General features: G+C 36.7%; 1 protein-coding gene, 2 non-coding genes and 1 pseudogene across 23 annotated transcripts; 2 read left to right on the top strand and 2 right to left on the bottom strand.

The window, feature by feature from the left end:
• Window positions 1-63,447: 63,447 nt before the first annotated feature.
• Window positions 63,448-285,381, bottom strand: CHL1 (cell adhesion molecule L1 like). Of its 21 annotated transcripts, none has more exons than XM_058288738.2 (29): window positions 284,857-285,180; window positions 242,647-242,726; window positions 153,811-153,998; window positions 150,067-150,172; window positions 148,999-149,186; window positions 133,505-133,627; window positions 132,021-132,191; window positions 131,010-131,057; window positions 129,344-129,464; window positions 124,635-124,819; window positions 115,010-115,141; window positions 109,256-109,396; window positions 108,813-108,924; window positions 107,281-107,447; window positions 104,400-104,565; window positions 99,896-100,020; window positions 96,367-96,468; window positions 95,995-96,192; window positions 94,883-94,953; window positions 90,419-90,641; window positions 89,049-89,164; window positions 88,717-88,921; window positions 88,396-88,518; window positions 86,084-86,263; window positions 82,450-82,611; window positions 81,715-81,846; window positions 80,021-80,093; window positions 67,099-67,327; window positions 63,448-66,064 (listed from the first exon to the last, which is right to left on the bottom strand). In XM_058288738.2, exons 3-28 carry the CDS (start codon window positions 153,899-153,901, stop codon window positions 67,111-67,113), a joined length of 3,678 nt encoding a protein of 1,225 aa, XP_058144721.1. In that variant the 5' UTR covers window positions 153,902-153,998; window positions 242,647-242,726; window positions 284,857-285,180; the 3' UTR covers window positions 63,448-66,064; window positions 67,099-67,110. The 21 variants fall into 21 exon arrangements, with proteins under 21 accessions (XP_058144721.1, XP_058144719.1, XP_058144730.1 ...); XM_071212163.1 differs by having other exon boundaries at window positions 64,535-64,707; XM_058288736.1 differs by having other exon boundaries at window positions 63,448-67,327.
• LOC111760529 (U6 spliceosomal RNA) lies at window positions 77,637-77,743 on the bottom strand. Its single transcript, XR_002794188.1, has one exon. It is a non-coding gene; the product is annotated as a U6 spliceosomal RNA (small nuclear RNA).
• Window positions 197,333-197,425, top strand: LOC111760597 (U6 spliceosomal RNA; annotated as a pseudogene).
• On the top strand, window positions 273,296-273,399 carry LOC111760596 (U6 spliceosomal RNA). The gene has a single exon (XR_002794243.1). It is a non-coding gene; the product is annotated as a U6 spliceosomal RNA (small nuclear RNA).
• Window positions 285,382-288,358: the final 2,977 nt, after the last annotated feature.

The following is a 288,358-nucleotide window of genomic DNA, read 5'->3' as shown; positions in this document are numbered from 1 at the left end:
ACATGGGATAACATGATGAACCTTGAAGACCTTAGATTGAGTCAAGTAAGTCAGACACTGAAGGACAAATATTTCATGACCTTACTGATGTGAATTAAGCAAACTGAGCAGACTCACAGAGATAGAGTCTGGAAGATAGATTTACAGGAGAAAAAAGTAGAGGTTGTAAGTCAGTGTTCACATGGGCAAAAACTATGATAAGTTGGAAGGGTGTAATGATATAGTGGATGGGCATGAGAGTGGTGCAGAGATGCTGTTAGGTAGGGCAGTCTGGCCTGTGTGCAGGATAGCAGAGGGGTTTGCACTGTCCATGGAACTAGGGGGAGGATCAGGGGAGGGGACAGATGAACTCTGGGCATGTACAGATATGTGGTTAAAACTACAAGGATGGGAATATTCTTTAGGAAAACATGGCAGGGGGAGTTATTGATGTAAGGCATTGGGGGTGGGGGGATATGTGGGAAAGGATGCACCTGGGCATGCTTCTATGGAATATAAACATGTTCATCTTGTCATAGGGTGTTATCTCAGTGGGTGGAGACCCACACAATAAATAAGAAAATATTAAACTTCCATCCTGGGGAGTCCGCTATATTCTCAAATGGAGGAGCAAGAATCTTTCGAGTATGTGGGCAGTGACTAATAAAAGAAAACAGACAAATATGTGAAGCCCTCAGTATTATTGCATGTAACTATGAATCATATTCTTCAAAAATTGCAACTCAGTGATTACCATAGGTTCTGAGGGGAGGGGCAAAGGCAGGGCATTTTTAGGGCACTGGAATAGTTCTGCATGATCTTGCAATGACGGATACAGACCATTATAAATTTTGTCAAAACCTACAAAATTATTGCTTCAAAATGTAAACCATAATATAAAACATTGACCATGGTTAGTTTCAATTGCTTCAATATCTGTACACCATTTGTAGCAAAGGTACCATACACATGTAAAATGTTATTAATAGGAGAGAGTGGGAGACAGGGAGGAGGTTGGGTATAGGGGAATCCCCTCTATATTCTATGTGACTTTTCTGTAGCCTAAAGCTTCTTTGAAAATAAAATGAAAAATAAGAAAATAAAATGAAAGAGGAAATTGTCACTGTACATGAAAGACACACAAAATTTTATTTTATTTTTGTATTTCATTTATTTTACTATTATTTTGTTTTCTTATTTTTGTTTAGTTTTTTTACTTTGTTTTTCACAAATTTTGGATCACAGAAGGGTCACAATGGTGGCAGGGAAGGATCACTGGTGTTGGGTGTCAGCGATGGGGGGGATGTTTTGGGAGGGGTACATCTGGAACATGACTATGGCATATTAGTATGTTCAAGTGGCCATGAGGCATTGTCTTAAATGGGTGGAGACCCACACAATAACTAACAGAATATTGAATTCCCATCCTGGGAAGTCCTGCTATATTCTCTAACAGAGAACAGAGTGGCAAAAATCCCCTGAGTACATGGGCTTTGCCTATAGCAGGAGGACAAGCCATTACACCAGGCCCTTGAGATTGATGCTTGTACTTATGAATCTTGTTCTTGTGAAACTGAAACTTAGCCTAGTATTATGTATTGCCTAAGAGTTACCTCCTTTTGCTCAAATGTGGCCTCTCTTTAAGCCAGACTCAACATATAAACATACTACTTTCCCCCGACATGAGACATGTCTCCCAGGGATGAGACTCCTTGTCACCAAAGGATAATTACCAAGCACCTACCAGTGACGCATTTGGAAAAAGACTTTGATGAAAAGGGGGAAATATCAAATACAAATGAGTTTTTATGGCTAAGAGATTTCAAAATAAGTTGGGAAGTCATTCCAGAGGTTATACTTATGTACATTTCAGCAGGATCTCATTGATTGCTTCAGTAAACAGTATCTAAAATAGTGGGGCTTCTGAGTGCTCTAGAGACATCTGAATACTATAGGCAGGGAAGAAAATCTCTGGAATTCAGGATCCTGTCAGTGGGCCTTACTTTAGAATATATGCTCCCCAATGTAACAGAGTTAGATTCATTTATAATTTCCTTACTCATGAATTTTCTGTCCTTTTATTTGACCCTATAATTAGCACTATGCTCATTAAATGTATGTCCTACAGACTTAAATCTTTGGTCTGTTCACATGCTGGTTGAGCCCTGAATCTCAGCAGAGTTCTAGTACCTACTCTCCAGTTCATTGGACTCCCCCAGGAAAACTAACAAAATGATGATGATGGGCAATGCCCATGCCCCAAAATAGAGAGTATCCACAACTGCAAGCAAAACAGTTTCATCCACCTGCCCCATAGGATCTAAGCCCCCTCTGAATCAGAAAGAGTGGGCATCACCATCCCCAAATCCTCAAGATTGAGGAATGACCAAACATAATGGGGGAATGCAAAAATTGACTAAAGTAGACTTATTAATCTAGCGATGGAAGAACTTGTATCATTGATATAAAGGCAGTGATCACCAGAGGTTCTGAAGGGAAGGAGAGGGAAGACTAGGAGTAACAAGGGACATTTTTGGGACATTGGAATGGTCCTGCATGATATTGCAATGACAGATACAGCCCATTAAGCATTTTGTCAAAACTCATAAAATTGTATGGTGCAAAGTGTAAACCATAATATAAACTCTGAACCATGCTTAGTAGTAATGCTTCAATTCATGCTCATCAATTGTAACAAATATACCACACTAATGAAAGATGTTGTCAATGGGGTAAGTATGGGAGGAGGAAGGGTGGAGTATATGGAAATCCCCTAAATTTTTGAGGTAACATTTACGTAATCTAAGGCTCCTTTAAAAAGAAAGAATTGAAAAAAATTTCTATGAATTTGGCATAGTCATTTATCAGACATTTTGTTCATGGCATCTCAGGTTATTAATATCATAAACACATCCTCAGAGAACATCAAGAAAGAAGATGGTGACTTTTGTTCTTCTTATATCTTGTTAAACTCTAATATCTGATCAAATACTATGCTTCTCAAATAACATTAGGCTTAAATTTGACTGGCACAATTTTAGCATTTTAATGATATACTTTTTTTTTTGCATAGGTTTTTGCCTAGGTTACAAATGTGACAAATTAGACTAGAAATAATTATAAGGCTGCTTTGGTTTGTTAAAGTCTAACAGAATATTTTTCATTAGCCATAGGGCCACATTATCTGGCAAATATGGCCACTGGGTTTTCAATTTGTTTTAGGCAAAATGATCTATATCTAGGAAAAGTTGGTGAAAGAGAGTCTGGGAAACTTATCTGGGCATCGCTAACTCTGATGTTTAATATGTATCTTTCTATTTGTTAGGGTTCCTTAACGTAGATGAAAAATCTCTGTGATTTTACATAAACTTAGCTCTCCTGATTGAAGTAAGAATCAAATTGATTCATTTGCTACCTGTCATAATATTTAGCCAATATACATGCTTTCTGAAAATATTCACTTGAAACATATCTGAGTTCTTTATAACAAATCAGCATTGATAAACACCTGGAAGGATTTTATCTGCTTTTTTAAAAAGAAATTGACAAAACTAAATTATTTTGTTCATGCTTTGTTTCCATAGTTGTTGCTATTATTGATAACAGGCTTGAGTAGGATTCTTCTAGTTCCAGTTGTTTCCATTAATTTCTCTGGGTTTATTATTCAGTCTTTTAGGCAATCAGGATCCCATTTCATAAACAAAGCCACTAAATGGCAAATTCCTGCATAATAAAAGCTCCCAAAATGTTTAAAGAATGGAGTAGCAGGCAACTATGAGCATTATATACTACAGTAATTTTTTTACATATCTTACACATTTTTTTCATTCATTCATTCTTTCAAAGTATGTTTAAGACCTAATATGATCTAGGCATTTTTCTAAAATCAGGGATACAAATTTGAATGAAATAGCCCATCCCTCAAGGGCTTAAAGTCTATTTGGAAAGTCAAATAAGCAAAGTGAAAATAAGACAAAAATGTGGTGTGGTAGTTTGGTATTGTTTATGAATTCCAAAAATAGATAATGAAATGTGTTTGTAAACTGGTCTGTTCCTCTGGACATATTCGATTGTATTAGACTTAGAGTTTTCACTTTTACTTTATTAAGTCAAGATTAGGGCTTTTATTTGACCATGTCATTAGGGTGCCTTGGTGTTTGAGTCCCCACCCCTTCCCCCTTTGTAGATTATATTAATGGATGCTCAATCAAAGACAGGGAAGTAAACACACAGAGAAGGAGAACACAGAGTTTAGTTTGGGATGCTGGAGCCCCAGGGAGAGAGCTGAGTTGTTCACCTGATAGTTTACAGCTGGCCTTGTGGAGAGGGCAGAGCAGCTGAGTCTGGAAACAGATGAGCCAGCCCCAGGAAGAGAGACAGGCCTTATCCCAGCCTATGGCTGAAATCGGAAGAAATTGGAACCATGGAGCCTTAAGAGGAACCCTCATAGAAATTGCCTACCATCTTGCATCTACACAAAGTCTGTGGCAACAGACTTTGGGTGAGAGTATCTCTTCATGGTATTTTTTTGAGTTGGACTCTCTAAGGCCTAGTAACTGTAAGCTTCTACCCCAAATAAATACCATTTATAAAAGCCAACCAATTTCTGGTATTTTGCATCAGCACCCCTTTGGCTGACTAATACAGATGGTAAGATATCCCAAAGTATTTTTCCAAGAAGATGATGATTGCATTCAATCTTGAAGGAAAGAAAAAAATCATAGCTGTGTAAAGAGTGAGCCATGTAAAGAGTAGTCTGCCAAAAAGAAAGAATAATTTCCAGAGGGAAGAGACACATATCTGCACCATGACCCAGAAATTTCCAGTTGTGACAAAGTCCTAACTTAGGGGAGCAAGGTTTATCCTTAGTCAGATACTAGTACAAGAAGTAAAATATACCTTTGGACACTTAATTGGTTCTTTTTTCCCTAGCACATCTTCCATATCAAGTAATAAATTCAGTGATATTTTTGCTAACCCCAAAGGTGGTATAAATTAAAGTTATAGGATTATAACTTAGTTTCAAAGAAAATTTAGTTAAATTAATGGCAGGTAGATAAACTATAAGTAAAATAAAATTATAATAAATTATTAAAATCGTTCTATTGCCTATTTTTAACACAAAAATACACACTTTATCCTTATCTGATTATGAATCTTCACACTGACTCTTTGAGTTATGTACTATCATTGCTAATTTTTGAATGAGAAAACAGAGGCCCAGAAATTGAATCCAGGCATGCTAGGATGTATGTCTGACCCTTTATGGTTGATATCAGAGATGGACAGTCAGGCCTTCCTGTGAAACTTTTCCAACCAACAGAGAGAATAGAATTCTTTCCTAGGTTCTAAATCTGCTTCAGTGCAGTAAATTAACTCTGATATTTCAAGCAATGCCCATTCAATGATTTCTGTTAGGATCTGCCTTAGAATTACCAGTACTCCTTTCTGAGAGCATGGATTTGGTTGGCTGGACTTTCATATGCTTATTTTGGACTTGGACAACCTTGAGAATGTAGAAATTTACAGTTGACTCTGAAATGTACCTTGACATTTTTAGTGCATGTCCATACTTCCTCCAACATACAACTCTAGAAAATGTAATCTAAACCAGTGCAGATTCACACATGATTGCACAGGCTATAAAATAAAATCATTTCCCAGACTACTTAGTTATAATGGACTTACAAATACCTGATTTTTATTTCTAGACTCTTTTTGAACATGTCTGTGTATATCATGTGCTTGGTATTCTGATCTATGCAGGATATAAGATTAAAAATAAAACAATCTCATAGGGAGAAATTGAATTATTGAGCCATAATTCCAAATGAGTTCCCGGTGAAAACACAAACCATTTGAGCTTTGCACTCATGTTTTCTATTGTCATCAGCGGCTCTCTGAGGAATTACAGCATCTCATAACTCAGACTTGTTTATTCCAGGGTTAACAGCACAGAAAGTGAACATCTTTTTATGCTTAAAATATATGGTCAGGTTTTAAAAGTGTTGGAGATGGTGCTCATCCTTGTAGCTAGGTGAAAATAAAAATGGTCATTAGATGGATTTTATTCACCCTAAAATATTTATTGTGTGACAGCTATGTATACAACACAACTGGATTTTCGGAAGAAGAATACTGTGATACAATTACAGTCCAACTGAAGAAAAATATATAAACATTTATTTTTAAAAAATAATCGTAAAACAGCATATAGACAAAAATTATAAGCAGTAAATGAAAAGGGAATAATTGTTGAGATGATGAAAGTCAAATACATATTGTTAAGGAAGCATTCTGGAAGAGTCAGTCTTAGTCTGGATTATGTAGGAAGTTTCTCCATTGAAGACTCTTTTGATAAAAAGCAAAAGAAATCCACCGCCATTAACAAAATTAGTGATGGGAATTGCTTAAAAGGGTACCAGAGTATTTCACAGGACCCAAAGGCAAGGCTAGCCTTACACAAGCTAGAATTAGGAACATGCCTTCTCCCTTCTTCTGCCTCTTGTTCTTTCTGACTAGGACATGGATCCTCATTTCTGCTTCCTGCTAAAGATAGGCAGATTAGTGTAGTAGCTTGGGATGTGAACTCTCCAGCCAGCCCACCTAAGTCTGAAGCTCAGCTCCATTCCTTGTTCAACATTTTGGGAAAATAATTTAAGCATTATTGCTTCATTTTTCTCATCCTTTAAATGGGGGTCATAATTAAAATTGCCTAAGGAAGCAGATCTGGCTCACATGATAGAGCATCTGCCTACCATATAGGAGGTCCAGGGTTCAAACCCAGGGCCTCCTGACCTGTGTGGTGAGTTGGTCTACGTGCAGTGCTGATGTGCACAAGGAGTGCCGTGCCGTACAGGGGTGTCCCCCGCGTAGCGGAGCACCAAGAGCAAGGAGTGCACCCTACAAAGAAAGCTGCCCCATGCAAAAAGAGAGCAGCCTGCTCAGGAATAGTGCCACACATATGGAGAGTTGACGGAACAAGATGACGCAACAAAAAGAGACACAGATTCCCGGTGACTCTGACAAGAATGCAAGCGGACACAGAAGAACACACAGCAAATGGACACAGAGAGCAGACAATGGGGGGGGGGGGTGCGGGGTGGAGGAAGGGAAGATAAATAAATAAAAAATAAATCTAAAAAAAAAATAATATAATTAAAAGTGCCTACTTCATAGGCATGAGATGAATAAGCACGATTATTTTTTGATATCTGGAATTTTCTACACCAGGACTTTTCTGGTATACGTTTTATGAGTTATTATATAATTGTGGCGTTATGTGGTCACACAGGTGTGAACAGTGGATTAAAACTAGTTAACTAGACATTGCAAGGGCAGGGCATCTCAGAACCTAATTTAGGACTAGGATGAACAATGAGGCACTTGCCTATGGTGCAATATCTCAAGGGGAACCAAAAACAGTAATCACGATAAATATTTTAATTGAATATTTTTACAAAACCAAATTGGCAAACTAAGCCTGCATGCCAGCTGCTTGTTTCTTAAAATAAAGTTTTAGTGGAACCAGGGTGAAGATTAGGATGAGGCACGTGAGGCAGACTCACGAGGCAAGGGTAGTATGTCAACTTGTCCTCATTTAAATTTTAATATTGCATTCATTATGTAGTTTTGCATTAAATTTGATTTCTAATTAACATTCCATTAAGTATTATTTATGTTAATGACTGAGGCTTTTGAAACCTGCTTAAGTTTTGTGCCCAAGATGCTTCACACTAGTCCTGGTCCTGCAATGTCCATGATAAATGCATTCTACTAACTGGTGTGAGCACAGACCTCTTTTCTTCAAGGTGCTGCAGAACTAATATTTTCCAAAAGACAACAGGGAAACAATAATTAGCTCCCTTTTGCTTTTAAGGTAAAGGCTCCAGCTTTCAAAAAGAGGTCAAAGGAATTATAATAAAATAAAACATGGCTGATCTAGGATTTTTAGGCCAGTAAATTACACCCTGAAATATATCCAGAATTAGTTTGGCATCCAAGGCAGAGCCAGTTTCAATTGGCTATCCCACATGAGGACAGATGGTCTTATTCTGATTTGGAGCTCTTTTCTAACAACCTTCAAGTAGAGTGCAAGGTTTAAGCCTGATTTATCATGTAAGTGAAAAGGTTGAGGCCAGTTCTAACTGGATTAGGAAGAAATGGCTACAGAGCCAACTTCTGTGGCCATCTGGGACCTCAGGGAAGTAAAGCTTACTAATTTGGTGGGATTTATGGAAAAATCTAGACAGAATTGCAAATGATCAGAATTTCAAACAAAGCCCTTATCCATACTTCCAATGAGCTGTTTTCCTTTAGAACCACAACAGAATTACCTCCCCATCTGTTGGGCCTTACCCTATTTTGTCTTGTTTATAGCTATTTGTCAGATGACCTAAGTTGGAGTCCAGACCATGCCTTTGGTAGCTATGTGCCTCTAGTAAGTCTGTAGTTTAGTTTCTAAAATGTAAAACACTGTAATAGTATCTGAGTAATCCATTATATCATAATGTAAACTGGGCATAAGTCTCAGTTTCGGTGGTGGAGAATGGATGTCAAAGTGCTTTATTAAACTCATAAGTGATTCACAGATAACACAAAATGCAAACCTCAATTCTGGGAAGGATGCCTTAGGTCAAAAATTATATCACTCAGTACCAGTTATAACACTAGTACTAAGAATTAACATTTATTCAGAACTCTTGTGACTTGTACTATTCTGAATAGTATACAACTGTGTAGTCATTTATTCCTCCAACAGTTGATGAAGGTAGAACTATTCTTACACCAGTTTTAGAGTTCAGAAAATTCTGTGCCTTATTGGAGAGAAAGTGGTAGTTTACCCCTTCATTCATTTTTTATTTTTCTTTGATGATATTCATATCATCATAGTAACAACTTCCTATCATCATAACAGAGTCCAAGTCACACTTCCCCTCCCTTTTGGACGAGCCTTCTTGGGATCCTGAAATAGCATGAGCAAGCCAGAATCAAATCACTTGAGTCACAAAAGAAATGTAGGAGGCTTTATTGACTTAAGGATATCCACTCTCATTATCCCAAAGCATGTAGATGTAGAGAGGATCCATACTTTGTCTACATTTCTTCCTCTTTGTTTTCCCTTTGTTGCCAGGGCAATAGCCATCCCACAAAACACTCTTGATTTCTTATCTCCTCCTGAGCTCTTTCATCCCTATTATGCTATGGAAAACTCAGATGACTCAAATCACACTTTGCCTTCAAGAAATCCATAGGATACTTATGATAAGGTGTTAGACTTGAAATGTCTGGAACCTATTCCTTAAAAAGTCCTAAATTAACAAAAAATTATTGTTTTTAATAGTATTTTGAGAGAAAAAAGTTTGAAGTTCCTAACTTTCAAGGAAAGTTTGTAAACAAACTCTTTATGGCAATAGATGAGGCAAGAATGCAAGATGTGAGAGCGTTTCTTCCATAACAGAAGCCCATAATGGGGGAATCTAGAACCTTTGCACTCAAAATAACTTTACATCAACTGGCCTCTGCTAGAACAGAAAGAATGAGATAGGCTTAAAACTCTGCCTTCGTGTGAGTTTCCCAATTCTGCCTTAAAATTAGATAAAAACAACAGTAGGCATCAAAAAAGATTTTTTTAAGGAGGTACTGGGAATTGAACCCAATTCCTCATATATGGGAAGCAGGCACTCAACCACTGAGCTGTATCCACTCCCCAATGAGAGTTGGTTTTTTCATTTGTTTGTTTTTACTGGGTATTGTGGCTTGAACCTGGGACCTCGTAGATGAGAAGCAGTGCTCAACCACTAGAGCAACATCCGCTCCCAGGTATCAAATTTTAAAAGTGATTTTAAATAAGATTGTAAATTTAAATTATCTGGAAGACTTTTTGATAATATATTTATATAAGTCACACCCCTATGTTAGGATTCATTGGGTATAGGTGGAATCCAGGTGTCTCTCGCTATGTTTATAAATTTATATGGAGGGACATAAATATTTTGGTATGCTTGCATATCTGTGTACATGTATAGAAAGGCAGTTCATGCAGTGATTAAGTCTGGAGTCTGGAGCCTGACCACGTAAGTACAATTGCACTTCCTGTCTGTGTGACCATGCTCAAGTCTCTTAACCTCTCTGAGTCTCAGTTTCCTCCCCTGTGAAAAGGAAATGATAGTCCTACAACTTACCTTGTAGGGCTGGGCTGAGGATTAAATGACTTAATAATTTAGAACAGTGCCTTGCACATAGGAAGCACCCTCTAAGTGTGTGACTATTGCAACTTGAATAATAGCATACTGTTGTTGAGTACGTATGTTCATGTTAACATGTGTGTAAGTGTAAAACCTTGTGTTGTGAGCATGGATCACTCAGGGCTGGTCAGAAAACAGAAATCAGCACGTGAAGCATCTCAGAGAATTGCAGGCTGCCATAAAGTGACCAGAACCATGGCAGAAGCTCACTTTGAAGCTGGGGCTGGCTCTCTTTGGAGCAATCAAGGGGAGCAGCCATGGAGGAGTCTAGGAGCACATAGATGTGCCCCGGAGAGAAGAGGGAGAGCATAAAAAGAAATACCTTACTTGCTCTCCTCCTCCTGCATTCCATTATGAGGAATGCAACTGAGAGCAGACAGCCATTTGGCCAGCAGAATATATGGTAGCAGAGTTGTACATGGAAGCAAATACATGTGTATGTGCTTATGGGTGTGTACATTGGTTAGCTGGGGCTGCCATAACAAAGTACCACAAGCCAGATGGCCTAATACAACAGCAATTTTTTGTCTCACAATTTGAAGGCTAGAAATCCAAATCAAGGTGATGGCAGGGCCATCTGAAGTCTGTCGGGTTTGGTGGTGGCTTGACAGCAATCCATGGCCTCTGTTACAAGGCTGTCTTTCTCTCTGGCTCTGTCTCTCTCTACAAATTTCCTCTTCTTATAAGGACACCAATATGTTGGATTAGAGCCCACCTTAATCCAGTTTGGCTTTTTCTTAACTAACAACATTCTCAAAAATCCTGTTTCAAATTGGATGGCAATCATGGGACTGAGGGTTGACATGAACATATCTTTTTGGGGGACACAATTCAATCCACAATAGTGTGTAAAGATAAATTTGCATACACTCACATATATACAGACGTATATCACATGCAATTTGAAAAAGCCTTGCAGGCAACCATGATTTATTCCCATATTGAGAAGCACTGAGACAAAATAAATCTGTACACCTGGCAGCAGCAATGCTTGTGTACGAGTTAGCCCAACCTGTCAGCCCAGTCTGTAACGATTGTTGGAGCACTGTTAGTTTCCGGGTTTCCATCGATGGACCATATGTTTCAAAACATTTTAAAGCATCTTTCTGCAAAAACAGAGTCTTCTTCCACCAGACCTTTAGATCTATACTAAAGAATTAGCTCCAAATTAAGATAATCTGGTTTTTTCAAATTCAAACTTTCCAGAATAATTTTGGGGTTAGGAATTACAAAGTTAAGTAGCATAGTAAGTAAGCCTTAGGAGTCCCCAATATGACCTAGGAGGAAAATGAATAAACACATAAAGTGACATTTACAGTTCACAAAATAAAGTTCCAAATAAACAAGAAATAGATGGACTTGGAAACTGCTGAACATGTTTTCAAAGGCAGAGATTCCAAACGTTGTCAGCTAAATTTGTTTTGTGGTCTTACTGACCTTTCCATAAAAATATTGTTAAGGAATTATGTTCGCTTGCAAATTATTAAAGAGGGGGAAATAATGTACACTATAGCAATAACATTTTAAATATCTCATAAATAAAACAAAAGTTCAAATTTTAATTAGAAAAGGTTAATACCAAATGTTGCAAAAAAAGAAAAACAATAATCTCAATGATTTCAATAGAAGAAAGGAGGTGCAAAAAAGTTGGAATTTAAAAATCTGTCAAAGAAAAGATACATGAAAATATAACCTTCCTTGGCACTTCCTTTACAACACTTCCACTCCATCCTAAATTGTCTTGACCCATCATATTAGTGTTTCTTATTTCCCTTACAGCAGGCCCACACTTTATTTTTACTCCATTTTGCTAACTTCAGCCTCCAAACAAAATCCTTTCCACCTTCATCTTCTGCTCGTGATCTATGCATTCATACTTGTATCTCCTTTCTAGGGAGCTTCTTTTATCAATTTTATTAGGTTTCTTTTGTAGGATTCCTCCTTATGCTTCATTATTTTTTCCAGAATGTCATGTCCCATGCCATTCTACTCCAGGTTTGAAGGAACAAAGACTTGCTCAAGAGAAATGGGGAAGAGGAGGAGGATTTTGAAAGGAAGCCCATGTAAGGGAATTCAAGAATATCTCAGCAACCAGGTTTTTGACAGGCAGGAATGCAAGCTGCTCTAAGGATGAATTGTGTCTTTATCTCTGCCATGGTGATATGGTATTTCTGCCCTTCTCCAGACAGTTACTCATTTTTTTTTTCATTTCTTTTTTCTCTTTCTCTTACTCTAATTTTTAAAAGGCTAACTCTACTGCCTACTGTTTCTCAAAATGGCAGTCCTAAGACCTGCAGCTACATAACTGCAATGATTGAATCCAAGGACATAGTCACCTTTGCTCTGAGATCCTCATTTATAATACTCTATAGAGAGAGGTAGGTGACAACGACTGTTCTAATCAACTCTGCCATTAGAGCTGTTTGTGTGGTCAGCTGCCTACTCAGAAAGTAGGCACGGACAAGAATGTACTCTCAAGTTGGCCATACACAGGCAAGTTTACAAATTCCTCCTAATCTCTTTGGTACCCCCTTATGCAAATAAAACTTTAGTTCTTTGGTTGATTCCCATAAACTATTCTTTTGTTCATGAAGTCCTGCTTTCTCTCGAAAGAGTGTGAAAGGCACATCTTATGGAAGCTTTATGCTATATTTAGCTATAAATTGGGAAAGATGTATTTCCAATTCTGTAGAAGCAGAACAGGAAAAAAACTTTTATCTTAAACAAAGCTCATAAAAAAGAGGGGTGGGGAAAAGATCAGTATCATAAAGAATGAGAACAGACTCTCTTTGTGTACCTATAAGTGGGAGGCTTCTACCAAGATGTTCGTGAGAGACTCTCACCTCTCTCTCCTGGCAGAAGATCCTACCCCACAGAATCAATGCAGTGGTTTCCCATTTTCCTTTCCTCCATGGGACACAAGGCTGGAGATAGCTAGTAAGAGTAAGAAGGAAAAAGGAAGTGACTACAAGTGAAATCAAGCTCCATCTCACTCTTTTTTCAGGGGTGGAAATTGAAACCCTGGGGAAAAAATGTGACTGACTCAAGTCCTGAAGCCTGTGAACAATGGGGACACTGAGGAAACATCTGTGAGACCCTTATCCTGAAGTGAAACCTTCACCAGCACAGGACCTGTTCCTAGGGGGAAATGGGGTGATTTTGTCAAAAGTCCCACAGCATCACATAAAGCAGATACCTAAAGGTGATGAAGAAGGTTATAGGCAGTTAAATTTTCTTGTGAATGATAGTAGGGTATGTCTAGATGCTCATTTAAAGAGTTTGCTTTAAACCTCTCCTCTGTATTGAGGTTTGACTAAAGTCATTCTTATTATCTCAATGAAAATATACATTCAACAGAGACTTCATGGTTAGACCGAGTGCCAGTGGCCAAAGAAACATCAACATCTGATGACAGGAAAGTAGTAGTAGAAGGAAATACGTTTTAATTAAAGACATCAAAACTTAAATTACTGAATGCTGACAAACATCACATACATCACATACCTCACAAACATCACATAATAAAATATTGTATTTTACTTTCTTCAAATATGTAGGCCTTAGTGTACAAAATAAAGTTAAATGAGCAAGTTAAAAGATTGATCCTCGTAAAGTTCTCCACAAAGATTAGGGCATTGGACAGGGTAGTGGATAAAATTATTGTAGGCTGCATGTTTTGTCCATATACAAATACTAATTTGGAACTCTAATCTTCTAGAAAGAGGTCATGCTGCCTCTTCTTTACCTACCTAGGTGCTTTAGGGTTGACAACGTAATGCAGTTGAAAGTAGAGATTTTTCTAGATAATTCATTCAACTAACTTATCTAATCTTAAGATCACAGACTCCCCAAGAAAGTTACTTTAAAGGAAATTGATATAGTACAATTTTAATGACAGAGTAGAAATGAAAGACATTTGTTGAAAAGAAGTCTGTGGGATATGTCTCTTATATAGCCTCTACATATAAGAAAAGGAAGATCAACCCAAAACAATACTCTAGGAAGCCAGATTCCTTAAATGATATTACCTTGACAGAAATTTCTCTCTGTCATGTTAAAACTAATCGTGATGTCATATTTTATTTTATCAAGGTAAATAGCTTGTACCAAAGCCAGTTAGATACTGCTTCTGACATTTCAATTATAAGGACTGAAGTCAGGCCCAAGGTCCACTGGCAGTGGAGGCAACAGGGATTTTCACAGCTGATGAAACTCTCGAAGAAGGGAAAACCAAACCACTGAGACACAGCATTGTGAAGGTCGTGAAGAGCTGAGAATGCCCAGAAAGAGATCACAAATCTAGAAGAAAACTCAACATTAATTGGAAATAAGTGGTGTTGACTTGACAAGAAGTATAGTCATATGGATCATATAAAGATATGAAGGGCAAGTATTCCCACACTTCTTTACCTTTTGATTGTTCAGAAAGCATTTGTCCACATCTACAGCTAATTTGAGATTTCCTTTGAAATGTAAAAACTGCAATAAATGAGGCCACCATTTTGGAAAAGCACAAGGGAGCTGTCCAGCAGAATGCCCTTGGGACAGAATTTGATGAACTAGAAATCAGGGTTAAAGAAACTACATTTCAGAGGAAATTTAAACAAGGTACAATGTGAGATGAGTAAGGTAAGCAGGATGGCCAATAATATTGGCAGTGTCATTATTCAATTCTGACAAAATCATGTAAACGGAACAAAGTGAACAGGAGATGTAGGTAGCCAATTGGAGTTTATTTATTTCACTTTGTGATTTTAATTGGATGGCTATTGTGGGCATGACATTGAACTATGAGATTTACAAATGGTTAAGGCATGCTGCTTTCCCTCAAAGGGTTGGCATGTTGCACATTACCGATGTTTCAGTTATCATTGCTAAATACCTAGCCCCTAGAACTTAGTTTAGAGCAATCACCATTTGTTGGCTCACAAGTCTAAGTCTGCAATTTGTGTTGGGTTCCTCAGGGATGAATCATCTCTATTTCACATGGAGTTGACATGGGTTACTCATGCAGCTGCATTCAGCTGGAAGCATAGGTGGGGCTAACATCCACGATGATTTATTCACATGTCCAGTGCCTCCGCTGGGATGTCTGCAAGGCTAGGGACTGATTTCTCCCCCCCTCTCCTTTCTATCTCTATCTTTCCATGTTCCTATCAATTTTGCAAGGCTTTTTGCATGGCAGATGGATCCCAAAAGGGTAAAGGCCAAAGTTGCATGACCACTTAAAACCTAGAACTGGAATTCTCAGAACATTACTATGACCATATTCTACTGGTTGAAGCAAGTCCTAGAGCCAGCATGGATTTGAGGGAAGGAGATACAGGGAAATAAGGGGATGAGAATAAATATCCACAGTCATCTTTATAGACAATCTACCACAGTATGTAGGAGAACTATGTACTGAGAATGTATTATACTTAAAAGAAAAGTTATATATTATAAAAATTTATGTATTATACATAAATGAAAAGTTTAAAAAAATAGCTAATATTCATGGAGCATCTATTTTGTTCCAGATATTTTGTATACCGATATGTATCTCACTAAACTCCTGAGAAATAATATTTTTTAAAAAACAATATGGAAAAATATATTTTATAGAAGAATTCATGTTTATTACAGGAATAAGAAGATTAATAGAACAAGATGGACAGGGGAGAAGAGGGAAAGTTTATTCCAAGCAAGGGAACAGCAGGAAAATGGCAAATTATAGGAATTAAGGAAGAAGGTGGGATGTAAGGTGTGTGTGTGAGGGGTGAGGTATAAAGCTGAAAAATATGGCATGGAGTTGGTACTGGAAGATGTTCATATAAAAACAGTATGAAAGCAAATAGTAAATTGTATTAAGTGATGAAACCATTACAGCCAATGGGATCATCACATCTGTAATTTAGGCCCTATGGGATATTCTGCAGATGTCCTAATTTTCTTAAGGATTGGGAGCATGCTAGTTTTTTCATCATTGTTTCATCAGCACCTAGGTGTAATTTAATTTATTAAATTAAAAATTAAAAATAATCAAGTATGTCAAACTTAAGTCCATATCCTTAGGGACATTTCCATTTAGGTGACTCCGCGGGTACTGGTGGTTGTGTAAAAGAGACCTCCAGGTTATCCCCATCAAAGTTTGTGCCCTCCGTGACCCACTCTTCTTCTGGCAGGAGTCCTGATGATAAGGAATCATACCTACTGAGCTGGTAGACTGCAGGCACTGGATGATAATTTGCTGATGGACGGATAAGCTGTCTCCCTTCTGAGTCAGCGTCCTCTCCCACTGACTGCATCTCCACTGCCAAATGAGATCACCTGAGGAGTCCATAATTGACCCTGTCATTCCCAAGGAAAAATCTTAGGGTGTCTAAATGCCTCATGTCAGTGTTTGCCAGGGCACAAAACTCCATTAGCATTGCATTCAGACAGACACCCTTCAAATCCACAATTTAGGAATATCCAGGCAACACCCGGGATGGGTGGATGGATGCCATTTTGGAAATCATTTGTCCTTCAGAGATGTGAATAATTGGCAGGCCTCAACTGTAGTACTCTCATCAGACATTAGAACGTTGCCAGTAATCAAACTTATTTGCATGTCAGTTGCTTTCCAACATCATTCTTTCCTATCTTACAGCAAGACACATTATGGGTTGCACTGAAATAAGAAAACAGCAACATGCATGCTTGCTTTGAGAAAGTGAGATGAGACATTTTTTGATTTGGCAGGGACAGTTTATGAGTACACTTTGGAAACAAGGGATTTTATTGGAAAGTTATGAGGCAACAGTGCATCCTAGTGGATAGAGCTTTACAACAGAAATACAGAACACATTTTATTTCCCTAACCGAGATGACTAACCTCATGAACAATTTTGAAAACGGTATTTTTAGTCCATGGTTTCAGGTCTTCTCTAAAGGATTCAGATGATCCTCTTAAAGATCAAACATACTATGGGAGGCTGTCTTCTAGTAATTGGATTTTATAGCATATAAGCCTCTAGTTTAAATAAATTCATTTCAAAGGAATAAACTGTGTTACAAAAATGAAAATTTACAGCAATACTTGGGAAATTGGAGAACATTATCTTGGTGTGAAACCAAACTGCTGCTTTTCTTGCTTAGTGTTTTTATAAAGCACTGTGTGGGTTTGGGGAAGAGGAGGAGAGAAGGAAACAGAATATTTGAAAGGTGAAGCTTATTAGTGGTTAGAATTCATCTCCTGGCATGAATATTCATGTGTTCATTTCAAAGGTTTATATTGAATTTCTAAGAAGCTTAAATTTAACCAGTGCATCAAACAGGATGCCAACAGCTACAAGATACAGAAAAGCCTAATTTCTATGTCTTAGTCAGTAGAAAATATGTTATCTTACAAAATAAGAAGTCTTGAATAGGTGGTTCCAGGGTTGGTTAATTCTTTGGTTCAGTGATATTGTTATCCGTTTCAAGTTCTCTGTGATTCCCTTAGTTTTTAACTCAAGGCCTCAAGATGGTTGCTAGAGCTCCAACCATTACATAATTGTACCTCAATATCCAAAGACATGATAGGGCATATCTCTTTTTTAAGAGTGAGAAAAACTTTTCCAGAAGTTCCTTCAGGAAAATTCCCCAGGTGATTCATTTGTAAGTATTATACCTGCTGCCCAGTCACTAGATAAATAAACATTATTACTGTAATTGGCTTATACTAAACCATACTTACCCAGCTGACACAGGGAAGGAGCTCACGAAGCATGTAGGTACCTAGTTCCTGAAGACATGTACCATAATAGTGACAAGAAAGAGGGAATAAACATCCACTTAGGAGACAATCAACAGTAACCACTCGACATATTTTCCCTTTGGAAACACAAGATCAGGTATCAGTTAAATTTTACTACATAACAAACTGCTCTAAACTCAGTGGCTTAAAACAACACCATTTATCTAGCACCTATGCTTTGAGTCAGCCACTCGGGCTGGGCTCTGAGAGGTAATTTTTCTGCTGGTCTTGGTTATTCTCATATATGCATCTATAGGAAGCGGCAAGGTAAGATGGCAGCTGTTTGGTCTAGGAGAGATCCTGTCTCAAGGGAGGTCAAGAGCTGGCACAGCTTTTCTCTTCTCCACATGCTCTCTAATTCCTCCAGCAGTTCAGCCTGGGCTGGTTCACATGGTGGTGGAAACATTCCCAGAGCCACAAGGAGGCAACCCCCAAAGCTTTTATAAGCCTCTGTTTGTACCATGTTTGTCACCATTGCATTGGCCAAAGAAAGTCACAAGTTCAACTCTGATTTAAGGGGTGGACAGAAGACTCCATTTCTTAATGGAAGGACCTGTGTGTCACATTGCAGAAGATGTGGATACAGGAGGAGAATTGTCTATGGTCATTTTTACAGTTTACCACACAGGCTTCCTGGAATTGCTATGTTGAACTGCTTTCCAACGTTTCTCATAATACATGAACAGTGGTAAAAATCGAAAGAGTAATAACTGTTACATTTTTCATTTTCTATGTCATACATTATTCCAAATGTCTCACAACTAAATTAATAATTACACTCTTACAAAACTTAAAATGAGATAGATTTAAGCAAAAGGGCAGGTAGGAGGCCTATAGTAGAAAGTATCAAGATGCACAGGCTTTAATGTCAGAAAGGTCTATGTTTGTTCCTGGCACTGACCATTTACAAGCAATGTGCATATGACCTTGGAAAACGTATTTAACTTCTCTACAAACTGCTTCTTGTCTGTAAAATGGGGATGTGTCAGTTTGGATACTCTATGAAGCAGACAAAGTTGAATATTCAGGGGATGTATTCGGGGAAACACCTGCGAATGAAAATCAAGATGGAGCAAAAGGAGCAGAACTTCAGACAGCAAAGGAGGTCTGGCGCCTGGGAAAGGAGACAGGGAAGGAAGGTATAAAGGACCTCAGACCACAGCACAGGCTGAGAAAGTCTCACGGCTGGTGGAGAATCCCTGAGCCAAATCCACCTGCTCAAAAAATCCTGCAAAAAGCAGAAAAGGACCAGTTCCAGGATTCTCACTAGGTTCAGGCATCAGGTGGGAGCAAGCACCCTTGTGTGACCACAGCAGTAAATTCAAAGAGGTGGCGGCCAGAAGCTATCATTCAGCAGTGCTCCCTGCAGCTGATTTTCTTGAAGGAAGTTCTGGGTGGTGCACTTCCATGGCCACCACAGAGGATAACAATACCTTCCTTGTAGGGTTATTGTGTTAAATGAGATGCCTGCTGTATAAAGACTCTGCCATGGTGCCTGGCATATAATAGGAATACATAAGTAGACTTTCATTCCAACTCCTGGAAGTGTAAATAGCCTCAAATGGAAACTTCCTCAGCATGACTCCTGAGTGGTCTCCAATTTAGAATAGAAATATTAGATAGACAATTTGAAAGCACACTGAAAAAGATATTTGAACACATGCTTGATAAAGCTACCACCATGTTATTATGAAAATGATTATAGGCATTTTAAACATTGGCATTTACCAAATGGAGAGAAACGTTTCTAGGACTATTTGTCAGAGCTAAAAATTCTTCAAAATTAAAAGACATTCACGGGATGTTCATAAAAACCATTCAACTGGAAATATTTGAGGGGGTAGTGACTAATGGTCCTCTTAGGGTTATGTAAAACAGATTCCATCCTTTTCAGGAGATTGAATCAGATTATCATTAAGTCCGTAATTCAAAAAGACCATCATAAACAACAGAATGCATGAGACATGAAAGGAACTAAAAAGATCACAATAAACACATCAAAATATTTTTGGCCTCATTAGAATAGGAGAAATGTATCTTAAAACACTAATGAGAACTTTAGAACTTTAGCAAAGTTAAAGTGTTGGCAAGAGTAGGGAGAGGGAAGCAGATGTGGCTCAAGTGATAAGGTCTCCACCTACCATATGGGAGACCCGGATTTGATCCCTGGGGCCTCCTGGTGAAAAAGAAGAGAAAGCATGCCTGCACTGCAAGCCAGTGCCTGTGTGGAGAGCCGAGTGCCTGTGCATTGAGCCAAGAGCCTGCTTGGTGAGCTGAGTGCCCATGTGAGTGCCCGCATGGTGAGCCAGTGCCTGCGTGGTGAGCCAAGTGCCTACATGAGTGCCTGCATGGTGAGCAAGTGCCCACGTGGGGAGCCAGTGTCTACACAAGTGAATCATGCAACAAGATGATGACACAACAAAAGAGAGACGAAGGGGAGAGCCAAAGTGAAGCACAACAGAGACCAGGAACTGAGGTGGCACAATTGACAGGGAACTTCTCTCCACATCAGAGTTCCCCAGGGTTGAATCCCAGTGAATCCTAGAGGAGAAAGATGAGAAGCCAAAAAAAAAAAGAAAAAAGAGAAATAGATACAGAAGATCACAGAGCAAGTGGACATAGATAGTAAATACAGCAGGGAAAGGGGAAAGGAAGAAGAGGAGTAGGGAAGGGAGGTGGGAGAAAAGAAAGAGTAGGGAGAAACAGGAGCTCTCATAATTCACTGGTGGAAAATACATTGGATCAACCCACTTTTGTTATGTTAAGAAATACAGTTGTACTTAGGAAAAGTGATAAAGTGTCTACACTCCAATTCAATCATTCCAGTTCTAGGTTTATGAACTGGAAAAGCTCTTGCACATGTGTACAAAAGTACATATACAAGGATCTTCATTGGAGCATGTTTGTCCTACCAAGGAAATGGAAATGATACATATTCATCAAAAGAGGAATAGATAAATAAAATGTTATCTATTCATAAGACTGAAACCTATAGTTAAAAAGTGTAAACAAGTCCTATATAAAACTGGCTAGATAGCAAAAACATAATACTGAATGATATAAGTTGAAGAAGGATTCATATAACAAGAGACATCTCTTTTAGTCTACATTCTCCGAAAAGCAGTCATCAATGGAGGACAGAGCATTCAAGGATGTCATTAGAGGAAAGCCTGTGTGAAGGGGTAAAGGAAGAGAGTTGGACAAGGCTGGGAGAAGAGTTTGGGCAGAAGAAATTGCACTGCCTTGCTGTCTAAGAGAGGTTTGGCAAAGCGCACAGATTCTTGCAGCCAAAGTCAGCAGACATGTATCTCAGCAACTGATCTGCCATAGTATCCCCTTAGCTTTCAGTCCTCGATGGGGAGCAGCCTATGGGAGATATGACCTCTGCACAAATGCCACATGGCTTTCGAAGGCCAGCAGTTGGGGCTCTCTGTCAATTACATTCCCTATAGAAGGAGATAACCCAACAGCCTGTAACAAATATGGTTCATGGAAAAATTTATGTATATAGAAAATTTTTTTAAATGAGTGGAAAAAATACACACCAAAGTTCTAATAGTGCTTGCTTCTAGAAAGAGGGAGAAATAGGACTGGTAATAGGTCACAATGAGGAATCTAAATGTAACCATATGTTTCACTACTTTCATTTCAAAACAAGATAAAGGAATATATTGAACAGTTATCACTAGTCAATTCTGACTGGTAGCATTTTATTATTTTCCACTACACTTATAAATATTTTTAAATCTCAGTTGGTATTTTTTAAATGAGAATGAGTATCTGCAACAAAATGTGGGCCAACTCTGAACAGCTACCATTTTACACTCTCCCATAAAATGGACTATGATCATGGCATTTAGTTGGAGTCTGAATGATGGGATTTGGGCATAGTGAATGCATATATTTTCTTCTGGTGAAATTTTAACACAGAATAAAAATACCTACCCAGAAAGGTCATGTCCCAAGTAACCCATTTCTAGGCTGTAATATGTAATGTAATATGTAAAATTTCTTTATAAGAAGGTTTAAATTCCTCCCAGTCTTGTTGAAACACCCCTACACCTAACCGCTAAAGTCTTAAAATCTTTATTTTGAGATCATTCATGGTGAAATTGCTGAAGAGCGTCTTCAAAAGTGAAAAAGTGATAACTTTTGAGAATGGGAAGATTGACTGCACAGCCATTGATTTCGGGCTTTAAGGGAGCAGTTCTAAAGAAATTCTGAAGATCACACAAATGATGGCCCAGCTTAGCACAACCAGTTTTTTCCCTTTAGGTGCAGAATTTTGAGAAAATAGTTCATTTCTTGGATTCTGGCTTTTGTGGACTGGAGTCTATATTATCCTGATCATTTAAATTTTTTCTGGTGCATAAAAAGATCTTCACATCAGGAAAGGAAGAGAAGGCCTGCAATTAAATTATTGCAAGACTACAACTACAGAAGACATATTGCTTTTCTCTTGGACAGTATCAGTCCATGCAAACCTAGACTGGGATGCCAAATAGTGTATCAGGTACTGTTGCCTGTTTAACAGTCCAACCCACCCTGTACTGTTTCCTCATAAAAGAATTGCAATATTTTTTGCATGCCCACCTCTTCTTATATGGCTACAATGCAGAAAATTCACAGCTTTTCCTGCCTTTTAATGGTATTCTGCCTGGGTGTGATGTTTGGAACTGCTCTGATCATCTTTCTACCACACTGAAGATGAGCACAGAACAGGAAGGAGAACAGATTCAAAGAAAACCCAAAGAAAAAAATAAATGGAGCACCATGCCTGGAATATGCCCAACCAGTGCACTTTGATAAGTGTGCAACTTTAAAATACTACAACCCTTTATTGTTCAAGCCATTTGAGTAGTGGTTTTTCTATTATTTGTGGCCAGAGCATTCTGATACAAACACTATATAGAGATTCTTGTCTGTTGTTTTATTTCACTTTGTGTTTTGCTATGAGACGGTATGTGCCTTACTTCCCAGGATGGAATATCAAGTTATTTTAGATGTACATTGGTTCATTATAAAATGTGTTTTAGTCCTTCCCCCACTTCCTTATTCCTAACATTTGCTCTTGGTCTTTTCACTGTCCATTGGCAATTTTTTTCTGATGTTGGGGAAGAGTTGAATTTGAGCCACATGGTTTAACAACTTTTGTTCAATTGTAATGAATTTTTGTATGTATGTGTAACTGTACTGTACATTGATGCATAGTAACTTAGAAAAACTCTTGTTTAAAATGAGATAGAAATATTTATTCATCCGTAAATCTCCATGGTTTTCTTCCATGAGAGATTTTGAATAGTCCTCGTAATAAATTCCAAGAAAAATATCTTGAAGATAATGTGATATTCGTAATACCAGTTTGTGCTCTTGGCCCAATCATAAGACATAATTTACAATCTGCGAAATGGGTATTTCAATGATATAATTTAAATAAAGAAGATCTGATAAAAGATCGATAAAATTTATTGATAAATACTTCAGGTACCTAAAAGATGCTCAATTTAAAATATTAAATTGATTAATAGAGCACTTTTTTAGGTCTTCAATTGCTGGAAAGCTAGAAGAATCACTGTTAAAATGGAAATTGTCTCATTTTACTCTTCCTAAAAAAGGTGAGGGTGTAGGAGTGAGACAAAAATGTTTGGCAAAAGCAAACTGTTTTCTACTCTCACAAAGTATTGTTCGCAAGGGACTGTCAAAACAAATTAATCCAAACACTTGTTGATGTCTCTTAAGGAAAATGACTCCTTTACAAGCCACTTCCTCTTGTAACTGTTGATTCATAAATCTAAATCACAATTCCGATTTCAGCATGTTCATCAATCTCACAGGCTACAATGCTCAGTATATCCCAGTTAAAGCATTTTTACATTTCACTTTAATGCACATACATTTCTGCTTTCATGATGAAATTACCTTTTCTGGCTCTTTTGATGAAGGGCATTTATTCTTGAAATTCCTGTAAGAGGGAAAACATTGAATTTAAGTGGTTTATTCTCTTGTGTGATATTAATTGGCTAAACATAACTAAATAAAGTCCATCAAATTGAATAGCCAGGCAACAAAAGGTCAAGATGATTAAAAAAAAAAAAAAAAAAGATTCCAACGTTTAATCCTCTGAGAAGGATTTTTCATGAGATGTAAGGCTGCGCAATGTTATAAAATGTCCAGTTTTATGATGGCTTTAAACATTCATGTTTAATATTTGTATTCATTAATATAATTTTCTCCCAATCCCTAGCAAATGACTGTGTTGACAACACATAAATCTTCTTTAGGGAAAAATACCGTATGGTTTGCATCAAGAAGGGCTTTCTTAACTCCCTTTTACTGACCTTGTTCTTACTTTCCACCTCCAAATAATATCTGGGAATTGCTCCTTAGTATAATTAAAACGAATTAAGCTAACAAAGTTGTAGTCATTTAAATTTGGAGAAAAGCATGGTCAATTCTTGTTGTGAAGTAAGTTTCACGATTTATTTATTTAAAATATTTACTTAAATATACATTAATGTTTATATTAAATATATAATTAATACTTATGTAAATACTTCGGTTAAAAACAGATGTTTTAAATGTCCTCCAAAACCACTAAAATACCAAAACAGCAGTAAAATAATTCACACAAATGCATTGATTAATTTTGGTTGATCATCACAGATCTGTTCTTACATCATTATGACTATCAAGACGTTATTTCTCTCTCTCATAATTTTCAGTCCATTATACCTGTGCTCCTTGGAAGATTCATATATAAATTATGATATGCATTGGTCCACAACCATATCATTCAAGTCAGGGTGATAGAATTAAAAGGCTAGTGAGTATTCTGATCCTCAAACGCACTGAGGCCAACCAGGTAGACTCAAAGATCATTAAAGACGTGATTTGAACATCTTTCCTAAACCCAAGTAGCTTCACAGTGATCATTACATTTGAATATGAGTACTGCTCAATTCACTTTCATATTTGCATAATTTGCTATTTCTCTTTCCTCATAAGCTCATTTGGTAAGAATATGGATATTTATATAGATTGGAGTAATCGTCCATGCAAGAATTAGTTGATGTCTTAATGAAAATGCACATGCCCTCTGACTTTCTTCATACACTCATAAGTAGTTTCAAACTAAACTAAGCCAAAAGGGCAAAAAATATTTAGAGATGTGGAGGATAATTTTATTTATTTATTTATTTTTATTTTACTTTTTATTTATTTCTCTCTCCTTCCCCCACCCCCCATTGTCTGCTCTCTGTGTCCATCTACTGCACATTCTTTTGTGTCAGCCTGCATTCTTGTCAGCGGCACTGGGAATCTGTGTCTTTTTGTTGCGTCATCTTGCTGCATCAGCTCTCTGTGTGTGCGGCCCCACTTTTGAGCAGGCTGTGCTTTTTTGACACGAGGTGGCTCTCCTTGAGGGATGCATTCCTTGTGCATGGGGCTCCCCTACGTGGAGGACACCCCTGTGTGGCATGGCACTCCTTGTGCGCATCAGCACTGCACATGGGCCAGCTCATCATATGGATCAGGAGGTCCTGGGTTTGAACCCTGGACCTCCTATGTGGTAGGCAGACGCTCGATCTGTTGAGCCAAGTCTGCCTCCCTAATTTATTTTAAAACTAACATATATTTGTGTGCAGATGTGTACTTACCACACACCCTTACTTTTAACCTAATGAAAAGGAAAACTCCCAGGGTTAGGTTAAAGCATTCTTGCTCTTTATATTCACAATCTATTCATTTATTTCTGGAAGAAGTCATAGAAGTTAGACCTATATTTGAATGAATGGTGGAGTAATAGGTAAGATCTCTGCAGGACAATATAACAGTCACAAGTTATGCTTGGTTATTTAAATTTAAATTAATTAAAATTAAATAAAATGAAAAATCCAGTTCCTCACTTTTACTAACTATATTTAAAGGGCTCAAAAGCCACGTGTAACTAATGGCTAAGTATTGGACAGCATCTACACAGCACATAATTCCATCACACAAATCAATAAGGAAGAGGGAAACCCAATAGAAAACATGGTCTATAAGGAATATTACTATCATAATAGAATATTCTATTAAACAGCCCTGATACAGAGAAATCATAACTTAAATTTTTAAATAATTTCCAAATAAATCAAGACACAGGTGTAGCATCTTCTTCAATGTTCAAAGGTCTTTTATTCCCAATTAAATAAAATGTAGCGCCTTTCATTTCTATGACAGTGAGATATGGGAATTAGTAGCAAAGGAATATCGTAGGAACATGAGGATGAAGAAAAATCCAAAGCAGTGTGTGGTAGTTTGATTATTTTACAAATCCCAAAAAGAGAAAGATTATGTTTGTGAATTAATGTATTCCTCTGGATTTAATACCCTTTGATTGCATTCAATTGAGTGGCCATTGATGAGATTGCTTTAGGACTTTGGATTGGACTACATCAGTGAGACATGACTCAGGTTGAGTCTCTGCCCCCTTGCTGGTTCTGATATAAACAGACACACAGACGACCGACCGACAGAGAAAAAAATGGAGCTGGCATGTTTTTGATTCTGCAGTATGAGAGAGAGGATTGCTTAAGCACAAAGTCTCCAAGAGGCTGGGCTCATGGAGCAACTCAAGAGGAGACCAGCCCTGCTATATATATGCCTGATAGCTTAGAGATGAACTTGGGAAGAGAACGGAACAGCCACTACTGGTGTAAGAGGTCTGGAAAGAGACAAGCCAGCTTGTAGCTGAAAATTGGCAAGAAAGTGGCACAGCTGAGCCTGAGAGAGGAAGACTGTCAGGAAAGGCAGAGATCCATCTTGCCTCAACACGTGGCAGGTGACTTAATTGAGAAAACACCTCTCATGATGCCTTGAGTTGGACGTTTCATGACCTTGGAACTATAAGCTTTTACTCCAAATAAATACCTTTAATAAAGCCAACACATTTCTGGAACTTTGCATTGGCAGCCCTTTGGCGAACTAAAACACAGTGGATCAAATGGCACTGATGCCAATAGAAGGAAATATGATCTGAAAGATAAGTAAAAAGTGGACTTATATAAACTCTCTTTGCGCCAACCTCCTCCACTTAATGTTTCAGAGAAGCTACTACCAGCTACTCACTGGTACACTGGGGCTCTGTTTCTGATGGTTGAGTTATGGGTTACTGGGAGTAGACTGTGTTTATTTCCAAAACCATTTATTCCAATTGAATGTAAGGCTTGTTACATTTTATTTAAATAGTTAGAAACTGAAGAAATATACATGTTCTATGGAACAATTTAGTAAGGGCAACTTGTTCAAAAGTTACTGTAGAATTAAGTATATGATGGTTTCAGATAATTGGAGAAAACAATCATAAAAATATAAAATTCTCCTCTCCTAAAAGGAAACTGAAGCTGGAAACCTTTAGCTGAAGTGCCATGAGTATATTTTTAATGCATAAGAGGGTAATGTGGAACCTCTGTCAATGGGTCCACACTCAATAACTAAAAGCTTGGCTTTTACAATTGATGAATGAAAGAAAACATGCTGTAGACTAAAAATGATTATGTGTATATCTATTGTAGATTCTATATGGTAACTGATTTCTTTTTTTTTTTTTTTAAGGTAGGCAATGGAGTAAAGAGTTTATTAAGAAACAATAAAGTGAGAAAATTTTGTACACGGTCCAAGGCATGGACCCCAGGTATGCTGTAGAGTAAGGCATGTTAACTGATAATTTTGAATGACCAAATACCAGTTTTGATTTTGTCAGATTGGATATCTATTGCATACTTCTCTTTTCCGACATAACCCCAAAAGGAAAAAAAAAAAACACTCAAATTATATTTCATTTAAAGAGAAAACATTTATATCATTGCCTATAGGTTCATAAAATGTTCAAAACCTGATTTTCTAATTTTTCTCTTCAGGTCTGTAATCTCAGTTGCCTCATCTATAAAGCAGATATAATAATAATACCAACCTCAGAAGTGAGTTGTGAGAATTAAATGAAATAATGTTACAAAACACTTAACACTGTGCCTGGGATGTGAGAGCTCAATAAATTTTATAAGATCTATTTACACGGTACTTTTGAGAACTCATCAACAAGGTTCAAAATTTACTGTCCCCAGGTTACCACTGGGAACAGTCACATTCAGACCAGAAATTGGAAGCAGGAAAGAGAAGCTGGGCCATCAGCCAGCCATCTGGTTGCTGAGCCTGGCCAAACCTCTCTCTGCAAGCTGGCGCAGCTCCCTGTTTGAGGTGCTCTGCCGCCATCAGTGCAGTGCTCATCGCTCTGGCTCAGATCCGGAGGGAACTCACCAGGGGACGTCCATGGAGTGGCTGTTGTTGAATAGCCTGGCACACCTGGGCACGGAAGCAGGTTCAGCCTACTGCTGATGCTTAGGATGGGCAAGGGGAGCATGGGGCTATGCTTGCCGGGATTTTTAAGTCCTTTTAGAGTGCTGTAAAAGCAAAATACATACCTTTGTATCTTGTTTTCCCTTCCATTTGGAGTCTTCACCTAACTCCTTTAAGCCAAGTCTGAAATAGCTGTTAAAAAAATGTTGACTACCTCAGCTTTAATTGATGGTCATGTGTCCTCTCTAGGCTAAAAGCCCATGATGCTAGTGTTCAATAAATGAACTACAGCCACAAAGCTAGTGCTCAGGAGCAGGGGAGACTCAAAATTACTTGTCCCAGGAGAATGGAATCTACAGTACAAATACTGCGGAAAATACCCAAATGATAGCAAACATTTATTGAGTACTTTCCAGGTGCCAGGAAACTTACATGCCTTATCTCATTTAGTCTTCATAATAACTTTGTGAGTTAAAAATTATTAGTATTTCCATTCTATTTGGGAAACTATGGCAAGAAGGGAAAAATCACATAAGGTTATAGAAGTTGGATTCAAATCCATATGTATCTGATTTCAAATAATGTGCTCTTTAATAGTTATATTCCCTTTTGGTGATAATGAGAATTAGGTATAGGGTATAACACTTGAAACATAAAAGAACATAGTCCATCTTGCCTATTTTAAAACATGGCTTCAAATATTTTGATATCCTTTCCATGAGGAGTGGGGTCTATGTCCCCTCCCCTTGGCCCTGGCCAAATTTGCGATTGTGAAAGCCAGCAGAGTACAAGAGAACTGACTTTATGTATCTTTTAATACCAGGTCATAAAAGACCATGCAGCTTTGGCCTGGTTGGAACACACTCCCTGAGCTACCATGTAAGAAATCAGACTATCCAGAGGCCATTATGCTAGAGAGGCCATCTGTTGGTGCTCCATTGGAGTCAGCCTCTCCCACCAAGGCACCAGACATCTGTGCAAAGCCATTCTGGGTGATCCATCTGCTGAACACCACAGCATCCTGTGTGCGTGCTACCCACAGAAATGTGCAGCTCACATCTCCTTCAAGATAACTGGCAATGGAGGTATAGATGAATGACAGCCACTCCCCTGGATTGACCACTGCTTAAGCAAAGGCCATACTTTTCCTGGGTTCTTCCTGGTTAGGTCCCTCCCTGAAGGATGAAGGACCATTCCTGCAGGATGAAGGATTCTTCTAAATGGCAACTTTGAGTCTGGTCAAAATTTTCTTCAAACAATGCTGATGTCTAAGACTCTTCCCACCAAACCCTCCTTTCTTTCCTCTCTGTATTATAGGTATCAGACCTACATTATAGCCTGAGGTTTTTCCTTCCTATTCATGTTACTTCTGCTTTATCCTTCATTTGGTATCTGCTTCTTAGAGGACCTGTAATTACATAAGGTGGTAGAGAAGAATCACATTGTTGAGCCCTGCCCAAATTTATCACCCACAAAGTTATGAGATGATATGAAACTGTTCTTGTCTTAAGCCATTAAGTTGTGGGTTGGTTTGTAATGCAGCAATAGGTAACTGGACCAGTGATGTTCTATCATAAGCAGCATGAATGTCAAAAAGCCTTGTATGAATGTGTAAGGGTGTTTCTGTAGCAAATATTCTTCTAAATATATGACCTTATAAGAAATCAAGTCTGAACTAAGGTGACCAACTCATCCAGGTTTACCCAGAACTTTATCAATTTCAGCCCTGAAAGTTCAGGGTCCCCAGGAAACCCTCATTACCAGGCAAATTATGATGGTTAGTGTAGCAATTTGGCATTGTTTATGAATTCCAAAAATAGATATTGGATTCGGTTTGTAACCGGTCTGTTCCTCTGGGCATATTAAATTGTATTATCTTCAGAGGTATCACTTTTACTTGGTTAAATTACAATTAGGGCTTTGATTGGGCCATGTCAGTATGGACATTGAGAAAATGACAAGTCAGAGGCGTTAGATGGAGTTTTTTATCCTGGAGCCCCAAAGGGTAAACACACAGGAGAAGAACACAGAGGAACAGAGATAGTTCCATAGACACAGCAGAGGTCCCAGAAAGAGAGGGAGCCTAATGGTTTACAGCTGACTCTGTGGAGAGACCAGAGCAGCTGAGTGCAGAGAGAAATGAGCCCCAAGAGAGAGATGCGATGTATCCCAGCCTACAGCTGATGTTGGAAGAAGCTGGGATCATGGAGCCTTAGAAGAAGAGGAAAGCTGAACCTTGCAGATGTCAGCAGCCATCTTGCTCCAACATGTGGCAACAGGCTTTGGTGAGAGAAGTAACTTATGCTTTATGGCCTGGTAAATACCCTTTATAAAAGCCAACAGATGCTGGTATTTTGCATCAGCACCCCTTTGACTGACTAATACAGTTGATCACCCAAATTATCACCCTTAAAGTTACAAAGTAACTGGAACTAAGGTTTCTCTCTTTGTTTCTAGAGTGGGAAGAGTGTTTCTCTTCCTTATAGAAGCCCCTCTGTATTGCCCAAGAGTCATACATACCATTTAATGTAAATGCTTAGTTATGAATTTAAGTTCATCCCTACTGAAAATTTATTCTTTACTACTCTCTCTCCTTTCAGCGAATTCACTTGATGGAAAATCCTGACTTTACTTCCTGGAATTTTACTCAACTTTACTTCCAGGAATTTTAGAGAGAAAGTATAAAATTTCTCAAAGGGTGTTATTACTTTGAACTCTTATGCCTTGAGAAGATTTAGGTCCCATAGTTAATTTGGGAAACACTGGGTATTGTGTATCCCTTCAGGAGAATCTCAGTACACATTACGTATTAAGAACCTGAGTAAATGTGCCAAAAATTAACCTTTTTATAGGACAATACAAATCACAAGGAGGTCTATTTCACTTAGATTGACAAACTCTGATATGATTTGTAATACATATTCTAGGCAACAGAGTGGAGGAACAGTTTCTTGGATAAACTGTTGATGAGAGTAAAAATTTGTAGTGTATTTTTGGAAGGTGATTTGGTAGTTATTATTAAATGCAAAATTACATATTCTTCCATCCACCATGCCTGTCTTTTGGTGTCTACCTTAGAACAAATTTTATGTATCTATCTTAGATAGATACATGTTCATCTTTGCACAAAGATGTTTACACAAGAGTTTTTCTTTATTGCCACAACTTTTGCAAGATAAAAATACTAAATCAGCCTAAGCGATCATCAATATTCATTCACTTGAGTGTTTATTGAATGTCTATTATATATAATAGGAGACATATGAAATAGAACAATGAAAGAGAGAGAAAAGGTGCCAACCATCATGGAGCTTATATTAAGGAAGCTTATATAAAAGTGAGGGAAAGGAGACGGTCTACAAGCAAACAAAATCTAATAAATAAGATATATAGCACTTCGATTTAGATTTGACTTTGTGTAACAGATCTAAAATAATAGTAGCTTAAACAAGAGAATTTGTTTCTTTCTTATGCCAAAATCTAGCTATGTGGTTCAAAGATGGTTTCCCGATGATAGTCATAAGGGCCCTGGCTACTTCCAGCAGTCTACTCTACCATCCCTAGGTGTAACCTGCATCTTCAGGGTCCAACATGGAGCTTGAGCCATCATTCCATCCCCATTCCAATCAAGAGAGTGCAAAAGGTGGGAGGAAGGAACAGCATGGAATTTGCATATACCCTGTTCACTTAATCCTACTAGGCAGGGTCTAGTTGCACGGTCGTGCCTAACGTCTAGGAAAGCTGGGAGGTGTAGTATTGTATTTTCTTTCTTCTGAGTAGTGACATGCTCAATTAAGGGTAATACTGATGAGGAAAGAGAAGAGAAGAAATATTCAGTGAGAATTGGCAGTTTCTGTCACAAATTAGTAATAATTTATAAAGAAAATGAAGTAAAATGATGTGAAAGAATGGACAGCAAGTTTGGGTTTTCAAGGAGACCATTTCTGAAACTGATATATAGGTTGACACTGGTGAAGAAGAAGAAATCAGCTATATTAGTTATCTGTTGCTGTGTAATAAATTATCCCCCCAAATAGTGGCTTAAAACAATACATACTAAGACAGGAAAAGATGCTCAACATCATTAGTCATCAGTGAGATGCAAATCAAAACCACAATGAGCTACTACTTCACACACTAAAGGATGGCTATTATTAAAAAAGAAAAGAAAAGAACAAGTTATGTAAATGATGCAGAGAAATAAGATCTTTTGTACTGTTCATAGGAATATAAAATGGTGCAGCAGCTCTGGAAAACAATTTGGTGGTTCTTCAACTAGTTAAACATAGAAACATGGAATCTCTATATGTCCCAGCAATTCCATTCCCTTAAAGAGGTAAAAACAGGGATTCATAGAGATAAGTATATGCCAATGTTCATAGCAGCATTGTTTACAATAGCCAAAAGGTGGAAACAACCCAACTGGCCATCAACAGATGAATGGATAAACAAAATGTTGTATAAACATACTAGAAAATATCATTCAACTGTATAAGAAATGAAGTTCCAATATATGCTACAACATGAATGAACCTTGAAAACATTATGCTGAGTGAAATAAGCCAGACACATAAGGAGAAATAAATGATTCTACTTATATGAAATATCTACAATAATAGAGAGAATTGATAAGAGGTTACCAGGGGCCAAGGGGAGAAGGAATGGGGGCGGGGAGTTATTGCTTAACGGGTATAGAGTGTTTATCTGGGATTAAGAAAATGTTTTGGTAATGGATGGCAGTGATTGTAGCATAACATTGCAAATATAATTATTGTACTGAACTGTACACTTAAAATAGTTAAATGCAAATGTGTGTGATATATAACCACAATAAACACATACACATTTATTATTTCACATTTTCTGTGAGTCAGGAATCTAGACTTGCCTTAGCTGGGTCCTCTGCTTCAGGGTCTCTAACAATGCTGTAACAAGGTGCTGGCAGCGTTGCACTCTCATCTCAAGGCTCGACTGAGGGAAAGTGACCTTCCAAGCTTACATGGTTCTTGGCAGAATTCAGTTCCTTTCTGTTTTTGAACTGCAGACCTTGATTCCTCCACTGGCTGTTAACTGTTGCCACATGGGACTCCATTGTTAAGCTTGCTTAACAAAACAGATAAGCCATAAAGACAATAAAGACAGTCTGCTATCAGAACAGAAGTCTCACAGTCTTTTGTAAACTAATCTAGGTCATGACATCCATCACTTTTGCCATATTCTATTTATTAGAAAAAAATCACTAGTATCCAGCCCATACTCAAGGGGAAGAGATTATACAGGACATGAAAATACCAGGATGTGGGGTCTTCTTAAAAGGCGGCCTTCCTCTCTATCTATAAATATTAATATCATCCCAGGCAGAGGGGCCAACCAGTGCAAAGATTCTAATTTAGGTACAATCTTGGCATGTTCATGAAACAGAGGAAAGTGTGTACAATTGAAAGTGTAGGGGAAAGGGGCAACATGAAATGAGGATGGAGTAGTGGGTAGAGGTCAAAATACGTGGGATGTTTTGGCCAGGATAAAGAATCTGGATTTTAATTTTAATATGATATAGAGCCTTTGGAAAATTTTGAGCAGGAGAGTGATATGGTCCAGTTACTGTTTTACTAACTTCACTCTGGATTGTGGTGAGAGTTAAGTCAAAAGGACTGAGATGGTAAGGTTAGTGGGTGAAAGGAAAACCATGAAACTGTGGTATCCTGGAAGTAGAATTTTCACTACAGTGAATATTCCTGAGAGGTCAAGCAAGGGCCATTTAATTTGGAAACATGAATGGTATTAGTGATACTGGAATTAATTTCAGAGGTATGGTAGGAATAGAAGGCTGACTAGAGTAGAAAGAGAGAATGGGTGATGAAGAAATCAAGAAAGGAAATGTAGACTGCTAGACTGACAAGTTTTGTTGTGAAGGTGAGCTAAGTTGGAGGCCAAAATTATTGAAGCATGATTTTGTGCAGTGTGATCAGGTATGTGTGGTTAGGCTATGCTGGAATAACAAACAACCCTGATTCTCAGAAGTTTGGCACAACCAACATTTATTTCTCTCTCATGTTGTAGGCTTTCTGTTTCTCATTCTCATACAGGGATGTAGGCTAATGGAGGCTTTTTCTCAACACTGACTTCCATGATCAACTGGAATAAGGCAGAGAACATGCAATATCCAGCAGTGGCTTTTAAAATTTCTCTCTGGAAATGACTGACCAAAGCAAGGCAAATGTCCATGCCTACCTTCAAAAAGCAAGAAGAGTGCAAGAAGGAAACACTTGAAATATCTAGAGGGGGGCTTAAAAACCATTGCTAGAAATTTCTGTCATTAAATATATATTTCAGAAACCCCACAAGATAACTGCCACAAGTAGAGAAAAATTGGTGATAGAGGAGAAAGGAGAATTGTGAAGGAGGAAGGGATGTGTCTCCAAACTCAATTTGAGAAATTGTCCTTTAATATAAGCAGATATCTTTTATCTATTGAAACAGAAGGGACTGCAGAAATTTATGGGTAGATTGCTATATTCACTGGGATTAATTAAATATATGGTGACACATCCGTTCTATGAAACACTGTGAGGTCTTTAAAATGACTTAAGTTTATGAATGTATATACAGATGAACACACATATCTAAAAGACACTTACATAAAAAAGGTTTCAGAAAAACACTTATACATACAATACATATGGAATATGGATGTTATTTATATAAATATTCACCCAGCACTCATGCATGTGCATAGCACACACACCATTTTCTTCTGCACTACTTATAACAGTAAAAGCCATCATGGGGAAAAAGAAATCTGGGTGCTTACTGATTAAACTTCAAAACATTGTTGCTTTTGGAGACTGGAGTGGAACTGGGAGTGAGGAGAGAGAACTTTTTCTTAAGTGGCATTGACTGATGTTTTATGTAATAAGACAATTTTCATATAACATCTGTACAATTTTTTAAAAGTTAATTAACTTAGTTAACCTGTACTTCCTATATGTAAACCCCATGAAAAATACATAGAATTTATTAAAACCCAAGGAACAAATTGGAGGAATACCTTTAACTTTTTTCCAGGCTCTTACTAGGGCGTCTGTTGGGAGGATAAGAAACTCTTAATAATCCCACAGTCATATCCATGATAAGATGTACCTTGTACCTGGCCTTTCAATAAAGCTGGGAAACTGGAAGGTGCTATTTTATTTATTCTATTACATCCTTATAAATAAACCTCTACTTTTTTTTTGACATCCATGATGCTCAATTTAGCCTATATATGTTGCCAGATTAAATAAAATTAAATATCTTTCCTTTGTCTAAAAAATATTAGATACATACATGAGAATCATTTTAAGATTTTTTTAAAGTGGAACCAAGAGAAACCAGGTGACCTCACACAAACGTGGTATGTGAGAGTATGCCCTTGACTAGAGCAAACTTCCAGAAATACGAGTACTTGTTCCAAGACCAACCCTTGAGAAGTTCGCTGATTTTGTCTTGGCAATACTCTCTCTTATCCATAACTGACATCTTTTAATTTCTTTAAGAAAAAAATAACAGATTATATGTTATTTTGAAGTGAGACTTAAAAACTACTTTGAAGTAAGACATAAAAACTTCGAAAAATAATTTTTATCATTAAATATATATTTCAAAAATGCCCATCAGAATATTTGTTATCTGGTAGTTATATCCGTCATTGCAGGGATACATACATTGACAAAGCAGCTATTGCTATGTAGAAGAGATGAATAAGCATAATAGGAATATTTTTTGATAAATGTAAGAGAAAAATATGACAGTGACCTAAACTAATAAGTTGCTGTTATTGAAATATTGTTTCCACATGAGAAGAAGCCTACAGGATGCTATTTGCACCTCCAAAGTGACAGGATTCAAGGCTAATATATGTGTGATTATTTTTAGTCCCTTTTTGGTCACAAGATGGCTGCAGCAGTTCCAAGCATCACAGTTTCCATCATATTCAAATGCATGAAGCAGAAGGACAGGAGAAAACATTTCCCCTTAAGTTTCTCCAGCTAATAAGGAAAGGAATTTTCCCCAGCAGTCTTCCAACTTACATCTCCTCTTACCTCATTGGACAAAATTAGGTCATACGATCAGCATTAGAAAAGGGAATTGGCACCTCTTCCCTGGTATCAATGGTTTGCTCCTCTCCCTCTCCCCCAAACAGGGAAAAAAGGCCCAATGGCTTTCAGGAAAGTAATGTCGGAATCTGCATCAGTGTTCTTAACTTACTGTCCTAATAATAATTCAAGTGGAACTTATATTTGGCCAGACATTGTTCTGAGTCTTTTACAAGTATTCTTATTTACTCCTTCAAAATAAGCAGATGATATAAGCCTATTTTCCCAGTTTACAATTGTGGATATTTAGCAAGGCAGAAAATAAATAGATTCATACAGGGATTGCTCTGAGTCAGGATTTGCCTACTGGTTAAGAGTCAGAGATCATAACCATTATAAAACTCTCCAGATACAGTTGGTATGATGACTAAAAAGTAATAAACAGCGAAGGTTTTCCCATGCTCTCGAACAGTTTGCTGTGGAAAACTGGGAGGCAAATCTTGTACAAATCTTTCAGGCTCCACTCGTTGCTTTCAGGCATCAGTAAATTGCAAATGAAAACAAAAATACAAGGAACATAATATGGGAAGAATTAAGCAAGGCTACCTTTATTCATAAAAATTTGTACAAATGTGTACCACTCAAAGTGGTAATGCTGTAAGGAAAAGGGAGGAATTAACTTAAAAGAAAATTAAGAAATTCATAGGTAATGAAGAACAGGTATTGATGTGTCCTATGGGTGGGAGGCTCTTTGTCTCTTCAGAGATAACCTAAACTATCTGTGACTTATGGGTGTGGGATGATAAAAGGCTGCAGTCCTGCCCTTGGTGACCATGGCAAGGACTCCAGTCCCAGGAAAGTTTAACAATGCAAGGTCTATAAACTTTAAGTATTCAGGGGAAATGCAAACTAAATATGCTAAAAGCTTATCTAGAATGCCTGAAGACCATGCTAAAAGCTCACCTAAGATGTAGAAGACATATATGCTAATTCAAGCCTATTGAAAACTAAAACAAAAGGACCATTTGGCCTTTCCTATCTGTATAAAAGGGACTCAAAAATCTTGTTCAGGGCTGGGGATTAAAACAGAAAGCTCCGGAGTCCAGCCGGCTGTCAATAAACCATTTTTCCTTCTCAAAATCATTCTTGAGTCCTGGCCTCTCTATACTCAAATAATTGAACCTCTCTCAAATTCTACAACAGTATAATCTAGGAACTCTCTGATTACAGGTTGTAGTCGCTTGATTTTCCTTTTCATAGAACCAGAGACAAAAAGACAAGCTTGAGGTAGAGACTGATCAGAAGGAAGATCAAAAAGCCAAGAGGAAATGACTCACTTTCTTCCTTCTGCAGTACCTGGTAAGGAAGGCAGTGTGATTCGGTCCTCAGGTGAGCCGCAGGGAGTGATCAAACGTAACATCCCAATCACCTTTCCCTACTGAGGACCTGACTGAAGTTAATAAAACACAAGGGCCATCAGACCATAAATAATGTCTTAGCAGCCATCCCATGATTTAAAAACCCGCCTATAACCTCTTAGCCCACATCACAAATAAGCAAGGCTGAATAAAATAACCAACATTAAGTCAGACCTCCCCTAGCCCAAGGTAAGTAAAGAATATTTAACAGAATCTCTAGATAATGTAGACTGCAAACCAATTTTTACTATTTTGTCATCCATGGTGCTTTGGAGCTATGTACCCCAGGAAAACATATTCTTAAATTTAATCCATTCCTGTGGGTGTAAAGCCATTGTAAGTAGGACCTTTTGATGAGGCTACTTCACTAAAGGTGTGGTCCACCTCAATCTCCGTGGGTCTTAATCCTATCACTGGAGTCCTTTACAAACAGAAAGGAATTCAGATGGGGAGAAAAAAAGCCACAGGAAGCTGGAAGCTGATGGTCAGTGGAACCTGGAAGAGAAGAGAAGCCAGGAGAAAGGCCATCTGCTATGTGACAGAAGAGCCCAGGACCAAGGTTTGCAGGCAGCCGGCCCCAGAACTCCAGTCTTCAAGAAGAAAGTATTGCCGCAAAACCATGAGCTGACAAAGTACCATTATTTAAGCCAACCCATTGCACGGTATTTACTTGAGCAGCCAAGGAAATGAAAACATAATTATGCTAAATATTTTTTTCCCTTTTAAAAATCACTTAAATAATTAATTTATTTTGAGTAATTTTTTTAACGCTATGGGCTAATTTTTTTTCCTTTAGTTTACAGACAAAAATGTATACTTTTCTTATCAACTCAAAGCTTCTAAATATGAGTGCCTGTCAGCAGCAAACTCTCCATGCACAGGAAATAATACACTCCAGATACCCAAACAAAAAAATAGTTGCATTAAAAAACATAAACCTCATTCCTATTTTGGCTTATTTGTCCTCTAATCACTGGTGTTAATTTTCTCTAGTGTGTTGATTATGGTTTAACAATATGACCAAATTTTTCTACTACAGACTAGCTTTTATTTCCTGATAGAGGTCATTCTAGCACTTCAGCACTACAAATAGCTGATGTTATTTTATTGTTGATAATATAAAACTGGGTTAGTAAACTTTTTCTTAAAGGGCCAGATAGTAAATATTTTATTTATATGTGGACTCTGCCAAAACTATTCAACTCTACAGTTATAGTGTGAAAGCAGCCAAAGACAATAATAAGTAAACAATTGGGTGAAGCATGTTCCCAACAACTCTACAAAACCTGGAGGGACTGGACTTGGCCCAAGGGTATAGTTTGCAGACCTTGGATAAGAAACTCTTGCTCTTAAAAAACAACTTACTGAAAGCTAGACTCAAACAGTTGTTTGCATAGTGATGTTCACAACAGCATTATTCACAATAACCAAGAAGTGGAAACAATCCATATGTCTATCAACAGCTGAATGGATAAATAAATGTGATATGCACAAGAGGCAATATAATTTAGCTATAAAAGGAATGTAGTTCTGATACATGCTACAGCATTTGAAAATATGCTAAGTGAAATGTCATACAAAATTACAAATATTATGACTGCTCTTAGCTGAATATCTAAAATAATCAAATTCGTGTAGATAAAAGTATATTAGAGGTTATAAGGGTTAGAGAGAGTGGAGAATGGGCATTTTTTGCTAAATGGGTACAGAGTTTGGCATGATGAAAAGATTTGGAAATGGATGATGATGGCAGTACAATATTGTAAATGTAATTAATGCCACTGAATTGTACACTTAAAATGGTTAAAATGGCAAATTCCATATTACATATGTATAACCACAGTATTAAAAGCAGAATACTTAAATATGTAGCAATGCCTAAGCTATTATCCTAAGGGTTTAAATAGAATAATGAATTTGTAGGAATATGTGTGATGGAAGTATCTGCCTAAGTCACTATGCATATTTTTGCAATTTTAAATTAATCATTGATTTGCCTTACTTTAAGGAAAGTGGTTATGACTGGAAAATGTAAAATTCATAAGTGCGTGTAACTGGGTAGGTGCTAGGATATAGAATATATAGTTCTATCTGCTAATTTTATTCAAAGGAACTTTGAATATAGCATTTAAAATTATTCAGCAATGCACATTAAACAATAATGGAATTCCAAAACCTATTGGCAGTGCTATAAAAATCGAATAGTTTTGTACTACCTCCCCTTAGTCACTCCTTTTCACTGTAACCAGCTTCCTCAACTTTATTGATGTTGAATACTCAAGCAATACAATAAGATAAATTATACTGCCAATATCATTTTCATTTTACATATGGAAACATCAACAACCCTGTTTTACAGCAGCAGTCCATGACTTCAGTGGTTAACAGTGGGTGATTTGTCTCCAAGTTTTTATTAGTCCAGTACTTCCGCAAATTATATCCCAGTCTTTTGGCAGTAGGTTTCATCTGCCTACTTAGCACACAGGTCAGGAATGCATAATATGTCCCTTGAGCCATTAATGAAAATGTTGACTAATGGCATATGTACCTCAGATAACCTCATTGACACCCATGGAAGACACCACTTATCAGTCCTAGCACCCTTAACTTGGCTTTGTTGAAATCTTCATGAGAACATTGCACATAGACTCCACTGGTCAATCTGAATTTTCATAATAATTGAAATTTATTTACCATATTAGCCCTAGCTGACCATGCTATTAGCTGTGGTTCAGATGTGAGGCAGGATTGGTTCCAGTCTTCCACAGCAGTTCTTGAGGTTTTTGGTAAGCATCTAATTTGGTCCAAGATTTAGTTGACTAGTAGTGTTTCAGGCTGGGGACTAGCTCATTAGTTTATGCAGGAACATTCCATTGTTATCTGGATAAAATTTTAATTCTGTGAGTTTGAATTACTTTAAGGTCTTTAGGAACATAAATCTGGTATAAACCAGAGTTCCCTGAAATTTAAAAAGTGTATTGAATTAAGTTTGAGGATGTAACTAAAGGCAGATGAAAGATCCTGAGAGACCTGGAAAATCTAACAATAAAAAGTTCTGAATCCAAAGGAACTAAAAGCGAACCAAGATAATGAGGCTCACAGGCTCTATAGCAATGAGCAATCTCATAGCATCTTTCCTGACTACCTGGGAAAACAAAAATATCACAGAGTAAATACACTATGCTTTATTGCTAATTGCATCAATGACCAAAGTTTGTTTCTATAGTTCTAGTACTGTGCACTCACTTATTACAATACATTTGACAGTGGCTGGAGGATAATTGTGGGCAATTACTGACTATGAAGACTTAATAATTATGGTACAAATTCATCTGTATTTTCTATTACAGAGAAATGTATCAAATGATTTTACTGGTTATTATCTTGATTATGAGAACAAAAGAATCACTGTAGTCTTGTCAAGCTGTCCAGATTATGAAAATAGAGATTGTATGTAGAAAAAAGTAAGTGTAGTGAACATCAGCTAATCCTTTGACTGTTGGAAGATTTTAAAGGTGGCTCCAATTTATATTCCGTATGTTTTATTCAGAATAGAACTCTGGCCCACAATCTGCAGCAGTCATTCCAGGAAGCCAAACCGCAACCTCTGTAGCAATCAGTCCCAAAGGGTTGGGACTTAATAAATGTCAGCTCCCTAATTTTTGCCCCCCACTTTCAGCTTAGGACCAAATATGCTCTCCTAACCAATCACATAGGATGCTGGGCTTCTAGTTTAGCTCTCCTCAGATTCCTCATTCCAACAACCTCCAGTCGCGGCTTACTTGAAGCCTTCCCCTTTTTTCCATTTTAAAGTTTTCTTTCTCCTCTGTCTGCCTGTGAGTCTCTGCCACATGCAAATGGCGGGGACTGGTTCCCTTGCTTTAGAGCTATGAATAAATAGCCTTTCCTTGTTCTCATTTGGGTGGTATTAATTTATTTCCACAAGCCTCTTCAACGTGAAGAAAAATTAAACCTACAGATATTGATCCTTTGATCTCCTCACAATCTGCTCACGTTGGCACTAGCCCTAAAGAAGTGTGGAAGCTATAAAATAGAGGAAATGAGATAAAGATCTCCCACTCTCTATGGATTATGGAAAATAATAAAGTAGAGCAGTTAAGGACTAGATTTTGGACTGAAGCAGTCGTGGGTTTCAAAACTGGCTCTGAGAACTTGGGCTTCTCTAAGTGTAATTTTCCGTACTTGAAAATAGTTTTTGATAATAGTACTTGAAACGGTGGGACTGTGAAGAATAAAGAAGATAAACGATGTGAAGCTCTGAACAGTGCTTGGCATGAAGAAATCAGTAAATGTCAGTTATTAGTATTGTATATATTGGGGTTCAGAGGGGATGAGTAAACCAATTAATGTGGATAAGTCCTACATTATTGATGAATTGTAGCATAAAATAAAACTGATGGGTAGGCTATTTTTGCAAATTAGTTGCAGAGGTTTTCTCAAATAAAGTCACCTTTGACTATATAGTAGGATTGACACTTATCTATATACAGATCTTTAAGGTAAATTTCAACTGAGCCCTGTGCTCCTGGAAAACAACCAAAAATCCTTGTTGACCTATGACAAGACATAGAGCCTCCAAATACCCGTTCTTCACCTCCTTAGTGATTCGCTGAACTGTTTTTGTCTCCACTGATCAATGAAACAAAAGGCTTGTTCACTGAACTTGGTTTAGCTTCTGTCTTTCCCCGAGCCCCTGAACTTTGGCTCACCCTCAGCTGGAGCCCCAGGCAAGAGCCACAACTGAGAGTAGACTGAGCTCAGGGAAAAACGTTCTCTGAGCGTCTGCCGGATCTCACCACCCTTCTGACTCCTGCCTACACCAGATTTTTTTCCAGCCTTGTTTACTCGTCCTTATTAAAAACTCTTTTTTTCTCAATCTTTGAGCCGCTAGGCTAGGGGACATCAGGCTTGAGCGTTCTTCCTGCTGCTACAGCTGCTCCTCCTCTCGTCGGAGCCGAGTTCCCCACCCTTGCAATAATCCTTTCCAGTAGTCTTTCCTCACCCAAGTCTGGATTTGCTTTTTATTTGACAAAGGAAACCTGAATGAAATAGAAATCTGGTAAAGCCTGAGGAAGTCTTGGACCAATTGCCTCCTCGGGCTATTCACCACCTCTTGCCTAGCGACTGTTGCTGTTTCTGTTTTTTACTGTCATTGAAATTCACTAGGTAAACTAATATAATACGTGATCAAACTGGGGAATTTCCCCTTCCTTTTAATTAGATATTTTCAAGTATATTTTCCATCTGATCCAATTCCTAAGTATTCTAAAAGATTCCTGTTTTTCAGCAACTTTTGTTGTTATTATTGAGCTGAAAACTAAGCTGTCTTACCAAATCAGTTTGGGAGTGACTTTCAAAGATACATTAGAAAATTTAAACTGCCTTTACTCTAGAGAGCAATGAGTATGAATAAATAGTCTCATGATATTCTGTTCAAAAAGTGTACATGTTTAAATGATTGGAATTCTCAAGAGCTATACATTCTTCTTAAATGTCAGTATGATCTGACTTTGTGAAAATCTGGAAGGAGCTGTGGTTTGGAGTCATGAATGTATAGGTCCCAATTTCAGTTCTGCTGTTCATACCAGTCAAGTGACTTAGGGCCCCAATTGCCTCTCCTAAAAATTGAGATAACACCACTTGTTGCACAGATGGTTAGGAGCATTGAATGTGGCCGAGTGATTAGTGTTGTCAGAGCACATTGGGTCCAATTTATTGAGAAATGAAAGAAAGGAGAAGAGCGCACACATGCGATGTGGATGTGGGCATCCTCCAGGCAGAGCCGCGCCGGGGTGGTGTGGGGACGTTCCTTTACTAAAGCTGTTCTCCCCTCCTCCCCTTTCCTAATGTTGGGGAGCCCAGCTCTTCTGGTTGGTTGCCTTTCAGTCCTCACCTGGTAGTTCTCAGGGCACCAATGGGGAGGCCTTTCTGTTTGGCATTTTTGGGGCTTCCTCTTGAGCCCAGGAGTTTCAAATGGGAACTCATGGCCAGGGTCTCAGCTGAGAGAGGGCATCCTGCCTTGTCTCCCTCATTACTCATGCTAACTCACCTCAACTAGCAGATTGCCGGGGCAAGTTAGAAAAATAAATGCTATTATGTGAATAAAGTCACTTTGGTCTTCCTCTGGCCTGAGAAAGGTCTCTTCTTGACTCTGGATGAAAATTCAAAGTTCTCCATGACTTTTAAGGTCTAAGTAAAAGTTTTCAAAGTCCCAAGTTACTTACAAAATACATCTTGTCCTGAAATTAGACTGTCTCGATCTGGATGATATTCATTTTAAGGTGTACTGGCAAATGGGATCAGGATCTGGGGGCATGAGGAGGGAAATGGAATTCTGGTTTGCTTCTGTTTTTCTGTCTCAACCAGGCAGGTGTCTTCCTCTCATGGAGGGTTTTGTTGGTTTTGGAGACCAACCACCTCCTACTTTGGGGGAATCCTCCCCTCCAGTCTGCTCCACTGACTGTGTCAAATTTATTTTCATTTCTGCTGGTGCGCTCTCCAGCAGCAGCTCCTTAGAATCCAGGGGTCCACCGCCAGGTCTCATCACTCCTCTAGGAGTGTCTTCTTGGACAAGCTTCAACTACACCTCCCTCTACCTCACCCTCATTCCTCACGGTCCACATGAAAACACTTGCCCAACCTGTGCCCACATGAAAACACTTGTCCAACAGCCTCTGGGTATACAGCCTGTCTGCCCTCAGTGATCCATCTCTTGCCCTTTCAGATTTTTCAGATAGGAGCCAGACACTAGTTTACTGTGTCTCCTCAACCTCAGGAGACCCATTTCAAGGTGTCTTTATGATTCTGCCATTTTCTCTAGAAGTGAACAAGGAAGCACCTCCAACTCTTCCTCTTGGTCTGTGGACTAAATCTACTTTAAGTGTGATTATTGGAAGACAGAGTCAGAGTTCTGCAGGAGTTTTCATCTAAAGAATAAAAGTCAATAAACACTTTTCTGGCAAGAAGGAAAGTTTCCAAGTCAGATGTTGTACCAGTAGGAAATTGCATAATGAGGTTTCACGTTCAACCTAACAATCTGATGTGTGTTGCCTGAGACTGATGGCAAGACTTTGGCTCCTCTTTGAAAATTTTAAGTGATAAATGCTTATTTTTGGCACCAAAAGTCACGGGCTTTTTTAGAGAGCAATTTCCCAGCTGAAATAACTCATCCTAATGATATGCAGCCTTACACTTCCTTCTGCCATCTGCCAGTGGAGCATAAACTGTAGGAGGGCACTGTGGCTCCAACATGCAGCTTCTTTTGTTAAAAACCAGAGAAGAGCAGATGTTAGCAAGAGGGATGTTACTGTCCTTCCTAATTTATTTATCATTTTACATCTCAAAGTGCTAAAAGAACCTATGAATTTCATTTTTGCATGAGAAGAATTGGGATAGGCTCTCCTGGTAGAAGGAAGCTAGCTATTCCTTTACTTTGGAAAACAGCTCTCACAAAAGCTACCTTAGCTGGCTTCCAAGAATGACTTTGCTCTTCAACACTCCTCTGACACAGTTGAGCCCAGGACTCATGCTGACAGCTAAGAGACTGAACAATATTATGCAGTGACCCTTGTAAGCGAGTTCTGAAATCACTCGGCCATTTGCAGTCTTCCTGAATGACCCCACCATTCTAGCTAAGGCTGCAACCCTCAGCTTTCAAATCTGTTCCTAATTTTAGATCAAAATCGTTGCTTACCAGCAATTACCAGCATGAATTCTTCATGCCTGGATCTTAGGGATTCCAATATAAGGAGTTTGCTACTTTAAGAAACTCTGTTTTAAAAAGTAATAATATGATCTGAAACTAACCTGACAAATATTAAACAGTTGAGAATCCCAAGTATTACGTAAATGGGTACATTATCTTTCTGTTTTCTGAACTCTTTTTTTTTTCAATTTTTAAATAAAATTTTATTGAAATATATCATTTTTACATGAAATTACATAAACAATAAGCGTATAGTAAAATTTGTGAATTTACAAAATAAACCTGCATATCATCATACAGGGCCTATATCACCCTACCACCAATGCCTTGTATTTTTGTGAAACATTTGTTTCGAACTATGAAAGCATCATCAAAATAATACTACTATTGGTAGGCCATATCTTACATTTGGTCTTTTTCCCCCCAATCTGCACAATTATTAACATCCTATGTTTGTATTATATATTTGTTATCCCTCATGAAAAAAACATTCTCATATTTATCCTGTTAAGCACAATCTGTCATCTACTAATGGATTCCCTGCATCACACAGTACCATGCTTTCTACAATTCATTCAAAGTATACACTGAGTAGCTCTCATTTTCATCACATATTTGTGCTGTCATCATCTCAATTTTAGAATGTTTTCATTACTCCAAAAAGAAAAATCCCTTTCTTCCTATACCTTCCTATTGTCCCTTAGTATTGAATATATATAGAATAATATATATATATATTGAATATATATAGAATAATATATAATAATATCTTCTTGTCATGGCTGCGAAATATTACATTACTATTTTTTTTTAAAGATTTATTTGTTTATTTATTTATCTCCCCTTCCTCCCACCCCCACATCCCGGTTGTCTGTTCTCTGTATCTATTTGCTGCGTCTACTTCTTTGTCCACTTCTGTTGGCAGTGACACAGGAATCTGTGTTTCTTTTTGTTGCGTCATCTTGTTGTGTCAGCTGTCCATATGGGCGGCACCATTCCTGGGCAGGCTGCACTTTCTTTCACGCTGGGTGGCTCTCCCTACAGGGCACACTCCTTGTGCGTGGGGCTCCCCTACACGGGGGACACCCCTGCATGGAACGGCACTCCTTGCGCGCATCAGCACTGCACATGGGCCAGCTCCACATGGGTCAAGGAGGCCCAGGGTTTGAACCGCGGACCTCCCATGTGGTAAACGGATGCCCTAACCACTGGGCCAAATTCGCTTCCCTACATTACTATTAACTATCATCCATAAATTACATTAGTTGTAATATTCCTGTCACCATGTTCTTAGCAATTTTTAAAAGTAAAGCATTCTTATGTTTATACTATTAATGACAATCTTTATCTACCACCGAAATTACTTTATACAGACCCTAGATTTTTCTCTAGTTTCCCATTGACTTTACTTCCACATGCTACCCCTGTCAGCCACAATCAAATTATTAATCAACAGTGTTACTTATACTCATTATGTGTTACTGTCAACTCTCTTCATTTCCACACTTTTACAATTAACATTAATATTGCTACAGACATTAAGCAGCATTTCCCATTCTCAACCCATCTTCTATTTCCTAGTAACCTATACGCTAGTTTACTTTTACGAGTTTACTTACCATTTTCAGTTCATATTAGTGAGATCATAAAATATTTTTCCTATTTCACTCAACATAATATCCTCTAGTTCATCCATGTTGCTATATGCATCCCAATTTCATTTCTTCTTACACCTGAATTGTATTACAAAGTGTGTATATACCACATTCTGTTTATCCATTCTTCAGTTGATGGACACTTGGGCTGGTTCCATATTTTACCAATTGTGAATAATGCTGCTATGAATATCGGTGTGCAAATGTCAATTTGTGTCCTTTCAGTTCTTCTAAATATATTCTTAGTAATGGAATGGCTGGATCATATGGCAGTTCTGTATTCAGCTTCTTGAGGTACTGCAAATTCTTTTCCACAGAGGCTGCAACAACCTACCTTCCCACGAACAGCGAAGGAGTGTTCCTGTTTCTCCACATCCTTTCCAGCACTAGTAGTTTCCTGCTTTTTAAAATAATGGTCATTCTATGAGGAGTGAAATTGTATCTCATTGTAGTTTGGCTCTGCATTTCCCTAATAACTAGTGATGTTGAGCATTTTTTCACATGTTTTTTGGCTATTTGCATTTCTGCTTTGGAGAAATGTCTATTCAAGTCTTTTGCCCATTTTTTAACTGGGTTTCTTGTCTTTTAATCATTGAGTTTATGATCTCTTTATATATATAACATGAATACCAAACCCTTATCAAATATGCAGTTTCCAACTATTTTATCTTATTGAGTATGCTGCCTTTCTAATTTAATGACTGTGTCTTTTGAAGTATAAAAGTGTTTAATTTTGAGGAGGTCTCTTTTATCTATATTTCTTTTGTTGTTCATGCATTGTGTATGTGAGGTTTATGAAACTACTGCCTACGACAAGATCTTGAATGGGTTTTCCTACATTTTCTTCTTTAGTCATATTTTCCTCCAACACTTTGTATCGATTTAGGAGGTGTGTGTGATTATCTTTGATTAGTTGTCTTAAAACCTGTGTCTTGTCAGGATATTTGGTTTATTCTTTTGGCTAAAACACATCTCTTCCTGTTTCCTAATGTGGCTTATCATTTTTTGCTGATTTCTAGGCATTTGAATATGTTAGTGAATTTACTCTGATAATTTTTTCTCTTGCATAGTGTTTTTTTCTCACAGTTCTTTAATTTTTTAAAAAGTATTTTTTATGAAACTATTTTATTGATTCACACTAATAAAGCAAAATCCATCCAAGATGTACAATCAATGGTATTTGATTTCATCACATATTGCACATTCATCACTTCAGTCATTTTTAGAGTATTTTCATTATTCCAGTAATACTACTACTACTAAAAAGCAAAAACCAAACAAACAAAATACATCACCTCTCAATCTCTCTGTTTTCCTTGCCGTACATAGCTGCTATTCTGTTTCCTTCTCTAGAGTTTATTTGTATTTATAGTTTATAAAAAGTCTTATATATGCAATATCACCCATATTCATATTTTACATAAGGTTTCACTATGTTACATAGTCTCATGATACATTTTTAAGCTTTTCTTCTAGTTATATATGTGTCCTCAGACTTTCCTTTTCAACCATTGTCATACCCATATATTAGCACTACTAATTACAAACAATATTATGTGCTGTCACCATCTCCATTCACTTCCAAAGATTCACAAACTTTTAACCAATTCTGCACAGATTAATAATCAGCTTTCCATTCTCTATCCTCGTTCTATTTTCTGGTGACCTATATATTAATTATTAATTCCATGAATTTACATAATATATTTGGTCCATAGCACAACAACATTTGTCTTTTTGTGTCTGGCTTGCTTCATTCAACATAATGACCTCCAGGTTCATCCATGTTGTCATATGCTTCATGACTTCATTTTTTCTTCTTACTGCTGCATAGTATTCCATTATATGTATGCACACAATTTGTTTATCCATTCATTAGTTGAGGGACAGTGGGTTATTTCGAAATTTGAGTAACAGTGAAAAATGCTGCTATGAGCATTGGTGTGCAGATGTCTATTTGTGTCACTGCTCTTAGTTCTTCTGGGTATATACCTAGGTATTGCTGGGTCACTTGGCAAGTCTATGCTCAACTTCCTCAAGAACTGCCAAACAGTCCTCCATAGTGACTGTATCATTCCACATTCCCACCAACAGTGAATAAGTATTCCTATCTCTCCACATCCTAATCAACATTTATAGTTTTCTGACGTTTTAATAGTGGCCATTCTAACAGGTGTTTTCACTCCTATTGTAGTTTTGATTTGCAGAACCCTAATTGCTAGTGATGTTGAACATTTTTTCAGGTGTCTCTTTGCAATTTATATTTCTTCTTTGGATAATTGTCTTTTCAAGTTTTTTGCCCACTGTTTAATTGGGTTGTTTGTCTTTATATTGTTGAGTTGTATGATCTCGTTATATAATCATGGATATTAAACCTTTTTTGGATATGTGATTGTTAAATATTTTCACCCAATGAGTCATCGGCCTTTTCAGCCTTTTGATAAAGTCCTTTGAGGTGTAGAAGAGTTTAATTTTGCGGAGGCCCCATTTATTTTTTCTTTTGTTGCTCATGCTTTGGGTGTAAGGTTTAAGAAACTATTGCTTACCACAAGATCTTGAAGATGTTTTCTCACATTTTCTCCTAGGAGTTTCATAGTTGTCACTTTATATTTAGGTCCTTGATGCATTTTTAGTTAATTTTTGTATAAGGTATGAGATAAGGGTCCTCTTTCTTTTGGGTATGGATATCCAGTTCTCACAGTACCGTTTGCTGAATAGACTCTTCTGACCCAGGTGGGAGGGCTTAACAGCCTTGTCAAAAATCACTTGACCATTAATGTGAAGGTCTATTTTTGAGTTCTCAGTTTAGTTCCATTGGTCGATGTGTCTGTCTTTAAGCCAGTACATGCTGTTTTTACCACTGTGACTAAGTAATATGCTTTAAAGTCAGGAAGTGAGTGTCTGCCAACTTTGTTCTTCTTTTTAAAGATATTCTTGGCTATTCAGGGCCTTTATCCTTCCAAATAAATTTGATTATTGGCTTTTCCATTCTGCAAAAAAAAAAAAAAAGGCTGTTGGAATTTTTATTGGGATTGTGTTGACTCTGTAAATCAATTTGGGTAGAATTGACATATTAATGATAATTAGTCCTCCAGTCCATGAATATGAATGTCCCTCCATTTATTTAAGTCTTCTTCAGTTTCTTTAGCAATGTTTTGTAGTATTCTGAATACAGGTCCTTTATGTCTTCGGTTAAGTTTATTCCTAAATATTTGATTTTTTTAGTCATTATTGGGGAATTTTTATTCTGATATCCTCCTCAGATTGTACATCAATAATGTAGAGACACACTATTAATATTTGCATATTAACCTTGTATCCCACCACCTTACTAAACATGTTTATTAATTTTAGTAGCTTTGTGGTGGATTTTTCAGGATTTTCTAGATATAGGATCATATCACCAGTGAATAGTGAAAGCTTTACTTCTTCCTTTTCTATTTGAATGCCTTTTCTTTTTTTATTTAGCCTAATGGCTCCAGTTAAAACTGTAGCACAATATTGAATAACAATAGAGGCAGTGGGACTCCTTGTCTTGTTCCCAGGTCTCAACAGGAAAGCTTTCAAGTCTTTTACCATTGAGGACAATGCTAGCTGTAGGCTTTTCATATGTGCACTTTACCGTATAGAGAAAGTTTTCTTCTTTTTCTATCCTTTGGAATATTTTTATCAAGAAAAAGTGCTGTATTTTATCAAATACCTTTTCTACATCAGTCAAGAGAATCGTGATTTTTCTTCTTCAATTTACAAGGTGGTTTATTACATTAATTGATTTTCTTGTGTTGAACCCCCCTTGTATCCCTGGGATAAAACCCACCTGATCAGGGTATATAAATTTTTTAATGCGCTTTTGGATTCAGTTTGTGAGCATTTTGTTGAGACTTTTACATCTATATTCATTAGAGATATTAGTCTGTAATTTTTTTTGTAGTAATAGTAGTAGTATCTTTATCAGATTTGGGTATTAGTGTAATGTTGGCTTCATAGAATGAATTTGGTAGCATTTTTCTTCTGTTTAATTTTTTGTAAGAACTTGAGCAAGCTTGGTATTAGATCGTCTTTGAATGATGGGTAGAAATCATCTGGTACCAGGCTCTTTATTGTTGGGAGAATTTTTGATTTTGTTTCTGTTTTTTGTTTTTTTTGTTTTTCTTTTCTCTTTGGGAATTTGTAATGATTGTTTCAATCTCTTCACTTATGATTGGTTTGTTAAGGTCTTCTATTTCTTCTAGAGTCAGTGTATGTGGTGTGTTTCTAGGAATTTGCCCATCTTATCTACATTGTCTAGTTTTTTGACCTAGAGATCATAGTATCCTCTTATGATCTCTCTCATTTCCGTGGAGCCAGTGGTAATGTCCCACTTCGCATTTCTGATTTTATTTGCATCTTTTCTCTTTCTTTGTCAATCTATCTAAGGGCTTGTTGATTTTATTGATCTTCTCAAAGAGCCAACTTTTGATTTTGTTGATTCTATTGTTTTTTGGGTTTGTTTTTTTTCTTGATTTCATTTATTAATGCTCTGATCTTTACTATTTCTTTCCTTCAGGTTGGTTTGTGATTAGTTTGCTGTTCTTTTTCTAGTTCCTCCAAAGGTGAAGTTAGATCTTCAATTTTAGCTCTACTTTTTTAATGTAAACATTAAGGGTTATGAATTTCCTTCTTAGCACTGCCTTAGCAGTGTCCCATAGGTTTTGATAAGTTGTATTCTTATTTTCATTCATCTCAAGATATTTGCTGAATTCTCTTGAAATTTCTTCTTTAACCCATTGATTATTTAAAAGTCCGTTGTTTAATCGCCACATTTTTATGAATTTCCCTTTTTTCTATTTGTTATTGATTTCCAGCTCTGATCAGAGAAACTGTTTTATATGAATTCAAGCTTTTAAAATTTATTGAGAATTGTCTTGTTGCCCATCATATGGTCTATCTTGAAGAAGGATCCATGAGCACTTAAAAAGAATGTATATCCTGCTGTTTTGGGGCATAACGCTCTATGATGTCTGTTAGGTCTAGTTCATTTATTGTATTATTCAAGTTCTCTGTTTATCCTCTGTCCAGATGTTCTATCCAATACTGAGAGTGGTATATTGAAGTTTCAAACTATTATCGTAGTGACATTTGTTTCTCCCTTCATCTTTGCCAGAGTGTGCCTCATGTATCTTGGGGCGCTCAAGTTACATGCATACATATTTAGGATGGTTAGTTTTTCTTGGCGAACTGCCCCTTTTATTAATATATAATGACATTCTTCATCCTTTTTAAGAGTTTTGCATTTAAAATCTATTTTGTCAGATATTAATATCACTACTCCAGCTCTTTTTTGGTTACTATTTGCATGCAATATCTTTTTCTAACCTTTTAACTTGGTTGTGTCCTTATGTCCAATGTAAGTCTCCTGTAGGCAGCATATAGATGGCTCATATTTTTTTTATTAATTCTATCAGCCTATATCTTTTGATTGGGGAGTTCAAACTATTAACGTTCAATGTAATTACTGTAAAGGCATTATTTACTTCACCCATTTTGTCTTTCATTTTGTTTTATCATTCTATTGTCTGCCTTTTATCCATTAATTTACCCTTCCTAATCTACATTTCTGCATTCTTCTCCAAGTCTCTCACCTATGTTTTTCTTTTCAGCTCTCCCCTTAGTATCTCTTGTAATTCTATTCTTTTGGTAACATATTCTGTCCATTTTTGTTTGTCTGTGAATTCATTATTTTTGAACTCATTTTCATTTTTGAAGGACAGTTTTGCTGGATACAGAATCTTGGCTGGTAGTTTTTCTCTTTCAGTATCTTAAGTACATCATACTACTTTCCTTTCTCCTCCAAGGTTTCTGATGAGTGATTGGTACTTATTCTTATCAAGTTTCCCTTGTTGTATGATGCTTTGATTTTCTCTTGCTGCTTTCAGAATCCTCTCTTTATCGCTGATATTTGTCATTCTGAATAGTAGGTATCTCAGGGTAGGTCTATTTGGATTTATTCAGTTTGGGGTATGTTGTCTTTCTTTGATATTGATATTTATGTCTTTAATAAAATTTGGGAAGTTTTCAGTCATTATTTACTCAAATATTCTTTCTGTCCTTTTTCCATTCCCTTCTCCTTCTGTTACACCAATAATGCATATGTTTGTTTTGCATTGTCATTCAATTCCCTGAGACCCTTTTCCATTTTTTCCATTCTCTTCTTTTTTCTCCTGTCTTTTCCAGTTCAGGTGTTTTGTCTTTGAAATCAGTAATTCTATCTTTGATCAATTCAAATCTGCCATTATACACCACTAATGTATTTTTTTTAAGATTTATTTTTTATTTATTTATCCCCCCCTTGCTGGTTGCTTGCTATCTGCTCTCTGTGTCCATTGGCTGGGTGTTCTTATGTCTGCTTGTCTCTCTTTGTTGTGTCATCTTGCTGTGCCAGCTCTCTGCAGGGGTGGGCCATCAGCTCACTGTGGGGAGAGGCCATCAGCTCTCCATGGGTGTGGGCCGGCTTGCCTTCACAAGGAGGCCTTGGGAAGTGAACCCAGGGTCTCCCATATGGTAGATGGGAGCCCAACTGGTTGAGCCATATCTTCTTCCCTGCTAATATATTTTTAATGTCATCCATTATGTCTCTCATTCTTAGAATGTCTGTTATTTTTCTTTGCAGGCTTTCAAATTGTTCTTTACACTCATCCAGTGTCATCTTAATATCCTTTAATCATATTGTCTTTCAATTCTTTGAATTGATTTCAGAGAGTTGTGTGATTATCATTGATTAATTGTCTTAAATTATGTCTCTCTTCAGGATACAGATGGCTGGGCCATCTCTTTCTGTTTTCTAGTATGGCTTGTAATTTTTTGCTGATATCTAGGCTTCTGAATATGCTGGTAAATTTATTCTGATGGCCAATTTCTTTCTCTTGCCTATTTTTTTTGTTTCACATCTCTTCTTTGATATTTGGTTCAACTTATTCTATGTTTCCAAAATTGCCTTGCTTAAGTTACAAATATTGGGCCAGGGGCTCACTAATGCAATGCATATATACTCCCAGGAGTTAGGGTACAGAGAGAACCAAAAGCAGATTTTGTCCATGAATTTTTCCAGTCTGGCAAGCAGATGGTGCTTGTCAGCTCATCTTTCCATTATTAATATCACATAGTGATGTTTATATATGTATTTTAGTTGTTGATAAATAGGAAATGAACTGGATGATTAGCTTGGTACTGTAGTGGGTGCAGTATGAGAGTGATAATCATTGACTTTTGATATGATGTATGCATTTTAAATTATATAGGTAAGTGTCATTGTGACTAACATATAAATATAAGTATTTATACTTACCTAATATAAATATAAATAACATTATATAAATATAAGTTTTTAGAATTATATAAGTATAAACATTTTAGATACCATATGTCCAACCATCTGCAGGATTCTGGTATAATGTGTATTCCAGTGAATGTAACTATACAATGGGGAATTGTGCTCTCTATGTGTCCTCTGATTTCTCCAAGGCTAGCAGTGGCAAGAAGAATTTTATAAGAAAAAGTCATAAAGAAAAATAAATAATTTTAATGGATGTGATCATGAATGCTATAGCCATCTGCCCAAAGTCTTGAAGAAAGTATAAGGGCCCTGAAATGAATCCTTAAAGGAGATTAAAGTCTCCTGTATTGCATTAATTTCCTGAAAATCTTCAATCAAACTGTAGAGATGGAGAACTATTCATTCAAGGGAAGCCTAGCAGCAGGCTACAATTAGAAGTCAGTCTGCAGAATTTTCTACCACTTGTTTCAATTAGAATGACTGCTAGACATTTTTCTGAGGAAGGCTGCAGAAAATTATCATTTATGACATGATTTCAGTGGGAGTATTTAGGAAAAGGCAACTGCTGTTAGAGAAAATTTACTTCTAGTAGTGGTGTAGAAAGATGGGAGACCTCTGGTGGGATTAAAAGCTTGCCAATTCCTGCTCAAAAAATGTTTTTCTGTAACTCATGGTACAGAGAGTGGTTAAGATATTAAGAGATTTTATAAAAACCTATCATGCAAATTAAAAAGTATTTCTATTTTTTAAAACCACTTATGGATGCTTCCATTTTGGTAATCATAGTAATTATCTTACTTGTTTTCACACATGATAATAATTACCTCTGAGACATGTTTATATTTGTTTTACAGAGTGTAGCAACCATTTGGTGAGGTCTATTTTCTTCCTTACTATTTTAGTTATTATTTTTTCATTCACTCCTCCCCACTAACCTGAAAGTAAGATATTATTGCAGATGAGGAAACTGAATGTCTAAGGAGATTGGCAGGTCAGACAACTTTTGAAATCTAAAATATTGGATACAATATTTCCTAAGAAATTGGAGGCTAGTTTTGACTTCTGTCACTATAGATAATAAGTGTGACCTTGAGCAGTTCCATTTTCCTGGACTCATTCCATAAAATAATGATATTAGACTAGAAATCCTATTTTTTTTTCTACCAAGAGTTTCTACTCCCAAACAATGGCAAATGTAAGAGCACAAACATCAAATCACAGAATAGGGTTTTATCTAAATATATATAAATGACTGGGACCTGGATATGAAGATAGAATTTCTAGGACCAGAGCTTGGTTGTATGAAGTATATACTCCAACTAGTACAGTACCATTGGGAAACTAATTTTAGTAGAACTCAGTTTCCTTTTTTTTTGTTAAAGATTTATTTTTTTAATGTATTTTTCTCCCCTTACACTCCTCGCACAGCCTGTTTTCTGTGTCCATTAGCTGTGTGTTCTTCTGTGTCCTCTTGCATTCTTGTCAGCAGCACCGGGAGTCTGTGTCTCTTTTTGTTGCACCTTCTTACTGTGTCAGCTCTCTGTGTATAGCACCACTCCTGGGCAGGTTGCCCTTTTTTCACTCAGCGCGGCTCTCCTTGCAGGTTGCACTCCTTGTGTATGGGGCTCCCCTATGCAGGGGACACCCCTGCATGGCACAGCACTCCTTGTGCACATCAACACTGTGCATGGGCCAGCTCATCACACGGGTAAGGAGGCCCTGGGTTTGAACCCTGGACCTCCCGTATGGTAGGCAGACACTCTTATCAGCTGAGCCAAATCCGCTTCCCAATTCAGTTTCCTTTCGCATTAAATATGAGAACTGACTAGATGGGGGTAACTGAGGATGGTGAGCTAACTGTGCTTCTGAGAATCCCTGAAAATCCCTATATTGAGGGTGAAATTGTGCATAGGGCACCTTTGAGAATCTGAGGAAAGCTGTTATAGACTTTTCCCAGAAAATACATATATGTGCATAAATGCAATGTTTGCATATAATGCCAGGATATGGACTAGGTGGACTTCCAGGTCTTTTCCATTCTTGACATCATATTACTATAAAATGTTATCTTCATAACACAGGCTTTATTTGAAAATGACTATTTAAATCACTTGTGTAATATTGAGTTTTCCCTGACAGTTTGAAAAAATTAGAATGTCAACTGAAAGAAATGTAGAAAAGATGATATTCGTAATTATTTTCCTAAAGTATAGTTTGGGGCTTTTTATATATTTTGATACATATTGCCAAATTGCTCTTAATTATTTTACCAATCTGTGTCACCAGCAGAAGTTACATGTCAACAGTTTAGCAACTCTCTTGCCAACCCTAGACATATCATTTTTCATCCTTGCCAATTCTCTGGGACCTAGTAGTTTTGACGATAAAGAAATAGCAGAGAGAAGTGGGATGGGAGATGATTAAGCAAATTGAAGGATTTAAGAAAATCACATGTTTGTTCACCTCAATGCCAAGAAACTCCCTCCGCAGACTTGGAGACTGCCCTGAGGGAATGAGATTATTGTTATTACTTCTTAGAGTCCCCCAGATTTGCTATTTCATTTGCTCAATTAAAAAAAAAATTCGAATACCAGAGAGAGTTGAACAATTTTTCTTAGACCAACATTTCTTGGAGTAAAAAAAAATTTTAATTCTCTGTCAAATATTAAAATGTATTGAAATTTTATGTTATGGGCTTTAGTCCATAAATCATGAAGGGAATATGCCATTACTTTTCATTGTGAAAGGCAATTTGCTCTTTCTTTAAAAAGAGTATTCAGAGAACTGATGGAGCTGTCATTATATTTGGGACTCAATTCAATTCTTTTTTAATTTCCTCAGGGTTAATTGACTGTCTTCATACCTGCAGCAGCAACATCACCTGGAAAACTTTTTGAAAATGCAAGTTCTTGGGCCCCACCCCCAGATCTACAGAAATGGAAACTCTGGGGGTGGAATCTAAAAATCTCTTTAACAAACCCTCCAGGTGATGTGACCTTCCCTCTACTTTGAAACCTTTAATGTGGGAAGTGATCAATTATGCAAAATATTTCCTTTTTATGTACTGAAATTAAAGTACAACTTGATTTTGAAATCTGGCCTTTATTTACAATGTATGTGAACTCAGATTTTACTTAGTGACCTTTTTTGACAAGGTGTAGAATTTATCTCAGCACCTTATCATTTATGGTACAATGATCGGCATGAACTTCTCACTTAACTTACAGTTTTATAAAAGTGTTTCATTAATATGTCATAATATGTGTTTTGCACTTCGTGTATGGCACATACAGTTCTGAGATAGTTTTATTTTTAATCCATTTTATCTTTTCAGCAGCCCTATGATACGTATTAACTATTACACATAGATATGTAAAAATGTGGCAGAAAACATCTTTTTATTCTAGCTGGGTTAATCTTAAAAAATGAAAATTTCCCTTTCTTTAAAAATAATGATGCAATTAATTCAGAGATCACCTCCACTTGAAATTAAGAAGCTAAACTAAGAAGCTAATTTTTTTTCTCATGTCCCAAACATTGTAACAAGGTTATTTAATCATGCCTTATTAAGAATTGATATTGTCCATATAAAGATTACAAAAGACAAAATTCACAAAACTTGCATTAATGAAAGTCAGTAATGATTATAATGAGACCACAATTTAGAATGGAAAGTAGTGTAAATAAATCCCAAAGTAAATATACATACACACAAACACAATAAATAGTTTTTTCTTAAAAACTGCCTTCAAGGAAAAAAACTTGATCACTGGATGCTTTCTGTTCCACACAATTCACGTTACTTTGAAACAGTTCCATCTAGTGGTTTAGTCTTCTAATTACACCTTTTATTAAAAGTACATTTTTATAAAATGATTATACTGTTCAAATTCATCAAAGAGGCCTATGTTGGTATTTTTAAAATTAACTTTAAAATATAGTTGCCTCATATTTTATGTAGGAATATATACATATATTTTTCCATGGTATTGTTGTGGAATTTAAGAGAAGTTCAATTATTTGAGAATAGAGAGGCCAGGACTCAGGAATGATTTTGAGAAGGAAAAATGGTTTATTGACGGCCGGCCGGACTCGGGAGCTTTCTGTTTGAATCCCGAGCCCCGAACAAGATTTTCAAACGTCTTTTATACAGAGAGGAAAGGCCAAAGGTCCCTTTGTTTCAGTTCTCAATAGGCTTCAATTAGCATATATCTCTTCCACATCTTAGGTAAGCTTTTAGCAAGGACTCCAGACATTTTAGATAAGCCTTGGTTTTTGCATTTCCCCTAAATACTTAAAGTTTATAGCCCTTGCTTTGTTAAACATTTCCTGGGACTGGAGCCTGCTGGTCCCTAAGAGCAGGACTGCAGCCTCTTACCGTTTCACACCCACAAGTCAAACAGCTTAGTTATTTCTGAAGAGACAAAGAGCCTTCCACCCATAGCCCACATCAGTATTACAAACAAAATTATAAACATTTTAATCGATTACAATCATTCTAATATAAATTATTCTACTTCTTTGCATATAACTTAATGAAGTTTACCAAAAATTTCTTTGTACTTCTATAATTATAATTCTGAGTTAAGGCATATTACATATCATGTAAGTGTTTTACAAATATTAATAGCAATTTCCCCCCCCAAAAGAGTAATAAGAGAAGGCTTGGCATTCACTTCGAAAAAAATATTTTTTTTGCATTGTAGTTAGGTCTCCTGAGTGTGGTTTTGTGTGTGTGTGTATGTGTCCTATAAAAGAGCATTTGGTTGAAATGGCTGTATATTCTAAGAATAATTTTTTAAAAATTAAACCCACGTCAATAGGTTTGATTGGCAGATTAATTAGGATATTTTTTCTTACTGTTATTTATTGCATTTTTCCCACTTGGTGTTTTTATTCATTCATTTACCCAATAATATTTATTTGGCATCTATTACATGCTGGGACAGATGCTGGGTGTGAGAGCAGTGAAGAAAATCGACCAAGTGGCTGTTCTCCTGGAGCTTACATGGTGTTGGAGACAGAGAAGCAAAACATTACATAACACATAATATAAATTAATGTAGTAGTGATTATTATGAAGCAATAAAAAGAAACTATATAACAAGATCAGAAAAGTTGTCTCTGTGGAGGCAACCTTTAAACAGAGATATAAATGACAAGAAGTTTATATAAGATTTGAGAGGAAAACATTACAGGGATAAAGAACAGCAATTGCAAATGTCCTTAGGTAGGAATGAGTTTTGATGGTTCTAGAAACACACAGAAAGTCAGAGTGACCAAAGCATAACTTGCAAAAGAGTGTGAGATAAAGTCAGTGAGATAGGCAGGGGCTAAATCATGGATCATGGAAAGTCTTGTGATTAGGAACTTGGGCTAAATTTATTGAGAAGCCATTAATGTAATCGGACTATTTTTTAGATATATCCCTGGCATTATTTTATGATTGGAGAGAGGGACAAGAATGAAGCAGGCAGACCAATTATAGGAAAGAGATGACTTTGTCTTGGTCTAGAGTAGTGTCAATGACAGAGGAGATAAATGAACGGATTTAAAATATATTTTGGAGTTAGCATGCATAAGAAGTGATGGATTAGATGTTGGATGATGAGGGAAAGAAAGCATGTAATAGATGCCAAATGTAATAGATGACTCTAGGCTTTTTTTTTTTTTTGCCCTACTTCCCGGCCCCCCCCCCCCCAAGGCGTTTGACTTAAGTAACTGGGTATATGTTGAGGTCATTTATTAAGATGAACACAGGAGTAAGAACAGTTTGGGGGTACCAATAGAGACTTTCATGCATCTGGACTAGCAGTTTTTCAAGTACATTAATTATTTGAAAGATTACCTCCTAATGACTCTCGTTCTTTTATTTAATAAATATTTAGTGAATGCCTATTAGAAGCCAGGCACTATGATAGATTTTTGGTAATTCCATTGAAAATAAAGATGCATTTCCTGCCCTTAGAAAACTTCTAGACCAATGGGAAAGAGACAGTAATCATATAGTCATAAAAAACAAAAATAAAACTATTGTTTTTATTACAGAGGTTGTGAACTTGCAAAACAATCATACACATGTGCAGAATTCCCATAAAATACCTCTTCACCAACACACCACACTGTGGTGGAATATTTGTTACAGATTTTGAGATAATATCATCAGGCTATTACCACCAACCATGGTCCTTACTGTACATTTGGCACACTTTTTTCATACATCTCTATTATCAACACAACACAGTACAGCTTTGGTATTGGTGCAAGAATATAACAGTATTGGGTTAGGTGGAAAATACACCAAATGTAAGATAGGGCCTATAGATAGTAGTAATATTTTGATAATGCTCTCGCATAGTTTGTAACACATTTCACAACAATGCAAAGTGTTGGTGGAGGGGTGATGTATGAGACCACTGTATGTTGTTTTGTATGCTTATTTTGAAAGTTCACAATCTTTGCTATACACTTGTTTATGCATGTTCATGTAGGAATGATATACTTCAATAAAAAATAAATTTATAAAAAGTAAACTTATCATTAGTACAACAGCACTTATTGGGATGCAGAGACTGATAATTGCAGGCAAGAAATTTATTGAGTTCTCCCAGCAGAGGGGTCTGAAGAATAAACTTCAGTCTGCCCCTGGAAGGGGTAGATATGAATTTATACAATACTTCATTAGGCAGGGAATGTTAGTCAGTGGGAGGGGGGTTAAGATTCGGGTAAGATCTAGGGGTCGATCAATAGGGAACCGTAGAAGGGAAAATTTCCCCTTGTGTGGTTAGTGGCTAGTGAGCTAGGGAGTAGGGTATTCTTGGAATGCAAGCCTTGGTCTGGAAGAGGGCGAGGTCCTTACCTCACTTTGTTTCCATCACAATATCATTTCTTCGTCCTTGTGAGGAGATGGTTGGTTGCATTCCTGCATGTAGACTATGGTTTGCTCAGTCAGTCATGTAGGCAATGGAGGGGGGTTGCCTGCCTTCAGTTTATTAATCATACATTGTGAACCCTGTAAGGGAGGATCTCTAACACCTATATTAATTAGTGCTAAAAATGAGAGCACATGATTCTATGATACACTAAAATAGGATAATTTGATCTAGTTATGGAAGCTCTTGGAAGCTCTCTCTAAAGAAATATTGAACTTGAAAGGAGACCAGTGATTCTGTGAAGAGGAATTAAGACATTTAAAGGCCTTATGGCAGGCAGGAATTTAGCAAATATCTGGGACTGATAAGAGAGAAGACTTTAACCAGGATTCCTTTAAAGCAGAGTGTATGGCTATTAACTTACTAGGGAGTGCAATCCCATGTAGCAGAACCAAGGAGAAGGGATGAAGGGGTAACACAAATGAAATGCATTTTGGGTTGGCATGTTAAATGCAAGTAATTGCTCTATGTAATGGAACCTTCTTGTATCACTTGGGAGGGCAAGGGGAGGGAGAGGAAAGAAAAATGTTGGAATTTATCCACCAGTTCCTTTCCCCCATTGGATCAACATTTGCTCCATAGGGGTTAACTCCTCCATGCTTCCAAGTTGAGCATGAGTGTGGACCTGGCAGGGTTGTGCAGCACATGAAGTAGTGCCAAGGGGAAAGCCCTGGGACGGAATGCTGTAAGATGCCTCAGGAGCATCATGCTGAGGTCCCACCTGCACATAGTCAGTCCAGAGTGCATAGACCAAGACAGATGAGGCCTTGAGGATCTGAGACAATGCCTAAGAGGTGTTTGCTGGAAACCTGATAACTGGAATGGAGAGAGAAAGGGACAGTTGGAACAAGATGAGACTATAGAAGTAGGGGTCTGGCCATGCAGGACGTTGAAAGCCAACTGAACACTTAAATGTCCTCAAAAAGCTGTTGTGCTTACGTTTCTCTGGTTTGTCTGGGCAATAAGGGGTCTTTATAAATGGGATGTCATTAACCCAATGATAGATGGCTTGAAAATTGCTTTATATTTGGTGGGGAAAAACAAATGAGAATAATAAAATAAGAGGGAACATGTCCAATCATAGATTTTTGGATTTTGATCAGGAAACAAATACCAAGGTTAAAACATTCAGGGTCATTATCTTGGAAGTCCCTTTTCATTAGAATCTTCTATTCATTTTTAGTTTTCCAAAGGAATGAATGGAATATGATGAGAGGTCTACGATTCATTTAAAATAATTGATTTGAATATTACTTTTCAAGTGCCCACATTCACTTGTTTAGTGACAATATACTTTTATTTTGTCCTATCATATATCTTCACCACATAACTTAAAAACAATGAAGTTTTCATAATTGATCAATAAGTCAGCTTTAAGCTCAAACTTACCTTTATTTGGCATTTATAAAAAAGAATATGGAGGAGTAAAGAAATGAAAAACTAAACTAATATAATGATTATGACCTTGGGTTTTAGAGTCCAATAACCCTGGTCCTGACTTTTAGTTCTCTGTTAGTGATACTCACCAAGTTATTTAACTTCTCTGTGCCTTAATTATACAAAGGAAAAGAGGTTGTTAAATTTGGCAATATATGTAAAGTGCTTAGTACAGATGAAAGACTTTTTAAAGACCACAAATTTTAATAGAATGACTCTTAAGCCAGTTTGGGTGTATATCAAAATTGTCCTCTATCCTTATTTGAAAATAGAGTATTTGACATTTTCTTGTAAATGCTCATTTCTACATTGTTCCAAAAATAACTAGATGCATACAAGTTTATCTTAAATTTATTAAATGGATGAAGCATATTGGCATATTAAGTTTCATAGATGCTGATGGTATTAAATGGTTTATTTCTAAATATAGTCATTTGAACCAAAATATTTACTTATTCTGAAATTATACCTTATTGATTTATACTTCATTTATAGATATTCCAGATCAGGGCAACTGAAGGTTGATATGAAAATTCTCATTTTTTGCATCTGGATAGAACAGAATACAAACATTTTTAGAGTGCATGAAGTTGAACTTTTATTTGGAAAGTAGAATTTCATGTATAATGAAAACATTTCTAAACCATACATATTCATAAGCATAATACAAACACCACCTACAATACAAACACATCTTAATAAAATTCTACTAGGAATATTAATCTAAACAAAATGAAGTAATCAGGTGAATCTGCTCTGCATACCTTTACCCCTTCTGACGATATAACCAAACAATTGAAGATATAAAGCAATATATGCTTTGACTCAACTCTACTTATTTCACTATAGGAACACTAGGAAATATATGACAGATTACAAACCCAATCCCTTTATAATCAATTAAGATTGTTACAAGAATCATATCTAATGACATGTAAACATATTTAGGGTTTCAGTTGGCAATTGTTTTAAATGCTTAGAAAAACACACCACTTCTCATTATTGTTCTCTCTTTAGCTTACCTCTTCCATGAGTATAAAATAGGAACAAAAATATTGATACTTCCAGCATAATTTCATTGTGCTCTACATTTTTATAAACTTGGGTACATCTAAAATATCAGATGCCTTTATACCAATAGAATAAATCCACCAAATTCATTTTCTTATAAATACACATGCAAAATTAGTGAAAAACACTTTTGTATATAGCAAAGACCCTGCTTCATTTTCTTCTGAATATTTTTCAATGGCATGTGCAAATCATACTGCTCATTGAACAGTAGATTTATTTCCTGTAGATTTGTTTTACTATAAAAATATATTTATGTGCTAACAGGAAAAAATGTACTGAGTTCGTGTGGATGAGTGACTTTTAGGTACATGATTAATTATAGGTTTGTTTTATGAAGTTAAAAGGCATCTTAGCTTTTATCACTTTCAAATTTTTCTTCATAAAAAGAAAACCCAGTGACAAAGGTAAGGTAACAGAGATGATCAGTAGTACTTTTTTTTTTTTTTTTTTTGCAGTTTAAGTGAAGGGGTTGAGCAACTTGATTCAGTTTATGTGCAAAATCAGTGCTGGAAACAGGAAGAGAACTTCGATTTCTCCGACCTAGACAGTTCCCTGGGAACTCATCATCACAAACAATCCTTGATATTATATACAATCTATTACATTAAAATAATATTGACAGTAGACTAGAGAAAGGTAGTATAGTCAATTAACAACAATTTTTAAATATTAGCCAGTGCCTGGTCACTCAGTGGGCATGTTGCAAATCAGTGTCCCTTTATAATCATCATTGCACACTGTGGACTCTTATTGAGATTCTGAGGGAAAAGAATGAAATCCATTTTACCATTTGGATTGTTTTTTCATTTAAAGCTTATTCTGATTCACAAAACATGTAAATGATATACTTTGATCATTAAAATCAAGGAAAGTCATGGACCCTATTCCTTTTTTTCACATTGAAGATTCCCAGTAGAAGTCAAATGGTGTTGAGAAAAAGTATGAGTAATAGCATAAAGTAGTCACAAGCCAGTCTTATTTTTCATATCCATAATTTTTGACTATTCAGAAAATATGAGTAGGAATATCCTTCTCTGACAGCTAAAGGAGAACACTGAGGTCTAGGAAGAGCAATTATTTCAGTATTCCAGTGTTAACTTCTAACTTAAAAATTAATAAATTTCTTTTTGGACATTATTTCCAACCCACTTGACTCCTTTAAAACTACCTTTTGGCAGATGACAAAGAGGAAGAAATAGAAGAATAGCAGAACTTAATGTGAAAGTCCCAACCTTTGCCTCATCAGTAGCTGAGCACCCCAAATTTCTCCCAGACAAATCAAAACATGATTCTTCCTTCAGAAAATTTGTGCCTTTAAAATCAGGTGGGGAGAAAGGAACCTCATGTTTACATGGGTGGGCTAAGATTCCCCACTCCCCTTTGGAAATGCTTACTTATTAGTATGATCAAGTCCTGAGCCCATGAAGTACTGTTTTAAATAGGAAATTCATTTCCTTCCTGTGCATTTTGGATGATACATGAGGTTAAAAGGACAATTAGATATTCCATTGGCATTACTGCATTGGTCATTATTAACACCCCTAATTTTGGTCCATAAGAAATATAGCAGGTTCCATAAATTGAAGTCAAGGATTTCACAACAAATGTCCATAATACAGATTTAAAAAATGAAAGTAAAATATGAGTCAACTTCATTTAAACCTGATAAAAACTCCAGGGTAAAGTTAAAATGTTTCCATAAAATGAACACTGCATTTTACTGGTATGTATGAACAGTGCCTTATATTGTTTCTAAACACTTTTCATGTAAATTTTTAAAAGGATTAGTAACCCACAATGCCAGAAAAGAAATCCCCTGAATTTGTACAGACTTTGACAGAAGGAGAATCTAGAAAAAATCCCACCCTAAAGATGTTTAAAATGTGATCAAGGCAAACATATGTATAAGAATTTCTACTGTAAACAGTCTTTGCAGGGACAGGGGTAGGAATACACTCAACAACAAAAACTTGTTTTGAAAAATATGAAAACATTTCCCTCAATATTTATATGTTATTTTATTTTGAAACTGTTGGAAAAAGCAATATAAGAACAAAATCCAAATGTTTTATACAAAGTCTTCGGTTTTGGAACCTCATGATATTGGTTGTAGCTCTGGAAAGATGAAAAATGGTTATCTTACTATATAATCTAGCTGTACAGACATGCCTGTTAACATTCTTTTTCTCACTTCAAAATAAAACACATCCATATTTTAAATTGTGTAAATATTAACATAATATGTACAATGCATTCATGAAATATATGCAAGCATACCATTATATAAACACAGAAAAAAAGGTAAAATCAGTCACTCTAAAAATGGAGATATTAAGTAGGTTTATCACCATTTAGCCATTAGACCCCAGGATGATGGACACCTAGTGCCTGCTCTTTCATGAGATGAACTTCTGACCATCACCTCCTTTGCAGCTGAATTTATTAATAGTTAAAACAAACCAAAATCAGAAAAGAGAGGTCTGTAAAGATTACTAGTAAACTTTTACTAGTAAAAATAAAAATCCATGTTGAAACTGAAAAGTTATAATTCTGTTTAAACATGACCATCTCTGGGCAAATAGTTAGTTGCTCAATAAATACTAGTTACTTGTATACCTAAGACTCTTTGCTACTAAAATTTTAAATAATAAATTTAGACTGTATATATTCAGTGAACTGTTTCCACAAGACATTCGTAGTTCCTTTTTACATTTTAAATAATCAGTTTGCTTTTACCATCTTTTAACCTCTCGTAAAGCAAGGTCACTAAGACAGTTCTCGAAGACTGAGTACAAATGTGCATATAAGGAAAAACCCACAGGGTGGCAAGATCTATGCAAACACTGAATAGTAAAACCAGGCATATATGCAGTATACTGAATGGATACTTTGGGTTCAATTGAGGTGACTCTAAATAGGATTAGTTTTATGTTCTTCATTTTGAGCCCCTGAAAAAACAAAAATATAGGCCTGAAGTACTTGGTATTTTATTCTTTCAAGGCAGTGCTATTTTTTTCTCAACATTTTTATAGGCTATTCAAATTCTGAATGAAGTCTTCCTCCAAAACGTGTCTGTCCCTGTGTAAAAGTTCTTGCCCCTTTATTCAGATAAATATGGAAGGTTGGTGGGAACCATCGATGTTGCTTACATGCGTGGGGGTTTATGCCCGGAGTGGAAATGTTGCTGTAGAACTTCCATTGCTTTCAACAGATCCTTTCTCCTTAGACGCAGCATAAGCACCAATAAATGATCCATCTTCATTGAACAGACCATGATCTCCTTCTCCATATTCAACTAAGCTGTCAGCGCTTTCTGTAGCCTGGATGTCCCTCTTGAGGGACCGAAGGCTTCCTTTGAGAGGTTTTTCATCACTGTCGCTGGAAAGTAGGAAAAGATAGCTCGTATGTTAGATGTACACAAAAGGCAAGACTCATACATGCTGATACGTTTTATAATTTTCAGGACAGTTACATTAGCATAGAAGACAGATAAATTAACCCTAAATGACACGTCTACAAATCTTTTAAAGGCATAAGTGGTTTGTACTGTTCTTTGTAATTGAGGACCACTTTTCGAAGACTCCCAACTTTTCTGTTTATTTGAAATAGAGCTATGGTGGTACATGCAGAGAAATTCAACTCGTTGACTTATTCAGAGAACGGTTTGCTTTTTAAAGATACAGTAGAAAATGGGGGAATGAAACTAAAAGTCAGGAGTCTTCTAGAATTCACCTCTGTTCACTGCTATGTATGTGTTTTTGGACAAGGCATTGTCTTAGTTTTCTTATCTATAAATTCAAATATGTTTTCCAAAAGTACTTTAAACAGTTGTCAGGGACCCCCACTGATCTCTGCCTTGTAGAATTTGGGTAGTTCACCCACCCTGCTCTTTGAATGTGTGCTGAACATAACGACTTGCTTATACAGAATACAACAGCAGTGATTGGATATCACAACCAGATTGTTACGAAAAGACTAAGGCTTCCAATTTGAGTGTTCTCTCTTGTTCTCTTGCTCGCTTACACTGAAGGAAGCCAGCTACCAAGTCATGAGCTGCCCTATAGAAAGGTCCACATGGTAAGGGACTAAGGACAGCCTCTGGCCAACAGCCTGTGAGGAACAGAGGCCATTAATTCAATACCCTCGATAGACTTTAGTGTTGCCCCAAACCATAAGAGCGGAGTAGGAATTCGATCCATGAGCCATTAGATGAGACTTCAGCCCTGACTAAAATCCTACTGCAACCGCATGAAGTCCTCGACCCAGAAGAAACCAGCTAAACCATGCCCCGATTCCTGACCCACAAGAATGGTGAAATAAAATGTTTATTGTTTTAAGGTGGTATGACTTGGGGTAATATGTTCTGATGCAATTGATAGTGAATTCAACAGTGATGGGCACAAAAGTTAGAGTTCAAACTTTCTCTTTTTTTCTTTCTCTTTCTCAACTTCTCTTCCTTTGTCTTTTTTTTTCTTTTCCTTTAATTCTCCTTATTCTGAGTAAAGTGATTTATCAAGAAATATAAAAAGTAGTTATTATCAAGTAAAGAAAAATAAGCATAGAGCAGAGTGGAGCCTACAATGACACTCAATTGTCTATCATTTTGCCCAGTGCAGCTAATCACAATACTCCATATCTTTGATTATAGTGAGAGGTGGACCAGTCAAGCCTGCATTCAATACCCAGAGCTGCCATAACACATGACCACAAATTTGGCAGCTCAAGTCAGCAGATACTTATTCTCTCACAATTTGGGAGGTCAGAAGTCCAAAATCAATCAAAGCTCTCTCCAAAGGCCCTAAGCCTTCCTTGCCTCTGGCGGCTTCTGTTGGCTCCTATTTCTTAACTCCAGTCTCTGTCCCAGTCTTCACCAGGCTACCTCCTCTGTGTTCCAAATCTCCCTCTGCCTTTTTTCTTTTTATAAAATAAGGACACTTACTGTATTTAGGGCCTACCTGGATAATTCAGGGTGATCTCGTCCTTTTTTAAAAATCAATTTTATTGAAACATAGTAACAAAAACAAAATCCATCCAAAGTGTACAATCAGTGGTATTTGGTATAATCACAGAGTTGTGCATTCACCACTTCAATCAATATTAATGTCTTTTCATTACTCCAATAATAGTAATAAACAGAAAACAAAAAATAATCACCTCTCAATCTCTCTATCATTCCCCAAAAATATGTAGCTGCTATTCTGTTTCCATCTAATTTATTTGTGTTTATATTTTGTATAGATGGAGTCAAACAATATGTTGTACCTTTTGTCTAGTTTCTTTCACTTAGTATATTTCCTTTTTTTCCCCTTAACCCTTAAGGGAAGGGATTAATATGTTATTATGCACTACTGTCCATAGTTTGCACTGGGTGTATTTTTGAGTGATATAAACATAACGTTAACATACATCTGTTCTGTTTTAAAGAAAAAGTCTTATATGCAATATTATCCATACTCATATTTCACATAAGGTTTCACTATGCTATATAGTACCATGTTATTATTTTTAGCTTTTCTTCTCGTAATATACAGGACCGTGGATTTTCCCTTTCAGCCACTATCATACCACTGCTGGCTACAAACACTATGATGTGCTTTTACTAATTCTGTACAGATTAACCCTTAGCTTATCAATCTCTAACCTCATTCTATTTTTTGGTGACTTATATTCTAGTTATTAATTCCATGAGTTTACATAGTATATTTCATAATAGTTGCAATCATACAGTATTTATCCTTTTGTGTCTGGCTTGCTTCACTCAACATAAGATCCTCCAGATTCATTCATGTTGTCATATGCATTACAACTTCATTTCTTCTTAGAGTTTAATATTTCATCATATGTACACACCACAATTTGTTTATCCATTCGTCAGTTGATAGACACCTGAGTTGTTTCCATCTTTTGGCAATTGTTAATAATTCTGCTATTAATATCAGAGTGCAGATGTCTGTCCATGTCTCTGCTGTCAGTTCTGGGCATATACTTAGTAGTGGTATTGACAGATCACATGGCAAATCTATATTCAACTTCCTCAGGAGCTGCCAAACATACCTCCACAGTAGCTGTGCCATTCTACATTGCCATCACCAATGAACAAATGCTCCTATCTCTTCACATCCTCTCCAACATGTGTAGTTTTTCAACTATTTAATAATGGCCATTCTAATAGGTTTGAAGTGGTATCTCATTGTATCATTGATTTGCATTTCTCTGATCACTAGTGATGTTTTTTGGTTTTTTTTTTGCCATTTGTATTTCGTCTTTGGACAGATGTCTATCAAGTCTTTTGCCCATTTTTTAATTGGGTCATTTGTATTTTTATTGTGAGTGCAGATTTCATTATATATCATGGAAATTATACCCTTATCAGATATGTGATATCCAAATATTTTCTCCCTTTGAGTTGGCTGTTATCTCATCCTTTTGACAAAGTCCTTTGAAGTGCAAAAGTATTTAATTTTGTGGAGGTCCCACCTACCTATTTTTTTTTTTTTTTCATTCCTCAAACTTTGGGTATAAGATTTAAGAGACAGCCCCCTCCCCCCCAACCTACTACAAGATCTTGAAGATGTATCCCCACATTATCTTCTAGTAGTTCTATGATCCTGGCTTTTATTTTTAGGTCTTTGTTCTATTTTGAGTTGATTGTTTTCTTATACATGGAATGAGATAGGAGTCAGTCCTCTTTCATTCCTTTGATTATGGATATCCAAATCTCCTAGCACCATTTCTGGAAGAGACTGTTTTGGCCCAGCTGGGTGGGCTTGACAGTCTTGTCAAAAATCGCTTGACCATAAATGTGAGGATCTGTTTCTGAACTCTTAGTTCAATTCCATTGCTCAATATTTCTATCTTTATATCAATACCCTGCTTTTTTGACAACTGTAGCTTTGTAATATACTTGAAATTTAGGAAGTGTGAGTCCTCCAACTTCACCATAAGAATGTATTTGGCTATTTGGGACTCCTTTCCCTTCCAAATAAATTTGGTAATTGCCTTTTCTACTTTTGTAAAGTAGGCTGTGGAATTTTGATTGGTATTGCATTGAATCAATAAATCGATTTGGGTAATATTGACATCTTCTCAATACTTAGTCTTCTAATCCATGAATAGGGAATATCTTTCCATTTGTTTAGGTCTTCTTTGATTTCTTTTAGCAGTGTTTTGTTGTTTTTTGAATTCAGGTCTTTTACATCTTTATTTAGATTGATTCCTAGGTATTTGAGTCTTTTGTTTATATTGTAAATGGAATTTTTCCCGATTTCCTCCTCAGATTGTTCAATACTAGTGTATAGAAACAATACTGATTTTTGCATATTGCGCTTGTATCCTGCCACTTTGCCGAACTCATTTATAAGCTCACATAGCTTTGTTGTAGATATTTTGGAATTTTCTAAATATAGAATCATGTCATCTGTGAATAGTGTTTTACTTCCTCTTTATTTGGATGCCTTTTTATTCTCTCTTGTCTAATTGCTCTAGCTAGAACTTCTAGCACAATATTGAATGATAGTGCTGACAGTGGGCATCCTTGTCTTGTTCTGATCTTAGAGGGAAAGGTTTAAATGTTTCCCGAGTACAATGCTGGCTGTGGGTTTTTCATATATGCCCTTTGTCATATCAAGGAACTTTCCTTCTATTCCTCTTTCAAAGTGATTTTATCAAGAAAGCATGCTGGATTTTGTCAAATGCCTTTTCTTCATAGATCAAGATGATTATGCATTTTTTCCCTTTGTTAATATTTTATATTAACTGATTTTCTTGTGTTGAACCACCCTTGCATATCAGATCTAAATCCCACTTGGTTGTGGTGTAGAATTCTTTTGATGTGCTGCTGGATTCAATATGCAAGTATTTTGTTAAGAATTTTTGTATCTATGTACTTTTCTTTTCTTGTAGTATCTGTAATTTTCCTGTAGTATCTTTACCGAGCTTTGATATTAGGGTGATGTTGGCTTGATAATATGTGTTGGATAATTTTCCCTTCTTTTTAATTTTTTGAAAAAGTTTAAACAGGATTGGTATTAATGTTTGGTAGAAATCACTTGTGATGTCAATCTAGCCCTGAACTTCTCTTTGCTGGGAGATTTTTGATGACTAATTTAGTCTCTTTACTGGTAATTGATTTGTGATTCTGTATTTCTTGTAGAGTCAACGTAGGTTGTTTGTGCATTTTTAGGAATTTGCCCATTTCATCTATACTGTCTAATTTATTGGCATACAGTTTTTCATAATATCCTCTTATGATCTTTTTTATTTCTGTGGGGTCAGTCATAAATTCACCTTTTCATTTTTTATTTTGTTTGCATCTTCTCTCTTTTTGTCTTTGTTGGTTTTGCTAAACCTTTGACAATTTTATTATCTTCTCAAAGAACCAGCTTCGGTTTTGTTGATTTCACTTGTGTTTTTTTTTTTCCAATTTATTTATTTCCACTCTAATCTTTGTTATTTTTCTTTCTGCTTACTCTGGGATTGGTTTGGTATTCTTTTTCTAGTTCCTTCAGTTGTTCCATTAGACCTTAGATTTTAACTCTTCTTTTTTAATATAGGACTTTAGTGCTATTATTAATTTCCCTCTCTGCACTATCTTCACTGTATTCTATAAGTTTTGATAAGTTGTGCTCTTGTTTTCATTTGTCTTGAGATATCAGCTAATTTCTATTGTAGTTTCTTTTTTGACTCACTTTTTAGGAGTATGTTGTTTATCCTCCATATTTTTGTGAATTTTCCCCTTCCCACCTATTAGTGATTTCCAGTTTCATTCCCTTATGATCAGATAAACATTTTTTTATAATTTCAATCTTCTTAAATTTATTAAGAGCTGTGTTGTATCCCAACATGTAGCCTATCCTGGAGAAAGATCCATGAGCACTTGAGAGGAATGTATAACTGCTGATGTAGGGTGCAATGTTCTGCATGTCTGTCAGGTCTAGTTCATTTATCATATTATTCAAGTTCTTTGTTTCCTTGTTGATCCTCTGGCTAGTTGTATCTATTGCTGTGAGTGGTATGTTGAAGTCTCCAACTATTACTTTAGAGACATCTATTTTTCCTTTCAGTTTTGCCAGTTTACCTCAGATATTTTGGAGTGAGTGCCCTGGTTAGGTACATAGATACTTATGACTGTTACTTCTTCTTGGTGGATTACCCCTTTTATTAATATATAATGGCCATATAATGGCCTTCTGCATCTCCTATCACTTTTTTTGCATTTAAAGTTTGCTTTGTCCAATATTAGTATAGCTACCCTGCTCTTTTTCATTGCTCTTTGCATGGAATATCTTTTTCCAACCTTTCACTTTTAATCTCATTTGGGTCTAAGGTGAGTCTCCTACAGACAGCATATGGATGGCACATCTTTTCTTACCCATTCTGTCAGCCTATGTCTTTTTGATGTGAATATACACACACACACACACACTTTTTATTTTTTTAAGGTAGATTACATAAATGTTATATGAAAAGTATAGGGGATTCCCATATGCCCTGCATCCTACCCCTCCCACATTTTCCCACATTAACAACATACTTTATTACAGTGGAACATTTGTTACAATTGATGAACATATTTTGGAGCATTGCCACTATCAGCCTATGCATTTTGATTGGGGTATTTAATCCATTAACATTCAAAATTATTACTATAAAGGCATTACTTCAACCATTTTGTCCTAGGCTTTTCATGTCTTATTTTCATCTTTTTACTCTTTTGGCTACCTTTTCTTACAGTCTTCACTTCTACACTTTCCTTCAAGCCTCTCCCTCTTGTCTTTTCTTTTCCAGTGCTGCAGAATATTTCCTGCAGAGCTGGAGTCATATTTCCCAACTCCCATAGTTTCCATTTGTGAATATTTTGAACTCACCATCATATTTGAAGGACGGTTTTGCCAGATATAGAATTCTTGGCTGGCAGTTTTTCTCTTTCAGCAAGTTTATTATATCATATCACTGTCTTCTCCCATGGTTTCTGAAGAGAAATCTGCACTAAGTCTTATTGGACGTCCCTAGTATGTGATGTTTCACTTTTCCCTTGCTGCTTTCAGAATTTTCTCTTTGGCATTTGGCATTCTGAATATTATGTGTCTTGGGGTGGGGCTATTTGGATATATTTGAATTGGAGTATACTGTGCTTCTTGGACATATAGAGAGTTGGGAAATTTTCAGCCATTATTTCCTCAAATACCCTTTCTGCCCCTTTTCCCTTCTCTTTTCCTTCTGGAACTCCCATAATACATACGTTGGTATACTTTGTGATATCATTCAAATACCTGGTGCCCTGCTCAATTTTTTCCATTATTTTCTCTTTTCAATTTCAGTTGTTCTTTCCTCCACATTGTTGATTTTTTCTTCCATGATTTCAAATCTCCTGTTGTGTGCCTCTAATGTACTTTCTCTCTCTCTTATTGTGTCTTTCATTGCCATAAGCTCTGTTATTTTCCTATCTAAGATTTCAGTTTTTCTTTGTACTCACCCACTGTCATCTTAATGTCTTTTATTTCTTTAGCCATGTTGTCTTTCAATTCCATGTTTGGATTTAGGAGATTTGTATGAAAAGCATTGATTAGCTGTTTTAAGTCCTGTGTCTCTTTAGGAGCTTTGATTTTTTCCTTTGCCTGATTCAAACCTTCCTTTTTCTTAGTATGGCTTGTAATTTTTTGCTGATGTCTAGGCATTTGAAGATGATGCTGAATTTTCTGATGGTCAGTTTCTCTCTCTTGCCTAGGGATTTACTCTTAAATAGCTGTGTGTGAACACTATCCTTTGACTCGTGGGCCAACTTGTTCTAGATATTTAGGATTATTCCTGTTTAACTGCTCAACCCAGGGCTATGGACCCATAATGGGGTGCAGGCCAGTTTCCAAGGGCCTTGGATAGTGGGGAGTAAAGGTACCCTATTGCCTCTTATTTATGTTTCCCTTCTTTTGTGCATTTTTCCCGTCTGCCAGCAGATAGTGCTTTTTGACAGACCTCAGGTGCTAGAGCGGAATATATTGTGCAGAAGCAATGTCCTCATGGCTGGCCAAAACACATTTTCTCAGAAGCTATTCTCCCTTGGCTGTCCATCCCTCCCTCCCTCCCTCCCTCTGCTTCTCAGCAATCAGCCCAGCATAGTAGGGAAGGTGTTTGAAAAGGCAAATTATCTGTAGCTCCCTGCTGCCTTTCAGTGCAAACAATAAGGCTTGTCCCACCCAACCTGGAAGTGTGAAACCCATCCAATGCAGCAAACCAAGTTCACTGGCCAAAACCTGAATTTACTGTAGGCTATGTCCCTCCCTTCCCCCTTTTGTGGGGAAGAGGAACCCTGCAATTCTGTCAGTCTGCAGCCACTGCAGTGCCCAGTCACTGTAGTCCACAGATTGCTGTTTGCTCTGAGGATGGGGGAATGGGTGCCAATGCTGCTTCTGCAGCTTTACACCCAGGATTTTTCAGCCAGCTGAAACTCCTGCCAACTGATCCTTTCTCTTCTCAGTGGTTTCTCACCTTCCTCTGGTGTCCTTAGCCCCAAAGCAGCCCTCCAGACAGTCTTCACCTGTCCTCTAACTATTTTTTTCTGGGAGAGAAGTGATCTGATCCCTTGGCCTCTCTAATCTCACATCTTCTTGGAAGTTTTAGTATTCCATAAGATTTGAGAAGTGTGTTCTCATTTCCATTTGTCTCAAGATACTAATTTTTTAGAATTTCTTATTTGACCCACTGATTGTTTAGGAATGTGTTGTTTAGCCTCCACACAGTTGTGAATTTTCCCTTTCCTACCTATTATTGTTTTCCAGATTCATTTCATTATGATTAGGGGATGTACTTTGTATAATTTCAATCTTTTTATATTTATTGACTTGCCTTGTGACCCAACATGTGGTCTATACTGGAGAAAAATTCATGAACACTTGAGAAGAATGTATAACCTGCTGATTTGGGATGGAATGTTCTGTAGTTCTGTATATGTCTGTTAGATCTAGCTCATTTATCATATTGCTCAAGTTCTCTGATTCCTTGTTGATTCTGTATAGTTGTTCTGTCTATTGATGTCAGTGGTTTGTTGAAGTCTCCAATTATTATTGTAGAGATGTTTCTTCTCCCTTTAGTTTTGCAAGACTTTGCCTCAAATTTTGGTTCACCCTGGTTAAGTACATAGATATTTATGACTGTTACTCTTTCCTGGTGGATTGTCCCTTTTATTAATATATAATGGCCTTCTGCATCTCTTATCACTTTTTTTGTATTTGAAGTCTGATTTTTCCAATATTAGTATAGCTACCCTTGCTCCTCTTCAGTTATTATCTGTATGGAATATCTTTTTCTATCCTTTCACTTTCAACCAATTTGTATCCCTGGATCTAAGGTGAATCTCTTGTATACAGCATATGGATAGCTCATGTGTTTTTATCCATTCTGTCAGACTATATCTTTTCATTGGGGAATTCAATCCATTCACATTCAAAGACATTATTATAAATGTATTATTTTCTTCCAGCATTTTGTTCCTTGGCTTTCATGTCTTGTCTTATTTTTGTCTGTCATTTTACCCTTTTGGTTATCCTGTAGGAATCATTTTAGTGCTTCCTGCAGAGCCAGATTCTTCCTTATGAATTCTCTTAGTTTCTGTTTGTGAATATTTTAAACTTCATATTTAAAGGATAATTTTGCTGGATAAAGATTCTGGGTTGGAAATTTTTCTCTTTCAGCATCCTGATTATATCATACTGTCTTCTCACCTCCATGGTTTCTGATGTGAAGTCCACACTAAGTCTTATTGGGCATCTCTTATATGTGATGGTTTGTTTCTCCCTTGCTGCTCTCAGAATTTTGTCTTTGGCATTTGATATCCTGAGTAGTATGTGTCTTGGAGTAGGTCTATTCAGATTTATTCTGATTGGGGCATGCTGTGCTTCTTGCACATGTAAATTCATTTTTTCAAGTGAGTTGTGGAATTTTCAGACATTATTTCCTTAAATACTCTGTCTTCCCTCTCTCCTCTTCTTCTGGAAATCCCATGACATATATGTTGTACTTTCTCTTATCATTCTACTCCCTGATTCTTGCTCAATTTTTCCCATTCTTTTCTCTCTCTGTGCTTTTCTGTCTTCTGCATCACTTTGATTCCTTCTATGATTTTGAGTCTGCTGTTTCAAGTCTCTAATGTATTTTTTTTAAAGACTTTTCATTTATTCTCCATCCCCTCCCCTCTTGCTTCACACTGTGCCTGTTCATCCTCTCTTTAGGAGGCACCAGGAACCAAACTGGGACCTCCCACATGGGAGAGAGGCACTCAGTCACTTGAGCCACCTCAGATCCCTGTGTTTTTGTGTCTCTCATTTTTCTTTCCTCTCTGTGTTTCCTTGCTGCATCAGCTTGCAGCGCCTGCCACTGTCCTGCCTGTCCTTTCAAGGATGCACCAGGAACTAAACCTGGGACCTCCCACATGTGTGGGATGTATTTTTTTTAACTGTTTTTGAACTTTATTATTTTTTTTAATTTTTTAAATTCATTTTTAAAAAATATTACAGTCAAAAAATATGAGGTCCCATTCAACCCCACCGCCCCCACCCCACCACTCCCCCCACAGCAACACTCTCTCCCATCATCATGACACATCCATTGCATTTGGTAAGTATATCTCTGGGCATCGCTGCACCTCATGGTCAATGGTCCACCTCATAGCCCATACTCTCCCACGTTCCATCCAAAAAACATGGAACGCTTCACGAATTTGCATGTCATCCTTGCGCAGGGGCCATGCTAATCTTCTGTGTATCATTCCGATTTTAGTATATGTGCTGCCGAAGCGAGCACCCTCTAATGTATTTTTAATCTCATGTACTGTGTCTTTCACTCCCATAAGCTCTCAAATTCTTTGTTTGCACCCAGTGTCTTCTTGACGTCCTTTATCTCTTTAGTTGTATTGTCTTTCAACTCACTGATTTGATTTAGGAGATTGTGTCAACCTCATTGTTTAATTGTCTCAAATTTTGTTTCTCATCTGGGGCTTTGATATAGTCCTTTGCTTGAGCTGTAGCTTCCCTTTCTTAGTATGCCTTGTAATTTTTCACTAATGGCTGAATTCACCATAATCAGATGGTGAGTTTACTCTAATGCTCAATTTCTCTCTCTTGTGTAGAGATTTAGTGACAGGAGGCTATGTGTTACTGTTTTTTGATGCTGGGTTCAACCTATTCTAGATTTTTAGGATTGTCCCTGTTTAGTTGCTCAGATCCAGGCCATGGATCCAGTAATGGACTACAGAGCAGCTTCCAAGGGCCTTGGAGGGAGGTTGTAAAGGCCTGAAAAAGCCTATTTATTCACTTTTATTTACCTTGCATGTACTTCCTTGGTCAGCCAGCAGATAGCACATTTTGGCAGACCTCTTAGCTCAAACCCTGGTTGGAGTGTGTTCACTGTAACCCCAACCAGAGCAGTGTGACAGAGGATCCTGTCTCATGGCTAGTCAGAGCCTCACAAATCAAGTTTTCTTAGAAGCTGTTCTCCCTTTGCTGGCAGACTCTCCTTTTTTCTGGGTAGGAAATAATTCCACTCCTCTCTGTGTCCTCAAACACCAATCCTGGTCAGTAGGGAAGGGTATTTGAGAGGGTTGGATCTCTTTAGACTCCTGTTGGCTCCCAGGACAAACAGTGGTGAGGCCCCACCCAGCCTGGAAGGGCTCATGGGACACAACAGACCAATTTTCTCAGCAAAAAAAGCAGAATCAGCCTTGGGCTGCATTCCATTTTTTCCCCTTTCCTGAGGAAGTGAACCCCTGCAGTTCTTTCTGCCTGTAGCCATCACGGCCAGAAGCTGGAAGACTTACAGCTGTCTGCCCTGAGTATTGGTGTGAGGGATGGGTGCTGCAGTTTTTACTGTCAAGACTTTCTGTTCTTTTTCTTTGCCCCTTTCTCTTTTGAGTGGTATCCAGCCTTCTCCTGGTATCCTAAGCCCTAGAACTTTTTTTTAAAGGCAGTTTCTGCCTGTCTTCTAGCTCTTTTTCTAGAAAAGAAGTATTCCCTGTGTCTCTAATCCTTCTCAGAAGTCTCAGAATGATGGCATCTTGAGATTCTTAATTACACCCTCAAAGATCCTTTTTCTGAAAAAGTCACATTCACAGATTCCAGTTGGGTATATCTCTAGATGGCCAACATGTTACCCACTATGAGAGTCAATCAGCTTCTTTTTAAATATGATTCTGGTTTCATATGTGCTGAAGACCTTATAAGCTTGAAACTTGCCATAATTCTCATACAGAGGACTTGATTAAAGATGTCAAACAAGAAGAACTAAGGAACAGAGAGTCATGGAGAGAAGAAGATGGGAGGGATAAAGCAATAAGAAGTTTTGATACTTTCTCAAGAATTTCCAACCTTTTTGATATTTCTTAAAAGTATGGCACTTTTATATCCCCCTGCATTGCTAATGCTCTGCCACTGGTTAACAGTAGCACAAATTTTCTTTTCTTACCTGTGAAGATCTCATCTTTAAGGCACAACTTGTCTTTTGGGGGTAATCCCTTTCTAGAATCCTTCCTGGGCAGAAATAGTTGTGCATTTTTTTGTTTTCTTATTCTATTTAAATAATTAGACCTATTCACATATATAAATTTTCTCCTCTGCAGACAGGTGCAGTTTGAGGACAGGGTCTGCAACTTATTCATCACTGTACGTGTATAGGGTAGGTATACACAATACATGTCTGTGGATATAAATGGAATATAACCTGATTCATAATGGCCATGCTGAAGACCAGCTTCAAGTTATTTTAGCCACCCCAAATAGGCATTCAATAGAAATAAGCAGCCTTTCATTTCACACACAACTTAAAGAATAGTCTCCTAGCACATACTCCTACCTAGATTGCAGTTTTTAAGCCCATCCTCACCCCTACCCCAACACCCTCTCCCTGAACATACAGAAATTCTGTTGCTTCTATTCCAATTATGTCCTACTTCAAATTATTCTTTATAGGGGTATTACACCATAGTCCTGTCTTCTTTATTTTAAGAATAAATAATTTTTTGACCATTTTCGTTTGTAACTTGATGAATGTGTTTTGATATATTTTAAAATGGAACATTACGTTTACCTGTATTCACCAAAAGTTTCATCCTTTACTGATTGGACTTCTGGATCTGGATGCAAATCTTCCTTTTCTTTCACTAAAAAAATAGAGGGAAGAATACAACAGACTTTTTAAAATACATTTAGCAGTGCTATTAGTAAGAATACCATGGCTCAATTTTTTTTGAAACCTGCAAGGAAAGTTTTCTTGTGGTTGTATCTGTACTATATCAGTTACCTCTTTGTTTAAACCGAAGAGAAAGGGGTTTTCTGGGGTCTACTTAGTTTTTGTCAGAGCTTCAGCATATTGCAGATCATCCTATGGCTACTCAATATTATGTGGGCAACAAATCTTATTGGGAGAGATACACTTAGTTATTGTCTCTTAATGAAGGCCAAATTACTAAATATTTATTTTACCATCTAAAACTTTGTGATGATATCATAAGCTCAGATCAGAGCTATATATTAAATTAAAGTAAATAAAAAGCTGACTGGTAATTTCTCTCCACTTTCTTACTCAAAATTACCTCAGTAATTAGAATATTCAGGTCCATAGTAACATTTTAAAATTTGATTTATTCTAAGTATTGGTAGAGAAGTTAAGAAGCACTTTCTTCCTTTTACCAGGAAAATGCAGATAAAAATCTTTGTTAGGGCACTTTACATTACTGCCAAACACCTAGGAGATTCTGTTTTACTACAACATAAAATGCCAATTGTTTTCTCCTTTTAAGAGTATGATTTGTGGAAGCTTTTGGTAGAATTTGGATAGGACCATGCTTTACCAATGATAATTTGTTCAGGATACTCTAAAGGGAATGTTTTCTTAAGGTTTTCAATTAATTACTGAAAATGTCCATTAGTCATTGAAATCCTAATTCATAATAATTCAGTCTTCATGGGAAAAAACAATATGTAAAACTGAAAAAAATGATCCATGTGGTTTTATAAAAAATTTAGGAATGATGCTGTTGGGTTTCTGAGATATACTTGCTGAATGAATCAATAAGAACTTGTCACTAATCTGAACATCATTAGACCAAAAGCAGTGGGATCTAAATCTTTCAGCCTATGAAAAAAAGTATCATGATGAATAAGCAATAATAATAATAGCAATACAATATGGATATCTAAAAAGACAAAACAAATTTGAATATATTAAAATAAAGGCAATTATATCACCAGCAGTATGTTTTTAATTTGTATTCTACATACTATTCATTCAAGAGGCAGTATATCCATATATTTGTCATGGTAACAGGAAATGTATTCCCAGCAAGGGTTAACTGTAAGATAGTTGGCTAGTGGAGTCAGCACTCTTAGAACTTCCTAATTGGTCATGTAAGTCTTACAGGCATTCTATAGATGGCCCCTTTCTTCCTAAGACATTGAAACATGTCTGATTTAGAAACCTGTTTTAACCTCTGGTATTTTACAGATAGAAAGGATGTTTGAAAGTATTATAAGATGTATTAGTACCTATTTTAAGTATTAGAAACTAGAAAACAAGTAACCACTCAGAGATAATATTCTAGACTGTACATATTTCCTTTGATTCCATATTTAAGAATATTTCCCCCTCAGTACACTCTATATCTAACTTGTTAACATAAAGTGGACTTAAATGTGTAATTAAAAATTAATAATATCTCTGAAGAATGCTATTCAGAAAATGCTATTCAATGAATTGAAAATCACACTAAGAAACAACTTTACCTGAGTACTTTCCACCTTTGTTTCTCTTCACAAAGCAAATAGTTAACAATATTAGTGTAAGAAGAGCAATTGCGCACATCAATCCAATAAACCAGCCTTGAGTAGAGATGTCATCATATAAACCAGCATATTCTGTTGTACAAAGAGAAGTCACACCATTGAATGCTACAAACAGATTCTGGGACTATGCACCAGGAAAAGCAGGCATATTTTTAAACATAGAAAATTAGCATCAATTTTAATTTTCCTTTAAGCAACCCCAAAAGGAATGCAATTTGAGGAACTTTACATTGGAGGAATACTGATAAATCATTCCTTCATTATTTAGATAGGGTCTTTTCAAGTTGCATTTGATTCTGAGGATGAAAACCGAAGAAGGACAGTGGATGAGATTAAGTTAAGTAGCAGAAAGCAAGCAAAAGCAGAAGCTGCCTTAGTTATATGCAGATTGCCAGAGGGATTCTGTGGTTTTGTTTTTCTTTTTAGTTTTTGTTATTAATATAAGTTAATTAGCAGGGGTATCTTCAAACAACTATTCTGATAAAAACAATAAGGGAAAATTTTTCATTTTGCTGTTTCCAAAATGCTACGCTAAAACAAATTGAAACTATGGCTTTTATAGCTACTGCACTCTATATTTTTTATCTTTAAAAGAAGGAAATATGTAAAATTAAATCATCTACAAAATACAAGAATTTTGTCTCAGGCTGCCCCAAATATAATCTTATTTCTCACCTCTCCCTCTTGTCTCAATTACATCTTCAAAAATGCTATTGTTATCAACCCAATTCTTAGTCAATAGGCGAACTATATGTTCAGCTCCCGGCTCAAATACCTCTACTGGGTGAATCTTTTGAGTAAGATTTACTCCTTCTGGTATCTTCCCGATACTTTTACCTACGAAACGTACACAGTTAAATCATAGGTATTGTAATCATTGAAAAATAGGACATGGAAAGTAAAAAATGTTATTTCAGATGAATAAGAAAGCCACTTGTAGCTTTTATTTTCAGGTTGTTCTTGGATTTTCAAGAGATTGAGAGAACTGTCACATTTCCCGACGTCTTTTTGTGAAATGCTGAAAATGAGTAAATGAATTGAACCCAATTCCTGCCTTTAAGATGAATATATCTGTTAACAAAATGATACTATAAATCTGCCTTGACACTTGGATGGCTCAAAACCAAACACCGATTTTTTTTTTTAATTTGTATGATGTCATTTTATGCAATTTGGATTTTCACAAACAGTGGGAACAAAACACTGTATGGTCATTTTGGCCTATAATTGACAATGTGACATTATGATCCTAATTAACTTATATTCTTTTTGTTTTGTTGTCCTCAATAAGTAAAATGAAGTAGCATCATAACATGGTCGTATATTAAATACTTGAAATTTGTAGAAACTTAAACTATATAAAGTGCAGGTTTATAGGCACATGTAAATGAAATAGTTTCACTGGAATTTTCAAAGTGGTGTGAGAAATGAACACTTTCCAAAAAAGAAATATCAATATAGTAGAATATCAGAGTAGCAGCTATAAATTTAGTCAACTTTAATTAAAGCATACATTTAATTTCTGGTCTTGCAACAATATCTAAAATGTTTTTGTACTTCCTCAATAGTTTTCCTTCACATTAACTTAAAAATGCTGGCAATTCGTATGTGAAAATAAAATATTTCTTTCCAAGATTATAACAATCTATGAAACTGTTTAAAATTTGATTTTTCACCACAGAATAAAAATTGATTATATAATTACTGAATCACAAAATCCTTCATTAAAGTATGGTACCATAGGAGAAATGAGGTCAGAGTTATATTGTTTGAGCAAAGCCTTTAAGATTGAGTACAATTGAGATAGAAAAGCAATTAACCGTGACCTTTAAAAACAGAAATATTAGTATACATTAAGTAGTATACATTAGTACACATTAAGCAAACTTTTAAAAATATAGAGCAAAGCAAGTGTTTTATTCAAACTACTAATGACACAAAAAAGACTATTTCTGATTGACTCCTTTTCCCCCTTCTTAAATTATAGAATGTATGCCACCTAAAAATGGGAGTGACAACTAGAAAATAACCAGAAAAAAAATGCTTATCTATCAAATCCTGTTCTCTGAATAAATGCCAGATAACTTTAAATCAGTTATCTAGGCTGAGCAATGAGACGAAAGATAGAAATAATAGATTTCGACATGCACAAATTCATCATTTTTAGAGTGTTAATATCAAGATGTATTTTCCTCAGTGGAAACATATATATTATATAAAAATATATTAAATATATAAATAATATATGCTCTTTTCAAAGATCACATTTAGATGCACTGGGAAAAGAAATTACAGTTTCTTTCCTATAAATATGGGCAAGATATATCTATAGAAGAGAAATCAGTATCAACTGGGAAAAGGGGCAGTAGATGGAATACTGAAAACGCAGATTCCTGAAAGAGAGCACAAACACACCCGTAAGAAACATTTTCAATTCACCAACACCTAAGACAGTGAAGAAATTCACTTTAAGACACTCAAGCCATTATATCTTTAGTTTATCAAAAGGATACAGTATCAGTTATAAAATAAGACAAATAGAATTTTCCATCCTCTAAAAACAATGAGCATGAATGCAACCAAGCCCAAATTTTATAATATTATACTAGAAAATGTAATTATTATAAGTAAATTTTGTGAATCTCTTACTCTTATGTGTGTAAAATGGCAAAAATAGGACTAGCATTTTTCATACGTATTATGATCAAGATTTTATCTATAGCAACCACCTCCATGCCTTAAGCCAGGGGCTCTAAACCAGAGGTCCACAGATCCCCAAGGGGTCTGTGGAAAGATTTCAGGGGGTTCATGAGCTTAAATCTTTCTCTGACTTCTAACTGAAATATAGCATTTCCTTCACATATGAATGCATGCAATAAATAAATTACAGTAGTATTCATTTCACCTGACTGGCAAAGGGCCCATGGAACAAAAAAAGTTGTGAACTCCTGCCTTAAACTGTATTTGTAAAAATATAGAATTTGTATATTTAGACTACTAATACTCTGATTTGCCTTTTTATAAAAATTTCATGCAAATTCTGAACTCTTGAGAAACAACGTTCTCTTAGTTACTAAACATTTTTAAATCATCATCATTAAATCTCCCTTTTATGATTAGATAAATGAGTTCTTCATTAAACCTGTGTCCAATTAATCCTCAGAAAGATTTCTTAAGTTTTTGTTTTTAGGAGAAGCTATTTAACTATATGTACCTTTCTCATTTAGGGACTTCTGAGAATTCAAGTTAAGAGTATTGAGTAAAATATAAGTGCCTTATTATTTAGACAGAGTATGAACAAAAAGAGGAGAAACAACTAAACTGACAAAAAAATTAGAGCATAACTATTTATGCTCACTTTGATGTACAGGGTTCCAAACACTTGAACATGTTTTAATACAGATCTCTAACACCTGACCCAATTTAATTTTCCTTTTTACTGTGTTCTCCTCTTCCTAGTGTTTCTTCCATTGATTCACTTTTCTCTTATCCACAGTTTTATGGAACAGAGTCCAGAACTGTGCCTGGCAATAATACATGATAATTAATGGTTCTATTTCCCTTCTTCCCTTCCTCTAAGACCGTTCCATGACTGAGCAGCCTGAGCTGTGCATGACTCTCCTTTTTCACTCATTCATGTACATCTGATCCATTTCCCTTTCTTTACTTCCTTTTCATTTTTCTGCTCACCCCGTGTGACAATGACAAGCATAACTAGGACACTGCTAACATCATAACTGCATAAGTAATTTGTGAAGGAAAATGGTTATGAGATTTTTTTAAAAAAGGAACAATTGGACTAGGACAATTTTACAAAGAAATCACAGATTTATGGACTGCTTTCAAGCTATTTTGGTATCAACCACGGGACATTAAAATTTTTATATGAATCAATGAATATATACAAGTCAAGATATGAACTAATATGTACTGAATCAGTGTTGTAATGTCTACTAAGAAAGCTGACAGATATTTTTCTGTATGGAAACATTTCCCCTCCAAAATACTCCTCCCACCCTTGTGGAAAACTTTGACATTCTATCCCTCTATTTTAATTAAGTAAAATGATAGTTCCTGACCTTAAATATGTTAAAGCCATATTTTGATTGCTACAGTGTAGAAATCCATAAATTGAGAAAATGTGAACTTTATAAACAAGATAAATAAATTCTGTATCTAAGAGAATAGGAAACAAAAGGTCAGACAGATTTGGAACACAATCACTTCTAATTTACAGTGATTAGCATGGTGCATTCCTCCCAGGGCAATTGTTTAAAAAGACACAGCATGCTGAAATCTCAGTACTTACTCCCTTCTCCTAAGGTAGAACTCTCCTCGGTGATTGGTTTTCCACAGCCCTTTGAGGTGCAAGCCCTCAAATAGAATTTGTATTTGGTGGTGGCATTGAGGTTTGAGAGATGCCAGCTGGGCTTTGATGGAGTTGTAATGTTGATATCATTTAATTCTCCAATCTCATAGGTGTCATTTACTAAAGAGGTAAACATGAACAACGTCTCAAATTTTGTACACTTTGAGTTACATTGCCTCCACTTATGTAGAGTAATGAACTTATTTAATGCTGTGACATGGATACATTTATTATGGCCACATCATTCACGGGGAAACTGAATTCTAGGAAGAATAAACACCTCTCCAGATCTGGATCCAGTAATTGGCAAAACTGATTCCAGAGCCCTTGTTCCTAATCACATTATGTTCTTTTAATTGACTTGTAGGGCAATAATTTGGACAATGATATTTTTGTGTATTTTTTTGGTTTCTACTTTAATACATGGCACCACATATATAGGATCAATAGATTGATTAAAAAATAAAATAGCTGAGTATTATATAAAGTGTTAGAGATGAGTAAGGTAACTTCTTTCATAAATTCGCAAACTTGCAAGATTTGTACAACAGCACAAAGTACTACATGATTTCTATAAGAATAGCCCAAGTGATGAAATGATCTGTCCAAGGTTGTGCAGCTGTCAGTGTCATGGAAAAGACTAAAACAAATCCTCTCGATACTCAGTCCATGGCACTACACAAGGTAATAACAACAACAAAAATTATTATTGATGTAAAATGCCTTCCTTGGTCTATACAATGAAATTAGCAATAAAAAAATAAAACTAGAGAAGGAAATAAAACTTTCATTGCTTGTGGATTGAGAGCATTCCTGTAAACACCAAAAATCTATTGAATAACTACCACAATAAATATAAGAATTCAGAATATAGAGCTCTCATATATATTAAGACCAACCATTTAGAATATATAACAAAAAAGATAAAATACCTAAAAATGTCTCAATCCCCTAATATTAATAGAGCAAAAAGAATTATACAATTATATAATTGTATAAAAATCTACATGTCAAGCAGTACAATAAGCATTATAAAGTTATATTTCAGTTTCTCCCCTCCATTTTCTAAGAACTTACTTTAAAAATAAATTTCCATCTTCATACAGATCAATATATCTGCAATTCAATTAATGTTCACTCTCTTATTGTTAGGATAAGGATAAAGCATATTCTTATTGAACAAACCAATGTTTTAAAAAACCTTAAACATTTCTTCAATACAGTTTATGTTTATGAAAACCAGTTCATGGAATAGTGTAAGTTTAAGGGCTCAGCATCTAGAATAGGGTTGGCCGGGGTTTGAATTTTTGCTTAGCACTAATTTTTTGCATGACTCTAGGCAAATGTACCCTAGCACAGGCTTAGTACCTGATGCGGATTTCTGCAGACCTTTAACTGATGTCAGAGTTGCATATTAGGGCTGTGTAGAATGGGACTCTGTAGTCCCAGTGTTTCGGTTGTTTAGGCATTCAGGTTCTCAAAACCTAAAATTTCAGTGCAGAGTTGTTCTAGATTTTTCTGATTTCATTCTCCTAATTTCTATTTGAGACAATGGTTACATCTGAAGACTGCCAGAGATGGGAGTCTCTGTGATTCTAAAATGGTGTAATTTCTTCTAACCACACTATTTTCAACCTAATGGTAGAGCAGCCTGTGCGGAGTCTATTCTTGAGTGATGGTGCAAAGACAAACCTTCAGTTATCTAAATGTTGCCTGCGCACACCAGCAGAGGCGTCCATAAACACAGATATATTTAGGGGTTAAGGCTAGAAGCATGCACTAGAAACAGAAGAGTGAAAGTCACATGTGTGATGCCATGTAGTTAAGCTGGCTTTGAAACATCCTTTCATCATTGAGTAGCTGTGCTCTTCTGCATGTTTCTTAATTCAAGGTCTCTTGTCTATAAATATTAATCACATGCTTTCTGGCACCCACTGGCACACCATTGCTTTTCTCCTAGAAGAGGGGTCAGCAAACCTTTCTGTGAAGGGCCAGATAGCACATATTATAGCCTTTGTGGTTCATGTAGGCTCTGCTAACTCATCCTTGTCATTGTTATGAGAAAGCAGCTACAGATAATAAGAAAATGAGAGGACATGGCTGGATCCCAATAAAAGTTTTATTTATAAAAACAGAGAATGGGTTATTTTTGAACCACAAGCCAGACTACAAACCATGGCCTTCTATTCCCAAAAGAGCAAACCAAATATTCAAACAAAAACTTGAGATACTAATAAGTAACTCCAACTTACTTATCTGGTATTGTAATAGATAGCCAGTTAAATTTCCATTTAATTTCTTAGGTAGTCCCCAGGATAAAGTGGCAGTGTCTTTATCCACTTTGATGACTTTGAGAAAAGTTGGCTGTTCAGGTACTAGGAAACAAAGATCAAGTATAAATACCCATAAATCAGTGAATTTCTAAAAAAAAGTTCCCATTTGATTACAGATTTTTACAGAAATTGAGAAGTTAACTTACATGAAGTACACATTAACTACTAATAACAAAATATTTAACTTGGTCATTGTATCATTTCTAAGGTTGACCTTATTCTACATGGTTATTCTCTCACCTCCTTCTGGTGTTTGGAATACATAAGGCTCACTTTCTGGACCAGCTCCCTTGGAATTATAGGCTAAGACTGTTAAGTGAAATTCACTAAACGCATCTAGGGAAGGAACCATTCCATAGTTTCTTTGTCCTGAAAATCTTAGAATGTTTGCTTCTTTGGGATGTGTTCTTCCATCCAACAGACTTTTTGTTTTCCACCAAGTGACCTGTAATCAGAACAGTAAACATTTACATATCAACCATGGCGGCAGATTCTCTTTTGTCTTCTGAAATGAGCTATTACTTGCAGGACATATATTAATACAACAATAATAAGAAAAAAAATAAAACAACCTGATATCCTTTTAGACGTCCATGTACTCTGTCCTTTGGAATTGTTGACCAGGTAACTTTAACTAGCGTGCTGTTTATAATATCCACCCCGTGAATCACTGGAGCTGTATCGGGATCTGTTAAGCACAGAAAATTGATTAGCTTTCAATGACCTCCAAACGTGACTATTAGGATAGGGCTCAAAAAGTGATTTTATCATGTTTAATCTGGGAAAAGTACTTTCAAAAAAAAAATTCCAAATGGAACCAAGAGAATTTTTCATAACAAAATTGCTCCTCTGCCCATATAAGTTCCCAGGAGAAGAGCACATCCTGTCACCCCAAGAAATCCAGCTCTCCAGATGGATATAATGTGAGGAAATATAAATAGAAATTTGAAACATGGCCAGTAAAAACAGTCTGTGATCATCTTGCCTTTGGAAGCAAGTGAAATAGACTAGTAATATAATTGCTTGGGAATTCAGTTAATCAGATAGTAATAGCAAGAGCTAATGTTAATTGAGCATATGTTATGTGTCAGACCTACCTAAGGGCCCTAACTGTATTGGCTCATTTAATTCTTAGAAAATCTCTACAAGGTGGATATCATTATTATCCCCACTAACAGAGGAGTTTACTATGGAGTAGCAAACCTAACGTAAAGAAGTCAAGACTGATGTGCCTGATGACCTTCTATTTGAGTAGAAGAGTTGGAGCAGTAGGTGAATAGGGATTTAGTCATTTCTCATTCTTGACCTGACTCTTGAAACAAAACATTAGTTTGGATGCTAGAGGAACCAGTGAGAATAACTTCCAATGTGTAGTGATATAGATTGCAATGTCTTTCCTGTTTCTAAAAATACATTTGCATTCAGAGCAGTTATGATATCAATATTTAATAATATGATCTCACCTGTACCTATCTCAAGTCTGTGTGTATCTTTCTATATATGAATCTAGGTCTGTATCTCATCTGAGTTGGGAAGGCTCCAGACATGCACTTGTGGGCCAGAGCATGACAGCAGGTGGCTGGTAGGAGGTCCTTGACAATTAAAGGCAGATATAACTGAAAAATTTTTGATAGTTTTGCTGTTTTACTGATTGCAGTTACGATTCCAAGTCTTTGACTTTAATACAGAAATAGTTTTGTCTACTGGGAAATAGAAAATAAAAAGGAAACTTTCCAAGTACTTCCTTAGCACTCTACATTGAAGAGCAAGCCCGCCATCAACACCAAGGTAAGAATCATGTATTATGTTTCTTTTTATCTGCCATGGCTAGTACATCATCTTTAAACAAAGTAGGTGTTCATAATGTCTGTTGATACCAATATGATATCTTTGAGGCTAACTATGATCGAAGTGTTTAAGACTTTACAAGTGCATCACTTACAGTCTTCTCCAGAATACAGAGTCACTGACTGGGGCTCAGGCCCGGAGCCAAGTTGATTGATGGCTTGGACTTGGACATCATAAGGAGCATAGACAGTAGGTGTCATCACCCGCAAAGTATGATTTGTGACTGTTTCTTCTTCCCACTCCTTTGAGGCTCCCTGTGGCTTCCAGGTCACTCTATACTCCAGTCCTGGTCCATTCTGTTCCATGGATTTCAAAGGCTAAACCAGAGGGTAAGACATACCTGGTATGATCATGGTTATCAGCAGTCAGAGATTATGGCAACCATTGACCTGATGTTTCTTTACAGTCATAGAGCTGTGTCTTGCTGTGTGGTTGACTGTCTGTCTCAGATTCATATGGTGATCCCACAGAAACTCCCAGACCCTATCCCAAAGACTTAACCGGGATCACAGGGGTTGCTGTACATATTTCTGTATTTTCAATTAGCACCCTCTGTGGCATAAGAAACACTGCAATAAAGACGGCATTTAAAAAAAAAAAAACCCTCTTTGGTTTAGAAACAGTTGTGAGAATTTTTGTCACTCTGTAGGTTTAAGTTTGACTATTGAGAAGTCCACTATTTGGATGCCTGGATTGTTCCCAGAAGTTCAGTCTAATTTTTATACATGAAAGTCTACCAAAAAGTTCCACAAAGGGTTTTAGACTTTGTGCCTGATTTTCTCTGCATTTTACCTTTCATTCCCCAAAAATGGGCAAAAATTAACAATGTATGGCTATGAATTCTTTGGTTGTGAGATTTCCCCATGGCTTTTCAGGCAGAACTCTCCTCTATCTCCTTCCTTCCATTACAGCAGTGATTAAAGAAAACTTTATTTGAAGAGTCTGCAAGTTTATACATTAGCATTCAGAAGCACTAGTTCTTCTTTATAAGAACATAATTTTTTGGCTTCTTGACCATTCTCTTTCTACTTCTTAAAAAAATAAAAGAGCAGTGGCTTTTTATTTTTTATTTTTTGGCATCATAGGAATATTTAGAGAGAAATTTCCATACTAGGTTTTTAATTGAGCAATATTTTAATTAAAAATTTTAAAATGATTTAAACCCCTATTTAATTTCACAAAATGAGAATGTGTACTTCAATGAACAAGTTACATAAAATATAGTTTCAAAATGCAATTTTAGTCCTAGCTTATAAAATTCACTTATATGCACAGTAATTTTGTCTGTATTATGTGGGCAATTCAATAGTGTCATAAATACTGTTCTTACAGAATTTGTGATGCTACTTGACTCAGTCTAATTTACTAAAGTACTTAGAGGCGTTGGTTAGAATTTAGTTAAAAGCATAGTGCTCTATCAGCAAAATTATTTCAAGTCTATGCTTGTTCTAAGATGAATGCTTAAATTAGCTGGGAAAAACAAAAGTCAAAACAAAGCAAAACCCTTTTTGAGATTTTCTACTAGTATTGCTCCTTGCATCTATAAGAAAGTTTTGCCCTGAGATATTTTTAGGACTATATAGGTATAAATTCCCTAGGAGCCTTAGAATTGCCCAGATGAAGTGAGTCACCAGTTTTCAGTTCAACACTGCAATGTGCAATTATAATTTTCTTCAGCCCCTACTGATATTAAATAGGTACAACTAATATTCATTATTCCATATTTTCTCCAAGGGAAATACTTGCATTTGATAGAGTTTCTGACAAACTTTAAAATAAAGTGCACTACACAGGTAACACTTTTAAGAAAAACTCTTCTTTCTAAATGGTGAATCTCTTTGATGTCTGAACTCCTGAAGAAAGGGAGGAATGCTTTGTATGAGAATTTCAGACAGTGCCAAAGAGAACCCTCCACAGATTCTCAAATGAGCCCTCCAGCAAAGAACGGAAAGGAAGCTCTAGAAAAAGAGTCCCTAACTTGGGGTCTAGAGCTCCCCAGATGGAGTCTATGGATGGCATTCAAAGGACCTCAGAAGTTTGTTATAAAAACGTCCTGTGTATAATTTTTTAGAAAGATAGTCTATACGTCTATCAGATTTTCAAAGATTTGTGAAAAATGCAAGGTTATGCTACCAATGTAGACTCTGGACAGACTGCTGTACAGTCTTAATTCCATTTTAAAGCTGGAATTTTAAAATTTCGATTACTTTTGCAATAGAAATAACGAAACCAAGGACCTTTAGGAATTAAACAACTTGGCTTTGGTCATATAATCAGGTAATTGAAGAAGTTACTATTTCCCAACACTTCTGGTGTTTGGAGTCTTTGAACTTAGAAACTTGATATTTGTTGAAGGAAGTTCAAAATTAATATAATATATATGCTTAAGAACAATGGGAAATATCGAGCAAAGATCATCTTGATAGAATTATTTAATTGACCAGGTTTGCAATGTTTTGTTTGGAGGGGTAGGACATCATTAACTTTTTTTAAAAACATTAAACATATGAGTGAGACTATAATGTTAACTAAAGACATTGGTTGCACCATAATGTTAAAAGTTAACCTTATTGAATCAGAAAACAATTAAAACCAATTAGGGATGCTCAGTCTATTCATACTGCTCATCTCCTTTGTTAATCCTTTTGTGAAAGATTAAAATTTTTTTGAGAGTCGGTCTCTGAAGGGGATCAAGTAATTCATTCACAATAATCTGCTTGTCAACTCCTGTCTACAGGTTAATCCATGCAAAGCAATCATCACTGAAGGAATGCTCTTGAACCTTCCTGGGTGTGCCTGTAGTTATTAGATCTCTGGCATTTCAAAATAATATGAAACACAATGGAACATACTATAAATGTAACTCAATCTAGTTCCAAATCCCTCTGACTGCATCATTCCTTTGGTCAATAATTAATTGCTAAATTACATGTCATTTGCTCTTCAAAGACAAATTATAAATACTTTCTTGCTTTAGTCCCATTCTTTCTAGAAGACAATATCAGTATTTATTCTTGTGCATCTTTTAGGAAAAGAGAGTGATTTATGAGTAAGAGGAGCAATCTGCCTTCTTTCATGGTTGACTCAATGGATGGCATCTGGGTATGGTCATTAAACTCTGAGAGTTGCAGCTCTTGGGATGAAACCTAAGGCTGATACCATCAAACTACCATTGTTTTTCACCCTAGAAGAGCAGTGGTGATTAATGACCTAACGCTACTAGAACATAGTGTGCTTCTCCGAGGAATTGACCTGTTAATTAGATAGCTTTATTGACAGCTATATTAGCTATAGAAATTTATTTGGAGCCTAAAGAAGGAAAAGACAGAGATGCTAAAAGAATAGAAGCCTAACATAATTCAGACTATAAATTAAGTAATTATCAAGACAATGTAGTAGCAGCTGTCTATGGCCAGCAAGTTCAAGGAAATACAATATTCCTGAAAATATTTAGTTCCTGTGTCATCCATTTTTCAAATTCTCTACATTTTAAATCTGCAAATTCTGAATTGATCAAAATGGAAATAAAGTGTGAGTGTTTATAAAAATATTGGCTAAATATTTTGTGGGTGTTGGCCATGTGATTATGTAATGAGTACTAAGACCAATTTATAAGGAAAAAAGGCAAAACAAGCTTTGTGCTTTCTAAGATTTCACTGCTAAGCATACCTGGAATAAGGAGTGGAGATAAATTAGTATCTCTAGCATACATTCAAAAAAATTCTATATTTCATAAAAGCAGCATTGGATTCAATGTGGTGGCCTGTCATTAATCAGAATGGAGGAACAGTACTCTACTTTCAAGAAGATCAGTGTACTTGCTCATGAAATATATCCAAGAAGCAGTAGAGAAAAAGTGTTCCTCTGTTACAGAAGAAATTTGGAATGGCACTAAAAAAAAGTTACCTGAACAGATATAAATTGTTATGCCAATTCAAAGAGTAAAATCTAACAGAGATACATAAAGGGAAGAATAGAGTTTACAGTCCAGAAATATCCATGTTCAAAATCCTAGCTTTGTTCATTGCAGTTGTGTGGTGATGGGCAGGACATTCAATCACCTAGACCTCAGTTTCTACTAACATGGTGTTGATGACACTTACTTGCCAAGGCTGTTTTAAGAATTAGAAATGAGTATATATAAAATGCTTCATAGTGCTTCATAAACGATGACTAGTACTCAAGGGCATCCTTTTGATATGCATAATATTTAGTAAACCACTCCTAAAATGTAATGAAAGGTTTTCTGTATTTTCTTTTTAAATAACAGAGAAGCTAGATTATCAGAAGTAAAAATATTAGGGATCTGAAATTTTTGGTAATGGGTTCCAACTAATTCAACCTATATTATCTTCTTTAAACTATATAATAATGTTAAACTGTTTCACAACTTATCAAACCACAATAATCTTTAAAACAGTCAATGATGTTGATTTACAAGTAGAATTGATCCCCCAAATTATTCCATTGTTCTTAAAAAATATTCTCTTTTTATTCTTACTATGCAAATCTAAAAGGAAGAAAAAAAGAAATATGTAACACATTAAGGAATACTCACCTCCCATTTTATAATCATTTCCTTGGGTTGAGAGGCTTGTACCCTTATGTTTTGTGGATTCTTGTCTGGAGCTGAAAAATTACAAGCATTAAAATTATTTTTTCTCACTATATGATACCTTACAAGTAAATTTAACTACCCAACACTCCCTCCAAAAACCCATATTTTAAAAGCTTTGGTTGTATCTATTTCTATCTGGTCCATTTCCTAAAAAGATTTTAAGGCAACTTTTAAATGTGTTTTATTTAAAGGAGTATAGTAATAATTTTTGGAGTGATATAATAATGGGGAGCATATGGCTTACTGTATATGTCAATTTTAAAACTGCTTTTTAAACATTTTAAAGCTGCTTTAAATTTAAAACTTTTTAATTTTTTTCTGGTAGGGAGATTAAATAGAACATAGCATACAATGTGGCTACAAAGAATATTCAGATGGATCTTAGAAAGTGTTAAGTGTAGCGTTTAGTGCCAAATTTGGTTTATACCAAAATCATACAAATTAATATTCTACTTGCTCTTTCTTTGTCCAAAAAGGGAGTTATATCCTAGTATATTCATTGCCCAGAAAAGAAAAAAAAAAGATACCATGACCAATGCCAATTCAGGTAGCACAAATTTTAGCAATGTCATTCTTCAGATTTAAAAAAAGAAAGTGTCCAGGGAATTTAGATAGACACTGAGATAAAAAAGATATACTAAATGCATGAAAACTAATGTTAGATACATTGAAAATTCAATGGCATGCCCATAAGGAGTCAAAGAATTAATTCAGAAAATTACTTGATTTTTTCTGTTGAGCTTTAGTTAGAACTTACTTTATGACATCTGCTTTAAATAGGGTAGTTAGCTAACAGAAACTACTCGGAGTGATGTGTGTTTGTGTACCCCCCCCCCCTCCAAGAACCTGCTCACTATCAAACATTAATGTAATACTTACAAGACTGGTGGCCTCTGACTATTTTATGCCATTTATTTACAGAATTTTTCAAACTCTCTATTTGGAGAAATCTAAACTTCTATGTCACTCAATTTTTTTTCACACTGTCAAAGATGAAGCAAAACTAATATATTTTGCTATAAACCTGATATGAGGAGAGAACCTGCACCAACCTGCTGGTGGTGTTTCGTGGTGGTCAGAGGGCTGGCTGGGTTGACCTCTCCCTACTTCATTCACAGCTATGACCCTAAACTGGTATCTCACATATGGAGCCAAAGGTAACATGACTGTTGTTTCCTCTCCTTGGACTCTGGTCAATTCCTCCCACCTTCCAGGTTCCTCTCTGTTTCCTTCAAATTCTACAATATACTCTGGCAGGAAGAACAATGGAAAAAGAAAACCCATTAGGACATACTGAGTATGCTTAAATTATACTAAGATATTTTTAAAGGAGGCTTTAAAGATAACCCAGGCAGGATAGTAAGAAATGGCTTTAATTTTGATTCTGTAGTGTAAATAAAATTGCTATCCCAAGTCTTGCCTACCGCTAATGTTGCTATTGTGGTTATCACCAGCTTCCCAAGTCAGCCGAACACTCCTGTTCTGTCTTTCAGACAAGTGAAGGTTTTCTGGTGGATCCGGGACATCTGATCAATAATAAAAAATGAGGGTAAGAAAAATGCAGAGCATTGCCTTTGTTTATCTAATTCCCTTACCTAGGCAGGTTGCCAAACTTCTTCCTCTTTGAGCCCATGTCTCCATTCTCAGTTGTCCACATCTCATCAGTCCTTCAGGTTCTAGTTCAAATGCACCTTCCTTTACATAAGTTGGAAGTATTATCATCCTCTATTCAGATTATAGTTCTCAAAGGGCCATCCTTGACTATGTGCATCAGAATTCCTTCAGGTTTAGTTATAATTAACAGTGAAGATCCCTGGACCCTTGCTATGCCTTATGGAAGGAGCTAGGCCCAGAAATCTCCATTTCTAAACAAGTTCCCTAGTTGATAATCATGTACACTCGGGTTTGAGGACCATGATCTGTATCAAATGGAAATATTTCTTCCAACTGTTATACTTACTTATAAACCTAATTCATCTCCTGTATTTGACTAAACAGATTGTCAAGAATAGGGACCATATTTTATTAATATTTGCATTGCCCAAAGTGCCATGCACATAAGTGTTTTGGGACTAAATGAGTAAATCAGAAATATATTCTCACTTTAATTATGCATATCATTATCATATTAAAACAATAAAGATTAGCCCCCATTGTTTTAAAAAAAAATAAGACAGAGAACATGAGCTCAGTTTTTCTTATTTTTAATAACAAATTCTCACTACATTTTAGAGACTTTTTATACTTTTTGGCCTGAAGTTTTGAAAAAGAGTAGACACTTCATATTGGAAGAAGAAGATTTGGCTCTGATGAATGTGACAAACTGGAAAACTGAATTAGTGATGTCAAATTTTAAGAGTGTTAAAGTACACAGAAATTCATGATACTTTGGAAATGAAAGCAACTATATAAGGATATCTTATCCTGAATGACCCTTACTTCCAAAATTTGGCTTGAATTTTCTGAAGTATTCTAGGACATTTATCTTTTCCCAGAGATCACAATGAAGATATTATCTAATTGGTCTTTCAATGGGCTCTTTCTTTTATAAGGGGGGTGGAACATCTGTTGCTCCTGCAGAATATTTGCCAATTTCTGGAAATTTACGTTGACAGAAACACTGTTTTTAGTTTACAAAGGGACAATGCTTATTTTTAAAATAAGCTTGGTGACTGTGTCCAAACTTTTGGGGGCTTAAATAGGAAGTTATTCCATCAGTAGTTTTCAAAATTGCTGAGTTGAGAGAATTTATGTTTCTTCTCAGCCTTACTAAAAGCTGATTCATTTCCTGATGCAAACAATGCATCATGTTGCAGCTGAGATTAAAATCTGGTCCCTTCAACATGAAAAGGTATCAAATGGAGCTAGGGTTGATGGACTTGCAGCTGAGATTTAAAAGAATGACTCCCTCAAAGAAACTCTATGTTAAGGCTTTTGAAAGTAATTTCTGGTTGAAATGGGTCAAGCATATGCTTCTCAGAATTGTTTTTAGAAAATATACAAAGGGTTATAATTATTTGCTATTGTCAATTACTGAGATATAAACCCAAAATTGCACTAAAAATTTAGAAGGTAAACTCAAATAATCAGTTAAGAAAATGCAGCCTATTTCATGGAACATTAAAAGTATTTTATTCTTATTCTACAAAAATTGGTAAATTGATTTATATATATACACACACACAGTATATATGATAACAACTATTTATTTAAAATTACCAAAATTTATAGTTCTAGAAGAAGGAAACAAAACTAAAATTTTACAGTTTACAGGGAAATTTAGAAGGTGAACACCAAGTGGTAGGGAACCCAATCACACCCATTACTGCATGCCATTGCTCAAAATCCTGGCTGGCAAAACCCATAGATCCTGATACTTTAGCACCCATAGTGCCTGGAATAAAGTCCAGTTTACCTGAAGATCAACTATTTTATCAGGTGGAATTGAGAAAGAATTGAACTTTCTGCTTGTAGAGCCCATAAGCTGCAATTCCTTATGGTCAAATGCTAAAGATACTATCCTTCCCAGCCAAATCTGTATCTTCTGCACAAGTGGGAACTGCCCTTGCTCTTGATTTTTGGGTCAGCTCAGCCTGATGAGAAGGTATTTCACTTGGAAAACGATGGTCATTTGCTTCACTTGAAGAGGTCCGGCCTGTTAACCCATTTTTTCACTAGCCTATCTCAGAAAAGACCACAATCTTTTCCTCTCAGTCTGTACTCCCCATTACAGACCTACCTGAGGACCCCAGCAGCCAGAGTGCCAAGATATAAATGCCTGTTAATGATAATGATTGATCTCAACACATGGATTACTGATCAAGGAATTTAGGCAAAACCAAACACTTTCAAGATGTATCAGCAAACTAAAGGAAAGAGCAAATGACCCTCACTGAAATAGTTAATAGGAAATATAAAAGAAAACTGTAAAAAAACAAAGACAAAATCCCTTTTTCAATCAGGATTCCAAAAGAAACTAAATAGCTCCCTTAATTTAGGAAATTTAAAGGGTTTTAAGAAAGATTCTTTAGGAAAGTTAGGACAGGGTACCAGAAAAACAACGACAACAACAACAATACACCTTGAAATGCTGGGGGTGAGAGAAGCAGGTACTAGAATCCCATCCAAAGAATAGTGTGGTATGAGCTTCCTTGAGAGAAATTGTGCTCTTTGGCAATGGGCCATAGTCGGCAGGGAGGGAGAATAACCATTTCTCAAACCACCCCCCTCTACTGCCAGAGCTCCCCGGTAGCTGACCCAACTGAAAGGTAGGGAGCAAGAGGTTAGTGGCTGCTCTCCTTAGGTCCGCTTTTTTAGGTATGTAAGCTGAGTGGTAAGTGAATCTGGAAGGTCACCTGGAAGATAGTCTTCAGAGGGTTGACTCTAATAGCTTTAAACATTGGTGATTGGAGGGGTAACTGCATTGTTTAGGTTAGTGAAGTATGCACATGGTTTCCTAATTATCCTTACCATTTATCAAAAGGCTGCAAGGCAATCCTTCGTAGAATTCTTGAAGTCCCTCCCGGCTTTTCTGGAAGCTGGGGTGCTCAGTCTACACTTCTGGATTAACACAGGCCACTGTGCAACCCCACCTGACCCTGAATACTCCACCCCAGCCCACAGCCCTATTTCTTTGCACACTTGGAAAGGGAGGTTCAAGAGCTCTGGGAACTCAAGCATTCTACATTTTCCCTTCTGCTGGAAGCAACACTTACCCACATGGCTAGTGGCAATCTTACCCACACAGGAGAAATAAATTAAGCATTAGTTGATTTTATTAAAATGAGAAGAGGAAAAAGGATTTGAAAGTGAAGCTTCTTTTTAATTGAAAAACTTAAGCTAACATATGTGCAAGATTCAAATAACCATCATTTTGATGACCTAGGAACAACAGAATTTAATCAGTAATGGAGCAGAAATGAAGAAAGATTTCTCATTAGTTAGTACACTTACCAAGGACAGTTACTTGCGTTTGATCAGCCGTGCTATCGAGAGCAGTTTGAGCCAAACAGGAGTAAATGCCTTGGTCCTCTAAAGTGACATTAGCTATGGTCAGATTAGCTCCATCAATAATTACCCTACCGGAAAAAAGTGAATGTACAGTGAAGGGTAAAACAACATAAATACATAGAATACAATCCTTTACAAATGTCTTTCCCCATAGAAAGCAATTTGAAGAAGAGTGAAAAGAAAAACTTCACATAATGCAAATTTTATTAGAGAATGTCACAGTTGAAAAATAGAGCTAAAGCTTCACTCAGGCAAATAAACGTTTATAATGCCATGAAGGGGACTGTTGTTTTTTTTTTACCTGTCAAACCCACTATCTGTGATGCATGAGCCAGTAATGAAACTATGTTGCTCGGTATGTCCAAAGATAGTACTGTACCTTACAACAGCTAAGATATATTTGAATAATTCTTAGACTGTGTTTAGGAGGCCACTGAAAAAGCATCAAATGGGGTGCTTGCTACAAAGGCAGATTTTGTACCCCACCCCAGATCTACGGAATTAGAATATCCGAGATAGAGTCTGGTAATCTCCATTTTTAACAAGTACTTCCATCACCTATGTAGAATGTACGTTGAACTTTAAGAGCAATTACACTATGTAATTTAACTGAACAGCAGATGGCAGTCTAGTACTTCTTTTTGCAAATCATTTACAGTTAACATTTTATAATTTCTATTTTTTTGCCAATTTGTAATGGGTTTTACCACATGAAAATTGCTTTTTAAAATCAAATATACCTTTTGCCCTATACCTATGTATTGTTAACATAGCTATTCACTTATTTTTTTTTTAATAAAACTATGTTAAATTGAAAACCTTCACAGCAGCTTGCTATCAAAATAATTTGAATAGTGTCATGCTTGTGGGAAGAGAACTCTTGTATAATTGAGCTCTTTAACATAAAGCTCAAACTACAGAGAGGCTGGAATTATAGGAAACCACTTCAAAGTGTAGTGAGAACAAATACCTTTTCATATGGACAGTTAACCTCTTACTCCTATACCAATAACTGAACAATTTTCTAATTGTTTACTACCTGGCATTGCTAATCAAAGATCTCACTATAATTCTAGACAAGGTTAAGCTTTGATACAGTATCAGAAAATTGCATACATTGGCAATTTTTTAAAAGCTTACCTTTTAGATGGAGTAATACAATTTAAAAACCCTTTGAACAGGGCTGTTTATACTTTGCACAAAGCCACTCAGCCACGAAGATCCATGTGAACTGAAATCTAGCCCACAAGGAACATCATCATTCCAGAAGAGTAACCTTTTTCTCAATCTCAAAATGTACCTTACGTGGCTTCAAATTACTCAAGCTAAAATAACCCTGTGCTCCATGAATTGTGGAAGTGATGATATACCTGGGAGCTGAATAAAGATTCATGCCCTGGCCTCAGCCCAGGTTCTGAATCAGAACTTCTGGAGGTAGAGCCAGGGCCATTGCATTTGGAACTCGATGCCCAGGTAATTAAATCAATTTTAGGAAATTCTGGCTTGGCACCATTCTCAAGTGGAGACGCTTTACTTTGGCCACCTTACAAAGTCTGTATCTTCCCCTCCCAAACCCCCAGTTCATTTGCTACAGTGTCTGAAGGAAATAAATCAACTCCTGCTTGATGCCCAGATGAGAGCTCTCCCACATCTTCCTAGTCACTGAGACATTGCAAATCTGTCCATCATGGCCACTGCAGTCTCTCTAGCAAGATGGGGTCCTTTGCACCATGCACAGTCATGAACAGTCCCCATCACATTTGCTAAGCACAGAGTCCATTTTAAAAAATGCTTTCATATCCATACTCCATTTCATTTTCTATAACACTGGCATGTGGTCTACAGCCACTTGTAGGTTAGAAATCACAGAAAATATTTGCAGTCATTTCATCCTACCTAACATTTTCTGTGAGAGTTAATAGAGGAATTTAATGGGAAGCACTAGCATGACATGAGGCACCCAGTGGGCATAACTTCCAACACTCACCACCCTGCTATACCTGAAAGAGGACAGAAGGGAAGAGAAGCAGGATTTTTCCTTTCCCTGTGTTCTCTAGAGTTTGACCCTTTGATTAGGAATTTAATTTCCTTCTAGTAAAAGCTTCTGGTCTCCAGCCCAGTGTTAAGAAAAGAATGTCCTAGCAGATAAGAACCAGCTTACTGATGATACCTAGAAATTTAGCAGATACCTGTCATCTCAACCTCCTGCTGGATTTCCATGTCAGCTCTTGGCACAAATCAAGGCCAACGAGCAGCAGTCATTCCCAGGCTTGCACGATCCTGAGGTCTCCTCCGAGCTAAGGTGATTGTCCCATCCCTAGTTTACAGTAGAATGGAAGAACATCTGCCACACTTTCTCAGTGCACACAGATGGTCAGAGGTGCACCGGAGTGTCAGCGTTAGCCCTGGCATCCTGCTGAAAGTGGGCTGTGCCAAGGGGCTGGCTAGAGCTTCTTGGTTCAGGGCCTAAAGACATAGCACATTGGTGTCATGGCATGGGTCTCTTGTCTACAACCAAAGGTTACCCGGACGGTCATAGAAAACCATGCAGTGGTGATGATTTGCAGAGGCCTGAGTAGCTGACACATCAACTCAGCTCCAACTTAAGGTCCTTCAGAGATATGGAAGGTAACTTTGTTGCAATATGTAACTACTTGGCATGTATAATCAATCTCCTCTTGTTTCAGTGACAATATGGGCTGCTTTTCACAAACCTTCACACATACAGAAGGGAGGGGGGATAAATTAAATATCAAGACTAAGACGAGTGCCTTCAAACAGAGGTGGTGCACACAAACATGTGCGCACGCGCACACACACACACAACCCAATAAAGGCCAAGCTGGTCACGTAAATAAAACAAGCAGACTGGAGAAGGAGCAGTGGGAATCATAATAGCTAAATTTTACTGACTACTTAGGATTTTCTAAGTGCTTGGTATGCTAATTCACAACCCTTTCATGAAAGAATCTTTTTAAAAAATGTTATAGAAGATAAAATTAAGGCACATGAAAGTAAAGTAACTCGTCTAAAGTTACAGACCCTATAAGTGATCCTGGATTTAAAGCCATGTTCCCCAGCTCCGAAGTCCATGCTCTTAACCATGACACCCTGATTGCATTTCAGCAGAGGATATTTGTCCTAGCTAACGACCTTCAAATTTATTTTTGCCATGGTGATGAATAACAACATTATGGCATGAGATTTGCCTCAAGTGTGGTCAGTTTTCAGTCCCTACTTAGAAAAAAACAAAAGCAAGGAGCATTAACATCTGCAAGCTTTCCAAATATGTGGAAGGCATTCAGTCTTTTCTCTTTCTCTGATGTGCTAAATATTATCTAGTGCTAATCAGCATCTATTCACACTTTCTTCTATATTATCTCTATAGTGGATGGTAGTTTCAAAAGTACACTTTCTTGAAAAGAGTCCAGATAAGACTTAGATTTGAGATGGACTCATGAGAAATTGGAAAGGTCAAAGGGAGAAGGCCCCCACCTTCTCTGGGATGATGTGAGTCTGGCAGACATGAGATTGAGCAGCTGCTGAACTTACCCTCAGCACCCAAAGGGTGGGGTGGCTTTGGTGGAAGCTGCAAAGGCTGCAGCAATTTCCAGACTTGAGATCACAGCTGGAGTGTTGGGTGATCAGTAAGCAGGGCTGTAATATAGTGTTCTTTGAAAGGCTGTCTTTTCACAGTTTTGACATTTGGCTAGAGGTCCCTCAGTTCCCCTGCTTGAGCAGCTGATGAAGTCCACACCCCAACAATTTCCCTTAACCAGTTCTCATACTCTGGGCTCAGGTACTAAACAATTAGGGGCAACTCTTATGCCCTGGAATTTATGAAATCATTAAAATTAGCCAGGGCATAGGGACCCATGAAATCTTACTAATCCCACCTCCTTTTACCATACTATAGCTGCCAACTGGGGCTCCAGCTTATCATCACCCTCTCCTTGAGTGTAACTCTCTGGTAGTAGCATTCTTTTCTTTGCAGCTGCAAGTAATCAAGACTTCTGCCTTTCATGTGCGTGTCTTTGTCTTTCATTTCACCATCCAAAGTACTTATAAGCTTACCTAATGTCTTAAAAAAACAGCCCCCCTAGGCCTGGCGCTTCTAGTCCTTCCAAGGTTCTGTGGTACCCAAGCCCATGCAAAATACCCTTCTGCCTCACATCTCTTTCACATATTCTTCTGTTTCATGCAGACGCCACTATTAAAAGTCAGTAGCAAAAACAAGAAGACAAAACATTGTCGAAAAACGTTATCCCAGAAGATAAACCTTTGGTAGAAAAGTGAGACAAGTAAATTGTGTGACTTTTAAAATATTGATTTAAAGATGAAATATATTAGTCAACTCTGATATTGTAATTTTTAAAACTATTATTTTTTCAAATGTGGGCTGTTAATCCCAGGCAAATATTATGATAAATCATGATAGTTTGTCTACCTGCCATCTTCCGTGCCATTCATTTCAAAGGCTTCTCCATCTTTACTCCAGGACAATTTCAAACTGTGCTTCAAATGTGAATCACATTGGCTATCACAGTGAAATTCAAGTGTATATGCTTTGGGGATGCGAGGATTCTTAGGAGATACTCTAAGTCTTGTAGCATCTGTTTTACCAAACAAAGCACTAGTTAGAACTATGGGGAACACCTTACTTCATTATCAAGTGTCTGGAATTTTAATCACCAAGATTGTCAGCATAATAGTCAAATCCTCATGCAGGGTTGCCCCACTGTAATTTCCCATCATATATCATCACTATCTTCTTTTCTCATTCAGGGAGATTGGCAATTTGGGTGGAAATATTACATTAACAGTTTAACAACTTCCCTTATTCTTCCTGGGATAAAGGAGTAAGAGAAGTGTAAGTGAACAAGTAGCTCTAGCAATTGAAAACTAATAGAATTTCTTCTTCTAGTGCTTCTGGATGTGTGATCAAGCCACCATAAAGTTTTCTATTCAGTGTTAATTAATTCAGAAACCTGAGGTTAAACGGTGAAGCCCCATATACAGATGAACTATCAATAAGATTTGGGGGAATTAGAACACAAGCTCAGGCAGGCAGGGCCTGTACCTGGTTTGTTATGTAGCAGTATCCCCAGAGCCTAGATGGGAGCAGTAAGCACGTGATACATATTTGTCGAATTTATTAATCAGTGAGATACAGCAAGTGGTAGTTTAAAATAAATGATTAGTAGCAACAATATGAAACTTAAAGTTTGGTACTCTGACTGTCTTGAAAACATTTCTTTCATTATGATTGTTTCAAAGCATACAATCTTACTTTTTAAGGCCATATTAAGGATAGATATACTTTGCACCAGCATGGTACTTGGCAGCCAAATTACACGACCTGACCTCCAGTTCCATAATTATGTTTTAATATTCACTATCTACATATTACTCAAGTAACTGATTACAAGTAAAAGTGTTAGTAAAATATAATATTTGGTATCCCAGACACAAAATTGAGAATAAAAAAAAAACTTAAGAGATTATTAAATTGAATTAATTTTAAGTACATTAGTAGATATCCTATTCCTAATCCTAACTTTCAAGTCAGAAATCCATTCAATATCATAGATACCATTATATAAGCAATTATACTACTTATCAGGACTCTGTTAAGCCATACACATTCATTGTGGCATTTTATAATTAAAACAACCTTATGACTATTAATATTCCTACCTTATAGAAAAGGTAACTTAAGCCTAAAATAAAATAAAGTGATGAGGGAAGCGGCTGTGGTTCAACCAGTTGGCCCCACATCTACCATATGGGAGGCCCTGGGTTCACATCCCAGGGCCTCCTCATGAAGGCAGATTCACCTGCACACCATGGAGAGCTGACAGCCTGTGCCCGGGGAGTGCAGAGAGCTGGCGCAGCAAGATGACGTAACAAAAGGAGACAAGCAGACACAGAAGAATGCACAGCAAATGGACACAGAGAGCAGACAGTAAGCAGCGGGGTGGGGTGGGGAAGGGATAATAAAAAAATAAATCTTAAAAAAAATTAAATGATGCACCCAGGGTTACATAACCGGTAAGTGGCTGAGGCAGGATTTGAATCCATCTCTGGCAGAGACCAAAGTGCTCAATCAGTAAACCATATGGTCTCTTATTCTACTCCATTGTTGACATTCCTTTTTATATCCAAAAATTTTGTCCTTCATTGATATAATCCACATATATTCCTGACATATACAATAGACATAAAAACAGACTGGACGTCTGTAGACTTGTCCATCTGTCTGGCCACACCTTCGGCAGTGTCGAGGCCCCCTTTAGTTTTGACAGTAGGGATGGGAGGTTCATTTAGATTCCAGGCTTCACTCTGACTTGGCCTCTGGCTGAGTTGTTTAACCTCAATATGTGTTATCTTCTTGTAATATAAAAGGAATCATCTTCATTGACTTTATAAGGGCATTTTTAAAATTGTACATGACACTTGAGAATAAAGGGCAATATCAGAGATGAGCAGGCATCCTGGAAGACTGTTTACCTGCTTTAAAAATATAGTCCATGGGGTTGGCATAGAGGATTACTTAGGGGAGAGAAAAAGTCACATACCATGGAATAACACGAAATAAAAGACAAGGAGGAGGGAGGAAGGGAGGGGGAAGAAAGAAGGAAATGCCAACATGTCAGCGAGAACAGATGATCAAACATATATGTGCCCCTCATCCACCTAGAACTAGGTACCAGTTAATACCCTTGACGTGCTGCAAGAAACACAAATCCTCAATACCATTAATGTAGGACCTTTTTGTTCTTTTCCTGAAAAGGATTCTCTGAACACTTTTAAAATCAAAATATCACTGAAGCCCAAGAGACTCTTAAGGGCTTTCCAGGATTTTTTTCTGAGGACAGAAAAAATCAAAGTCATTTATGATTCAAAAAGAAGACCAAATCCTCATTCTGTATTGCCCCAGTCTTTATGAAGCTTAATTTTTATGAGTGTATTTGTGAAGTTTTTCCCCAAAGATTTGATTCCTGGTAATTGGTAAACTGGTAAATTGGCTATTGAAAGAAAATAGTTACAGAACTACACTAAAATAGGGAATTTTAAAATATTGCTTATCATCCATTATCAAGGACATCTAGGCTCTCTCTCTCAAAAATGTGTAAAGGCCTTAATTGCCACAACTTATAATAATAGTGATCATCTTTTAGATGAAAAACAACCCAGGAGTTCTGAAAAATAGTCTAATGAATTTGAACAGGGTGTCAAACTTAAATCTTACTGTTCCGTTTGGGAAAATGAGGATAAACTAAATCTACGTGAGATTTTACATGCAAAGTAAAAATAAAATTAAATACTTCTTATATCCAAACTGGCAGTGACTGCAGTTTTTCCTTTAGCATTTTCCACCCAACAAGAGTATGACCCAGCATCCTCTTCGGTGGTTTTGTTGATCTGTAATGTGCCATTTTCATGGATGTAATACCGACTGCCTTCAAGGGGTTTTGCTTCTTCCACCTTCTGCCTATGGACATAAAAATCATTAATCAATTTCGGGAGTGAAAGAATCGTATACCCTTTTTGAAAATGGTCACTGACATCATCCAGGCAAATCCCTTCTTTGGTTGCTTCCTAGACCTTGTCAAAGGTTCGCTGAGGCTTACGTTTTTCTCAGAATGCGTAATGGATATGTGAATCTCTTAGCTAGCCACCTAGACTGGGGTCCGTGCTCTATGCTTCTGCTACATTTCTCGCAGCAATCAGCACCGTTTTGCATCTGTCCTCGGCGCTTAGTAAATATTTGCTGGCTAACTGATGGTGAAGTCTTTAGTTAATGATTGCTTCAGGGTTCCAAATAGAAAGTCTCATAATTGATAGAGATAATGAACCTTCCCAACCTCCTGCTGTCCTGGGAGAACATTGGTCATTCAGAAATACTACAGGCTGGAAAGTGTTGCATGTCCTGTGGACACGGATTACATTTACCCTTATCTACTCCAGACTCATTATCTCTTGTATTCATCTATTTTCTAGGCACTTGCTCCCACCGTTTGATTTACACTGTAAATTTTACTAGAGACTTGTCCAGTTAAAAAAAATTCAAAGGGGAAGCTGGTGGCTCCTGTTCACATGTGTTTTTCTGGATTGAGACTTGGGTAGCAGAGTGAGGTACCTGCCGCAGATGTACAATTTAAGTGGATGGGGGGGGGGGTATCACAGTAATCAAGCTAAATTATATTTTAGTGCAATTTAAAAAAAAAATAAAAATTGATGCAAAAATCCATAATGAACAGAATATCAAAAAGTTAAATAAAGGCTCTGACCTTGCACTTGTATGACCTGACTTCACTTGCCTCACCCTAACTAGGTAAACAGTTTACTAGTTTAACCAAGTTTAAACCTTTCTGGTAAAGTAAACAGTAACATTTGATTCATATGACAATAGGTTTGGACTTATTACACTAATAAATATATTGAAAATTAAAATAAAAAATGAATATTGCAAATATTTTAAGCATATGTGTTTGGATATAAACATAGGATTAGAGAATTATGTAGATACGCCCCAAACAATACAGACGGACATGACTTGAAATATTCCCACAACACAAAAACAAACTCACCTTTAAAATCTTCTTCATAATCACTTCAATTCATTGCTTCCCTATGTGGGTGCAAATGACTTTCTATATTTCCCCACATGATAAAATCCTAGAAACCTAGCCAATGCTTCTGGGACATGTAGGTAATTAAGTTTGCTACCTTATTTTTCAGAGGCACTAGGTACATGTAACAACAGGGACACAATACAGTCTGTCAAATGATGGATAAAGAAACAAGGTGGAACCTACATCTAACATTCTTTTAAGAAAACCATATGCCAGCTTACCAGGACACTATTGCTTCCGGTGAAGCAAAGAACTCACAGTGTAGGAAAGCACTGTACCCAACCACTGCAGCATAGTTTTCTTCATCTTCAGTTAATATTAATGGATGGACATCTATTTGAAAAGTACACAAATACAGTTTTAAACTTTTCTGTAAAAACTAACATATGAAAATTCAAATTTTCTATTAGCTATATAAATGTTACAAGATGGAAAAAGGCTGAATATTACAGTACATATTCTTATACTAGAAAAGCATCTAATTCCATATATTTTTGAAAGTACAGTTTCAGTGCGAAGTCTAATTCCCAAATGCAAGGCGAAACGTACTTTCATATTTCTCACAGTATGTGTGTCAATAACTGAACCTGTATGTGTGAATATGACCTGGATCATTTTCCTTTAGAAAAGAACAGATTAACCATCTGATTTCAGGTATGCTTACCTACAACATCAATATTGGCATTGGCAAGGATAGTTCCATGGACATTTGAGGCTTCACACTGATACACAGCAGTTTGATTTGGTTGTAGATTGGGAAAACTAATTTCCCCTGGGAAGATGATATCGCCAGCAAAAGGATGATCTGAACGAGATTAAAGAATGTCAGTTTGATAAAGAACAGGGCATAAAATATTTATACACCATTTGTTAAACCTGTCACACAGAATTTATATTTTAAGAACAGTTTAGAATGAATAATAGTTCACTGAAGCCAATTCTTCAGAATTTCTTAACATCAACCATGGATATTTTTTCCAAGACCTTTTTGGTTTGCTTCTATCTCTTTTCTCAAATGATTATGTATTACCAACATAGCTGTTGATCTGGAGCTCATTATCTCTCCACACCATACCCCTAAATAGGATCCCAGATTATCTGTTTAGCATTCAAGTCCCACTAAAAACTGAACCTCACTTATTCTTCTGAAATTAGTTCCTGATAATGCCCAGCACAAATCACATGATCGACACAGCAGGTTCCCTCCAGTCAGCTGATGCTGTTTACCGTTTCCCACCCTGACACTTTTGATCCTGTGTGTTTCACCTCTCTGACCTTCTGTAATTTTCTGCCCTACACCATTCATTGCAATTGTTTTGCTTTGCTATTTAACCACTTCAATACATAGCTCATATACTTCATTTTCCCAGTAGACCAAATCCTTCTTGACTGCAGGGGCCAGGTTTTCTAGTTTTGTGTTGTTTTGTTTTTAAAACCAACCCATCTTTTGGAAACATTTCCAGCGCAAGTTTTCCTACAGGCCAAAGAACTCTGCTGGACGTGGCCTGTGTGTTATCTTCTTGACAACACACTCTGCTCAGAACCTGCTGGAGCAGCATGGAGATGCCTATTTTAGATGGGAGAGAACGGATTTGAGAGAAGGTGAATGCCATTTCCCCCAGCTTTTGGCCACATTGCTGGTACCAAGCCCCAGGCCTTTTCTATAACATTAAAAACTTGCAGTAGAAAGGCAAAAGTATTATATTGGACTCTCAAGTAAGTGGCAAAGATATTAGCATTTTTACTTTAAATGACATTACAAGATTATCAATAAATCTATGTTTTTGTACTTATTCTATCTCCATTACACTAAAAAGTGACCATGCTGGGTTGTAGGTTTTAGAAAATATTTAACATTACATATTAAAAGAGAAGACTTTTCTTATATATCATTTTTTCCCTCCTAGGAGTCCAAATAAATGTATTTTTGCACTTAGCCATGAGCTTCACAGGAGCAGGACCCCATCAGTGGTTACACACTGTGTTCCCAGGACCTAAAGAGTAGCTATCACAGGTGATAAATATTTATTGGAATGGCTGAGAAACAGAAATGTTAGGGGGCATTTTATTCTTGGAATGTCCCCATGGGAGCAGGATGTCCATGTCCTAATTCCCAGAATCTGGGGATATGTTACATGACATGGCTACAGGGATTTTGCAGATGTGATTAAGGTTAAAGACCTTATAATGGGGAGATTATCCTGGATTACCCCAGAGGGCCCAATCTAATCATGAATCTTTAAAATCAGAGAACCTTTCTTTCCTGACTGAGGTCAGAGAGAGAGTGACTACGAAGGAATTTTCAAAGAGATGCAATTTTGCTGGCTTTGAAGATGGAGGAAGGGAGCCATGCTCCAAGGAACATGGATAGATCACCTCTAGAAACTAGAAAAGGCAAGGCAAGGGACTTTCCTAGAGCCTCCAAATGGAACACAGCCCTGCTGACACTTTGATTGTAGCCCAATAAGATCCGTGCTGGACTTCTACAGAATGGTAAAATAATAAATTTCTTTTGTTTTAATCCACTAAACTTGTGATAATTTGTTACTGCAACAACAGAAAATGAATACCGTCCCTTAGGACAATTTATTCCATCTCTTGAGAATTAGCAAGATGAACAGTTCTTCCCAGTTCTACAAAGCTGAGCTCTTGGAGAATGCTGCAAAGGACTCAGTTTCTGATTCTTCACTTCTATACCCTGGACCCAGAATTCTACACCCTGCTTAGAGTTAACTACAACATTCCCTTTGCTTCTCCTTATACTATGTGCCCCATGACAAGCTCTGTATCAACAAATCATCACAAAAGGTAGAAGTGAGACTATGACCTCAAGTTTGAGGTGGAAACAAACATTGTGTAAAGGTGCCTCCTGGGATAGGTGTGGAAATTGCAGAGTATTACTGTATTCGGGCAAGGGCTCAGAGGAGTGCCCCAGAATTCAAGAAAGCCAAGCTTTTTTTATTAATATCAAATAAAACACTGTAGTCTGACATAATACAGAAATACTTTGTCAGCTTTGTCTTTGGCAGCTCGATGGCAAATAATGCAATACAGTGGGGAAAACGTCAGCTTTGGGCTTAATCATTTTTGAGTTCCATTTCAAGCTCTAAATTTACTTGGGTTATAGCCTCAAGTAAGTAACAGAACCTCCTTGAGTCTCAGGTGCCACATCTGGAAACTGGAGAACAAAAAAATCTACAGAGCTGCAATAAGATGCAGAAATATGGGATGCAAAGTACATGAAAAACGTTAGGCCTGTAATCTATAATAGTGAATGATTTAATTTTGACATCTTACTGCATAAAGGATATGTAATTGCTAGAATGATAAACTCAAAGAGATTTCGAGTCCTTCTGTCAGTCAAAAAGAGGATAACCTTGGAATGGTTATGACTTGTTTGCAGTGGAGCAAGGATGGCTGTGGAATGAGCACTGCTGAGCTGGAATTCCAAAGAGGTGGCTTCTGGTTCTAGGGCCATGATTACTCAGCTGTGTTCTCTAGCTTCAGGATGTTTTCAGCCTTGACCTCCTCATTCATCAACAAACCTATTGGTTCTACTTTGGGGATCAATCCAGAACCTAAGCACACTGCTCCCACTCTAGCCCTAGGCCCTGGAGTCTTTTAGGATGCTTCTCTCTGCTCTCCCTGCATGTCCCTGGCCCCTCCATGCAATTCTCCATATAGAGGCCAAAACAATCCTTTATAGGAAGTTAGATCATGTCACTCTTCTGTTCAAAACCCTCCCCAGGCTGTCCATCTTATTCACAATGAAATACCAAGTCCCTACCTGGGTTCTCACGTTACCTATCATCTGAGCTGGGCCCCACCGCTCCTCTCTGATCTGCCTCAGGGACTCACTAGCTTCCCCTGTACTGGCCTCTTTGCAGTTCCTCAAACACCTAAGCACAACTCCGGGTCTCTGCGTCACCGATCCCCCTGCCTTGGTTGCTTTATCATGAATGTTGGTGGGACTGACTCCCTCACCTCCTCCAGGTCGCCATTCAAAGGCAATTTCCAGATGGCCCCCTATTACCTTAAAATAAAAGAGGAACCCTCAAACCTGTTATGCGCGATCCTCTTCCCCAGCTATTTTCTACTTGACCGCATTGCACAACCCATTCATGTGCTCAGTTGTCTATTGATTCTCTCCCCCCGACAAGACTGTCCGCACCAGGAGAGAGGGGTTTTGTCCATTTAGTCACCACTGCTTCCCAATGAGTAAGCCTCATGCCTGGCAAATAGGGGCACTCACTGACAAAATGAATGTACCTCCTTTATATTAATAAGTTCTTTTCTTGGGGGGAAGGGGGGGAGGAGGGCAGGGGATTCAAAGCCTTTTGTGAATGCCCTTCCTAAATAGTCAAGTGTCATTCAAATATAAAATGTTACAACTATGTCCTTAAACAATCTGCATCCTTTTTAAGCATCCTTAATATTCTTTGTAAACAAAAATTGCTGTAATTTCCCTCAGATTTATCTAAATTTTCTTTTTTCATTGCTTTTTCTGTTCTCTTAGGGAGATGAAGAAGAAGTCCCACTGTTCATGATATTGATACTGAGAGCTAAGGTGTGCTGACTGCTTGCTATGTGACAATAATGATAACAAGCAATGCTTCGTGAGTGCTCTTTGCTTGAGTCTTGTGCTGAGTCTTCTCCACGTGGTGCTGCATTTAATCCACATAACTACACAGTGATTAGGTCTGTTTTCATCCCCATTTTACTACTTGCCCAAAGCCAAACTTTAATGCAGGATGCAAATATAGGTAGTTTGGCTTCAGAGCTCATAAACTTACCCATAATATTCTACAGTCAAAGCAGTATCCTAGGTGACTGATCATATATCTCATTTAACCACAATCGACTAGCATTATCCCCATTCACAGTTGAAAAACTGAGGCTTTGAGAGATTCAGTAAATAGTTCAAGATCATACAGCAGGAAGATGAGCAGCCTAGATGGGAATCCAGGTCTGTGCACCACCAGGTCTACCCTTGAGTAGTGTGGGTCCAGGGCAAGAGAACAAATGGAAGCTGCATACATGTCTCAACATTATAAATGCTCTAAACCGAGCTAATAAATTGACCAAAAACATATGTTCTATTTTACCTGAACAAATACTATATGACCTGAGCTAAAGGTTCAAATTTAGAATTTGTGGAATCCTTAGAGCTCTATGCTGGAACACTGTGGAATGGGAAGAGTAGGCCATTAGCACCAGCTCTTTCCATTACCAGCCCATCTAGAGTGGGATCAGAGCCAACTAGAAAGAGAAATTTTTAGGTCTCAAGGACTAGAGAGTGGTCTAGGATGGGCAGGGGATGAGGGGAAAATGTTCAAGCTTGGCATTTTTCTTTGGCATTGCAGCTTTCTCAAATCATTGAAACGAGCATTGCTGGAGCATGGTGGAACAAGATCCTACAAAAGGTAGAGCCTAGGGCAAAAGCAACTAGTGCCTGGATCTAAGGGAGGTCCTGACCTCCAGTCCACATTCTCAAGCACTAAATTGCTGTGATGGCTAATTTTATGTCAACTTACCTAGGGTAGGTTGTCTATTATTTGGCCAATCAGTGGACTAGATGTTTCTGTAGAGGTATTTTGTAGGTGGAATTAGCATCTTTAGTCAGTGGACTTTATGTAAAGCAGATTACCTTCCATAATATGGGAGGGACTCATCTAATCAGTTGGTGACCTTCAATGCAAAGAACTGAGGGTTCCAGGAAGAAGAAGGAATTCTGGTTCAAGACTACATACTCCACTCCTTCCTGAGTGTCCACCTTAAGGAAATTTCAGACTCAAGACATCAATATCACTCTTAGAGATTTTCTAGTCTCCAGAATGCCCTACGGAATTTGGACTTGCTAGGCCCCACAATTGCATCAATTACTTATAATAAATTTCTTTATACCCACACACACATGTATATCCCTCGTGCCTGTGTATATACATATATATTACATCGATTATCTATCTATCGATCTATCTATCTATCAATCAATCATGTATCTACACATATATCTCTGGATAGATATCTCTGGATATCTCTGGAAATAAATCCATACATATTTCTCTGGAGAACTCTGATGCAGTCACTTTACCTATTTCTTCTCAGGGAAAGAAGAGCAACAGTTGGCTTTCCTCCTTACATATAACCTCTTTTTAATTTAGTTGCTTCATTTTTTATCTAACTTCTGTAATCATATTATTATGTCCTAACCAGTGCAGATATTACTTATGGCTCTTCAATGAATATCAGGGTTCAGTAATCAAATTTCTTAGAAAGAGAATTTCAAGTTTCTTAGTTAGATCTGTCTTGCTTAGTTCAGCCACTTTCCAACTTCATTTCACAAATAACCAGGGTATCTGGCCATCTCATCAAATAAATGCCTGCAATTTTCCATTACATTGGTTCTTTAACTTACTTTCAATGGGGGAGCCATTAACTTTCCATTTGATTGTGGGTTGAGGTTCTCCTTCAGCCTTACATAACAAGATATCGCTGCTCCCAGTACTATACACAGCACTCTGCGGTTTCTTTGTCCAGTGAGGCGGCTCTGGAAATAAAATGAACACCTCATCAGCTATTTTGTCTATGTCAAAAAATACAAAAATATTAAGGCCTGCATTTTTGTTATGCCCCAGCAGAGGGCAGACACCACCAAGTATTTTGCAGCAGCTCATTTTTTTCTGAGCTAGTTTTGCCTAGTAAGGTAGGCATTGTTTTTGTGTAGCATGCTGTTTGTGTGTGAATTTGGACTCAGTCTGTACAATTAAACTAATATAGTAAAAATAGTGAACTACAACCAGCTTTCCTAGCTATTCATATATCCATCTCACAGGTAATAAGGGAGAATCAGCAGATGCTAAGTTTATTTAGTGCAGGCTTTATCTTATTTCAGCTGCACACTTAACATAGAAAAGGGCCAATAGTTAGGAAATAAATTTTGACCACCTTTTAAAAGTAAAATAGGGAAGCACATGTGGCTCAACTGACAGAGCGTCTGCCTACCACATAGGAGGTCTGGGGTTCAAACCCAGCGCCTTCTGACCCATGTGGTGAGCTTGCCCATGCACAGTACTTCTGTGTGCAAGAAGTGCCATGCCATGCAGGGGTGTCCCTGTGTAGTGGAGCCCCATGTGCAAGAAGTGCACTCTGCAAGGAGAGACACCACGTGCCAAAAAAGTACAATCTGCCCAGGAGCAATGCTGCATACACACAGAGCTGACACAGGGAGATAACACAACCAAAGAAATACAGATTCCCAGTGCCACTGACAAGAATGCAAGTGGACACAGAAAAACATACAGTGAATGGACACAGAGAGCGGGGGGGGGGGGGGGGGAAGGGGAGAGAAAAAATAAAAATTTTCAGTACTAAATTCAAATATTTATTAATTAATGGCTCTTTAGCATGCATATGCCCATGTTAGTACCTGCCTTTCTAGTACCTATCCAGTGAATTTGGAAAATATTAATTCCTAGAGATTCTTTGAGGAAAGAGGGGCTAGAGAGTAGCCTAAAAGCAAAATTTAATTTTTTTACTAAAGCAATGGAGGAAAAGATACATTTAAATTTCTTTCATCTTTCCATGCCCTAATGCTCCAATATTATAATTCTAAGTGGTACCTCAGAACAAAATGAGGCATTTTTTCTTTCAGTGCAAATATTACTGTCATGTTTTGTCACCTTAAGTGTATTACTATGTCAGGAACGAGTGAAAGATTTAAAGTGTGGATGGTTTGGATGATTTGATTGCAGAGAAAATTGCAGAATACCTGCAGGTAATAATTCCCATCACGTGTTGCTTGGTTATTTTCCCCAAGGCATTTTTGGATTTCCATTTTAAGTAAAAAAAGCGAAGTCTTTAAAGATATGGTATATGTAAAGTGAAAACGTCATTTAAATTAAATGTATAGGAAGAAAAAAGAGATTAAATGTAAAGGAAATGCCTTTAAACTCACTAGGAGAAACAAAAGTATACAAATAACCCTGGCAAGTCCAAGTCCAAGCAAGAGGAGTGCTTTTGTAATTAATCCATAGGGTGTGGATTTAATTGTTAAGCTCCAAGTTTAATATCTGCTTTCATAATCTGTAGAAGCTGTAAAATTTAGTCATTTAGTTTAAAATGCAATAGGCCAGAGTATAACCTGCCTAGCACTTTCTGAGTTGAAGGGTATTTTTGTGTGTGTTTTCTGATGTTATTGTTGCTTTTAACTGTATTTAAGTCTTTTCATACAACTACAAAAGAATTAAACTTTGAGAGATAAAAGTTCAGTGATTGTGAAAGTTATATTTACAATATAAATATGAAGATTATAGTTTTTAGATCATGTAAAAACAAAGATCTTGCAATAATATTTCTCTGAATCTTTATGTATAATAAAATCAAGATTTTAGTTCTATTCTAATTCTATTCATTAATCCCTTGTTGTCTGCAGTAAAGACATAATACTGGTAGAGACTTAGATATCATCTCATTCAATTCTTTCACATTACAGATGAATACTCAACTCTGGAAAAGTCATCTAACTTGCCCAGGGTCACCAAAAAGAGATTCCATTTCCTGTTCTTGTCAGTGCATGGACCAATAGATACAACCATTACACTGAGCAGCACCGTGATTGTGAAATCAATGTGGTTTTGTTTCTAATCATTATTTTATTGATTTGAGACAATGACAGGGACCAAAGTTAACGGAATTCACCAACTTCTACTTTGTGCTCCCAGAACAAAGCTCCTCCAACACACACTGACTCAAAAAGTTTTGGAATTCATTAGAATCATAACTAAACTTTACCTTAATCCTTCTGCATAAGCTTTCTTGTAAATGTTTGGATGTTGATTTTGTGCTTCCTATATCCCTAGTAGAAGTAAGCTGCTCCTAAGCAAAAGGAGACTTTGCCATGCAATTTGGGAAAGGTCTCAAACCTCTCTTGTTCAGAAACCTCTTCTTGGACTGGCCACAACACTGTCCTCATATTCAGCCCAGTCTGATTCTCCCCGTTTGAGTCAGTAGTGAGAGCCACTAGACTAGTGATCCCTTGAGACCAGGGGCAGAATCTTACTCTTCTTTATGTCTCCTTTGCTTGGCACAATGCCTGTTACAGAAGAGAATATGTTAAGTAATTTTAGGTTGAATTGAAATGACCAATTCCCATATACTCTATTGAAAAAGGCGTAGCTATGAAATAAGGGAGCTTCACTGGGAGGGACTCACTGCCTTCGAGTCGTTCGCTGTCACATCTGGGACATATGTTTACAGAGCAGCGAATTGATAGTGAATCTGAGGAAATGAGCTGTGGGACAGGCTAGAAGCAAGCAGACACAGAGAAGAAACAGATGTTTTCCAGAGCTTAGAACATGCAACTCTATTCCCAAAGGGTAAGATCTAGTTGAGAGGATGAAAAAAGGTTCAAGGCAGAGGAAAGAATGGTTAAAGCAGAAAATTATGAGAGAGAACATCATCATTTCCCATTCTTTTATTTAGTATCTTAAGATATATGATAGCTGATGAAAATTACTATGTTGAAACTTTACTCATTTTGTCATAATTGTAAATAAAAAGACGATAAATTCCTACATGCTGCCGAAAACTGAGATGCAAATGTCTGAACATTTAGAATATAATAAGCAATCTAATTAGAGTTGTTTCTCACTAGAAGAAAAAATAAAACATGAAAATTTATACCTAAAAAGCATACAATATAGTGGTTGTTTTCTTTTTAGGAATACATCCGTTATTTGAAAATAAGACTTCCTTAAGTATATCAATGAATGAATTGCATTTAAACTCATGATATCCTTTTAAAATGCACAACAATTTTGGATTATATTATGTGGGTATATAATTATATATAAAGACTTTCCTATTGTACTTACTGAAATTCAAGTCTTTAAATAATTCAAAAGTTTATGGTATGAAATAACTAGACTATGCAAATTTATAGCGACAGAAGTAGATTACAGGTTGGGGTTGAACAGGGAGTTAATGCATAATGAGTGCAGAGTTTCTGTTTGGGGGACAAGAAAGTTTTGGCAATGTATATAATGGTGATGGTAGCAGAGCATTCTAAGTGTTATTAATGTCTCTGAATTACATGCTTGAAAGTGGTTAAAATGGAAAACTTTATATTATATGTGTGTTACTAAAATTTTTTTAGAAGTTTACTATAAGAAAATTATTGCTGGGAGTTTATTTTTTAAATAACCAGTTGAAATATACTTATGATCATATTTTGAGTTCTGGACTTAGATGTCATTCTAACATAACTCTTTTTATGAAGTATATAATTATTTAAATGATGGATACCTAGAAGGTACAACTGTGCCTACTGAAGACATCCTGGCTGGGCTTTTATATATATATATGATATGATTAGCAAATGCAGTTGGTATACTTATTTATGGGGTTGTAACTTAAATTCCAAGTTCATAGGATTTGATTGTTTTTATTAATATAGAGAAGAAATCTCACACTGAAAGAATACAGTATAATCCATGCTTTCATTTAAGCACAATGGGTGTTTTCAGAATGGACTGGATTTTCAAAGTACACATTATGACTGCTCTTTTCCCATAAAGCTAATCCTTGTTACTTAATTTGGGTTTCTAAACAAGAGACAGAAAGGGGAAAGGCAGTGGCACAGGAAGGCAGAAGAAAATTGAATAAAAGTGAATACATTGGTCCATATGATTAATGCAGGTTGAGCTCCATTTGGTTTTCACTGGCATGTGTGAAGAGAAATTCCAAAAACATACAACTGAGGGCACATTTAGTAGCTTCTCACTAAGAGGGAAGAATTAAATGTTTCTCTTAGAAACACTTTTTACATCTCAATAGTGCTAATAACTGTTTTTTAAATAGTGAGGGCAATTTTGTTCAGGAAACCTATATTCCTTTGGAGTCCTAGAGTCAACATTTTAAGTTGCAAAATTAATTTCACATTCATGATTTTTTTTTTTTTTTGCAACCCTTGAAATTCTTTTGAAAGCTTTGGTCTTACAGTCAAGAAACCGTGTCCAGATTGTTAAAATATTCAGCTACCGTAGCAATGTTCCAGCCATCTGGAAGGATTTCTAATAGTCAGCAACTTGGAGTAAAAGCAGCTAACAATTAGACATGTCTGGCTTGTGGGTATGTGTGTGCGTGAGCAGTGGGAGGGGGCTAATTATAGAAAAACATCCATGTTGCTCGGTGTAGTCAAATTATAGAGAAGCATCGAATGATTACTAAAATTCCACAGAAAATCTCCAAAACTCTTCCTCTCTGATTTTCTTTGTGAATAATTTAATGTCAGAAGAATATATCACAGTTGGTAGATACTGATGTTAATGCATAATATTGAGCTTTCCTACTCCTTTATATTGTGCTTCTGTTAAAACAAAGAAAATTATATTTTCATCTTTGGCTTTCTGTTCTTTGTACTTCAACCAATGATTCACCTTGTGAGGAGGTCTAGAAACACAGCCTACTCCAAACAGCAGCATGACTAAAGTAATTATCTTACCATTTACTCTTGAATGGAATTTGTGTCTTAGCCTTTATGTTATTTCCCCATTAACTGAAACAATGGGCCATTACTTAGGTTTTCCCTATGCAAATTGAAGCTTTGAGGGGTGAATGTTATTGGAATGTACATGGGAGCCCTAGAGCACCAGCTTACTAAATAGTGGCCTGAAAGAGGCAGTTCCTTTCAAAAGTTAATCCTACACAGCACTAAATAAGCACAAATGCAGTAATCATAATGTTAATTTGATCAAGAGAGTCAACCAAACGAGATATAGGAAATGACAACATGGTCAGACCTACAGAAAATACTCCACATCACACAATTCACAGGACGAGTACATAATCTTCATTTCTGCCCAACAGACATATCCCTAAAATCTACATATTGTGCCTCCTCCCATTTTTAAAAATGCTCTCATCATTGACATTTATTTCTATAAATGCAACAAATGCTAGCAATGGCCTAAGAAGCTCCAGGGAATCGTTTTCCCACAGAATCTTTGAAAAACTAACAACAACTGGCAGAGCCATTTTTTCAACACTCTGGAAAACAGTTAAAGGGGTGCAATAACTGGGCAAGAGCCTAATTAAGAAAACACAGGGAAGCAGATTTGGCTCAACTGAGAGTGTCCGCCTACCACGTGAGAGGCCCAGGGTTCAAACCCAGGGCCTCCTGGCCCATATGGTGATTTGGCCCATGCGCAGTGCTGATGTGCACAAGGAGTGCCATGCCACGCAGGGGTGTCCCCCACGTAGGGGAGCCCCATGCACAAGGAGTGCGCCCCACAAAGAAAGCCGTCCCACGTGAAAAAAGTGCAGCCGGCCCAGGAGTGGCACTGCACACACAGAGAGCTGACGCAGCAAGATGATGCAACAAAAAGAGACACAGATTCCCAGTGCCATTGACAAGAATACAAGCGGACACAGAAGAACACACAGTGAGTGGACACAGAGAGCAGACAACAGGGCGGGGGGGAGGAGGAGGGGAGAGAAATAAAAAAATAATAATAACAAATAAATCTAAAAAAAGAAAGAAAACACAGCTTTAAAACCAGTAGCTGGAGCTTGTGGTACCTTTGTTGAAACTTCCCCTACATACCCCCCAGCACAGTATGGAGCAGGTCTGTGCTCCCAGTGTGATTTTTGAAAAGGGTGCCAAGTCCATTCAATGAAGAATGAATAGTATCCTTAACAAATGGGGCTGGGAGAACCAGATATCCACATATTAAAGAATGAAGGGGGACTCCTAAATCATATCATATGAAAAATTAACTGAAAATGGGTCAAAGCCATAAATGTATGTACCCAAACCATAAAATTCATAGACTAAAACAGGGAAGCATCTTCAGGACCTTGTGTTAGGCAGTGGTTTCTGGCTTTACACCAATAGTACAAACAACAAAAGAAAACATAGATAAATGAGACTTCATCAAAATTAAAAACTTTTATGCGAAGGACTCCATCATTACAGCAAAGAGACTATCTACAGAATGAGAGAAAATATTAGACTCATATCTGATAAGGGTTTAATATCCAGAATATATTTTTTAAAATCCTATAACTCAACAGCAAAGAGACAACCCAATTTTAAAAAGGGGCAAAAGACTTAATTTAAATAGACATTTCTACAAATACACACAATAGTCAAAATGTGTATGAAAAGAGGCTCAACATCATTAGTAATTAGCAAAATGCAAATCAAAACCACAATAGGTTATTTCACACTTACTAGAATGGTTGCTATTAAACACACACGCACAAAATAACAGATGTTGGAGAGGATGAGGAGAAATAGGAACATGTGTCCATTGTTGGTGGGAATGTAAAATGATACAATCACTGTGGAAAACAATTTAGTGGTTCTTCAGAAATTTTGTTGTAGAATTATTATATGAACTGGCAATTCCATTTCTAGGTATACATTCAAAAAGTATTGAAAGTAGTGATTGGAACAGATATTCTCAGACTGATGTTCCAAGTTGCACTGTTCACAAATGCCAAAACATGGAAACTCCCTGGTGTCCATTAACAGAAGAATGCATAAACACAATGTGATATAGATATACAATGGAATATTATTCAGCATAAAAAGGGATGAAGTTGATACATGGGGTGACATGGATGAACCTTGAAGACAATATGTTGAATGAAATAAGCCAGAAACAAAAGGACAAATACTATATAATATTCCTGATAAATAATAATAATAATAATAAAGCAAATTCGTAGACTCAGAAACTAGAATATAGGCTACCAGGGGCCAAGGTGGGTGTTTTAGTTTCCTAGACTGCTCAAAGCAGATACCATGAAATGGTTCAGTTTGAACAATGGGAATTTATTAGCTTACAATTTTGAGGCTGAGAAAATGTCCAAATCAAGGCAATGATTTCTTCTTGAAGACTGGCTGCTGGTGACCCTTGGCTCTTCTTCCATATGGCAAGGCTCATCATGGCCTCTGCTGCTTTCTCCCTTCTCTTCTAGGTTTTCTTGCTTTCAGCTTCTTGCTTCCATGGCTTTCTTCTTTTTCTCTCTGTACTCATCCCATTTATAATGTACTTCAGTGAGAGGATTAAGACCCACTCTGAGCCACACCTTTATGGAAGTAACCTCATCAAAAGGTCCTACATACAATAGGTTTACACTCACAGGAATGGATCAGTTTTAAGGACATGATTTTCTGGGGTACATATAGTTCCAAACCACCACACTGGGGATAGGAAATTGGGAGGTAATTATAAATGAGTATGAAATTTCTGTTTAAGATGATGAAAGTTTTGGTAAGAGAGAGTGAGTGGTGGTAGAGCAATTTGTGAATGTGACTAACATCACTAAAATATATATTTGAAAATGGCTAAAATGGTAAATTTTAGGTTGGATATATGTTACTAGAATAAAAATTAAAATATAAAACAAACCATAGGACTGTACAACGCAGTGAAGCATAATGGACTATTGCCAACAGTACAATTACAATAACATTCTTTCATCAATTGTAACAAAGGTACCATGCTAATGTAAAGTGTAAATAGGGATAACTGTGTGTGTAATGGGATATATGGTGTGTTAGTCTACCAAAAGGGTACAGATGCAAAGTACCAAAAATCTGTTGGCTTTTATAAAGGGTATTTATTTGGGATAAAAACTTATAGTAAAGCGCATTTATTTGGGGTAAAAGCTTACAGTAACAAGGCTCTAAAGAGTCCATTTCAAGGCTCCTTTCTCACCAAAGTCAGTTGCTATGTGTTGAAGCAAGATGGCTGCTGATCTTGGCCTGGTCTCTCCTTCCTGGGCTTCCTCTTAAGGCTCTCTGGGCCCAGCTTCCCAATCTCAGCTGTAGGCTGGCAGAGGGTTTGCCTCAGGCTTCCTGTATCAGTCTGCAGCATAGGGCTAGTTTCTTTATGGGCCTTCTCAACTGCTCAGCTGCTCTGTTCTCTTCAGCTACAAACCATCAGGTAAATGGCTCATCTCTCCCTGGGGCCCCAGGATCAAACATGACAGAGTGCACTCTCTCTCTGTCTTCTTGAGTGAGTGTTCATTTAGATCAGCCCAGCAAGGGGGCAGGGACTTAAGCTGAGTCAAGTCTTACTGATGTGGTTGAAATAAAAGCCTTAAATTGATTTTATCAAGTAAACTTAATCAGAGGCCCCTCATCAAATCTAATACAATCAAAGCGCATTACACCCAGAGTAAGAGACCAGTTGACAAACATAATATTTCTTTTTAGTATTTACAAAAATAATCTCAAACTGTCACGCTTGAGAACTCTATTTTTTGCATGACATTTTGTAAACCTAAATTTCTCAAACCAATACATATATACATACATACAACCTTGGATACACAGAGAAAAACAACTTGCAGAAGTTTTTTCCATTTTTGTAGAAAATTAATATTTATAGCAGTGTTTAATTCTTCTTTTCTATAAATAACCTAGTGAGTATCACCTGAACCCAAGATATGACCAAAAAATTGTATCTAGGAAAGAGCTAAGATAACAATTTGTCTGATTCCCTCATTTCACTGGTGAAGAAACTTCTTCATTTCATTGGTGCAGTAGAGAAAGATGAAGTAAATTGATCAGGGACATATAGCATATTAATGACAGAACTGGGAAACAAATACCAGGCTTTCTACCAGGCCAAAGGTTCTTTCCATTATGAGATTTATTCCTTCTTTCGTGGTCTAATAAAATGCAGTGTCACATGTATATTAATGACAATAATCCATTTTCACAATATATTGATAAAGGAGACTAAGTTTAATGACTATTTTGAATATATCGTGGAAGTTGTCTATGTGTAATCGCAAACATGGGATTTCTTTTTCTTGTCATTTGTCCTTTCTATGTGGCTTTCTGGGATAAATGACATACATGAATAACTGAAGTATAATATACATGAGTTTTCACTCTGCAAGTAAAATTTGAAACAACTTACCTGTCTGTTTTAACACATGCGCTTTGGAAATAAAGGCCTACTACCAGTATGAATTTGCTTTTTTGTTCTTAAAAGAAAAGTAAAACAAAATAGAGAAAGTACCTTCTACTGTAATATGAAATTCATGAGCAGTTGTTCCCAAAAAGTTGCTGGCTGTACAGTGATAAATTCCTTTGTCCTGGTAGGAGACATTTTCTATCTTCAATGTCTTGCCATAATTTTCTTTTGTTTCCCTTCCCTTTGGTAAATCCCCACCCAGTTTATTCCAATCAACCTGTGGAGTTGGTCTGCAAAAAATAACAAACATTTTTTTTTAATGGAAAATAAAATGTAAAGAAAGACTCAGAACATATTCTTTTTCAAGTTGCTTTTACAAAATATGTGCTCTGAGATCCACTGAATAGCATGATGCTTGCCAGCGGTGGGGTGGGGGGAGACTTGCACACCATCATTGGTGAACACCACGGTTGGGTCACATCTCTCTCACTGCAAGCTCCTCTAATAGTCTTCTTCCTCTGAAACCTTGTGTGGACCCTCCACAAGAGGGCTAGTCACAGGTAAATCTATCTAGGTGTGGCTGGATGAAGGAAGGATGATTAGAGCTCATAGCCATAATATTCCAAGACATTTTTTTAAATGTGAAAATCTCCCTGTGGGTGATTCAAGGGGACCAGAAATCAGTCTGCTTCCCTGTATGAGTTTGAAAAACACTCAAAAAGGAGCACACTACAGTTAATAGAGGGAGGACATGGTATCACTTTAAACCTAATGACGCAAACAGTCACTGTGGCTCCAGATGAGAGCCAGTGGTGTTGGCTAGGTGAAGGAACAGCCCGTTCCAGGGCAGGTTGATGTCTTCAGGGCGGACATTGCTGTCTAGGGCTCTCCAACTCTTGTGGAAGAACAGAGGAATGAACCACATCTCCCTTGTTTGGGATGTTAGAAAGATTAGATCACCAGATTAAAACAAGCAAGTAGACAAAAACAACTAAAATGAACCTGATAACTTGTCATTTACAAACATGATGACTTTTTCCACCTCAGGAGGAGGAAAACAGGTGTGGGGAATCAAGGCAGTTGAGTGTAAGAAAAATCCCTTCTGTTGGAAACCAGGAAAATGGAAAAGTAGCACCCTCATGTGATTTAAAAATAATCTAGAAAGCAATATTGGATGATTTAAACTGATGGGTGATCTTTTTTCTCCTTCCCAGCTGGGATATATGAACGACTAGGAAGAAACTTGATTTTGCTATTAATATTTTTATTGATGCTGCTTTTTCCTCCTCACCATGTTAATTCTTATTAATAAATAGCTCTAAGTTATTGAATACATATGAAAGATGGGCATTTTTATCACCATTTTACAGGTAAGGAATCAAATACTCTAAGAAATTAATTAATTTAAGGTCACTAAACTTATAAATGATATATTAAAACTTAAATTTATATGACATCAAATATATTCTATTTTATTTGTTCTTTTTCCATTTATGTCCTTCTTAACCACTTATACTTGGGTTATATTCTTGTAGTCAAACTACCAATTAATTACTAGTTAATATTGAACAATTCATATTTTTGCTTCCGTTATCAAAATTGTTGTATTGGTTGGCAAAGTTAAAATAATTCAGTTATTATGCAAAAAATTTTGGAGGTAAAGAAGGCGGCACTTTAATCGACATATATCTACTCTCTCAGCAGAAATCTTATTTCTGGCTTCCCCTGCTCAACTCAGGATCAAGCAATTACCTGCCTTACAGAATGGGAGCAACTACCTTATATTCTACCAGGTTTAGAATGCACACTTCTGTAAGAAAAGGTAATCATGCTCATACAGGCAGCTGTGAGCACACCTCCTAAAAGGGAGCATAACCCAGTCTTCTAACTGCTTACTTTTCACTCCATCTGTCAAAATGGCAATTTGCCAAGTTACAGGCTGCTCTGGACCCCAGAGCCTCCAAAATAGGAGTCTTTTTCCCCCTAAGTCCACACTTAAAAATTGCAAGCATCTCATTTTCTGCAAGAGTATTTTTTTTCTAATGCCGGTCCTTGCAAACTGGTCTAATCCTTTAATATCTATTACTTTAAATAATAAAATTATCTTTAAGTATATGGTTAATGTGAGACAAAATTTATCTAGGGACATGGCTATACAATTGCAAGAATTTCCAGTTACATGAACGCCAAGTTTATTGTTTCTTTTTTTTTTTATTTTAAGCAACATTGAACAGCAACATCTGAGCAAAGAGGTATTGAGGGAATCCTTTTTATTTTTTAGGAGATATTGGGGATTGAATCCAGGACCTTGTACATGGGAAGTAGGCACTCAACCACTGAACTATATCCACTCCCACATGAGAGTTCGTTTTTTTGTTTGTTCTTTTGTTTTTAAGAGGTACCAGGAATTGAACCTGGGACCTCGTGCATGGGAAGCAGGTGCTCAACCATTTGAGTTACATCCACTCCCCAATCCATTTTTGCACACAAATATAAATTATCTTGTAACCTTGAATTTTTATTCAGGTCCTTGTCTGGTTTATTATTCTTCTACTTCCTTGGCTATAATGTAGTGTCTTCCAATAGAATCAAAATAGCTCATGAATTTATAAAAGGAAAAAGACAGACAACAATCTGAGCAGTTCAGATGAGTCTACCAACCATGTCATAGGGCAAGAGTGATTGAGAATTGGTACATGAATGAGCTCTTGTGCTTTTTCTTAGGGTGTGAACCTCTTAACTCTTCTTTCTGAGATTGCAAATACAATTTTGACTATTAGCAATTTGCACCTTACAGAATCTGTGAAATCTAAACCACTGTGAAAACTTCCTTGTTTTACTTAACATTATTAAAATTTTCATTATTACTAACCATTTAGTGAAATAGTATCCATATGCTACTTTTTTGGAATCAGAAGTAATGCCACTTTTGGCTTGTTCTTTTTTCCCCCCTCTAAATGAACTGAACTTTAACTCATTTGGTTAAACTATTATACTGACATAGCTAAATTAGAGCTAGTTTAGGGCTCTAAGGACAGGCTAGATGGAATCCTAACTCCACCTTACATAAGCCTGGTGAAGTGAATTCAACTCTCTGAACTTTAGTTATATAACTTGTCAGTAGATATAATAGCCATGAAAAGTGGTGAGGACAAAACAAGTCAATGTGTGTAAAGTGCAAAACAGCATCTGACACCCAATAAAAGCAAAATAAATCTTAGCTATAATTTCTGTTCAGGTAGAGATTTGTAGTTGAAAAAGCTTCCTAAAAATGTAAAAAGTAATCTAGCCAATTTTTTTTTTTTAACAAATGTATCTCCTTATGTCAAAGAGGACAGATTAACCAAGATTACCCTATGCAAACCTAGTGTGATTAAGAAAGTAACTACTTCAGGTGAATACTTTCTGATAATGCCTCAGGAATCCTCATATCAAGGACAAAACATATTTGTCATCTTCTAAATGTACTGCTTTATGACTTTTAATATTCTAAAAGAATATGAAAGAAGCATTTCTATCACTCTGAAGGCAAACTGAGCAGATGCCAACAACTCAAGAGGTAAATGATGGCATTTGTGGGAAATAATAAATAATTACTGAAATGTTTGCCCTGCCCAAAGAGTCAACACAGAATAGTGATGAACCCTGAAAGAATTTTAATTTCTACCACTATAAACACATATGAATAAGACCAATAGTGCAGGTGATTACCATTATGATTCATCAAGAGATGAAACTTTTCATCATCTAAAGTAATACAATGAGACCAAATTTGTGGTAAAGATGCCAGGCACAACACATGTAACTAGCTTACATCAATACGCTGGCAATTTAAAATGGATAAGCCACCTGGATATCTTTGCTGGATGGAAAGAAATGCGTACAAAGCTAATAGTTGTTAAATAAGGATGAAAATCTGTTTTTCTCTTAATAATCCAATTTAAAAGTGGTCATTCAGAATACACAATGACTTCTGAGGAACATGATTTTTTAAAACTTTTATATCTTAGTCCACTAACTAGAATCCCAGCTATAAGTAATAACATGCAAACTGATTATGGTACAAAGGAGTAAAACTCAGCTGCTCATAAGGTGGAACGTATGTTCCCATAGTACTCCCAATGTAAGGACAGACATGTGGTGCTAGGAAACAGTTGATTTTGAAAGACCAAATATTAATTAAGACAGTCCTTGTTTACATGGATTTATGGTACTAACTGAATAAAAGGAACAATTTTCCAGAGGTGAACAAATATAGGTCCTTTGGGTTTTTCTTAGAAGATTTGGAAAAGAAGTGCTTTGCTTTTTCAGGTTTACAGAAATTTACAGTTAGGTACGTTTCGATTCCAAACTCTCTAAATGACATTGTCTGGACATCTTTATGTGCAAAGTGTAACAGGGAAAATATAGATAAATTGGGATCATCGGAACCTGAAAAGGGAGTGGAACTAGTAGCAGAGTAAATAGGAATGAGACAAGATTTAAAAAGCCTTGATACCAGGAGTAATGGGCTGACTACTCACAACCTTATTCTCTAAGTTTGGTGTCCCCACTGACTTAGCTATGGAGATTACTGTCATTGTCCTCTCTTTTTACACTATCATAGAAGAACAGAGGGATCTCATTGTAAATCAGTCTCTGTCACAGCCTGAACTCTACAGAGTAAGGTACAAACCACTTGCCCCAGAAATGTAGTAACATGATTTTTAAAAAACTAGTAATTTAAAAATGTGTATACAGGCCCTCTCTGAATTTAATATCTTACTCTAAAGAATTATCTGGGTAATGTCATGAACATGAGTCATGTTACTCACAAGCCTTCAGCAAAACACTCGAGCAGCAGCGTGTCCCCTTTGAGGATAGTGACTGAAGTCTTACTTTCACTCTCCGGAGGAGGCAACAGGAGTCTTGGTTTTCTTTGCTTGATTGAATTTGCTATAAAACAGAGAAGGAAAGTCTCATGTGTTTTTAAGCTGAAAGTGTTATAATCATGTGTTTTCAAAACTAAAAGTGCTAAACTCCTGTGGTACTAAGTCTTTCTTAAAACGTACTTATCTGTGTGTGTGTATGTGTGCATTTTAATGTAATCCCATTCAAATAGACTCTTCTCATAACATGAAGCACAGTTAATCCCTCGTACACATTAACTAGATGCAGCATCAAGTTTTTGGAAGCTTGATTACCCCACATCTTCCAGTTCAGAAGTTCAAACACTACTTGAGATAATTCATTCCTTGATGGAAGCCCTATGATGTTATAGTCTACATTTTAATCATACTTGGTTCTGATGCTGATTCATAAAGCCTCTGGTGGACACCAGGCATCCACAAATTTATCAAGCTGTTCAAGCAACTGTACTCATAGTTCAGGACCTCAAAGAGAAACACCGTTGTAGGGAATGATTAGCAAGACTTCCTGCTAAATGCTTATCAAAATGTTCCATTTCTTATTTTCTTAAGGCTTTTCAAATACAATATCAAACCCAGAGATTTCCATTTTCTCCCTGCAAATTTTTATTTCCAAATATATATGCAAATTGTATTTCCTATCCAATGTGAGTTGACACGACATTCTACTATCAGAGGAGAGGAATGAAAAGCATCGGAAGCCACAAAAGCCTTGCTGTATCTTCTATGCAAGTTGTTCTTTATTTTAAAATATTTATTGAACATGTACTATGTGCAATTATTTTTATTCAGTACTGTAAAGATGCAACAATACATATGATTGGATTATTGATTTCAAAGGAAATGACATTAAATTGTACACTTAAGCAGTCTACCTTCAAATGGAGGGTGCACCAAGAAGAACCCTCACTCATGCCTGCTGATGTTGCTGGTGTATTAGATGTCTAAGTTAAGCCACTGATCCAAATGATATGTTTGTTGCACTCAAGTAATGCATCCTCTCGCTATGGAAAACTGGCCTACTATATAATTCAGCTTTACTCAGGCATCTTCTATAAGAGTACTAGCTCTAGCAGATGCCCATAGAGCAAGATCCTAGGGGCAAATGAGTTTTAGAATCCTGCAACACTGTAGTCTCAGAGAATAACAATGTACAGTTGCATATTAAATATTCTAAGGGAAATCCTGCAAGAAAAATATCCATTTAACTTTTTTAAACCCACTTTTTTTCTATTCTTGACATCCAACCATTTCTTTTTCCTTTCTTTGTGTAACAGCAATCAATTTATGTACCATGGGAAATATTTTAGGAGAGCCAAAATAATTACTCCATTAAAATATATTTTTATATAGATTTTATATAGAGATATATATTTATAAAGATCATTTCCTTTGCATATGTTTAAGTGGAGATGGAGCCAACAGCACCCACAATAAGGGGTTTTCCTTAACAGGAAATATTAGCATTACAATAAATTCTCAAGGACATTAAAGGAAAAGTTTAAATTCTGAGATGACAATGAGCTACTAAAAGTGAAAATAAATGCCAACACTCCACATGCGTTCAACTTACCCTTGGAACCAATTTCTGTGGATGAACTCGAGTCATTAGCATGCTTTACTGAAATAAAAAAAAAATGGAAGGAAAAACACACACAAACATAATGGTAGATGCTGATACCAATATAAAATGAAAAGTTGTATTTTTTCTCTTGAAAAATTACAAAATGAAGTCAAACAGTGCTTCACTAGAACATTGTGTTTGGGAAGATGTTGAAAAAATGATTTCCTAACGAGCTTAGTATTGAACAACGACAAATGAATGCAGATGCAGCGAATCTAAATCACTGTATCATTAAGGAAAATATCAGACTACCAAAAGATGCTATAGTGAAGCCCTGGCATAATGTATCTACACATAATAATTTAAAATTTCACAGACTAAATTAGACAATGGAATGGTAATGCCAACTTTCAACTATACCAGAGCCAATTATTCAGTCAGTGAACTGGTGGAGATTATCTATGCCCTTTGGATGTTATGGTTCTTCTTCCCACTAATTACTTTTTCCCATTGGAAATCCAGTTTGGCATCTGCAGGATCAAGTATGCAAGGGGAGCAATACAGATAACTTTGCCAGTTTGGGAGGAGGGGAAGGACAAAGGCTTGATGCAGTAAGTTTTAATGCTGCTTCTTTTGACTTTTGACTCCTTTTACTATTTTCTCTTCCATTTTCAGCCTGTTGGTTTATCAAGATCACTGTGAATCAATGAATGCCTAAGACTTGTTAGAAAATCTCAAATTTCATTGTGTATTTCACACACTGAAAATGACTACATCCTGCAGATGTCAAATGAAATACATTAGTACCACGAATTGAGATTTGATTTTCTGGCTGTGAGAAACAGAGCTACTGCAGATCTGCATCTGCAGATGTCTCTTTCATCTGGATGAAGTCTCTAGAGTTGAACTAAACAATGCCAGAAAATATCAACCCAGCTTTAAATTGCTTCAGCCAGAAAGAAATTATAGACACATTTGCATTCAGCATTCACGAAGGAACGATAAATTATGTGGACTTACAACTGTTAACTGTTAGTTTCATTGGCATTTTCTGTACAATAGTCCTTAATCTTGGAAATGCAGCAAAGCAACAGTAATCATTCCGACTGTCTTTTTCTTCCACATTTGCAAAGTACAGATCTCCCTTTTGGCTCATGTATACTCTTTCATCTTGTTCAATGTGTTCTAATTCTGGAAGAAAAAATCTTGCCATTAAAGAGGGCAATATTCCCTTACTGCATCTCAGTTTCCTTTTCCATTACCATCTTTTATTTTTCTTTAGTTGTCTGCTCCTTGTATTCATATCAAATTGGGTTCTCAGAATAGGAGGAAAGAGTGAGCAGAAAGTAAAAAAGACACGAAAATGGTTTTCATCGTTAACTAGGAAAATCCAGAGGGGAACCAACAGTCTGTACGTGTCCACCTCCCTAAATATCAGGGCCTCTAACGTGGCTCTTTCTGTCTGCATTGGCTTAGCTGAAAACTGGTCAGTTCCAATAATGGTCTAATTATTACTGGTATTTTCTTAGAATCATATTTCTTTAAAACAGAGTTCCCTGAAAGTGGTGTGTGACTATTAATCTCTCTGTCCTGGATGCAGCCGGGAGGATTCTAGGGTGACAGGAGTCTGGGACTTTTGGATGAGGCCAAGAGCAGCTTCATTCACTTTTCTCTGACCACTTACGTATATGATCATTTTTCTCTGTGAGCCACAGTGAGAAATCATTTAAGAAGCATTACTGAGACATAAGCCACATGTGCTTTTTAAAAGAAGCAAGAATTTCAATTCAAGAGTTAATAAAAATTTTTGGCAAGTCAAACATGGAGGTTAATATTCATTTCTCTGTGGGCTAATTGTATTTTGCAGAGGGAACATTAGCACAGAAATATTAACAACATTTTAAAATTTTTAAATATGGAAATAAGAAGCTAGCAACAAAAACACAAGCCATCCTCAGCTTTAATGTGGGTTATTTTCCAAAGCTAAGTGAATTGTTTGGAATAAAGAATATATTTTCCTCATAGACATTTTATACATATGTAGCATCTGCTGTTTTCTCTAATATGGTAAAAATAGTTATATTTGGTGAACTTTAGTATTTCCGTGTATATCCTTCAGTGTCTATTTCAGACTAGGATCAGACTGTAACTGAATCTAAATTTAAAAATCTATTTGATTCCACATTGACAGCCTAACCTAGTAATTTTTTTTTTTATTTTTATTTTTTTGAGGTACCAGGAGCTAGGGATTGCATTTGGGACCTCATATGTAGGAAGCTGGTGCTCAATCACTGAATCACATCAACTTCTCTGAGTTGTTTTTTTCCATTTGTTTTGCTTGTTGTTTTTGTTTTTTGTGGAGACACTGGGATCCAAACCCAGGACCTCCCATGTAGGGGCGGGACTCAACTACTTGAGCCACAGCCACTCCCTGGTGTTAATTTTCCATCTGTGGATGCATCATTTGCCATGATGAGTGAGACTGAAAGGCCCTCTTTACTCACCAATATTCATCCAATAAATGTGTAAAGGTGGAAGTCCTTTCGGGGGGTTGCATGGGAGGACAACTGGATCCCCCTCTTCCACTTCCAGAGGGTCAATTTTTTCTTTTGGGAATTTTGGAATACCTGGTATAGATAAACCATTTTAAGATATTATTTTAAAATTAAATTTTAATGTCATATAATATCTAAATACATTCTTTTAAAGATATTAGAGCATTTTTAATAAATTTAACAACCCAAATCCTGTATCTCACATCTACTCCTGCAGAGGCAAATACTGTTAATAACAGTTTTTGTAGATGTGTATTTATCTACAACTTTTAAAATACTTCTGCATTTTATAAGTCTAGACAAAAAACTTCTACTAGGTGCCATCAACAAACCGTGAATGCTTGTGCATGGCTCTCTGTGCAGATGTATAAATCCTGGGTAAAAGTTTGCTTGTTTTATTTTTGATAGGTATGAAATGCTTTTTTTCTCCAAACATCTTTTAGGAAGTTTCATATTCTCTTTCCTGTTTTATTGTGAAGTCTTTGAATGTTACTGGCAAATGTTCCATTCAGAGCATTAACCAAACTAAATAAAAACCTGAAAGCCCATATTGAGAAAATGGTAAGAATGCAATGAAAGCCAAACATGACCACTTGAAGTTGCAAAGAGAGCCACCCACACTGACATCACTCCTAATAAATGAACTTTTAAATGAAATGAATTTGATATAGGAAATGAGGCTATACACCATTTCAAACTATTGTGTCCTTCCCATGCTGAAATCTTCTAAGAGAGCAATATGGTTAAAATGGGAATAAAAATCAGAACTGAGCAGAATTGTAAATTCAACACCAAAATTTAAGATTTTTATGAAAATATTTATGAGGAAATTCAAGTGTATTCTGCCTGAACATGATATTGCTATCTTTCAACTTTGTTGGATAATTTGCATTACAGAGGTTCATATGGAAGGAAAGGACCTTAAAAGGGCATTTATAACATTCCTGACCTGATGGAACTTATAAGGAGAAAATCCCTTTTTGTGTTTCCTTCTTAAATTGTGTTCACAACAGATTACTATTATTGGAAGTCTAAAGATATACTCATAAAATTTCTTCTTGAGAAGCTCTATGCATTTCCTATATTTTTGCTACTCCCCTCCCCACCTGCCACCTCTCTAGAGGTTGAGGGATTTTGCTGACATTTCTCTTACGGATGCACCAGCTGGTTACAATGAATTGCTTTCTGTCTAGACTCAAGGACCTTTCCAGGCTTAACGTCGCAGGGGGCAGCATATGGTTATTACGATGCCTTTGCAAGGTCATAAGACAAGCTATTGTTCTCATGACAGTCCTCTAGTGGATTCACTCTTGGTCAACCCAGGTTCAGGGTTGTCTATCTTATGAGGCTTGTGTTCTAGCAGTTGGCTGTCAGATTTCTGCTGCTAAACATGGACATATATTTGAAATGACATCCATCTTTGAATTATGTTTTTGGTATAGATTACAAGAGATTTCCATCAAAAGCTAGGAAAGCACGTTTAGTGTATTTGCCACATTAAGATTTCTGTAGGTAAACTATCAATGCCACCTATTTAGTAAAGGCTTGGCTCTGACTGAGAACAACTGACATGCTAGTCACTTTGCAGTAGTAGGTCTAGTAACTTCCAGAACTATTATGTACTCAAAGCTCCAAGGTCAAATCATTTCATGTTTCATGGAATTCAGTATAACTGAAGCCCAGTAATCATTGACATGGAACTTAGCATTGTTGTAGTGTAGTTGTTGAATAGTCTTATATTCAGATACAAGGGGTAATAAAAGTAGGGAAGCAAATTAGAAAATGGACCATGCAATCCTTTTCTAAAACACCCAAATTTTGCACTGCCTAGTCTGAATAATAATAATAATGATGATGATAATCTGAACACAGTTCACTGGGTATTTTATAATACAAAATAGCTAAATAATAAGAAATGCAAGTCTTTAACTAGAGATTTACCCCCTAGAGCATATGAAAAATATGAGTCAAACATATTTGTACTTGTACTGCAAGAGAAGTACAAATCATCCTTGAATTAAATGTAGATTTTTAAAATATTAATTCTGAAAATGTAACTTTCTTATTAAAGTGGCTTCCAAGACATCAATAATAAAAAAATAAAATAAAATTTAAAGTATACCGAATACTTTAAAGACTCTATACTTAGATTTTGAAACTATTTAGTGAAGCCAAAGTCAAACAACTAAGGGAAAAAATTTAACACCAACAGATAAATTTAAAACTTACATGCTGTAACTCTACAGAAGGCATGAAGTCTACCTTAATACAATAAAGAAATGACTCCATTTAAAAATAACTCTAAAAATGACTTTCGCTAGTTGTGTTCCTCTGTTCATAAACATTAGCATTATTATTTACTGTTAAGTAAATTGTAGACACTCATTTTTCTTTTTCTTGAGGCAACTACATTTCTTGAGTTTGCCAACATACTTCAAATGAGTACTCCATCACCACCACAATCAAAATTTCTTAACTGTGCTTCAGCAAGACTGGATTTGACCCTGGAAAGGCCTCTCTGCAAAGGGATCAGAATCTACTTGTGCATTAGCATCGACCTAATCAGGACTTTACTAGGGTTTGGAAATCCCGTAGTAAGTAAATCTGGATGAAGTCAATTTTCCTTTCTATATTACATTAGTACCAGTCTATGTGCATCAGCAAATCAGGCATATCTATTTATTATTCTCCAATAGGCTTTCACAATTATTAGTGTGGTAGACAAATTACTAGCAAAACCTCCAAAGGAATAAGTGATACTCAAATACATGCATGATTTGTTTCTTGAAAACTGCCCCAGTTAGAATCTAGTACAGAGAAATTTTCCTGGAGACAAATTAGCTGCACATCAGTCTTATTGCTAGAGCTATCAAGACACTGTAAACCTGGTGGTGGATTTGGCCCAGTGGTTAGGGCGTCTGTCTACCACATGGGAGGCCCGCGGTTCAAGCCCCGGGCTTCCTTGACCCGTGTGGAGCTGGCCACGCAGGGGTGTCCCTGTGTAGGGGAGCCCCACATGCAAGGAGTACGCCCCGTAAGGAGAGCCACCCAGTGCGAAAGAAAGTGCAGCCTGCCCAGGAATGGTGCCACATACATGGAGAGCTGACACACCAAGATGACGCAACAAATAGAAACACAGATTCCCTGCTGCTGACAACAACAGAAGCAGACAAAGAAGCCACAGCAAATAGACACAGAGAACAGACAACCAGGGTGGGGAGGGGAAAGGGAGAGAAATAAATAAATAAGGAAATCTTAAAAAAAAAAAAAAAAGACACTGCCACCCTACAAAGGAGAAACCTATGGGAACTCTACAACTTAACATGCTGTCAATAAGTTTTGAAAATGATCTCAATTATTTCAACCTGATATATATCTTTGTAAATGATAGAGATAATTCCTCAAAAAATGTTTATATCTGTAGGATAATGTATAGGACTATAGGATAAACTGGGTTCTAGTCCAGGTACTAACATTAACTGGCTATGTAGCTTCAGATGAATGAATATCTTTATCTCTCTCACTTTTCTCTAGCATCCTAGAATTCTTTGAATTCATCTCTGACTCTTCAAAAGCTTCACTAGGTTAGAAGCTTCTTAAACTGCATAATCCCACCATGCCAATATGCTTAATAGTGAAGACTAACAATGAAAATGGTACCAGAGTCATTTAACCAATAGAATTCATATTAATTAACCACTTCGATGAAAAATGTACTTGTGGCTTAATCAATACCAAATTGTGTAACTCTAGAGGTTGTCTTTCTCTGGCATTCAGTGAGTAAAATCAAAGGTTTCTCTACAATCTTCTGCCAAGATATTTTAAAAAAAGAAGTACACGTGTTACCAGAATGATAAAAAAAATCTGCACCAGTGGAAAGCACAGGGGTTATGCACAGGAACTCTGCTGTTGACTATTTGGGGTTGAATCCTGACTTTGTCAACAATGATGTGACCCTGACTGTGTTACTTCATGTGCATCAGTTTCCTCATCTGTAACATGGGAAATGTAATGATACCTAACTCAGGTCAAAGTTTAAATTAAGTTATTTCATGTAAACCAATTAAATATTGCCAGGCACTTAAAAAGTTATTCAGTACAGGTCAGCTATTATTCACACATTTTCACATTGCCGGATCCACACAATCACACTGTACAGAAGGGAGGGCGGCAGAAGAACAAAGTGTTTAGTTCTGCTGTAGGTTCTGACTTCTCCCATGGCCTATACGGAAAGATTTAGAACAAACTTTTCTGAGGAGGTGTGGGGGAGGCTAGACGGGAGGAAATGCTGTGCATTTCATGTAGAAACTAAGATTTTTTTTTTTAAGTGAATTATTCTCCCCTCTCTAACACTGGGGTAAATAAACTTCAGTGCTGAAGAGCTTTATCTGTTTTGAGTTCTCCCTCTGTGTACAAGACTGGCCTGGTGAACTTCTGAGTGCCTTACATTTAATTTGAATGTGCTTGGCAAGTTGCATCATTACAACGAATGCAAGCTCCTCACATGCTGTAATATCCCCAATTCAATTTAGTTGATTTCCACTTCCTGTGGAGTACCCCATTACTCCAGTTAGGACTACAGAGAAATAACACTGGCTTTCAGTCCATGAATTTGTAATGAATTCACACTAAGGGAGGACATCCAATACAACCCTTTTCAGTCCAGTCCTTCATATACTCTGAAAGGTGAGAGCAAAATTCCCAGCCTTAATTAAAACTTTAACTCAAAATTGCGCTCTCAAATGAACAAACTAATCTTCTTTGGTTAGTGTGCATATATTAGTAGAAGAATTAAAGCGTATGCTGCTGTACCTTGCTTTTGCTATCCCATCAAAGTGGTACCGAGCCATGGTTTATCTTAAGAAGAAAGGAGGGAAGTGGATTTGGCCCAACGGATAGGGCATCCGCCTACCACATGGGAGGTCCAAGGTACAAACCCAGGACCTCCTGACCCATGTGATGAGCTGGTCCATGCGCAGTGCTGACGTGTGCAAGGAGTGCCCTGCCACGCAGGGGTGTCCACTGCTTAGGGGATCCCCACGCGCAAGGAGTGCGCCCCGTAAGGAGAGTTGCCCAGGGCAAAAAAAGTGCAGCCTGCCCAGGAATGGCACCGCACACACAGAGAGCCGATGCAGGAAGATGATGCAACAAAAAGAGACACAGATTCCTGATGCTGCTGACAAGAATACAGGCAGACACAGAAGAACACACAGCAAATGGACAGAGAAAGCAGACAATGGGGGAGGGGACAGGAAAGGGGAGAGAAATAAAAAATAAATCTTAAAAAAAAGAAGAAAGGAAATTAAGAGGAACCTGAAGAAGCCATACAAATGTAGAAACCTAGCACTTTAATTATTTTAATTGGTTTTCATTTAAAAAGTATGAAAGTATGTCATCTATAAGTCTTTCATTTCTCACATTTTGATAGCGAGTGGAAATTGTATTATTATTTTTCATTTTTTTATTCTTCAGCCAATTTACTAGTAAATCAATCTCTGATTACATATATTCATGCAGGAGCTGTAAGGCAATGTAGAGGGGAAAGAAAATTTTAAAAATGACATCTTCCTCATTTTTAAGGATCCTAATTTATATATATATATAATCAACAGGCTCTCCCAAATAGTTCATAACTAAATGCTTTGGAAAATTCAGAGAACTTGTACATGAATGTGCATAGCAGCCTTATTTATAAGAGACAAAAAGTGGAAACAAGTTAAATGCCCATCAACTGGTGCATGGATTGACAAAATGTGGTACATTCATTGAATGGAACAGTACTGAGCAATAAAAAAGAAACAAACTACTGATATATGTGACAATATGGGTGGACTCCAAAAGCATTATGCTATACAAAAGAAGCTAATTGGAAAAAGAACAGGATATTGCATGATTCCATTTATACTCAAGGTAGAAAATAGATTGGTGGTTTCCTGCAAGTGGGAGTAGAAACTAAGCATGATTTCAAATGGGCATAAGGAATCTGCTTTGGGAAAAACGGGAATATTCTAATACTGGATTATGTTCTAATACTGGATTATGGTGATAGTTGCACAACTCTATAAATTTCCTAAAAAAAGCCATTGTATACTTAGATGAAATTTATGGAATATAAATGATATCTCAATAGGAAACCAGAAGTGGCTAAAGTGATAGAGCATTCGTCCAGGGTTCGATCCCCAGGGCCTCCTGACCTGTTTAGTGAGCTGGCCCCCACACAGTGCAGAGTGCACAGTGCTGCTGTCACACGCAAGGAGTGCCATGCCACGCAGGGGCGTCCCTGTGTTGGGGCTCCCCATGCTCAAGGAGGGTGCCCCACAAGGAGAGCCACCCATGTGAAAAAAAAGTGCAACCTGCCCAGGTGTGGCACCACACACACGGAGAACTGACGTAGCAAGATGAAGCAACAAAGAAAGAGACACAGTTTCCCAGTGCCTCAGGATAATGCAAGGGAACGCAGAAGAACACACAGTGAATGGACACAGAAAACAGACAATGGGGGGGAGGGTACTGGGGGGAAGGTGAGGGGAATAAATAAAAATAATAAATCTTAAAAAAAAAAAGATAACTTAATAAAGCTGTTAAAAAATTTGGGGTAGAATAAGAATTCTGAGTTGAGAAGGATATGGCCTAAAAAGTGAAGTCCTGCATAGTCAAAGTAGAATTATTTGTATCATTCTTACAACTCTACTGATGATTGTGCTAATGATGGCAATAAATCAATTTTCCTATTCACCAGCCCATGACCATATATGTCTACAAGATATAGGTTTCTTGAGTAAAGGGACTTTGTTTTGTTTATTGCTATACCCCAAATTACTAGAAAAGTGGCTGGCACATAAACGGCATTTAATAAAGAACTTATTCTTTATTAAGAATAAATCCTCATGCCATGCCTAGGAAAATCCATTTAGTTAAATGGTTTATCAAGTATTTGAAAACAGTACATTGTTTTTACTGCTTTCTTTTTCTTTTAATCTCAGTTTCCCTAGCAAACTATTTATTGTTGAAAGGAGAAAACTGAACACTGGGTATACGCGTTTCTGAGACACATAGGTTTCAGATTGTAAGGAGCAATAATAGGGGATTTTCAGCTATGTACTCATGTTGAAACTCAGATGGTTAGACCCTTTAAAGGTAAGTCTAAAGAAAACTTTAAGAAATGAATAATGAGCCAACCAGGGGACTTCCAGGAAACTGGAGGGTTAGACAGGCAGAGGGGTCACTTCTCTCCCAGAAAAATAACTAGAGGACCATCAGAAACTGTCTGTAAGAATGTCCTAGGGTTTAGAATACCAGGGGTAGACCAGATACCACGCAGAAGAGAGAGGAGGGATGGAAAGGAGACTCAGCTGGCTGGAAAAACCCTGGGAGGAAAGCTGCAATGGCACTGGGTCCTCTGCCCCTGGATGGCCTCTATGGACTGAGGGGATTACAGGGCCCTTCTTCCCCAAGAGAGGGCAGAGGGAGGGACACAGCCCACAGCAAATTCAGATTTTGGCCAGCACACCTGGTCTGCTGCATTGGAGGAGACTCACACTTCCAGGCCAGCTGAGGCCCCAACATTGTTTGCCCTGGGAGCAGCCAGGGAGCTGAAGATAACTGTCTTCTCAAACACTCTTCCTAATACCCTCCCAACTCCCCTGGGCTGGTTACTGAGGACTCCGAGGAAGGAAGATGTGGCCAGCCAAGGGAGGACAGCATCTTCTGAGAAAGTTAGTTGGGGAGGCTTGGCCTGTCCTGAGGACATTGCTTCTGCACCACCACCTGCGCAGGGTTGCCATGAATGCATTCCTCACTAGCTTCTGGGGACTGAGCTGAGAGCTCTGCTGAAAAGTGCCATCTGCTGGCAGATCAGGAAAGTGAAGGGAACAATAGTAAGAAATAAATAAAAGAGGCAATCTGATGCCTTCACTGCACCTTCTCCGCCCGCCCCCCCTCCCCAGGCCCATGGAAACTGGCCTGTACCCCATTCCTGGGTCCTTACCTCTGGTTTGAGAAGTTAAACAGTAACAATCCTAAATATCTAGAACAAGTTGAACCAAGAGTCAAACAATAGTGGTAGCACAGAGCTACTAAACAGTAAAGCCCTAGGCAAGAGAGAGAAACTAAACATCAGCATAAACTCTACATCATCTTCACATACCTAGACATCAGCAAAAAATTACAAGCCATACTAAGAAAAAGGAAGATATGACTCAAGCAAAGGAACAAATCGAAGCTCTAGATGAGACAAAGAATTTGAAACAACTAATCAATGAGGTTTATACAAATCTCAAAAACCAAATCATGGAATTGAAAGACAACATGGCTAAAGAAATAAAAGACATTAAGCAGACAATGGATGGGTAGCAAACATAGCTCAAGTGGTTAAACATCTACTTTCCATGAGTAAGGTCCCAAGATCGATCTCCAATACCTCCTAAAAACAAGTGAAAAACCAACTTTCACAAGGGAGCAGATATAGCTCAGTGATTGAGTACCTGCTTCCCACGCGATAGGTCCTAGGTTCATTCCCCAGTACTCCTAAAAAATGTTAAAAAAAAGATGACACTGGGTAAGCACTAAGAAAAATTTGAAAACTTGAATAGAAAAATAACAGAGCTTATAGGAATGAAAGACACAATAAGTGAGATTAAAAATACAATAGTGGCACACAACAACAGATTTGAAATCACGGAAGAAAGAAACAGTGACGTAGAAAGCAGAATAGGTAAAACCGAGAAGAGAGAAGAACAGAGAGAGAAAAGAATAGAAAGAATTGAGCAAGGTCTCCGGAGTTGAATGATAGCACAAAGTTCACCAACATATGTTATGTGAATTCCAGAAGGGGAAGAGAAGGGAAAAGGGGCAGAAAAAGTATCTGAGGAAAATATAAACAAAAAATTCCCAACTCTCATGAAAGGCATAAATATACATATCCAGGAAGCACAATGTACTAGAATAAATCCAAGCAAACATAATATTCAGGATGCCAAAGATAAAGAGAAAATTCTTAAAGCAGGAAGGGAGAAGTGAAAAATTACATACAAGTGCTGTCCAGTAAGAATTAGTGTGGATTTCTCTTCAGAAACCATGGAGGTGAAAGGCAGTGGTATAAAATTAAGGTACTAAAAGGAGAAAAAACCTGCCAGTCAAGAATTCTTTATCCAGCAAAACTGCCCTTTAAATATGATGGTGCATTTAAAATATTCACAGATAAACAGAAATCAAGAGTTCATAATCAATAATCCAGCTCTGTAGAAAAAACTAAAGGGAGTTTTGCAGCCAGAAAAAAGACAAGACAAGAGAGAGAGGCTTGGAGGAGAGTGTAGAAGTGAAGATTATCAGAAAGAGTAACCACAATGGCAAAAAAAGATGGGCAAAAATAAGATGACATATGAAAGCCTAGAATAAAATGGTTGAAGTAAGTAATGTCTTTTCAGTAATAACATTGAGAGCTAATGGATTAAACTCCCCAATCAAAAGATATAGGTCAACAGAATGGTTAAGAAAACATGAACCATCCATATGCTGTCTGCAGGAAACTCACATTAGACCCAAGGATGCGAACAGACTGAAAGCGAAAGGTTGGAAAAAGATATATCATGCAGACAGTAACCAAAAGAGAGCAGGATAGCTATACTGGTGTTAGACAAAGCAGATTTTAAATGGAAAAAAGTGATGAGATGCAGAAGGCCATTATATATTAATAAAAGGGACAATCCACCAGGCAGGACTGTTATAAATATCTATGCACTTAAAATTCAACAATAAACAATTCAACAATAAAAAGACAAATGATCCAATTTTAAAATGGGCCAAAGACCTGAATAGACATTTTTCTGAAGAAGTCAAATGGTGCAAAAATCATATGAAAAAACGTTCAACATCACTAGCTGTTAGGGAAATGCAAATCAAGGCTACAAATGAGATATCATTTCATAACTATTAGAATGACAACTATTAAAAAGTTGGAAAATTATAAGTATTGGAGAGGATATGGAGAGATACAGCCACTATGTAGAATGATACAGCCACCGTGGAAGTCTGTTTGGTGGTTCTCAAGGAAGTTATATATAAATATATATCTGCCATGTGACTGGGTACTACTACTACTAGGAATATACCCAGAAGATCTGAGACCAGCGATACAAATAGACATACGCACCCTGATGTTCATAATGGCCTTATACACAATTGCCAAAAGTAGAAAACGATGCAGGTGTCCATAAACTGACAAATGGATAAACAAAACTGTGGTATATACACAGGATGGAATATTAGTCAGCTGTAAGAAGAAATGAAGTAATGAAGCATATGACAACATGGATGATCCTGGAAGATATTATGTTAAGTGAAGCAAGCCAGGCACAAAAGGACAAATATTGTATGACTTCCCTATTATGAACTAAATATAATGAGCAAACACATGGAGTTAATAACTAGAAGGAAAGTCACAGAGAACAGAATGTGTTAGAGAACAGAAACCTGATGTTTAATCTGTGCAGAATTTGTAAGTTGAAATATTTTGAAATGAATAGTAATGGGGAAAATACATCTTAGGATTTGTAATCAGTAGCTCTATCATATGGGTATATGTGTGTTTTGTGTTTTTTTAATATTGAAAATGTTCTAATGATTGAAGTGACGACTGTACAACACTGTGATTATACCAAATGCCATTGATTTGTGAACTTTAGATAAATTATATGGTTTATGAACAAAAAAATAATAGTAGGGTGGGCTGGAGGAAAAATATACCAAATGAAAGGTGTGAACTATAGTTAGTAGTAATACTTTGATGATCTTTCATAATTTCTAACACGTTTTACAACAATACAAAGTACTGGTGGTAGGGTGATGTATGGGAACCCTGTATGTTATTATGCATGTTTGTTTTGTAGGTTCACAAATTTTACTGCACACTTATTGTTTATGTATGAAAGATATATGTCAAAAAATTTTAATGAAAAAAGAAATGAGGGATATAAACTTTAAAACTTGAATCACAATGTTTCTTATCAATATAAAGGAAGATCAACTCCCTATAGCTTAAGGGTAGAATGAATCAACTGTTAAAGGTTGTAAAAAGCTTTAAATAAATTACTGATTTATAAACTACTAAAAATTGGGGAGATAGTCCTATTAAACATATAGATGATTACAGAGAACTGTTAGATGAAGTAATTTCAAGAGAGACTGGAAATCGTACATAAGAAGTCTCATTTATTTTGCTCTTTTGTACAGCAGCAGGAGAGTAATTTCCTAGTAGATAGCTCAGATCCAACTCCTATTTCTTAATGACAACACTAGCAAATTCTGATCAGAATTATCCTCATTGTTCATCTCTCCACTCCATCTACTTATAAGGAGAGAGCATATATTTAAAAATTCTTTAATCTCAGTTTCCTGTTCTTAATTGTGCCATTTCTCTCTGCAATAGGTCTAGCTAGTAAATTTTCCTTTGTGTTGCTATAGCAACCAATAGAATTAGGGCTAGGGATCACACTAACACTTTGTCTTCTACAACAGACTTTCAATCTTTCTCTTTCTTTCTCTCTCCTTTCCTCTCTCCATCATCTTATATTTCTAATTTTAATATATTTCAGTTAATAATATACAATTGTGTTACCCTCAACCACAATTTTCATGGTAATATTTTCTGATTCATAATTTATAGGCATTTCCTATCGAATATCATTTTAAATCCAAACTACTGAGACCAACTTCCAAGTTTACTTGACTTTTCTTCATACATTTCTATGCAAAAGCTTCTTATTTAATAACATAGAACATCTATTTCAGAAAAGTCTGTAGGCCACATACAACTTACTCATTTTGAAAGTATGAAAAGATATTTATGAAATACTGTAAAGAATTTAAGAAAGAGAAGGCAAGAGAAAAAAAAAAGGAGAGAAGAAAAAGAGAAAAAGAAAAGACCCTTCTATCCACCACTCAGTTACAAAAACTAACATCACTGTTCACTTTCTCTCTGATGCTGATTGCATTCCTTCCCATTCCACTTAGAGATAACGACTGTCCTGAATTTTCTTTACATCATTCTCTTGTTTTTCATTATAATTTTAACATAAAATATTATGTTATTTTAATTTTACCTTTTTTTGAAATCAAACTGTATATATTCTTCTGCAGTTTGCTTTTATTGTTCAACACACTGAGATCCATCTGTCTTCCCTGCTGAATAAACTCCACTCTCATCCATAGCGGGCAGTGTTGTGGGGATTAACTTTGCCACCTAAAATTGTTATTCTCAGACTTTTCAATATTTCCCAAATTTGTGAGATCAAATAATTATATTATTTGGGTTCCAACTGGTACATCTGATTACTAATGATGTTGAGCACATTTCTTACTTTTGTTGACCATTTTTGCTTTGTCTGAGGTGCAAGTTTCTATCTTTTGCCACTTTGATTTTTTTTTCTTTTCTTTTCTTAGAGGTTTATAAAGCTATTTATAAATACAAGATATCAACTATTTGTAGTTAGATACATTGCCAATAAATGTTTCCAGTTTGTGGCTTGTCTTTTCAGTTCCTCTCTGGGGTCTTCTGATGAATAGAGGATATAAAGTCAAATGTAGCCAAATGTATCCTTAATGATTTCCTTAAGAACATTTAAGATGTCTTGTTTAGGAAACCTTCTCTACACTCTGGTCATGAATGAATTCTAAAAATCATCTCATTTTTTTAAAAAAAGTTTCCCTTTTTTCCCTCTAATAGTTACTTGTTCTTCCATCTGGAATGAGTTTTATATATGAAAAGATATGATATGATATATGATATGATATGATATGATATATGATATGATATGATATAGGACTCCAATTAAATACTTCTCTATATGGATAATCAATTGTTCTGTACAATTTAGTTAAAAAATCCATGCTAACTCTCTTACCTTGTTTTCTAAACATGAAATTTGTTTCTGGGTTTTCTATGCTGTATCACTGGCCAATTTGTCTTACCCTGCACAATGTCACACTAGCATAATTATTAGAGCTTTGTGGTGAGTCTTAATACATTCGGAGGTATTAAGTCAGATAAGTCCCGCTGACTTGATTTTATTCTTCAACAGTTTCTACCTAATTTTACTTTGTTCCTCAAATGTGTTTGACAATCAAGCTTGTCACATTCTACACACAGACAGACAAACTAACTACAGGGGTTTTAAGTTTAATTAACCTATATATCAGTTCTGGAAAAATTGGCATTTTACCTTTATTGAGTCTTTTAATCCATGACAATGGTATATTTCCCCTTCTCCCATTTATCTTGGTCTTCTTTAATGTTTTTCAATAAATCCATATGCTTTCACTATAAAGGTTTCACACCTCTTTGCTGAATTTATTTTCTATTTCTATATGATTTCTCCTTTTACTCTACTCACTTTGAATTTATTCTGTTATCCTTAAGTTAGCTCATTTTCATCTTAATAATTTTGGATAATTAATTTTCTATATTTTAAAGATAAGCATCCCTCTTATCCTTTAGCTGCCTCTTATCCTTTAGCTATACTTTAGCTGCTTTGTAATATAGAATTTTCACTATTATTGGTTTGAAATACTTTCTATTTTCCTATGCCATTTCTTATTTTACCTATGAGTAACTTAGAAATATGTTTATTAATTTCCCAATATGAAGCTTTCCTAAATTTATTCTTTATTAATTTTTTAATTTAATTGCATTTGGTCATGTTTCCTTCATAACTCATTATGTCATCAAACATGATTTTTCCCCATGTGCTTGGAAAAAAAGTGTATTCTTCAGTTTTACCTGTTTCTTACATGTTCATTAGATAAACCTTGTAATTCTGTTCTTTAAATCTTCTATATACTTATGTTCACTTGATTGTCTGCTTGAACTGCCAATTATAATGGAAGATATATAAATATCCTCATTATGATAGTAGATGTCTATATTTTTGCTTCATACATTTTTATATTATACATTCCTAGTGAATTTATCTGTAGTAAGCCTTTCTAAAAACAAAGTGTATTTTGACTGATAGTAGCACAGACTTTTTGATAAATCACTGTTAACATTTATCCAGGATACATCTTCTAAAAGTTTAGTTTCAATAATTCTGCATCCTTATGATTCAGATATGTTCTTTCATATACAGTATACAGGTTCTTTAAAATTACAACATTCAGCCCATTAACTTTTATTATAATTACTAATAGACTTATTTCTACATTGTTTTTCTTTTCCCACTTTTGTTTCTTTTCCTCTCCTCTTAAACATTTTTTTCTTCTCTGTTGCACATACTTTGAGAAGCATTCACTTTTTTCTATATTTTTACTGTAGAAATTTCAAGATGCATACTTTATTTATAAACATATACTTTTAATCAATATATAGTCTCTCCTCTAGAATATAAGGATGTTAAAAACATTTGAATTCCAATTCCCTGTTCCAATTTTTATGCTAGCATTTGTACAGTAAGTGTTCATCATTATACTTTTTTCTACACCTTGTGTATATTTTAGCCTCAGAATAAAGTTGGTATCCTCCAAGATCAAGGATTTTCTTTGAGTTTCTTCATTGTCTACAACTCTATTAAAAGAAATTGCTAAATAGAAACTGACTGACAATTTTATATAAAAGAATTTATTCTGTAAAACCTGTGGTTAGAATTGTGTAACGTTTGATACTTTCAGATTGGGGGACATAAATAACAACCAGATAAGCAATGTGGTCATCAGATATTCCATTTACATAGGCAAAATATGGTAATGATAAAATAAACTGCTCTTTGTGATAGTTATTGATTAATAACACCATTGCTATTAAAGTATTTTACAATTTTCCATGATTATCATCTGAGGTAGACATTACCAATATATAGCAATAACTGGTTCTCTTAACCACTCATACTACAATCAAGTGTGACCAGAGGACCATGAGAAGTTGTCACTGGAAGCATTTAAGAGCCTGTATACAATGTATCATGCTTTCTGCCCTAGACTCTATGCCCAAGGTAACATCTGCTTCAGATGGTGCAGTTATAGGATGGATGGTAGCATCTCCATCAGACTGGCTCATTAAGGATGCTACATTGAAAGTAGTTGCCCTGAAGAATTGCCAAACCCATAGCAAACTATGCATAATCAAGAAATAAACTTTTGTTAACACAGAGCTGTGGGAGTTGTTATCATAGTATAATTTAGCCCAGACTGACTGATACTATGTTTAACCTAATTCTCATCCTATGAGGCAAAACTGATACCGATTTTCCCATGTTAGAGATAAGATTACTGAGGCACAGCAAAATTATGTTGCTTTTCCAAGGTCATCCACTTCTAAGTGTCAGTGCCTAGAATAGAATTTTCCTTGTAACGAAATCTAAGTATATGCTGATTAAACTAACACCATATTTCTTTAGAACCCAGTATAACTTACTAAAGCATTTGTAAAATTAAACCAATATCACAATACTTACTTGGAACTATAAATTCTATTTCTTCTGACATAGCAACTCCCAGTTTATTAGAAGCAAAGCAGCGATATTTCCCTTGAAAGTGAGATATGTGCCCTTCATTTGGGATCTTGAATGTTCCTGAATTGTTAGATACAATTATCCGGGCATCAGAGAGATCAAAAGGCTTGTCATCCTTAGTCCATATAAATCTATAAGATAAAAGTAAACTTAAAAATCTGAAAAATCATAATATATTTTTAAATTTAAAAGTATTTATAAACAAATGAGCAAAAATGGCAAAACCAAGACACTAATTTAATATATATATATTTAATGGAATACAATGTAATATTAATAAGTTTCTTAGAAGAATCTAAAAATTTTACAAGCCTTTCAAAAGCTATGACTATTGAGATAAAAATCAAAGGTTGTTCTTTTTAAATTAAAGCTTTTTTCCCAAGTAGAAAGGTAATACAGGCTCAGTTTTGAAAACAGCAATGGGTATGTGCATTTTTGCCATTTTTGCCATATAACTGAGACAATAAATATACAATTTTGCGAAGTGAATGTTTTCCAGCTATAATGATGCTATTAAAGATATTTATTTAATGAGTAATACAATACTATGTTGCATTATATCATGCAGATAGAATCTTACCATTGGGATGAATTAATATTTTTTAACAACTTAAAAATGAGGTAACTACTCACTAAAGATAATAGGTGTCAAATTTAATACAAGCAATAATAAATATGTATAGAATATTACTTATACTTGTGTTAACTTTTGACTTAAAAGCTATCTTTCACAAAGTAGAATAAGGTGTCTTCTGGATTATTCATGGGACAGGAATTATGCTGAGTGCTTAATGTGACACCATACTTCACAGTAAAAATAAATTCATTTGGCAGAACATATATCAAATTACCAAATTTAATTTTTCTAGATATAGCTACTATTTACTTGGAAATCCTTAGGTTCAAAAATACATAGATTTATGCTCCAACAAGCTTACAATGGCCAGAGTGAAAAGTACTATAAAGGAGAACATACATAAAAGGAATTCTTTGGTTTGAAGGAATACTCACGTTGGTTCTGGATTTCCTTTAGCTTCACATTCAATTTGAAAATACTCATCAAAGGGAAAGGCAACTTGTACTTTTGACTGTTTTATAATTGTTGGAACCTGTTGAACTAAAAATAAAAATATGGACTTAAAGAACATGCTCATCAAAAACTGGGGGAAGTTAATTTAGCTCTAACAGATACACTTTCAAAGTGATTTCTATATTGATAAATCAAAGGACTAGTACAAGAGTGAAAACAGATCTGGCTTCCACTTCACAGAATGTGTTTAATTCTAAGAAATATGCTTCACTGTCACCATTTCCTGTTGCTATATCTGATCATTTTCTTTAAACCCATAATAATGTAATGATTTTCAAAACAGAAGAAAAATCATATTCTTTAATATTAAAGTATTTTCCCAGGGGTCTTTTACCCATGCATGTTTTCATAATGTCATACATTGATCATTTGGAAAAATACCGACTCACTGAATTATGCAGATCTTCCAAATAGCAACACATTTAATTTTAGAATGTAAAGAAAAAAATCACACTTATCAATATTAACAGTGACTTAATTTTTTTTTTAAAGTCTAAAGAGTTGGGAAGCTGTCAAGCTTATGGTAGAGGATACCAGTTCCCCACAATTTGAAATTTTATTTGAACGCCCAGATTTTATCATTGGCAACATATATTGTCAGTTGTTTACTTTGAAGGAACAGGGTAAACTAGCTCATTTTTGGGAGAATGTCTGTTATATACCAATCTGAGTACCAATTATTTGCCTGTCAGTTGTATTTTCAAGTAAGCATGTTGTTATGCTTGGGACTCAAAAATGGTACAATCAAGGAATAGAGACAATTGTCATACTTTGTCATTCAGAAGAATTATTTTATATCTATTGCCTACTTCATCCTACAGAATATTAAAACGAATGTACTAAAGGTCTGAAATTTAATAAAATTAATGATGTTTACTACTACATCATGGAAAATCAAACAAAACTTGTGTTTTTGCTTTTTTACTGTTTTTTTTTCCTCCTACTATGGATATATGGCTATGAAGAATACATTGAGTAGTGGTACAGTTTACCACCATTATTTTTGTACCAGCAGTGAAAATGTCAAAACAGTGAAAAGGAAAATAATTATCATTATTAACAACTTAATATTTTTATAAAAATGGTTTTATCTCACGGACTGTTAATGTCTCTCTGGACCTGAGGGGTCAACAAACCTTACTTTAAATATTGATGGCCAACCCAGAATAACTGAATGCCCTTTCCAATTTTAAAATTCCATTCACTTTACTTGTGCCTAATCTGAAAAGTGAGTTCTACTAGTTTAGGAACACTAGTCCAAGTTCAGTCTTTATCCATTTGGTATTCATAAAGATTTTAATACAATTTTAAAAACATCAATATCGCCACTGAAATTTATGTTATTTATGATTACTACTATTTCAGTAGAGCAGGTCTTGAGCTTATTGCAAATTCATATTATTTAAATTTTATTACAGTTAAAAATGGTGAGGGACAATGCACAAAGCAATAGTCCCTTAGACATCAGCTAATAACTTGTGAACAACTTGTTTATTAGAACATGATTCTTTCTTAAAATTGCTAAGGTTGTAAAGTCTCAGCAATAACTAATTATTCAGGGAATAGAGCTAATAACCTTTGGGTGTTTATAAGAATATATTTTCTACATTATAAATCCTTCTCTCCATAATTAGGCCAATTATAGAAACACCGGACTCATTGACATTCAAACTAGATATCTGCCTTAGTTGATTTTGCTAGTGAGTGCTCTAGAGTATAGAAATAAATGGATACTATTCAGTTGTTCTGAAAACATGCCATTAATATTTTATAACAATTGGTGTCTAAGGACAGTACAGCATGAAAATGCATAAGTAACTGAGACAATCAGAATAAAAATGTGTGCTATGGAATAATACAAAATTTCGTATCCTTCACCCTGATGAACAAAGAGAGGAAATTTATAGAATGGTTACATAAGAGAGTATGATCCAGAATCTAAATAAGGAATCCCAGTGATATCCTTCATTGGCACTGGGAAGAAAATGTGGAAATATTAACCCCTTTTCTACAGGGTACACCAAGAACCTTGCTCTTAATTTGGCAATGCATAATCAGTGAGAATCCATTAGAAATGCATTACTTCAGCCTCTTGACCAAATTTTCAAATAGGTTGGTCAGTAAAGAAATCTGATATATTATGTTTAGGCTGACTGGAAGATACCAGTTTACAGTTTACAAAGCACTTTCAATCTGCATATCCGTAGGGCAGTTAAGTGAAATTCCTGAAGTGTGGAAATACTGCAACAGAGACCTGACCATCTGAAAAGGATTTAAGAGAAAGGATTCTTATCTTGGAGACTGGACTACAAGTGTGGGGTTTCACAGACTCTGTCCTGTGTGCCTGCTACATCAAGTAATTCAAGGGGGCCCTCAGAAATGGTTAAAAACATTACATTACACAGAGAGTTATTCCCTTTCCTACTCACAGACAATCTTTCTGAGCACCTCTAGTGGTGTGAACTGTGAACCGCAGTTTGGACATGTTGCTGGTCTTGGTCCACATCCTGGTGGGGATAGGACCATTGTAAATAAGACTTCTTCCAGATGATACTTTAGGTAAGGTGTAGCCCCACTGAATCAGGTTGGGCTTTAATCTGGGTTACCAGAGCCCTTAATAGGCAGAGTCAAAGTGAGACAGAGATAGAAAAGAGAAGAGACTGTTATGTGCAGGGCCTTGTGACAGGAACGTCAAGGACCAAGGATCACCTGCAGCCTGCCCCAGAATGTCAGTCTTCCTAGGAGAAAGCATCATCTTACCAATGCCTTGATTTTGGCCTTATTTTAATCTCAAAATCACGACCCAATAGATGCCAATTCATCACATGGTATTTGTTTTAGTAGCTGGGAAATTAAAACAGAACTTCCATGGGAAAGTTTCCATTTAGTATAAGAACCCCTCTAACATTTTTTAGACTTTCTAAGGTCAAGACCACCCATCTAGAATCTTGATGATTTGACAAGATCATTTCCAATTCTAAGATTCTAAAAGCCAAAGTCCATTATGACTCTTCAGAGAAATATAAGGAATATGGTACTTGAAGTTTAGAGAGAAAAGACTTTAAATAAACTTCTGATGTTTTTTTCCTATCCTATGAGCTTATAACATAAGAGAAAATCCCCAAACCACTACATTACATAGTGGATTTAATGTTAAACAAATTGGATTATCAGATATATTATTTTTTAAGCTTTTCATTACTATAAATGTTAAAAAAAAGATTCTCCCTCTAATAAACCAATCCAAGTATTTAAAAGCTGTGTGTAATATTTCAGACTATCTTAGACATACGGCAAAATACCACCTATAGGTTATATTTCCTGTTATTTGCCAAGTTTGAGTATGGAGATCAGAATATTTCAGTTTTTCATTTGCTAGAAATGACACCAACTCCAGAAACCTATATATTAAAATGCTTTGCCTCCAAAATGAAACAGCAGTATAGAAGGCAAAGAGCTTGAGCTGCAAAATAATTATTACAGCCAAACATAAGTCATCCAAAAATAGGAAAAAAAGCAGGAATGAATTCTGGTGAAAGATTGCTGGAAAATATACAGTAAGATGCTAGAAGAGTCACATTCTCAATCCATCCACAAGTATTCTATTTCAAAATAAAAATGCAAGTATGAATTTCAATAAACAGTTATTGAATATTGTAACTTACCTGAGAGTGGTATTTCAACTGCTGTTGAGGATTTTAACAGGTAGAAGATTAGGGATATGATCAATCCTCTTCCTCTTAATAACATCTCCATTGCTTTTCAGGAAGGAGGCAACCCAGAAGGACTGAAAATATTAACGTCCCCTCCTGCTTTTGGTTTCGAGCTGAGGAGAATGTGGTTAATCTGGAAACTCAAAACAAAACAAAAGAACATATTAGTCCATGTACCCTAAAATATCAATATAACAGAAATTGAATACCTTTGTCTTTTTAGCAATATTTTCTTCGTTATGAAACTGATCATGAAAATAGTTTTTCCTTGTTGTGTTTAAAATAAAGGATAGTTAATATGTGCTATAGTGTAAGCCATTAACTATTGCAATGAATATTTCAAGTGGGTGGAATTTTTACTTGAAAGGTACTCTAGTGTACTCTCATAAGAGTACATGGTTATAAGACTAACTTTATTCTCATTAAAAATATGACATTTCCTCATTAATTTTTTATATAGACATCTAAATATTTGAGTTATTATGAAGGAAGACAAAAATAAATATTTCATTTTACTGGAGAAATTATTTTTCATGTTCAGAGTTATCACACTAATAGAAGGAGAATAGTTCTAGCAAGAAATAAGGAAGACAACAATAAATAATAAGTAGAGAAGGACCAGGTATTTTAACTAAAATTTGCAAAGGTAGGTTTGGTTCAAATAGGAGGTAGTAGCATCAGTTGTTTTCCATTTAAGCATAGTTTGTTCACTCCATAATTTACAGAAATAGAATGAGGATTGGACTTTCTCTTTTTTTTTTTTTTTCAAATTTAATCTCAAATTCAAAAAGTAAAATAACAGACAAAAGACAGCTCAAGAGATTATGGAGGCATTACTCATAAAAAGTGTTATCCAAGGACATTTATTTCAACTAATCATAAAAACAAATTCAATTTTCCTCCATTGTTCAGAAAGATACTTGGATGAGCACAAATTGGTTAAAAGACATGCTCAAGGTCTCCTTCTTAATGAAGAAAATGAAGAAGAGAGGGAACGAAAGCTTAATTATAGTCATATCTCATAAAACTAAATCCCATTTTCTTTTTCTTTGACCTTTAAGATTGATACAGTACCCTCTTTGCTTTTGCTACAAAATATTACAATATTATTGTTAACTATAGCCTTTAAGTTACACAGTTATATTTTCCCATGTATCATCATATTCATAACATCTTGTAGAAGAATATTCCTGTATTTATATGATTAACCACAATCTTCATCTACCACCAATGGAATTGAATCAAGTGTTTGGAAATAAATTCTCACATCCATGGACAAGACATTTTTTTAAACAAATTAATTTTATTGTTACCTATTAATAAAGAATAAATCCATCCAAAGGGTACAACCAATGGTATTTGGTATAATCACATACTGTGTATTCATCACATCAATCATTATTAAAGCATTTTCATTATTCCAATAATAATAATAAACAAAAAATATAAAAGAAAAACTCATGTCTCAATTTCTTTATGTTTCCCCATACATAGCTGTTACTCTGTCTCTCTAGTTTATTTGTATTTATATTTTGTAAAAACAATCTTAAAAGTTTACTCATATTTGTATTTCACATGAGGTTTCACTATGTTATATAGCCCCATGTAACTTTTTTTTAACTTTCCTTCTAGTAATATACATGACCTTAGACTTTCCATTTCAACCACTATCATACACATAAAATAGCTCTGCTGGTTATAAACACCATGATGTGCTTTCACCATTTCTATTCATTTCCAAAGATTTACAATCAACCTTCTTACCACTGACATGAACAGACTGTTGTTCACAGTGGCCTTATTCACAATTGTCCAAAGATGAAAACAATACAAGTGTCCATTAACTGGTGAATGGATAAACAAATTTGTTGCATGCTTAGGGAATATTATACAGTTGTAAGAAGAAATGAAGTCATAATACATATGGCAACATGGATGAACCTGGAGGACATTATGTTGAGTGAACCAGTGCTAGGCATAAAAGGACATATACTCTATGATTGTGCTATTATGTGCTATTATGAAATATATATATATATATATATATATATATATATATATATATATTATATAAGCTCATGGAATTAGTAATTAGAACATAAGTCTCCAGAAAATAGAATGAGAGTAGAAAACGGAAATATGCATTTGGTAGCATTTTTTCTGGCTCAGTTGTCTGGAAAAGCTTAAGATTGGTATTAGATTATCTTTGAATGATAGGTAGAATTTACCTGTGAAGCCATCTGGTCCTGGGCTTTTAATCTTTCAGAGGATTTTGATGATTGTTTCAATCTCTTGTGATCTGTTTTAAGGTCTATGTAGGTTGTTCATGTACTTCTAGGAATTTGTCCATCTCATCTACATTATCTAATTTTTGGCATACGGTTATTAATAGTAACCTCTTATGGTCTCTCTTTTGGCAGAGTCTGTGGTAATGCCTCCCCCCGCCCCCCATTTCTTATTTTATTTATTTGCATCTCCTCTCTTTTTTTGACAATCTAAGGGTTTGTCGATTTTGTTCATCTTCTCCAAGAACCAACTTTTGGCATTGTTAATTCTTTCCATTTTTTTTTCCTTGATTTCATTTATTTCTGTCCTGACGTTTACTATTTCTTTCCTTTGTCTTGTTTTGAGATTAGTTTGTTGTTCTTTTTCTAGTTCCTCCATGTGTGCAGTTAGATCTTCAATTTTAGCTCTTTCCCCTTTTTTAATGTAAGCAATGAGGGCTATAAATTTCCCTCTCAGCACTGTCTTTGCCATGTTCCATAGGTTTTGACACATTGTATTCTCATTTGCATTCATCTCAAGATATGTACTGAATTCTCATGCAATTTCCTGTTTGACTCACTGATTATTTAAGAGTATGTTTAATTTTCATATATTTATGAAATTTTCCTTTTTCTATCCATTATTGATTTCCAGCTTTGTTCCATTATCATCAGAGAAAGTGGTTTGTATAATTTCAAACTTTTTAAAATGTATTGAGACCTGCCTTGTGACCCAACATATGGTCTATCTTTGAGAAGGATCCATGAGTACTTGAAAAGAATGTATATCCAGCTGCTTTGGGGTAAAAAACTTTTAAATGTCTATTTGGCCTAGTTCATTTATCATATTTTTCAAGTTCTCCGATCATTTATCCTCTGTCCAGATATTCTATCCAAAACTGAGAGTGATGTATTGAAATCTCCAGTATTATTGTAGAGACATTTCTTTCTCCCTTCAGTTTTGCCAGTATGTGTCTCATATATCTTGGGGCACTCATGTTAGGTACATATTTAGTATAGTTATTTCTTCTTGGTGAATTACCCCTTTTGTTAATTTATAATGACCTTCTTCATCCCTTACAATAGTTTTGCATTTAAAACCTCTTTTTTCTGATATTAGTATTGTTACTCCACCTCTTTTTGGTTACTATTTGCATGAAATATCTTTTTCCAGCTTTTCACTTTCAACCTAGTTGTGCCCTTACATCTGAGGTGAGTCTCTTATAGACAGCATATAGATCAGGCATTCTTACAGGGGTTCTTAACCCTTTTTTATTCCATGGACTCCTTTGCCAATCAGGTAAAAACCATGGACCCCTTCTCAGAATGTAGTGGCAGATAGTTTTATGATACCAAACATCAGAGGTCAGAGAAGATAAAGATAAGTTGATTTTTTCAATTCAAGCTCACAGATACCCCATGAAATCTTTAAACAGACCCCTTTGGGGATCCTTGGTTAAGAACCCCTGATATGGATGGCTTATATTTTTTTAAATCCATTCTATCAGTCTATGTCTTTCGGAGAGTTCAAGCCATTACCATTCAATGTTATTACTGTAAAGGCATTACTTAATCTGTTTTTCTTTTGGCTTTCTGTTCTAATATCTTACTACTGTGTTTCTTTTTACTCTTTAATCTACCCTTCCTAATAATCTTCATTTCTATACTCTTCCCCACATTGCTTGCTCTTGTTTTTTCCTACCAGGCTGCAGCATGCCCTTTAGTATCTCTTGTAATTCTGGTCTTTGGATAACATGTTGTATCAGTTTTTGTCTGCCTGCAAAGATTTTAAACTCACCCTTATTTTTGAAGGACTGTTTTGCTGGATACAGAATTCTTGGCCGGTAGGTTTTCTCTTTCAGTACCTTAAATATATCTTACCACTTTCTTCTCACCTCCATGATTTCTGATGAGAGGTAGGCACTTAATCTTATTGAGATTCACTTGCATGTGATGCTTTGCTTTTTTCTTGCTGTGTTCAGAATCCTCTATCTCTGATATTTGTCATTCTGAATACTAGGTATCTCAGGGTAACACTATTCAGATTTATTCTGTTTGGGGTACAGTCTTTCCTAGATATTGATGCTTATGTCTTTCTTAAGTGTTGGGAAGTTTTTGTTCATTACTTCCTCAGATATTCTTTCTGCCCCTTTTCCATTCTCTTCTTCTGGGATACAAATAACATAGATGTTTGTGCATTTTGTGTTTATATTTAATTCCCTGGGATGCTCTTTCATTTTCCCATTCTCTTCTTTTTCTGATCTTTTCCAGTTCAGATGTTCTGTCCTTGAGATCACTAATTATGTCTCCAAACAATTCAAATACTGCTGTTAACTGCGCTGGTGTGTTTTTAATCACATCCATCATGTCTTTCATTCCCATAAGCTCTGTTGCTTTTCTTTGCAGGCTTTCAAATTGTTCTTTTTGATCACCCAGTATGTTAATAAATTGTATCTATGTAGTCATATTTCCCTTCAATTCTTCAAATTGATTTAGTAGGTTTATTGGATTATCACTGATTAGTTGTCTTAAATCCTGTTTCTTATCAGGATATTTGGTTTATTCCTTTGGCTGGGCCATCTCTTCTGTTTCCTAGTATGGCTTGTAAATTTTTGCTGATATCTAGGCATCTGAACATGTTAGTGAATTTACTCTCTTTTGCCTGGAGTTCCCCCCTCCCCCCCCCAACTCTTCTTTGATTTTTGTTTCAAATTATTCTAAATCTTTAAAATTTCCCAGGTTAAGTTATCAAAATCAGGTCAGAGACTACCTAAGGGGCACAAATTTCCTCTCAGGGGGCTAAAGAGGGATATAAAAGCAGTTTTTTCCCTTGCAATTTCCTGACCAGCCAGCTGATGGCTGTCATCAGTGAATGTTTCCATGGAAGTATTTCCTTCAACCTCTTTTATCCAGTGTTTCTGGGCTGGCCAGAGCCAAGATTCAAACCAGTTTCTGCTGGCCAAATTCATGAAAGAGAAGCGCTCTGACTCATCCTTCCACCTTTGTAACAGCTGACAGGGAGGACATCTGTTTCTCTCTCTATTGGCCGCCGTGATCCAAGGGTTTTATCCAGGCTTCCTGGTTTGAGGGTGGGAGATGGGAGCCAGTCCCAGCTGCTGTGGGGAATTGGTAACTCTGGTAACTCACATTTGTTGCTTTGTGTTCTTCATCTCTCTGTCCCTCACCCACCTGGGAGTTGAAAGCACTGTACTGGTCTGCTGATCCCCAAACCAGTTCCCTCAGACAGCTTTTGGCCCTTTTTCCATTGTTTTTGTGAGAGAGTTGAGCCCTGCCTCTCTACTCTGATACAATCTTCCCGGAACTCCTCACTTCTATATTTGACAGAAAATTTTGCTGGATAAAGATTATTGGCTGGCAATTTTTCTCTTGCACTATCCTAATTATATCAAACAACTGTCTTCTCACTTCCATGGTTTCGGATGAGAAATCTTCATTAAGTCTAACTGGGCATCCCTTGAATGTGATGGTTTGCTTCTCCCTTTTAGCTTTCAGAATTTTCTCTTTATCTGTGGTGTTTGACATTCTGAGTAGTACATGTCTTCAAGTAGCTCTCTTCAGATTTATTCCAATTGGGGTATGCTATGCTTCTTGGACATGTAAATTCATTTCTTTCATAGCAGTTTAGGAATTTTATAGCCATTATTTCCTCAAATAATCTCTCATCCCCTTTTCCTTTCTCTTGTCCTTCTGGAACTCCCATGATAATGTATATTGTTGCTCTTTGTGTTATCATTCAGCTCCCTGAGTCCCTGCTCAATTTTTTTTCATTCTTTTCTCTCTCTGTTCTTCTCTCTTCAATTTCAGCTGTTCCAACTTCTGCATTATTATCTTTCTTTTATCATTTCAAACCTTCTGTTGTATGCCTCTAAAGTAAAGTTTTTGGTCTCACCTGATGTATATTTCATTTCCATAAGTTCTGTTATTTTTCTATTCTGATTTAAAAATTCTTCTTTGTGTTCACTCAGTGACTTCTTAATGTCCTTTATCTCTTTAGCTATATTATCTTTCAACTCAATTTGATTTAGGAGATTTGTATGAACCTCATTGATTAGTTGTCTCAAATCCTGTGTGTCATCTGGGGCTTTGATATATTCCTTAGCTTGGGCCATTTCTTCCATTTTCTTAGTATGGCTTGTAATGTTTTACTGATATAAAACATTTGATTAAGATGGTGAATTTACTCTGATGCTCCATTTCTCTCTCTTGCCTAAAGATTTAGTGGCAGGAGGCTATGTGTTACTGCTGTTCTTCGATTCTTGGTTCAATCTTTTCTAGCTCTTTAGGATTGGCCCAGTTTAGTTGCTCAAATCTGGGTCATGGACCCAGTAATGGGTTATAGAACAACTTCTAAGGACCTTGGGGAGGGGGGCTGTAAAGGCCAGAAAAAATCCTCTCTTACTTATTTGAGTTTAATTTCCTCACATGCACTTCCTTGGTCTGCCAAAAGATGGTACTCTTTGGCAGCCCTCTCTGTTCAAATCCTAGTTGGAGAGTGTTCACTGCAACCTTGACTGCAACACTGTGATAGAGGATCCTGCCTCAAGGCTATTCAGAGTCTTGCAGATCAAACATTCTCTGAGGTTGTTCTGCAACCTTTGCTGGCAACCCTCTCCCTTTGCCTGGGTAGGAAATAATTCCACTCTACTCTGCATCCTCAGCAATCAGGACTGGTCAGTAGGGAGGGTGTTTGTGAAGTTTGTGATAGGTGTGTCTTTTTAGTCCCATGCCAGTTCCCAGGACAAACAGTGGCACAGCCCTGCCTGGCCTGGAAAGGCTCTTGGGACATAGTGGGACAAATTTGTTGGCCAAAGCTGAATTAGCCTTAGGCTGCATCCCTCTCTCTTTCTCCTTTTCTAGGATGGTAGACCCCAGCAGTCCCCTCTGTCTGCAGCCATGGCCAGAGGTCAGAGTATTCAAAGATGCCTGTTCTGAGGGTGGGGGAATAGGCACCGGCAGCCATAGCTTTAACTCACAGTCTTCCCATTGAGATTCTTTTCCTTTGCCTCTTTCTCTTCTGGGCGGTAGCCTTCCCCTGGTGTTCTAACACTTAGCACATTTTCAGGCCATTTCTGCCTTTCCTCTAGCTATTTTTCTGGGAGAGAAGTGACTCCTACGTCTCTCCAATCTGCCATCTTCCCAGAAGTCCTCAAGAAAATATTGATAAGGTTGTCAAACCCCTTAACTGGGACAGTACAGCGTATTTAATAAATTGTACTGGGAAAACTGGATATCCATATCTAAAAGAAAGAAAGGAGACCCATATCTCATACCTTATACAAAAATTAACTCAAAGTGGATCAAAGACTAAATATAAAAACTAGAACAATAAAACTCCTAGAGGAAAATATAGAGAAACCTCTTCAGATCTTGTTGTGGGTAGTGGTTTCTTAGACCTTACACCCAAAGCACAAATAATGAAAGACAATATAACAAGTGGAATTTCCTCAAAATTAAGCACTTTTTATTTCAAACAATTTTATTAAGAAGATGAAAAGCAGTCAACTCAATGGGAAAAAACTCAGGAAACCACAAATCTGACAAGGGTTTAATGAATTCCTTATTACATAAAGAGATCACACAACCTAATGACAAAATGACAAGCAACCCCATTTAAAAATTGACAAAAGACTTGAATAGATGCTTTTCCAAAGAGGAAACACAAATGGTCAAAAGGTACATGAAAAGATGCTCAACCTCACCTGCTATTAGGAAAATGAAGATCAAAACTACAAAGAGATATCATTTCAAAGCATACGGAATGACCATTATTAAAAAACAAAACTAGAACTGTTGGAGAGAATTTGAAGAAATAGGAACACTCCTTCACTTTAGTGGGATTATAAAATGGTACAGCCTCTGTGAAACACAATTTGGAAGTTCCTCAGTAAACTAAATATCAAAGTGCCATATGATCCGGCAATCTTTCTACTAGGAATATATTCATAAGAACTGAAAGAGAGGACAGAAACAGATATTTGCACACCAATGTTCATAATGGCATTATTCACAATTGCTAAACTATGGAAACAACCTAAATATCCATCAACCGACGAAGGGATAATCACAATGTAGTATATACATATGATGAAATACTATTCAGCTTTAAGAAGACAAGAATTGGGGAAGCACATGACAACATGGAGGAATCTTGAGGACATTATGTTGAGTGAAATAAACCAGGCCCAAAAGGACAACTATTGTATGGTCTCACTAATATTAACTAAATACGATGAATAGACTTAGGGATTTGGATTATGGAGTATAGGATGGTGGGAGACAGAATGTGGGTCGAGAAGGCGAAACTGATGCTGGATGTATATAATGTTTAATAAGGCTAATTGTAAATATGTGGTAATGGATGGAGTTGATGGTAGCATATTATAAGAATATAACAAATACTGTTGATTTATGGATGTGATTATAGCCAAAATGGTTAGTCTAAGAAGCATTGAAATTGCAATTGTCCTTTTCTTTCTTTTGCCATTTAAAATATTTTTTAAAATCACTGTGATGATAGACATCTAAACACTGTTTATAACATAGTCTTGCAAATTATAACATAATAATTTGCTCCAAATTTCATTAGTTTTTCAGTTATATGGTTTTCCTTTTCCCTGAAAATCTCTATATATTCATTTTGAATTAGTGAAAAAATTAACAAAGACAGAGACAGATAAGACATAAAATTTGTATTTAATTCCAAGCATTTTGGTTTTTTAAAATTTCATCTCACATTGCACCTCAAGAGATTGTAGAACAGTATCTTTCCTATATGTGTAGGTAAAATTTAAAGTAGTGATAATGCTGCTGTATTGTTGAATGATTTTTGGGGGTCCATACAGATAATATTCTGAGAAAGGTTTTACTGATCATGAAAGGACTTCCTTCCTGAAAAATAAGTCTTGTGACTCTCTGTTCTTGAATTAGAATGAGGCTTACTCTACTTGTTCTGACCTCACTTTCTGTAAAATGGGAATTAGGAAAAAAAAAAATTATCCTTGTGGGGTACAGAATATTTCCTAAAATGGCAAACAACTTACATTCATAATTTAAAATATTATCAACTGTGTTACTCTGATAATTAATACCCACTTTCCTGATGAAATTAGTTATTCTAACAAAGAAATTAAATGTGGGAAAAACTACTCTCATTGTAAAAAGTGGACCTCTGCCTTAACTAAATAAACTGACTTCTACATATTTGTTCAATGTTGGGAGACATGAACCAGTTAGCCATTTCTAAAATGAAAATTCAGAAGAAAAGACCAAAGCCGCCTTCTTTGAATGTCCCATTTCACATGTGATAGATGTGATAATAGACATCTAAATTCACTGTTTATAATATTTCTCTTTATCTGCGATCTACTACTTACTGTTCTGTCCTATTAATATTCAATGTAGATTGCTTTCAGGGCATCCCCTGTTTTTGTTTAATGAGCTGCCCTCTATTTGTAAGGAACCAGGCTTTCAAAGACATGATGCTATTAGGAAGCCATATTTCAAGATTAATATACCATTTATCATCCTCTTCCCCTGAAATAGGGAATAAAAGTACTAGATAGCCAAATAATTAAGAACAGGTTCAATTTCAATTAATCTCCTGATTAAGGCTGGCAAGTTCAATGGTATATAACTGCCATAGTAAAATAGCTTATAGATACTAACTGTTCAATAGTGCTGATCATCCTTTTGTTCTTTTCATGGTTTTAAGTACATACTTTTGACCTAAGCCATTCTATCCCATTAAAGTATGATACAATGAATCCCTGACTTAAAGTAAAACTATGTATAGAGATACAATAATTATTGATTACATTGTCATTTTCCAGAATATGGATAATGGTGAATCCTACATCTGACCCATCTCCTGCAGAAACTAGCTTCAATTTACCTAAGACCTATATGAAAAGAACTTGCCATAAAAGTCATTGGAAATTAATATATAACCCCCTATAAGCAGAGCTTCATTAGGTGATGAGGACATCCTCAAAATACATTTCAGATTTGAAAGGGAAAGTCAGTTATAATTTTCTTGTCAGATGCATAAAGGGCATACTGTTTGGTAATTCTGTTTTGCAACAGTAAGCCAGCTATAAAGTTATGTTCCTATTTATCTCTTTTGAAAGAGTATGAATTTAGTGCCTCACACCATATCTCAAAAGTAATTATTAGGCTCAGGAAGTAGTTGACTCTAAGACAAGAATAAAATATACTAAAATGATTTTGAGACCTAGTCACATAAAGTTGATGTCCAAATGCATATGTTAATGACAGAAACTCAGATCTAAAAGAGAATCAATGAACTTTCATTAGTCTGGATAAGCTGGGTTAAATCTTTCTCTCATCATAGCCTATCCTGAAAAAGAAGAAAATCAGCCCTGACTCTAACTCAAAAGAAAATAAATGTCTTAGAGTTGTATCACACAAATGACCCTTCCTGAATTGACTCAGCTTCTCCAGCTTGAGTAGTGTGATGAGGCTTAAGAACACACTTGTTCAGGGATGGACAGAATTGTACACAGGCTTGCATACTGCATGAGACAGCTTTTAATGCAACATTAGGGAAATAAAGTCTTTAGTTCTCCAAAGCACAACAGAGTGTCACATTCATTCATCATTAATACCACAAAGTAACGTCAAAGACCCCTCTGGTGTTCTTAAAAAAGCTCCATGATGGCAAAGCTAGGCACAACTTACACCTTTCTAAACTTAAACTCATCTTCTGCCTTAAAAAATGAAAAAGAGTTGGTCCAGCCTTTGTCCACTTGATCTGGCTTCAAGGTTCCCAAACATGCCTATAAACACAAAGTAATTGTGGCCTGCTGACCAACCAACAGGAGCGAGTGACATGTAATGAATGAAATCATAAAGAAGTCAGTCAGGAAATCCTGGGTTCAAAACTATTACTTATTAGCTTTGTGGTCTTAGACACAGTTATGAGGGTTAAATGAGGTAATGTATGTTTAGTATACAATAATAAATGAAATTAACTAATAGTAGTGATCTTGATGGTGATTGTATTATTAGGGGTAACGATGTCTTTGCTAATAATATTCCAATCCAAACAGTATGACTTGTATTATTTCTGTTAAAGTTACAAAATACTAATGACTTAAAAATAAAGTTCATTCAACTGAAATATTTAGAGGTAAGGTAATATTGATTTAAAATACTCCAAACAAGAAAAAAAAAGCAACCGGTGTAGTATATTGATTGCAAAAAGATACTTCAATCCTTCTCCCTTCATTGTATTTGCACTATTTGCAATATGACTTTACGATTCCTCCCATGAAAAAGGTACTTCCTCACTTCTTAAATCAGGCAGGCCTTGTGTCTTGCTTTGACCAAAAGCATGTGGTAGAAGCAATGGTGTACCAATTCTGAGCGTAGACATCAAGAGCACTTAATGGCTTCCACTCTCTCTCTTGGAAACCTGCCCAGGTATCATGAGAACAAATCTGGGCTAGCCTGTTAGACAGTGACCCTCTTTAACTCCAGCCAACAGCCTGCCAACCATCAAACATGCAAGGGTGGTCATCTTAGTCTAGTCAGCCCCAGTTGACCTGCCAGCTGATCACAGATGCAAGAACATGTCCAGTCACTTCACCAAGAGTGGGAAAGATCAGCAGAATCATCCTAATGGAACTGTAGACTTATGAACAATAATAAATGCTAATTATATGAAATCATTCTGTTTTGGGCGGTCTGTAGTACAGAAATAGCCTACTGACATAGAGAGGATAAAATAAAATGATACAATATTGATAACTTTTGAAGCTATGGAATAGATAACACGGGGACTCATTATACATTACTTTATTCTGGATTATATTTTAGAAGTTCCAAAATAAAGGCATTTTTAAAGTTCATTCAGTATATAGAAATCAGAAATCAATATTCCAACAGCATTAATGAGATTGTTTTACAGCAAAAGGTAGACAAAGGCATGATGACTACTGGCATACATTTTTAAGAAAAGACAGTTACCATACTATCAATAACTGTTATGTTTGAAGTATATTCAGAAAGTTTGAGTCTCTTCGGATATCAGTGTGTATGCTCTCTATATCTAGCACAAGTAAATAATTCAATTTAATACTTATTCCTCATTGTTTTAAGACTTTGGAAAGATACAGACCAACTAAAGAAAAAGTAAGCCCGATTTATAGTCACTATTTAAACCTGGGTAGCTGTTAGCATATACTCCTAGTACCCTTTGACATGTCTTCCATGCTTTGATTCTTAATTCACCTATTTTGCATTTTCTTTCCCCTGGAGATTGCCCCACTAATAAATTATAGAAAGTCAAAATGAATAAAACAGGTTAAGAAAATATTTTACATTTACTTTTTACACTTACTTACATTTCATCCTTCTAATCTGAGCAGAAACACAAAGTATTCTTAAATTAGTTTAAAGGTCTCTGGCTACTGTTATTATATTCTGAGTAATAATCATTCTTTAATCAGTACTTTTTTCCCCCACCTAATAGTAATGGGGTCAGGTTTACTCAAAATCTTTGAGGGTACTATTTTCTAATGGTCCTATTGAAATATAACTACTTTTTTTTTCTACTAGTAAATAATAATATTCAAATTTATGTGCCTGAAGTTTAAAATAAGGAGATTTCTACTATATCCATAAAAAGGAATAGAATTTAGCCTGTGTGGTGCATGGACAAAAAGCTGTTTAGAAAGGCAGGTAATGTGGGAAAGGACATTTTATTTTGTTATTCCAAATCCTTGGTATTTTCTCTAAAAAATTATTCACAAGTATATTCAGGTCAGATTTTTAAAAAGGAAATATAACAAGGCAAATCCAAAGAAAAAAGTACACTCTTATGATCACTATTTTTAAAACTCCTATTTCTGTGGCAACACAAAGCAAGGATGTCAGCAACAGTCCATCTGCTACTTCCAAAGACGACGTGGAATGTATACAGACAAAAAAAAATGTGCTGGGTTGACATTCTTCTCCACAGACAAACAGCATTAAGCTGTTTCAGTCATCATGAATTCTAGCGATTTGGAATTAACTTCGTGCACACCAGCCCATGCTAAATCATTAAACTACATTTTTTTTCTACTCAGGAAGCTCGAAATAGATCAACAATTTTATTGCAGTCAGCAGGAAGGAATTTTATGACACTGACATCTAAATTGTAGTTTTAAAAATACCTCATTGGATTTATATAATTGTCTGGGACAGTGGTATAACATGGAATTGTTTAATTTTTATCTTCTCTCCATACTGAAAGGGCTTAAGAATCACTGGGTTACATCAGCCAAGACGTATTCTGTACAGTCATTTGACTTTTTCATGACAGATGTCACCTTCATTTTGCTCTGAACTTAAGTGTGCCTTGTTGAAACTCATTTTTTGTCAGGGTAGAGTAAATGCTTCTGACTTAGAAATCGCATCTTACGGGGAAGAGGCCCAGCACATTCCTCTAAGCCCGAAGTGTGATCAGAATCACTCAACACCTTGAAGCTGAGAAAGGAAAAACTCAAAGAAAATTAAAAGCTTTTGTTCAAACACCTTCGCTAATGCCAAAAATCAATTTACAAGTGTCATAAACACAGTAGTCCTGAAATAACTGTTAATGGCTTTTTACTCTAAAGGAAAAATTGTACATTATGGCCATACCCATTCAGATTGTTTTATGTCACTGATGTGACAAGACAAAAGAATTCCTTGGAGTGTTAATTCATCCTCCCTCCAGAGCTTGCAAATTTTTATGCAGCACATCAAAGAAATATAGGTCTTATTCTAAGGAAATTAATTTTATAGGAAAAATGACAGCTTTTAATTAATAATAATTACATGGGCTAAGTTAACATCATTAATAAGACTATTGCATTTAAGAACCAAATATTAGAGGTTGAGCTCTGACATGAATATAACAATAAAAGCAGTATTTTGGAGGTTTTCCCCTTTCTTTACCTATTAATCCAAAAGTCTTACCAAACCATACACTGTAATGTACACTGTAATGGCATCTAATTCAAATTCTTCCATGATGGAGAATAAGAAAGAAAATCACAAAAAACAAAGATCTTACATCACAACATGTAAGTCATTTCCTGGGTCATTTTTTTTTTTTTTTGCCATTTTTTTAAAATTGATTTTGTAAAAATATTACATTAAAAAAAAAATATGAGGTCCCATTCAACCCCACCACCCCCACCCCACCCCCCACCCCCCAGCAACATTCACTCCCATCATCAAGACATATCCATTGCATTTGATAAGTACATCTCTGGGAATCTCTGCACCTCATGGTCAATGGTCCACATCATGGCCCATACTCTCCCCCATTCCATCCAGTGGGCCCTGGGAGGATTTACAATGTCCGATGATTGCCCCTGAAGCACCATCCAGGGCAACTCCAAGTCCCAAAGGCGCCTCCACATCTCATCTCTTCCTGCCATTCCCCATACCCATCAGCCACCATGTCCACTTTTCCCACTCCAATGCCATCCTGGGTCATTTTTTTAAAAAAACCAGCAATTATATAACAGCAATTGCCATCTAGGCAGTTTTCCTTTAACTGAGCAAAAACACAGATATACTAAAAGGCACCCAACTTAAGTGTACAGCTCAGTGAATTTTTTTATATGTATATACCTGTTTAATTACCGCTCAAGACTATTAGGGAGTTTTAGTCACCAAAAGCGTTCTATTAGCTTCATTCTTAGGCCATTCTGGACAGCCAACTCACAGGAGAGTATAACCTGTTATGTCCCTCTAGCCAATAGGACCCATCACCAGGTGATGAATCTGGTTTGTGTGGGAACGGTCTGCATTGTCACAAGAACTGAAGAGTGCTACTGGCATTGAGTGGGCAGGAATCTGGGATTCTGTATGACCTGCAGTACTTAACACAGTCCTACTCACCAGAAAGGTGCCTCCTCCCCTGGGAGATACACTGGTCCTTTACTATGCTTTGCAAGAAGAAGGTTCTGCAGTCAATTAAGCAGGTGTATGCTACATGAACTGCTCCATTTTGAAAATATTCAATGTATGTTAGCATACGGAAGGCTCTGAAAACTATTTTGCTTAATTCAGGGTTTCACAAATACTATGAAAATGAATGTGTGTGTGGTATGTGAAAGTGTGTAATTGTTAACAATCCACACACCAGAGAAAGCTTCTTATGAGCTATAGTCAGTCACTTATAACTGTCAATAAAAATAACTAAGGGGTTTTAAACTTTACCCAGCAATTTTTATGTCATAATTACTTTCACATTATACAAGTTATTTAATTCTTACTACTGCTCCATAATCTACGTATTATTGTAAATTCCATTTTACATATAAGGAAACTAAAATACGTAATGCTCAAAGTCTTACAACCAAAATGCTGGGCTCAGTTTAAAACCAATGGAATCAGCCTCTAGGGCCACTGTTCTTAACCGTCATACCCATAACCATTTGGAGATTACATTCTATAAGAATTAAAGACATTTATTGTTTGTCAGGATAAAACCACACCAAATTATACAATTAAAAAATTTATAGAGCAGCTATGGAGAGTTTCCTGTTGATTATAATTCCATCACTCCTTCACTAATATTAAGATCTTCTAGAAAAATCAGTTAAAATACTCTAATAAGGCATTTTCTTCATGGAAAAATTTTTCTAGAACTTTACATCATCCCATATTGTTTAAACTAAGAAGTTCCCATATTTCTAATATGAATAAAAGAACTTGTAGGTTATAGTACTACCTAAAATAAATAACAGACTTGGTAAAATTTTAAAATGACAATATGCAGGAGAAAGCAGTTATAACAGAATTTAAGGCTATGAACTAAAAGTAAGTTTTAGGAAATAAATTCTTAAATTAAAGAAATCTGCCTCATAAATCCTTTTCAGAATTCTACCACCCAGGCCACCTCCCACTACCTGAAACAATAGAATACTGCTAACGGCTTTACACATAGGCATTGGTATCTAGCTGGCAATTAGATGAAAGCTCATATTTTTATTTCTTTTTTATTCCTCTAGTTTTCTGGTGTCACTAAATACTATTCCATTATTTATTCCTTCTTTATTTAAACTTTGCATATTTTAACACTGCTCAGTATCAGAAAGGAAATTTCAAAAGGAAATGGGATACTTCCGATAAGTTGAAAATCCTTTTATTTCCCATTAAGAGAATAATAGCATAAACACACATAGAAATAAGTTTTTGACTCTGGAAATTAATGATAAAAATCAACTATCAGCAAAAAAAACTTGGTATTTTAAAAAATTATATTAAACATAGTGTTTGATTGCAATTGACTACCTTTTAAAATTTGAAAATTCATTAGGAAAAAATATACCTAAGTTTTTAATGGTTTAAACCTGTTTTCCACTTTTCTATGTTATGAAAATATTTTAAGTGAGCACACTCTTCTTATAAAAACAAAATAAACGAGGGCCCCCAAGTTACTTTTGCAACTGCCCTGTCCACGTTTGTTAGGGATCACATATTTCCTGAGGCAGGCACCAGATCTTACTCATTCTGATTGTACCTTCCTAGAATACAGGAGATACTCAAAACTGTTTCTGAATAAATGAATGAATTTCATATGTATGTCTACAAAAGAATATACCATGTATAAATGCAGCATATGTAAAAACACTAAGTACCTAATTTTTTCTCATTCATCCAAAGACAGCTCAGAAATTAAAGTTTCTGAAATAGTTATTAAAGTAAATATAGGTTTGAAAGTGTAAAGCGTTAAGCTAAACACTGAAATAGAACTTTCAATGAATCTCATTAACTTTATCAGTGCCTACACAGGGCCAGTGATTCTCAAAGCTATGGGTGGTCTGACAAGTGCCATCAGAAGCAAAGTATTACATTTTCTAAAATTTACTTTAAATATCTCAGCATAGATTGTGTGATAGTTACATGTGCATTATTGAATGTTAAGCTACCTTATAAATGTGATTAGTTAAAATTCAAAAGGCTTTAGTCAGAACTCTTCTAAATCTCTACTCGAAAGTAGCAGAATTGGTTACTACAAGCACTTCAGCTACCTTTATTTTGAAAAAATATCAGAGGGCTTGTTTTTTTTGTTTTGGTTTTTTTTTTTAAAGACTTATTTTTTATTTCTCTCCCCGCCCCCAGTTGTCTGCTTTCTGTGTCCATTCGCTGTGTGTTCTTGTGTGTCCGCATGCATTCTTGTTAGCGGCACCAGGAATCTGTGTCTCTTTTAAGTGCGTCATCTTGCTGTGTCAGCTCTCTGTGTGTGCAGCCCCACTCCTGGGCAGGCTGCACTTTTTTTACATGGGGTGGCTCTCCTTATGGGGTGCACTCCTTGAATGCAGGTCTCCCCTACACAGGGGACACCCCTGCATGGCACGGCACTCTGTGTGCATCAGCACTGTGCATGGGCCAGCTTTACCACACTGGTCAGCAGGCCCTGGGTTTGAACCTTGGAATTCCCATGTGGTAGGCGGATGCTCTATTCATTGAGCCAAATCTGCTTCCCTGGCTTGTTAATTATTAATCATGATATTAGCAGAATTAGGACGCTGGCAGAATGTTCCATAGTAAAACAAGAGCTGTACAAGATTTATTCACTAGAAATAATTGTTCAGACGCAAGCACCTGTGCATGAACAGGGTACAAAAATCATGGGAGCCTGCAGCCTACGGAAAATTTCAAGTTACTTCAGGCTTAGGAATCTAGTCCGTCCTAACAATTAAAAGCTCAAAACAAAATTTTGCCCTCTGACTCCAACTGGAAAGGTAGCTTAATGCTACAGCTAGCACATGGTTACATCTGTCTCTAGTGAAGTTGTTTCCCAAAGTTCTGTTACAAGGCTTCATATGTCCTACAGCTGGGACTCTACCAAAGTGACAGGAGAGTGGGTATATGTTGTGTGTGTACTCTATCTGTGTGTGTTTGTGTGTGTGCATAAGCACGTGTGTATTTCAAGTCTAATAAATATTGATAGCCTAAAATTATCCCTGTTGCATAACATTTATAGCCAGATTACAAAGAAATAAAGCCCTCATCTTCCTCCAAGACTTAGAAACTATCAGTATCTACATATTTACAAAAAGAACCTAATGACGATAAATGAACAAATAGGATTAGGTGAGGAAACAAACATGAAGAAATTATTATTACTATAAACTTTCTGTAGGGAGGCACTGACAAAGAAGACTCTCTTAAAGATCTGCAAAAGCTATACACCATTAAACTTACCCTTAGGCCATTTACCAGGTTTTAAAGCAAGAATCTTAACAATTGCCACTTGAAAATGATTTTTTCCTTAGACGTCAAAAGACACTTAGTCTCCTGTCTTCCAGCAACTATCTTCTAGACTCTACTTTCATGAGTCTGCTCACTGTCCTGGAGTCCCTCAGGACTGGGGAATGAACAAACGTGGTGGTGGGGGGGGGGGCCTGGACCAAAGTAGATTAGTTGTTATGGAGTATGTTACCTTATGTTAACAGAAGAACTTGGAGCATTGATACGAAGATAGTGGTTGCCAGGGATTCAGAAGGGAGCAGGGAGTGAATGGGTAGAACAGAGCATATATGGGGTAGTGAGATTCTTCTGTATAGTACTGAAAAGATGGACACGCGGCATTACGCATTTGTCAAGGCCTATGGAGCTGTGCAGCACACAGTGTGAATCATAAGGTAAAGCACAGACCATGGTTAGTAGCAATGCTTCAGTATTGGTTCATCAGCTGCAACAAATGTACCACGCTGACTGAAGATGTCAACAACAAGGACAACTGTGTGTGTGGGGAAGCGGCACATTATATGGGAATTCCCGGTACTTCAGGTGTAATTTTTCTGTAAATGTAAAACTTCCTTAAAAATAAAGTTTAAAAAAATAGCACTTTGGATCTTGTGATAATTATGATGACTAGGAGGGTCATCATAATTATTGTGTTAATTATGATGACTAGGAGAGCCATCATAATTATCAACTGATAGTGAAAACTACATACATGAAAAATACATTAATAGGTTCTTTCAGGGAGAACAAGTTTGTGTAGTGAAGCTACTTTGTCCATGGTTTGGGTTACCTTATCTCTGATTTTCTAACTCTATGCCAATTTATTATATTTTCATCCTCTCTGCTTTGTACCTTACATACATTTTTCCATTCTCTGAGGCATGCATATCCTGGGAAATGTATTGGTTAGAAATGCTAAAGGCCATAGTTTTAGTGAGATTAGAAACATTAGACTATTTTTTTTCTGGAAATTGTGGTTCGTAAAAATATCAGGTGGAACATAAGAAAGCAAATCAACTGTGATCATTGAGATCTGGGGGACATATTAAGGAAATAATATTTATGCCTAACCTGGAATTTCTTCAATTTCATTTTTAAACGGAGGCATTTTTGTTCAAATAATCTAATAGATGTAAAGATACATTATTGGAAATTTCATGCTTCTCAAGGTACATAATCCTAAAAAGCAAATCTATTCTCTTCAAGCCATAAACTACCACCTACAATTTCCAGGTACTTAAGAGGAATTTATAAAGAGCTTATAATTTCCTTCAGCTCCTATTCTGCTCTGAAGATGGCATTAGAGCTGACAACTTAACTGATTATTCTTTGTACTTTTATGAGAGGAATTAATACAGAATCCTGGGCAGATGGCCTAGATTCTTAAACCCTTCATAACTTGTACACTTTTCTCATGAATAAGAAATAAGAACAGGCAAAGAATATCAGTTTATATGTCATTTTGAACTGATTACCTTCTTTTGTATGACAGATATGATTTCCTGGGGTGGAGTTACACAGCCTGCTTAAACACAAATGTCTAACAACGTAAAATAATCTTATAACTTTTTATTATAATATTAATATTTTTATAAAGTATATTCAGTTTTTGTCACATACCATGTTAATGCATTACTTTATTTATTTTACAATAAAATATACTCTAATTTTAAAAGAAAATAACAGCAAAAAATGTATCTAGTAAAAAAGTTAAATCTTACCAATCTCCCCTCTCCTCCCAGGCAACATTTAGGGTATGATTACTTCTAGACTTTTTTTTATAGGAATATATATAAAATATAGTATAGCAAATAATATGTCTATTATTATATAAGTGCTACCACATATCTTTGAGATTTTGTTAAGTGAAATAGGTAAGTTATAGAGTGGCATTTATAGAACAGGTAAGGACCATGGGGTTTTTCCTGGGACAGTCACAAATTACAAGTTATTCTCATTTCAGTTTAGGCAAAGAATTAGTGAAGGGAAAACTGAAAAAAAGTTGTAAATTCCTCTAGCTATAAAATTCGTACTTAGGACAGATCTCACACTAGTATTGTAAATATCCTTAAATTTGTTAGCATTCCCAACATTAATTCATTTGTTGGATATTTTTTAAGTACAAAGAACATTCACTCAACTCTAGAACTTTTTTTTTAACCACAACTTTCATGATCATTTGAACAAATGTGCAATTTTCAAAGGTGAAATCTGAAAGAAAAACTTCCGTTTGATTAGTCTAAAAAGAACATATCAGGGAGTTTCCAGTTGATACTGGTATTATAAGAACTTCTCCCTATGTCTGTCTTGTTCAGGCCCAATGGTCCCCCACAGAAACAGATCAGCTTGCCCAGGTCAGAGGAAGATGATTCCCTCCTGCCTCATACACACAAGCACAAGTTTTATCATGACCTAGCTAAATATAAATATAGATGTGTGTGTGTATGTTCCAATGGTAAAAGCCCTAACAGAAGATTAATACATGATTTTCTTGAATGACCACTTTAGGTTATAGGTTCCAAGATAGTACCTCAGAACTGAATTGCAATGTAGAATAGTTTTACATTATATTTTTGGGATCACAGGGACACTATCACAGTTACTGAAATATCCTGTGTGTGTAGCAAATGCCAGTGAAAAAAGGTGTTCTGTAAATGTTTTGGTGAAACGTGATGTGAACCTAAAGTGACTTTAGCTGTGATAATTTCTTCCTTGTTATAGAGCTCCTTCCTTTGAATGGGAGAACTCAGACTATCATTCCTTGCTACAAACATACCATTACCACTAATAAATTATAGCTCTAGAGATATTGTTTTGATAAATGTTGTGGTTTGTCATGCAATTTGAATTCGGCATAGTTAATGGAGTCAAAAAGGAAAGTATATACACAATCAGGTATGACTACAGTGTAATTTGCTAGGGAATCATTCATAAATAAAAGCTCTCACCCAGCCACTCAAAGAGTGACTTTTATTTGGAAGAAGAGCCCCAGGCGGGTAGGCAATTTTCAGAGTAATTCCACAACAATGGTGAGTACTATATGGAAAAGCTGCATCTCCGTATAAGTAGTGATTTTCACAGCAAGAATTCTGCATTTGCATCTAGCACATTTAACTAAACAATGCTGAATCCCAGCAAAGAGCTAGGTAATTACAAAAGAATCCCTTCTTTGAGCAACTGAAGATCACCTTTGTAGTAATGAAATACGCAATGGGGACTAAAGGTGCTCAAAAATAACTGCTGGCTCTAACAAGTCACATCTGCTTGTTTATTGGGTTACACTTTCCCCTTTATAAAGGTAGGCAGTTTGCAATGAATTCTCTTAAAGCCTAAAGCCTTTTTGCTTTCTATTTTTGTTTGTTGGAGGGGAGAGGGGGGAAAGAGATACAGCCAGAACTATACCTTTCTCAAAGATAAGCCGTCTCTGAAGCACTAGGTGATCCAAAACATTGACCTGCCACCGAAGCCAGCTGATTTTATTTGTACATGCAGAAAAAGCTCTGTGGTGAGAGCTTGATGAGGCTTAGCTAATTCCTAAGGTAGACCCTCTAGGGAGCTGATGAATCTCTTCTATTTTATTCCTGATTCCTCAATCCTCCTTTTCTGGAGGTATTTGCTGAGTAAAGAATATCTGGGTCAATGACCTTTTTTTAAAAAATTTTTATATTTAAAGAAGCTTAAGATTACATAAACATAAATGTTACATAAAAGATAAAGGTGATTCCTATATGCCCTGCCCCCTCCCCCACCTACACTCTCCCACATTAATAACAACCCTCATTAGTGTGGTACATTTGTTACCACTGAAACACATATTGAAGCACTGTTAGTAAAATGGCCTGTATCTGTCATTGCAATGTCATGCAGGATAGTTCCAATGTCCCCAAAATGCCCCAATATTACACCTATTCTTCCCTCTCCCTCCCCTCAGAACCTCTAGCGGCCACTGCCTTTATAGCAATGATCTTTTCAAAATGAAAACCTTCAATGGCATCCCATTACTCTTAGGACACTGATCAAAATCCTTTCTGTGTTCCACAAGCCGCAAGGGTCTGGGCCTCAACGGTCTGGAACCTACACACAGCTCTTAACTGTTCTCCCTCCAATTACATGTTCTTCTTTTAACTCCCTCAACACTCCCAACTATTTCTTGCCACATGTTTTTCCTTCAGTCTGGAGCACTCTTTACTTCCGTAACTTTTGCCCAGATAAGTCCTCCTTATCCTTCCGGTCTCAGCCTGGCTTCACTTTCTTAGAAAGCCTTTCCTGATACACATCTGCACCAGGCACAAAGGCTTTACTTTTTTGTGTGCCCTAGAATAAAGACCACTAGAAGAGTCATCTTGGTTTGGAATTATCTATTCATTAGACGGATACTGGAGTTATGTCCTCACTGGACTATAAATTCTAGGAGAGCAACCACCATTCAGTCTTTGCTCATCGTATTCTCATCACCATATACAATGCCTTGCACTTAGTAAGCATGTCATAAATATGTGTTGCTTAAATAAATGAAGTGAGAGTGAGTATATTTACAATATCTATGTGTAACCAAGAAAACTGAATAAACATAGCAAAAATACAGTTTAATCACATTGGGTCTTCTTTCTTCATATTTTTATAAGGTCCTATCTCCTTCTTCTGATGTTGAATGAGCATTCCATGCACATCCACAAAGTCAACAGAAAGGAAGATACCCAAATCCACATCTTCTACCCCAGTCCCGCTATTTGCTATAGCTGAAATTCCTGCCTGCTTACAGGTTGTCTCCTTATGTACAACACAAACTTCAACTTTCAGGATCCTCAAATTCAGCAAACCCAAATTTATATTTACTCTCCTCCTATGACAATTTCTATCTCAGTAGCATCACTAGCTACCTAGCAGTCCAAGTTAAAAGCTTGAGTCCCCTCAACTCCCTCAACAAATATTATCAGTTTTAGTTTCTATCAATTGACCAATGATTGCTTCTCCAGGTTCTCTTTCACTACCTCTCTGGGATATTACAGCAGGCTTCTGACAGTTTTCTCTAACCACAACTTTCTCCAAACTTCAGTTTTTCTTCAAATTAATAGCCTGCTCATCGTTCTAAAACGCAAAATGTCCATGCCCCCCTGCAGCCTTCATGGTAGAGTTGCCCACAGAGTTCGTTGAACAGGGGGCCAGAAGCTGCAATCTGACTGGAAAGGATTGGAAGTAGACTTGTTGTGACATTGAATTTTCATAGCAGGCTCACTATTTTTCCAGATTTATGTTACTGTAGATGTCTACAGAAGGTCACTGATATACAATATGGATGGTGACTAATTGCCATCCTGAAGCCATCTAGTGTTGCTTACATTGCTTCATTGCCTCCTTATCAAGTTAGTACAACAGGCAAACCTCCAAACAGCCTATGGGAGTTATCACAGCACTATAAAGAGAGCATGGATTTGGATAAGACAGCTTTGGACTCAGATTCTGACACCACATGTATCTAGTTAGCTGTTGGAATATATTCTCATTTTTCAAATTCAAGATTTGCTGTCCTCCTATGTTATAATCATTAAATGATAAATCTGTAATGCTTAATATTATAGCTGAAACATAGTAATTTCTTCAAAAATTGGTAAAACTGTTACATGGCAAATACCATAAAATGGGTTGACTTAAACAATGGGAATTTATTAGCTTACAGTATTGAGGCTAAAAGAAAATCCAAATAAGGCATAATCAAGGAGATATTTTCTCCCAGAAGATTACAGCATGCTGGGGCAGGCTGCTGGCTATCCTTGGTTCCTCTGTCATAGAGCAGAGCACATGGCGACATCTCCTGATCCCTTTCTGGGTTTCATTGTTTTCAGCGTCTGGGTTTCTGTCTCTCTGCATCTGAATATTATTCTCTATAAAGGACTCCAGTAATAGGATTAAGACCCATCCTGATTGACTAATCTCAACAAAAGATCCTACTTACAGTGGTTCACACCCACACGAATGGATTAAATTTAAGAACATGTTTTCTGGGGTATATACAGTTCATCACCTTTGTATTTCAAGATTTAACTTGCACATTGATGAAGACTTCTGCATTTCTAGAGGTCAAGGTTGCTGTTCTTCTGTACCTGACAAATAGAATTTTTATAAACATCCTTATCATAATACATTTTAATTCTTTATTTACATGGCTGTGACTCCTCCAAGACTAAAAGTTTATGGGTGTCAAGAATTCTGTTTCATTTACCCTTATGTACATAGAAAATAATAAATGTCAGTGGAATGAATAAATGTAATGTTTGTCCAAGTATATATTACACAGTTCACTAAGCCTTTACCCTCCCAGGAATAGTTAACCATGCTAGAGCTCTTCAATATTGCCTTATTAGTACAATTTTTAAAGATATTATTATCTACTGACTTATTCTGTGCCAAGCCTTGTATTTAAGGTTTTAGATTCATTGTCTATGATGTTGGTTTGGGTTCATCTCCTTAGATTGTAAAAAGATTTGAGGGCAGTGACTGTTGTACTAATCTCAGTATTCACATCACCAAAGAGGCATTGCATTTGGGAAGAACATGGTTAAACAGCAAGTCTGCAATTCATTCTCTCCCTTTACAAAGGGAGAGCCCCCTAGAAGTAGGTGACCCAATCAAATTACCTGTCAAATATATTAATAACAGACCTCCTGGCAAGCATGTTAATGGCATTTACTAATGAGAGAATCCTTATTCTAGGAAAGACTGACTGTATAGTACTGCTTATGGTAAATAAACTGGAATCTATGAAATGTAGGGCTGAGGTTTCTAGGAAAAAGCTATGTAACTCTCCAAATATAAAAGGAAGATTGGCATGACCTAACTGCTCCTTCTGTAAAAGTAATATGACCTGCACATCACTTAGGGAACGCCTACATAATCTGAGCCTATGGTGTGCTCTGATGTAGCAAGAAAGTCCATGAAGAGGTGCCCTGGAGGTCAAGGACCTCTCCCCACTTCACCTGTGCCACACAATTATTTGTATCCTCAAAATTATTAAGAAAGCCTGATATTGGGTCAGATCCCTGACTTATGAGGAGTCTGTTTTGACAATTTTTTTCACTGTATTATCTCGGCATGCAATAAATATTTCCTGAAAGAACACATTTTAATACCTATTTGATATAATGAGATGAAACTTGAGAGAGATCTCATTGGGCCTATTCACCAACATTCATATAGTATTATATTGTCTCTTTCCTGAGTCATAACCACTGGCAACAGTGAGGAAGGCTGGTTGGAATACAACTCGGATGGAAGTCATTCAGGAGTCCATTAACATAATCACCATTGATGATCAAGAGGGGCATTTAATATACTGCAACTGTGGACTTTACAAGCAGACCTACGGAGTCGGTTTATATTTTGAACTCTAATCCAGCTCCATAATCGTCAGCCCACTGAGATGGGCAGCTAACACTTCCGGCATCAGAGTAAAGCATTCACAATATTAAAATCAAGTTGGTTTCCTGTTGTTAACCAAGGGTCTGTTTCTTCAGTCCCGCAGAGATTAGGCAAGAATGGAGCTCTTTGAAGCCAAGAAAAGCTTAAGGTCAGATCATCTCCATGGGATACAAAGCAAACCCTGAAAGAAGTAGCAGCTAAATGATATTTGAAGTGTTCTATTAAAACAACCACTTCTGTAATACACACCATTCAAGCATTATTTGATTTAGCTTTATTCTCTCTTCATAGAGTTTGAAGTATTGTATGACTTAAGTGTATATGTATTGTCTATATTATTTGTGTCTAAGTTATATATACATCATATATTCCACTGATTAGAAATATCACTGAGAGTTTTTATTATTTTGCTTGTCCATATATTGAAAGGCATTCAGAAGTCTGAAATCAATTTTTCCCACAATTCCCATTCTATATTATGTCACCTAATAATGCCAAAATGTTCTAGTTTCCAGAAAAGGTAATTGCAAAAGCAAAGATAATAGATAATAATAAAAGATAATAATCTTAACTTTTTCTCCACAAATTATACTTTTCTGATTCCTGCTTTTTCCATTCTGTTACAGATTACTCTCTGTTCCCTTTCTCTCATTATTTTTGTCTCTCTCCCCATTGCTTAACCAGGTCTCTGTCCTAATTCTTTTTTACTTTGTATGCCTCCCTTCTAAGATCTCCTAAAATGCTTACTCTCTATTCTTCCATAATGCACATTCTGTCCTTCCCACTCTCTCTCCAGCCTCTCTGACTTCACTATATATTTTACTGATAATAATTTTATGTATGTACATTTCAAAATACTTAAAAAATGAAAATATTTTTAAATTATTCTACTGATTCCCTTACCCTTTTTGTGGGTATATATAGACATAAATAGATATGAAAGGATCAAGAGTTAGAATAATAGACCTATTGTTCTTATGTGCCTCCAGCTTCTTCCCAGTTTTTAATAACTTCCCATGCATTTTGTCCCAGGTATGAGTTTACGAGTAAAGCTGGGGACTCAACGGCATCTAGCCTCTCCTGGCTACTGTGATTGGTCCAAGAGATGAACGTGTGACTCAAGTGTGCTCAGTTAAAACTATTCCCTTGTATTTCCAAAGTCTCTTTTTCTCTGTGGTCATAAAACTATAGAAACATGAGTCAGAAACTGCCAATCATCTTGGTTCTAAACTCATGGAGAGGTCAATTTTAAAAAATGAAACAACACAAAGAGAAGCCGAAAAGGGTGAGATACACGACAGCATTCAAGTCCTAATGGTACATATTTCAAAGACCAGCATCACCCATATTCTGTTTTCACATATGAAATGGTAAAATTACCTTTCTTAACTAATAGTTCAATTTTTGTCACTTGCAACAAATAAGTCTCAACTTACATAAAAGATACAAGAATCTCTATATTTGAGTATAGACCTTAACTCACTGATAGGCCAGGAGTAATAACTAATAGAAGCAAATAGGAATCTACCAATTATTTTAATAAGTGAACAATGGGAAGCCAAAATAGAAGTTTCATCTGAGGCTCCAAGAGCCTTAGGCAGTATACTGCAAAATTTGTGCTAGACAAATTGCAGTATTTACTGAAAAGGTGCCTAAACTCCTCACTAGATCAAAGACATAAAAGGACTGAGAGTTAGATGGAAGTGAGAGGAGTATTTCTTAGGAGAGCCTTGTGCTATGGTCCCTGTCCTCTCCCAGGAGGACTGCCAGGGCACTATCTCCTAATTTCATACCAAATATGAAGAGGCTTAGATGATACATACAAATCCACCTAGAGTCATTGCTTAAAACATAAGCCCGGACTCAGTGGAAAGGAGCATACCTGTTCACTGGATAATCTGTCTGGTATGCGAGAGATGGCATGTTGTTAAAAGCAAAGGAAATGTACAGGAAAAGCTACAGTCCTCTTATACTTTATCAGCCCTTTTCACTGCTTAACAAACTGCCTTTAATTGGCCACCTGCATTGGGTGTTGCCAGGAGGGACCCCTTTCTGAAAAAGGATTTTCCAGAAAAAAACAAAAACAATTGATCTTCAGGGGCTTTCCAGGGAAAATGGAACAATGGAACATAACCTACAGAACTGCAGATAAGTAACACCTGGTGATAAACCAGTTTGTGTCTAGGAAAGATACCTTATCAGATTGGACATTCCGTATTAATGTTATTGTGCACTCTGTGAGACCCCCCCTCTTTGTAAAATGGAAACTTAATATTAGCCAATCCGAACATTTCATCACTTCTGGGTGTGCCCCTCTCTAGGCAGAGCTCCCTTCCACTTTGTCACTGGGATGCTGCCTGATTAAAGAATCACTCACTAAAGATTTGAGATACTAAATTGCACGAAAAGTTTTTAACAGTAGAATGATACTTCTCATTCAAATTACATATCCAAAGGCAGAAAATTCATCTATTTTTAGAGCGGGGTTAACATTTCCTTTTATGTTTATATTTAAGGTCTCTCGTAGAGATGGATGGTTCAAAAAAGAGTCATTTTCAAAGAGCAACATTTTTATAATTCTGCGCCCATGACCTCCTTCTTAACATGAACTCACACTATTTTTTTATTTTTAACTTTTTATTGAAATATATCACTCATAAATATATCATACATAAATAAATGTATAATAGTTGTGAAGTTAAAAAACAAACATATGTAACATCTCACCCTACCACCAATAACTTGCATTGTTTTTAAACCTTTTTAACTAATGATTAAAAAACATTGTCATAATATTACTACTAAAGTATTTTTCCCCTAACCAATGCGATTATTATCTTTATGTCATTTATATATGAACATACATAAACAATTAAGTGTACAGTAAAAGTTGTGAACTTACAAAGCAAACATCCATAACATCATACAGGGGTCCCATACATCAACTCTCCACCAACACCTTGTATTGTCATGAGACGTTTGTTGCAAACTATGAAAGAACACTGTCAAAATCTTACTGCTAATCATAGTTCCTTTCTTACATTTGGTCTGTTTTTCCCCCAACCCACCCTATTATTTTTTAAATGTATTTTTTTTATGACAGAAGTTGTAAACTTATAAAACAATCATGCACACATGCAGAATTCCCAAACAACACCCCTCCATCAACACACCACAATGTGGTGTGTCATTTGCTACAGATAAAATAATATCATCTGATTATTGCCATGTCCATAACATACATTTGGCTCACTTTTTCCATATTGCCTCAGTATCAACATAGTACATCTTTTGCATAGATGCAAGAATATTATATTATTACTACTAACCACAGTCCATAGGTCACTCCAGCTGTATTTTTCCCATGCTTCTCCACATTCCCAACATCCTGCAGTAGTGATACACATTTGTTGTAGCTCACAAAGGACACTCTTGCATCTGTACCATCAACCACATTTCTCACCCACCTTTTGGTTTACTGTGCTATCCAGTTCCTAGATTATTCTCAACCATTCTGTCGATTGTCATTTAATAACTAGACCACCATTTTCAGTCACATCCCCATTTATAAATTAGCTGTTACTCACAGTGTTACCATCCACTCTATATTTCCACAATTTTACAGTAAAGCTAATTAGAACTTCTACATACATTAAACATCAGTAGTTCACTCAGTCCTTCTCTTATCTCCTTTAAGAATCCACCACCTACCACCAGCTCTTGAAGATATTTTCCAATAATTTCTTCTAGAAGTTTTATGGTGGTTTTTTGTTTTTTGTTTTTTGTTTTTTAGTTTTTTGATCCATTTTGAGTAAATTTTTGGATAAGGTATGAGATAGGGGTCCTCTTTCCTTCTTTCAGCTATGGATGTCCAATTCTTTCAGCACCATTTTTGAATGGATTGTTCTGCCCAAGCTGTGTGAGTTTGAGAGGCTTGTCAAAAATCACTCGACAATATCTGTGAGGGTCTGTTTCTGAACCATAAATTTGGTTCCATTGGTCTACTGTGTTTGTCTTTAGGCCAGTACCATGCTGTTTTTACCACTATAGGTAGGTATCATGATTTAAAGTCTGGAGATGAGGGTTCACTTTTCCTTTTTATGATGTTTCTGGCTATTCAGGACTACTTACCCTTCCAAATAAATTTAATGATTGTGTTTTCAATTTTTCCTTTAATGCTGGTGGAATTTTTATCAGGATTGCATTAAATCTGTATATCAATTTGAGTAGAACTGACATCTTAATGATATTTAGTCATCCAATCCATGAGCATGGAATGTTCTTCCAGTTATTTAGGGCTTTTTAAATTTAACACTGAGTTGCAGTTTTCTGAATACAAGTGCTTTACATCATTGGTTAAGTTTATTCCTATTTGAGTTTTATCTGTCTTATTTTATTTTCACCACTATTTTGACAAGTTTAGTTACTTTTGTTGATATACTCTTCATTTCTAGACTCTCTTTCAGGCCCCTCTCTCCTGTCTTTTCTTTTCAGGCTCTAGCAAACCCTTTAGTATTTCCTAAAATTCTGGTCTCTTGCTTAGAAATTCTCTCAGCTTCTGTTTATCTGTGAATATTCTAATTTCACCCTCATTTTTGAAAGACAGTGTTGCTGGATATAAGATTCTTGGCTGGAAGTTTTTCTCCTGTAGTATCTTAAATATATCAGACCACTTTCTTATTGCCTCCATGGTTTCTGGTGAGAAATCAGCATTCAGTCTTATTGTGCATCCCTTATATGTTATGCATAGCTTTTCTCTTGCTGCTCTCATAATTCTCTCTTAGTCTTTGGCCTTTGACATTCTGATGAGTGTCTTGGAGTTGGTCTATTTGGATTTTTTTGGATGGGAGTACGTTGTGCTTCTTGGACAGGGTTGGGAAATTTTCTACCATTATTTCTTTAAATATTCCTTCTGCCCTTTTCCCTTCTCTTCCCCTTCTGGGACACCCGTAACATGTATGTTTGCATGCCTTTTGTTGTCATTTAGTTCCCTGAGACATTGTTCATTTTTTTCCATTCTTTTCTTCATCTCTTCTTTTGTATGTTCAGAGGCCATTTCTTCAAGCTCACCAATCCTTTCTTCTGCCTTCTCAAATCTGCTATTGTATGATTCCAATGTTTTTTTTTAAATTTTCATTGATTGTAACTTTCATTCCCATAAGATCTGCTATTTTCTAGGTATGTTTTCAAATTATTCTTTGTGCTTATCCAATGTCTTCTTAATATCCTTCATCTCTTTAGCCATCTCATTGAATTTATTAAGGAGATTTGTTTGAACATCTATAATTAGTTGTCTCAAATCCTTTATGTCATCTGGAGGCTTATCTTGTTCTTGTAACTGGGCCATAGCTTCCTGTTTCTTGGTATGGATTGTAATGCTTTGTTGGTGTCTTTGCATCTGGCTTACTAGGGTATTTTTTTCTGGGTACAGTTTTTCTCTTTAGTTTAGGGCTTCCTATCATTTCTCCCTTGCTGGTTGCACAGTGGGAGCCAAGCATGTAGTTGGTGCTATAGGCTGTGGAGGCTCAAGCTGCCCTCATTACACCAGAGACCAATGATGCTTCTTCCAACTTTCTCCTTTGCCAGGGGTAAGGACAAAGTCACAGCTATGTGGAATAATCCACATGCAGGCCTAGACTGTAGCTACCCAGAGAGACAGATGAAACTTCACATTCCTTTCTCCCCTGCCTGGGGCAGGGATGGAACTGCAGGTGTGAGCAGCAATCGCTATGCAGTGCAGGTCCAAGATGACCGCAGTTGCCCTGGTAAACTTCTGATTTTCAGTCAATGCCAGTGAAAGTTCCCTGCAGTTACCTGTATAGGCTGGTGCAGGGCTCCTCAGCCCCCTCCCTGCCAGAGGTGGGCTGAAGCCTAGGCGAGGGCTGCAGGCTGACCTGCATGAAAGAAACTAGTTCCTGCTGGCACTGTGAGTTTCAGTAAGGCCGGCTTCCCCTCAGGCTGGGGACAGAATCAGAACAGCAGCTACTGGTCTCTTTTTGACTTGGGCTGGTTCTCTCCCCAGCCCTTCCCAGGGTTATCTCTTAGCCAGCCAAGTCTCCCAATCTGTAGCTGAAGTTGGCAGCCAATCATCTACTCCTTCCCTGTTTCTGGGAAGTGGAGCTTCCAATTCCTTTCACAGAACAACTCCTGTGGCGGCTCATGCCGCCAGAGCAGGATAATCACCAACCTTCACGACTTGGCTAGTATTTTCCAAGATTGGCTGGCGCAGATCCTCGCAGCTTCCTCCCTGCTGGCGGTGGCACTGGGGCCTAGGCTAGAACTGCAATATGATCTGGATGGGAAGAAGCCAGTCCCCACCAGCACTGGGATTTTCAGTCCACCCTTCTATCCCTCGTGCCAGGCACAGAGTTAAGATGGCAGCTCCCAGCCTCTTTCTAACCTGGACAGGCTCAAACCTTAGCTGTTCTCAAGATCATACTGTAGCCCACTGAATTTCCTCATCATAGCTGAAATTCGTGCCCAACTGTCTCTTCCTCCCCTGTTTTGGGGAAGTGGAGCTTTCGATTCCAGCCGCAGAACAGCTCCCAAGGTAGCTTGTGCCTCCAGTCGAGGATGGGCACCAGCCTCCATGGCATGGAATGCTCTACTTAGGAGTCCTCTCTGCAGATGGGCATCTCCTCCTTCCACTCCTTCAAGTATGATGCATGATGCTCTTCTGGCCTCCCAGAGCCCCCAGACAGGTGCTTCAGCTACCTCCAGAGAGCTCTGGATGTTTGCTAACTGCCCATCTTGCTGATTCTCAACTCACACTATTTTTAAATATGTTGTTGTTGTTGCTCTGATGGTGGTATGACTTTTGTTTAAGTCTTACACACATAAATTCCTTTCTGTTTCCTCATTCACTGCCTTTGCCCATTAGTCAAAGGGCAAGCAATGTTTAAGCAGCTGCTACTTCTTTTGCTTTGGGGCACTAAAAAGTCCTCTTATAATGTAATACTGTGAGCTCTTCTACTTTTTCCATTTGTTTTTGGTATGGTAACTATTCATTTAAGGAAGCAATTTTGCATGGACCCTTAGCTCCTTATCACTCTAATGAGCCCTCCCCCAAAACTGAAAAATTCCAACTCCCTCTCAAAACCCTGTAAGATTAGGGATGGAGAATGGAAAGCAAATTGTGCCTTTTAACAGAAATGGCCTAGTGGAACCATATTCATTGATACAACACCCGGATTAAAGCAAAAAAAAAAAAAAAACAAGTTCATCTTTCTTTAAATTATCCTTTGAATAAGTATGATTACAATAAGTAACCTTAACTATTTTAGAATGGCATTATCTGCAACACATAGCAAAAATTCAATAAATATTAATAAAATCAATAAAAAGAATTAATGACATGCAACTTTATACCAATTAGGCATAGTTCTTGCATTTTCTGTGATGAGTAGTTAGTTTGCAAGCTGAATTCAGGGCACCTTGTAAAGGTGAAGATGTGAAGGTCAAGATTCTGGGACATGATCAATCAAACTTACTAATTATGTTAGTTATATTAATTTCTCCTATAGTCATGTGGGCATTGTTTCTAAGATGATAATAATTGATGTTTAGGGGGGAAAATGTTATTTTTAAAGGATTTATTAAATGACCACTGTGGGTGACCTATCAAAATCCAGTAACAAAGCAAAGATGAAAAAGAAAAAGAAAGAAGAAAAACCAAAGATTTTTCTCTTAGATTCCAAAGAGCATATGAGGGATATGGCTTAATTTGCTTGTTTCAAATGTCAAAATATAATTTGGGTTTTTTTTTTTAAGCACATGCAATTAAAATGATACTGCATGAGTAACTTCAGAAGGTTCTGGTGATTTTTTTCTAGTTAACTCGTATACTCAAAAATAACCTCCTGCAGAGCTGATGTAGCTTAGTGGCTGCGTGTTGGCTTACCATATACTAGGCTCTGGGTTCAAACCCTGGGCCCTGGTACCTCAAAAAATAAAACAAAAAACCTCCTTGGTTCTAATGTATTGTTAAAAAATCTACAGCCTGTCCACATAATAGCACAATTTAACACACATAAATGTAGTCAATGATACCTTTAAGTCTTGTAGTGGCTCAGACCATCATTTGGAATTTTTGGTGGGAGCACAGATGTGAAAGCATAGGAGACTGTTCTATTTCATCAGATATACCCTACCTGACCTTCACTTTCTGTGTAAGTATTCCATATATATATACATTTGTTTTGTTTTATACTTGCTTCTTTTTCAGGAAAATGGGGAAGATGCAGTTAGTTTAGAATTCCAGTTAGTTCTTGCCTAGCTAAGCAAGTTTTCTTTTGTAGTTTCTATCAGCATCTCTAAACTTGAATAAATACATAAATAGTTCATTCTCTAAAAGAAAGACAGTATTTATTTTACCAACTGACCTAAAGCACTATGATGTATCTATGTATTTATATCAAAAGAACCAATCAATAAGCATTTATTGGGTCTTACCATAAGCCCATGAGTCAGTTTAATAAGATTCATTAAAAAACATTGGTATTTCACTTGGGTAAGACATCAATTTTTTTTTCCCCTAACAAAATTTACCTCCTGGGACATGATGAATCAAACTTATTAATTAAGTTGGCTATATTAATTTTCCCTGTGGTCATATATGAAACACATGTTTCTAATATAATAATTTCACATTTGGAAAGAAAAATTATTTTTAAAGGATTTACTAAATGACTATAAAAGCTGATGCTTGATCTTCACAAGCAAAATGCTAATAAATAAATATATGATGGAGCCAAGCAAAACTTCACTTGATTAAATATGCACAGATGTCACAGAGAATCCCTCAGTGCCTAAAGAAACAAGGACTCAAGCAATAGTGGCGCTCTTTGCAGGAACATTTTCTGCATCTTTAGTGAAAATGTTATCTCTGCCACTTAGATATTTGTACAGGATTTAAAATACAGAATCAGCATTTCTGGAGTATCAATTTGTGTAGAACATATTTACGATTTTCCACTCTTGTACACAGCTGAAAATGCAATGAAGGATAAGAAACAAATAATAAAAAGACAGTTTTTAACATTATGACTCATTGCAGCTTTTCTTTCTTCTGTTTAGCACTGATAGAATGAGCCTTTATAGTTAAGGGTCAGCATAAACTCTACCTTGCAAAGGGTATTTCCAAACACGCAAAGGTTATATTCATAAGCTGAGCTGCAAGAGACAATTTTCCTGCTGTGAGGCCTGGCAGGAGCAGCCCCGTCAGCAGGATGTTAAAAATCCTTCTGCAGGCATACGTTAGCAAAGCAACCGGACTGATCCAAAGCTCAATCATAAATGATTGTTTGCTGACAGTCGTTTTGAAAAAGCATAGACCAAACACTTCTGAGTTTACCCATGCAAATGTGGATTAGTCGATATTTCAGAAACAAAGAAAAACATCTAAAAAATCTATTTGGAAATTATTATGTTATTAATGAAAAATATAAATGTTCAAAACTTTTTCTTTCTTGACTGCTTATAGGAATTGAATTATTTTGTAACTTTGTTATTGGTGGCCCTAAAAAATATTATTATAGGAAAGGCAAGGACATAGTCACATGTTTAACATGGACAGAATATTAGACTTTCTTTCCATTGATAGATATTTATGTCCCTCTGAGGAAGAAAGAGTAAAAAATAAAACCAAAATGAACTCGAGGAAAATTATATAATTTTCCAGCCAATTTGTTTTGCTAATATATAAAAAAAAAATGAAAAGACCACTGAATTATACTTTGAAAATGATTAAAATGGGAAATTTTGACTTGAGTATATATATTGCTAAAATAAAAAGTTAAGTCAGTGTGATCTATGTATCTTTAAAAAAAAGATAATTGAAAAAAAGAATAAGGCAATTAGAACTTACAGCCACAAAAAACAACAACAAAATAAAATCATAGAATAGAAAAGCTAATCAACTGCATAAAATCATCAAGATAAATAGATGCCTAGACACCAACAGAAAATTACAGGCCATACTAAGAAACAGAAAGACATGGTCCAGTCCAATGAACAAACTAAAAACCAGGAGGAGATGCAGAACATGGAACAACTAATCAGAGAAGTCCAAACAAATATCATGAATCATCTAAATGAAGTGAAGGAAGAGATTAAGGATCTTAAGACAACACTGGGAGACTATACTGGAGAATTTGTAAATATACATATGAATTTTGTTTTGCAAGCAGTGAAGCTTGGGTGTCACTGTGGGCCCCGAGGGAAGGGGGAGAGAATAAATAGAAAAGAGGGTACCTGGGGTGGTGGGGGGGCAATGGAAATGTTCTGCATGATCATGTAACGATGGTTATAGGCCATGTTAAACTTCACCAAAAATTTATAAAAATGTATAGTCTAATATGTAAACCATAATGTAACCATGGTTAGTAGCTATGTTTCAATATTTGTATATCAGTTGCAACAAATGTAACACCCACATGTAAAAAGATCATTGCTGGGGAAGGGGGAAAAGAGGCAGGATGTTGGGTATATGGGACTCCCATATATTCTATATGTGACTTTACTGTAACCTAAAACTTTTTTGAAGACATAATAAAAAAAAAGTTGTAAAAAAAAAAAAAAAAAAAAAGGTTAAGTTAGCCTAGACAGATTTAAACCTGAATAAAGGTATTTAAAGAATATTCGCACAAGTGACATTGGTTAGAAATGGAAACACAGAGTAAGACAGTGAGAAGCATACTTTGTTGTGCCTATCTAAGTACTGTCTAAGGGAGTGATTATAGCCCATAAATTTGAATATACCCATTTCCCGTGTGTCTTGATGCTATTAAACATTTGAAACATATCAAAAAGATAGAAAATACCAAGGAAGAATATATTTGCAAACCCAAAGAAAAAGAGTCAGGCTGATGTGTCTGATATTGTTATGAATTTACATTTTTGTGTCATCAAAGGATAAAGAAACTCAAAAGTCCTCCTTCTCCCTTTTTAACTGCAAAATTAGCACTGTCCCTTTTGTTGACAAATCCAGTCCCTCCACCCTTACATTAAGAAATTAGGCCATTCCTTGTATTTAAACTTACATGTATTCAATAGTCCTTCTTTTATAATAAAAAGATCTTGTATGAATGTGTTAAACTATCTTTTTAAAATTAATCAAAATGTCAACTACTATGTTATCAAAAATAAAATTATCATCATAGCTAACTTCTTTTGTGAGACATTTGATGTTCCCAGCAATTCCATAAAGTTCCTCTTATAAATGAGGAAAGGGGTACATGAACTTTCCCTATGCTTAACTGAGTGCCCGTCAACCTCCAGCACTAGACCAGAGTGCTACAGAAATGAAGACATGGCTCCTTCCTAAATTATATTAGTTAGGCATGACTGATTAGAATTTGTCACTCAATTAAGCAAATAAGGAACCAAGAAATAGAAGGAAGTACTAAACCAGGTCTTCCTTGGCTCATTAAGTGACCAGAGGAACTTGTTTTTCTACCCCAAAATACATATAAATTTTTTTTCACCTAAGTTTTATTAACTGCTATCATATTTGTGAATTGGTTTGAAATTATATTAATCCATTGGTGGATATGCAAAAAAAATTGAGGATTAATATTATCAATAAATACATTCATAAAATGAAGCAATATGAAGTTTTTACATCTTTAAGATAAAAATAGATGAACCTAACTTTGTAGCAAGGACATTTTAAATTTCCATAAGCATTTGTTTCAAATTCTCTTGTAAAAGAAAAACAGTGGAATTTGTAAAGAGCAAAACCAAAAAATTAAAGGAAGGTAAATGATGCCAAGATATAATATATATATATAGCTTGAATTCTAGGCTCCCAGCTCCCACATTTTCCCTTAGGTCACACTTCTTCCTTTGGCCTATTTTTCAAAGGAAAGGATACAGATTAGAGGTACATGAAGAATGGAATAGACAAAGAGAACCAAAAAGTAATCTACCAATTCAATTTTGCTTAAATGAAAAGTATTCATCTGATAAAACCAGGCTGATAACATTGCACATATTTTCGGAAATATTTTTCACTTCCACATGTAAGCTTGTTCCAAACCACGCTTTAAAATGACCTGTCTTTTCTGTATAAAGATGGTGCTCCTCGTCCTGTTGATTCAAACACCTTCACCGTTCATCTCCTATGGACAAAGTCCAGCACCTGATGTATAGAAAACGCAAACATGGAGCACACACGTAACGTGCTTCTTGTCAGGTAAATGTGGAAAATCCTGACGGGCAGAGGCAGGGACTTGGCAGGGATACACTCACACCCTCCTTCGTAGCCCCTAGGACAAACAGCATTTGTGAAACAGCGGCCCAGAGGTCAAGGTAGACTCTATAGCAATGAAACTGGACCAAAAGAGACTCAGAAGAATAGTCAAATCTGTGACCTTGGCTTCATTAGCAGCAAAGTGTATCATCACTAATTACCTTATGGCTATATTGTAAATTGCATATATGCATACATAAATTATATATATATATATGTGTATGTATATTCTATATGTATTTGGCACCTAAAATTTGGAAGATTTTAATATGGTTATTCAAGTTAGGGAGATGAGCTACTAGATTAACCAACACCCTGTAACTGAAAATGGAAACTAAACATTAAAGTAGTGACCAACTTTCTGGTGGAAAATATACTAACTGTACCAGACATTTTGGCATGGTCACTTTAAATTAACTGCAGTTTGATCCATGTTCTAGGGGGAGAATATTTCAATCAGAATCCAAGTGAAATAATTTCAGCTAAAGATTGCCAGTGAGCATGTGAAGGGTGTATCTATATAATATAGAATGAAACTTTTTTTTTTTTTAATCTGGCACTTGGGGGTCACATACTTATAAATAGGATGTTATCAGTAAATTTAAAAGTTTCGTGTATTGTAAACATAACCATAAGGATTACTTATACCAAATCAAAGACTGTTATTTATAATCTCTATAGCAGAAACTTTAGGATAGATAATAAGATTATAAAGAGGGTTCTTAGTCATTTATCCCAAAGCACACATCCACTGAAATAAATAATTAGTGCAAATTTATACAACAAAAGGTGGAAGACAATCCAAATATCTAAGGCTACCAAAGAATAATTATGGTTTGAAGGCCTTCAATATAAGTATCTATTTGTGTCTGGTGCCCTAATGTCTAGAGACAGGATAATGAAAAAACTGGCTTCAATCCTAACCTTTTAGCATTTATATTCTAACAGGGGGAAAGAGAAAATATAAATGAAAAAATATTAGAGGTTGTGATCAGTATCATGGAGGAAACAAACACAGTGCTGTTCATGAGAATACAGACAGAGTGATTAGGGAAGGGCTGTCTTAGAAGGTAATATCTAATGTGGAACCCGAGTTATGAAAATGGGATAGTGAATAGTAGGAGGAAAAAAACACTGGCAAAGAAACCTAATAGGGAGAACTGAGCAAGTCATCACAAGAGCAGAAATACTGCTCCCTCTCATTGCCCCCATTTTTCCTTCCTATCTTAAGCACAAATGCTGAGCCACAATTTCTTCATTATTAGCAGTTGTCATGGAAGAAAAAAAAAAATCTTGTCATCAGCCTGCTATCTAAGGCAGGTTGATTACAATGGAACATTTCCATCATGGAGGGGCAGTATTTTGTTCTAACTGGAATGGACACATACTCCGGATATGACCAGGTATTGGTGTCCAGTTGTTTGATCGGCAAGTACTGGCCTGATTGTTACTCTATGGATATTTTGGGTATTTAAATCAAGCTGATTGCATCTATGGCTGGTTATATCTACAATCGAGGAGATTACCTTCAACAAGAGAGAAGTCTCATCCAATCAGCTGAAAGCCTTAAAAGGAGAAGTGATGATTTGAGCAGTCTGAAGAGAAAGTTTCTATCTGTACTTCAGCCAACTAGCCTGTCTTGGGAAATTCTTCAAAAACCTTCATTGGAGTTCCTGGTCTCAATCTGCCTTCCAGAGTTTAGACTTGCCCATCCCCACAGGTGTCTGAGACAATTCTTATAAAATCTCATAATATTTATTGTTGGTTCTGTTTCCCTAAAGGACCCTTACTAAATACACCTTGGAACTTTTTGTTTTTTAAAATTTACTTCTTGGGTAATAAAAATATTGCTAATAATTATTTATCAAGTAAAACTTGCTATGTTAAATGCAGTATTTCAATTAATTTTCACAACAGCCCTAAGAGAAGATTTAACCCAAATTTAAAGTTGAGTAAACTGAGATAGAGTCTAAATAAATTGCCTGTGGTTAAACAGCTGTGGAGGCATCGGGCCTCTACTCCATCACACAGCTGGACCTGAGTCTGTGATTTTTTAAACTACTACACCAAAAGCAAAGTTAAGAAATTGGAATGATCATCTTTCTTTGACTCCCTTTATTTATCTAATCATGTCCCCACTCACTGTACTGAATTTTGTACCCAATTACTTAATTGCAGTATAAAAATATACATTGGCTTCTTGGGCAACACTGCTTTCATATGCTGAAGATAGTTGTAGAGAAAATCATAGGAGGGACATCATCAGATTCCATTTAAATTTCCAAGTCACAGAGCTGTAATGATGTCTTCCTCAAACAAGATTTCATTTTGTAATCTATTTCTTTCCTTTATAGAGGTCTGCACTTCATCAAGATGCTTGACTTGCAACTGCAGTTTTAACTTGATTCAGTATCTAGCATAAAGTTAGAGTGAAGCTGTTCTTATAAAGCTGTAGTTCTAATTAATATTTTAATCATTCTTGCCAAGAGCCCTTTTCTTGCAGTTGATAAACCTGCTTTAAAAAGGCAAGCATATACAAAATGGTTTAACTAGGTCTTCTGTTTATACAAGAAACACTCAAGAGTATAAAGCTCCAGAATATATTATTTTGATGGGTCATAAAATGAGAGAATATGTTTTGTGATATTGAATACTTAATTTCATTATCAACTAACAATGGAGTTACAAATGAATCTGAATTCAAATTGTAAATCTGAAATTTAGTTTTTCATTAGCATATCTACATTCTATTACTCAAAATACAAACCAGTTTATTTATAGTGGGTATCTCAGTCCAATTCATATTTATAGAAAAATTAGAGATCTGATTAATGCCTTTGGTTCCAAGGTGGTTTGAGAGAGAAGCTGTCTCCAAGATAAATAGAAATTATTTCTCTGCTTTTGTTTTCCCTTTAAAATATATCAGACCAGGACTTTTCTTTAAGCAGTTTTCTCTGGTAACTCCCATCTCTCCAGTAATACAGGATGTGATGAAGGAAGGAAAGATGTCTTCTTGGAATAACCCTAAATTCTTGTCACATAGGAAATTTTGTGGTCTGTATATCTCACATTTGCTTTTCAATGGCTGACTTTATTTTAGGGGCATTATCACAAGCATAAATACATTCATGTTTATAGAGCTATGTGATGGTTTGAAGTTGTATGGACCCCAGAAAATCAGACTATCCCATTCCCACATAACTATTTTAAGTAGGGTCTTTTGATTAGGTTACTTCAGTTAAGGCATGGCCCAGGAGGTCTTAATCTTCTTATTGGAGTCTTCTGTAAATGGATGAATACATAGAGAAGAAAGGCAAAGCCACAAAAACAAAAAGCTGGAAGGAACAAAACCCGGGAGAGAAGGGAAAGACCAGTAGATGCTGCCATGTGCCTTGAAATGGGACTGAGGAGTCCAGGGTATCCAACAGCCAGGCTTCTTGGAGAAAGCATCACCTGAAAATGTCTTGATTTGGACATTTTTCTTGAACTCAAAACTGTAAGCTCACAAACTAATAAATTCCCATTGTTAAAAGCCAGCCCATTTCTGGTATATTGCTTTAGGTAGCGTAGCAGACCAAGCAGGCTATAAACTCCCATTAAAACTCCAGACTTTTTAATTCATTTGGAACAGTCCCTAATGGTTTCCATAGAAACATCCTGGTGTTGTTCAAACGTATAGGTGGAAAAGTGAGTTGATATGCCAACAGATAATCATTTCTTTGCACTCTTTCAGGGTGCCTAGTATAAACCTTGTGTGCCATATGAAATGAGTCAATGTTAACAAGTAATTCACTAATTCATTCACATCTTTGCTTGACTGTCCTTTTATGACTCAGATACCACCTTAAATGTCATCTGAAAGAGTCTTTACCTGTCCACTAATTTAATAAAGCCGCTGCTATTCCCTTACAACTCCCTGCTTTATCAACACAACACATAGCAGTGACATCTTTTGTTTAATTATTTCTGTTTCCAACAAAACTCTGCCCTAAGAAGTAAGGAACTTATATTTCACGAATGTATCTCCACTACCTAGAAAAATGCTTGGCACATAATACAATATGTACTCATGAGTAGCTGAATGAATAAATGAGTACACAGCAAACACATATGTAACTACATTCATTCTCTAACCAATATCTTTACTGTTTAACCATTTTTAAATATTGATTAAATACTAAATATTGATTTTAACGAATATACATTATGATAAATGAAGGAAAGAGTGCCTTTAAATAGTATTACTCAGCCAGCGGGGGGAATTTTCCTCCAAGGAATATTTGGCAATATCTGGACCAGTTTTGGTTTTCATAAGTAGAAGGATAATACTGGCATCCAGTGAGAGGCCAGGGATGCTGCGGAACATTCTACATTGCACAGGACAGCCTTCTACAAAAAAAGAATTATCTAGTCCCAAGTGCCAACAGTGCTGGGGTTGAGAAACCCTGTTTATACCATTCTCTAGTCCTCATATGAATTTAATTTAAAACATATTATTGGACAACTATCATATGCTAACTTAAAATTGAATTCCTATAGGGATCAAGGCATATTATAGACAGGCAAAGAGACCTAGAACAATAGGAAGGAGGATAGATAAATTGATATTAGATAGCATAATACATACACACACACACACACATCCATAATAGAAAGACAGAAGAACTAAAACCCCATATGATTGCCAATCTCAAGAAATACACACTCTTGTTATCATCTAATCATGTGTCCACAGATTTTACTATATCTAATAACAGTTACATAAAAATATAATATTAGAAGTTTGAGAAGAGACTATATTTGTGGTGATATTTCCATTAAATGCTAATGGTATTTGTGAAGATAATATTTATAAGTGAGACCTGACCACCAAATATTAAGTGCCCCATGAAACAAATAATGCCATGTTCAAATGAAAGGTGTGTCCTTCCCCACAAATGAGAGTAACTGTGTGAAATTAGAGTTGTATTTACCATGTGAATAAAATGGTTCTATATGTAATGAGTTAGAAAACTGGAATCCAGGGAAAATTTTTGAGTAGGTGATGTGATAAAAGTAAACCAGTAAGTTTGGGAAGATGCCCAAACAGTTTGGTTTGTACTCGGATCACTGGGCACATAATATTTTAACTTTCCTCAGAGAGGTGACACATTCCATACAGCATGGTCTAGAAATTAAGATAGAAGGACTTATACAGAGAATGGGGCAGAGGTAGTTCCCCCCAAGTCTACCTCATTTCTGTTGTAGCCTGGAAGGATATAAAATGTTACTTTAGCAGCACCTACACTAAAACTGGAATGGTACAGAAACAACCCTGTGTAAGGATGACATTCAAATTCATGAAGCATTTCATATTTTTCAGTGGGATGACATATTCAAAGTGCTGATGGAAAAGAGACTGTCAACCAAGAATTCTATATCCAACAAAACTTCTTCAAAAGTGAAGGAGAGGGAAGTGGATGTGGCTCAACTGATAGAGCTTCTGCCTACCATATGGGAGGACCCAGGTTTGATCCCTTGACATCCTGGTGAAAAAGAAGAAGAGAAAGCATGCCCGCACATGAGCCAGTGCCCACACGAGTGCCCATATGGTGAACCAGTGCCTGCACAAGTGAGTCACACAGCAAGATGATGATGCATGAGAAGAGAGACAAGGGGAGAGTCAAGGTGAAGTGCAGAGAAATCAGGAGGTGGCGCAATTGACAGGGAACCTCTCTCCACATCAGAGATCTCTAGGATCAAATCCCATGAATCCTAAAGGATAGAAAATAAGAAGAGAAGACAACACAGCAAAAACAGCAGCACAAGAGGAGGGGAAGGAGGTGGGAAATAAATAAATAAATCTTTTTTAAAAAATGAAGGAGAAATTGAGACTAAGACATTCCTGGATCAACAAAAACAGAATTTGCCATTAGCAGATAAGTATTACAGGAAATAATAAAGGGAGTTCTTCAAACTGAAATGAAAGGATACTAGTTGATAACCTGAATGCACATGAAGAAATAAAAATCACTGGGTAAAGGAAAGCATAAAAGATAATATGAATATATATTTTTGTTAATATTTTTCTACTGATTACCAGACAATTATGTAAAGCAAACTAGGTAGATGGTCTTTCCCTGTATAAAGACTTCATGAAAAAAAAAATGTTACTAGAGTCAAAGAGGGAAATTTCATGATAAATCTATCAGGAAGATATAACAATTATAAACAATACACATCTAACAATATAACCTCAAAATACACAAAGCAAAAACTGACAGAAATAAAGGGAGAAAGACAATTCAGTAATACTTTCGATAATAGATAGAACAATTAATTAGGCAGAAGATCAACCAGGAGACAGAAGACATGGAGCGGTCTAGAGGTTTCCATGGGCCTCTAGTGGAGGACACAGGAATCACTTACAAGAAACCCAGTGGTCCATTCCATGAAGGTTAAGGGGGCCCTGTTGGTAAGTTGGAAATATGGACTGAGACTCAGAGAGGTCTACCAGCACCAGCAAGATCTAAAGTGGACCATCAACAAGAGAGGATTTCTGGACTCTGTTATGTAAGAGAAACAACCTTACTGAAAATTTACCAGCCTATTATTTCATGAGGGGTTGGGGGGTAGGGGTTTTAACTGGCTGATTTTTACTTTGAATACTAATGGTAGAGCATTATAGTAGAGGCAAACAAGAAACCAGAAGACAGAAGACAGCACAGGACCCAGACACTAGGTGTATAAATTCCAAGGTTTCTAGGCAATTTCTTGGGGAATAGAAGTGGAAGAAGAAAGAACTCTGACAGGTAAGCATTTACTAGGGAGATTGATTTACCTAAGAGGGTTGCAGGTTTTGTCCACCTTGGCACTACTGGAATTTTAGACAAGTTTTTTGTTGTTGTGGGGGAATATCCTGTGCATTGCAGGATGGTTTACCAGCATCCTTGGTCTCTACAGGTAAGAGGTCAGTAGAAAACACTCCTACAAGTCACGACAATCAAAAATGTCTCCAAGGAGTTCTGGGGGGATGGTGTCAGAGTAGGCAGATATGGCTCAACTTGATCACACATATGCACAGAAAAGAGAGATTGCCAAAACTATGCAACAGACCTCCTTTGGGGATCAGCTGACCAGGACAGTGCTACACAACTCCAAGGAGGGTAAAGAACAGAGAGACAAAGAATCCAAAGAAACCAAAACAACAAATGTGAGTTACCAAAGCCTCATGGCAGCCAGGAAGGGTTCCCCTCTTCCCCACACAAGATATTAAGCTGGCTCACTGCAGCTGACTGAGAGGGGAACAGATATCTTCCTCCCTTCCTCCCTGTCAGCTGTTAAAGAGAAAAGGGAGGGGTAAAAATGGACAACTGCTCTTCAGTGAATTAAGCCAGCAAAGCCCACTTAGAATCTTGGCTCTGGCCAGGCCAAAATACAAGAAATTGGAGATGGAAACACATCATGGAAAGGTGCACTGAAAATTGCCATCTGCTGTCTTGTCAGGAATTTGCAAGGAAAAAAAAATTGATTTTGGGTCTCTCTGCACCCTAACTCCTGGGAGAAAATCTGCACCCCAGTGTGAGTCTCTGACCCAATTTTGACAACTTAAGCTGGGAAATTTTAAATATTTAGGATAAGTTGAACCAAATATCAAAGAAAACATATGAAAAAAATAGGCAAAAGAGAGAAACTGGCCATCAGAGATAAGTCATCAATATATTCAGATGTTTAGACATCAGCAAAAATTACAAACCATATTATGAAACAGGAAGAAATGGCCCAGTCAAAGGAACAAACCAAGTATCCTGAAGAGATAAAGGATTTAAGACAATTAATCAATGATAATCATACAATTTTCCTAAATCAATTCAAAGAATTGGAAGAAAATATGAATAAAGAGATAAAGGATATTAAGACAACACTGGATGAGCATAAGGAAAATTTGAAAGCCTGCAAAGGAAAGTAATAGACCTTATGGGAATGAAAGTCACAATGGATGTGATTAAAATACATTAAAGGCACGCAACAGAAGATTTTAATTGCTTGAAGATAGAATTAGTGATTTCAAAGATAGAACATCTGAAATGGAAAAGACAGAACAGAAAGAGAAAAGAATGGAAAAAAATGGAACAGTCTCTCAGGGAATTGAATGAAAACATGAACTGTACAAACATATACATTAACACTGTCCCAGAAGGAGAAGAGAAAGGAAAAGGGGCAGAAAGAATATTTGAGGCAATAATAGCCCAAAGTTTCCCAAATCTTATGAAAGACGTAAATATCAATATCCAAGAAAGGCAATGCACCCAAACAGAATAAATCTGAACAGACCTACCCCAAAACACCTACTATTCAGAATGATAAATATCAGAGATAAAGAGAGGATTCTGAATGCAGCAAGAGAAAAACAAATCATCACATAAGAGGAAACATCAATAAGAATAAGTGCAGACCTCTCATGGAAGTGAAAAGGAAGTGGTAGGATGTATTTAAGGTACTGAACAAGGAAAACTACAAGCCAAGAATTCTGTATCTGGCAAAACCTTCCTTCAAAAATAAAGGTGAGTTCAAAGCCTTCACAGACAAACAAAAACTGATAGAATATGTTACCAAAGACTGGAATTAACAGGGATACTGGAGAGCACTGTAACCTAAAAGGAAAAAAAACAAGGGTGAGAGGCTTGGAGAAGAGTGTGGAAATGAAGATTATTAGGAAGAGTAAAGGTAAAAAGACATACAATAGCATGACAAGAGAAAGTCAAAGGACAAAATGGATAAGGTAAGCAATGTCTTTATACTAATAACATTAGTATTGGGGAGCTTGAACCCCCCAATCAAAAGACATAGACTGATAGAATGGATAAAAAACATGAACCATCTATATGCTTTCTACAAGAAACTCACCTCAGATGTAAGGACCCAATCCAGTTAAAAGTGAAAAGACAGAAAAAAAAATATTCCACACAAATAGTAACCAAAAAAGAGCTGGAGTAGTGATACTAGTACCAGCCAAAAATGATTTCAAATACAAAACTTAAAAAGGGATAAGAATGGTTATATTAATAAGAGAGGCAATTCACCAAGAAGAAATAAATATTTATGCACCTAACCTGAGTGCCCCAAGATATATGAGACACATACACATAAAACTGAAGGGAGAAGGAGATGTCTCTATAGTAATAGTTGGAGGCTTCAATATATTACTTTCAGTATTGCATACAACATCTAGACATAGAAGAAACAGAGAGCTTAAAAAATATGATAAATGAATTAGACCTAACAGACATCTACAGAGCATGCACCCCAAAACAGCAGGATATATGTTCTTTTGGATTTTATTTTTATTTATTTTTTATTGAAGTATATCATTCATACATGAATGCACATAAATAAGAATATAATAAAGATTGCAAATTTACAAAAAAAATAAACGTAATATCACACAGGGATGCCATACATCACCCGCCCCCCCCACCAACTCTTTGCATTGGTGCGAAACATTTATTACAAACCATGCAAGAGCATCATCAAAATATTTCTACCAACTATAGTCCTTATCTTATATTAGGTGTATTTTCCCCCCAACCCATGCTATTTTTTTAATGTATTTTTGTTACAGATATTGTGAACTTACAAAACAATCATACAGATGTATAGATTTCCCATACAACTCCACACCCTGGTGGAACATTTGTTACAGATTATAAAATAATATCAGTTTATTACCACCAATCATGGTCCATAGCATACAGTTAGCACACTTTTTCCATACACCTCCATTGTCAACACAGATATACATTCTTTTGAAGTGCTCATAGATCATTCTCCAAGATAGACCATATGATGGGACATAAGACCAGTATAAATAAATTGAAAAAGATTGAAATTATACAAAACACTTTCTCTGATAGAATGAAACTGAAAACCAGTAATGGATGGGAAAAGAGAAAATTCATATATATATATGGAGACTAAACAACATACTATTATAATCAGTGGAACAGAGAAGAAATTACAAGAGAATTCAGTATATATCTTGAGATGAATGAAAATGGGAACACAACATATCTATGGGACACCACAAAGGCAGTGCTGACAGGGAAATTTAATGCTTACATTAAAAAAAAAGGGCTAAATTGAAGATCTAACTACACATTAGGAAGAACTATCAAAACTAAGACCAAACCAAGCTGAAGGAAAGAAATAGTAAAGAGCAGAGCAGAAACAGATGATACTGTGAACAAAATAATATAGAGAACCAACAAAGCCAGAAGTTGGATCTTTAAGATCAACAAAATCAACAAACACTTAGCTAGACTGACAAAGAAAAAAACAGAGAAGACGCAGATAAACAAAATCAAAACTGAGGTAGGGCACAGTATATCTCACCTTACGGAAATAAAAGACATCAGGAGAGGATATTATGAATAACTGTATGACAAAAATCTAGACAATAAAGACAAGATGGATGAATTCCTAAAAACACATGAACCACCTACAGTGACCCTAGAAGAGTTAGAAGACCTTAACAAACTAATCAAGAGTGAAGAGATTGAAACGGTCATTAAAAACCTCCCAAAGATGAAAGCCCAGGACCAGATGGCTTATCCTGTGAATTCTACCAATCATTCAAAGATATCTAATACCAAACTTGTTCAAGCTCTTCCAAAAACCTGAACAGTAAAGAACACTATTTCAGCCTATGACACTAACATCACCCTGATACCAAAACCAGATTAAGATATCACACACACAAAAAAGAATATTACAGACCAATATCCTTATTGAATATAGAGGCAAAAATCCTCAACAAAATCCTTGCAAACCAATTCCAAGGGCACGATCAAGTGGTTTTTAGTCCACATATGAAAGGCTGGTTCAACACAAGAAAATCAATTAGTGTAATAAACCACATTGATAAACTGAAGATAAATCACATGGACCCTTCTTGATTGATGCATAAAAGGCATTTGACAAAATGCAGCATGCTTTCTTGATAAAAATACTCTAAAAGACAGGAAAAGAAGAAAACTTTCTCACTATGGTAAAGAGCACATATGAAAAATCTACAGCTAGCATTGTACTCAACAGTGAAAGATAAACCTTTCCCACTGAGATCAGAAAAAAAGACAAGGACCTCCACTTTCAACACTGTTATTCAATATTACGTTAGAAGTTTTAGGCAGAAAAAAATCCACAACAAAGCTATTAGAACTAACAGACTAGTTCAGAAAAGTGGCAGGATACAAGATTAATACTCAAAAATCAATAGCATTTTTATACACTACTGATGTGCAATCCAAGGAGGAAATCAGAAAAAAATCAATTTATAATAGTGACTAAAAAGTCAAATATTTAGAAATAAACTTAACCAAGGATATAAAGGACCTGTATTAAGAAAACTACAAAACATAGCTATAGAAACCAAAGAAGACTTAAATAAATGGAAGGACATTCCATGTCCATGGGCCAGAAGACTAAATATCTTTAAGATGTCAATTCTACACAAACTGATCTACAGTTTCAAAGCAATCCCAGTAAAAAATCACAACAGCCTTTTTTTGCAGAAATGGAAAAGCCAATTATCAAACTTATTTGGAAGGGTAAGGGGCCCTAAATAGTCAAAAATGTCTTAAAAGGAACAAAGTTGGAGGACTCCCACTTTCTGACTTTAAAGCATACTACTTAGCTACAGTAGTAAAAACAGTATGGTACTGGCATAAAGGCATGTAGATTGACCAATGGAACTGAATCAAGAACTCAGACCCTTACATCTATGGGCAAATGATTTTTGACAAGGCTGTCAAGGCCACCCAGCTGGGCCAGAACAATCCATTCAACAAATGGTGTTAGAAGAACTGGATAGTCATATCCAAAAGAAAGAGAGGACCCCTAGCTCACACCTTAAACAAAAATTAATTCAAATTTGTAGCAGGTTGATATAGTTTTGAATTCCAAAAATAGATATTGGATTATGTTTGTAAACTAGTCTGTACCTGGGTGTGATTAAATTATGATTAGGGCTTTGATTGGGCCACATCAGTTGGACACTGAGTCCCTGCACCTTGGTGGACAGGGACTCAAATAAAAGGCATGGCAAAAAACAGAGTTGGAAGGTTTTTAATGTTGGAGTTTTGATGTTGGAGTATGATGCCAAAGTTTTAAGCTGGAGCACTGGGAAGTAAGCATAAAGAGGAAAGAGAAGCAAGCCCTGGGAAGAGAGAAACCCAGGAAGCTTGAACCCTGGCAGACGTCGGCAGCCTCTTGCTCCAACACATGGAAATAGACTTTGGTGAGGGAAGCAACCTATGCTTTATGGCCTGTTATCTGTAAACTCCTACCCCAAATAAATACCCTTTATAAAAGCTAACAGGTTTCTGTTATTTTGCATCAGCACCCCTTTGGCTGACTAATACAGACTTTGGTACCAAGGAGTGGGGAGGTGATTTTGCAATCACCAAAATGCTGGAATGGTTTTATAAATGGGTAAGGGTATTTTTTGGAGGAACTGTGAGATGCTTGGAAGAAAAGGCCTACAGTGCCTTAAAGAGACTGTTGATAGCAATATGGATGCTAAAGAGACTTTTTATGATGCTTTAGAAGTAAATGATGAAACTACTATTGGAAACTGGAAGAAAGGGGATCCATGTTTTAAAGTTTCAGAGAACTTAACAAGATTAACTCCTGGTGTTTTATGGGAGGCAGAATTTGAAAATGGTGAGCCTGGGCATTTAGCTGAAAAAATTTCCAACATAAACCCAGAGAATGCAGCTTGGCTTCTGCTTGTAGCTTATAGCAAAATGCTAGACAAGAGAGATATGCTGAGAACTGAACAATCGGGCACAAAGAAAACAGAAACTCATTCTGGAAGTTCCAAGCCTCTGGAAATTAAGCTCCCAGATGAAAGTGCCCTACTGGAGGATTTAATTAAACTTGGAAATTGTAAATCAGGATTGAAGATGCAGGTATCTAGGATAGACTTGTGGAAATTCTTAACTGTCTGCTGGCTCAGACCCCTGCTTCTTGCATGCTCAACCAACAAGGTTTTTGAGAGAGTTGTATGAACAAAACCACTGTCAGCTTGGACTAAAAAGGACATGGAAAGGAGAGATTGAAGAAGAAACAACTTTAAGATCCAAACCATGGAAGCTGAGCTCTGGACTTAAGGCATCACCTTGGGCCAAGAGAGGAATCCCACCCATGTGTACAGAGAGGGTGAGTTTGCACCAGCAGTTAAGGAGGGTGGATATTTCCACCAGATGTTCTGGGAGAGTTTTGCCACCCCAGGGTTCAAAGAGGGTGGAGAACATTCCTGAAGGATTAAGGCAGTTAAGTTCAGAACCATAGGTCTGAGAGGGTTAGACTTGTCTCCCATGGGTTAGGGAAGGCCAAGTGGTCAACCCGTTGATCTGAGAGGGTTGAGCCTGTATTCCAAAGGTTATGGAAGGCCAGGTGGTCAACTCATTGCTCTGAGAAGGTTAAGCATGTATCCCGAAGGTTAGAGGGAATTTTGTCTTCACATCACTATACTACGGGAGTTAAGACTCTAACCCAAAGATTGGGTAGGGTGTGGCAATCACCCCAATGCTTTTGGAGGGTGAGATCTGGAGCTTGGTCAACACCTGGATGCCTGATGAGGGTGGAACCATGAAAATGACCCTTGGGCAAGCCTGTGGAAAGGGTGAGTTCCCATAAGGAAACAAGAACAAGAAACCATCTTCTTAAGAATGCCTTTCAGACTTTGAAATTGAATGGAAGATGCCCTGCAGGTTTACTGAACTGGAGAGGATCCTTGACTCATGTTTCCCTCTCAATTTCTCCTTATTGTAATGAAAATGTTTATCCTTTCTTTGTCTATTTGTGTATTGGAAGCAGATAATTTTTTTTTTTTTTTTTGTAATTTCAGAGGTCTACATCCAGGCAGGACTTTGCCCCAAGACAAACTGTATTTCTTTAAATTGATTATATTATGATTTAGTACTTTCATTGTTATTGATTTAAGGTTTTCTTGGATATTGCAATGTCTTTTTGGAAATCAGATGGTGGAGTGTAGCAGTTTGATATAGTTATGAATTCCAAAAATAGATACTGGATTATGTTTGTAAACTGGTCTGTATTTGGGCATGATTAAATTATGATTAGGGCTTTGATTGGGCCACATCATTAGGGCATTGAGTCCCTGCACACAGAGGAAAGAGACGCAAGCCCCCGGGAAGAGAGGAACCCAGAAAGCTTGAACCCTGGCAGACACTGGCAGCCATCGTGTTCCAACATGGGGAAATAGACTTTGGTGAGGGAAGTAACCTATGTTTTATGGCTTAGTATCTGCAAGCTCCTACCCTAAATAAATATCCTTCATAAGCCAAGAGGCTTCTGGTATCTTGTATCAGCACCCCTTTGACTGACTAATAAAAAGATGGATCAAAGACCTAAATATAAAAGCCAGGACTATAAAACTCCTAGGCAAAAATGTAGGAAAACACCGTCAAGGTCTTGTGATAGGTGGTAGTTTCTTAAACCTTACACCCAAATCACGAACAATGGAAGGAAAAATAGATAAATGAGACATCCTCAAAATTAAGCACTTTTGTACCTCAAAAGACTGTTAAAAGGATAAAAAGTCACCTGACTCCACGGGAGCAAATATTTGGCAATCACATATCCAATGAGGGTTTAATATCCATGATATGTAAAGAGATTATACAGCTCAACAAGACACTGCCCAGTCAAAAAATGGGCAAAAGACAATTGTCCAAAGAAGAAATACAAATGGCAAAGAAACATAAAAAAAAAGTCCAACTTCACTGGCAATATGGGAAATGCAAATTAAAGCTACAATGAGATATCATTTCACACCTATTAGACCGACTACTATTAAAAAGCCAGGAAACTGTAAATATTGGAGAGGATGTGGTAAGAGAGGAAAACTTATTCATTGTTGGTGGGACTGTAGAATTGTACAGCTGCTGTGGAGGACTGTTTGGCAGTTCCTAAGGAAGTTGAATATTGACTTGCCATGTGATTCAGCAATACCCTTACCAGGTATATATCCAGAACTGATAGCAGTGACACGAATAGATATCTACCCAGCAATGTTCATAGCAGTGTTATTCATGATAGCCAAAATTTGGAAACAACCCAGGTGTCCCTCAACCAATGATGGATAAACTAATTGTGGTGTATAATCACGATGGATTATGCAGTGATGTAATGAATTGATTATAAAACTAAGTAATGAATCATATGACAACATGGATGAACCTGGAGAACAGGTTTGAGTGAAGCAAACCTGACATGAAAGGACAAATACAGTATGACTGTGTTATTATGAACTTAATATATTTTGTAAACTCAGGGAGTTAATAATTAGAATATAGGTAACTAGAAAATAGAATGAGTTTAGACAATGGAAAGCTGAGGGTTAATCTGAACAGAACTGGTTAAAATGTTTGTAAATCTTTGGAAATGAATGGAAATGTTGAGAGCACATCGTGGTGTTTTTCATTAGTAGAGCTATTATATGGGTATGATAGTAGTTGAAAGGGAAAGTCTAAGAACAAGTATATTACTAGAAGAGCCAAAAAAATGTACCTTGGGACTGTATAACATAGTGAAACCTCATGTAAAATACAAATACGGATGCTATTGCATATAAGACTGTTTTTACAAAATATAAATACAAATATACTAAAAAGAAACCAGAATAGCAGCTAATGTACAGCAGGGGAAGCAGAGAGAGACTGAGAGGTGATGAGTTTTGTTTCATTTGTTATTATTATTATTGTATTACTGGAATAATGATAATGCTCTAAAAATGATTAAAATGATGAATGCACAACTATTTGATTATACTGAATACCAGTAATTATATACTTTGGATAGATTTATGCTTTATTAATGTGCATCAATAACATTGATTTGTTTAAAAAAAAAGTCTCAAAGTTATTTCCAGATGTCCTTGGGGGTGGGGAGGAAAAGAGGACAAAGTCACTTAGACTGAAGACTACTGGGTTATATAAGATAATACTTTTCATTTGCAGAAAATAAAGAGATATATTAAATCATATTAATTTACAAACATGGTGTGAATAAAGCTCTTGCCAATTGTTTGATAGATTGTGTGTGTGTATGTGTGTGTTTTGAATGGGATACTTACTTAACCCCTTGCTTTCCATGAAAGAGAGATTATTTCCATTCTACTATCCATAAGAGAAGAGTATTTATAAAACCAACCACCTAACCAAAAAACAAAACTCTCTCCAAATTCATCTTTTTTTTTTTTTTTTAGATTTATTTTTTATTTATTTCTCTCCCCTTCCCCGTTGTCTGTTCTCTGTGTCCATTCGCTGTGTGTTCTTCTGCATCTGCCTGCATTATCCAGCAGCACTGGGAAACTGTGTCTCTTTTTTGTCGTTGCGTTATCTTGCTGCGTCAGCTCTCCATGTCTGCAATTTCACTCCTGGGCGGGCTGTGCTTTTTTCACATGGGGTGGTTATCCTTGCGGGGCACATTCCTTGCACATTGGGCAGCCCTACGTGAGGGCAGCCCTACATGGGAGGTGCCCCTGCATGGCATGGCACTCCTTGCACATGGCAGCACTGCACATGGGCCAGCTTACCACATGGGTCAGGAGGCCCTGGGGATTGAACCCTGAACCTTCCATATGGTAGACGGAGCCACATCTGCATTCCTCCTACTTCATGTTTCTATCCTTTACTGACTCCTTCACATAGAAAAAGTGATTGATTTGACTGTAGTCAAGGTGATTGTTTATGAGTGGTGAAACCCCTCGATTCTTGACTCTTGTGTACTCTTGAATGTCTTCTTCTAAACAGATTCAAGTCGTATTTTCCAGATCCTGCTCAAATGAAGAGTACCAAAAGTAGTTTTGAATTCGGCTTTACCATTAACAAAAAATGCTTCAGTATTTTAATTCTTATCTGAATTATTGTAGAACCTGTTTGCTGTTAATAAAATAATTTTCTAGAATATTTAAAGAATTCTGATGTTTAATTTTCTTAACATATTTTATTAGAACTGGTTTAGATATCACCCATTTCAGCACCACATTCTCTTATAACTCCAGCAAAATCTTTCATTCTTTCTGTACAAAATTGCCAGCAGCATCACTGGCATTAAAATAAATATTTATTCTACCAGAAGATTTTTAAATATGCTTTATTTTAAATTTCATGTTGGTCCTGATTTATCAAAGATAGAAGATGAATACTGAAAGGCTGTTGCTCTAAAATATAGTATCCGTATAGCTCTCTTTTTAGTCTTTTTCCTTTTGTTTCTATTTTTGACCAATGGAAGCCTAACCTACACCAACATAACCATAATCAGCAGTTAAAAAAAAACAATACTGTACAATTTTAAAAAATTGATCCATATTTTTGTGTTGTTTTTATATCCAGTATGGAAAAAAATGTTTGCCAAAGTAAAGACGATAAACATTAATAGATGCTGTAAAAATGAAATGCTGAGTCCTGGCAAAAATTACTCTTCAAAGGTCTCAAAAATGTGTTAATAAGTGTAAGTAGTCTTTAAATTCCTAATCCCTATATTATCTCCCAAGTTTCTTAGTACTATCTTCCCCAGCCCCCATAGTTTGTGCTCCACTCCTTTAATCAGCCCAACTCTTCCATGTACTGAGAACAGAAACCATCAATTTCCAAGTCCATGGACAGGACTAATGTTATTCTTTCAAAAGAAATTCACTGAATAATAAAGGTCATTTGAGAAAGGCCAGGAAAAATTGATTGCAGTAAAATTCAAAGCAACTAGTCCAGATCTGAGCAGAAAATAATCAGAAAATCACCATGTAGAGAGAAAAACAGACTACTAAGTTCATTTCTTTTATTACATTTGAATATTAAAACTTGCAGAATCTAGGAAACTTTAAAATATGCAAAGGAAAAGAAACCAGTTAAATAAAATAACCCTCAATTAAAATAACATTTTATGAAGCTGAAGATATGTAAAGAGATCAGAAAACCAACAGTATTATAAGGAATGAGATACTTTTTCCACTGAGAAATCCCTCCATCAAAAAAAAATTACCATTTTTTTGAAGTAAAAAAGCCACAGAGAAGTCATTGGGTATTTTTCTTCTCTGCCCTTCTTAAAAGTAACTGCTGAATTACTAAGGATCTAAAGGCCAACACAACCATTATTAATATATTTTTCTTAGATATTAGGCATAACTGTGAATATTGGTATTTTGGAAGCATTTGTATATACATATTCCCACAAGAACACTAATACCTGAGCATGAGAAATAAGAGTATTCGGAGGATCTCTCATCCTTTTTATAGATATTGCAGAAAGCAACAAATCAAAGAGGAAAACAGGTTAATTTTATGCCAATCATGAAACTCAGTGACAGGTGTCACCATATGTTGCAACAAGATTCTCTTGGTCATGGGTCATTACCTTGAAAGGAACTAACGAATAGCTTGCAGTACCATGACACATTGAAAGGCCCCCTGGGATCTCATGCAAGATCTCATAACAGGGAAGAAATTAACTCATGGCATCACGGTATTTTCTAAACACGACAGTTTCCAAATCAGTGACCACTTAGCACAGAAAAGATTGTGGGAAGAAATGTAATATTTAGTAAATGATTTCAATGGGATCTGCTATGGACCATAAGGAAAACCATAAGGCAATGTCTAGAAAGGTTAAAACCACTGAAGACAGTGGTCAAATGCATAAAAGGAGGTAAAGTAAATCTGTTTTGGATATCTTTGTGATTTTAATTTATTCCTGGCCTAATTTCCAAAGGGCAGATGGATAAAGTATTATCTTTTTTTTTTTAAGATTTATTTATTTACCCCACCCCTTGCTGCTTGCTCTCTGTCTGCTCTCTCTATCCATTCACTGTGTGTTCTTCTGTCTCTGCTTGTCTCCCTTTGTTGCATCACATTGCTGTGCCAACTCTCTGCAGGTATAGGCTGTCAACTCTCCATGGGCGTGGGCCACCTTGCCTTCACAAGGAGGCTCTGGGACACGAACCCAGGCCCTCCCATGTGGTAGACAGGAGCCCAATTGGTTGAGCCACATCTGCTTCCCAAGTATTATCTTTTGAAGAGTTTTTTACTTCTACAGAGCATTGCAAAAAGACTTTCAATCATGAATTGAGGAAGACTGGAGCAACCCTACATTTCCTCCCAACACATGATGCACCTCTGCCTAAAGAAATAAAACAAATGGACAGAAACTTAATTTTTATGTGCATAATCATAAAACCTGTAAACTGTAACTACAAAACCCTCTACAGAAAAGACAGAAGTTAAAAAAGCAAAGTGAAATATGTCCCCCATGTAAGAAATGAATGTGTCATGACTTACTTTATGGATTATGGTGTTAATTCCCTTTCCTGTGTCAATTCCAGATGTCATGACAAAGACGACAGAAAGAAGTGGACAAATAAGAAGAGGGAAGTATAAATTGATATAACATTTAGCAATAATAATATACTTATTTTCTTTGAAATCCTAATATAAAAACAACATTCAAATACATAAAAGAACTTTAAGTCCTTTTGAAAATAATTTTTCCAGTATAAGGTAAGAGAAGTACATCAAAATATAGTGATTTTGGTTTGAAAGACAAGCAATTTTGTTGTACTGAAAAGGATAAAAGTAATATTTGAAAACAAATGTGGCAGAACAAAGAATAAGAAATTACACAAGATTCAATGCCATGTTCTTGTTCTGACAGGCAAATTAGGATATTAATGTTATGTGTATATATAGATATAGACCATTAAACTTTGGTTTATACAATCTGTGCAGTAGTTACTAACCCCCGGTTCTTTATTTTGCTTTATAAATATAAAAGTCCCTATAATTCCTTTAAAATTCCACATTATAGACATTACCATTTAATTGTAGGACTGGGAAAACCTTAACATTGATCAAATAATATCCTTCAATTTCCAAAAAACTATACAATAACATTTAAGATCAGTAAGCATTTAGTGTACATTATAAATGACTTGATGGATTGAGTATGTGAGTAACAAACACTATATAGCACCTACAAGGTGGGAGGCACTGTTTTAAACACTTTATAATAATTCATTCAACTGGAAAAGTAACAAAGGAGATACTGTTATAATCTCCAATTTTCAGATGAGATAACATGGGTAGAGAGACAATTAAGTCACTTTTACTAGTTTACAGCTAAGAAGTGGAAGAAAATGTATTTGAACCCTGATAACTGGCCCAGAGTCCATACTCTTAACCTCCATGCTATGTTGACATGGAAATCCTTTCCAGATCAGTGTACAATAACCCTTCCATTCATGAAGTTCTCTGAGGGACTTAAGCTCTTCTTGTTATTGGTTCTTATGTCAATGTCATAGTCAAGGATGGTGGAATCACTGGATTCCATTAATTATAAACCAACTTTATAAAACACCAACTTTCTTCCAAGCAGGCTAAACTCTGCCCTTCTACCATACCCAATCCCCCAAAACTGTCTGTGAAGGAAGGATATAACAATCATAATGTTTTAACAACCCTAGCCTCAAAAACTGAAGAAGATTCATTCAATATATTTTATTTATCTATGATGTATAAATATCGTATATTATGTACATTATATGTAGTGGTGAATAAAACAGACTTAAGATTGGTAGGAAAATATATTCTAAAAGAAAGAGTAATGAGTATATAATTATGTTTTTTAAAAACGTTTAAGTGATATTAACAAGTGATTTAGACTTTAGAGTTCAAAAATCTTTAACCCCATGTCCTCTGATTACTAGATGAACTACTTTCTTAAATTTTCAAATTCCCAATCTTTTCATGTGTTAAAAAGGAAAACTAAGGCTTTAAGTATTAAATAAGATAATATATAAAATGCTTAGCAAACTGCTTTTTTAAAATCATGGGAAAAAATATATAATATAAACTTTCCCATTTCAACCACTCCCAAGCATACTATTCAAAGGAATTAATCACAGTAAAAAGAGTGCAGTACTATCACCACCTTCCATTACTAAAAATCTTCCATCTCTGCAAACAAACCTTATACCCAATGTGCATTAACTCCTCATTACCCTGCTCTTCATACCTGGCAACCTATACTCTCGTTTTCTGTCTCTATGAGCTTGCATACTCTCTGATATTTTCTTTGTTACTATGGGGCTTAAATTTAACATCCTAACTCTACAACAACCCCCTTTGCTTTGATACCACCTTCAAGAATATACACAAACTATGTTCCTATAAACTTTTATTCCCCCATCTTTATGCAGCTCTTGTCACAAATTACACCTTTGTACATTGTGGTTGTTTGGAGCTATGTGTATACCAGGAAAAAACTTGTTCTTAAAGTTAATCCGATACTGTGGGTATGAATCCATTTTAAGTAGGACCTTTTTGATGAGGTTCCTTCAGTTAAGGTACGGTCCATCTCAATGAAAATAGGTCTTAAGCCTATTATCCAAGTCCTTAATAAGAGAATGAAATTCAGACAGAGAGAAAAATACAGAGGGAGCAGCCAAACCTGAACATCAAAAGCACTTGGAAGATAAGGGAGAGAGCAAGGCATTTGGCAATGCCTCTTGGCAAGTGACAAGCTAAGGACCAAGTATCGCCACCTGCCAACACTAGACTACCACAGTCTTTGGGAAGAAAGCATCACATTGATGATACCTTGATTTGGACTTTTCCCCTGGCCTCAAAACCATGAACTAATAAACGCTCATTGTTTAAGTCATCCCTTTACATGGTATTTGCTTATGCAACCTAGGACACTAAAACCTGATAAGTGCCAAGCCACTGATTTATCAATATATTTTATCCATTTGGATCCTGTAGGAAGTAAAAAGTGGAGTCACAAACCAAAAATAAAAAACAGTTCTGGTGTTTATATTTACCCATGGCATTACCCCATGCCATTACCCGACCAGATAGCTTCATTTCTTTATGTGGCTTCAATCTACTTTCTCTTGTCCTTTCCTTTCAATCTACAGAAATCTCTTTAGCATCTCTTATAGGGCCAGTATATTAGTAATGAACTCTCTTAGCTTTTGTTTATTTGGAAATGTCTTAACTTCTCCCTCATTTTTCCAAGACTATGTTGCCAGATACAGAGTTTTTGTTTTTTGTTTGGCTTTTTTTTTTTTTCTTGCTTTCAGCACCTCAAATATGTCATCCCCCTGCCTTCTTGTCTCCATGGTTCACATTGAACAAGCAGCACTTAATCTTACTGAGGTTCCCTTGTACATGATATGATGTTTTTCTCTTGTGGCTTTTCTATCTTTGGCATTTGACAGTTTAATTATAACTTGGCATGGTGAGAGTCTATTTAGGTTTATCCTGTTTGGAATTAATGTTGAATATGTTAGATGTGTAGTCATTTTTCATTAGATATGGTAAAGTTTCAGCCATTACTTTTATTTGAATATTCTCTGCCTCTTTCTCTCTCTCTTCTCCTTCTGAGAACCCCACAGTGCAAACAGACATTTGCACACCATTGTTCATTGAGCATTATTCACAGTTACCAAAAGATGAAAACAACCCAAGTGTTCATCAACCAATGAATGGATTTTAAAAATGTGATATAAACATATGATGGAATACTATGCCACTATAATAAGAAATGAAATTGGGACACACATGATAACATAGATGAACCTTGAAGACAATATGAGTGAAATAAGCCAGACACAAAAGAATATTGTATCGGCTCTAAATGAACTAAATGCAAAAAATAAACACAGTTAAAACCTAGAGTATAGGTTACTAGGAGATATGATGAGTGCTGAGAAGGTGCACTGATGCTTAATGTATGTAGAATTTTCAGTGAGCTTGACTGTAAAAGTGTGGAAAAGGATAAAGTTGATGGTAACACATTATAGCAAGTATAACTAACATGGCTGGTTTATAAATAGGATTGTGGCTGAAAGGGGTATTCTAGGGTTCTAAATGTCAACTGAAAGAGTGCTAGAGAATAACCTAGGGACTGAATAACACAGCGAACCTGGAGGTAGATGAGGATTGTGGTTAACAGTGCAAATACGATAGTGTTCTCCTATGAACTAGAATAAATGTATGTCACTATCACAAGGTGATAAGAATATAGTGATGCATGGGAAAAATACAATCAATATAACTTATGGACTATAGCTAATATCAATATTGTAATATTCTTGCATCATTGTCAAAGAGGGTATTGTGCTAATAACGGGGGGCAGAGGGGGAAAGGAGGGAGGTGGGAAAAAATATGCCAAAGGTACACTATAGACCATTGTTAGTGGTAATAGTCTGATAATGTTCTCTCATAACCTATAACGAGTGTTCCACAAACAAGCATGGTGTTGGCAAAGGCACATTTTATGGGAATTCTGCACATTATGCATAACTGTTTTGAAAGTTCACAACTTCTCCAGTAATATAGATATAGATATAGATATGTAGATATAGATATAATGTTGAAAGAGAGCTATTGGTAAAACGGTGTCCAGCTACCTCTCACTAGAGCACACGTATGAAATAAAAAAATGAACACACTGTAAAGTTTTAGTGCAACATTTGGATTTAGAATACTGTGGCTTGATGACCTTGAAAGGAGTTCTTTCCTTGTTTAATTCAACTGAATTGTGGTCATATTTATTATGCTTATCTAAAGACAACTTTAGTCAGCTTAATAGTTTTGAATGATCTAATTTGAGCATGATTTAACTAAGGCAAGTGAACACATTTATATTGAAATAAAATTTCTGAAATTTATCCAAAATGTGTGTGTGATGTTTTACAGGAACCAGAAACTGTATATGGTACTATATCCTTATCTTTCTTTTCAATATGCTCTCTACTAGTCAAATGTAGCCATTAAATTTAAATTTAAGCTTAGTTCCTCAGTTGCACTAACCACATTTCAAGCACTCAATAGCCAAATGTGGCTAGTAGCTACTATACTGGACAATGCAGATATAATATATTTCCTTCATGGCAGAAAGTTCTATTGAGCAAATCTGGTATGGAAATTCATCTTAATTTATTTTCATTCATGCACTCATTCTCATTTATTTATTTTCCTTCACAGCACAAATATTTAATATGCCTAGTCCTGGACTAATCCATGTGAATACAATGATAAGCAAATACAGAAATTATACACATTACCACAAAGCTTAAATTCATATGGGTAAGTAGACATTAACTATTCACACCAATAAAGATAAAACTGCTAATATGACAAATGCTAACAAGGAGAGGTAAAGGTGATATTTTAGAGGATAAGGTTGATTATTGAGGGAAGGGGAACTCTATGAAGTAATCACTGAGCTGAGCTACTAGAGGATGAGTTGTTGCTGGTTAGGAAAGGAAGATAGAAAACATAGTAGATGCAGATGCAAAAACTCTGCAGATGCAAAAATTCATGGAGAATACAAGGCAGGGAAAGGCGGCCAATGGATCTGGTGAAGAGAGGGGGAAATGGGCCAGAGTTGCACCTGCAAGTTACATGGGCCCGTATCTTTGAGGGCTTTGTAGGCCAAGCAAGTAGCTTGCCTTTTTCCAAAAAGGAATGGAAAGTCATCAGAAATACTTTAAACAGAACAGGGGTGTGATCAAATTTGTTTTTCAGAAAAAAATATCCTGGGTACAGTATAAAAAACAACAGTATGGACAAGAGTAAATGGGAGAAGTTAGGATACACATCCAGGAGGAGAATAAATGATACATGCATGTTACCATCTCACCACCACCAATATAAGCAGGCATGTTGTAATTTAAAAACAAGAAGCATTCACATCAGATGTAGCTAAATTATCTGAAAGAATTTATCACAGTAGAAAACATGAACTTGACATCAAAATTTATGAGTCTTTTAATTTCATAACATTGATTCTTTTCTTCCACTGAGGAAAATGGGAGAGGTACTGAGAAGAAGAATGTGAATATACTGAATTTAGCTCAGAGCAAATATTGATGAGGCTTAATGGTAAAGCAATAAAGATTTGGAGAACAATGCTCCTGAAGAAGATTAAAGGAGATAAATCAGAAGCTGAGGGGGAAATGATTAAGTTTGGGAGTGATAATTATCTCAAAGGAATTAAAGAGCTTAGCTACTTGGGGGGGGGGGGGGGGAACAGCCAAACTAAAACATATTGATTCCAGTGGTTCCTGAATGAGAAACTCTCCCTTGGCAGCATGGGGCAAACTAAACACTTTCAGAGGATGCAATAGGAGGGTAAGAAGAGGGGCAAATACTATGGCCATGAACACTTCACTGAGCAAAGTCTAGCTATTGCGTACTTTGTGGTGCCTGCAAAGGCTGAAATATACACAAAACTAATAGATAGTGCTTGATTCCCTATCACTTTTCTTGCTGTTCCTAGAACACTGTCAACCTCTGTACTTTCCTAGGGTCTTTGCCCTTGCCATGCTCTTCCCCTGGATGGCTCATACCCAAATATTCACAGCACTACATTTCATTCAAAACTCTGGTCCAATATCACTGTTTCAGAGAGGCCTTCCTTGACCATCCTATTTAAAATGCTAGCCCATAGCCCAACGTTACTTTTCTAAATAGGAAATACCACTGGAAAATTTAATCATCTCTTTTTTGGTTTAGCTGTTTCTCTCTCTTGGTTAGAATGTCTTTCTCATCTCTGTATCCCAGCATGAACTCACTAGAGGGTACTCATAGGGGTGCAGTGAGTACTGAGTGAATGAATGCAAGGATGAACCCAGGAGGGAGTAGATGTCAGGCAGCATCTTTAGGGTCATCTTTGGTACTTAAACACAATAGACACAAGATAAGTCTATTGCTGCTTTGAACCGTTTAAAGATAAATTCTTTCCGGATCTTATAATGTCTTTTTCAGATCTTATAATGTCTTTTTCATTCTATGAACTACTCCATAGCCTTTCTAGTTATGAGACTTTAAGTTTTCTTTTGCCTCAAGCTCCCTGAAATTGAAAGTGTCATGACTAATACACCAAATTACTATATAAGATACCAGAGGGCAGAATCTGCATCTAATTTATCTTTTTATTTCCACAGAATCAAAACACAGTGTCTTGTAAACATAATAGTTTGCATTCTTGAGATATTTCTAAGAGGGAGAGGGGAAAAGGGAAATGAAAGAAGTCTTGAAATTTATAAATTAGAAATATATCTGTCACTACATCTAAGACTTGTAAGAGGACAATAGAGTCAATGCAAATATAAACACAACCAAAAAAAAAGGCATTATTAATAGCACAACTACAGAAACAGACATAGACCCTGAAATTTGAAAAGAGCAAATTCTCCCAATATTTTGACACTGCTATTGGTCCTCATACAAATGTGATATGTTTTAAATAACAGTAGTAATATAGTAAGCAGAAAAGCAATGAAAAATTGAAAGTAATTGATATAAGACCACTGAATTCATAGCAACTGTTAAAATTATTTATATGCATGTTATTTAGGGACATAAAAATTCTGTTTACCCAATTCTGTTGAAATCCTGCTATATGGCAGAAAAGTCTATGAAATTACTTCATAGTCAGTACATATCAAAACAGTTTTTATCACAATGTGATTTAATAGCATAGAGATATGACTACCAAATAGAAATGTCATGAAAACATGATCTGTACTTAACATGAAGGATGACTTTTCATCTGAGCACTTCAAACACATCATGTGTATTAAATAGAAGAGCCCTGATGCTTCCTCACCAGACAATACTCTTACCCACATTCATCAATGTTCAGTTGATTTCCATTTCCTCTCCCCATTGCTTCTCAGAATCTATTTGTCAGATAACCATGTAGCCCATTTCCTGATTTCCACAGCTTAGCATGAAAATATTAGCCTACTCAGCTCTGCACCCCTGGCTTTCTATTTACGCCAATGTCCATTCGAAATCACATTGTTTCAAAAATTTGACAGTGTTTTCCACCCTCACAAATGAAGACTTCTACTATACAGATTTCCTTCATTTCATTTTGTGAGAATTTGTCTTTGGATCCATATACTAGCCATAAGAATATTTGCTTTTGTAGAAAGCTTTACGATTTTCCTGTCTGAATTTAGGAATATACATCTTTATATAAATTTCAATAATCACTGCTAGCAATAAATATAGCAATAAATGATGAGTTACTATGTACCCTTCCCTGTTTACATATTATTTCATTAAAATTCTCAAAAGCACAATGAAATGGGCATTTTTTGCTTCAATTTTAGTAAGAGGGAAAAAATCAGTGAGGTAAAATGGTTTGTCCAAGCTCACACAGGAGTTAGACTTACTTTCCAATTCTGCCTCTTTCCCCCTTTTTTCCCCCTACATTCTTAGAAAGGGGAACTTCAGCCAAAAATGAGATATTTTGGTCATACTAGGGAAGTAGTTCAGTGTAGTAAATTTGAAACACCCACACACTCTTGAACATTCTCCCGTTGAGAGATGAGGTCTCTGCCTCCTCTCCTTCAATACGGGGACGCCTTAGTGACATGGTTGTAACCAACATTCTGAGCTGAAATCAGAAAACAAGCAACTTCTCCCCTTAATTCTCTTTAAGATATTTGCTCTGGAGGAAGAAACCCACAATATTGTGAGCAAAGGAAATGAGTGTTTTAAGGCATTAACTACTAGACATTATTTAACGCAGCAACAGTAAATATCACAATAGGGGAATGTAATTAGCTTGGCTCAATGCAAGTCTCAAAATCAAGGTAAGGCTCACACTTACTTTCCTCCACACAGAATTTGTCAATGATAGTGCTTCCAGGGTTCAAGTGGTAAATATATCAAGCAAGACTTTAATCTCCCTTCTAACTTCTCTGCCTATAAATGGTAAGAAATAATGAGAGGACACAAGAGCCTAAGTTGAGAGAAGATAAATAGGCCTCACAGAGCTCCAATCCAGCTGTAAATAGTTTACCAAGGATCCTCACCTCGATAAAATGTTAGCCTGAAATGTATCATTTTTCCCTTCAAAGATTGCTTTCAATACTATTTTGTCAAATTTTCCTTCCCCATTCCTCTGTAACATCACCTTTTGGATAGATTCTGTAACTGTCTAGTTGATTTCTGTCACTAAAACATAGATTCAAACTGCTCCCTCCTTCCCTATCTCTAGTTAGAATTACAGCTTTCTATCATCTTGGAATTATCACAGTCTCTTCTAGTCTGGCTCTTTGGTTGGTTCAGCCCTGACTTTTCCAGTCCTACTCCAACTTCCATCCTTATTACGTCCCAGAGCCTCTTGCTGCCATAGTTAAGCAAACAGGGAACATAACAACATCCCCTTCTCCCTTCAGGCATGCCAAACCATAAAAATGATTACATTGGCCTCCTTCACTTGGTTTTGAGAAGGGGAAAGCACTGAGGAGAGAACTCCCTCTCAATGAAAACACTGCATGCTCCACAAGGCTACAGCACTTCAAAGATCTACTCTCCTCCTTCTTGCTTGCAATTCCCTTTTATATACACTGGGCAGCTGGGGTGATGGTTGAGGAAAACTGGATTTCTTCTTTCAACATTAGTAAGTGTCTAAGGATGCTGGCCCTAATTTCTCATTTCTCTCTTTAGTATGTAGGACACTAGGCTAATCTCTGCATTCAGCTCTGAGCTCTAGGTACCAAATTGGGATAGCAAAAACAAAGTCTTACCCAATTTTCTTTCAATATTCATCATGATTAGTGAATTCTACATGAAGCTAGTATTTTAACCACCATCTGAATCAGCTCTTTGTATTTAAACCCTGTTTTGGGAAGCAGATGTGGCTCAAGCAATTGGGCTGTCATCTACATATAGGAGGCCCAGGATTTGATACCCAGGGCTTCCTGGTGAAGGCAAGCCGGCCCACGCAGGAGTGTTGGTCTGTGCAGGAGTGCTGGTACAGCAAGATGATGCAACAAAAAGAGACACAAAGAAGACATAATAAGATACGCAACAGACCAAGAGAGCTGAGGTGGTACAAGAGAATGATCACCCTTCTTCCACTCCAGAAGGTCCCAGGATTGGTTCCCAGAGCCACCAAATGAGAATACAAGCAGACACAGAAGAACACACAATGCATGGACAGAGAGAGCAGACAATGGAAGGAGGGAGGAGAAATAAATATTAAAAAAAACAAAAACAAAACAACCCTGTCTTTGGAAACAATGGAAGAGGGACAGAGTGACTTGTTCCCCAAATCTAAGTCCTACTAATTGAGGCAAGATTTGAACACAAATCTAATTCCAAAGATTTTTAATTTTTTCTGTGCACTTAGTAAGACTTGTAGCTCCATCTAATGCATTAATATTAAATTTTGTAAGATATTTTATGATGTGTAATAATCTTCAGGTAAAAGAGAAGGAAATTTTTTTAACTAAAATATGGTACCTAAACAAAAATATGTATTGAGAGAACTAGTCATCATCTATTAATATATTTTCCATGCCATTGCTGTAACTTCTAGAAACTTTTAAATTTTATTTCACAAATTATTTTACTTGCTGTTTGATATAACCATAACACAGAAGCTTGAGACATCTACTGAAGATCGGTTCTTTTCATGCAAAGAACCATATAGACTGAACATGTGTTGGGGAAAGACACATTTGGAGCAAGATAAACACAACATAATAATGACAAAAAATATGAATTAAATAAAGTACCAGTTGTGATAGAACACCAAAGCAAGGTTTTTCATAAGAAAGACACACTGTTCTACAATCAACCAATGGAAGAGATGATCAAACTCTTGGCTAAAAATAACAAGGCACATGCATTTTTAGGATAATTGTTAAATTTTCTCCTTTGAGAAAATGAAACCCAATTTGCTTTTAAGTCTTTTCTTGGAAGTAGTTCACATTTTAAGTCTATTTTCTTAAGAAAATTATTCTTAAACCTTAGGGAAGGTATTTGTTACCAAAAAGATATGTAATATTTGGCATTTTCTTTTTATATGGCTTAATGGAGAAAACCAATGAGAATCTACTCCTGCCTTTGAGATACAGGCAAGGGTTTAATTAGGAGTTAATGTTAAAATTTGTGAAGATGATGAAATACAATGTTTAAGGTAATTTTAGATCCTCAGAAGAGGAAATTTTACAAGTCGTGCTTTTATTTTTAATTTTTACATGCAAAGTATAGCAAAAAACCAAAGTTCTCATAATTTTAAGAAAATAAAAATCGACAACTAGGGACTTCTCAATACTAAAATTTTTTAGGAGGCAAATGTAATATTAAGCAAAGAGGAACTAAAATGTGAACATAAAACAGAAAAAAATAAGTTATCCCTGCCCCCACCCCAGGCCTAAATCACCTCATGGTGGTTAATTAGGATCTTATGCAAAGGCAGTAGCTACCAGGGCAAGGAAATAAATTCTCATTAAATTCCATGCCCACAGGTCACCAAAGAAATAATGACGAGATGATGCTTCTTACAATTTTGAACAGAGATCTTGCTGCCATATAACGTTTCCTGAACAAAAATGGTATCACTTATTTGTTCAATTTTTCGACAGGCATTTATTTAAATCCTTCTCTGTATAATAAAAGTGCCCAAAGAAAATAGAGCATAGAACTCTTGCCACTGAAGAGTACAATTCATTACTGTAGCTGAAATATATACTAGAAATGACTGATGAATGCAAAGAACCAGACTGACCAATCTGAAAGAAATGAGGACAAATCCTGCAGGTAAATGTTACAAAGAAACTGATACATGATTTGTGATCTGTCAGCTTCCAGTTAATTTGCATCCTGGTATTCCAAATTAGAGGAAGGTAAAAGGATTTCCTGGACCCTAAAAAAGCAGGAAATAGCTTTGATTCTTTATAACTACTGTAGTAATAACTGTTGTTGCTACAATATGAAATGTAAATAGTGTCTTGGAATGTTCTAAACAAAAACTTTGGAAGTACTGCCTCCCTGGTTTGGTCAGTGTTCATCTATCAAACAGGTTGCTGCCAAAATAGCCTCTATCCTGACTTTGCTGGCGCCAATGGCAGAGCTTAACATCTTTACAGAGAGAAAAAGAGTTGTTGTGGTGCCAACATGCACCCTGGATAAGGGGGTTAGCTCCCCCACAATTTCATCAACCTAAGTCATTTACAATCTTGTAAGAATAGTGCACCAGCTCTGGAGATATACATTCAAGGCTTCTTCCGACCAGATTGCTGCCACTGAACCTCTTCCAAGTAGATATTCTACAGATGCTCTCTGGTAAAGACATGTCTTCATTTATTCATCACTACAACTGCTACAGGACCCTATCCATGCCACCTGTATGTCCTAAGAATGGAGGCCCCAGCTGAAATCACTGCTCCTATGGCTGTCACAGCTGCTGGTGCCAAGTCCTGACTAAGTTACAGAATTCTTCAAAGTGCAAGAAAAAAAGGTCCTCCTCTAAGCATTTATGCTTAACCAAGGATACTATACAACCAAGTTGGCTGGGGTTCCTGACTTTTACTACATTTCATAGATCATCTCACACCCTTTATTAGTCTTCCAAAGGGGTGCCAATGCAAAGTACCAGAAATCTGTTGGCTCTTATAAAGGGTATTTATTTGGGGTAAAATCTTACAGTTACAAGGCCGTTAAAAAGTCCAACTCAAGGTTGCTTTCTCACCAAAGTCAGTTGCCATGTTTTGAAACAAGATGGTCACCAATCTCTGGCTGGTCTCTGCTTCTCCCTCTGGGCTTCCTCTTCCTGTCCAGGCTTCATGCTTAAGTGAAGTCCTCTCCTTCTGCATAGGGCTTGTCTCAGGACTTCCAATATCAGTCTCGGCTCTCTTCCAAGGTCAGCTGTAAGCTATCAGGTAAAAGGTTCATCTTCCCTGGGGCTTTAGCTTCTGTGCTGCCTTCTTTCTGTTACGTAGCCAGACCAAAATGACAGAGCTCTCTCTTCCTATGTGTCTGTGTGAGTGACCGTTTATATCAGACCCATCAAGGAGGTGGGGACTCAATATGAGTCATGTCTTACTGACTTGGCAAATAAAAAATTTTTTTAAAAAAGCCCTGAAAGCAATCTTCACAGGTCATCTATCAAGGTCCTTCAACTGAATTTAACATAATCAGAGGGTATCACATCCAGAGGAATAGATTAGTTTGTAAACAATCTTTTTTGGGGGATTCATAAATAATCTCAAACTGCCATACACCTCCTTCCCAAGAAAGGTGCACAGATCCAGAACCACCAATCCCCTTCAAATACCCACAGGTCTGATTTCTTTCTTTCTAAATGGGATTTTATTTGCTTTTGGTTGTTTCTTGTTTGTTTTTCTCAGAAGGCGTGGTATTTTGGCCAAGGTTCAAGAACTCTGAATACTGAAAATCTTACTTTCCAGAAGACCCTTGTATGCTTATTCAAATTTACCACCTCGTGTTCCACTCTACTCCACCTTAAAACTACCATCAAGAAAACTAACTTTTTAAATTCCCCTTCATTCAATCACCTGCTCCACTGTGACTTTTAAAATTCTGACATTAATTTCCTTACAGGCCCTCCCCCTCTTCCCTAGTTATTGAATGAATGTGAGGATATTGTATTATTGTATAGAATTCTAGAAACATTTTAGGTGTGGGTCTATCCCTTTCCTTCCACATGTCATCCCTCACATTTAGTATTCAACCAGAGTTTGAATTTCAGCCCAAAAGCTCAGAGTTTTTACTTAAGAAGTTACTGTGAACTTCATTTCCTCATTTGTAAAATGAACATTAAAAAAGAATGCCCAGTTCTTAAGAGTTATGGTGATCAATAGGTGATATAGAATATAGCAAATACTGAGTGAGATTATAGAAACATAATTGAATTCTTACTATGTATTCCAAGCTCTTAATATGTATCATGTGATGTAACCTCATAATGACTTATTTAGGCAAATATTTCTATTATCTTCATATTACAGATGGGGAAATTGAGGCAAAGAAATGTTAAGTAATTTGCCCAAGTCTACACACCTAGCAAAGGGTGGGAAGCAGAGCATGAACTTGGGCAGTTTTTGTCTCCAGAGCCCACACTCTAAACTACTTTGCCAATCTACCCTTCAATTAAATAATGCATTTTATGCAAGTAAGAGATAAACACAGTAGAGAGCACATGGTAAATGTGCCTGGTAAACAGTAGTCAAATTAGTACAGTAACAGTGGTAGTAGCAGAGGTGGACGTGGCAGGAGCAGGGTGGACGTGGCAATAGAAGTAGTAGCAAACATTAGACGGGTACAGTGTCCCCATTAAAAGGCATAATTTCAGTCATTATTAGTGAATTTAGAAAAAAAGACAACTAGAACAGAAGCCTGGAACTCACTTGTAGTTTTTTCCTAACACTCAAAATAAAGGACTTTCAATGTAGCCAGGATTACCAACCAGGAAGCAATGACTGGAAGGGAATGTTTACACAGGGTTGTGGATGTCCAGTTCACTAAGCACTTTGGTCTTTTATGCAAACGGTCCATTGTAAAAAGACACAGAAGTCTTTGTTGTCCAGAATGACACATTTCTTCTACAATCCCAAGTCTATTTTGTTTATCAGAATGTCCTTTGTTACAAGCCAAAGATCATTCATTTTGAGAGTTAAATAATGAGCATTGAACTTTAGCTTTCCAAATATCCCCAAATTCTGAGTATCTCGAAGACAGGAAGTGAGAATTATTTACTTCTGCAATCTTAGTGTTTGGCTCACATATATATCTCCATACCATGCATAAATGATATAGATCAAGGGTAGTGTTAGTTCATAACAATCTTCTTAAAAATGCAGGTTGACAGCACATCTTACCATTGTGGCTTTAGAATACTGTTTTCAAAACTACCTGCCCCTCTTTAAGTTCTTTATGAGAAAAATTACAGTCTTATAACTACTGAGTTCTTATTTCTAGTATAAGGTAAAATAGATCTACAAGTTCATCTTCAAATTGATTACCTAGGAATAGGGAAGAGAGGAATAGAGGCAGGGATTACGAGCAGTACCATTTATGGTGTGGGCTTGTTTTAAAAGTGCATAAAGGAATAATTCACTTGTCTTATTCATACAACAATGAGTTTAGTGACATTTGAATAGAGTACATAAAAAGATTCATATAACTCATTTGACTACTAATTGATTATCCTTACAGTAAGGTCTGGACAATAAAGCCAGAGAAAAATGACCAAAAGAGAAAGAAAGAACAGCATTTCTGCAAATCTCTCCTAAAATAATGACAGTGCATGGTATCAATACTATCTGTCTTAGATAAGCAGACCACTGGAAAAGAACACACAAGAAAATACCATTCTTTTTAAAATCAGTAATAGCACTGTGCATTACCATTTGGCACGGGACATGGATATATTCAAAAGGCATCACTTGTACAATTCTTTTGTAGCCAAGAACAGTGCAAAGATTTGTGGCATCATTGAAATCATTCTTTCAATATTCCCTAGGCTAATATAGATGTGTTTTCTATATTCGGAGAAATGTAGAAATCTAAAAGTCTACAAAAGTAAAGAAATGCATAAATCAAAAGTGTAATATAATTTTAGTCTTTGAGAAAAACTGACTAGATAAATTATGTAAATAAATCTTAGATTAGGTATAAAGATCTAGACAGATATATGATTCAGAGCAGTGACAAATACAAGTGGGAACAAGAGACCTTTTATGATGTATAGCACATCCATCACTGTAGGTTTCAAGTAACAAATGAACATTTCCCTTCCCTAACATTCTTCTTTCTTAAAACAAAATAAAAAAGAAACATGCCATACAGTATAAGGAAGGAGTTGGCAAAATTCAGAAACATCAGGTTATAAATGACGAATTATCTGTTAAATGTTCAGTGAGTCTATTAGCACTTTTTTCATTAACTATTCCAAGAGCTGTAGCTTCTTAATGCATCAATACCACCCAGGGGATGAGATTGAATTAGCTCTTTGAGATCTCCAGGAGTTCATGTGATAAATCACCAGCACAGTCTCGGGGCACTCGAGTGGACAGAAGAGGGTCAACGGAGCAGACCTTCCAATTCCAGAGCAGCTTGTGTGCTGGCATCTGGATTCTAGTCGGGTACCAGTCCCTTATCAGAACTCTTTGGAAGAATCTATTCTCCAGAAGTTCCACATTTTGCACAGTGGTTTAGACTCAATACAATATAGCCTTTGTGTTTCAGGGCATTCTAAATTTTCTAGGGAAGGATATTTTTTAAACATCTCAACAAAGCCACGAGGAGAATGTCATCACAGATTTACAACTGATAATAGGTCACCTAGTAGGTGAATACAAGGAAAGCAACTTCAGAAACCCTAGAATTGGGGGACTAAGGGCTGCTAGCCGGTGTGTTGTATTTTGTTCAGCCTGCACAGTAACTTTCTGAATTCTTCAATTAGTTTGTGTCTCTTAAACAATAGGAATTTAAACATTAAAATTCAGATTTCTGTCCTTCTGAAAAAAAAAACAACAACACAGGAGATCTGACAAACCTGGGACTGCTTTAGCATATGGCAAAAACTTCCAGGGATTAGCAGAGCTTTCCTGTTTTAGAATTGGCACATGTTTTTGAGCACGAAAGTTCCTGGAACTCCCTTTTGTCTTATACCAAATCCTGATATCTCACCCCATGGCATTTAAATGTGTGATCCCTGCCTTGTAACAACTATATAGATCTAAGTTATGAATATATTCAAACTATTAAAATTCTTACACTAAAGTTACGAAAATATATTATTCAATTTCTATTAAAATGTTGAAGACAATGGCAATGAAGCAATTAATTGTACCCCAGAATTGCTATTTTTCACCCAAAATAGATTTCTCCTATATTGATTTAACTTTTAGTTCTAGTCCTTAACCTTATGGTTGATGTCTTAAATCCTAATTCTTTGTGTTTTAAATTTGACATTAAAATTTTTTAAAAATCAAAGAGCCATACAGTTTTAAGGCTGGAAATTTGCTTCAGTATTAGCCTATCCTGATTCACATATTTTTACAATAAGAAATCTTAGCTCAATAAATCTGTGACTTTTTGAGATAATATAGGTAGTGAACTTGAAATTCAATGGCAGAATTTCTTTATCTCAGTCCAATTCTTAATTTTAGTAGCAACAGCCCTTCTCTATTCCATGATGCCTCATGGGGAGAAAAAGTAAAATTTTCTGAATGTGAAAAATTGTTTCCTCCTCTCCCTTTCCTTCCTCCCCCTTCCTCCAAAATCCCTTTCCTCTGACTCCTTCCCCCCATCATTTCTTCTTCCTTTCCTTCTTTCTTCTTTCCTTCCTTTCTCCTTTCCCTTCCTGTCCCTTTTTTTCCTTTCTCTTCTCTTGTTTTTAAAGAACCTATAGTTTACTCGGGTTTTTTTTTTTTTTAAGTATCATGCTAAACAGATATACTTCCATTGGGTGGCTGCACTGAGTAATTTTAGCATAAAATTTAACAGATATAGTCCCATTGGGTAGCTGCACTGAGTAATTTTAGCATAAAATTTCATTGGATGATGCTTGCTTTCTGCAACATTGGATCTTTTTGTGTAGATGATCAAAGATGAACACATGAGGTGAGCCTCAGCCTGACTGAGCCAGAACTTAGGTGACCAAATCATTCTGGGATTTAGTGCTTAGCTCATTGTCCAGCTGGTTCTCATTTTCTTCTGAAAAAATTAAGCACAATTAATTTAATAAACAATGAATGGGGCAGACAGAGTGGCTTCTTGAATTGCCAAAAACCAGGCTGATTTCCAAGAAACTGGCAGTTACAGAGATGCTGAAGCCTCATGGAAAAGTCTGAGAAAACTAATTTCATTTAAAAGCCATTTTGGCTCCCCTAATCTTGTTTGTTTCTTATTGCTCTTCTCCCTTATTTTATTAGTAACGAAATTTATAGGAAAATAAGAGTTCTTCTCAAGGAAAGCCTTTGGGTATATCGTTTCTTTCAACCATTCCTTCCCTTTCTTTTCTGAGATCAGCATTTCAGACAATTTCACAAACTATATCCAAACAGTGTCAACTATTTCTACACCCTACCTAGTCTTATTTGGTAAGCCTATATATGTTCAGATCTTTGCTATTATAGTATGAGCAAGAATATGATTTAGGAAGTGGGAGTGAATCCTCAAGCCATGGCAGCATCATAGTCAAAACCGGATTTTATCGAGGTCCTTCTCTGTGTTTAAATAATGAAGTTACATTAGAGCAAACATGTGTTGGAAGAGGGTGATCCTCAACTGTCTAATAATACACAATGGGCAAAATTTAAGATGGAAATAATTGTATTCTACTGCCTTGGTGTAGACATATGTCTTCCTTTAAAACTATCAAGGCAGATGGCCATTTTTTGATACTTCAAAAACTTACTCTTACACTCTATTATCAGTTTTGGTACGCTGAATATTGTGTGCACCTATTCAAAATGTGTCATTCTAAACTTTTAGAATACAGATGAAACACTAGAGGAAAAGTTTCTACTCAAAGATTCCTGGGCCCCACCCCCAGAAATTCTTATTCACCTGGTCCAGAGTGGGGCCAGATTGGCATGGTCATTAACACTGACTGATTTACTTATTCAATTCTTCATTTACCAAATTCTTACTGCACCAGACATTATGCTGCTTGCCAGGTACAGTGGACACAGCTCTGAAAAACAAAGTCCCTGCTTTCAGGAGATGTTTAATACAGCAACAGAAATCTATAAAATGCTTGGTAGTGTAAGAGCTATGAAGAAAAATAAAACAGGGTAAAAGGGATAAGCAAGTGAAGGGGAGTGAGACAGTACTTGATAGGACGTCCAGGAACCACCTCTCTGATAAGATGATGCTGACACACAATGACTTAAGGACCCAAATGTGAGGAATATTCCTTTTAAAGACTAAGGAAAAAGAAAACTCATCTTCTCAGCTTGAACTGGGCATTAAACATTTAACATTTCTTCACATTTCTCTTGGTACTTAGTTTACTCTGATCCCCTTCCCCTAATACTCACATATACTATGATTAGAAAGATGTTATCATAAGCATAAAGTAAAGAAGTTGTGGCCTAGTCCTAGTACGTTTTTAAAAAGTCTTATTTAATGAACCATGTGATAGTTACCAAAAAAATATAGTAATCTCAGGATACAGTAAAATAAATATTATATCTAGAATAAAGCTGTACTTGTCTCAGTTTACTTTATTCCACTCAAGTAACACCTGAAAAACTGTACCCAGGTCTAGGTGCTTCACTTTAAAATTGATCCAGGTAAACTTCACTTATTCAGACCTAAATTCCTGAGGCAGGAAAAGGAACTAATGGGAAAAATTGAAGCAGCTGGGGGAGTTCTCTTCAAACATTCCAAGATCATAGGAAAGGGATTAGATTTTGTTTTCTATGTTCCCACAAAACAGAACTGGGAAAAACAAGTGAAAATACCTAGGAGACAGATTCCAGACTGCTATAAACTGAAATCTAGATTTGGAGTTACAGAAATATGCATGTGGAAGCCTCAAGAAGGAGGTAAAGTTGGTGACCTCATACTGGGGTGGTAATCCAAAGCTCTTGAGATTCAAAAGAACAGTTGAATTGAGGACCTCTGAGGTTCTGCTAAGAGAACTTATGAAACATGAGTCCTAATTCTGTGACTCATAATAGCCTTATTAGTTTCTCACATGAAACAATAGGCCTCTTGCTCTCAGAGGACTCTCAACCCAGAAGTCACATTGGTGCTGCCAAGACTGTCATAAGGGAAGAGGAGAAAATTGTAATTTAAAGCAGTTGGCCTTCTAAAGGGCTTTACATGTCCTTCAGGTCTGATCCCCTTCGGGGTCTCCCCCCTTCCAGACATCCTGTATCATTTCCCAAGGGGCCTTCACAGTATAAATACATCCATGGAACACTAGGGCTGTCAATTCAAGGTTGTCCAGCTCAAGTCATTCAGTCAGTCATCCCCAAAAATATTTATTGACTACCTACTATGTATCAGGCACTGTACTAGCACTGGGGATACAACGCCCAACAGAAAGACAAGATCCTGCCTTCAGCTCCAACCTTTCATGGGAAATTTTAAGTGGTTGATAGTCAACACAAATCTCTAAGCCAGGGTTCTCAACCTGGCACTACTGACATTTTGGGCAGAATAACCCTATACTGTAGTGGGGCTGTCCTGTGTACAGTAGGATGTTTTGCAGCATCCCTGACCTCTATTAACTAGAGATACTAACTATACCTCCCCCAGTTCTGACAGATATTACCAAATGTCCTCTGGGGGCCAAAGTTGCTTCTGGTTTAGAACTCCTGTTCTAAGCACTTCTTACCTGGTCCCAAAGCAAGGGCGCTGCATTATACAACTCCAAGGAGTACTAGTCATTTGAGTTCTATGTGCCTCTAATACAAATCTGGATAACAGCTGTATATAACTCAAAAGGAGAAGCTCTTCTTTACTATGAAAATTACTTGCTATGGTGATACATAATTTGGAGGTTTAAGAAAATACTAGGACATAGCTCTCATCGACGTTCTGCTATATTTTTAAATTATGTACAATAGTGCCTTTTGTTTTTCTTTTCTGTCATCCAGATACATACACACAGAGGCATGGAACTCAATTACCTTGTTTAGCATGTTGTTTGTTCTAAGTGAAATTTAAGTGAAGGAGAAAAACCATTACTTATGAGTGCCACCATGCAGTTCTAGGTAATTTTCTGTTCTTTTAGCTATGAAGGCAAGAAGCCCAGGGACTTTTGAAAGATGAAGCGTATAACATTAGACAAAGAAAGAAATGGTCATAATTCACAGACACCTTCCTTTTAGATATTATAACAGACTAGTGGTTTAATCCTTTATTGTCCAACTGAAACAGATGCAGAAGTGAAAAAGATCACCAAAACAACAAACCAAACAGCTACATGGACTCTACTCAATTAGAATATCTTCCCAGCTACCATAGATTTTAAAAGTGCCACAGGTGATAATTATAGGCCGCCAAGGTTAAGAACTTCCGTACTGGGTTGTCAAGAAATATTGGGAATAAAAAGAATGCAAGAAAATAAATCCTTCAACACACATAGGCTCCATTTAGCGCTCCATTTTCCAGGTTTCGGTTACCTAGCTGCTTCTAGTAAGCACTAATATTTGCCCAAAATAAATGAAAACCGTTTAGACCTTTTCCAAACAGTGCACAAATTAATTTAGCATATATACATAACCTTGCTGGTTTGAAACATATCAGTGTCCACATGTGTCTCTCCATGACCTAGAAGTAACTGAGTTCTAAGAGCTACTTGAATGATCTCTAATTATTACTCAAAGTAGTATAAATCCTACTAACTTAAAATGTCTAAAAGATTTCCACAAGCACATGAAGCACTGGGAAATCTCCTATGTTATCTTTGAATCCTAGTAGCTGGCATTCTAGTCTTTTCTGTGGATAAGGAAAGAGATATTTTAACTACATAAAATTGACTATTTAACAGCTAATTGTTCAAAATACCATTTTCCAATAAAACAATTGCTTTTTGAGGCTATAATTCTAGTAGGAAGCCAGTGAGAAGGTCAAGAATGAAAAGCCCAATGAATGGCATTATGAAAGAAAAATTAATCTTTCAAGCTCTGAATTCAAATAAGATTCTATAGAGCAGAAATGGGCCCCAGTGCACAGACTCATTGCAGCTAGACGTGTGGGTAGGCAAATCCAGATGCTCGGTCAGAAAGTAGGGTAGGAAAGATTAAAAATAAAATTCTACCTTCTTTGCTCATAGCCTACAAGATCCAACATGTACCTGTTGACCTCTGAAGTCTCTCCACCCAGTTCACAGTGTTCCAGCCACAATGGAATTCTTTTAGTTCTACAGACGCCTAGCCTTCCTCAGACCAACCTTCTGAGCTGAGCTTCCTCTCTGACAGGTCTCAGCCTTCTGGGGCTCCTCAGAGAGGCCTTTCAGGGCAGGGGCAGGGACCTTCAGAAGTTACACAGAGCAAGTTGGTTTTCAGGAAAGCAGACTCTAGCTTACTAGGGAAGGCTGTTGAGATCAATGTCTGGGGAAGGGACCGAAAGGAAGCAGAGTTGAGAAAAAGAGAGAAGTTGAATCAGGCCTAAGATGAGAGCCCTGCTGCCAAGGGGGTGTGGCCATGGGTAAGGTGCACTCCCCTCAGCTGAGGTAATCCCTGAAGAGGGCTCACACCTGAGCGCTGTCTGCCAGCAGCACTCCCAGCAGCTGGTTCTCACAGGGCGCTGGGCAGGGCATCAGAGTCCACTATCATGACTTTACAACGCTACCCCTCAGTTTTCTCCTTTGTAAAATGTGTATCATACTATCGACCTCAAAAGGTGTACAATGCTAACATGATGACTGGTTCAAGGTGTCAATAAATGTTGTTTGTTTCAGGAAAGGGCATGGATACAATTTTGATTAGGAAGCATTTTTAAAAGAAGACTATTCTTTCCTTTCTCCCTTCATCTGTTTATTCAACAAATATTTATTGAGTGCCTACTTCACGGTAGGAGTTTTGCAATAGCTAAGGACAGAGTATTGCAAGTCCTCTAAGTAAAGCTTACATTTTAGTAGCAAGGGAAAGAAAATAACTATGTAAATAAATAAGCAATAAGATACTGTTGGGAATAATAAATGTTCACTGAGGGATGAAGAAACATGTTTCTTAAGATGTATTATTTGACTCCTTTATGAGGTCAGAGAAGCCTAATTAAAAATAACATTAGAAAGGGGAATTTAGTGTCCCACAAAGAAAAACCGTAGAGAAGGCAGAAGGAAAACCAACTTCAGGGACACTGGACCCAGGAACTCAAATGCCTTTAAGTCGATCTTGCTACATCTTGTCAGCTTTGCTGTGTGCTGGTTCTGTTCTCCAAGACAAGCACTGCTACCCCAGCTTGAGTTTAATCAGTACCCAGCAAAGGTTTCTAAATGACCAAACTTGCATTACCTGTCCCGTTCTCTAAAACTATGGGTCTATGGAAGTATGATTAGCTCCTAATGGGAAATGTACACATTCCTGTAGCCAGGGAAGTAAAACTAACATTAAAAATAGCAATGGGCCCTTACCATGTATAAAATGTAACACAGTTATATAATTTTATCTATTAAAAATAAACTAAGTTAACTACTATTTATCTCTACTTTTCAGATGAGAATGTTAAGGCTCAAAATTAAATAACTTGCAAGAGCACACGTTATTAGTATGTATCTAAGGTCAAATTCAAGTCCACATCAATCATTTCCAAAGCACATGCTCATAACCAAGAGACAATTAGCCCTTTCTAACGTTGGTTACAATATAGCTATATTACAGTAACTATAATTATTTCATTACCTTAATTAATCCATGCTAATTGGTCTTTCACCCAATATGACAATGTGATAATAAGGCATTCATATATGAAAAGCATATCCATATAGAGGCAAACCAAATGGGAAATATTATAAGAAAAAAATAGAAGAGGAAATCAACACGAAATACTATTTTAATGCTATAATCATTAGGGAATTCAATGATTTGCCAATTTAACCACTTTTAATTCATGCCAATAATTTGCATGCTGTGATTGAGTTATTTGGGGTATATATTACTTTGGAGGAACAGTGGGGCACTGTGAAATGTATACTGGTCTAGAAGTCAGGAGATATGAAATCTAGTTCTCATTCAATAAACATACAGTTGATCTTGTAATTTGAGGCCAAGAACACATGAGCTATCTATTTACTATATATTACCTAGGGTAAAGATGAAACTAAGTATGAAAGCACTTAGATTTTTACCAAGAACACCAAAGGGTGAAGTTTTAAAATAACAAATAGAAAAAATGTATCTGGATTCTTCTATCTGTGGCATTACTAACAAAGATCAAATGTTGAACATACATATAGTCAAAGTAAACTTTTGAAAACCAAATATACAGTAATTTAAATGAAGCATAAATAGTTTAAAAAGAAAATGCTACAATCAAACAAAACATTTACATATTTAAATAAATAAGTAGCAAGGGGTAAAATAACTCACTTTTCCTTTTCTGAGTTTAGAAATGTCATAAAATTTTATTCTGGTTATAAGAATCACACAAATAATCTTCTATATTTTGTAACAACAAAAAGCACTGTTTTCTCATGGTCTTTATTGATGATGTGTGAGTTGAAAACCTTGGCCAGTAGGCTGGTTTCCTATCATTTGATTTTATAGTTCTTGGATTTCAATTTCCAACTCAGCTTGATATTTTTAGTTGGAAAACTAAATTCATTTTAAAGAGGACTGTAAAAATGTGACAATTACAAAGAGAATGATTTGAGAAACCAACCATAATGGCAAATTAAATGTCCCACTGAAACACTTTAAAGGCTTTTTAGTAGAAGAAATATGTGCTATAAAATTCAATCTAAGATAATAGAAACTTCTAAAATGTGGACTAAAGAAATGTAAGTAAAGATGTTGACAGGTAGATGTGGCTCTTTTCTTAATATCTACTTCCCCAAAATAACATTTTCCCTAATCTGCAGGGTACAGGTTCCCATGATATCTGGACTGAAATTTCTGGCTTTAGATTTGGTTAGAAAATCATGGAAAATCAGAGCAGGAAAGAATCTTTGAAATCATTTAATTACAACCCCTGTTTTACAGAGGGATGAAATAGAAACTCAAAGAGATGAAATGATTTGCCTAAAAGCAGACTGCAAATCAGTGCTAGAACACAAGTGAAACAAAGTGATGATGACAACCACAATGACAATGACAGGATGACAGTGGGGTGGTGATGGTAGCTAGCATTTACTGAGGCAATTTTATGAACTAAGGGTTATGATCTCCATATTACAGATCAGGAGTCTAAGATTCAAAGAGGTTAACTAATTTGTCCAAAGTCCTCAACTGAGAAGTCATTAGATGAGGCCTGCTGCTCAGTTTTTTTCTGATACAGTATTAAAATTCATTCTTTTAATTAGTAAATTATTCACAAAGCTCTCCTGTTCCCCATCACTGAACTGATTTCTCAACACCCCCCCTCCCCCAGAAAGGCTCTAGCCCCTCAAAATGAAACCCTGTCAATGAAGTTCTCTAACTGAAAGGCTCCTTCATGTCATCGAGTTTACTTCCTGTCTTAGTCTGCCAAAGGGAAGCCAATGCAAAATACCAGAAATCTGTTGGCTCTATAATGTGGATTTATTCTGGGGGTAAAAGCTTACAGTTCCAAGGCCACGAAAAGTCTAACTCAAGGCATCATAAGAGGTGCTTTCTCACCTAAGTCAGGAGCCACATGGTGAAGCAAGATGGTGCCTGGTTCTCCTCTGGGCTTTTTCTCTGTGGCTCAGAGGCTCTGCTTTCTTCCTGATTTCAGCTGCAAGCTGGCACAGGGCTTTTCTCTTAGAGCTTCCTGTATTAGCCAGCTGTTCCATGCCCTTCCCAATTTCAGCTGTAAGCTCTCAGGCAAATGGCTCATCTCTCCCTGGGGCCTCAGCTATTTGAGCGTTCTCCTTTCTGTCAATGGCAGGATCAAAAATGACAAAGCTCTCTCTTCCTGTGTCTGTCTTGGTCACTGTCCCTTTATATGGGACCCCAGTGAGGGGGTGGGACTCAACCAGAGTTATGCCTTACTGACATAGCCCAATTAAAAGCCCTAAAGCAATCTTATCAAGTAATCCAATCAAAGTCCCCTAGACTGAATTTAATGCAATCAAAAGATATCATACCCAGAGGAGATTATTTTACAAACATAATCTTTCTCTTTTTGGAATTCATAAAATAATCTCAAACTGCCACACTTCCTATCTCTGATCTGACATCAAGTCCTCAGAGAAGCCTTAGCTGACCTCCGTAATTCAAATCCTCATTTTACTCTCCTTTCTAGCACATATCAAAACTGTAATTTTATATTTGTTGTGGTTTTTATTTAGTTTATTCTCTCCCCTTCTCTTCGTTTCCCATTTGTCTGCTCTCTGTGTTCATTCACTGTGTTTTCTTCTGTGACCGCTTCTATCCTTATCAGCGGCACTCGGAATCTGTGTTTCTTTTTGTTGCGTCATCTTGTTGTGTCAGTTCTCTGTGTGTGCAGCACCATTCTTGGGCAGGCTGCCCTTTCTTTTGCGCTGGGCAGCTCTCCTTATAGGGTGCACTCACTGTACGTGGAGCTCCCCTACACGGGGGATACCCCTGCATGGCAGGGCACTCCTTGCGCACATCAACACTGCGCATGGGTCAGCTCCACATGGGACAAGGAGGTCCAGGGCTTGAACTGCAGACCTCCCATGTGGTAGGCGGACACCCTATTCATTGGGTCAAGTCTGCTTCCTTTATATTTGTTTGCATAATAATTTAATTAATATTCGTCCTACAGGCAGGAACTGTGTATACTGACTTATATTCTCAGCACAATGGCTCTTAATATTTGTGGTGGTTTGAAGCTGTGTGTATGCCAGAAAAACATATTCTTAAATCTAATCCATCCCTGTGAGTATAAACCCATTATAAGTAGGATCTTTGAAGAGGCTGCTTCATTTAAGGTGCCAGTGACCACCTCATTCAGGATGGGACTTAATCCTATAACTGAGGTCCTTTATAAATGGAACGAATAGAGAGAGAGAGTGAGAGAGAGAGAGAGAGCAAAAGGGAGAGAGAGAGACTGAGAGAGAGAGAGAGACAGAGAAAGAAGGGGGTGGGGGGAAGCCATGGAGGCAAGGAGATGAAATCAGCAAAACCGAAAGATAAGGGAGAACCAGCAGTCTCAGCCATGTGCTTTGCCATGTGTCAGAGGAGCCAAGGATCACCAGCAGATGGTCTTTGGGAAGAAAGTATCACCTTAATGATGCCTTGATTTGAACATCTTCCTGGACTCTATAACAGTAAGCAATTAAATTCCCATTGCTTAAGCTGAACCATTACATGGCATTGCTTTAAGTAGCCTAGGTAACTAAAACAATAATCATGCAAAAAAATAGTTGAGTGAAATTAATTAGTGAGTTGAAAAATGACTTCCTGCAAACTAAAAACTAATAAAGCAGCCTAGCCTATGATTAGACACCTGGAAAGATATTTGAGAAGAATTGTACTTTCACTGTCATTTATCCATGATGCAGGTTTAAAATACTATGGAATATAATGTATTAATGACAGGAGAATATAGTATATAAGAATATTTGTGTACAGATAAAGAACTAGCTATACACACAGTAGGTACTGGAACAACAAAAACCATATTAGGTTTGACGTAGCAGGTTAACTAGAAGTTAACAATTAGCATATTAGTGTGCACTGGAGCCTCTAACCCAAATTAAATTCAACAGACAATAGTTTCTCTCATATCAAATTATTTAACCACTGTTCACAGCTGTGAATAGAATCTTAACGAACATTGAAGGGTTACAAATAAAGGAGAGCAACTGCAACTAAAAGCCCTGCCTAATGTCTGTTTACAAAATGAGTTACTTAAACCAACTGTATCAGCTTCTTGCTATTTTGAAAGTAGAATTCAAATATCCTAAAAAAAAAACCAAGACTCATTTTCATTTTCCTAACAGTATGCTCTGTCCTTAAGAAAGGGAAATTAGATTGCACAGGATTCTTAGCAAACGTTGATCTATTTCTTCCTCTTTGTCTCCCATCTTTCTCTCTGCATTTTTTCTTGCATGATGGTAGGGAGTTTTGGGTTATGTATCAGCACTGATCTTTGTACATAAGACTTCCTTCCACTGCAGGATCATTCATGACAGGCTAAATTAATCTTTAATCTAAGGTTTTGGTTTACTTCTTAATCCCCTTCTTCCTCACCACTCTCTGAGGTATGTCTGCTCCTGTTGCCCTCCCCACGTCATTGGGTGATGGTCGTGATGTATTTCACTGGTTTGCTTCCTTTCCACAGTCTCAAGTATTTGCAAACATGGACATTCCAATAAAATCTGCTCTTCAAGGGAGATGTCTATGATTTGTGTTGACATTATACATGATGTTTTTCCCCCAGCATAGATTGCCTTAGGGCAAAAATGGCATTTGTTGAGGAAACACTATTTTCTCCTTTCATTGGATTTTACTCTAAGCCATTTGTTTGATTATGATACACGTTTTCACAGACACTTTATCTGTGCCATGTGTCATGTTGCTACTTGAACAGTCACTTTAAATATCAATATCCAAAGTGTCCATGTATTAAAAAGATGACACAAGTTTTGCTGGGTTCAGTGTCTTTGTCTTTAATATTTTAATCATCATTTAATGTTAGTCTTTTCTCTGCATTGCAAAGACAACTACTTTCCTTTTAATGATATAAGCCTGCCCTCTGAATTGGCAAGAAAAGAAAAAGTAATAAGAAAATGGCCAGATATACTGAAACCACACCTAGTAAAATCTTGAACATGAAACAGACTGACAGTAATGAAAAAAACCTGAAAAAGGATAACAGACCTAGGCTGAAAATATATAATTCTATACAAAACATTCATCCTAAAATCTTTTGATTTTGATATACACATTTCTCTAGTGGCTTAAAATCTACCTGTAGCATTTTTACAACATATTTGTATATCTCAGCTTGCCTTCTAGGTCCTTAGTGAATTTTCATGCCTTGGAGATCTCATTTATTTGAGTATGTAATTTGAGTTATAAGTAACTTCAATAAAGCTACAGTTGGAATAAACGTAATTTTGGCACCTCAATACTAAAATTGTGCATGCAAATTGGAGGCAATCCAAAGAACAGCCAAGAGGATGATGAAGGGAATGGAGTGCTTGGCTAAGGAAGAAAGGCAAGGCTTTCGAATGTCCCCAGAGTGAGTAAACAACAAAAAAGGAAGATATCAGCGTATAAATATTAAAAAGGTGTAAAAATCAGATATGGATAGAAATGACTAATTCTGGGACAAAAGGGTGTAGCTAGGCCTGATTTATCCCATATTATAGGAGAGAAAAAGAAAAGGATACTGGTTAATATCATCATTTTCAAATATGAAACATTAATTGCTTGTACAAAATATTCTAGGATTCAATGGAATCTTGTATTGCCTCTGAATGTCCCATCATAAGACATGCTGAAAAACTATAGTTAATTATTCAATGGAAGGCAACTTCTTCCTGAGGACATCAGTTTTACTTGGCTTCCACTTTGCATTTCTCTTGGCGAGATTTTCACTTTGCATAATTTTCATATGATGGTATGTCAGACTTCATTTCCTAATTACTCTGAAGGGAATTACTCATGGTCCAACGTCAAAGGTAAGACCAGGACCTACTTGGTCTGTCAGGGAGCTGATAGTTAAGGGCATATTAAAACTCAACAATATCCAAGTTTAAGTGTGGCTGGAAAGTCCTAGCAAGGCTGCCAAGAAGATTGAGGGGATCAGAGGAGTAATCCCGGGATTGCTAAGCACAGAAGGTGTCCAAGGAATGGACTATCAGGAGACTCTTTCCCCCCTTCCCTTACTAATTTCTATTCTTCCTCTTTCCCCCTACATTTGTGAAAGGATCTAGCAGCTCCCAAGTTCTGTGCTCAAAGTTAAGAATGCAAATATAAATTTCACCTGGACTGTGCCCTCAAAGCTATGTTCCAGAGACTAATGTGTAAACAATTACTTGTACCTGAGGTTCAGGTCTGTTCATCAGCGCTAAGAGGGCAAGGCAGAGTCAGACGTCCAGCTAGCTGTGTTTGTGCAGTGTGTATAGCACATTGTACTGAGAACAATCCAAACAGGGGGGGTTGATCCTCCCCTCTTGTCCTCCCCAGAGTATTGGTGCCAAGCCCTGGTGCAACTAAGTATAAGGATGGTCTCTGACAATACACTTGGATGTGACTGGAAAATTAATCAATATCCTTAGAGAAACTTCACAGATCAGCAAGGGAAGGCAGCCATAATCTTCTCTCACATGAAAGCACTTTACTAAGACTTAAATGAAAATACTACTCTCCCTTTACTACTGTCAGGGCATGTAGCCTTGTCTTGCCTTTGATATAAGAAAACCCATCGCAATTCATAAATCAGTGGAAGGAGAGGTTTGCAGAGATAAGCACCATCAACCAGTCTCAGTGCGTGACCCAAGGTGACCAGCTATATTTAACACAGCACATATTTTATTGTGACCTTCTGTTGTGGAAATGTGGTCTCTCTCATTCAAGTACTTAGGCTTTCTGTTAAGATGTATGGATAATACCACATTTGGATGAATTATACGTAGGTATGACAATGATTAAAACGTATTGTAAACCTATATTAATTTGATATGTATAAATTGAACATCATAAATTTTTTAACATTTACTGTAGATTGTGCTATGAACAAGTTCATATAAATTTGGGTGTTGAAAAAATATAACAGCAAAATTAAATATTCATATATTATAATCTAATCAGAGCCTTGAGGATTTTTTTCACCCCATTTTTTTTTTTTAATTCTTGAGAGGCTGTATGCTATATATAGGTGGGGGTAGAAATCTCCAAATGAAGGATTTCCAAAAGAAAATTCAGGATTAAGTGTATGTATGTATGTTTTCTAGGATTTTGATTCCATGAACACTTCCTGGAAACTACATAGCTAAACTCCTCAAGCACTACAATGAAAACTGATGACAAGAGAACTTATTTTATAAAATGAAATAATGATTTGAACAGTCATCAAGAGGGACACAAGAAATAAACACAATTCAATAAAATCAAGGCAGAAACACACTATTAGGAGTGAGCAACGATTTTTATAGTTTACCATCCATTTTCATGATGTCAAAAGACAGCTATTAAAACATCATCATACCACAACCACAATTAAGGTTCTTCAGGGTAGCATATGTTTTTTAAAAAGTTAATACCCTGGCCATTGTATTGAACCCTTTACTTTCTCAGAATATTTTTTATGTATTTTTATGAACAAGGAATTTGTTTAAAGTGAAATCATAACCGTGTTTTCATGGAATAAATGTACCAATCACAATCATCAAAGGATTCGATTAATTAAATTTGAGGAAGAGTTTTCCCTAAGAATATTAAAGTTAATCTCAAATGATTTTTAATCCTCTAAAAGACATGAAGATTAACTGGAGTTAAAAAACCTATGTAGAGGAGCCCTCTTTTGTAATTTTTTTTTTTTCAGGAACAGCAAGTTTCAAACAGTTAAATAGCTTAAACACAGCCATACTATTGTGTCTCTGGCCCTCCAAACTGGACTTCTACCCACTGTTCCGAACTCTTTGAAATTACTAATAATTTAGCCTAGTACTGAATCTGAATAAACTCCCAAGGAGCATTCAGGTCAGATGTCTCACTGATCCAAATCCTAAGGACAGTTACAGAAGCTAAAAGCCCCTCAGACCGTGAAAGGTGAGTTCCATTTAACCCCTGAAAATACCGATTTTGTCACTAAAATATCTAGCCTCCTAATGAACAGGCCGTCTCAGATCCCAACGGTGAAATTCGTTCTTCTATTAAGAATGACATTCATATAAATACCATCAGGATGCCACTTACAAATGTGCTAAGAAAAATAACTTTCAGGTAAGTTTTTTGCTTCTTCAAAAATAAGCTGGCATGTTAATGGAATTCAAGAAACACTCACATGCAATAATATATATTTGGTCCATATTCTACTTCAGACCTGCAGTGAATACAGAAGTTTTGTGACAACCTTCTCATCCTGAGTCACTGCCTCTGGCAATACTCTTCTAGCACACACTGCAATAATTAGGTACACTCAAAAATCCATAAAGCAACTGATTAAGGAAAATATTCTTACCTGTAAATTAAGTTCCCTTCAATTCCACAGTGATTTGTTTGTAGTATTAAGACAGGATAATTGTTTGCAGTTTACGGCACCTAAAGATAGATTTAAAAGTTATAATTTTAGAAACCCCATCTTAGGAGCTAAATTCCAATTAATTTTTGTCTTTTCCCTTTTTAACAAAATCAATCTTAATTTTTCTTACCCACCACTCCCCTCCACCAGATTTTCCATGCAAATATCTAAGTAGTAGCATTCCTCTGTTACTATAAAAAGCATTCATGGATTTCTAACCATGAATGACAGGCAAAGACAGGGCAGACATGTTGAAAGCAACAATGTAATTACATTTCTCATTAGAAGTATTATTGACCTGTCTTTTCTCACAACTTTAAGTATTTTGCAACAGACCACAATTTTTAAGTATTCCTACTTGGCAGTTCTCCATGAACTGCTTTTCATGCTATCCACTTGCTTTTATCTGATGCTGTGACTAATCTGTCAAAATAAAAAGTATAGACTGAAAGCATGAGAACTCTATCAGAAAGCACTCTACGATCAGAGCTTTATGAATTATAGAGTTAATATAAGCCTTCGATTCAAGAGGCCATCTCTCACCAGGTGTGCTCTTGTCAAGCCTCCCATCTTTTTAAAATCAACACATGAAATGAAGGAAGTGTTTCAACCAATATACACAATCCTTTTAGTGTTAATTCCCAGGTAATTTAAGGATTGACTCTAAAAGATGGCATATAAACTTGCTTTCATATGCTGTCCCATGAACATATCTTGAAAAGCTAAGGTTTTCTGTTGGGCATAAGGAAGGTCAAAATGAATGAAAGGTTGTTTGCATGCCAGTTGTCATAATTTGATGAGCTTCATTCAGAAGTGCTAAATTCCATCTAAGAATTCTAATTTATTCTGGCAGAGATTCCTAATTACAGAGATTTATAAAACTACAGTAATTTGGCCCTAAGAAAAAAAAGGATGGTTACAATATTTAGGCCACCCTCTTCCTTCCTGTGCATTATTTGACAATCTTGTTGGCCTTATCCCAAAAGCTGTTGCCAGGAAGTTATAACAGATTGTAACGCCTCCAGAGAGAATCTCATACCAATATACTGAAAAGAAAAATTCTATGCTGGCAAGTATAAGAATAGTCCCCACTACTTTCCAATTGACCAAGTGACACACTGCACAGACTGCCCCTTTTTACTTTTGTTTAGTAACCTCATTTAAATCCCATTAGGCCTACTTCTGAACACCGTTATTATTTGTATTATCATCACAACTAGAAATGTTTATGGACAACTAACAATGCAGAAAACAGCCTTTAATATGGCTCCTAACCACCAGGTACATGGTACACATCGCTTGAATATAATTCTATTTATCGACTTCCGCAGGCTAATAGAAGTTGTTTGCCTAAGTAGAGGAATACAGAAACTGGCTATCATTTAGTTGTGTCCAGCATCTTTTATGTGTTACCATAGGCACTCAGTGGAGAAAAGAAAAATGAAATATTTGCACATGTTAATTCTGGGTGAAATTTGCTGACTCTCCCCACCCCTAAATTAAATGATATAATATAGAATATCCTTTTATTTACCCTGCTGATGAAGACTGTCATAAAATTGGGTGTATTCTACAGCCGAGGAAACTTTTTATTGTTCTAATGTTAAATCTCTCAGACATCTCTAAATCCTTGACAGGTACTTACAGCAAGTAGCTTTTCCCTTTCTGCTTTCTTACCAATTGGTTTCTGCTTTCTTACCAATGTCAAGGTCACCCGTACAACAGAGATCAGGCCTGTGTTGAATTATCCACTCTCTTGCCTAGGATTTTCTAGATGGTTATTTGGCATTAGGTATGGAAACTAGAGCTACTGATCAAACTTATTTGTATGCTCACAGCAGCAGCATATGCCTGCTGAGCTCTCATCTGTTTCATTCAACTTTGGTTGAGAAAGCACTTACATTAATCATGGATATAAGTTCTTTGCTACTGATTTAATCACTGGTTCTGTGTGCATGTATGTGTGTTTGGCAGTTGGTATGTATGAAGAACTATCTCTCTATTATTAGGTTCTTTCATTCCTTCATAGTATAGGTACACACATTCCAAAAAAGGGTATGCAAATGATTCTTTAGAATGCAATACTATTAAAACTGACACACATGCATATATAATACATATTTTTACACATATTAGTCATATCATTCTCTTTCATTTCTGAGTTTTTTCTTCCTGTTTTCTTATGGTAAATATTAGTATAATAGTATATCTATACAATTCGGCATATGCAATATTGGAGGTACATGCTCAAACATTATCATAGGGTGAATACACACACATACAAAGTTTATAGCCACTTACTATAGTCTAAGTCTTTCCTATTCTTTTTTGTTGTTGTTGTTATATTTTAAAAATATATATAATCCTTTTAATTTGTTTAAACTGAAAGCCTTTATCACTCCCCTCCCTGGAGGAGGAACTAAAATCTTATTATCAAACTTAAAAGGAAGTATGAGAAGGATACTGAAAAGACAATCTGAAGAATTGAGAAGCATATAAATGCAAAATGATAATAGGCTTTTGTTGGCTATTTGCTTTTTCTTTTTAAAAAAGCATAACAAAGAAAATATAATATAGGTACATCAAACTAATTAAATTAAAGATAATCACTTTAAGGGGTAAAAAACAGAGAGAGAAAGTACCTTAGAGAGGGGAATAGAATTTCTTCAAGAGCAAGAGGTAGTAAAATTTGGTTATGGTGGTCTCTTCAGTGAACAAATGCCCCATGTCAAATGTAAATGGGAGATCTGAAGCAGCAGAACTCAGGTCCACATGCCTTTCCTAATATGAGTGACTTGTTGCTCTAAGTTTATCTAATATTTGCAAACAGTATTTTTCACACAACATGGCCCCTAAAAGAAACTCTTGGCCTTCATCAGGTGCTCAAACAAACCAAATGGTGATCTTTTCCAATGCTGCAGTAAGAGTTAGCTACTCAAGCATTATCTAGAGACAACAGATTATTTTTCAGCATAGCACTTTCCCAAAATATTTTTAAATTGAATTTCTCCTTACAGACTTTACAACAAATCATATATAAATTGAAACTCCATTCTAGACAAAACTAACTAAAGACCAGCAGCCTTCTCATAAATATTCCAGCTACATTTTACTCTATATTTAATATAATGAATCTTGAGTTGCATAAGGTGATATCTTGATTATTGCTGTAATCCGAGTGCTACTACCTGGCACCAAAAGAAAGATCAATAAGTACATTTTGGATGAATTAAGGATTGAATATATGAAAGCAACACATAGCCTTTAACAGTGGTGTTTCAAGGTTCCTTAACCTGACGGTGACAGGTTTGAATGTCATTCTCTGATCGAGGAGGAGGGAGTATAAATACAGTCAGTGCGCCTAGCAAACGGGACACTGTAACATAGAGAAAAAGGAGACAGACCTGGGCTAAATTACCGACAGTATGCTCTTAGACCACTGTGTGGTCTTAGGCTAGTCATGTAACCTTTCAGGACTCCATACATCTAATCGGTGTATAAGGGATAATAGCATCTACCTTGCAGGATGGGTTTTGGGAATAGGACTAACATGTTCAAAATACTTAGCATGGGACTGGGACCTACAGGGTGCTCAGTGACAGTAGCTGCTCCCACCGTCAGTCATTGAGCAGCAGCAACCCCATCATCATGCAATGAAACCAGGAGAACTTCTGTCTCCAGTTCCCAGCTGCTTAAAAGGTCCCCACTCAAACTCAGCCAATAGGAGGATACCACATATAACTCCAAATAGTGACATGTGAATCTTGACAGCTGCTATGTAAGCCAAATGTGTGGGTAGCTACATGACTTATTTGCATCAGACAGAAAAGGATTTCTTTACAATACTTTATGCAAGCCTCTGAATTCCTCAAGGCCAGCCTCATTAATTTTTGCCTCCATAGCACTCAAACACAGTGGCTGTCAAATGTCAAATACTGGTTGCTTAATATATGTGCAGTGAATAAAAATGCATTATCATAAATCTGGAATCAAGAGTAGCTATCTTTCTTTTTAAAAAAAAAATATACCTAATCGCAATTGATCTCTGAACACTGACTATTTTCTAGTGATTTAAAAAAATAAACTGAGAGCACCCCAGCTTCAATGTTCATAAGAAGTTGGGATTGAATATGCCTCTTTTTCAATCAATTAACATTTACCTAGCAGGAATGAGTTCTTAAGTCACATTTTGAAGATCTATAACTTCAAAATGTGTGCCAAGATGTTTAAAAAATTATCAAATGTAGAGAATATCTTTTTTTTAAAAAAAGGAAACAATAGACAAATACTGTAAGCTATCATACAGTAAAAATGAGCACACAAAAAGAAATTCTTCAATATACCTAACATAAAATGATACTCAATCAAATAAATACCAGAAAAATAATAAAAATATGAAATTATTCTTTAAAAATTATTTATAGGCAAAACTTTATACAGGAATACAAAGATGCTGAATTTGTTTCTTAGAATATTCCAAGCAACAGGACTCTGAAATAAAACAGCTCCCATTTATGGTCACTAGTTTTAGCATCTGCTTAGTGAAAAACAATAACTGACTGGCTATTAAGTTTCATATGTGAATTTTTTCTAATATTAATGAAGACATAGTATGTGCTGGAGATTGTACTAAGTAATGTATAGATTATCTATATATTATCTCATATAATATTCACAAGTCCCCTCTAAGTTAGGTACAATTGACTCTAATTTTATAGATGATAAAATGAATTCTAACAGGTTAAGTAGCATGTACAAAATCACAATGATAATGATGGCAGAGCCAGCTAAGATTTGAACCCAGTCCAGGGCCCAGATCTTTATGTACACCAGACTGCCTTCCTTCATGAATCGTTTGTGAAAATTGCCTGGAGTTTCTTTAAGAAAAGTACTCCTTCATAGTTATTTCTTTATCTCCTATGAATTTTAGAAGAATACTTAATACTACTTTAAGGAGGCCAATAGCATAATATGGAAAAATCAACAAAGAATATTGCAGGGCAAGTCAGAAGACCTCATTTTATTCCTAGCTTTGTTGTAAACATTGCCTGTTCATTGCAAGTTTCTGAACCAGTTTGAGCCTTAGTTTCCTCACTCACAGCATGAGAATATTAGCTGAATGAATTTTACAGTTTCTTTTTGCCTTAAAAATCTACGACTATTAAAATAATTTTCTCTGATAATGAGACTGGAGAAGGTACAGAGAAGGGCAACAACTAAAATATTCAAGAAGCACTGTGATAGAGGGGACAAAACAGAACATATAAATCAAATAAATAAAATCTTGAAGGATTTGGAGAAGTGAATTATTTTTTCTACAGTCCTGGACTGTTAGAACTTGGGAGAGGAATATCAGAACTAAATTAAGGGAAAATGATAAACAACAAGATTCTAACCATTCCAGAGTCCTCAGGATTGGGGAATAAAATGTGGACTTACTGGTATTCTACTACAGAAATATTGTGACTCTAGCAAGGGAGGAAATTGCCACTGGAGTTGCTGAAGGCAGGGAGACAGTGGCCACTGGAGTTGCTGAAGGCAGGGAGAGGGAAAATGAGGTGTAATATGGGGTCATTTTCAGGATTTGGAGTTGTCCTGAATGATAGTGCAGGAACAGATGCAGGACATTATATATACTGCCATAACCCTCTGGATGTATTGGGAGAGATATGAACTACAATGTAAACTATAATCCATGCTACGTAGCAGTGCTCCAAAATGTGTTCATCAAATGCAATGAATGTACCACACTAATGAAAGAAGTTGTTGATGTGGGAAAAGTGGGGGGTGTGAGGAGTGGGGCATATGAATATCTCCTATATTTTTTAATGTAACATTTTGTGTGGTCTATGTATCTTCTAAAAATAAATAAAAATTATGTTTTAAAAAAATTATATTACTAGGATAGGATATATTGAAGAAACAAATAGCTTCCAGAAAGCTTAGGACAAAGTCTTGGTTTATTAGCAGAAAGGAGGGTTTATATGTCATCTCTAACATTTGTGAACCTTAAAGAGAAGCAGTCTATCCTTTCAAGAACACATGCCTTCGTAAAAATCTCAGTTAAAGATGACCAGCCTAGAAGGATCTGAACTAACAGATGGTATCAATTACATTTAAGTACTTTAGGATTTTGATCCAACTCCAAAATGTAGCACATAGTAGGTAATCAATTAATATTTGTTTGAATTAATGAATGAATTCTGTGTCATCTTGGAAAAATGACTTACAAGCTGTGTCATCTTGGAAAATGTCTTAACTCCTCTTTTTCTCTGCAATCAAATATGAATATGATTTACCCTGTTAACTTTCTAAGAGGTATGGCTCAGCATGACTAATATGCAGGCCAAATTCCCAGAGGGGAACTTTTCTCATGAAGCTCTTGGGACACCAGTTGCCTTAGTTTTCTAGTTGCTATGACAAATATCATACAATGGGTTGGCTTAAACATCAGGAATTTATTGGCTCACAGTTTTGAGGCATCTGTAAGGTAATTCTTTCTCCCCAAAGTCTGTAACTTTCTGGTACTGGCTGTGAGTGATCCTCGGGGTTTCTTGGCTTGTATCCTTACCTTGTATCACCTGGTATATTAGTCAGCCAAAGGGGTGCTGATGCAAAATACAAGAAATTGGCTGGTTTTTATAAAGGGTGTTTATGTGGGGTAGAAGCTTACAGTTGCCAGGTCATAAAGCACAGGTTACCTCCCTCACTAAAGTTTACTGTCACATATTAGAGCAAGATGGCTGCTGACATCTGTAAGGGTTCAGGCTTCCTGGGTCCCTCTCCTCCTGGGGCTTGCCTATCTCTGGGCTCAGCTGCTCTGTTATCTCCACAAGGCCACTTGTAGACTCAGGTGAATAGCTTGTTTCTCTTCCTGGGGCCTTGTCTCTATCCTTACAGTCAAACTCCTTTGTGTGCTTACTTCCTGGGGCTCTAGCTCAAGACTCCTTTTTGTCCTCTTTCTCCAAGTCTTTACTTCCCCAGGCTCCACATCAAAACTCCAGCATCAAAAATCTAACATACTCCTCTGCTGTGCCGTGTAGTTTTATCTGTGAGTCCCCACCCCCTTGGTGACTCAACATCATACTGACATGGCCCCATCAAAGCCCTAATCATAATTTAATCATGCCCAGTTATAGACCAGTTTACAAACATAATCCAAAATCTGTTTTTGGAATTCATAAACCATATCAAACTGCTACACCTGGTGTTGTCTTCTCTTTTTTCTTTCAGGTTCTGTTGACTTCTGGCTTCTGCCTCCTTGCCATGGCTTTCTCTGACTCTGGCTTCCAGTTTCCTTCTCATTATAAGGCCTCCAGGAATCCAGTTTAAGGACCAACTTCAATCAGTTGAGCCACATGTTAACCAATGTAGCATCTTCAAAGAGATCAAATTTACAGTGGGTTCATATCCATAGGAATATGGATTAGGAACATGTCTAACCTGGGGTACATAATTCAATCTACCACAGCAGCTATAGCCAAGTGTTTAAAGCAATCCATCTTAGTAGAATACTCAGGTTGAGGAGCAAGGCCTAAGACCACAGGCTAGAAACACAAGGCTCAGACCCCTGTTCACATCATTGTTGGTATTCTAACCATGAATGCTGAACTGGCAGAATGAGGCTGGAGGCCAGGTTTCAGCCATGTCGTCTAGTCAAACCATAAAACTAGAACTCCAGCCCCCATCATACCAGGGGATGGGCTGGTACGTTTCCGAAGTTTATAACCTAAGAAGCCCACAATCCAGAGATTAGCGTCCTTCTTCTGCCCCTGCTAGTCTTATGTTGGAGTCTTCCTTGGAGTGTGATGGAATGGGGCATCCCTTGTTTTCTCAAATTTGATGAAAGTAGTATGAGTACCAAAAGAAAGAATGTTTGAGAGGGTTTTCAGAGCAATAAGCAAACATATCAATCTTTGAAGTTAAAAATAAATCAGATAACCTTTTAAATTTCACACAGGATCCAGCCCTGAATTTCCTAATGCAAATTGAAGATGGTCTCCCCAGGGAATAGAACATTCACTCATAATTTGTTTAGCAATTCTGAAAATAATTGATAGAGGAACACCATGGCTATATATACAGATCAAAATGTATGTGATAATAATTTCATTTATCAGAGCAGCACGGTTGCTTTGGCAAAAGCTTGATCAAACCACTTGATTGTGGGCAAGTTAAAAGCAATGTCAAATTCATTGAGTAATGATAATAGGAAACATTTATGTGGGGCTTACTATTTGCTAGGCACTGTTCTAAGTGCTTCACATACAGTAACTCATTTTATCCTTAAAATCCCAAAAGGTAGACACGTTTTGTTTAAGAGCCTCATTTTAAAGATGAATAAACTGAGGCATGAAGAAATTACAAATTGCCTAAGGTTATATAATTATATTGCTCCCATACACAACTTTACAATTTTGGTAGTCTTAAATATCCCCAAAGGTACAATGTACAATGTCAAATCAGACTCTTGTTCTTTATGGCTTCAGGCTTAGGGTCCTGGACATTTTCAATCATGAATAAAGAAGAGAATTACAAACCATGAAAAGTTGCACTGACATAAATATGAAAATGCCTGAAAGTGTTTCTGACACATTAGGTATGAGAAAAAAAGTTCTCATCACTATTATTAGGATTTTCTATCCCAAAGTATACAAAAGGGCCTTTGTTTATTCATTCAAGTATTTCTTACTTGACTATGCTGTGTTGGCACTGTGCTCAAGGCACACCCATGAATGGGGAGCCCAATATCCCCAAAATAGGAACTTGTCTAAACAAATCCAATCCCAGAATATTATTCCCCATTTCCTGCTTGAGCCACAACACCTGCTCCTTTGGTCAGAGTATTTGCTCAAGTGACTTTCCACCCCTGACCTGCCTCTGCAGTCCTTGTACCATTGGGAAGTACGAGCCTCAGCATCTCTGTTTTCCCCTTATCTCCCCAAAGCAAACTCAGGGCTACACTTCCTAACATCTCTTTGAAATATGACTGAGTTTCATTATTCTCTCCACATGCTCAGAAATTTTCAGCATAGTATATATTTTAGTCTCAATAGCTACCCAAGATTGCATGCTACAGTGAACCTCAGGAAACTAAAGAATTTTCAAGTATGAATTCATGTCAAAAAGATTTTGCAGGAGATGACAATTGGTTACAGTGGATACTTGTGGTTTTTCCTTATAAAACTAATAAATATTCATTGTAGAGTTTTCATAAGATAAATATAAGTATATATAAATAGACACATATAAATTAAATAGAAATCATCTGTAAAAGATGACTACTACTAATATTGTGGTACATTTCCCTCCCTAATTGATATATCAATATCCAACTAGTGACACAGCTACAGATACATACACAAAAATCGTATGCTCCTTGCCCCATATAACATTATAAACATTTTGCCTTAGTATTAAGTAATGCAATATACCTTTGTATTTCACATGATTGTTACAATATCCACACATCTAGAAATCCATCTTAGTTTAGATTAAACATTAAGATATGTTTAAACTTTTAAGAAAAGTGATATCTACCGAGCTTAATTTATAATACTGAAATTTTGGAAACAACCTAAATGTTCAATAACAGAGAAATAATTAAATACTTGGAACAGAGCTATATATTAGAAAAGCTCATAGTTTTATAAAATGTAATTTTCAAGAATATCAAACTCTGAGAGAAATTTCTTAGATTAAAATATTAGGTGAAATAAAATACTACAGAATTTTATAGAGCGTATGAGCTCGATTTTGCACAATAAAATAGCTTTATATCTTTATCTATATAAAAAATAACATTGAAAGAAAAATGCTCCAGTTTGATGCTACTGCTTATCGGAGAAAAGGGGCAAAGAGGAGATTGAAGATGATGAATTTAATAGATACGTTTTTTAAATAACCAGGATTTTTTTAACTAAACAGGATAAAAAAATATAAACAATTTCTCCCCCAAAACTGCATAGTTATTTGAGCTAGATAAGTCAATGACCCAGTTTTCCAAGCTGCAAAAAGGAAAGGAATGGCATTCCAATTGGAGGTAGGAGGAACTAGCAAAAGAGGTGACCAGGAAACCTAAAGAAGCAGGAAATAGTCAAGAAGATGTATGAAATTTGGGGAGGCTGAATATGAGGGTGCGTGAAGGCAGGGGGTAGGTAATAAAAGAGATGAGGCTGAAAAGTCAGATTGCAAAGACAGTGCAAAGAGCCCCAAGGTGTCATGCTTCATAATTAAACTTTATCTTGCAACAGAAAGCCACTGTGGATTTTATTTTTTGCAAGAAATGACAAGATCAGATACATGTGTTGGAAAGATAACTCCAGTTTTATACAGTGTATACTCAGATATGCCTATGACTTCAAGGATATTGGATATCTTGATTAATTAGGAATAAAGAGAAAAGGAAGATAGATAGGACCAAATTGATCTTGTCCGGGATGGCTTGAATGTAGTCCTTAACTTAGAGGAAGAATTTTAAGTACTCCTTGGTTGCTTTCAGAAAAAAGCTCTTTGAGTAGAAAAGGTAGTGAAGTAGCAGAGAAAATTCTAGACTAAAAGGTAGAGTCATCTGATCTAGACACAAGCACCAGCCATGGCACTTATTAGTCATACACCCTTAAGTAGGGCACAACCTCCCTGAACTCCCTTCCTTCATTTCTTTAACTGGGGCTGATGACCCCTGTCTTAACTTCTCTCACAGGGTGACTGTGAGAATTTAGGAATGGTAAACCATGTAACAGAGAGTTAATACCTAACATGATAATTATTTTTTTATACATACTCACTAGCAACGGAAAACTTTGATCCTTAGAAAATTATCTAGGTTCAAAATTTAACCTGTAAAACTGAGAAAGCAAATAGCTCATCAGCAGAGCATGAATAAGATACTCTAATAACACTAAAAGCATCACTAAAATGGTTACAATGAGATGTAGTAAGATGTTCAAAAAAATGAAGTAGGTTTATTATTGATAGAATCTCAATGTCAACTTAATTATTTAACTTCTAATTTATTATAATAGAATGCTAATTCTCATTAACTGCAAGAACAGATTATGCAAATTCAAGGATAACTAAATTCTAAACTCCGTGTTACCTGTCTAACCAAGTTTTATTGCAATCTACTTATAACAATATGATGTCTTACATTTTATGGTAATTTAAGAAAAGTCTTTCAAAAATATTCTTTTATTTAACTCTTCAAATAATTTTGAAAATTAAGTTTTATTAGGGTCATTTATAAATAAAGAAAAATAAAATTTAAAGGGTAAAGTTACTTCCTTAAAGGCATACATAGCAAGTGGCAAAGGTTGGGTAAGTTCAAGTGCAGAACCCAAATATTCTGATCTTAATTCTAGTTCTTTCCCAACAATGCCATTAATCTCCATGTCAGAAAAGCAAATTTTTTATGTTTTGTGAAAGGACAGTTTATAATGATGTAAAACAAACAGTCATTTACTGTGAACAGAACTTTTTTTTCCCTATCATCAGCTGTTGGTTTGTTATGGACAAGTGAACAAGCTGTGGATGCAGAGATTTCCTACTTGAGGTTTTGTCAGCTTTATGACTTTGCTTTCATCTATTTCTATTTAACGTGAATGACACAAAAGCAGAGAGAGCCACCACTTCCTTAGTCTCTCCACATAATCCAGGCATCATATAGAAGCTTAAAAGACATGTTTTATTCTCTTCATTATGTACTGAATGTTCAGAATCTATCATACAAGAGATCCTTTGATCCTTCAGAAACAAGCCCCCTTTGAAGCTTTGGTAACAGTGTTTAAGAGGGCTCTTCCAATAGGGGCCAGTTTGTCACTCAGCACACATTTCAAGTATCCACTTTGTATACTTCCTTACTGGGTCTTTATAATATTGCAGAAGCTCACAGATGGGTGGGTTGAACCCATGCAAGACAAAAAAAAAACAAGCAAAAGCAACAAAAAACAAGGAGAGGCAACTCCTTCCCTTGGAGAGATCCCAATGAATGGAGAAAGGAAACGTTTATCTAATGAAATCCAGGGTGGGGGAGGAAGAGCAAGGGCAGGTAGTTGACTTGCAAGTTCAAGACAGAGAAAGTTTAAGGTTTTTAGATATAATTTTCATGCAATCATCATTATTTTCTGTTTTCTCAAAACCACATAGAAGATGAGCAAGGATATTCTGAGACCAGCTGAAATTATTCCACTGAAATCCCAATAGTCATTTTCTAATTCCACCAAGAGTGGAAATATAGTAGTTGAGACTTAAACTAATTGTCTGGAAAATTCAAGCAAAAAACCTCTTCCTCTAATCCTTCTGTATCCACAAATATTTTGGGAAAATACTAAGCTCTAGGGGTCTGCATTCTTCTAGAAAATGGACTTAGTTCTGAGGAGCCAAGTCCTCTTTGAAATTTCACATCCTTCTGGTTTGAGAAATGTAATTTTCTCTCGTTATTTCTTGTATTAATTATTCACTTAGTATACCTGCAATGGCTATAACTGAATTTGCTTTTGCAAGCTTTGTGGCAACTTATCGGCATAAATATGAGGAAACCAGCTATACAGAGAATCTTTTGTGAATGACATTTTCTCCTGTCATTTTTTACACATCAGTGCTCAAAATTAATGAAGTTTCTGAGGAACATAACAATTAGGAAAAAAGATTATGAAAGACTTTTAATAAATTGTATCAGGCATAAAACATGTTGGCAGAAATTAAAATTAATAAAAAGTGAAATGTAACACTACTTTAAAATAGAAAGCAGAATCCACTGGAAACAACACATGGGGCTAATGCAAAAATCAATGTTCACTGTGCTGGTTGCTTGCAAAATTACACAATTAATCCTGTGTAAACTAACCTATCAGCAATGCGCACTGCAGGATTGCTGATAACTATCAGGCTGCACAATGTATTAAAGAAAGAGAACTTTAATGAGATCCCTGGAGAATCTAAAGATTTAAATCATGGTTTTTCTCCCTAAAAGAACATTTCTACTCCACTTACCGGACATTGCTTTCCATATCTGATACACATATGGTCAAATCCACCATTAAATCAATCATTAGGAAACAGAAGACAGCCTTTCTTGAATCTAATATATGCTTTTGAGTTGATTTCAAAGAAATAGAGTATTTAGAAATCTACATGAAAAAGATGCCACTTTATCTTCTTCTTGGATTTGATGGCAATCTATTGCTATCTTATGTAACTGAGATCTCATAGGGGCTAATGAACCATTATAAAATTGCATTACCACACTATATACCACATGAAGATATGTAGTCCCGTGTGCATTCAATTTAGTTTAGTTATAGCCTGTCCTATTCAACAATAAAAATTAAAATAATTAAATAAAGTCACCACTTGAGTATAATTGTTTTTAAAATATTGCCTCTGCTACATGTATGTGGAGATATATACATATATTTTACACAACTCTGGATACGTAAACATCTACATTCATGTGCATGTTTTTCTTTGAACACATCATCTCAATAGACAAGTTTGCACAGTTTCAGAAGAAAAAGTTCAAATATTTGACCAATGATTGGGATAAGTCTTTAAGTTTGTTTTTTCGACCCTTAAATTCAATGTAATTACATGAGGCCTGGATAGAGACTAAATAATTCTTCAAATAACTCCCTTGTGCTTTCATTACATACTTAATTGAATTAAAATTCCTCTGAAGAGAGGTAATCACCGGACATTGTAAATCCTCACAGGGCCCACTTGATGGAATAGAGGAGAGTATGGGCCATGATGTGAAACAATGTATATGAGGTGCAGAGGTGCCCAAAGATGTACTTACCAAATCCAATGGATGTGTCATGATGATGGGAACGAGTGTTGTTGGGGGGGGGGAGAGGGGGGGTGGGGGGGTGGGGTTGAATGGGACCTCACATATATATTTTTAATGTAATATTATTACAAAGTCAATAAAAAATAAAAAAATAAAAAAATAAAAAAAAAAAATTCCTCTGAAGAAAACATATTGTTGTTTAAACTATATATTCCAATAACATCATTTAATTGGACTTAACTTCCTCTGTGTTCTGATTCTTTAATCCCAACTACAATGTTGTTATAAATCAAATACAAACAGACATAGTTTGCCTTTATCACAAAGCTGTATGCAAAAATGAATGGACAGAAAGACAAACAGACAGATTAGACAGAGAGAGAGAGATGATGGCTAGATAAAGGGCATAGTGGCAATAAGCATAACAGTGAAAAAGAGAAGTGCTGTCATTTTCCTGGAGCCAGTGTCCATTCCTGGGGAGCCCAGCCTGTGCTCACAGCCTGCCCTGACGAACATTGGCTGGCTTCATTCACTTTGGCTCCAGCGTTGGACGCAAACATGGCAGAATGCAGATACTCTAATAAAATCACTAATGGGAGGCTGAAAGCAATGTGTGCAGGTATCTATGGGAAGAAAGATAGAAAAAAGTGGGGTGGGAAAAGAGGAAAATCCAGGAGGAGAAAAGAATGTGAATGCAAAGAAAAGGATTTACCTGAAAAGCTGGGCAGCTGCTTAGATATAGAGATAGCAGACATTTCTTCTCTAATGTGCCAGCATCTTTTCAGTGGAAACTATCTTACAGTAGGAACACAGATTGCCTCCAGAATTCATTCTTTTTCCAGTCACTTTGGATTTCTATTTCATGCCTTTAATATCACCCACTCTCTGTCAAAATGAAATGAGCCTTTTAGCCCTTATTTTCATGGAACAGTAATTGAGGATGTTAGAGAAAAGTCGGGTTTTTGTGGTATGTGTCTTGTTTTTTCTCATTTAGCTCAGAGGCACAATACTCTCCATTTAGTGCTGAAAATTGGCACTGATATTTCAGCAAGATCGTTACAGGTCGCACATATGTACCCTGCTTTTCTAGACCCCAACCCCAGGTCTACCTTCCAGGGAATAATATATCATTTCCTGTCTCCCTATACTTCTCCTCATATAGTGTTTCTATAAAAGCAATTAGGCAGAAAAAATATGAAGAATGATTTACAGACTGCTTCCTGCTTGGTTTTATAAACTGGGCACTCACAGGAGGTGGTTATTAAAGTAAAAGTAAGATAAACATGGAGTGGATAAAATTTACATTCCTTTAAAACCTTGGTAATATATACACCTGCTATATTTTCTTGCATGAAAAAGTCCACGACATAAACATTAATTTTACCCATGAAGAATCCTGGTAAAATAATTTACCTGCAATAACAGGCATGGATTAACCTGACTTGCATTTCAGCTTTCACCAAAAATTGTACCTGTTTCCAATAAGAAAACATTTTGACAAGGAATAAGACACCCTTCTTATTCTGTTTTCAAAACTCTGCCATATGAATTATACTAGAAAGGCATCTTTCTTTACTGAATTGTGTGCTATGCCAGTGGAGTCAGGGTGTGGGGAAGGAGCATTTTGGAGAATGAGGGAAACTTATAAAAAGTACAGGTACTTTAGGGTAAGCAATTTTTTCTGACAAGTCATAAAAATATTTCCACTTCAAAAGAAGGCAGACAAGCACAAATAATTTCTCTCATTACCTATTCTTTTCTCTCTTGATTTTAGATATCTAGGGAAGCACAATCATTATTATTTCCTAGAAAATGGTGTTGTTTTTGTGTGTCTGTGTGTGTCTAAGAAATTGAATTACTTTTTGTTTGAGCCAGCTTTCGTTTTTCCTTTATGAGCTGTCTTATAAAGAAAAACAACAAAACACATGCTTTAAGAATTAATTCAGACTCTGCCGTACCTGATGACTCTAATTTATACTCAATTTCAGATTTCAAAGTTGCTATATAATTCTAGGAAACATATGAAGGAGTCAACTGCTATCATTACACTTTTTTTTTTTTTTAAAGATTTATTTTTATTTATTTAATTCCCCTCCCCTCCCCCGGTTGTCTGTTTTCTGTGTCTTTTTGCTGCGTCTTGTTTCTTTGTCCGCTTCTGTTGTCATCAGCGGCACGGGAAGTGTGGGCGGCGCCATTCCTCGGCAGGCTGCTCCCTCCTTCGCGCTGGGTGGCTCTCCTTATGGGTGCACTCCTTGCGCGTGGGGCTCCCCTACGCGGGGGACACCCCTGTGTAGCACGGCACTCCTTGCGCGCATCAGCACTGCTCCACACGGGTCAAGGAGGCCCGGGGTTTGAACCGCAGACCTCCCATGTGGTAGACGGACGCCCTAACCACTGGGCCAAAGTCCGTTTCCCTATACTTTCTTATTATTCATCTATTAATTGTCAATCTACCCTCTTGGTTATACAATACCTGAGGTGTACACGTTGAATGAATAAAAGGTATACACACATAACCCTCAAGTCACTCAGTACCTAACACAGTCCTTTTGAGTTTCTTTATCAAATGTTTTGCACTTTTCCCTCCCACTAAATTCTGCAATTTGGTGTAGCTAATGTGGTTTTTGGTACTTCATATGGTTCTAATAATATTAACAATTGCAGCAAACATTTCTTTAGCAAATGCTACATGCCAGTCACTGTTCTAACAGTTTTAAAAAATAATGGCTTGCATTTAATCCTTGCAACAAACTTTAGTTGTACCTTAGAGGTACATCCTATTCTTTATCCCTGAAACAATCATTGCAATAATAGTTACAGTACAAAAATGATCCTCAAAGCAAAAGATGTTGTAGACTAAGAATATGACCCCTGAATATGTGCCTACACAAAAGTCACATCAACTCTATGGATCAATATTTAGAGGGCACTGACCTTCTAATATTAACCTCACAATAAAGATTTGTGTGCCATATTGCTTCACTTATGTGTCACTGTTTTAAATCAGATAGTGTTAGTGATGGAACATAAAACTTTCATCAAAATGTCACTTAATTTTATGGATATTTCAACCAGATAACAGTTTGAAGGGTGATGTGGTAGACTGACTAATGGCTCCTCAGGGATGTTCATATCCCAATCCCTGGAAGCTGTGAATATTTCCCATTACATGGCAAATGGGATTTTGAAGATTAGATTAAGTTAAGGATCTTAAGACGGGGAGGTTATCCTGGATTATTCTCTGGGCCCAATGTAACCCTTTAGGAGAGAGGTAGGAAGGTTAGAATCAGAAAAGGTTATGTGATGACAGAAGCAGAGAGAGAAACTAGAAGATGCTGCACTGCCGGCTTTGAGGATAGAGGAAAGGGCCATGAGTCAAGGCATGCTGGCATCCTCTAGATGCTAGAAAAGGAAAGGAAACAGACTCTCCCTTAGAGCTGCTAGAAGGACAGAGTATTGCTGACACCTTGAATTTAAGACTTCTGACTTCTACATATTTAAGGGAATGTATCTGTATTGTTTTAAGTCATTAAGTGTATGGTAATTTGTTAAAGCAGCAAGAGGAAACTAATATGGGTGGTACAACATAAAAATGTGGGGATAAGAATTTATGTTTGAATTTGAGGGCCAATGGTAAGTACTTCTTAGACAAAATATGTATTAGCTTCATTCTAATTATTGTGCAAAGAGATGAATTAATATTAAATTCATAAGTCTAAGTAAAATTATGTTACTTGCTTTTTATTTTATCAAATCTTCTATTGTCTTTTTTTTAAAGGTACATAGATCACACTATGTTACGTGTTATGGAACCAAAAGTCCTTGCTTCAATAAGACTTACATCAATTATGTAGTTATAATTTTATTGATCATAAAAAATATTTTCATAAATTAAGGTACTAAGGTACAATTGATTAATACCCTATATAAGATAGGTTTAGTATTTATAGCCTCAGCACTTAACATTAGACAAATAATTTAAGCCCACTCTTCAATGACATACTCATCTATAATCTGATGATAAAGATCACTTACAGAACTGATTTTAAAAAAAGGAGGGAAACAGATGTGGCTCAACTGATAGAGTATCTGCCTACCATACAGGAAGTCCATGGTTCGAACCCAGGGCCACCTGGCCCATGTGGTAAGCTGGCCCAAGCGTAGTGCTGCCACGTACAAGGTGTGCCATGCCACGCAGGGGTGTCCCCAACATAAGAGAGCCCCATGCGCAAGGAGTACACCCCGCAAGGAGAGCCTCGCCACATGAAAAGCACAGCCCACACAGGAGTGGCACTGCACACATGGAGAACTGATGCAGCAAGATGACGCAACAAAAAAGAGACACAGATTCCTGTGCCGCCTGATGAGAATGCAAGCGGACACAGAAGAACACAGCGAATAGACACAGACAGCAAACCATGCAGGGGGAGGGGGGGGGGGCGGGGAGAAGGGGTGAGAAATAAATTAAACATCTTAAAAAAAAAAAATTAGAGGGAGCAGATTTAGTTCAAGTGGTTGAGTGCCTGCTTTCCACATACAAGGTTTGGGGTTTGACCCCTGGCATCTCCTAAAAACAAAACAAACAAAAAATCTGGGGAGCAGATGTAGCCCAGTAGTTGAGTACTGGCTTCCCACATACAAAGTCTTGGGTTCAATTCCTGACCCATACCTCAAAAAAAAAAAAAAAAAAATTTGAGAATTACCTGATATGTTATGTGCTGTTAATATATAAGTCCTTGTATGAATGTTAAGCAGTGGAGACATTAATGTATGTCACTAGAATCACCTGTAATTGGAAACATAGCTAATATATACCAATCTTCAGTGATAGAGCTTCCATAATCAAGGACTCAAACAAAATACACTGATTACTATAGTTGAAATTTTGTATTGTTACTTAGGTGTTTTTATTTTATGAAGAAATTTATATACAGAAGATAATATAAAAGTATCTATGTAGTTGTCATCTAGAATTAAATGTTCATATTTTGTCAGAGTTGCTTCAGAACTTGCTTTTTAAATAAATGAGATAAAATGAATGAAGTCCCTTAAATATCCCTCCTAACTTCCATTTTCCCTTTACTCCTTAAAATAACAAGCATAATTAATTTTATGTGTATCCAATACATACTTTACATTTTTCTACAAAAACAATATAATGTTGTAGAAGTGTTTTTAATTTACATAATTGATATCATATGACATTCTGAGACTTACTTTTATCATATAAACAATTGTTTTTTTTCTTTTTTTGTCTTTATTTTTTTAATGTTACATTAAAAAAATATGAGGTCCCTATATATCCCCCACCTCCCCTCGCTCCACTCCTCCCCCCATAACAACAACCTCCTCCATCATCATGAGACATTCATTGCACTTGGTGAATACATCTCTGAGCATCGCGGCACCTCATGGTCAATGGTCCACACCATAGCCCACAGTCTCCCACAGTCCACCCAGTGGGCCATGGGGGGACATACAACGTCTGGTAACTGTCCCCGCAGCACTGCCCAGGTCAACTCCAAGTCCTGAAAATGCCCCCACATCACATCTCTACCTCCCACTCCCTTCCCCCAGCAGCCACCATGGCCACTTTCTCCACACCAATGCCACATTTTGTTCGATTACTAATCACAATAGTTCATGAATAGAATATCAGTAAGTTCACTCTAATCCCTTCTCTATTCCTCCATCCTGTGGACCCTGGAATGGTTGTGTCCTCTCCACATCTATATCAAGAGGGGGATTAGATTCCACATGGATTCTGGGTGCAATTCTCCTGCTTTCAGTTGTAGGCACTCTTGGCTCCCTGGTGTGATGGTTGACCTTCTTCACCTCCATGTTAGCTGAGTGGGGTAAGTTCAATAAACCAGAGTGGAGGAGCTGAAGTCTGTTGAGGCCCAGGGCCTGGCTATCACATGGTCAGTCCAGAGATTCAGGTCCCCTGGGTATACCCTAAACCCCAGCGCCAACTACAGATCCAGGAAAAGTAACAGGAGAGGCTTGTGACCAAAGATCACATCTGAGTCCAGCTCCATCACACAGAAACACAAACTCCAAAGTAGGGCCGACTGACATGGCACAGCACTCCATCTACCATGACCATAGAACCTGTGGGTCTCTGTAGCCCTCAGAACCCGGGACTGTATCTACTTTATCTGTCTCTGGGACTCTGCTGAGGTGTGCATAAGGGCAATCCCTCTGATAACCTTCCGGCTCTTTTTGGAGACTCATAGCCATATAAACTTATGTGTCCTTTCCATTTCCCCCTTTTATTCAGGTCAAAAAGCATTTTTAACTCCTGGTATTACATGTAGACTGAGATATTCTGCTGGTCTGAGTTGGCCCTTTTACTAACAATTGTTTTTGAGATCTACATTTAATTCATTTATTTTCATTGTTCTATAGCAGTCAACCTAAGAATATATATTAAATCATATATCTGAGTCATATACATGACTATTTCTCAAAATATTTGTTCATCCCCTTTTGACAGATATTTAGGTTGTTTCCATTTTTGCATTTACATTTCTCCTTTAGCACACGAGTGAGCATTTTCTCTTAGGTCATCATGTAGCAGTAGATTGGATGAGGCATCACAGGGTATAAACATTTTCAACTTTACTAGTTACTATGAAATTCTACCTCCAAAATTGATATATAATACCAATTTCACTCACACCAGCAGGGCTCGAGTGCTCCTTATTCTTTACACCTTCCCAACAGTCAGTCCTAGAGAAATGAATTGTTTCAGCCTGACAAATGTTAAACAGTTTCTCACTGTGATTTTATCAAATCAGCTTTACTGGAGTATAATTTACATACAGTAAAATCCCCAAGTTTTAAACTTACAACACAATGAGCACTGACAAAATATACAGTTGTGTAAACATCAACACACTGAAGATATAAAATATTCCCATCACCTTAACTCCCACCCCCACCCGAGTCTCTGAAAACACTGATCTTATTTCTCTCTCTCCAGTTTTTTGTCTTTTCGAGCATATCATACAGTGTGTAGCCTTTTGTGTCTGGCTCATTTTGCTGAGCAGAATGCATCTGAGAGTCATCTATATTTTTATATGTATCAGTAGTCCCTTCTTTTTTATTAATAAATAGTATTCCATGGTATCAATGAACTACAAGTTGTTTTCACTGTGATTTGACTTTGCATTGCCCTGCTTTATCATGATGTTGACTATAGCACAACTTCTCTGAAACGGGTTCTGTCCCTCTGCCCATCTTTCCATTGTATTCTTTTTTCTCATCAGTTAGAAAAACTATTTTTTTGTTCTTTACGTCATTCCCTGTGGAATTAATAGATATCTGCTCAAATAAATTTGAAAATAGACTTTAATTGTCCTAGATGAGGAATGCTTTGGGCAGCATTTGAAGCCAATAATATACATGCCAAAAAATAGGACAGGAATTTGAGCTAAAGTCAGTATAACTTATTTTCTCTTCACTGGCTTTAGGTGACAGAATAGTTTTTTCTTTGGAAAAGGGGAAGTGGATTCTGTGTTCTCTATTGATCTGGGGAGACTTAAATATTGTACATTAAAATATATTAAGGAAAAAGGAATCTAAATTTCCTTTGATGTAATTATCATGTCATTTCAATCAACACACATCATGCTTATGATCAATAATTGAATGGAAAATGTCTTTCATCTTCTCTATTTAACACATAACTGCTGGATAAGAATTAATGAGAGGTTCTCCCAGTAGAGAAAGCACATATGAATTCCTCCTGTGAATGTATGCCACTTCCCATACCAGAGACTCACTCTAAGGTGAGGTCTAATAACATCCATATTAGATGTAGGCAATGTAACTTTCACACTCTAGGCTTACTTACTCCATCACAGCCCCAAGCCCTCGTGGAGCTCATTCAACTCACTCTGTAGTCAGGCAGCTGGGAAATACCTATATTAAACCTTATCATCCCTCAACTGTGTTTATTCTTTGTTTTTCCTATGTAAGTTGCCTGTGTGCAGGGGCTGTGTGTTATTCTTTACAACTACCCCAAACCCACTCATATCCTACTAGTAGTAGGACAAGAAATTAAACAACAAAATCTCACTTATAACATCCTGTTTATCACTCCCTAGTTTGTGGCCTTCTTGCTCTCTAAGACAATCAGCTCCAAACAATGGCAAAAATGGTTTTGGGTATCATAAATCAGATCAATTTGCTTAACTGCTTTAATTCCTTTAATGTTCCTATGCTGCACTTGAAATCCATATTCCCAGTCATGATCATTAAGGTCTTACCTGCTCTACCCTAACCTTGCCTTGTGCCTCTCTCTCCCATGCTCACATCTCTCTGGGCTCTAGCCTCCTTTCAGTTCCCGGCCAGGTCAAATTCATTTCCCCAAATGCATCCTTTCCTCTTCCTACTCTTCTTCCTGGAACTCTTCTCTTATGGCTCTCTTCCTGTTTGCTTTCCAACCTTACGGTCTCAGCTTGAAAGTGACCCTCTTAGAAGGACCTTTCTAAAGTAAGTTCCTCCTCTCAATCTTCTCCATCACATTCCTTTGTTTCTTTCCTGTAATGATCGTATTTTTTGGTTACTTATTTACAGGTTGGCATCCCCAGTAATGGAATTTGCCTTCATCATAGTGCTTAGTCCAGTGCCTGGGATTTATTGCGCGCTCAATAAATATTTGACGAGTGAATGAATGAATGAATCATTGGAATCAGAACTATACACACACACATTTCATTAGGAGACACAGGCTTTTCTCCTCCCTGCCATGTATCTGGGAGCACAGTTATAGCCCCATAGGCAAATTTTTCTAATTATTGTTCTTTCCCAGCGTGAATCTGGTCAAATGAAATTATTCAGGAATTGCACAGAAGGTAGCTTCTTCCCCAATGCACACAGGACTGAGGAGAAGGAGGTGAGGGGAATCAAGCTACTGAAAATTTCCTTCCTCTGCAGACTTTTAAATTGCTAATCAGCACAACCAGCTTGTAGCAGATTGAAGCATAAAAGGTTGCTGAAATGGCACATAACTAATTCCAGGTGATTTCATATCTAACATTGCCCTTGTGAAAATATTGACAAAGAAGTATACGATTTGGAGTCTTTCTGAATTGCTGAATTTGGTCTTAGCTTTTTAGCTTTTATCAGGGTATTTCCATAAATCAACATGGCTTGATAAAGTCTGGGTGTGGTGTACAGAATCCACTGCCTACTTGAGAAGATATTAGTTCTCTGAGGATGGATGGTCAAATTTAGCAGCTCCTCCCCAAAACTTATGGTCACTTTGGTAGTATCAAAACACCCTCCAGCAGTGTCTCATTGCTAACCCTGACAGTATATTTACACCTACCAAGGAACAAGCCTCCCAAAATATATCGCTGATACCCCTAGGCAGTTGGCAGAGATAGGAGAAATGTGAGTTTCATTTACTCTTGGTAAAGCCCCATCTAATCCAAGGTGTCTTTTATGTTTCTTATAGACAGGTTTGGTCTTGCACTGAGTATCTGAATATCTGAGTTCCAAGGCTGTTCTTTCATTCACGAAAGCATTCTCTAGTGCTCTGATTCAGAGTTGCCACCTATTAGCTTTATGAAAGAAACTTCATATTAATTTTTCTCCTGATCACATTAAAAAGAATACACAAGAATGAAGAGGTTTTATCATACAGAAAAGTCAAATTTGAAATCCTAAGACATGAAAAAGAAATTTGGTATTGGTAGTATTTGGAATGACTGGGCCAAACACCCTCAACGACTTGATATAGGGGCCAGTAAATAAAACAAATAACAGTGGGAAATCCTAAAAGTCACCAAATATTCAGAAATCAGAAAATGGCAAACTCAGAAAAAAATTTACTGTTGAATCATTCACTAGATAGCAACATACCTTTGTCAAAAGTGAGGTTGTAAAGTTTTTCAGAGAGAGGCTCCAATCAATGCACAGAAGTGTTTCATAATTAATCACCTAGTGTGTGGCCTAGAAATAGATGTCACTTTTTTGCTGTTAATAAACATACAATGATATAAACAAATCTATGACAATTTCAAGAGGTTTTCACTTTGCTGCTGAATGCTTTATGAGAAAGCTGTGCCTAAGAGCAATTAACAGCACTGAAATGTATTTCTTAATATGATTAAAAGGGGAAATGTTAGATTTTATATATGGTAACAGAATTTTTAAAGAGAGAGAGAATAAATTCAGCATGGATGAGTTTATGTAGATTTAAAAAAATAATGGTTGGGTGTGTATGTGCACAGAGGCACTACGCGTTTAAATTCTCAATTTTATTGTCTCTAAATTATGCCTTGTTGCTGTTATCCTATTCGCTGCAGATAATTAATCTTTGCAAGGCAGAATCCCAGAAGATAAAGCTAAAATATTTTTCACCACTGTATAACTATTGCTTTATAAACTTCCTTCTATTGAAATTTTAACTAAATTATTTTTCTGTATTTCAAGCTATAAAGTACAAATCCACAGCATACAAAGAGAGGGATTCATTATTCAAAGTGCTATCAAAAGCAAGAACATCTATGACTAATCAATACAGTGGGTATTTATTTCCTTACATTTTTTAAAAAGTGAAATTACATAGAGTGGTAAAGGTAATTAAAATGCAATTTATAAGAGATTCAACATGTCAATATTTATGAGTTACCATGGCCAATAAGATGATACTAATAATCAGGCAATTAACCTAAATACCTCTTAGAAAATACACACAACATTTTCACTTGAAAAATGTAGGAAACATACACAAATCTATGCAATAGTAAAGTTAATTCTGATTTTTCATAGTGAGACCCTAATAATTGAAGTCCTTGTCATTGTTTTCTCTTTTTCTTTCATATACATATTATAGCTAGAGGACCAACCACTGAATGGCCTTACCTGGCCTACCCTGAGCTACTCCAACTGAGAACCAGGTCCTGAAAGGAACTGGAAAACAGAGAATTGGCTGTACTCTGGAACGTGGAGGAGAAATTAACTGTATGTTTGGTTCCCCAAGCACAGATGCTGTGAAAGTACCTACTTACGACTTTGGTTTGGTTTTCTCCTGTCCTCCTCCAAATTAGGGAGGGCTCTTTAGTTTTATAATGTGTGAGAAAATCTTTCAGAAATTGAGAGAGTTTATGTTCGAACATAATTTATCATATCAGAAGGTTTTCTCAAAGAGCACTAGATTACACTGTGATAAGTATTGCTAAAGCTTTAATGCTTGATATATAGGCTGTGGACATTTGTTTGCTTCCAAAAGTCTATAGCTGTAATGAAATTTTCTCCTTGCCCTTTAAGTGTCCACCTCTTTTCTAATAGTTTTTAATAGTGTCCAAGCTGGAAGTTATATTTATTCTAATCTCGCAAAGCATTTTGTCTACCAAATCCTATGGATGGCATTCTCATCTGCTCTGCATTTTTATTTGTGTGCATACCCAGCTCGTCACTTAAACAGGAGGTTAGACATTTTGGGGGCATAGAACCCCAGAAAATGCACAAAAGCCCCTATAAATAATATTTTATGACCATAAAATATTCAATGGTAACTGCATCTACAGGCCAGCACCTGAGTCTAGTTCATCTTGGAATTCATCTATCCTGCACGATGGTTTTCATTCAGCAGGAACTTCTTAAGGCTTCACTTAATGATTAAATGCAAGAACACAATAGATGAAAGCAAGGGGTGGAGCTGAATGAATTTTTCTGAGGAGTGTCTTCACCCTGGTGGAGTTGGGGTGTGTCTCCTATAGCAGTATTCTCAGCACTAAGATGACTGCGCTCTGGGCATCACAGAATTGAACATGTCACAAGAATGGCATCCCCTTTGAATTTTCTTTCAATCTGTCTGACTATAAAAAACTGAACGTTTCAGGTAGGTGCTTACATATCATTAACACCACTTGAACTTTACTAACCTCCCTGTTTCATAAAGAGAAAGCAGGCCTGAAGCCCAGAGCCTTTGGCAGGCAACCATATCCAGCCAGAATTTAATGATCTTGGTTTGCTTTCATTGTGTTACTGTTTGTAGTTAGCGTTCAATGTTTGCCACTTAATCTAGTGTTTCATTTATAGCAGTGAAATAAAACATCAATTTTGAATCAATGTATTTTTTAAAGAGCCAGTTAAAATTTAAGTGAATTATAGTAGATGGCTCAAAGATATGATGAAAGTAGCAAAAAGGTGAGTTTAGGGGAGTATCATTCTAGAGAATCAGAGATGGGAGGTGGTTGGTTGCACAGTCATGGGGCTTTAGGTTATTTTAAAAAGAAAGAACAAAAGGAAATGTGTCTGAGAGCTGTTGAGTAAAAGAAGGGGGTCTCTAAGGATACAGGAAAGCAGAGGAGAATAATGAAAGCTGAGTCCAGCTAAATGTGGAAACCAAGTGTGACAGTTACTTGGCCTGAAAAGCTGTGGGGAGCCACGGGAAATTTTCAGGAAGTGAGGGCCACCATGGCCAATGTGGCAAGTGAGAAAGGGGATTTTTATAGTGACATTTAGGCTTTAGTGGAGAAGAGAGACCACAAAAGGCAGAAACCCAGTGACGGAGAGGTTGTAGTGGTTTAGTGACTAGAAGAATTTTCTAGAATGGCTGGTGAGAAATAAATCTCAGTGTGTCAAGGAGAAAGTTGAAACAGGCTTGGTGGTTTAAAATTAGAGAAAGGACACAGAGGACAGACAGTGACAAATGTCTAAAGCAAGAGTAGAAAAAAGGTGCTCTCTGTTACTGTAAAAATGTACTGTTTTTATGACCAAAGAAGTTTGGAAATATCTGAGTTTGCCTTTCAATAATCCCCAATCATTTTTTAATGCAGACTCATCATAGAAACCTCAGTTTACCAACACCTTTGCTTCTCAATCCATTTCTACGACTCTCTGCCATTCCTTACATTTTTTCCTGAAATCTAAGAAAGCAGAATTTTAAATTTGTAAGGCTCATTATATGTCATCTAAAAATGCAACTTGTTCTGAAAACTTGTATGTCTGATTAAGGAAACCTTTTATCCATAGCTGGATGATGTGTCATTGAAAGAACTTAAGGTTGAATCAGACGACCTGAGTTCCAGGTCCATTCACACACATAATAGCTCCACGAGAAGAGTGCAAACCATCCTACAGCTCTGAGCAATGTTAATACCTACACCATGCTTAAACAGCTAGGTTTTTATGAGTATCAAGTTCAATGATGTATATGCATTGTGCCTTTCATTCAAAGGCAACCTATAGGGTTATCAACGCAGAATTAAATTCACTATAGCACAGCATTTTAGAGTAATATATATAACATTTGCATGTTGAAATAGGTTTTTTATGTGAAAATATAGAGCAAAACTCTTTAAGTGCTTCTAGCAAAACTCTTTAAGTGCTTCTAGCATGTTTTCTAGAGGAAAACATGGAGTCATGTTTATCAGAAGTTGGGATAATGCTTCAGAAGTCTAAGAATGATAGTGTATATGGTTCCAAAGGCCTGAGGGACAATGTGGTGGGATGATTTGGAGAAATAAGGGAATTAATGGCATTGAGAACATAAATTGAACCCATACCAGGCATGGCGGCCGTTGTTTGTCATCCATTATCATAGAACATCTGAAGAGAAAAAAAACAGCCTGGGAAAGCTCCCCTGCAGTGTACTTTTGACCTGCTTCTTGCCCAGCGCTCTCATAGTGTGGTAGGAAGATATAAGAGGACTAAATCTACCTTTTCCATTATTAGTTCCCTTTCCATTACAGGGAATGGAAAGCTTCAGGCAAATGCATAATCTTTGGGGGCAAAGAGCCTGCTCACAAAGACTGCTTGCTTTTCATTTTGTGGCTATAGGGATAAACAGAAAGAAAAGGAGCAGCTCTATTCTTTCTCTCCTTACATCTGGTGCCTGGAGCAACATAAGTAGTTAATTCTAGTTTCCTGACTTTAGGTTTCACCCTGGCTCTTTTGACTCTACTGAGGTGTTCTTCGGTCTCCTAAGCCCAAATCACTTCCAAACTGAATGGGAAAAAAAAAACAAGAATAAATCTAAATGAATCAGAGGGGGGAAAGCATCACAAAATCTCATCCTGTTAAAGAAACTTAGCCAAAAGTATCCTCCATCAACTTTATGCCCACTTCTTCTGACCCTACCTTTCTCTCCAGACTAAAGCATAGGCACTTCTGGCTAACTAAAGTTCACTCTCATTTCATACTCCCTCCTCAAAGGTATATGCTCTCTTTGTCTTAAGATATCTAGAAAGTGGGCAAGAGAAAGGGGTGCACCTATGGGATAGAGGGTTGTTCTACCTGTCCCATGTTTTTTTTCTAGTTTGCAATCTTGTGATATCAGAGTGGATTTAATAATTCTGTTTATAAGCATGTCTTCCTTCCCATTTCTTCCTATGCTGTCTACTAGAATCCCCCAAGAAGGCAGGTTGGATGAGCACTTCCCTTGAAACTGGCCTGGCCTGTGATTCTTGGACCAGTGGATGACAGCAGAAGTGAAGTTATGCCAGTTCCAGCACCAGCCTTTAAGAGAACTGGCAAGCTTCCAACTTGGTCTCCTCTTAGTTTGTCAGTGCTCCTGTAATAAAGTTCTACAGACCAGTTGACTTAAACAAGAGAAATGTGTTGTCTCGCAGTTCTGGAGGCTAGAAGAACAAAATCAAGGTGTCAGCAAGGATGTGCTCCCTCTGTAGGGGGGAGTCCGTTTCATGTTTCATCTGTAGCTTCTGGTGGGTGACTGACGGCATTCCTTGTCTTTGGCGGCATAACTCAGTGTTTGCCTCCATCACATATCCATCTCCCCCCTCCTCCTCCTTCTCCCTCCTCCCCCTCCTCTTCCTCATCCTCCTCCTTTCTTCTTTATTCTCCTCCTTTTCTCTGTCTCTGTCTCTATCTCTCTGTCTTTGCCCAGATTTTCTCTTTATAAGGTCTGACCTCATCAAATTTGATCTCATCTTAACTATTATCTTCAAAGATCCTACTTACAAATAAGTTTAGATTCACAAGACTAGGGGTTAGGACATGAACACATTTTAGGGGGACACAATTCAATCCATAACAGTCTCTTGGAGCCTTGAGGCATCATGTAAGAAGTCCGGTGACCTTGCTGGAGAGACCATATGGAGAGGCCAGAGACTATGTGTCAAGGGAAATGGCCCAAGTTGAGCTCTGCTGTCCTTGTCACAGTAGTGGGCATGCACGTGAAGCTGCCTTAGGGCCTTCAGACCAGCCAAGACCCTCTGAACACCACCAAGTGACCCCACTTGTAACCACAGGGAACAGGAGAAATCACCCAGCCTAGCCCTGTCTGAATTCTTGACCCACAAAATCATGAGATGTAATAAAAATGGTGGTTCTTTTAAGCCACTAAGTTTTGTGTACTTTGTTAGGTAGCAATAGATAATCTGAACAATGTGCCTTCTAATTTTACATAAACTGCTACATGGTCACCTTTTAGAGTCATTTTTCTTCATTTCCCCTATTAGCTACACACAAACCTCCAGGTACTTTTCTTCTCAATGACAAGCAGCTTGTGTACTTCCCAATTGAAACCCCAGGAATATCAAATGCAAAGCACATACCTACTGAGGTCTTAAATAGTACTATACCATATGGTGAAATCCCCATACACAATTCAAGAAAATAAGTCATGAAAATAGCATAAGCTAAACTTCAGAAGTCACTGGGATGGTAATTACAGAAGTCAATGGGATGGTACTTACAGAGCACGGTCTCCCTAAATCAGGGTTCTTAACCAGGGGTCCATGAACTTGAATTGAAATTCAAATAAACATTATTCTTGTGGGGACATGTTGGTGCAGGTGTGATATATTTACTAAACAATACACAGTATAGTATGGACTTAGTAAGGGGTCCATGGTTTTCACCTGACTGGCAAAGGGGTCTGTGGAATAAAAAAGTTTAAGAACCCGTGCCCTAAATGATAGTAACACAAGATACACTCTGTGGTATATACTTGCAGTAGGCAATACAAAATCCAATCTGCAAACAATAGTACCTTGGATATGCTGTTATTACTACATTGTTTTGAAATGGAAGCCTGTCAGTTTGGGTTTTGTATTTAAGTTAACATTTATTTTTTTTATTTTTTAGGGAGGTGCCAGTGATTGAACCCAGGACCTCGTACATGGGAAGCAGGTACTCAAACCTCTGCACTACACCCACTCCCATAAGTTAATATTTTTAAACAGCTAGCATTACTCGGAAATGAGGGGTTTCACATGATTTTCAGATAAATGATACTTACTCCTGTTGGGGTACAACAATTTTTTTTTCTATCAAACTATGCTGTATCTTCTAAGTGAGTTAGGACCACCCATACAGTCATTATGATGTCTGAATTGATCTCTAGGTCTTCTATATCTTCCCTCACTGGAGAGATATTAGCTATAACTTCTTTTCTCTTTGGATGAATCTGCAAAATTTCTCTCATCTGCTCTAACTTGCAGTTTATAGTCTGTCATCTACTAAAATAAAACAGACAATTATATTTACCAGAATGTTTCTAAATTAAGAGCAAAGAGTCACTGAGTAAGGAAGGTCTTTCCATAATAAAATGTTTGTACTTAGGTAAATTTTCCTAGAGAAAGAGATATGGTTTGTTATGAGGTCTTTTGTGTTCAACTTTCCATTACTGGCCTAGGATTTGAATTCTGCAGGTAGCTGATGTGTAAACTTCAAATAGTTATCATTATAGTCATTGTTTTATTTTCTATTTTTTTGCAGTCTTTTTCGCAGTAATAAAAGAGAACTACCTTTTTTTAGGGCAATAAGTGAGAGAGATTCACACAACATCTACGTAGGTGAAAATAAATTGAGATTGAGTGCTCGCTTCAGCAGCAGACATTCTAAAATTGTAACTATACAGAGAAGATTAACATGGCCCCTGTGCAAGGATGACACACAACTGTGCAAAGTGTTTCCATATTTTTTTAAAAATTGAGATTGAGGGTATTTATTACCATATGTTAATTACAAGTTAATAAATGAATCTATATAAGTCAAGGCCTCAAATTTTATTTTTAATATTTGTGAACTGGAGGGTAACTGCATAATTGCTTTTGTTTTCCACTTCATTTATAGCAATGAGTTGAGTACAATGTACATACAATCCCTCCCCCTCCACACATGGACACACATAAAACCACTCAAATAAACTCATTTTACTCATGAAACCAGTATCAAATAAGCAAAATGGTATTAGAACGCAATTTTCAAAGGAAATAAATTGCAATGAAAACCCAGTTGAATAAAAACCTAGAACTTTGCATTTCATTCTCTTCATAGGGCACGAAGCCAAACTAGCCACCCGCGGAGGATACAGTTTAGCTTCCACAGATTATATGATTCCATATAATCAAATGAGCCTCCCCTATGGGCACTGAGACTGTTAAACCCGTGACTTAAGTGAACTTGGGAAATGATGACACACACCTATCAGCTCTGAAGCTAAAGGGGCAAAGGAAGTGGACTGCATGGTTAATTGAGGCAGTAAATACTAACTGCAGCAATTGTTTTACTATTAAATACAATGATGGGTTTTTAATGGCTACTATCCAAAATTACAATAGAGAAAAATGGTTTATTAGTAATAATAATAGCTGACCCTTTTATCTTCAAAGCACTTTACAAATATTAGCTCATTAATCCTCCAACTGTCACTGGGAGGCAGTAGTAAATATTGTTTCTGTCCTCAGTTTACAGCTATGAGACCAAAAAACAGAAGAGAATAACCGAGTTTTCAAAAGAAGGTTTTGTTCATGGAGACCAATTTCCAATTTAAACAACTCATATCAATTTTTATACATGATTGGATGTCATTCACTCTGATGACTGTCAGCCTATATTAGGAAAACAGTAGTTAAGGTCAAATCCACTTGACTTAGAGATGCAAACAGGAGTTGCACCTGAATTGTCCGACGCTGGTCCTTTAATTTTATTTCAAGCAAATCAATTGGGTTCAAAATCTATTCATCCCAAATCAATTACATGCAGAAACTTGCATGCATAGAAAAAGCAGTCTGTTGAGACCCTAGCTCCTTGGAGAATTGCTAAAGGTCACAAAGAGAAATGGGGTCAAGGTCAAATTAAGCAGGTTTGTTTTGGCTTTCTATTTTTATCCATTCACTTAGATCTCCTTCGTTTCACAGAAAATTGTATCTGCACAATTGTGCACAATATTTTTAATTTCTGACAGTTGTATAATGCCTTAAGTATTCTTTACATCTTTACAATTTTTCTAATGAATGAATTATTCACTGGGTCTTCAAATATATTTTACAGAGTAAGTTTCAAAAGTCCCTGAATTCACAACACAAAAATAAATGCATTTATTGAGAAGCCAAGTGCATATATCAGAAAAGCAGGAATGGATCAAACAACAGCCTGATATTGAACCCATTCCATGTATTCCAGCAAAATGGGGTCTGTTGGCTATCTACAGCAGAAAGCAAACATATCTTTGTTATTACACAAAAAATGGGCCTCTTCAAGATACTCAGCATTTGAGGATGCTCTTTCTATTTCAAACCAAAACATTCAAAACTCTCTGAAAAATTCCAGATATTGACCATTGCCTGGACTATAGCATGGCTTTTTTCCTTCTTCCTTTTTATTTCTGGTCTGAAATCTTATAATAATTGACAACTGCTAATAAAAATGATGTCATTATTATGATCAATGTCATTTACAAGCCATTTTCAATGACAGCAAGGCTGGTGTAGCATCTGCCATTGACAACTATTTCTATCTTAATCTGGAGTGGAGATATACCTTTCAGAGATGACAACCATGTAAAGCAATTTGTTACACATAATGCCCACACTTGAGGAAAATCCATGCATATTGATATTATGGAGCTTCAGAAACACTCCTACCAAGAAATAATAAATGGCAATGAAGGCAAGCAAATGGTATGGGGAAGGAGAAGTTTGCTTTATGCATATACTGGTGCCGGGGGAGGAGCAGGCACAGTCAGAGCACCAAATGCTTATGTGACATGATTTGGGAGCAAACACAAAAACCCTCCTCTGCCGATAGGTCTTCCTCATAGAAGTCCCTCACTACTACTGATCTTTTGTATTAAGGGTTTTAACACCTCTTTAAAATGCCACCATTCCTGGGATGACAATGCATTATCATGTAATACTTTAGGAGGATTCCTTTTTAACAACTTTTCTACAGGTTTACTGGAGAGATTGGGATATAGAGCAGGTAAGTTTGGATGGAAAAACAGGGAAGAGTGATAGTTCAAAGTGAAGACCAACGTTGGAGAATCCTGCTAATCACAGGGCACTGACGGGCATCGTACACTTAATAAGGAAAGTCCACGAGAGAAAAGCAAGGATACTGAAGGAGTATGGTGGACTCAAAGGCAGTGCTGCGTAGCAGTTAGGAGCTGGGGGTAAAGAATGGGATGCCTCTGAATTTGCATCCTGGTTCTGCCACTTCCGAGCCATGTTGTGTGACTATGTCTGTGCAACCCAGTTCACAACAGGTATTATGATAAATCACTAATGTGGAGATAGCAAAATTCATAATAATAAATAATTAATGGCAGTTATTTAAATATCTACCCGGAACAGCCTTAATCCTGTTTCTGTCACAAAATAGTCACAAAATAATAGCTTTTTTGAGGGACTGGTCACTGTTAATGTCTCATAGGACCCATAAAAACCATATAAAAAAGGAAAAATCTACTTTCCCTGTCTTTGGAGAGGACTACCTCATTCAACCCTGGCAATATAACTGCTGACTTCTAAAATATTTCCCCTAAAGTAATTATAGTGCTCAATATATCTTAACTCTGGATTTGCTTTAAAAGGAAGGAAGGAGAAGGGAGGAAGGGAGGAAGGGAGGAAGGGAAAAAGGAAGAAAGATAAGATTTCAGATAAATCTAAAACTAAGCTGTCTGTGAATGGGGTTATAAATCAGGATATCTGAGCTTTAGTTCTGGTCTCATCACTGCCTAGCCAGTTTATTGACCTTGCTTCAGATTTTCATCTATAAAATGGGCCAACAATCTGTTCCTTTTTTGTTTTTTGTTCCCCATGTCATTGTAAAAGTCAAATGAGATGATATGGGAAAATTATCTGAAAAGCATAAAACACTAAAATAATGCTGGATATTATGGTTTTTAATAGAAATCTTCAGAAGTTATCTTTCAAATGATAGAAATGCAGTGTCTAGTGTCAGAGTCTCAGAAGAGGTCAATATTTAACTTCCCCCTGAACCTGAGATGTATTATTTCCTTCTAGCACAGCAATCCACAAAATATCCTATAATAAGCAAATGTTCTGCACTTTACATTCCTTAGCAAAGATCTCAATGCAATAATAAGCTGAATCCACAATCAATATTAAGATCATCGATGATTCTTCTTACCTGCTTACCTTCTATTGCACAGGTGAATACATCCCTTACTTCTGGGAAACACAAATTTCTCGTATCAGGATATTACAATGCACCCCTGATCTGTTTCCCCATCGTCATCACACTCATGTCACTATGTTAAAGAAAAGAGATCCTACCCCAGAGAGTCAAATGTTCAGGTCACAGCAACTATCAGCTGCCAGGTTGTTATTTGAGGACATCCCTACTTTCCAGGCATGATATCTGAAATCCCTAGCATTCCAATATCCACTTTCAGCATAAGCTTTTGTTCTAGAGAAACCTCTGCTAAAATGCAAACATGTTACCATAGAAGCTGTAATATATTTGACCATATTTTTTTGTGTTACTCTTTGCTGTATCAGCTCTCATCATAGACAGCAGAGATAAGGGAATGGACAAATTTATTTGGATGTTTGGAAGTCACAGCTAAACACATCTGTGGTTACCAGCACGCCTACCTGGGTAATGGAAGAAGGGAGGAGAAAGAGAAAGGAATAACAAAGGAAAATGGAAGAAAATAGCCCTGAATGCAAAATCCTATCTGATTCTCCATTTTGCTTTAGATTTGGCAGTTCAAGCTTCCCCCTTCTCTTCAACTCCCATTCCACAAATTTGAAGGCTTCAATGCACGCTGGATATTCTTCATCACTGCCGCTAGATCCAGGTCCATTCTTTTCCAAGCCGAAGGAACTGACCTCTACAGACCACCCCAACCAGGCTCCCATGCCTTCTGACTGCTGGTGGGGTTCGCCACCCTGAGCAAGTAGCCAGGGAACTCAAGGCCGAAGGAGAGAGGCACCTTGTGATTCAACAGTGGCTATGTTCCTTTACCCAAAGTCCCATCTGGCAACTATTCCCTGGAGCTACTGCTCATGCATCCTTCCTGTATCTTCTTCCTCCTCTTGTCCCTTCAAGAGAAGAGGCAGTATCAGCTCCCTGGGGCCTTACCAGCCATTGTTGGTTTCTCTTAACCAGTCCCTTCTTTAAACTTTCTTCAATTATCCTTTGTGAGTATGGCCTATATGTAATTAAAGACCGACATGAAGGTGACAGGAGTCCAGGTTTTCCCCAAAATAGACAAAAACTTGGGGTCCTTCAAAGCTTCTGTGGGCATATGTATTGTTTAAAAACCAGAAATTCTTCATTCTTCAAACTGCTAGAAGAAGGGTGATGGATTCATACGTCTGCCAGGTCCAGGCCAGAATTGTGTGATGCAGAGTTGATGTAAAGCAATAGAAAGTGGTGGAAGTCTGGTGAACTGGAACATTCCAGCTATTTCTAAAGCCAGTGACACTCCCTGCCACTTGGGTATTCAGGCCCAATGTTACTAGAACTTCAAGTTTTTCAAGATAGGCCAGAAATATGGATTTTTTAAAAATGTGAAATCTCCAGTTTCTAAATATTAGCTGAAATATTTCGAAAACACTTCTTGGGTCAAAGAAAACACATACATAGGCTGGTTTCAGTCCAAGAGACATTGATTTGGATATTATATACACTATAGTGTCTCTTCCTTAGACAAAGAATTCTGCTTTTCTTTACAGTGCAAAACTTATAACAAGAAGAACAGAAAATCTCATCTACATAGCTCTTTCTGACACACTAATTTAGTGGAAAATCAGTAACTCGCCCTCTCTTATTTGAAAATTCATGTCAAAATGGAGAATCATTCAGAATTCAAGTCAAAGAAATCTTGATATCTCGGCCTGCTCTAAATGTATGAAACTAGTCAAATCACTTAATTTCAGTGTGGCTCACTCCATTCATCTGCAAAATCAGGATAACGGCTTCTTTCCTGCCATCTTCACTGAAACATTTGGCTGAGAAATGAAATAATACACAGCAAATGAAAAGCAAATCTGTGCTCTCCAGAGAATAAAGTGCTTTCAAACCACAGAGATTAGTAAGAAACACTTCATAGTTTTGCCAAAAAGTTTTTCCTTTCCCAACTAACTTTCATGACACCAAAGTAATAACTGTGAGTCAATGTCTCAGGCAAATGTGATCTTATGGAAGATCTACCCATTTGAAAGCCATGGTTCTTAAAACTGGGAATTTATTAAAATCTCATGTGGAGGTTTTATAAATCCAGATGCTCAATTACCATCCCCAGAGATTCTGATTTAATTGATCTGGAGTTTTCAGAAACTCTTCAGGTGATTCTTTGTTGCAGCCTAGCTTGCAAACCACCATGATAAGGCATTTTCAAATATGTGAAAAAAACTCTAATAGTTTATTTATATAAAATTGATGTAGGTATCAAGAGTTTTCCATTTGATAGCACCACTACTCAAGAGTCACACTTATTCACATATAGGGTGATATAAACGCATACAATTATCTCTATTTTGGTCTCTTCATTCACACATGAGCATGATTCTGAAAAGATAATAATTATTATAACAAAAAAGAAAGCATTTATTGAATACTTAATAAGTACTAATAAGCTGCCCATCTACACTGCCCCATGCAAATATCCAATGGATATCATTACTCATTTCCATAGAAAAAATTTAGCCTTAGAGAAGTTAAAATGACTTACCCAAGGCTGCGATGGTTTGAAGCTATATGAACATCAGCGAAGTATGTTCTTAAAGCTAATCCATTGCTATAGGTGTACACCAACTGTAAATAGGAACTTTCCAATTAAGGCATGGCCTAGGATGGGTCTTAATCCTCTTAATGGAGTCCTCTATAAATGAGATGAATATGGAGAGAAAGCCATGGAAGCAAGATGAAACCAGTGAAACCAGGGAGAGAAGGGAAAGACCAACAGACACTGCCATGTGCCCTACCATGTGACAGAGTCCAGGATCACCAGCAGAAGGTCTTCAGAGAGAAAGTATTGCCTGATGATGCCTTGATTTGGACATTTTCATGACCTCAGAGCTGCAAGCTTGTAATCTAATAAATCACCATTGCAAAAGCCAATGCATTTCTAGTACATTACTTTCGGTAGCTTTAGCAAACTAAAACAAAGGTCATACGCTTAAGAGATGGTAGAGTTAGATTATGAACATCACCAGCTTGATTACAGAGCCAGTATATTCAACCACCTATCATTTTGCTTCCCACTGTGCCAGACACTGTAAGGGTTTATGGGATGAATAAAATGGGATGTGTGCCCTCAAGGAGTTTACGATCTGAGAAGGAAATTGAGATGCATGCTAAAATTCATAGACTGTAAAACAAAATGAAAAATGATGTGAGTATAATCCCTAGAGTCAAGGAGAGGTGGATTAAAAGATGGGCAACTGATTGTTCTGCTGAATTCCTATTCTGCAATGACAGTGAAAAAGATGTACCCAAACATGAAAAGGTGAATGGGATAAGACAGACAAGAGAAGAAATCCTGGTCAAAGTACAGAATATATTTATGTATTTTTCAATTTTAATACATTTGTTTTATTATTCTTTCCATCATTTACCAGCATCAGTATTATCAGATATTTACAGCTTCCCCCAAATTTGCTGAATTGTCAGTTCAATTAGCAAACCATGATTTCTAAAGAATTCCTCTCTATTTCTGATATTGAAATTATGTGGACACACATAGACAGACACTGAATAATTTGACTTTCAAAGAGATATACAGGTTGCATTCTTTTGCTAAGGACAAATTAATATGAAAATGAAATACACATTTTTACAGAAAATACAAAATTTGAAAATAACATGTTTTTTCTTTGTATTTTTATTATCTAAACACAATGGTAAGATAAGCAGGGACATTTTTTTATTCACAAACATAAAATCTCAATTAGTTATGGTCTATTTGTGCACTGACTGAAAACATTTGTTAAAAAAACAGAATTTTCTAGCTTACTAGATAAATATACCAGAAGAAATTGCAAAATAATGTTAGGTTGCCAAGCAACCACAGCTCTGCTCTCTCGTTTGTGATCAGTTCTACTCATTCATCTAGCTTCCTAACTCAGTGCTAGAGAATTCCAACCAATTTGTTTCCTGGGAAAATTATAGTGACTTTTGGTAACACAATAACACATATTCTCAGAAGATAAACTTAGATGCTCTTTTGATCAAAGGGATGTGTTAATTCATTATTCTCTACATGGTGCTAATGAGAAAACTATAATTAACAACACTATTGCAACTCACATAAAATAAACTGCAGTAATTAGTAAAATTTAAGGTGTTAACCAACCTCCAAAATTAGAAACCACAGAATCTTTCCTACAATAAAGATGTAGAGAAAGGAGAAAACATCATATCTAATTAAATTGAGAACTGTTTCTACCACTCCCCACCAAAGGGCGGGGGGCGGGGGAGGACATGAACAGATCAACTGTATGTACGAGATCCACTTTAATAGCAGATGAAATGGCTCAATGCCAATTTCCTTGTAAGTACACATAAAATGCTGGCAAATAATGTAATCTTTTCTTTGAAAGAATGCTTAGTTCAATATTTTTCCAGGAATGAATAGAAGGAATATTATGCTTTCACTCATTAGCTGCGTTAACTTAGCATATTGTATGTAAATCACCATAATAATTGCATTCTCTTCAGACTGAATTAGTTAGAATGAAGCTGTAATCAAAATGTTCATAATTGAAAATATAGTATTCTCAGGCTTAGTTTGAAAAAATAACAGCAAATGCTGAGTGAATCAGATAATATAGTACATCACTGAAAATAGCCTTAGTGCAGAGACAAGTTTATCCTCTTAATTACACCTTTGCATGTTAATTGGCTTCCTAAATTCAGGACCCAACACCTCCAGACAGGTCATGGTTTTCTACTGTAACCCTTTTTCTTTGTCCCCACTGAAGCTTCCCATGCATATTATTGCTGAGTTATTAAAAGAAAATACAAAGTGGTGAAAAGCTAAATTTTGTTTCTAATATATTAGACCCAATTGCTCTGTGGCCTGTCATAAATCAAAGGGCAAAATAATTTCCAGTAAATGAAACATTTAATACCAAAGCTCCTGGGAAACAATATGCAAATGATCACATGAATTTCAGGCAAGCTGTCACACTAATTCCTCAAGGTACCTTTTAAAGATGACATACTCATTGTGAAGATGGGGGTGTTGTCTTGCAAAATCTAAACTTGAAGCAATACTCTACTATCTGAATGGATACTCACAGGCTTCCTGACACTCATTCCTTCAAATCTAACTCTCTTAGTTCCCGTATATTACTTAATTTTCTCTTATCAGATAAAAACTACTGGAATCTTGATAATTACCCATAATTAACTCTCCATAATGGTGAATCCCACTAAATTATTTCAATAAAGCAATTTTGGATGAAACAACCTCCTGTGTTCAAGGATTTCAGGAGTAAATGATAAAATCAGGCTTCTATCCAGCAAATATTTTTTAGGCAAGATTTATTTTGCAAAAGTCACTGAGATTTGTGATGGTGACATCTATCGACCTTTAGGCACCTCAAGTCCATATTTTAATGAGTAAATGATTTTTAAAATTAACTTAAAACACTTCATTTAAAGAGATAAATTAACTTAAAAATAATAAATTAGGTGCAAGGTCAAATCCTGCTAGACCTGCAATTAGGCCCATGTGTGTACAGTTTTTCTCCATTACAAGGTTAGTTGGTGCAGCTATATAACCATAAGGTAGTAATAAAAATCTACAACCTTAACTTTCAAGGAAGAGACCCTTAAGTGTGAATGCAATAGAGAACGATCTAGAAAAAATAAATGTCACCATAGTTCTGTACTTCTGCAGTGAGGTGGATACAAACATGCCCTGAAAGAGATTTTAATGAACTGCCACAGCCAGCATTCACACCTGCCAGGTAATAACTATTTGTCTCCATTTATTCGCTGACAATATTCAAGAGCTTGCAAGCAATGATTACACACCAGGCTTTGCCATTACCAGAAGTAAATCCACTGTAGCACTTAAAGCCATAAAATGGAAAACTGGGATATACATTAGACTCTAGAACCAACTTAAATTATGAAAGCCACAGAGAGGTTCATCACAGAGACTGAAATTAAGACAGACCCATCTGCAACACAAGCAGGTGAAGGGAGGAAACCCAAAGTCTTACTCACAAAATCATGGAATAAACTTTTCTCCTTGTCATTGCTTTCTCAAACAGCTTTCTAAGCTTCTCCTTCCATCAACGTACTGACAAGTCAACTTGAGTAGCAGACGGTCAGTTTGTCTGTCCCAGTCTGCTGCAAGCCAGAAACTCATAGGAGTTGGATCCGACAGTAATATTAATGGTAAATGACATTACTAAGGTGTTAACCGTCCTCCAAAATTAGAGGGCACTGCACATTGCCTTGAAAAAAGATGTAGAGAAATGAGATCGCACCATATCTAATTACATTGAGAATTAATTAATTGTAATGCCATTAGCAGCAATAACTAAGCTCTGAGTGCTTATTATGCACCAGGCACTGGACTAAGCTCTTTACTAACATTATCTTAATTCCTATATTGTAACAACCCAGTAACGAATGTATTGTTATTATCCCTATTTTTGAAAGGGTAAACTGAGGCAAGGAGCAGTTCAACTGGCTCCTTCAAAGTGACGAACCACAGAGGGGAGCGAGCTGGAAATCCAGCGGACGTGGGCGCCACCGGAGACTGCCTTGGGCGAGCCCAGGTGGCTCACCAGTTGCCCACCTGCGGCGCACGCGCACGCGCACCCGCACACGCCCCGACCGCGCGCGTTTCGGCGGGAGCGCGCCAAGCGCACGCGCTTGCTCCAGCGGCCCCTTGGCAGGCGGCTGGGGTTTCAGCGCCGCTCCCGGGAACCGGGCTGAGTGCCCGCCCGCCTCGCGGGAGGCTCAGGCGGGGGACGCCCCCCGCGCCGCCGGCCCGCTGCGCCCTGCACACCTGCTCTCGGCCCCGCGCCGCCCACCGCGGTCCCTGCCCGCTTTGGGGGCCCACAGCCCCGCCACCCGCCCCGCGTTCGCCGCTGCGCGCAGCCCCCGGCGTGGGTACCTGGGCCCGCGGCGGCGGCCGCGGCTCCCCCGGCTTCGCGTTTTTCGCAGGAATCCCTCACCCCGGCCCCTGGCTGAGAAAGTGAAGCTCGCCGTGAGCGCGAGGAGTGGGAACGGAGGGGTCGGCGCTCCCCAGCCTCCCGGCTCCAATCCCTGCTCTCCAAATTAATCACTTTCTCTGTGCCCTCCCTCCCCACGCACACTCTCACTCCAGAAAAAAAAAAAAAAAGAAGAAAAGAAAAAAGAGAGAGACACAAAGAGGAAGAAGGGACCCTCCGTGACTGGCATCTCTAGCTCCCCCAGCTCGGCTACTAGGGCGCCATGGCAACCAGGCCCCCGCCTGCCCTCTTGCACCCACCGTGGTCTGGGGAGGGGGGACTCCCGCCCATCCCCCGTTTTCTCGCCCCCACCTCCACCCCTGCTGTCCTCAGGTCCCCATTCCAGGCTGGGGGCAGGTCCGGAATCCCACCGTGAGGATGAATCCTCTTCTGAGAGTGGGAGCCAGGCTGAGGGGAGGGAGGGACTGTGCCTACCACCCAAGACCCGGGCGGGGGCCAGGGCCGAGAGGCTGGAATGGACCCCAACTCCAGGTTGATCTCTGACCCCCACTCAGGAGAGGGCTGGAATCTCCCTGAGGGTCTGGAAACCCCCCCAGAGGGTGGGAGGGGGAGCGAGAGGGAAGAGACAGTGGATCAACCTACCCAGGGCCAGGGGAACATTGGGGGCTGGAGGCTCGGAGGAGTCCCTGTTTATCCCATCGATCTGACCCGAAGCTCTCAGAATCCAGCCTCAGGCACCTGGGGGGCGGGTCTGGGAAAGGGGGTGTCCCTTCCCGGGTTAGGACTTGGGGACCTCTACCACCTCAATTTGGACAAGGATGGAGCCGTGATTGCGCACCATTTCCTTTCCACAAATGGGTTGACTCCCTCTTTATAGGAGCAAATCCTTAACCTTCTCTGCATCTCGCCCAGAGTTGGCTGAAGGACGGGTCAGGGGAGCCCCCTGGGCTAGCAAAAGAGATGCAAATTGACCCCCACCCGACCACACACCTGAGTCGCCTCCGACACCGGATCCGTCCGGCGGCTTCCCGGGGGAAACTTCTTTCCCAAGCTGGCTTGGAGCGAGGACGTGCAGGGTCCAGCCGCCCTGGGCGGATCCAGGGGAGTTCCTTGCCTGCCGCTCCCGGCTGATCCCCACGCAGATCTGCCCGCGGAGATCCCGCGTGACCCCTCCCGCTGCTGACACTGGCCGGGAGAAGGCAGGACCTGTGCTGGCTTGCACCCGGATTCACGCCCTCCTGGCGGAATCTGGCTGGTGCCTCTCCTCTTCTCTTCCTTAGTTCTGCTTCGCCACCCCTCACCCACGCCGCTTATTTCCCTCCCTTTGCACACTCCCTTGGGACGGGGAGAGTTAAAGCCTTAAGACTATTTTATATTGAAAAGCTAGGGAGGGAAGCAAAACTTTCCCCCTCATTTTCAACACCTTTGGTGAAGAAAGGTAGGATCTCTGTCCCCTTTATTTGCCAAAGAGAAATTTAAGAGAAACCCCTCCCCTCTACCGATGGTTTCACTCAGTACATATTCCAGACACGGATCGCCAGTCTGGTTTTTCCCCATTGCCGCGTGTCAGAGGGGTGCGGTGCATGTATCTAACAGCATATTCTCCTGGCTTTCCCTCCTCATTTAGAGCTATGCTGATTCTTGAGGTTTAATTTACAAAAGCTGTTCATACTATCAGCCATATATTTAAATTGGGGGACCTTATCACTGTTACCATCTTTTAAATTGTATTATAATGTTTTTGGTCATAATTTTACCATATAGTGCCCTAACATTTTTCCCTATTTATTCTCTCTTAATTCACTATTAAAAAAAAAAAAAAAGGAAAACCTGTGTACTTATTTCCAATTCAAAAAGCCATTTCTGATGCCTTATCAATTCCACCAATATATGTAAATATTTATTTTAGTATCTCGAAGTTAATATGGAAAGTTACAGGCTTTTATCTTATTGTCCACACTTTATATTTTGTCTCACCATGGCAAACATAATACTGACAAATTATATTTTCCAAATATGTCACACTGTGCAACTTTAAAAAAATCCTATTGAATTTAAGTTCTTTTTGTTGCTAAGAGAATCACTGACTTCTAATTTTTGCTCCAATAAAGCTGTGAGAGTGACCTTACTGTCTAGTTTTGTTCTCATCTAGTGCCTTGAACAATGAGGACCATTTAGAGCTGTGAGCTACCCTTGGAGTTGGATGCCACTACTCACGATTCAGCGTCAGAGGCAACGGAATAAAATATTTTGAAAATGAATAAATGGACTTTTAAATTTTAATAATTGCCAACCTTGGAGCCCTAATTCTGTCAGTTCATGTGTGGGCTCACTTCCTTCTGACTGTGTTGGCAAATTGCAAATGCAAGTGAGGGCAGGATTTGTCCTGAGTTTAAAATGTACAGCTAGAGTAATTTCTTTGCCTGAGGCATCATTATTCACAAGGCATGTTTCTAAAGTAGAGACAAAGATGGAATATTGAATATAATTCCAACAGGGAAAATAGTGTGCCTGTAGGAAAACATTTTCCAAGGTCAAGGAAACACAAAAGAGATATAAAGTCAAGTTGCTCTCAGGAGTTTACCATCTTCTGGGTAAATGCTCTCTGAGAAAAGGAGTCAGGAATTTTGGCAGAGCCAAATAGCTCTCTTTTTCCTCTGTGATTTATTTGGTTGATAGTAGGATCACTATTAAAAAATCACAAATATTTATTGAGCACCTACTATTGACCAATCACTGCTCTAGCTGCTAGGATGCATGGCAAACATCAAGAGACAAGGCCAATTGCTTCTTTTGAACTGGGTAATTCAAATATCCAAATTATATTAGAAAGTACCAAGACACAAAACCCAAAACAAGAAGATGAATTGTCAGTTCCTAAATAGTTTTTTTTTTCTTTAGAAGAAAATAGCATACTTCTTTGCCTATGACACTGCATAAAAATGAGGAAATAAATGTCTTACTAGGGACAGCAATTAAGTCAGTATTTACACTATACACTTTATCCCAGACAATAAAAATTTAAGAAAGAATGGAGGGAAAGGGAAACATGGGGAAGGAAGGAAGGAATGAAGAAAGAAAAGGAGGGAGGGAAGGAGGGAAGGAGACAGGGAGAGAGGGAGGAGAAGGGAAGGAGGGAGAGGAGAAGGAAAACGAACAAATGATGAACCAAGAAAGGAAAACAGCATTTGAAAGAAAGCGAACCAATTTTAACCAACTAAAGGAAGTAATTTTTTAAAAAATGCAAAATGCAGGCAGATGTAATCTCCAAAAATGGGTTTGTATTGTTAATACATTATCAAAGGCAGGCAACAAACCCAGGCTTCGCAGCCCAAAGAACTCAGAATTCTACTGCCTCAGCTTCCAGAAAGGCTGGAACCCAAGGCCAGAAGGCAGCCTTCAACCAGAGAGGATGCTTGTGCTGAATATACCTTCTGCTGCTGCTTTGGAACTCTCCCCTGGCTTTCATTCTACTGTCTGACACTTCGTTCAGACCTATTTCCCACTCAACAAATAATCCTAATCAATCAGGCATCACACAGTTACATGTAGGTGCTGGAGAAAAACTATATATTCTTATGAATTACATGGCAAATTGATTGCAGTATCCTAGAAAAGTGTGTATTTCTCTCTCACAATCAGCTCATAGGAAGACTGATTGTAAAAAAAAAAAAATACAACTCTTAAACCACAAATGAAAGAGAGAAAGGGGTTCTTTCATGAATAGAAGCAGAAGGTGAGAGAGATAGGTCAGTCATCTGGAAAAAGATAAAAGGTATTAAAAGCTGGGGTATTTTTCAGCTTTTATTGCTGATTTACTGCCTCTCTACCCTCCCCCACCCCCGCCCCAACCTGAACCATCATTTGGTATTATTCCCAGAGCTAGGGCCATTGGAGGAGTATTGCATTTTGGCAAAGCTGAGCAGCTAGTGATATGGCATCATTCCTAGAAAAATTGTTTAGCAGAGAGCTGTAGTTTTGGAAATGGCATTTCAGTCTAGCAGTTCCAAACTGTCACAGATCGATAGAGGTTTTCTGGCCAATTGCTGTAATAATGGTAAGCAGGATGTTCCACTGAGAAATAGACCCTTCAAAGGCAACCTTGGAAGTACAAAGCAGTCACTTCCAGCATAGATATACATAAAGCTAAAGAAAACCATATTAACTCTTCAAAGTTATAATGACAGAGTCAATACTCATTTAACTTGTTCTTTAATATGGGAACAAAAGGACATGTATTAAAAATCAAAGCAAAATAATTCTGGAACAAATAAAAAGGTAAAATCTTGTATTCCATGCCATGGATCAACCTTAGGAGATCATAGAGTCTGAAACTTCCACTATATTTAAAAGGGCTAGGGCCAAAATGATGAAAGAGGTTGTTGATGTGGGAGGAGTGGGGGTGGGGTGGGGTGTGGGCTATATGGGAACCTCTTACATCTTTTACTGTAACATTTTTTGTGATCTATGTATCTTTTTAAAAAAGACAAAA

This window comes from Dasypus novemcinctus, chromosome 26 (assembly GCF_030445035.2).
Source record: "Dasypus novemcinctus isolate mDasNov1 chromosome 26, mDasNov1.1.hap2, whole genome shotgun sequence".
In the NCBI taxonomy this organism is placed as follows: Eukaryota; Metazoa; Chordata; class Mammalia; order Cingulata; family Dasypodidae; genus Dasypus; species Dasypus novemcinctus.
The sequence above is the reverse complement of the archived record's forward strand: the minus strand, read 5'-3'. Positions and strand labels throughout refer to the sequence as shown.

Coding starts and splice junctions, on each gene's coding strand:
- CHL1 (XM_058288736.1), bottom strand. CDS start 153,901: ATGGAGATGTTATTAAGAGGAAGAGGATTGATCATATCCCTAATCTTC. Junction 133,628..148,998: donor AATAGAATTTATAGTTCCAA/GTAAGTATTGTG, acceptor TATCTATACCAG/GTATTCCAAAATTCCCAAAA. Junction 115,142..124,634: donor ATTTCATATTACAGTAGAAG/GTACTTTCTCTA, acceptor TTTTATTTCCAG/AGCCGCCTCACTGGACAAAG.